The 263,464-nt window shown below is 39.9% G+C and overlaps 5 protein-coding genes and 1 long non-coding RNA gene across 13 annotated transcripts; 2 read left to right on the forward strand and 4 right to left on the reverse strand.

Moving 5' to 3' along the window:
- Positions 1-20,636: 20,636 nt before the first annotated feature.
- On the reverse strand, positions 20,637-41,137 carry mvk (mevalonate kinase). Of its 3 annotated transcripts, XM_052032348.1 has the most exons (12): positions 41,042-41,113; positions 40,464-40,569; positions 39,532-39,624; positions 38,556-38,703; positions 37,028-37,175; positions 34,220-34,375; positions 33,675-33,778; positions 30,427-30,472; positions 27,443-27,533; positions 25,637-25,756; positions 24,594-24,747; positions 20,637-21,352 (listed from the first exon to the last, which is right to left on the reverse strand). In XM_052032348.1, exons 3-12 carry the CDS (start codon positions 39,607-39,609, stop codon positions 21,189-21,191), a joined length of 1,209 nt encoding a protein of 402 aa, XP_051888308.1. In that variant the 5' UTR covers positions 39,610-39,624; positions 40,464-40,569; positions 41,042-41,113; the 3' UTR covers positions 20,637-21,188. The 3 variants fall into 3 exon arrangements, with proteins under 3 accessions (XP_051888308.1, XP_051888306.1, XP_051888305.1); XM_052032346.1 differs by lacking the exon at positions 40,464-40,569 and having other exon boundaries at positions 41,042-41,137; XM_052032345.1 differs by lacking the exons at positions 40,464-40,569; positions 41,042-41,113 and adding an exon at positions 40,243-40,362.
- Positions 41,138-41,433: 296 nt separating this feature from the next.
- On the forward strand, positions 41,434-53,074 carry mmab (metabolism of cobalamin associated B). The gene is made up of 9 exons (XM_052032349.1): positions 41,434-41,592; positions 43,922-43,983; positions 45,133-45,230; positions 46,130-46,186; positions 48,337-48,409; positions 49,189-49,286; positions 49,905-49,969; positions 51,119-51,178; positions 52,178-53,074. Exons 1-9 carry the CDS (start codon positions 41,489-41,491, stop codon positions 52,272-52,274), a joined length of 714 nt encoding a protein of 237 aa, XP_051888309.1. The 5' UTR covers positions 41,434-41,488; the 3' UTR covers positions 52,275-53,074.
- A 3,854-nt stretch (positions 53,075-56,928) lies between these two features.
- ube3b (ubiquitin protein ligase E3B) lies at positions 56,929-101,412 on the reverse strand. Its single transcript, XM_052032343.1, is given in 30 exon segments — positions 56,929-58,115; positions 58,479-58,571; positions 60,531-60,642; positions 61,312-61,494; positions 62,677-62,735; positions 63,521-63,586; positions 65,840-65,977; positions 67,385-67,495; positions 67,711-67,887; positions 70,010-70,129; positions 71,012-71,092; positions 71,095-71,113; positions 73,732-73,846; positions 74,603-74,721; positions 76,461-76,632; positions 77,017-77,169; positions 77,172-77,183; positions 78,619-78,788; positions 80,103-80,280; positions 81,152-81,272; positions 83,851-83,956; positions 85,486-85,568; positions 85,892-85,977; positions 88,149-88,245; positions 88,757-88,861; positions 90,070-90,129; positions 91,269-91,389; positions 93,114-93,282; positions 95,216-95,420; positions 101,242-101,412. Coding segments are annotated over 28 exon segments (3,210 nt in total). The 5' UTR covers positions 93,275-93,282; positions 95,216-95,420; positions 101,242-101,412; the 3' UTR covers positions 56,929-57,923.
- A 5,551-nt stretch (positions 101,413-106,963) lies between these two features.
- Positions 106,964-113,421, reverse strand: LOC127579646 (uncharacterized). Its single transcript, XR_007957711.1, has 3 exons — positions 113,306-113,421; positions 111,686-111,846; positions 106,964-107,294 (listed from the first exon to the last, which is right to left on the reverse strand). It is a non-coding gene; the product is annotated as an uncharacterized LOC127579646 (long non-coding RNA).
- acacb (acetyl-CoA carboxylase beta) lies at positions 113,413-211,961 on the forward strand. Of its 6 annotated transcripts, XM_052032564.1 has the most exons (54): positions 113,413-113,546; positions 116,925-117,064; positions 126,964-127,096; positions 128,033-128,171; positions 128,308-128,417; positions 129,474-129,555; positions 130,041-130,139; positions 131,227-131,336; positions 140,066-140,176; positions 144,594-144,803; positions 146,586-146,756; positions 148,166-148,327; positions 149,134-149,297; positions 151,744-151,894; positions 153,745-153,848; positions 156,783-156,864; positions 157,429-157,574; positions 157,675-157,825; positions 159,350-159,484; positions 160,694-160,840; positions 161,671-161,859; positions 163,376-163,476; positions 165,776-165,864; positions 166,717-166,841; positions 170,267-170,380; positions 171,438-171,551; positions 175,081-175,170; positions 176,954-177,072; positions 178,443-178,466; positions 180,350-180,475; positions 182,853-182,952; positions 184,021-184,128; positions 184,357-184,413; positions 184,543-184,584; positions 185,367-185,582; positions 186,104-186,259; positions 188,215-188,418; positions 189,708-189,863; positions 190,842-190,964; positions 192,910-193,179; positions 194,118-194,215; positions 194,987-195,107; positions 197,067-197,177; positions 198,051-198,194; positions 199,089-199,209; positions 199,483-199,579; positions 202,156-202,252; positions 202,415-202,550; positions 202,981-203,158; positions 204,454-204,566; positions 204,679-204,833; positions 205,904-206,074; positions 207,432-207,568; positions 209,512-211,961. In XM_052032564.1, exons 3-54 carry the CDS (start codon positions 126,971-126,973, stop codon positions 209,636-209,638), a joined length of 6,729 nt encoding a protein of 2,242 aa, XP_051888524.1. In that variant the 5' UTR covers positions 113,413-113,546; positions 116,925-117,064; positions 126,964-126,970; the 3' UTR covers positions 209,639-211,961. The 6 variants fall into 6 exon arrangements, 4 of the variants coding, with proteins under 4 accessions (XP_051888524.1, XP_051888522.1, XP_051888523.1 ...); XM_052032562.1 differs by lacking the exon at positions 116,925-117,064 and having other exon boundaries at positions 113,424-113,546; XM_052032563.1 differs by lacking the exons at positions 116,925-117,064; positions 178,443-178,466 and having other exon boundaries at positions 113,424-113,546.
- Positions 211,962-215,414: 3,453 nt separating this feature from the next.
- Positions 215,415-242,901, reverse strand: foxn4 (forkhead box N4). The gene is made up of 9 exons (XM_052032394.1): positions 242,816-242,901; positions 228,948-229,120; positions 227,323-227,450; positions 224,870-224,980; positions 222,341-222,468; positions 220,134-220,230; positions 218,693-218,900; positions 217,870-218,262; positions 215,415-215,662 (listed from the first exon to the last, which is right to left on the reverse strand). Exons 1-9 carry the CDS (start codon positions 242,899-242,901, stop codon positions 215,415-215,417), a joined length of 1,572 nt encoding a protein of 523 aa, XP_051888354.1.
- Positions 242,902-263,464: the final 20,563 nt, after the last annotated feature.

The raw sequence follows: 263,464 nt of genomic DNA on the forward strand, positions 1-263,464 counted from the left end.
TCAAGGAGAGAAAGAAAATGTCAGGTCTCTGCATCAATTGTCTGCATGATACAACTCAACAGTTGCCCAGTCCTTTGGAGACAAACGCTTTCTGAAGGAGTCTGAAATTCTAATGGCTGAAGTTAAAGTGAAAGAAATAGGTTGAGTAGCCAAGGCTACTCAAAGCAACAAAAAACATTTTTTTGATCCAACATGGTTCAGTTAAGATTTACCAAATAAGTTCCTTTCAATAAAATGTTTAAGTTCCAGTTTTCATCCTTCTTATCCTGCCTCTGCCCATTGCTGCTTTTGTTTCTTACTACTTATATTTATAACAACACAAAAGGAGGCCATTCAGCCCATTGGGTTCATGCCGGCTCCTGGGAGCAATCCCATCAGTTCCATTCCCACTCCCTGTACCCCTGCAACTTATTCTCTTTCACACATGCCCAGCAACTCTCAAAGATTGCTACCTCCAGACTTGGCTATTCTAACACCCTCCTGGCCTGCCTCATTTTCCACCTACAATAACCTGAACTCCCATAATCTTCTGCTACCTGTGTACTACTTTGCGCCCATCACCCCTGCAAGGCTTTCAATCCACCACAAAAGTTTTCAAAGTTTCATCTGTTGTTCAAATGCCTTGGTGGCCTCAACTCTCCTTCTCCGTGTGACCTCTTCCAGGATTACAGCCCTCTGAAAACTCTTACACAGCCATTTGTGCAGCCCCAGTCCCTTCACCATCCAATGGCAAGCCATTCAACTGCCACACAAATAGGAACAGACTGTTCTGCTGTTTAATAAGATCATGGCTGATCTGTGATTTAACTCCATAACTCCATGGACCTTTGTCCCATGTCATTAACATCCTTAATCTTAGACTTAAAATTGACAAGTGACTTGGGATAATGAAATTTCCCAAACTTCAGCCATTATCTGATGAGTAAAAGTCTTAACTTAAGGCCTGGCTCTATTTTATCCATTCAATTTCTCCCATCAAATGGAAATAAGATGCATGAAAAGAATCTAATATTTTCTCTTAACATCTTGTAAGCTAATCAATTCACCCCTTAAATTTATAAATCTCCGAGATTACAGCCATAGTTTATGTACTCACTATTCATAAGTTAACCCTTGGAGTTAAGGTAGCATCCTGATAAAATGTGTACAGCACTCCCTCCAAGCCCACTATATCCTTCCTAAGCTATGGTGCCCAGAACCGTTCAAGTGTCACAGGTCTAACCTGGCCTGTGAACAAAAAAAAATGCAAGAACGCAAGAAAATAGGAGCAGGAGTAGGCCACTCAGCCCCTCAATCCTGACCTGCCATTCAATATGATCATGGCTGATCTGCTCCAGGCCTCAACTCCTTCTCAGTGCTAGATCTTGATATCCCTCAATCTCCCGATCATTCAAAACTCTATCTACTTCCACTTTAAATACTTCTAATCAGCCAGCCTCCACAACTCTTTCATGCAGAGAATTCCAGAGATTCACCACTCCATGAGAGAAGAAATTTCTCTGTACCCTACCCCGGTTTTAAATGATTGACCCCTTGAAACTATGTCCCCTTGTTCGTGATTCTACCACTAGTGAAAACGTCTCAACATCTACCCTGTCATGTCCCCTTAGGACCATACATGTTTCAATATGATCACCCCTCGTCCTTCTAAACTCTGTAAGGCTGTAGCACAACCTGTACACCTCTGTACTCCAGTCCTCTAGAAATAAAGGTCAGATTTCCTTTAGCCTTTTTGAATTTTTGCACATGTCCATGACAGTTTCAATAATCTATATACCTGGATTTCAAAGTGTCTTTGAATTTCTTTGGACTTCTAAACAGTGAAAATCAAGAAAGTGTTCAGTTCTGTCCTTTGTGGGTCATGTAACTTCAATGAATTCCAATTGTTACAAATTTGCCTGATCTTTTAATCTATTATTATCTATTTGTAATTTTATGCTTACATCGACACTGCTACTGATGCTGCCTATCATTATGTCATCTTCAATATGTGACTTCCTAACACATAATTTAACTTGTTATTGAGGACAATGAACACTTGAGGCCCCATACAAGATCCTTTCGGGACTCAGTTGTCGATTACATTACCCTGATCTCTGTTTCCTGCCTCTCAGGCAATTCTCTAGCCAGATCGACCTCCACTAGCACACTCTTATAATGCCCTTTACCAAATGCCAGTTGGAAGACCATTCCAATGACATCCAAGAATATTCTATGTTAGTTCACTTAGCAAAGAAATCTGGGGGGGGGGGGGGCAAAGGAATTGCTGATGTTTCAGGTCGAAACCCTGCATCAGGGGTGCCTGTTGACACAAAATGTTAACAATTCCTTCCCCCCCCACAGATGCTGCTTGACCTGCTGATCTCCTCCAGCAGATTCTTTATTGCTCCAGATTCCAGATTCTGGCATCTGGAACCTCCTGTTTAAAATCTGTAAGGTGCTTCTGAGTGCAGATACAAGACCGTCGATTCATTGTAAGAATACAGTCATGGCACTGTACTGCCAGAATTTTTACTTATTTTTGTCTTAACTACAGCATTTACGAGTATTTACGAACCAGAGAAACATGGGGTCAGTAAGTCAAAGCTCAGACTATGTTTCAGTTGGAATGAGTTGGAGGGCCTGTTGAGATGCAACAGAAACACTGGTGTTTATTTGTAGTGAAACAATTGTACCAACCCCGTACTTTTCCACTGATGGCTTCTTTGCAACCCGCTGTGAAAATGTTCAGTTTTCGACTTTCACTCGACACTCACCAAGTCCTGAAATCAACACATGCTGAAAAATCCTTCTGCTTACATGGAAAATGCAAAACCAGCTACATTTTCCCAATAAAACTGAGAAAAATCGGAGAAAACACACACAATCCAAAGTGTAAAATATCAAAATTGCAAAATGGGATAAGACAGCAAAGTAGGAAGTGGTGACTAGATACCTTGTATATAGGCAGCAATCAACTGCCTACTGTTGTATGTCTACCCCACATCCAGCTGTCTATTGTCTAATATGCAATTCATTAGTAGATTGCTCCCATGTTATTTATAATTCTACCCTTCTGTATATATTTACCTTCTGTCCATCTATTATCCTGTAAACAATTTACTGACAGTTGCCTATTATTACATACATAGAATGCTAGCCTGGGTCAACAGTACTTGAGACCAGATGCAACTCATTACTGTCCTCTCTGCTTCTTCTTTGGCAGTTCCTTGGGGTCAAGGATGACTTGCTTCCACTCCGGTTTTGTGGCATCTGAGGTGGCTGATGAGGCCAGTGTGGGATCCACAGACCTTTCTACAGGAGGGCAGGGGGTGCTTTACGGGGTAAGTGGGCAGGTGGTATGGGAGATGGTTCTGCTGGATTTTTCTTCCAGAAGAAGGTGTAGCCAACACCTTGTTTGTTGAGATGGGCATCTCCTGCCCTTCATTAGTGGAATCATGTTCAGGTCCATTGCTATTGGGGTTGTCCACGAGGGCTCTGATGTTCCAGTTTTGGCAAGATTCTGACTTAGAGGTGTTTGGTTGTAGTCCCATGGATGGTAGCTCTGCACCATTGGATCTTCTGCCAAGCACATGCACCAAATGTCTGAACCTATGGATTTTCTTATACTGAACAGGATTCCTATTACACGATGCATGACTTGTTTTAGCATGGTGTGGCTATAGTTTAACAGCTACCGCACTGTACTGCTAGGGTGAAGTCTTGATCCAATAGTAAAGGGTTCCAAGATACTAGAAAAACAAAGGACTGCAGATGCTGGAATCTGGATGAAAAACACAATGATGCTGGAGGAACTCAGCAGGCCAGGCAGCATCCGTGGAGAAAAGCAGGTGGTCAACATTTCGGGTCAGGACCTTTCTTCAGGACTGAAGATGGGAAAAGGAGAAGCCCAATATATAAGAGGGAAAAGCAGAGCAGTGATAGGTGGACAAAACAGGGGAGGCGGGGTGGGCACAGGGTGGTGATAGGTAGATGCAAGTAAGAGATAGTGATAGGTAGGCGCGGGGGAGGAGGGAAGAGCAGATCCACTGGGGGATGGGTCAAAGGTAAGGAGGAAGCAAAGGGGGGCCTCTTACCTTTGACCCATCCCCCAGTGGATCTGCTCTCCCCTCCTCCCGCGCGCCTGCCTATCGCTATCTCTTACCTGCATCTACCTATCACCACCTTGTACCCACCGCACCTCCCCTCTTTTGTCCACCCATCACTGCTCTGCTTTTCCCTCCTATATATTAGGCTTCCCCTTTTCCTATCTTCAGTCCTGAAGAAGGGTCCTGACCCGAAACGTTGACCGCCTGCTTTTCTCCACGGATGCTGCCTGGCCTGCTGAGTTCCTCCAAAATCATCATGTTTTTCATCAAGGGTTCCAAGGTGATTGGAGGCCAGGGCATCGGTGCACGTATGTGTTTGCCACCATGAATTGAGACGTATCCAGTTATGGATATGTAGTTACTGTGCAATAATATATTACAATGATATATTGACGGTTCACTGAGTAAGGGCAATTTGAACTGTCAGCCCAGGTCAAAGGTTTATTGCTGAATTAGTTGGAAGTTACATTGGAGCAGGGACACCTCGAGTTGAACTCAGTGCCATTTGGAAAAGGAAGGAGGGAAAACAATTAACCAGGAATTCCAATTCCAGATTCAGAGATTCAACCCTGAAAGCATGGTCTTGTCAACATCACTTCCTCACTCCTATAATGTCAGCCAGAGTCAAACAACCAATAGATCCACAAAGTCCATTTTCATGTATGAAAGCTACACTTGAGGGAAATAGCAGGCATTCCTGGCACTGCTAAATTGTACTCTAACATCTTCAAGAGGGAGAAAACTGCAAACAATGAAAGAAATATGCACGAAGTGTAGCGTGCCACCAAAGGGTTAACAGACATCAGCCTCACAGAACATATTTTTAAAATGCAGTTACTGAACAAATTCAGTTTGATTGCTACAATGTAATCTTTTCTCAGAAGCTCATGAATAAAGATAACGGCTGATTTAAGTGTCACTGCTGTCATTTCCTTTGAGAAAATTTATTTGAGATAACATAAGCAGCCTGACAAAGCTGGGAATAAGTTGAGAGAACAAGCTGCATGTTTGCAAGTTGATGGGTTTAATATCCAGCTCTTGCAGGCCAACATAAACCAAGAAAGAGAAAAAAAATGCATCTTAAATTAAACATTTTCATCACAATATTTACTTGCTAGTAATCTGTTTTTCTTGTAAACTTTATACCATTGGAAAGTTGTAATCTCATTTATTGAAGCAAAGGTGTTTGTAGAGGAAATGGTCTCTCTTGCCCAGAAGGTACAATTCTGAAATCAAATGATTTACGGCTTGGAATTGTATTATCAGAAGGACTTACACTTCCTAGCTCATAGAACTATGACTATGTAATCATTGCAAGATCTGACCCAACCCTCCCTTTCAGAAAAAGACTAATGATTCTCCATTTGCTGCTTAGTTCTGTTTTTCAAAATTACCTAAAGTCAATTTCCATAACTAAAGACCAACATTTAACCTCTGTGTGAAAAGTCACACATAACTGTTACTTTTTGGACACCAGTAAAACAATGGTGGGAACAATTTGATCCCTTTCATTTTCAAATACTCTTAAAGTAAAATCACTGTTTTGTGCTGAAGTGCAGTTCCAAGTGCCTTCACAAAACCTCATTGAAGTCAGCGTCCATCATGAAGGCCCCCGCAGCAAGCAGTGGCTGCAATAGGTGGGGACACTCTCGCCTCTGAGTCAGAAGCCCTCAAGAAGTTCCACCATTACAACCTGGGCTGACACCCCTGTGCAGTACTGATGGAGTGCTGCTCTGTTGAGGGTTTCATCCTTCAGAAGAAGTATTAAACATCTGCCTTCTCAGATGAGTTCAAGGGATTCCACACCTCTGTTTCAGCGGAGAGCTGGAGAATACTCCTGGTTAGCCTTTCAGGCCCAGACCCTTCCTCTGATGCTGCCTGATCTGCTGAGTGTTCCAGCATTCTCTGTTTCATTTATTTTCCAGCATCTGCAGTTTTTAAAAAAAATTTTGAATACTTCCAGTACCCTGCCTGATACTTATCTCTGAATCAACATTACTGCAAAGCAGATTACTTGATTGTTACCACTGAGCTGTGTTCAAAGAGACTGCTGCATTTCCTGTATTATGTTAATCTGTGCTGTTCAGAAGTACTTTATTGATATATTTTGGGGCATCCTGAAGTTGTGAAAGACATTATATAAAATCGCAACTTTTATATCTTTGTGTAATATTAACAAGACCAGTGGTCAGATATGTTACTGTCCCATTTTCCTTTCATATAGCTGACTCGAAGCAATAGCTACAAATCCAAGTTAATCTAATGATCTGGAAGAGAGGGAATTTATTTCTGTAATGACTCCATCAAATTTAGATGGCAGAGTGCTGCTGTAGAGTCCATAGTTTGATCAGAGTTCACGAGTCAGGGACCACAGAAGCTCTGACCCATGTAAATGTGAATTATAAGTCAAAATGAGGGGTCTTTGTTGTTGGGTTGGAGATTAAATGTTTGATGGTTTTGTTCCATCTGTTGAGCCATGTGCTTGAGTCCACAACGTTTTCGGGACACCCGGTGGTGAACTGGGAGGTCCATGGATGGGGAAGTCAGGACTTCTGTTTATGTGGTTGAGTTCCGTGTGTGTCGCAACAAATATCTAGAGTCAGTAGACATTGATACAGTGTGGATCTCAGGGTCCTGGTGATAGCATGTGCTGAGGGTGGAAAGTGACAACCTGCTCTTGGAAATCGTTACCAGGAAAATATACAACTAAGACCAATATAATGGCAATCAAATATCCAAAGCCTCACAGTGGTCTCTACATTACTGAAGGTATTAAAGCCAATTGTAATAGCCTTAATGGTGCACACATTGACATAAGGAAAATATAACTAACTAAGGGACTACATGGTCAGCTGTCTACTGGGAGCCATTAATTTTCATTCTGTTACAGAACGTATTGAAGATTACGTGAAATATGAATGCGAAATAGTGAATTGGCACTTTTTTTCCTTGGAAAAGAAAATGATGTCTAGTTGAAGAGTATATAGTGTGATGTATTTCAGAATGTAGGGCAAAACAAGAGAGGAATGCTTGGAGGATCAGTGACTGTAGCAGAGTCAATAAAAGATGTCAATATATATATTCTACTATTTGAACACCATGTGGTAATTCTCATCTGAAGAAGTGGATAAGTACAGTGTCTCCTCAGCCAGCCAGATAATATTTAAGTTCAAAATACAAGTCTTGAGGAGAGACGGTGTTCTGTTAAATTTTTGGGAGTTTCACAGGTGGATGAATTCAGTACGCTTCCTGGTTTAGTTCCATTGTTTCACGGCACTTTGCTTTATGATCTGGTGTTGGTTAGAGATAACCTGAGATCTGTTGCATCAAATTCCCTGTTTTGACATTAAGTACTTCGGCTTGATGTGAAGGGGAATTACTGTCCATTGTTATGAATCCAACAAGGAATGTTTAGATTTCAGCCAGAAATATTGGAATTGGCGTTTTGTAAAACCATTTCTCGATCCTTTTATACTGCACCTTGAAAGATAATCCAAATATTCACCACCCTCTGTGTGGAAAATGTTCCTTCAGATCTCCTTTAAATTTCTCCCTTCTCACCTTTACCCTTTGCCCTCTAATTTTAGATTCTCCAGCCCTGGGAAAAAGATTGTGACTATCTATCCTATCTATGCCCCTCATAATTTTGTAAACCTCTATAAGGTCACCCCTCTGCCTCCTACATTCCAGGGAGAATAAACCCAGCCTGTCCAATCTCTCCTTATGACTACAGCCCTCCTGGTGAAACAACAATCTGCTGGAGGACCTCAGCAGGTCAAGCAGCATCTGTGGGGCAAAAAGAATTGTCGACATTTCAGATCAAAGCCCTGCATCAGGACTGCCTATGAACCCCTTTTGCACTCTGTTGCTGCCACATCTTTCCTGTAGTTTGGCAACCAGAACTGTACACAATAAGTGCAGTCTAATCAATGTTTTGTACAATTGCAACATGATGTCCCAACTCTTATACTCAATGCCTTGGCCTATGAAGGTAAGCACACCAAATATTTTTTTCATTTCCCTATCCACCTGTGTCATCACTTTCAGGGAGCTATTGATTTGTACTCCAGGGTCTCTCTGTACATCAACACTGCTAAGGTCCCTGCCATTTACTCTTTATGTCCTGCAGAATTTGACCTCCTAAAGTGCATTACCTCACACTTGGATTAAATTCCATCTGCCACTGTTCTGCCCAATTTTCTAGCTGATCTGTGCATCCTTAGACAACCTTCTTCGCTATGTACCACCCCACCAATTTTTGTATTGTCTGCAAACTTACTAAATTATGCTACCTATATTCTCATCCGAGTAATTTATATATATTACAAACAACAAAGGTCCCAGCACTGATCCCTGCGGTACACCACTTGTTGTAGATTTCCAATTTGAAAAACACCCATCCACCACTATCTTCTGCCTCCTAGCACCAAGCCAATTTTGGATCCAATTCACCAACACACCTTGGATCCCTTGTGCCTTCACCTTCCGAACCAGCCTATCGTGCAGGACCTTGTCAAATGCCTTACCCATATGGACGACATTCACCTCCCTTAGTTACCTCCTGAAAAACTCGACCGGATTTGTGAAACAATCTCCCCTGCACAAAAACCATGCTGACTCCTCCTAATCAGACCCTGCTTTTCCAAGTGAATATAAATCCTGTCCCCCAGAATTTTATCTAACAACTTCATTATCATTGACATAAGGTTCACCAGCCTGTAGTTTCCAAGGTTATCCCTACTGCCCTTTTTGAACAAGGGCACAACATTAGCTACCTTCCAGTCTTCTAGTACCTCACCCATGGCTAAACAAGATGCAAAAATCTCCGTCAGAGCCCCAGCATTCTCCTGGAGTCATAGAGCACTACAGCACAGAAACGGGCCCTTTGGCCCATCTAGTCCATGCTGGCCTGGTTTTCTGCCTAGTCCCATCTACCTGCACCCGGACAAAAGCCCTCCATATCTCTCTCATCCAAGCACCTATCCAAACTTCTTTGCTTCCCTGAGCATTCTGAGATCAATCTATGTTATCATAATATATTTCAAGTTGTTGTGCAAGCAGAGTTTGGTGTTGCCTTGATGGATTATGATTTATCCATCAAGGAAATGTTAAAAATAAACTTTTCAAAATCTTCAGAAATACAAAATCAAAATAGCTGAAATCAGTGAATGTGGAAAAGAACTGAGTAGCTTATCATTAAAGACTGCATGTAATGTACACTTCAGATAGCCTTGGCTAAATATACTGTACTTCTGACCGCAATACCATGTGATATAACAGACACCTGATAACAAAGAATGTAGTTTGCACTCCTGACGGTGACACTGGACAATGTACCTTGACTCTTGATGTAACTCTTTTTTTGATAGACAGAGGAACTTGATTTCCACCTGTTTACTCACCTCACTTAAAGTCCAATGTAACATCCATCAATCTGCATCCCAACCAGAGAGCATATTGAAATTTTTCCAACAAGTCAATTTTATGTCTATTTTATACAGGTCTCAAAGACCACCACATGAAATCCCCAGGAAACTCTTTCTTTCCTATTTGTCATGACATGTATTCGAACATCTATTGAAACCATTCAAATTGACACGCTTTTGTAAGAGTACTCTCCTTTGAAACTCACTGCCACGGACAATAGCATTGCACATTTTCAATTGGGAAATTTCCATTGAGAATGGCACTAAAACAAAATCAAACTTCACTTAACATTCCCAAGGGTTGAATACTAAGAGAACATTTCAAATTTAATGTTAAGAGGGTCACATTCTGGAAATTAACATTACAACTGTTGAACCTGTAGATGCAGTACTTTAGTCTTTTGTGAAATTAGATTTAGGGCAGTGCTGTACTTTGGGTGCCCCTCCCACTTCTCCTTTGTCACACAGCAACTGTGTGAAGTGGAACAAGTCAATTGGAGCTGTGACTTTAAGTGACATCCCGACTTCACCACTTCAACATGTTTGTCTCAATTCAAATGCACCACTTAACTGCCCAACAGTGTGTGCCGGATAGTTCAGAATATGAAGACAGGAGTCACGGAGTCATAGAGTTGTACAGTGCAGAAGCAGGCTCTTTGGCCAATCAGCTCCATGCCGACATTCCTGCCCATCTACATCAATCCCATTTGTCTGCATTAGGACGGTATCTTTCTGTGCCTTGCCTATTTAAGTGTCTGTTTAACATGGTAATTGTATCTCCTCTGCAGCATCTTCCAGATATCAGTCACTTTCTGTGTAAAAAAGCTTACTCTTCAGACCCCCTTTGAGACCCCTTCCCCTAACCTTAAACCTATGCCCTCTTGCTTTTCATACCCCAATGGTGGGAAAAGATTTTAACTTCACTATCCATGCCTCTCATAACCTTATATACCTCTATCAGATCACCCCTCAGCCTCCTTCGTTCTAGGGAAAACAAGCACAGCCTAACCAATCTCTCCCCATAAGTAAAGTCCTCCAATCCATGCAACATCCTGGTGAATCTCTTATGCACTGTCTCTAGTGTAATCACCTCCTTCCTACAGTATGGTGACCAGAACTGCACACAATGTTCCATGTGGTCTAACTAGTGTTTCATGAGGTTGCAACATAACACCTCAATACTTTTATTCCATGCCCCGATTTATGAAAGCAAGGGTGCCATATGCCTTCTTCACCACTCTATTGATCTATGTTAGCACTTTCAGGCAACCATGGACTGGACCCCTAGGTCTCTCAGTTCAACTATATTGATTATAACCTAATACATTATTTTATTCTTTATCCAGTTTAACATTAATAGAATTTATTAAACTAATAAATAATAAAATTGGTGTTACCACAGGGTAAGGTCTCTTTGACTTCAGTTGACAACAATAAACAGAGGGTGACCTTCTAATGGTACAAGGCTTGAGGGCTTGGGCAATGCTGGGGCTGTAGTCAGCTGTTTGCTGTACACAGTATGAGAATGTAAAGGAAAGAATTGCACCCACACCTGTGCTAGAACGTGTCCAGCGAGCAAATGCTCAGACTTTGATTGCCAGAAATTTCATCCTGTTTCTATTGACCACCAACATTGGAAACCTGGGTCTAACCAAGCAGCTCTTGCATTGAGGGAAAAGGAGTTGGTTGTTTAACCCATTCATTGCTGAACACCTGAACAACACAAGTGATGGAAAAGCACTCCACTGCCATTATTCTTCTCAGGTACCTGCTTTATACAGGAGCTCAGTGCTGACAGGGCCACTCCAGAACAACAAAATATGCTAATAATTCTTCCCTATAGACCACAGACTGAGAGAAATAACAGCAACACAAAGCTTAGCCCAGGAAGAGCACAATCCCCAGTCATGCAAACTGGACTGGACAGATTTTTTAATTCATTTTTCAGGATACGGGTACTGCTGGAAAGACTACCATCTATTGTCTATCCTAATTCCCTTGGAAAGGTGGTGGTAGTGGAGCCACCTTCTTGAATTGCTGCCTCAGGTATTCCTAATACTGTGGGGTAGGGAATTCCAGGATTTAGACCGAGTGTTGAAGGAACGGCAATAATAACAAGCTGATGCAGTATAAGTTGGAAGGGATCCTGGAAGTGGTGATGTTACCCTGCATCTATTGCCCTTGTCTTTCATTGTGGTAAAGGTCGGCGTAGTTCAGGTGAATCACTGCAGCAGATTTTATAATTGGCACACACTCCACCACAAAGTGCTGGTGGTGGAGGGAATGAATGTTTAACATGATTATTGTGCTGGATAGTGTCGAGCTTCTTGAGCAGACTTGAAGCTGCACTTATCCAGGCAAGTGGAGAGCATTCCATCGCTCTCCTGACTTGTGCAAATCCTAAACCGAAACGTGAAAAAACACAAAGAACCTGCAACTTGTGAATGCAAAATCAGATGGTGAAAATGGCGATTTGGTAAACACCTTCACAAAGTGGGTGAAAAATGACAAGAATATTTCCACTCAAAATAAGTAACTGGTCTGAAACATGAACAGTCCATAAAAACCATCCTGCAGTGGAGAGAAGCTACAGGTTTTTAGAATGTGAAATTTTATGTTGACTTTGAAAGCATTTTATTTTGAATTTCTGAAGAAGCATGCACCACTAAAAATGTCCTGCTGACAGCAATGTATTGATATTTCCTCAAAAGTTATTGTCACCATGGTCTATAATTCAGTTTTCTCAGTATTACTGGAGACAGCAGAGCAAACCTACCTGCTTTCAAAAGCTCAGTGACATTTGCCATGAATGTGTCAGAGTGTTGTCTGTTGAATTAAGCAGCACAATCAGTTACTCATCTCTTGGTTTTACTGCTTTCTTGAAGGATGACTGCTTAACTGGTCAACCTCAAAATCTCCTCAATCCATCACAACTATTTCCCCTTCTCTCTCTTCAACGTTGTCATGGTCATTGCTTTTGTACGTTTCTCTCTGGTCAGCAGTGGAAAGGGTGAGCAGCTTTAATTTCCTAGGTGTCAACATCTTGGAGGATCTATCTTGGGCCCAACACACTGATGCAATTATGAAGAAGGCATACCATCAGGCTTAAGGACAGCTTCTATCCCACCGTGATGACTATTGAATGGTTCCCTTATACGATGAGATGGACTCTGACGTCATGATCTACCTTGTTGTGACCTTGCACCTTATTGCACTGCACTTTCTCTGTAGCTGTAACACTTTACTCTGTACTGTTATTGTTTTTACCTGTACTACCTCAATGCAGTCTGTACTAACTCAATGTAACTGCAATGTGTAATGAACTGACCTGTACGATTGGTATGCAAGACAAGTTTTTCACTGTACCTTAGTACAAGTGACAATAATAAACCAATACCAATACTTCGTTAGGAGTTTGAGGAGATTTGGTATGTCACCAAAGAATCTTGCAAATTTCTATAGATGTATGGTGGAGAGCATTCTGACTGGTTGTAGCACCGCCTGGTATGGAGACTCCAATGCACAGGATCGCAAGAGGCTGCAGAGGGTTGTAGACTCAGCCAGCTCCATCACAGGCACAACTCTAACCACCATTGAGGACATCTTCAAGAGGGTGGCATTCCACTCTAAGGACCCTCATTATCCAGGACATGCCCTTTTCTCGTTACTTCCATTGGGGAGGAGGTACAGGAGCCTGAAGATCCACACTCAATGATTCAGGAACAGTTTATTCCCCTCTGCCATCAGATTTCTATATGGTCCATGAACCCATGAACACCACCTCATTACTCCATTTTTTTTGGCACTATTTATTTATTTTATAATTTATAGTAATTTTTTTGTTTTTGCACCATTCTGCTGCCACAAAACAACAAATTTCATATGTCAGTGATAATAAACCTGATTCTGATCCTTACATCATCATCTTTAGTTATTTATAGGATGTGGATGGTGCTTCGATTTATTGTCCATCCCTAGTTGTCACTAACCTGAGGAGGCAGTTAAGAGTCAACCTCATTGATAAGCTCAGCATCAGATATTGGCCAGATTAGGGTTAGTAAATTTCCTTCCCTGAGAGACATTAGTGACAGGTTTTTAACAACAATATGGTAGTTTTGTGGTTACTGTTATGGAAGTGAGATTTATGAATTAATTTTCAGTTCCACAGGAACCAGGCATCCTGTACTGCTTTACCCAAATCTTCAGTTGTGATACTGAACTGTGATCCTAAATTTCTCATTTTGTTAGACTGTTCCAATTAGATTCAGAACCTTTTTAAATAAGATATGAGATATCTTTATAAGTCACAAGTACATCGAAACACAAGTGAAATACATCTTTTGGGTAAAATATTCTGGGGGCAGCCTGCAAATGTTGCTATGCTTCTGGTGCCAACATAGCATGCCCACAACTTTCTAACCCATACGTCTTTGGAATGTGGGAGGAAACTGGAGCACCCGGAGGAAACCCACGCAGTCATGGGGAGAACGTACAAACTTCTTACAGACAGTGGCCGGAATTGAACCCGGGTCACTGGTGCTGTAATAGCATTACGCTAACCGCTACACTACCGTGCCTTGGTCACTCTTCATAATCGCTGTCCCAGAGCATCCTGAAGTGAAGTTGTTGTTAGGAAAGGAATTCATTGTGTTGCATTGTGATGTTTCTTCACCTCCCCAACTATTTAACAGCCAATTGCTAAAACTCACGAGACAAGGAGCACTTAAGAAACAACCAGATGGAATTAGTTCTGAAGGAGGGTCTCAGACATGAAACATTTTTACCCCTGTTTCTTTTTTCCTCTGACACTGCCTGACTTAGTGAATGTTTCCATCATTTTCTGCTTTTATTTCAGATTTCCACCATCTGCAGGCTTTCTTGATTTTTCACCGGATGGGAACAGAGGTAAGATTCCTGAATGAAGAAAAACTTAACTTGAACACACTTTATTAAGTGATCATGGATGCTGTAAGCACTTTCAGGAGAGAGAAAGAAAGGGGAAATATTTATTTTCTCTTTTAAGCTGCAAAGTAAATTCAAAACTCAGAGAAGTTGAGGGCTGCGTACTGCATTTGCTGCAAGTACAGCATTCTTGTAATTGACTCCAATAAATGTCACAGTAACAGGCGGACTGAGCTACATTATATGCACCCAGCTGTGTAATGATGCAAAAAGTGCATTTGATTGGATTTAATTATATGTTGTCACGTATGCTGTAGTATCTAATAATTATTTCTTTACTATAATAAATTGAAAGATTCGCTGTAAAAGGTCAAATTGAGGGCAGTAGAAAATGATTACTTTCTGATAATTTTCTGACATAAAAAACGCTGATGAGGGATGGTATTTTATTTTGATGAGGGCTTTGGTATCACAAAGTCTAATCAATCTAAAGCTGCTGCTTCATGTATAATAAAATGTCAGGAAATGTAGTGCAGTTGAATAAACTGGACAAGGGCCAGACTTTCAATCTGTCTGCTTGTCCTTGCACTTCTATCTTTTTATCGCATTCTCTTTTTCATCCCATCTACCTCTTTTTCTTTACCTACAATTCTTCCTGGCTCATAAAAAGGCAGAAACAGGAAAGATCACAGGAACAGAGACACAAGAGATTCTGCAGATGCTGGAATGACACACGCAAGATGCTGGAGGAACTCAGGTCAGGCAGCATCTATGGAGGGAAATAAACAGTTGACATTTCGAGGAACGGGCAGGCCTCAATGAGCCATTCCACCATTTCATTAGGTCATGGGTGATTTGTGTTTTAACTCCGTAAATCTTAATGTTTTTGCCAACAAAAGTCTGTGTCTTGGCCTTGACATTTTCGAGTAACCTAGCCTGACACTTTCTGTAAGGAGGGACTTCCAGATTCCCACTGGCTTTTGGTTTCATTAAGCCCAATTAGCTTGTGACCTTTTTGATAGATGTGATCCCTCTGCCTTTTCACCACATGCTTCCACAAATACAATCTCATTTGATTCAAAGTCAGGTACATCATCTGCTTTAACTGCCCTTTGTCAATTTCTTTATCTAAAACATTCCATCTTCTTGCCCATCTTAAAGTTGGTGTACTCCATTTTATAGGCCACAGCAAAAAGGAATAAGCTAGGAACTTGAGATCAGTTGGAGAAACAGGCATGGATCTTTTAGCCTTGAACAGAATTATCAAATGCGTGCTTAGTGCAGGCTCAAAACACCAGGGTTAGATTACCACCTGGACTGAAGTTATATACAATCAAGGCAATGTGCAGGAGAGGGGGCCAATTAGCTAAATGTGTCAGTACTGTTCATTAAACAACCTGTGCTTCAACTTTTTGTCCATAACCATTGCAGGTTTCTTAGGCTTAAACATCAGTCCAGCTCCTTTGAAAATTATTTGAGCACAGCAAGCAAGCTCCATTAAACAGCTCCATTAGGAGCTTGTTTCTGTCAGCGCTTACAGTGTCTAACATTCCAGAATCCAACAAGACGATTTACCAGGAGCTGCTGAGGGGGAATTTTTTTTACACCCAGCATGGATGTGCTGAATTTCAACAATTTATATCTTACTGCAAAAAAAACCCAAAAGTTGAAGAATTCTCACCTTGGATGTACATTAATTTCCTTGAATGTTATGGAGCACATTCTTAATGACTTGCACTTACTTTCTTGGGTTTTGTAAACCATGAATTTCATTGAAATTAAAGTACTCACAATATACTATGTTGTATTCTCCATACAAAATAATGTAATGAAATCCTTCCCCACATAGGGGGCTATGTGGGAGGGAAGTGTTAGATAGATCTTAGAGCAGGATAAAATGTCGGCACAACATTGTGGGCCGAAGGGCCTGTACTGTGCTGTAATGTTCTGTGTACCAACCATGCCAATTTCAGTTGTATTTTAGGAACGTTTTGTATTTGCTTTGTAAGTTCTGTAGGAAAGTAAGTCCTTAGTACCCCCTGGTGGCCACCCACTACTTTTTATTTCCTCAGTCAGTTTCAGTTCATATCCTTTATATTATCAGACTTGGTGAAAAATATTCAAATAAGGAAGGCTCCACCTTCAGTTCCTGATCTGTGCCAGGTTGGGTGTTATATACTTCTGCACAAATTTGATGACTGTGTGTTTCTGCACTTGAGGAGAAAAAAGAAATTAATTATGATTTCCTGATTATTCTAATGGTTAGCACTGATGCCTCAAGTTGGAATGTTGTGGCTTTAAATTTTGTTCCAACATCATGGGAATAAAACTCTAGGAGGCTGGATGCATTCAGGACACTGAAGTTTTGTTATGGTTTCTGATGAAACATTAAAACAAGACTCTCTGGTTTGTCATGTGGATTCAAAATCTCCCATGGCACTATTTCAAACAGCACAGCCAATACCAATTCCACCATCAACAATTTTTGGTCATTCGTACATTGCTGTTTAACGGAGCTTACTATCCACAAATCTGCTGCTATGATATCTTCATGGGAATAGTCACTGCACTCCATTGACTGTAAAGTGCCTTGGAACATCCCAAAAATGATGTGAAAAGTTCGATATAAATGCAAGTTTATGATCACTTTCTTAGGACTTCCTGCTGGCAAATGCACACTTATGGAGATCATGAAAACAAGATCCAGACTGGCTACTGTCTTCTATAGTTATTTTGGTCAGTCTACATTCACTGTCTAGGCACACAGGAAGAATGCCCACAGAGATTATATAGTGTTAAGCAGCCTGCATTCTTGGGAATTCCACCTCAGCCAGGGAGCCTGTACTTCCAAAAGGAAGAAAACAGGTTGCAGAGAGAGAGAGAGAGAAAACATTGACATGCCTGAAGTCTTTTTAAAAACCTCCATAATCAAGCCAACATAATAATTAGAGATCTGGAATGTGCTGCTGAAGGAGGTGGTGGAATCAGATACAATTACTACATTTAAGAGGAATTTAGACAGACACTTAAATAGGCCAGGCATTGAAGGATATGGTCCTAATGCAGGCAAGTGGGATTAGCGTAGATGGACAAAAAGGTCAGCATGGAAATGGCAGGAATGAAGAGCCTGTTTCTGTCTGTCTGACTCTAATAACTGTACTCTATTGGGATAAATGAGGATTCTGCATTGTTTAAACCTGGATGATTTTAATGTGTTAGGCAAGATCAACATGTACATTGCAGAAACTGAAGGCTATTTTCAGACATGTCAACTAAGTGTTAGGTACATGGAATCACGATCAACTTAGATCTCTAAAATAATTCCATTCAGTATCCTGTAAAGAGCCAAACAGTGTTATCAGGGCAAGTATGGGCATTTCTAATGAAAGAGAACATGGTGGTCTCATAGGTGAAAGAGATTGGCAATATCAGATCACAAGAATGGGTTTGTCTGCTGCATCGAGCTTTGGTGATCAACCAATGAAAAACTGGAAGGAAATCAGAGATTTTCCTTAGGACATTAAATGGGTAAATAGCAATTAACTTTAAAACACTTCTTTCAAGTTGTAAGTAATTTGGAACAAATGGATCATTTGAATTAAACAGTTATGTACATTTTGTCAAATGCTTAAATGTCCCTATGGTATCTCAATACTTTTCTGGAGATGTACGCTTTCCAATTACCATGTGAAGATGACATTATTTAAAACTTGAAAGAAATTACATTGCAGAAAAAACACTGCTGCTCAAACATTTGTGCTATTTACTCTAATTCCATCTTGTTAACACACAAATTCTAAAATTAATTTTAATATTTTCTTTTTAAGCAGAGCACATCACAGTCTGTCCAGTTTGTAAAAATCATTACAGGACGATTTCCATAACAAGTAGGCTGCATCAATTAGCTCTGATGAACAATGTCTACATTGTACTAAAAGTAAGTTTGTTTTATAGATGTTCCTAGATCATATTTGGCATTGTTCTAGTGTGCATGGTCTACTATTGTGCTGGGCAGCCACTGTAAGACCATTGCTTCAAAACTCCCCAAGAGAAATAGCTTAAACATGAAAAGCAATGAAATTGTGGTTGTTGTGAAACTGAAATCAGAGGGCGATTGTAACAGCTGCAGATTTCTGGCTCTGGGTGAAGGATCCATCAAATAATCAAATGTTATATTTTTGATTTAAGATTGCCTTAGCACAATAAATATGTGCTAGTGGCAGTCTTTTACCAGAGAAGCTAGTATAAGCTCAAAGAAAGCTCTTCTGTCCACATAGCTGGATTCCATTTTATTTTGGAAACAGAAATTCTAAAAGAAGTCCTCTTTATACATGCTTGACTGTAAAATATCTTCTAATGCTCAATGGGGCAATGTTCCCAAAGATCACAGCTGCAAATGTTTAGTCAACCAATTATAGTATGGATTTTCTTTCTCATCACTAATATCAAGGTTAAAACAAAAAGGGTGTCATTTGGTAAATACACATCCATCATGTAACTAAACTCTTAACTTTAATTTGTGATTTGCACAGAGCTAGTCATCTGCATTTGGACAGATGTTCTTGAAATCTCCTGTTAACACTGATACACTTGGGTCAACAGTCCTGTAGGCTTCAATGCATTAAAAGTTTCTTAAGAAGCATATTAGCAACATGAAGGTAATCAAAAGAATTACACTTTCAATAGAATGGATCATAAATACTGTTCAGGATTTTGACGGGAAAAAAATAGTGGAACAGACAGAAATCCAGATTTCAACTTCTGCAACTTGACAACACAAAGCTGAGCTCCTTTTCCAACAGTGGTCCTACCAGATGCCAGGACTTACTGATTAATGTTAAGTGTGAATGTAAATAGTATAACAGTATGAGGCAGCATTTTCAGAAGAGGAATAAAGCTGTGTGGTGGGGGCAGAATGATTCACTGGTGATACAACAGAATAAAGCTACAGCATATTTCCAGTCCCTTCTTCCTCAATTGTTAGACAAACCAAGACCACGAACAGACAGAAATGGATTTCATCAAATCCTTCTGCATTTTATGGATACCACCTGCTCCAACATCCTAATACATATTCATTGGCTTTGGGAGAAAGGTACGTGGAAACTATCCTAGGTCACAGAGTCATACATTGGTGCAGCACAGAAAGAGGCCCCTCAGCCCAACCATTTTTTTGCCCATCTAAATCCCACACTAGGTCCAAATCCTTCTCTCTCGCCTATTTAAGTGCCTTGTCTAAATGTCTCTTAAATGTAGCAATTGTAAATGACTCCACCACCTCCTCTGGCAGCGAGTTCTAGATATCAACCACTCACTACAAAAAAAACTCTCAAATCCCCTTTAAACCTCCTTCCTCTCACCTTAAACCTATGCCTTCTTGTTTTTGATATCACTACCATGGGAAAAGATTCTATTTGCTTTATCTACACCTATTATAATTTTATTTACCTCTATCAGGTCACCCCTCGGCCTCCTTCGCTTCAGGGAAAACAAGCCCAGCCTCTCCAATCTCTCCCCATAATTAAAATCCTCCAATCCAGGCAACATCCTGGTGAATTTCTTCTGCATTCTTTCCAGTGCAACCAGATCTTTCCTATAGTGTGGCAACCAGAATTGCACACCATACTTAAGTGTGGTCTGACAAGTGTTTTGTAAAGTTGCAACATAACCCTCCACTTTTATATTCTATGCCCTGACCTCTGAAGGCAAGCATCCCATATGCATTCTTCACCCTATTTACCTGTGTTGCCACTTTCAGGGAACTATGGACTTGAATGCAAAGGTCCCCTGTTCATCAACATTCCCTCGTGTTCTATTTTTTACTGTATATGTCCTACCCCTATCTGACTTCCCAAAATGCATGACCTTGCATGTCAGGATTAAATTGCACCTGCCAAACTCTGCCCAACTTTCCATCTGATCTCTGTCCTGCCATAGCCTTAGACAACCCTCCTCACTATCCACACCACCACCAACTTTTGTGTCATCCGCAGATTTACTGATCATATCTCCTACATTCACAATCAAGTACAAACAACAAGGGTCCCAGCGCCAGTCCCTGCGATACACACGGGTCACAGACTTCCAATCAGAAAGCCCTCAGCAAAGACGAGAGGTAGAGGGAGAAGGAACAGAATACAAGAAAGTGATTACACTCATTTTGACACATGAAATGGATAGGTGAATGAGTAAACAGTGCATCAAAATGCAAAACACCACATCTGATCCAGGTAAATTTAATCAGCTTTTTTCAGTAAATTCTCATTATGATCCTCCAGAAAGTTAAACAAAGTGCATTGTTTATAACAGAAAAACCACTAATAACATAATTTGTTTGAATTAAAAAACTAGCTATTGTAAAACACAACTGGTGAACCATCCCCCTTCACTGCAGCATTTTCCAGCCAAGTTCAGTACCAAGAATAGTCTCTCCCATCTGGATTGATGAACACCTTCACTTTCCAAACATTTATTTATAGGTACTAAGCTTCAATCAGGCACCAAAACTGGAAATAAGCAGCCCTTTTCAATGAAAATACTTCTGAATGATCACAATTACAGGTGCAAATGAAAAACCAAAAAAATTTTGTGAGCTAAATGTTCCTTTAATGCAACTAAGCAGGAGACAAGGAGAAGGATTATTGAAAAATGAATGGAAATTAAGTTAAAAATGAGGTGATCAAATCTAATGCACACTGACAGAATCTGTAAAATAAGCAAGATACAATATGTGCAAATGATCAGCATAATAACAATATGTTTCTAAAGTTCTTCACTGGCAATTCTTCACATCACATAAAAGCTGAAATATGTCCTTCTGCAAGGACGATGGTGACTGCAAGGACACACCAGATCCACCAATATTTGTCTCCCAGCAATCGTACCCAAAGTCTTTTAAAGCCCGTTTGGAAGCTTCTACCACAGAAGGACTCGTATCTGAAAGACAAAATTAACAAAACACATTAGAGTAACTGGAGTAGTGCCACAGTAGAATCCAAAGTACATTTTCTCATGTTGGAATTTTTGCAGGAAGTTTTCAGCTACATTTGCAATAATCCAAATAGCATCAGGATACACCAAGCAAATGTGCAAATAGGAGCTAGGGTTGAATGGGCAAACAAAGTACAAGTATTTCCATAGACCAAACAGGTGGTGAGATAATGCAGTGCTGAAAAAGCCAACTATTTGTCTGCAAGTATCAAAGGCAACACAAAAGTGAAATAGTTCAGGCATGTCACATCCAGCAGAATTGGTGTTTCCACATCTTCTTGTAATAGTTTAAAACAAAATCTTGCTAAAATTGGCCATAATTACAAAACTGGTCAAGACTGCTGTTTGAATTAACTTACATACTGAATTTCTGCTATTTATACCTATTTGTGAGTCTCTTAAAATTGAACTGTTTTAATGTGGAATGGCACTGATGGAAATCATTTAAAATATTTAATTTACTAAGAAAATGACCACAGGACTCCAATAAAACTAGGAATTGGTTCTGTATAGTCAAAAGTCAATTTCAATTATTTTAGTTATTTAAAATCTGATTACCATGGTGGTGGCATTCACTAAATTCATTTTCATCTATCTTAACAAAGCTTGTCACTCTTAAATTTATCAATGAATATTTTTAATGCATGACTAAAATAAATGCTTCTCAATGCCATTGGCTCGCAAGATTTTACTTCAGGCAATATTCAAACAAGTGATTGGAAAATTAAACCAAACTTCACTTCATAACACTTGCCCAGTTTACACACCGAATGCCAGTTACATCCAAAGGAGAAATTATATAAATCAGATGGATGTGAAAAGCACTACTACCCTGAAGTTGCATTAGCAAGAAATCTATTTGCATGTCTGTGTGTAAATCGAGCACAAGAAACATGTTAAGCAAATATTTTAAACTGCTTGTTTCCATTTCCAGGAGAAGCCCACCCATTAAGAATTTAAACCTGGTACTTCCTGTCACAATACAACATGGATCTTTCTTACGTGATTCAGATTTATTCACAAAATTGGATCCAACCTATGCTTAACACTGGGCAAAAAATGGTCAAAGTGCAAACCATGCAGCAATTCGGGAACCATACCACAGGTTAAAAGGCTCCACTGGAATATCATTTTTTATTTCCATTGACTCCACTATTGGTATCCATGTGTTGCCTGTTTGCAGCACTGATAAACACTGTAATCTGTAGCTACAAAGAAGCTTGTGGCAAAGAACATCCAATCATGGCACAAGGCCCACCTTTGGTATGGTGTCCCAATGTGCCGCTCCAAAGCACAGGGAGGGCTCAATCACACCCCACTGCAGGGTTAACTCATTCCCACTCCCTCCTCCACCTACAATTCACCCACCACTGACTTTCTCCCAACTTCCTCTCTAGTTCCCCCAAAGAGAGGGCAGATCCAATCCAATTCTCAGCCAACAGCTTCAAGCATAGCAAGAAGGTGACAACTGGGAATGTGGACATAGGGATCTAACAACTGGAAATGGGGAGAAACCATAATAGTTACTTTTTAAAAAGAGAGGCTGTCCAAATATTTTCAAGTTTCATGGTAACCACATCCCCAGCATATTTGGTGTGCCGGCAAAACTCAGCATCCATTTAGCATGACAAAAAATGATGAAATCCAATTTCTAGGATTATATTTTCAAATCAATGAAGTTAATAAGTGACCTTTTTGATAATTTATTACAAAAGTATACATGCAAAACCACGCTAAAGTGGCTTAAACTGTGATATAAATTGAGGCAGTCAATCAATGACAGTGAATCAGCGTACAGACACAAGAACAGTCATCAGCTGCGGCTCAGATGAATACACTGGATTCAAGTCTGTGACTCAGATTCAAAAATATCTAGGTATTTCTCTTCCCTGTGGAAAGTTAAAACTAAAAGGACACGGGCAAGAATTACCTACACAGGGCACCATGCATATGGTTCCATAACAAAATAAAGCCAACTGATCATGCAGCAGTTTCATCTGGCCCAAGCAGCCCAATTAATAGGTTAGGGCAGCCTTACGATTAAATGTACTACAAAATCAGAAAATGTTAGACCCACTCTCCTTCTCATGGCACGTTCCTGTGCAACCATAGGAGGTGCAACACTTCCCCTTTCAGCTCTTCCCTTCCCACCATCCATGGACCCAAGCAGTCCTTCCAGGTGAAGCAGCAATTCACTTGCAGCTTCCATTTGAGAGCATTGTATTCAGAGCTCATGCTGTGATCTCTACTGAAGAAGCCAAGTGCAGATTGGGTGACTGCTTTGCGAAGAATCTCAATTCTTTCACAACGGTGACCATGAGCTTCCAGTCACCTGTCACTTTAAATTTCCACCCCACTGCTACTCTGATCTCTCAGTCTTTGCTCTCCCATGTTGCTCTAACAATGATGAACTCAAACAACAGTACCCCTTCTACTATATTTAACTATTTCAGGTAACCATTTTTTTCTTCTCCAAATTTATTTTTGAATTTGTATGTTTTTTCTTGGCCATCTCTAACTACCATATTTTGAAGTAATTACTACCTTGACAACTTTGTCCTGCATCCTATCACCGACATTCTCACTGTTCTCTCCACACCTAGCTGTCTCTGCAACTTAACATACTCAACTTCATAATTTTCCAGGTCCCTGACCCAAGATGTGGATTCCATTTCTCTCTTTTCTGATGCTGCTTGACCTGCTAAGTGCTTCCAGAAATTTCTGTTTTTGTGTCAGAATTGCATCTGCGGTTCTATACTCCAAATAAGTGCATTATACTGACATCTGGTGGGCTAACATCAATACTGCACATAGATTTAATCTTGGGGGGAAATTTTCCTTTTTGTTCCTAGATAATACACTTACAACAGAAATACACTTAAAATGCATCACAAAACCAACACCTTGGCCCCACCCTCTCTTCCCATGCTTGACCTAATCGCCTAACTATCTATCCAAGATACAAAACTGCAAAAGTATTTACAGTAAAACTCCTGACAATTAGACTGCATCAGGACTCTGGTGGTGCTGGACTGGCAGCTTTTCTGGACTACTGGATATTATTCTTATTAATACACCAAACATTTGCGAAAGACTATATACAGTTTAGAAAAGAGTAAATAAATGTTGTATTGGGTTTGGAAAATGTAGACTCACTAAAGATTACAAAACAAAACAGTCACTGTACCTGGTCTGAGCAGTGTTAAGCCACATCCGCCACCTCCTGCGCCAGTCAATTTGCTGTGCAGACCATATGCTGCAGTTACCTGACATAACCTGTCCAATGAGGAATGACCCACTCCAATGGCATTCAGGTGATGCTGGTTAATGTCAATAAGTTCCTGAAATCATAGAGAAATTGCAATTGTAAGACAGAAAATCAGAAACAGGTAAATGATGAGATGTTTGTTCTGCTGACCTTGTGTGCAATCTTAAATTTGTATAAGACTGCAGTCCACTAGTGGCTCAATATTGCCAAAAGTCAGCGTCAAAGGTCATATGGAGAACATTAAGTTGGTTCAAGTAAACAATATCTTCAGAACTGGAAGACCAAATTATATTTTAAAAAAAGTCATTGGGAAGTAGAGTTTATGCCTATAAAAACATGTCCCTTTCAATCTGTTATCAATTTCACCTCTCTTTCTCTCTGCAAATATGTACTTATTGTTCCTCAAAACAAATTTTGAGCCCTTAAATCTGTGTCTTTCAAAATGTATGACATAATCCTGTTACTTATGTTGTATTAAAAAAACTTTGCCTCTCTGCCTCTATATTTCTTACTTTTCTTCTCACTTTATATCAATTGCATATCTAAACCCTGTACAACAAATCAAATATTATTTATATTAATATCTTTAATATAATCCACTCCAGTAACCACAAAGCACATTATTCAACAGGACACTTCACATATCTACTATCTTCATTGCAGAACTATTTCCTCAAAACTCACTCTTAAAGCTCAAGTGTACAGTAATTGGTTTGAGATAATTAATCATCCTCAGCAGTGTATGTACAGGTGCTGTTATCAAATACATTAACAAAATCTGAGGCTACCCAGCAAGAGTTAGCAATCATTTTCAGTTGAATAAATACAAATTAACAAACACATAGAATTTGTGGTTTCCTCCTGTAAAATCTAAAAGCCATCAACTACATCATTTAAGTTATAATATGCCCTGATTTTTACTAATGGATTAAACTGCAATGGGAGATACATGTCAAGTTTACCTCCAGGATTGTGTAGTGTTCATTTATATCACTGCCAGATGCAATAGCAGCCAAAATGCATTCACATTCGCATGAAATAGCATCTATTGAGTCCAGCACAGGTTTTATTACGCTTGGTAACTAAAACAAGAAGAAAATAACTTTATTCACTATTTCCCTTTATTTAATTATAACAAGCAGGCAGAAGGCAACCAAACCATAAATCTCTCAAAAGTTTTTGGTACCCAAGATAAATTTCCTCAATTTTGCCATCAGATTTCTCCTTCAACAAAAAAGTATTTTGTGCTCTTCAAGATATGTTAAATTAGCATTAATAAAATAGCAGTATTGTTGAAAATAATGGTAGTGAAAGGTGATAAACCGTCTTGATCTGATAACCTGCATCCTAAGGTTCTGAAGGAGGTAGTTAATGGATGCACTGGCAGTCGTCTTCCAAAGCTCCATGGTCTCCAGAACAGTTTCCACTGTTTGTAAGGCAGTACCCTGACGTCAGTAGTGGGGACAATGGTGGAATTTAGTATTCAGTAATTGTTAGCTCAACAATTTTGGTCTGCACCGTTTTCTACATTCAACCCCCTCTCTGTTACATGAAACACACCTGTTTTCTCACTTTTGAAGTTCTGATGAAGGGAACTTGACCTGAAACATTAATTCCATTTCTCCCCTACAAATGCTGCTTGACCTACTGAATGCTTCCAATACTTTTTGTTGTTGTTTTGGGATTTCCAGCATCTGCTGCTTTTTGTTCCAGCAGTTAAAAGTTTGTGGATTAGAGTCAGAGAAGTACAGCACAGAAACAGGCCCTTCAGCCCAACTGGTCCATGCTGACTAAGATGCCCATCTAAGCTGGTCCCACTTGCCCACGTTTGGCCCATATCCCTCTAAACCATTCCTATTCACATACCCATCCAAGTTATTTTTAAATGTTATTTTACTTGCCTCAACCATTTCCTCTGGCAGCTCATTCCATATATCCACCACCCTCTGTGTGTAAAAGTTGCTGCTTAGGTCCCTTATCAATCTTTCCTCTTTCACCTTAAACCTACGCCCTCTAGTTTTTTATTCCGTGTCTCTGCGAAAAAGATATATAGGGTAATTTCACCCTATCTATCTATGCCCCTCATGATTTTATACACTTCTGAGGTCATCCCTCAGTCTCCTACACTCCAATGAATAAAGTCCTAGCCTGCCCAACCTCTCCCTATAAGTCAGACCCTTCTGTCCTGGCAACATTTTGTTGATACCAAACCTGGGTTTTCAAAGTCAGTAAAACTGTAGGAAGAAAATCACCTCACCCCAATGAATTGTAACCCGTTCTCTGCTCCTCCCATTGAATATTCAAAATGTTTGTATTTTCATTAACAATGCTTCTGCATATGGGTAATCAAAAGTGAAAATAACACTTATGAAATTAGAAAAGACTTGAGAGTAATCTCCAGTTAATTCAGATAAAGTTGGTGTAAACAGTTCATGAATGCTTATTCTGAAATGATTCCTCACTCCTTCATCCATAATCACCCAAAGCAAATGCACAGGTCAACGAGCTCTGACGTTTAAGCTTGAACCAACCTGATACAATTACATAAGTTTGACGACCAGGAGACTGGCAAGACTTCTCAGAAGATCATGCCCACCATTAAACCTGATGTATTTATGAGCCTATTGTAGACAGTAACAGTAGATTATAAAAAGGAAAAGAAATAGAAGCAGAGCAAAAGGAGATGGAGGGAGAGGTTCACAAGATCAAAATCCAAAACCCTTTGTTTCTGCTGACAGGAAGCATTAAAAGAAAAACAGATAACAAACCTTATTAAGTTTGTCCTTCACTCTAGCTACTAATACTTTGGTGCTTCTTGAGACTTTTGTGTTAGTAAGCAGTATCCGTAGAGTGGGCACTCTGATAGAAAACAATAAACAATTATCAAACGTTAATTGAATGTATTCAGATATTATATTTATTTTAGTGACTTTAGAGCACATTAAATCTACATGCATTCACTGCCAATACCTTCTCCATTCAAAAGGAAAATCTATTTCAGATCCAATGCCCTAAGAACCACTGCCTTTAAGAATACAGTGAATGAGCTGTGCTTTTGTTACTCAGTGAGCTGAAACTGAACAAGATGTTGAATACAAGCAGCAGAACATGAGTCTGCTGTAAGTGTTTTTTTTTAGAAAAATAGAAAGTTATGTAAAATTTCATTTAACAGAAAGATCAACTAGGTTTTTTTTACATATAAAATATGAATACTTAATACAGAAGTTACTTTGCTTACTAGTTGCCTCATTTATTCAAATTATTCCCTACCTATAACAAACAGATTAAATATAATCAAATTTTATGGCACAGCTTTTCAAATTGTGTTCCAAGATCCAAAGATTCTCCATGTGGACAGCACAGGGACTGGAGGGTCATCTGTTTCAGTACTGCATTCTCTAAGTACTATTTCTCTTCAGGACACACATATTCACAAGTTGGGGCAGATGATTATATTTCCAGGATTCATGAAAATTTAAGAATACTAACTCACATTAAAAACAGATTACTGCAAGACAGTTATAAAACTGAAACAACAACAACGAAAAAGAACAAGAACCGCAGCAAACATCGGCAAGGAATTTTACTATTTTAGTTTCAACTCATCCTCACAGATGTCTTTGAGGTACACATAAATGTTATTCCAATCAATCTCATTTGCAGACCTGACACCTTCATATGTTAAAAGCAGGGTAGATCATGTGGCTCCTTGAGCCTTCCCAGCCATTCAAAAAGATTGTGGTTGAACCCATGCCTCAAGTCCACATTCACACCAGATCATTATAAACTCCAATTCCCTTATTTATCCACCTCATCCCCCAACATACTCATGAACTGAGAATCCATAGCCCTCAATGGCAAAGAAATTTGAAGATTTACAACCCTCTGGCTGAGAAAATTTGTCTTCATCTCCATGCTAATGGCAGACCACTTATCTTTAGAAGGTGGCTCCAAATTCTGGACCTGCCTTGTAGAAAAAAGTCACTCAGCGTTTAATGAAAGTCAAAAAAATTGCAAATGCTGGAAGTCTGAAATAGAAACAGAAAATGCTGAAAATATTGAACAGATCAGGCAGGATCTATGTGAAGAAAAACACTGTTGTCTTGGGTGTCAATAAGCTCACATCTCATTCATTCTTCTAAACTCTAGTGAGTCCAGGTCAATCTCACTTGCTCTCTTCTCATTAGAACGTTGCCTTCATCCCACAAAGTAATCTAGTGAATCAATGCTACAATGAATCCATAGCAAATATATACTTTAGATACAACAGCAAAACCGCACACAGCACTCCAAAGGAGATATCATCAAAGCTTGAACAATCTCACCACGACTTTGTTACTTTTGTACTCTAACTGTGAAATGCAGATCACAGCGGCTGCTGAAAATCTAAGATAAAGGAGAATGCTGGAAACACTCAGCAGATCAGGCAGCATCTGTGGAGAGAGAGAAAAAATGGTCCAGGTGGATGATCTTATGAAAGAATTGACCAGGCTGGCTATGTGAAATTGTTGAATTGAATATATGGTCCAGAGCACAGCAATATAGCCAGCCAGAAGATATGGGTCTGTTCTTCAAGCCTGAGAAGTCAGTGCAAAAGTGGAATGGAGAATTCTAGTGAAAGGCAAGTGGAAACTCAGGATCACCCTTGCGTAACGAATGCATGTTCTCTGCATAGCTGTTACCCAATCCGTATTTGGTTTCTCCAGTTTAAAAGAAGACCAGGTCATGAGCACCAAACATAATATACTAAATTGTAAGAACGCAAGTGAATTATACTTCATCTGGAAGGACTGTTTGGGTCTCTGGACAGTGGGAAGGGACCAGTTGTTGCATCAAAAAAGCCAGTCATTTTAATTCTCTATACTACCCCTGCTCCCGCTTTGCCGTATTTGGATAAACTACATAATATTTAACAAATGTTAAGACATAGACATTGGCTGCAACCTTTCCTGCAATCAGAGGAAAGGTGAATCTACAAAGTCATTGTTGGCAAAGTAAATGCCAAGAGTCCTCTTTCCTCTCAGTCTAGAAGTAGGGGATGTAATTTCAGGATGAAAGGTCAGCAATCTGGGTTGGAGGTAAAGAGAAATCTACACAACAGGTGGTAACTCTTTGGAATTTTCTACCTCAGAAGATTGTGGATGCTCAGTTAGTAGTATATCAAAACTCAACATTGATACATTTTTAGAAACTTATGGGAACATGGAAATCACTGAAAAAAGCAGAGTTGAGGCACATGATCAGCCACGATCTTTTTGAATGATGAAGAGGTTATTATGGCCTGTTCCTGCTTCTATTATTCATCCCCATGTCCAACTGTTGTAAATTTCCTTGTGGTTGACTGAAAAACACCCAAAATTTGCAAAAAAGAGAGAAAGGATACAAGCGCACCTGTCAAAATGTTACAATTTTTAAGCAAAACAAAAATAAAAACAAAACACACGAGGTAAATAGGATTAAGTTACTGGAGCTATGAAGTTAGAGCATCAAATTTAATTAAGTCACTCTACGAACGGAAAACAAGATCAATAATTTTAAGTAAAAAAACTGTATATTACTGAATTAAATTACCAAATAAACTCTTCACTATCACCTCAATATTTATTTAATATATTTGTCAATAATAAATTACTTTATTTTTAACTTTTCATTGGCATATATTTTCAAATAGTATAGGGTTACTAAAATTAGTACTACATTCTATGTAAAGCAATTTTCTAAAGTCATTAAAAATGAATAAAAAAATAGGTACCTGGACAAAGGGATAATTTTACCTGCATGATATCTCAACACTCCTCCTAAATTGCAAGAAAAGAAATTTCTTAAGATTGGAAACATTATGCTGTCATGAAAAAAGGACATTTAATAACTTAAATCTTGAGACCTTTGATGAACATATTGAATCTCTGGGGTAAAATTTTAACTGAACATCAATTAAACAGTAGATTGTTTCAGTGGATAAGCCAGTTTCATCCCCAATTTGTGCCCAGCAACCAATTTCATCTGTCAACAGTGTGATTGACTACCACATAGTGACTGTGTTACAAAAGGTAAATTCGGCTAGAATTTTTGATCACTTCCTAGCAACTCCTATTAAACTGCACCTTTTTGGATTGGTGTAATACTTCCCACAGAAGCTGAATCATCTATTGCGACTGATGAATGAATAAAGGCATTGGAGAATGACTGGCATTATAACTTGGCAAAGAAATCATTTCATTTGAAAAGAGACACAATCCCATAAGCAAAATCCATTTCATCAACAATTCAGTTTGAACAAGAATGCTGAATTTAAAGAAAGTAAGAATGCAACTGGTGGTATTAGTGAAATTCTGTATCATCATTAGACTGATTGGGTGCATTGGGTTTTATTGATGATTAACCCTTGCAACCTAAGAAGTTTGGAAAATTTCAAGCTCCCTCATATACACACTTATCTCATATGCTCAATGCTGACACAAATCCCATCACCACACAGGTTAATCTTTGAAAATGAGGCCTCTACTTTTCTAATTTCAGTCATAGGATACTATTCAAAGAATGGTTCCCAGATGGGCTGCAGCATTTCAAGGCAACTACCACCACCTATTGCCATGGGCAATAAATGCTAGTCTTGCCAGTGGCACCCACAAATCATGAATAAATAAAAGAATATTTTTCTTAATTTATTTGTTCACATGACAACAGCTTTGGTAATAGTGGCATCGATTGCCCGTGTCTAATTGCTCCTGAACTAATGAGTCAGTTAAGAATCGCCATATACAGTATTATTGAAGAAGAATGCCAGATTTCCTTCCCAGAAAAAATTAGAAAGCAGATGAATTTTTAACGATGAATCGGTAACTTCATGGTTACCATTACTTAGATTATCTTGCTTTTATTTTTAAATTCTAGATTGAGATAATTACATAGATTATTTGGCTGTAATTTAGCTGATCAATATATGAATGAACCAACTGATGAATTCTGAATGTAAGACGAGTTGAACTGTATATTTTATGAACAAATAATATTAGTTCCCTAAACAAACACTTTATCAAGTGGAAAGATAATACAGAATTTAAAATTAACTTGCAATGGATGACTATTTTCAGATGTTAGTTAATTTCAAGCAAGTAGGAAGGAACTCTCTGATTCACTTGTACCACTTTCATCTGGTGAAGAGCACATCACCTGTTCTGAGAAAGACTATTAATCAATTCTTTAAACTACAAAAACTGTTTGTTACAAGGATTTAGTTTAAGGTCATGTTGAACTTTTCTCAATTCTCAATTACACCAAATCTACATTATTATAGAAAGTGGCCTTCTAACCTTCCTTCGCTTTCTCTCAGATTATATTGCATGTTCTTCTTTCCTTCCTACCTCCTAATAATGTTTAGCTCAAAAAAGGTGATCACTAGATTCTCGGTCTTTATAAGGACTTCACAGCAATACTTCCTTCACCCTGCATTTCCAGGCCTTGTACTTCCCACTTCCTGCCCTTGAATATTCAGATCGCTAGATTCCCCTCCCTACCTTTCTCAATGAATTACAAGGTTTTTGACTAACCACCTCCAATCAGAAACTACTAGCAAGGCTGGAGTTCCAGATCTGTAGAGAACTAGTTAAATAATGCATAACTGATAAATCCGATCTGCCGCTGTGGAGCATCCTATCTGGTGTGTCACAATTTACTGCAAGTGTTTCACAGGATCACAATCAGAACAAATACAGGAGTGTAATCATTAACGGTTCCATTGTTAGTCACTCCATGAAGGAAAGGTTTTGCAGCTTGTAATATTTTCTTAATAACTAATAAAATTTATAGTACATAATAGACTATCTGCCTCAAGTGGTCTGGCCAGTGTTTGGGCTGCCCAAACCTTCTCCCAATTGATTTCATTTAATCCTATTAGTATAAGCTTCTATTTCTTTCTCCTTGTGTAGCAATATCTCTTTCATATGAAATGGTGAGCCAAATAGCATAAGTGCATGTATGCTATTTGGCTCAGTCACTTCAATACGGCATCAAATTCCATATTCAATTAATGACAAAGAGCCATAAGAATTGGAGTAAAGATCTTTCTACTGGAGGTGGATAAGGACAGTATTTTATATTCAAAGGAAAGAGTGACATAACTCAAGGCACTAAAGGAAGTGACGATTGACTGCAGAAGCTGCTGACCATAACAGCATGTAAAGTGAAACAATATGGACATATGCACATACAAATATGAAATTATTAGAGCACTAGAGAGCAATTAACCCTTACATCTTTGTGGACACTGATATGAATTGTCAAGAATTCCTTCAATTCAATTGCCCAAAAGTGATCAGCAAAGGTTGTTAATTTATTTAATAATATTAACTTCTCAATGAAGGATTGCAAATCCTACTTTCCTCCAGTTCAAATTGCTGTGGGAGGGCATCTGTATATATTCTTTCTGGCTGTTCACCAGGTTACTCAGCAGAGACATCCTGTCTTCCATCCCACTATAGGAAGTCACAGATGTACCAATGCCATAACTCATACCCTTTTTCTCTACAAGCACGATTTCTGACACACAGTGCTGTCCCTAAAATTTTCAGTATTTAATCAATGGTGAAAAGTGTCTCACTAAACAGTTTGATGTGCATGGAATAGGATTTCCTGGTGGTTCTTTTTGTTTCAGACTACATCATAATATGGATAAAGATTTTATGGGTCTTTCATGTTCATTTAAAGTTGTTGACTGGATATTTTGCCAGAAGAAAGAAAATATCGATTGCAAGGATGTAAATTGCTGCATTTCATGTATTTTCTTAGTCTGCTGGTGAACCCAGCATACACATAAACATTGGTTTTGCATTCTGTGTGATTAAATCTTTTAAGACCCTTGCCAATTTAGGTCACAGGCGTTTAGAAATGCAAAATTCATACCCTTCACATTGTTGGATACCAGCACATTTGTGAAAGAATTGCTGTAAGTTCTAATTAGTGGCAAAAATGTTCTAACTTTAAGATACAAATAAATGTTACCCCATGTTCCTACAGCATTATCCACACCAGATGGGTTCCCATGTATTAGCTTCTCTCCCTGAAAAGCCCATTTGTTAATCAGTTCCAGTTCAGCGTCATTCCATCTGATTGTGGGTAAAGATTGAAAAAAGATAGACACATCAATAAGAATAACAACATTTCTAATAAAAAAACAAACAACCAGATATTTTATTGGGCTGGTCTTAACAGCATTTTCTTCTCATCCCATGTATTTTCATACTAATTCTAGGTGCTACGATTGGATTACATTTTCAGCATTTGCAGAACAATTCAGCAGATTCTAAATTATACCTCCTGCCATACTACCAAATTCCTGCCAGTTGCTGTATCTACCCTTTTCATTAATTAGGTTCCTAGTGTAAAATGTCCATCCTCCCCATCAGAAAACTACTAATATAAATGCGTTTAGAATCAAGATATTCACTTGGCCAATGACATTTTCTTTAGGAAAAATATAATAAATTTAATTGTTTGAAGAATCTTTTCAAAACAGTGTTTTAAACCTCAGAGATGGTGTTGCTTACTTGGCAATGTCTTTCTCTTGCAGATCTGGACAAGTTATGGCCCCACTGGCAGTGAGAAGAGCAGCTGCAAGACACACACAATATGCAGCACTGGATCCCAGGCCAGCTCCTATTGGAATTTCAGACCAAACTACAATGTCCACACTTGGCAACTGACTGCAATTAAACAAACAAAAAAAAACAAAGTTAGCATAATAATATATGAAGTAGGAGCAGGAGTAAGACATGTGATTCCTCCCACCTGCTCTGCCATTCACCAGTTATGGCTGATCTTGGTATCAGTTTCTGGCACTATCGCAATGTCCCTTGATTCCCTTACGTCTAGCCACGTGTTTTGGATGAACTCAATAACCAAGTCTCCACAGCCCAGCAGGGTAGAGGATGCCAAAGGTTCACCACACTCTGAATGAAGTAATTTCTCCTCATCTCAGTTTTAAGTTGCCTACCCCTTATCCTGAAACAGTGCACTCTGGTCCTTGACTTCTCAGTAAAAGGAAACAACTTTCCTGCATCCAGCCTGTCAAGCCCTTTAAGAATTTTGTATGTTTCAATGAGATTTCCTCTCATTCTTCTGAACTCTAGAGACATATAGTCCCACAAAGTTCATGCTCTCCTCATTAGGCAAACCCACCACACCCAGAACTAGTCTAGGGAATCTTAATTGTACTCTATCTATGGTAGATGCATCCTTTCTTAAAAAATGAGATCAGAAGCGTACACGATAGTCCAGGTACAGTCTTGCTAAGGCCCTATATAATTTCAGTAAAATATCTCTCATAATAAAGTTTAAGGTACGATTTACCCTCTTAATTGTTGCAGCACCTGCGTGTTGGTCTTCAGTGACTTGTGTACAAACACAACTATGTCTCTTTGGACAGCAACACTGCCCAATCTCTCACTACTTAATAAATACTCCACTCTTCTGTTATGCACAGTAAAGTGGCTAACTTCATATTTTCCCCATTATATTATATCTGCCATATACCCACCCAGTTACTCAGCTTGTTCATAACCACTGAAGCCTTTTTATGTCCTCCTCCATACTCACAAACAACATAGTTTAGAATTATTTGTACATTTGGAAATATGAGATTTGGTCCGTCTAGCTACATCATTGGTATTGATTGTAAAAACTGGTGCCCAAACACAGATTCCTGTAGTACTCCATTACTCACAGCCTGCCAAGCTGAGAATGATCTGTTCATTTCCACTCTTTGCTTTCTGTCCAATAACCAGTTCTCAATCCATGTGGCATAGCCTTGTAAATCATCTTCCTGTGTGGGACCTTAATGACTGCCTTCCAAAATCCAAATACACTGGTTTCCCCCCAATCTATTCTACTAGTCACACCCTCAAAGAACTCCAGTAAATTTGTCAATCATGATCTTCACTTCATAAATTAACATTGGCTGTAAATACCAACATTGCCTGTTAACTATCATTACCTTTCAATGCATTCTCCAAATAAACCACAGCCTACTGTCCTCTCATGCCTTCATTGTTTAGATTTAAGACCCTTCTTTTATATTGAATTGCATTGCTTTTAAATTCAATGTAAAATTCTGTCATATTACGATCACTCTTCCCCAAAGGTCCCTTGCCCACAAGATTATCAACTAACCCTCTGAAATGAAATCCAAAATAGCCCTTTCGCTAGTTGGTTCCACAAAATATCAGTCTAGTAAAGCACCTTGTATACATTTAATGAATCCATCTTTCACCTTATTGCAGCAAATTGATTTATCCAGTCCATTTGTAGAATAAGTTTTCCCAAGATTACTGTATTACCGTTATACACTTCTAATTTCCTGACTTATGCCATGACTAATACCGCAACTACCATTTGGTGTCTATAAATAGTTCCTACCAATATTTTCTCACTTTTGCCATTTCTTAGTTTGACCCAAAGTGAATCTAGTTCTACATCATGAACTGTGATGCCAAACTCATTTCAACTATTGCACTGATCTCTTCCCTCATTAATAATGCTGTAATACCCTCCTTTCTTCTTTTACCTGTCCTTCCTAAACATTGAATATCCTGGAATATTTAGCTCCCAGCTTTGGTCACCCCGCAGCCACGTTTTGTGATGGCAATGAGATTATACCCCTTTACTGCTATCCATGCCATTAATTCATTTATCTTGTTGCAAACATTGCAAGCATTCAGACACAGCACTTTAATTTTGTCCTTTTAACATTTTATAACAACATTTAAGGAGTTTTGCCCTTTGTTGGTTACTGTCTTAGAGGCTACTGTTCATCACTTCTTTCTTGAAGTGCTATAAGTGGCTCTGATACTTCTTAGAATCAAACTAAGAAGAAAAAAATCTGTTCCTATTCCTTTGATGGCTACATCTTCTCCTGCTACAATGTCTACATCATTTCTGCTTGTTACTCCATGACCCATTTTTCCTTCAATACAGCTGTTTGCAGTTTGCAATATTTAACTGATATTTTGAAGCCATAGTTCATTTATCCCCATAATTATTCAATATGACAACTTATTTTTGTGAGATATTTAATCCAGTTTGAGTATTTAAGTCATTTTCATCTCTATAATGTGGCCATTGTTTATTAAAAGAAAGAAAATATTTAGGTTATATTTTTATCCACCAAAACCTCTCCTACTGCGAATACATTTACTATTGCCTCTCTACGGGAAGCTGCATTGCTGCAACCCAAGAACACCTTTAGCAGTTGCAGGATTTACCATTAATCTGTCCCCATCCTGACATCAATCAAAACTGATAACAATTATAACTGTTTCTGCCATGTTGCAGTATGTTATTACGACAGAAAGTAATACCTATTGCTGGTGGAGATAGCACCATATAAGTAAAGGAAACAGAGGATGCTGAGGCTCATTGTGTCTGTATAGCCTTCTGAAATTCCTGCATTCTGTCTCAGTTGTTCCACTAGTTCTTGGCTCGCAGCCTTTGGATTCTGGACATCAGCTACGAAGAAAAATAATCCGCATATTTAATAGGCTATGGGAAACAGTCTGAATGATAACATGAGCACCAGAAGCAATGGACTTCATGCTGCTCTTGTTCCTTTACTTATAAAAAGTATACAAATTGTCAAGCAAAAAGCAAACATAAATTTGAGAAACTACAATTCAGTAAGCTTTATATATATTCTTTACTTAAATATATTATACCAAGTAGCTACATAGAGAACCTGACTTACTAAATGGAAGAGTTAGAATACCAGAAACATTAGCTTCAATTATCTAAATAACCAATTTTTGCACAGATGACTGGTCTCATATTGGCAGGATGTATGGCATTAGTTAATACAAGATGTACATGAATAACGGCATTAACTGACAAAATAGAACAACTCTGGAGTTTAACAGAGCGAGAGGGTTCTTGACTGGATGGATGTGGAGAGAATCAAGACTGTGGGGCCATTGTTTTAAAGTTTTAGGACAGATGAGATAATTTTTTGTTCTCCCAAAGGGTGAATATCTTTGGAAGTCTCTTCTTCAAAAGACAATGGAAGCAGGCTTTCAGAATATCCTTAAGGCGAGGATAAATAGATACTTTGCATAAGGGCTGCTAAGTTACCATAGACAGACAGAAATGCAGAAGTTATAGTTAGATCAGCCATGATCTTATTAAAGGCTGGAGCAGGTTTCAGGGGCGGAGTGACCCACTCCCTCTTCCTTTGCTTGTAAACAACAGGCTCTAAACCCAACTAACAAATTTACACGTATAAAATTGTCCATTCTGTCCCACTAGGCACAGACCAACAAATATGCAATCAATTAGACCCAACACACAGGCTCAAAGACAATTAGAGCTTAGTCAGCTAAGGAGCAGAAGGTACTGCTAAACTTTCCACTGTATGTTTGACCATAATATGCCAATCCATCAGGGCACTGAAGCAGAGAAGGAACACAATTACCTTGAAAGAAGACTATGCTATCATCATCTTTCTAACCACAGAACAGATGCACACCATACATCACTGAGTAGTGTTCCTATAACCGAATCACTCTCAGCAACAATTCTTAGATACAAGAGCATTTGATATCATAGCTGGCATCATTTTATCAACTGTTTCAAGTAAGTTTCCACATCAGGTAGAATAGACATCTAACAGTATGAATTAACGAGACATCTAATCTAGGCCTGGCATTTTTATTATCAGTGCTTAAGCTATCAGAAAAATGGCAGATTCACCTTACAGCTTTAATATCTTTACGAGCTATACCATTCCACAAGCTTAATCCTTTTGAATTAATATTTCTCTCTCCCCTCAAAGTATTTACTATGAGAGGTGCAATGTCTTTTATTCTTTAATATTTTCTTCACCTGGTTGCTTCTTACCATCAATTGCTGTCAGCAGAAACCGCAGGTTCGTAGTTTTCCAACTAAGATGGGCGCCGATATTTGGCAAGTATAACTGTACTTTTTGATCGGAACGTGGTTGAATCCGGAGATATGTTTTTAAGTTTAGACTGACTGCAAGAGCCACCTACAATCACAAAAGGAAACGGTGTGAGCATCTAGGAATTATGAAGAACTAATATCTTGCAATGGTGGCTTAAGAATGTCAGTGAGGGCCAAGCACCTATGTGCTGCATTAATGGCATCGAAAAGTACTTAGATTTTAGGCTGTTGATTGTTCTGGCACATAGGATTCACTATGTGAAAGAGGCAAGAAATAGAAAATAATAAAATTGTATTCACTAAAAAGATGAATAAGATAGGGAAAGTGGTTTGCTATAGGACATTTTATTGCAAAAGCACATAATAAGCCAATAAATGATAAAATATCATCCAAAAAAAAGTTAACTTCTCAGGATAAGATGCAGATAATTTGCTTAAATTAATTCCAGGATTTTTTTAAATTTATGGCCCTTGACTCTCACAAACTACTATATGAAGCTCTTTTACAAATTAAGATTAGCTATCAAAGAAAGATATTGATGTAAATTAGTAATTAAAGAGATGATAAAAGAAATTAGCCATAAGAGGAATTACGCCACAATGGTAAGTGGAGGACAGTGTATGATAATAAGTGTCTCAGAGCTGTGACTGAACGACCCTGTTTCTTCTATACTTAATCAAATACTATATCATAATCTAAAAACATTTACAAAAGACACCAAACCAGTAAAGTGAAGTCAGGAGGGTTACAGGAACTGGTAACACGTGTAACAGTGGATAGATATTTACTTTTATGATACGTTTTGCAATCATAAGATGCTCCAAAGCTCTTTACAGTCAATGAAAAACTTTTTGAAGTCTAATTATATGAGTTGCTTATTGGTAAGATTTCAACCTTTTAATAACAATTTACCTTTCCATGGACCACAGCATGCTCTCCATGTAAAATAACCTTCCCAGGAGCAGATACAATAAGTGTCTTGTTTGTCATTGTTAGAAGTTTATCCTAAAAGAAATAATTGTTATCTGCATTATATAACTAAATAAGTCCTTCAATTACTTATTGATTAAAAAAGACTAGCATAGATAGCTGCTTTCAGGACTTTTGGCATCAGGAAGTGCTTTCATCAATGAAGCACTTGAGTTTAATCATTGCTGTAGAATCTGGAGCAGCCAATTTGCATATAGCATGATGCACAAACAAAAAATATATCAACAACAAGATTATGTTTTGGTGATATTTATTGAAGACACTGGGATTAACCCTTTGCAACTACTGATCCTCAAAATAGTACCATGGATGTTTTAGGTCCATTGGAGAGCAATTTAATATCTCACCCAAATGACCCAATTTAACATCTCATCTATCACTCAACAGTGCTTCAGTGAACTTCAGTCTAGAACTTCTGTGCTCAAAAACTTAGAGCAAACTCACAACCTTCTAAGTTTAGGGGTGAAACCTTCATTCATCAAGTCATAGTTGACGCATTTAAGAACTACAAATTAAAAGCAGCAACAGTCAAAATGTCGGTAAAGTCCTTCAGTGAGGCTACAGACTACTTTAATCCAATGTTTCTAGAGCAGAAAATGTGCGGAATAAAAAGAATTTGCCAGTAAAACTCACCATTTCACGTTGTGCATCCCTTTTGAATTAAGGCAGACTTTTTGCCGATAGTGCTCCCACAGTGTTGGGTAAGGCACAAGAACAACTTACATATTCTAAAGACCTTGGAGCCATACACGTATGCTTGACAGCATCCGTGGAGAGAGAAGCAGTTAACCTTTCATGCCCATAACAACATTAGAATGACCAGCATGTGCCGCCTTTATTTCAGATTTCCAAACCTGCAAAATTTTGACGTGTCGTCGCAGAACTTGCTTTTCCTCCAATTGACAGAGATCGGCTGGCCAGGTCAGTAGAGTCACAAGAGAGGCGGCAGATGCTGGAAATCTGGAGAAACGCAGACAAAATGCTGGAGGAACTCAGCAGGTCAGGCAGCATCCCTCCATAGAAGCTCCAGGTCAGTAGAGTGATGCCCCCAGCTGCATTTCAAAACGTGTCACGTTTTGTTTCAAACTAGTCCACAGAAACGGGATAAACATCTCGTTCGAAAGGCAGCACCCTTCCAGGTACTGCACAGTCTACTTAGCCTTCAGGGCTGCAGATCCTGGGAAAGATCGCAGCGGGAGGGCGGGGTGGGACTTGACGACATCACCCTTGCTCCGCAAAGAAGAGCCATAGAGTCATACAGCACAGAGACCGACCCTTCGGCCCATCTCCTCTTTGCTGACCGAGATGTCCATCTGAATTGGTCCCAACAGTTCAACAACCCTCCCTTACCCCAATCCCTCAGATTTGCCGATGCCAATCGGGTGTTTCCGTCAAGGAAAGAATGTTTCAGCGAACACTGCCGGCTATTTACCTCCAGGTAAGGCTCCGAACCGAACCGACTCCTCCAACAACACCACTCCAACCGCTCACGCCATCTTTGACAGTTGCGTCGCTCCGCTTCCCTCGACGACCCACTCAAAGGGCGGGACGCATTCCACGCAGCCAATCAAATGAAGGTGTGCGCGGCCAGATCACCAATAGGACGTTAAACTTCCCTGTCAATCAAATAATCTCGCACCCCGAGCTAATCACCGCACAGAAGGTGGGACAAAGGTTCTTTCCTTTAAGCCAATCAGCGGAGACCACCGCGGCCGGCCAATTAGCCGCTCAGGATCTAATCAACCGTCTACCGCAAGAACCAATGAGAAGGGCAGCTGAGCCGGTCCGATCCGACGCTGGCCAATGAGATCACGGGCCCCGCCTTCCGCCGCGGGAACGCGAGGTGGCCTGAGTGCGCGTGCTGGAGTGAGGCGGCCCGATGTATTTGGGGGGTGTCCGGTGGGCCGTCCGTGTGTGTCGGTGCCGTGGAGGGGCGGCTTGGGCATGGACCAGGCGCAACTACTGCAACATGGACGGGGATAGGTGAGGCCGGGCCCTGCGCAACGAGGGAGGAGACTCCCCGCGCCGTAGGGACGGGGAGTGAGTTCTCCTCCTGTAGGACATTAGGGAAGGGTGGACGTCCCCCCAAGGTGCCCCAGGACCTCCTTGCACACTACGGCCGGTGAAGTAACTTGGTAGCGTGGGCTAGTTGTAGAAACCTTGCTACCCACACTGTGCACAGCCAGGTCCCACACACAGTGAACCTGCTGGGTGTTTGATCAATGTTGACTAAACGCCAGGTTCTGGAAATCTGAAATAAAGGCAGCATATGCTGGTCGTTCTAATCTTAAATTATAGATGTGAAAGGTTATTTGCTTCTTCATGATGTCTGATGTCTAATTCTGGCATTTGTTAGGTCAAACATGCATTTATGACTCCAATTTTTTTCAGTGTATGTACTTTGAAATAGAAGCCATGGAACTGTTACCTTAAGAGTATAGTCACAACCTTGATTTAATGTCTTATCCTTTGGAAGTGCAAATTCTGTAGAGGGGTAGCTCCCTTCAGTGCTCTACTTGATTATTCTAAGTTTCTGGAATGAGCCTTGAATCTGGAACCTTAATAAAATGTAACACCTTATTGCAATCCATTGCTTCCACCGTTCACAGTTGATACTGATGAATACAGTCTATTTGTAGTGTTACTCTCTGAATAAGCATATGGACCTCTATCTAAACTGGGCTACTACTCCAGAGGAAGAATAACTAAGTTCCATCTAGTTTTATAAAGTTTAAAATATATAACTTTGTTATTTCATTACAAATGCAATCTTCATTAGGAACTGTTAAACACTTTACAATTTGTCCAAATAAGAATTAAATGCTGAGTTTGTTGTTTATTTACAATTGGACTTTGAATTAATACAAATTTATTATATGAAAATTGAGAATATTTTACACCTCTCCCATGCTGTATAACCTACAGTATTTCTGCTATATACTGCAAAATACTAGTTCCCTGTTATAGAATGTTTTGAAGACTACAGGTGATATTTCTTTTGAATGAATACTGGTGATAATGGTGGTGTTTAATTCTATAAATATTATTTGCATGAAAAGTAAATTGGTCACTTAGTTACTTTTAAAGCTGATAATAGGAATCATTGGTAGTTAAGTCAGTGGGGCAGTGCAGTGGTGATGGGTGGGGGGTCTGAGATTTGTGGGATGTAGCAAAGAGATTTTCGACGAATAGGAATAAGTACTTGTAGTGTTGGGCAGAGACTGGCAGAATTGGGGAATATCCTTAAGTAGGGTAGGGTGAATTGTTTGGTAGTGGTGGGAGATTACACTTGAAGTGTGGTATAATTGGGATGACTGCTGTAGGGATTGCTGAATACATTTAAGAAGGTGGATGGATGTCATCAAAAGGTAAGGGAAGAGAATGGAATGCAGTTTTGAGATTGAGCGTGCTCCACCATTTTAAGGTCAGAATGGCTTACTCCAGTTCTTGTTTCTTTAGGAGAATGTTGCTGGAATTGAGGTGGTGTTACTGCAACTGATGGAAATGGGAGCTTCCCCCTGCTGGGGTAATAAGATTGGTTATATAGTGTAAGGGGTGAAATGTAACAGATACTTCAGTGAAGGGTTACAGTAGATCATGGCAGCGGTTTCCTGACTGGTGAGCTATGCAGGCATTGAAAGAAACTGAGATTTAAATTCAGTTTTCCCAAATTTGTTTTCTAAAGAAACTCCGGCCCCAAGTGATTGGCATTTTGCCCTAATGCAACCATTTGTTATGTCAAACATACACTGAACAAATTGGAGCCATAAATCTATGTACTTTGAAATAGAAGCCATGGAACTGTTACCTTAAGAGTATAGTCACAACCTTGATTTAATGTCTTATCCTTTAGAAGTGCTAATTCCAGTTTGGGCCATGATGGATAAGTCATTCCTTCTGGACAGGGAGAGGGAAGAATTTCTAAAATAATGACTGGACAGTTTGTATTAATACAAACTGAGTTTTTATTTTGAGGTTTTCTCTTTTGGGAACTGGAATGAACTGGTTTCTCTCTAGGGTTGGTGGAGTGGAAGGTGTGGATGGAAGGGAGGGAGTCGTAACATCCAATTCAGTGATCCTGAGACTTTTTACTTTATCTGTAATTCTGAAGTCAACTGAGTACCCTAGTGACTATCATTACCCAACTGTAAAGCAGCTAAGATGGAATATGGGCTCTTCTAGATTTTGTGACATAACATGTGAATTTATGCACTTTTAATTAAACCTTTAGAATCTGCAAATTTTTATTGTTTTGTGGCTGTCATTGTGATACACTTGATCAATTAATTTTTTTCTTTGGATTGTTTTGTAGTTCTAACAGCAAAGCTGAGAAACCAAAGACTCCAAAGATTTACACCAAAACAGGAGACAAAGGTTTGTGATGAATAAAGTGAGGAAGGAATGAATTCTTAGAGAATTCCTTAAATTTGCTGCTTATCCAGCCTTGTATGAGAAAATGTACGTGGGAAGAACAATGTTTGTTAATTCACTTTTATTTTGTTGATTTAAGCTTTAGCACCTAAATCCAACTTGGGCCCCAAATTTCCCACTTGCTGTTGTCTGCCAATGCTACTCCAAGCAAGCCAGCTGGAAGCAAGTGAGAGCAGTTGAGCCTTTTGATGAAAGTTCTTGGATTTGGGAGATATGTTGTTTAGAGATTAGAATTGATTTATTATTGTCACATGTACCAAGGTGCAGTGGAAAAACTTGTCTTGCATACCGTTCATACAGATTAATTCATTACACTGCATTGAGATAGTACAAGGTAAAACAATACAGAATGCAGAATAAAATGTCACAGCTACAGAGAAAGTGCAATGCAGGTAGACAATAGGTGCAAGGTCATAACAAGCTAGATTGAGGTCAAGGGTCCATAACAGTCTTATAACAGCAGGATAAAGCTGTCTTTGAGCCTGGTGGAACGTGCTTTCAGGCTTTTTGTATCTTCTGCCTGATTTTGGGGGGGGGGGGGGGGGGGGGGGGGGGGGGGGGGGGGGGGGGGGGGGGGGGGGGGGGGGGGGGGGGGGGGGGGGGGGGGGGGGGGGGGGGGGGGGGGGGGGAGAGAGGAATGTCTGGAGTGGGTGGGGTCTTTGATTATGCTGGCTGCTTTACTGAGGCAGCAAGAAGTATAGACAGAGTCCATGGAGGGGAGGCTGTTTCTGTAACGTGCTGAGATCTGTCCACAACTGCCTGCAGTTTCTTGCGGTCCCAGGCAGAGCAGTTGCCGTACCAAGCCATGATGCATCCAGATAGAATGTGTTCTTGAACTATACCACCTTGCCCTGATGTGCGGTATTGCAATTGGACCAGGCAGTTTAATAACATTGGTATTCATCAATGCTTGTTTGTGTTTTCAATTGTTTTGAGCATATAAAAGATTTAAATTTATCCTGCACAGCAGTGGAAAATGAAGAATAGTGAAGCCTATTTGCCATTTGCACAACCTTTTTCCCTACAAATGTACCCTAGAAAGCTTGGTGTAGTGGTACTTGTTTTCGGGTACTTATAATTTCTGTTTGAAAGGGTTTTCCAGCACATTCACTGGGGAGCGCAGGCGGAAGGATGATAATGTGTTTGATGCTTTGGGCAGTACAGATGAATTGACATCTTCCATCGGGTATGTAATGTTTAACATTTTGGACCTTATTTTTTTATATACTACAGGCCTGCAAGTGTTGCACTTCGAAATTGCAGAGTAGGAAGGCTGGGGCACTAGATTAACAACACACAGCACTGTAACTGTCTGTAGTTCCTAAACAATGGGAGCTTGTTTGGCGGGTGGGGGGCAGGGTTGGGGGATTGCTCTTGAGTTTGCCTGTGTGGAAATTGCCAATTATAAAGAAATCAGATAAACCAATTGCTTGTCATGCCTCCATAGTTAAAATCATCTGATACTGCTTAAACATTAGCTGGTTGAGTATGGTTCTAGGCTTTGCCAGTGCCCATGGATTGAAACACCAGAAACTATCTGAGAGAAAAGGAGAGAGAATGTGGGAAAGCTGTGGAGAAAGTTAAATATACAAAGGGGAAGAAAACTGAGTATTCTGCATCACCTAGAACTACCTTGTTCTACCACTATTCTTGTATTCACCAATCTTGGTCTGCATTGTGTTGGCAAACTTTATTCACTGCTGTCTCTGCTGGTAGTTGAGATTCTTTAACGTGAAAAGATCACACTGCTTGTTGAGTCATATGAACACCAAAAACTCTGGGTTAGCAAATGGGTAAAGACTCCATATACAGCTTTAATTATTTCAAGTTTTTCTACCTGTCACTATAACTTTTTTTTACTTTACACACCAGACATTTTTACTTAACATTTTGTGATTGTACACAGCCCACATTACCACGCTCTTGGAAACTGGGTAAAGACTCAAACTTTAATTCCATTCCTGGCGAAGGGTCTCTGGGGGGCACGTGGGACAAGGATGTTGTAGGGAAGAGGAGGAATATGGACTAGGCTGTTAATATTTGCAGTTGCTGTGAAATGTCAGTGCTCATGAGCTGCTTTTTCTTTCAGGCTGGCAATGGGTTCTGCTTGGAGCAAGGTCATGAGTTTGTAGAGGAACTCTATAAGGTACAATGAACTAAATGGCATAGGAGGCCTTTTATTTCACTATGGGTGTTCATGCCTTTTGGAAATCCTATTTACTCTCAGAGTACTGTGCATAATTGTACAAACACCACACTTTTTTTATTAAAACATCCACTTTCAAGAGGACAGCATAGATTTGTCAGTGTCACTGAACTCCAGAGAGTTTGGATTGAGAGACTGCTTAACTAGTCTTGTTCTCCAGATTGCAGACTAAGGGATTGAAGGTTTTGAAAGGGATAGATGGAGAGGGTTTTCTGACTTGGACAAATCCAATGTGACCTTAAAATCAGAGCAAGTTCACTTGAAGTTGGGAAACACAAGGTTTGAAGAGTTAGTGTACACTTGCCTGAAAATGTAGGCACTGGGTTAACTTTTAAATGAGGTTCCTAGTGAAGGAATGAAGTCCAGGTTGATGAGGATAAACTTCAGATCAGTGATCTAATGAATAACAACCAGACACAAAGGGTTGAATGGCCTGCTGTTCTTGTTTCTGTTAGGTATGGACTCCTATCATGGAAATCATTTTTCCTTGTTTGCTGCGTCAGAGGTCTTTATAATTATGATCACAACTTTGCATAAACAGTTTTACTGCAGAACTTGGGTTAAGTATATTCACTGTGGTTTGGCTGTATTGGTCAAAAAGTTGCAGATTTGACTTGGACTAACATTTAAGAGCCAGACAGCCTTATTTCTTTATTGCTAATCAACAGGCCATGGCTCGAAATACATGTACGGGAGTTGGATGAGGACTGAATGAGGCGGTTACCACAACAGCAAAATGTGAATGTTCTAGGCTCATATTGTCACCTTTTTGGATTTGAGATCAATATGTTTTCTAAGTTATTCTGACATGTCACACTGTTTTAAAATAGTGAATGTACAAATGCTTAAAATGTTACTCTAGTACAGTAAAACTCTGGTCCAGTTGTTTGAAAATCCTGATAGTTTAACATCTGGTTTGCTCATTAGTCTAATGTGAGGTCTGGAGTTTGAGCAGAGTGAGCAGTGTCTGAAGGGGAGGGGGGGGGAAACGAAATGTGTGTGTTGTCTGCATGGTGGGGTCTGAAACACTGGTAGGTTTGACTGGAGCTGGGGTCCAGAGTGCTTGTTTGTTTTGACAGTGAAACTTACAAACTGAAACTTGCCAGCTTGTATTTCCTCCCCCTTTAAACTCACCAGCGGTCACTTTCCCACTCCCTGGGTTTCACTGACATTCATTTTTGTATAACAAAAAAGTGAAGTAACAGTTCATTGGGGGTATTAATAGCAGTAACATCTAATAATCTGGGGAAAAACTTCCAATCTGGCACCATTAACCAGATTGAGTTTTATAGTACTTAGAGTTGGAAGTGTCAATGAGCTATATATTGGATTCTACAAACACCATAAATGTCTCTAAATCAAACATTTAATTCTTGTCATGTGAAGGCATTTCTGAAAACCTCACTTCAGGTGAGGAAGTGGTTGGTTTGGGTGATGGACTTCTGACAGATGTCTGAAATATAGGGAGTCAGAGCTTTCAGGATGCAAGAAAAATAAAAGGACTCATTCATTTTGTCAGATTCTTAATGGCCTGTATAGGGCAAGGTTTGAAATGGAGTTTGAGGGTGTCTTGAAAGATAATACCAAAAACATGCCCAACTCATGAAGGAAATAATGTATGCAGTTTTAGCTTGTTTATGACTAAGGGAAGTTAAGTGGTAGATGTATTTATAACTGGTATATTTGCTAATTGCATTTTTAAAAAAGTGTCAAAGATTGGGTTTACAGTCCACCTACTGAAAGATGAAAGCAGCTAATTAAAAGATGACAATACCAGTTTCATCTGACATGAGTGAATCATTGGATTCAGGATGTGGGGTAGTTTGAGATGACCAGTGACACTGAGAATATCAAAGACAAATCTAAAGTATGTAATGAGCATGAAGGATAATCAGTTGACACAAATAGCTATGGTGATGTGAAGATTGTAGATGTCATTGCTGTTTTATGTACTATGGTTGTTTAAAATACTGTTTTCCCCCCCCCCCCCCCCCCCCCCCCCCCCCCCCCCCCCCCCCCCCCCCCCCCCCCCCCCCCCCCCCCCCCCCCCCCCCCCCCCCCCCCCCCCCCCACCCCCCCACATACCCCAGATTCAGTGTGTGTTGCAGGATGTTGGATCCAATGTGGCTACTCCCATTTCCTCTGCACGAGAGAGCCACCTCAGTAAGTCACTTTTAAAGGAAATCCATTAAGGCTGGTTGTAGACTTTTATTTCTCCCGTTTGGATTCCTTGTCTGTCTTCTGATCTAGGCATACTGATCAAGTATCTTTCCCTAACACCTACAAGTTCTGTCTTGAATGGACTCCTAGTCAATGTTTTAGAATATACTTATTTACTCCACATATAGGATGTCCTTCATTAATTTCAAAGTTACTTGTGCTGGCTAAGTTACTGAAGTAGGGAGTAATCTTTATGATAATATAGCCTCCTCACTATTCAGCTATGCCAGACCCTGCAAGCCACAAGATGGTGCTGGAGGTAATGAAACTAACCTCTCCATTAGAAAGAACAATAGTTTTTTAAATATAGCAGAATCAGAGTTGATCAAACTTGAGTATTGGTACCTCATTATGCCACTTCAGTGCACTCCTTAAGTAGGAATATGTATTTATTGAAAATCAGACAAATCAGTTGATGTTGGAAATCTGAAATAAAACAGAAAATGCTAGAAATATTAGCAGGTCAGGCAGCTTCTATGGTTAATGTTTCAGTTCTGGTGAAGGGCTGTCAACTTGAAATGTTAACTTTATTTCTCATTCCACAGAAGCTGCCTGACCTGAGTTTCCAGCACTTTCTATTTTTGTTTATTTTCCTTTTCAAACCATATTGGACTGACCAAGAGTAATTAGTTTGCTTACAGAATATTTTGCTTACAGAAAATTTTATTGGTGTATCCTTAGTCAACATTTTCACTGAAGAGTATCCTTCCTCTTTTTACTAGAGAGGACAACATTTAGTGAAAAGCCAGTAATTGAGCTGGAACAGTGGATTGATCGCTATACCGAGCAACTTCCACCACTGACTAACTTCATCTTACCGGTATGTAACAGGTCTCTTTATGTTGTACTCAATCTGTTTGTTTCATGATGTGTTTACTTCACTGAAATATTGTTAAACCTACCATATGGAAATGGGTAAAATGAGTGTAGACTAATTGTGCATCAGTTGAACATACCATGAAAACAATTCAAATAAAAGAAATGCATTGGCCTGGGCTTTAGCACAGGGCAATTCCAGAGCTGAGATTGAAATCTTGGAATGGAGCATTTTTTTTAGGTTCCTCAAACATTGCTGCAAGTTTGTTTGGAGCAACAGGGAGCAGAGTATAAGTGGCAAAAAGCATTCAACAGTGCACTTCCACATTCCTCATGGCATTCATTGGGGAGAACTAAGCAGGAGCCAGATACTGCCCCTTAGCCTTGAACTTCTTAGATGCTGTTTTTGGAGTAATATAAAATTATCCCCCTCCCATCCAAAAAGTGGGAGAAATGCCAAAGGTGCATCCATAAGTATGGTGAAGCAACTTCTGTTTAATCTCTCATGACCTTAACAGCACCTCTGAGATCCAGTACAGATTGAAACTGCTGCACTAGGGATGAAATTCTGTTTACAATCTAATGTATTGAATTGGCTGAACATAACCCTTTGTTTTTGCAGTCAGGAGGAAAATGCAGTGCAGCCCTGCACTTGGCACGATCGATCTGTCGCAGGGCAGAGAGGAGGTATGTTAATGAGTATTTCTTGTACTGCCTCTCCGACGATTTGACATCAGTGTTTGAGTTGCACTCATTTGTGCTTTGGATTTGGGTGCAGGTGCCCACATGGTGAATATAAATTCCAAGAGGAACTGTAGCAGGAAATGCTGCATAATCTTAATCATTGTATTTTTTTTAAAAAAACTGACTCAATGGGCAGTCTGTCCTAATTCCATCCATGTAGCCTTGCTCTGGATAAGTAGAATGAATACTTTGGCTAAAGTTATATTGGAATTGAGTGGAAAAACTTGTTTATTTGCCATATTAATTTTACTAACCTCAAATTTGTCTGGCAGTGGACACTATGGAAATTATCTATAGCACCTCAATTCTTTCCCTTGGACTTCATCATACCTGAAATGTACTTGCAGAGCTGTAATTTGCAATGGGGCCGGGAACTGGAGTAACCTAAATAGCTCAGTTTTTGGCTGGCATATGATGGACCGTGGCCTTCTGTGCCATATATATCTGGTTATCCAACAGGATTGGCTTAGAAGGGAAGAATCCCTGTTAATCTCTGGATAAACTGTCTACATTTATAGATGAAGAATTGCCATTTGGAATGGCTGGAGATGAGCTGATAAAATTATACCCCAATATAAATCAATGTCTTTGGAAGTGCTTGGAGCAACTTTGGAATGGATATTTTTAAAGGAGTATAAATTTTCCTAATGTGGAGCTAGCAATATAGTATTGGGGCCACTATCGTTTTGAGGTATAATTTGGTGCATTTAAACATAAATATGATTAGCACATAAACCAAAGCAGAAGAATTTGTATGCAACCGTCCCTTCCAAAGTACCAGGGAAAAAAAGCACTTGGATTTTAGTGGTTAGTCATTTTCTTTTTCCATTGTATGACCCTGCACCAGTAAGAATGGAGCAAGAAAGAAATCAAAAGGACAAGGTCCCATCTCCTGATCTCACCCCATGCTGCCTTGATTTCTCTTAATTCTTCCAACCTTCTTCCCTGTGACCTCTTCCATTCATCTTTATGCTGGGGATCATGAGGCACAAATAGAACCCAGGGGCAAGGGGTTCTTTCTCTCTCGTCTCATCAAGCCATGATAAATTCCAGCCTTCATGCACTTTAAATTCTGAATGTTTTCTCCATCAGCATGATCTCTATCGTACAAGCTGGTGAAGCTGACCGTAATGCTGCAAGATACCTTAACAGGTAAACTAGTTAATGTGTAGCTAGACAAAAAAGGCAATTAATTTCCTATCTAAAATGCTGAAGTGTACTGGAGTATTTGGTTTGCACTAGGAAAGGCAGTGTAAATGGGGAAAAGATGGTGTACTTGGTAGCTGCTCCCCTTCTGGTGGGGAGTGGGGGTCCAATAATGGATGAGTGGGGTTTTGTAGCTTTCATGCTTGGGATTGAAATATTTTGCAGTTTTCAACATCAGCCATAGCCCTGCCTAATTGCTACCACTTCCAGGGAACCATGTACCTGCATCCCAGGTCACTAAATTGTCAGGCAAATTGCCCTTACAATTTTTATAGACTTCTGTTCGAAAGTGTGATCAATTTGGGGTTTTACTGTAGCCCTGTATCAACTTAGAAACCAGACTTGAATGTATCCTGTTCCTTTCCCTTGCATCTCACTGCTCTTAAGCAGTGAAAGAGTTGATATTTTCTGATTGGAGACATGAGACTGCAGTTGCTGGAATCTGGAGCAAAAAATAAACTACTGGAGGAAGTCAGCAGGTTAAGCCGCAGGTGGGGGGAGAGTAATTGTCAAAACCCTACATCAGGAGTGACTGAAGAGGGAAGATAACTGGGATAAAGAGAAGGGGAGGGTTGAGGGGGGGCCTGGCAAGTGACAGGTGGACTGAGGAGGATTGAACCATTCTTCAGTAGTCCTCAGTCTTGAAACAATGTCAACAGATTTTCTTTCCCCACACATACATGCACCTTGACCCACTGAGTTCCTCCAGCATTTTTTTTGCATCACATTCTGATTTTTTTGCATTCATTATTATTGTCAAAGCACTGGTTAATGAACCAGATTCTTTGAATTATCACAATTGAGATTAAAATTGAAATGTGGGGAAATTGCATTTTCCTTCACAATGCAACTTCCTCCACTTCTGCAATGGAGGATATGTCAATCTAGAATATTTTACTCTGCTGCAGTGATTACCATCCTCAGGATTGACCTGTTTCTTCACAGGCTAAGTGACTACCTGTTCACATTGGCACGATATGCTGCCATGAAAGAAGGCAAAAAGGAGCATATTTACAGGAGGAGAAATGACTCTTCTACGTAAGAGAAGATGGGGCAGCTCTCACTTGCTGATCTGAACAGAACTATTTTATAAAACTGTTGTAATACATTTTTTTTCTTTGCATAAGTGGCAAAGTTATTTGGAGTTTTTAAGTGGTGTCTTGTTTATGTTTCTGATTCTTGGAGATTGATGCTATTTGGGCTGTGAGACTACATCTATGCTTGTGGAAGAATGGATTTTTGTCACTGCTTTTATTTGGTGTAGCTGATGGCAAAAGTCATGTGCTGTCAACTGTGCCTTTATATAAAAGCACTTTAATGAGCAATCTTTAATCCTAGGATTTTGGATGGAAAGCTGGGCAAAGTCTATCATTGTACATAAAATCTATGCTGAGTTAAATTTGTTTACATGGGATTTATTGTACAACTAGTTTGCATTCAAGCAGTTCTTTTTCTGTACTGTAAGATTTACTATTTAAAACTTAAAGAAATTGATTAAAAGTAGCTGCTTGGTGTAGGCATGGGTCAGAACAGTAAGTTGGTCTCGGATCAAAGGGGTGGGGAAGGGAAATAACTTTTGTGTTCAAAAATCAAGGATTTCTCCATAGTACATTAGAAAACTCATCTACTGATATTGTTAGCCTTCCACATTTGAAGTTGGGCTTTGAATCATGAGACAGTTGAATTTTTGGTGCTTTGACTCTCATCACCACAGAGTGCTTTCGCAATGTGACAATTTTCAAGTTCCCTCATCAGTTTTTGTGTGGCCTGAGATGCTCAATTCAGTACTTCAGTACTATTCCAAATTAATTGAGATGTGATTAAACTCCAGTCCTTCTCGGTTAGAGATGGATATTAACAATGTTTGCAGGTCTTACTTCTGAGAATATAATGTAGACTCAATTTGAGTCTTTTATCCATTGACCTGTTTTTCTTTTCCCTTGTTCTGAACATAGAACTGTACAGAGGACAGGGAGACCTATTCCAGAATTTTATTGCAAACTGCTGGGGGTTGGGTAGTATGCAGGACTGGAGCACCTTTTGCTCTATAATGTGAGGTACTGTATTAACAAGTTCTAAAGTTAGTACAACCTATTTAGAAATAGATAAAACATTGGATACGTCAACTGAAAGGGGGCAGTGTGTGGTGTGAGGAGCAGGGAACCTGCTTAACACCTGAGAAAACCCTTCATTTTTGGATATTTGGATTTTTGCAGATAATTCTGGTTATTTGCTTCAGCCCATTAAATCCCAATCAGTGTTATTTGTTGGCTGGCAAATCTTTTAGTTTCAGTTCATTACTGAGGTCTCCCTGTGAGGCTTTCATTTTCTGACTTGTGTTGAATTGAAAGTGAATTAAAATCCTGGGTTCTAAATAAACATGCTATACATAAAAAAAAAGTGACTTGTTAAATATGTTGGAAAAATGGATACTTTTAAAGTGCTGGAGCTATTTCTAATAACTGTCATTATTAGGAAAACCTATTCATCTGGCTGTACTGAAACCATTTGCTGATGTGTGCTTAAAATTCTGCAGCAGCTCTTAACACTAACAATCTTAGATTTCCTTTGTCCTAAGCTTCTGTACTGTGATCAGAATGGTTAACTACATTAATGAAAACTTCTATACAAATATCTGGTAGCAAATGCTACTTGGTTATTGAAACCCAAATATTGGAGCATGAGTAATTGGTGTGGGCTTGAAGGATGGAGTACCTAATCCTGTTTGTCTATTGAACTGCAGGGTGGTGCTGTTGAACTTTGAATTAGAGCTTGAAATGTATGTTTCCATTGGATAATAGGGTAGCTGATATCAAGATGTTGAAAATTCATTTAAAAGAATCAAATATAGTCTGTACTAATGAGCAAACTGTAAGCTATTCCTTTCTCAGCTACTTGCATAAGGTCAAAAGTGAGAATATTTTATAATTTTAAGTTTGTCAATTTTAAAATTGACAAAATCATATTCACAGCCTTGTCTCCCATATCTGCAAATTAGTGCTGAGTTTCTTGACAGGACCACTTTACATCATATCTCAAGCCTTGGTCCAAACTTAAACCAAAGTACTGAATTCAAAGTTGAGAGTGTTGCCTTTGCTATCAAGGCAGCACTTGACTGGCATTGAGGAGACCTGGTAAAATAACCCTAGAGGTCAATTATCCAAGCCTCAAGCTTACTATGGGGGTTCCCCATGCTGGTGTTCTACCCTCAAGCAGCTTTTACTGTCTTGGCTACTTAAAGTCAAAAGTGAGATTTAATTTGCACCTATTTTCAGTTGCATTGGCAATATCTTGGCAACTAAAGTTTTCTAAGACCTACATGTAGCAAGACTTTGGCATTTAGGCATGGGTTGATGTGTAGTAAGTAGCATTTGTGCCAGGCAGTGGCCAACTCCAATGAGTCTGAATACCTACCTTAACGATCAATGGTGTTTACCATTACTAAAATCCACCTACCCCCCCCCCACTGTGAATATCCTGGGGTTCACCATTGACCTGAACTCAACTTGACCAGGCATAAAGTGTCTGTAAATACCCTTTGTTTAACAATTCTGTGTCCTTTTATATAGGATAGTGAACCTCTTGGTGAAGAGGAACATCGATGATTAAATGCTTTTTCCAGTGCAACAGCAGCTTTCAACTGCTGTAGAAAAATCTTTTCACTCCTGCGGTACTGATTTTTTTTTAAAGCTTGGTTTACTAGACAGCAGTGATTGGTTTTTCCCTGTCACCTTGTACACTTCGGTTAGTTACACGGAGAAACAATTTCAAGGATACTTGCAACACTGACTAGAAAAATGTAACATGCTTGACATCCTGTCTGAATCTTTGGCCCTTGACTGCTCACACTGTAGCATCAGCATCCAATCTGACACTAAGAGCCAAATCCCTTTAGGAGCATGTAAAACCTGGTGAAAACAAGAGTGTCTCTCTATCTGCTGGTCCTGTCAAGTACCACCTACCCCATATGCAGCAGTCTGAGGATCTCACATTGTCCTTGTCAGCAGAACTGGCAAATCCTTAAACCTTGGGGGGCTGTCTAAGAATAGTGCCACTACTTTTAATACTTTTGCTTAATGTGGAGACACTGGATACAGGTCAGCCATGATTGAGTAGCAGAAAAGGCTTGAGGCTGATTATGCTTATCCCTATGTAAAAGGGATATGTGGTGTTAGGCTCTGACTGAGAACTAGAAGAGGTTGTCTTGAAGAAAGTAAATTCAAATGTCTTGTATATTGGTCAACCTCACCACTGTTAGACTGTTGGGTGGCTTGATTTTTTTTGGCAGTATGAGCAGAAATGGTTTTCTAATATAGCTGTTGCCTGATTACTAGTGTAATCTGCACCCTCTCACATCTGAGAAGCGGTGCACACATCCATGCCATTAAGACCAAATCCATGAGCATCCATTCATCATTCTGTTGAAACCATCCATCCATTGCTTTGTCATCTCTTCAGACTAGTCAAGAAAGAAGAATTTTGGTAAGTTTTGATCTAGAATACAAAGATTCAATTATCAATGTGGGACTAATCTATATTGTGCAAATATAATTGGTGAAAGACGTATTATACTTGTAGACAAGTTGAATGGCAAAGTTTTTATAAAAAAATTCTAGGGAAAGGAGGGAATTTGCAAATGGCATAGTAAATAAAATGGTCATAATTTTGTGGAAAAAAATTTTTGGAGCACAATTTGCAAATTGAAAGAATGACACCCTTAAGTCTTGATGTATGAATTTAAAATATCCTATCAGAACTCTTAAGTAGATCATTCCAGTATGGTTTTGCTAATTTTGATGGGAGGCAGTAGCCTGATTTTTTTTAATTCACCCAAACTGTTTGATGTAAACAAAGTGCAGGTGCTGAACCTTCAAGTATTCACTACCTAACAACAGGTTGCTCCAACTGGTTGTTGACAAACACATTGGTGAAAGTTAGTTTTTTCACTAAAAGCAGTGAAACAGTGTTTCACTTGGAATGTAAATTTCATGTGCCATAAAAATGAGCTACATGTGCCTCAAAAACATTGAGTTAGTTTCCTAAGGCCACACTTCAACAACTTGTTCTGTATTTGTTTTACTTCACTTCTAGTAGATCAATTACAGGCAATGTTAGTATAATGGTTATTTAACTTTACTAATAGTGTCCTAAACTAATGTGATTTCTAGCCCCAGCACAATAGCTGTAGACTTCTATTACTTAATTGAATTTAATAATTGCAAAATCACCAGTGTTAAAACCAGTCTGGTTTGCTAATGTCCTTTTAAGGGAGTTTTTTTTTCTGGCCTCTGGTATGACTCAAGCCCCACTGAAATAGACACTTGCCTGTTACCAAGATTTGGGATCCACTTGGTTGCACCTAATCAAGTCATTCAAGGCAGCAGCTTCCCACCTTGGGTAGGAGGCAATTAGGGATGGATAACCATAGCTTGATTTGTTCCTGGAATCCCTATCTTGTGAATAAATGTGGACAAAGAACTGGTAGACCCATTATTTTTGTTCATTAATTCACCTTTGAACTCAAGATTTTGAAATGATTCAAACCTAAGGAACAATTTGACTGAGTAATTTCCTTGCACAACATTCAATCTCTCAGCCCAATTTTGCAGTTGTGCTTTGTACTCTGATTAGTTGATCTCCATTTATGGTCTGTTAAAATCCAGTGTGATATCCAAAGTCTCAAACAGATTCTGAATTTAAAAAAAGTAGGGAGCTTTTAATGGATAAACCAGCTTAAAATATACAGTCAATGCCTGACATTCACAGGCTAGTCATAAATTACTTTAGTGTTTTATATAGTAAAATTTTACTAACTTGCTATTCAAAATAGTTAATATTACACAAATCTTATTTCCTGAAATAAGCTAGACCATGCAGTTGTCAAATTATCTGCAAAGTCCATTAAAAAGGTTATTTTACATTAAATAGACATTGCTACAAATGAAAATAAAAAATGAATGCTGCCTTTAAGTAAAGATAAACCTGGAATCCTTCCTGAAATACTTGTGATTTAGTGGCTTGTGAACATTTGGAAAATTCCACATTATTTTACTAAGTGAAACCTGAATAAAGGAAAAAATTATCTGGTGTTCATACTTTGCCACATGCTAAAACAGGAATCAGTGTTAGAACTTGCTGCATCTTCTATCAGTGAACTTTTTTAGATCAGGTAGCAACTTTATCAGCAAAGTAGGGATGTAGGAACAGAATTTAAAGGTGCTTATTCATTAATTTTGTGCATTGATTCATCACTTGTTCTACATTTACAAAATAACTGCTAATTCAAGTTTGTCTCAAATGCTAATGAAAAAAACAAGATTTTGCCTGACCTTCACTTTCATGACTGATTCTGCATTATTTCCTCAGCTTTGTAAACATGCACTTCTAGCCTTCAAGGAATATTTGGTGAAATAATTTTTATTACATCTTGACGATAATGTGATAGTGTACACTTAAATTATAGAAACTTTCCTTTAAGGATTTTGAAGAAATTTCCTAGAACATTGATCTTGGATGCATATGTAGTAAGTATTATTCTCAAGCTCTTAGATGCCCTGAATTCTGTTGGCAATGGATTTAAATCTTCAGAATTTTAATTGGACAGTGAAGGGAGCTTAGTCATTCAGCTTTACCCTGAAACACTTCATGGTTTTAAATCAAAGATCCATTACATAAAAGGTAATCCTTAGAGTTAGGAGAGTTCAAATCCAGTGTTCATACTGATTGCATAGCGGAGTTTCTCTCTCAAGATGCTCTTCTTGCTGTAGTTGGGAAGTTTCAGGAGGTTGAAGCAGGTTGATGAGGTTGGCAGACGACCACCTGGTTCCTTTTTACGGATGGTGAAGAAACCACGCAGCACACTACCCAGTGTATCTCCTGTGTCCTGAAACATGCAAGACTTACAATCAAGCATAGTTCAAAGAAGATCTTTTTTCAAGAACTGTACCCTGTAAATGCATCCCCCTCTGCATGTTCCAAATTTCTTGTCTTCATTGAAGTGATTGGATCATGGCTGAAGTGGCAGGAGAGGATTAAATAGGGAAGAGCATCATCCAGCACCCCATTACTAACTATCCAATGACCTCCAGCATTTTGGATGTGTGTACTGTCTGAACTTGTGCATGATCATTCATAAGGCACTGAAAAGCCTGAAAGTACTTATGGAACTAGACACTAGAACTACAGCATTATCAGGAGATATTGTCTGGACTTTTGAGGGAGGAGAAAGAATGAAAATTCAATTTACCTGATCATCTGAAACTTCAACACAACGAATAGAGAAGGGAGGTTTAAGGTAGGCAAAGCCCAGGAGTGGTGGCCGAGAGCAGCTGGTGACAAACTGGAAAAGGAAAATATAGTTACTTTGCTGTATTCTTTCAGAAAAATGCATCTCTTGACCAGCATTGGCAGTAGGGAACTTGTTAAAGTTGGAGCGTAATTTAATGGTTTTCTAACTTCCTGTTGTGTCCTCCCTTCTACCTCCAGAGTGTTTGCCCACAATTGTGTATAAGAATTTCATCTAGTTCATTACCTGAAGCGACTGTCTCTCTCCCCAGTAAATGAGGTTAAACAATACTATTTGCGACCTAGTCCCCAAGATGAACTACCAGTAAGTACAGGAACAGGCCCTTTGACCCATGATGTCTGAAGTGAACACAGTGCCAAATAACACTAAATCTATTTTGCCTGTACATGAATATGGAGGGATATAGATCATGTGTCTGTCTAAAAGTCTCCAGATTGCCACTATAAATACCTGTTTCCTCCACCACCCCTGGCAGCCATCACTATGTATGTACACACAACTTGCTCTGCACTTTCTCCCTCTTGCCTTAAATGCCCTCTGGTATTTGACACTTCTACCCTATGCCCCATCATTTTATAAACTTATCAGGTCTCCAGGGGAAAAAAAAACTGCTCAAGTCTGTCCAATGTCTCCTTTTTGCTCATACCCTCTAATCCAGGCAGCATTCTGGTAAACTTCTGCAACCTCTCCACATCCTTCCTGAGCTGGGGCCACCAGAATTGCACACAATCCTCCAAGTGTGGCCTAACCAAAAGTTTTATATAGCTGTAACATGATCACTTTACTTTTGTACTCAATGTCCTGACCAATGAAGGCAAATATGCTGTATGTCTTTACCACGTGGCCACTTTCAGGGAGTTAGGGACTTGGACCCCCAGCATCCCTGTGTACACAGTGCTGTTGAGGATCCTGCCATTAACTGTGTTCTTTCCCCTTACATTTGACCTCCTACAGTGCCCACCTCACTTGCCCAGATTAAATCCCACTGCCATTTCTCCTCCCATATCTAACTGATCTCTTTTGCTGTTCACAACGCCAATCTGTCATCTGCAAACTTCCTTACTCACCCATCAATATTTTCATCTAACAACAATGTGGCATTAAAGATGGCCCATCCTGCTCTGTAAACTTGCCCCAGCTTTGGGTCCCTCTAGCCCACCTAATGCCTATAAATCTACAACAGGTCTCAGCAATACCAATTTTAAAATTCTAATCCACATTGTCAACTTCCTTCTCAACCCAGCCCCTCTGGACCACTGCAGCTTCTGCACTCCTGAAATCATTTTAAAATCACTCCTCCATTGGAAGTTATGCCTTCTGGTGCCAAGCTCTGTATTACTCTCCCTAACAGTGTGATCAAAATTTGGTCACACCATCATCCTTGGTTCACAGTTTTTGGTACCTTACAGGTGCTACAAAAGTGCAAGTAGTTAAGTCCAAAAAATTGAACCAGTGTTTGTAATTACTGCTCGAAGTGTTAGTTGTAAGTATATTGAGAGGGAAGATAGATAAATGCTTTCGAATAAATGGAATATTAAGCCCATGGTATTATTTCCTTTACCAATTGGCTCAGTTTCACCTGTCTTTTAAACACTGGCCTATTACCCTTACTGAAAGTCTGTCTTCACTGGCTGGAAAGTGGTGGGTTGGCATCAGGTTTGAAGTGTAGCTTCCTGCTTGTGTAGAGGAAAATGGAGGAACCGTGACATCCTTCACTCAAGTGAATGTAAGAGTTGACACTTGCATTAAATCTGGCCATAATGACACATTAAAACCTTGCAAACATTTTTGTTGATACTGACTTGGGCTTAGTAGTGGAATTGAATTTGGGTCTACTTCCAAGATACTGGTATGGACTTGCAGAACAGTGACATTCTGAACCGACTATTAGCCAAGTTTGATTGAGAAAATTACACACTGTGGAACAAGCTTACCTGAAACACAACCTGATCAAAGAAAAGTATAGAGTGGTCTTAAAATAGGTACACTAACCTTAAGAAACATGGCTCGTTCTTCTGCTGTGAAGTCATGAGCTAAAATATCCCAGAGCCAGGCAATGACACGATGACTGCCATGGAAACCACCGTAATACACAGTGTGCTTTCTGTACAAGAGAAAAGTGATCACTGTTTGTGGCACAGGGACAATCCACTAATAGTCATCAATTCATTTGTGACAAAATTATAGTAAGTGACAAACCTCTATTAGTGTTTCTCCCAGTTTTGATCATTAGAAGCTCAGGACACAACTGCTTTAAGCAGCTGTTAGACACAGATGTGCACAGGCATAACTATATGTCTGCAAATTCAAATTTTAAAAGTGTTTGCAGGGGGCAAAAAAAACAAGTAGGGAATGAGACAAACTCCAAAGCAAAAGCTGCCTGAGAGATGTTATTGTCAACAAAAGTAATGAGTAATATTGAGAGATGAGATGGGAGGTGCTGGAGGAACTCAGCATCTGTAGAGAGAAATGGACAATCGACATTGAGACCCTCCATCTGGTCGCTGGAATAATACACACGTTTCTGCCATTTCGCTGATATTTGTGTGCATTCATTTGCATTATCCCCTGGAGTTGTGTAGCCCCTGCTTGGTACTTGTCCTTGTTGAGAGTTGAGGTTAAGCAGAGAGATCAAGCCCCACATTACCCCATCAGCAATAAAAGTCCTTTACCTATTGAAATGTTACACAGTGATATTTGGTCCATTAATTCCCCTACTTAGCAATGACATTAAAAAGACTAAGCTGTTTGCAGAGTTTTTTCAGTGACTTACTTGAGGTCCTCCAAGTCTATCTCTGCATTGTCTCCAGCAATTAAACGCTGCACTTCAGGAGTTGAAAACATACGGAGCCACTCTGGGTTAATAATGGACCGAAATCCTCGGATGAAAGCAACTGTCTGATCTTTGACCTGAGTGTGCATTCGGAAGTGAGCCATGAGGTGTATGTAACTGATTCTGTTGATGAAAGGCAAGAATTTTAGCCCATTTTGAATACTAAATAACAAGCTCAACAAACATGCATTTCCTGTACTGCAAACACAACTAGAAAGATAGGAGAATTAAAGCATGGTATTACCACAAAGTGAACTGGTAGGATTGTCAGCAGAAGCAAATAAAGAGACTACAACTGATAGAAACTAAAAATGAGAAAATATTTGAAAAACACCAAAGCTATCAGCAATCAAGGAAAAAATTAAGTATTAACAGTTAATTGAGTGTTAACAGTTCAAATCCTTTATATATCTGCTTTGTTTTATTCTGTCATTGGATTGTGGATGATGTTGACTTGATGTGGAAATGACATCCTACCTCTCCTGTCAAATCACACCCATTTTCAACTATGATTTAACCTTTATGCATCAAATAATCTCATTTAAGATGAACATTGGTGAGAGTACATAATCTCACAATTTAATCCTACCTGCTGAAGAACAGAATCGCTTGGAAAGGATAGATTCCCTACTCCCTAAAATATAGTTTAGTTACCTGTAGTTGCAGAAAACCTCAAGACAGCAGGCCCTTATTAACCAGAGTAGGAGAGGTTCCCAGAACTCTTAAAGAATGTACAGATCAATGCCAAGGCAAAAATTAATACAATTTTTTAAGCCATTTTCCAAATAAATCCCAGTTCTCTAACATTTAATTGTAATTCCTTCACATGAAGTTAAGTGTTATTAATGACAGGATTGAGATTCTACTCTAGAAACCAGTATCCCAGCAAGAAGACAGTATCAACACACCAACTTGTTCCAATTATACCATTGGGATGACACAGTGAGAGTTCTGCAACCCAGGTGTTATTCCAAGACCTCTTCCCTTGCAAGCCACTTCATGACAATTTCTGGAGATAAACAGCATGGTTCTTAAGAGGAAGAATTGATTTCAAAAGATGAAAGACAACATGGGTGAATAATCCCTACTCATTGTGAGAACACATTATTTTGCTTTTGGCTATTACTTTGATAGCAAGTCAAAAAGGTCAGACAAATCCCATGGAGAATGATGTGTTTCTTTCTTGTGCGAATGAAAAAAAATACCAGGGAAAAATACTTGTAAATGGAAGTGACATTGTTAACTTTTTAATTTAAATAAAAATAATGCCCCATTAATGGAGCAATAAGCTCAATGAAGACTCACTTATTTTCATTGGTTACCCCAATGGTTTTTCCTCCTGGTACCAGCTCATGGCAAACAAGCTGTTGAATTGAAATGCAAACTGTTAACATTCCAAACCCATTAATTTTATGAAACTTGTGACAAAAGACAGCTAAGGAAATAGTCTCTTGAATTTGCTTAATGTTGCTGGACTAAGGTTACAGTTCTGTAGTACCACACCCAACCAAGAGCTCGCAGACTCTGACCAACCCCATAATTGACCAACATCTACATACAGTAATTTTTTTTCACCAAAAGGAGCCATCCACCAGCACAACACTGGAGTGTCACCTAGAGCTTCGCGCTCAAGTTTCAGGAGCAGTACTTGAAACCACAACCTTCTGGCTAACAGAGAGCATCACAAACTGAGCCACACTTACACTCCTGTGGAATAATCATTCTGATAGAAAAACACTCAGCATAAACCAGTTAGTTAACTGACATGTTCCAAGTCTGTGTGGGCCGATACCCCAAACCATAGGTAAAAACAAAACAGGCACTTAAGTTGAAGTGCTATTGAAAATTAATTTGCAATTTAAGTGAATCAATTTCACTCAAAAATAGAGACATTTTCCAGGGACTAAATTATTCAAGGGGATCCAATTTAAACCACTGCAAGTGGAATATTCACACGATATTGCCCAGACGACCACCCAGACACCCTTGAAATCCACGACTGCTGTTGACTACATGGGAGGCTGACTCTTGAGAGAGGACTTCATTTGTCTTGTGGCAGATCCATAAGCCACATACATTAAATACCCCCAGAAGTTACATGCCCCTGCTCAGTTTAGGCAGTTAGTTGTCCTCAGTGTGCAGATGTTACCTGACCCATAACATCTTCATCATAAGATAATGTCAAACCAAGGTCACCAATGTCACCATCGTAACGCTGTAAAGCAAAAATGAAATACAATCACTATAATTATAGACCCTATTCCTTTAAAGTTTATATCCCACCCACTCAAGATGCTACTAAAGCACATGTAATAATTTCATTGTCCCTGTAACCTCATTGTGCTGAAATTCACATGCTTGGCACAGCACCCTACGCTTACTTATTAAAGTCTAGATTCTTCAAAAGCATGGAACTACTTGTCAGACTCTTCCTTTTGCTCCACAATCTACAAGGCTTATAAAACTCAAGCTCACTGTTCACTAATTTCTCATTTACTCTTTTCAGTCTTGGTGTTATCCTGGGTTACAAACCTTCACCTGTGTCTCCCATTATAAAGTAGATACAGTTTCACCCTTTTATATCAGCACTTCTCAAAACAAAAAGGAAAGAATTATAGTCACCAAGGAATGGTTATCAAGGACTTGAATTTTAGTTGACTCCACCAAAGGCACAATAAATTTGGGAGCATGAGGTATATACAAAGTTATGGCAAGTTCACTTTAATAGAACTTGCCTGTGCAGAGTTCTGTTCTCTGTCAAGATAATTGTAGCTATCCTACAATTGACATCAGCATCCCTGGGTTGGGGAAACAAATATTAAACTGCACAAGATTCTTCATTTTCTGCAATCCCTGCTGAAATACATGCATCTAGATGAAAGCGTGAATTTGAAATCAGATCTGTGCTTAAAAGTAGCAGTCACAAATCATACCTTACGTTTACATATTAACTTGAGTTACAAAACATTATTGAAGATCAGTGTGATGGCAATTTAATGAGCTATGTCACCAAACAATTTGCAAAGACGACAAAATCTCAGGTAGTGATCAATAAAGTAACGTATTTTTCTTTCCTTTTGCCTCATCTTCACATTGAGCTCCATCCAGGACTGCTAACATTAAAACTTCAGACATTGGGATTACTGCTGTACATGAAACTGCAGAAGATGCAACTTAACAGATAACTGCAATTTTGCAACCATGCAAGCAGCAACATTAAATGGGGTAACCTTAAAGATACTGATAAGTGAATTGGTATACATCAGCCAAAGAACCGTTCTCCTTTCCTGGTCTGAAATTTGGGCTGGTTCTATTAAACTGAACCTATTAATTTCTAATTTAGTGTAGCTGACCAGACAATTATAAATGTGATTGTGCAGTTTTGACTGGCAATATAAACTTGGAAGAAGAGAGATCAGTTGTTAATGGTTGAATTTATAACCAATTGCATTTTCAATGCGGTGAAGTGCCCCGACAACTTTAAGTTACTCCAATGGATGCTGTATGATGAATTAATGTACAATCTTCTGCACCAGGCTTATAAAAAAAATGACCAAGAACTAGTGAAAGAAAGCCCAAGGAAAAAAAAGAGCAAAATAGTATAAAAAGCACAGTTATTTTTAAGCTTAGTTTTGAGGATGTTTTTTCTTCGCTGTAGCAAATATAATGACTGATCTGCTAAGCAGGTTCTACATTCCACAAAAAGGTTACAGTTGTAACATTACATCAAATTGAGCTGACCCTCTACTTTTTTTTAAATTTTTAAAATTTTATTTACAGCATGGTAACAGGCCCTTCCAGCCCAACAAGTCCACGCCGCCCATTTTAAACCCACATTAACCTACCCGTACGTCTTTGGAATGTGGGAGGAAACTGGAGCACCCGGAGGAAACCCACGCAGACACAGGAGAACGTACAAACTCCTTACAGACAGCGATGGGAATTGAACCCCGATCGCTGGTGCTGTAATAGCGTCGCGCTAACCGCTACGCTACCGTGCCGCCCTTATCTCAAGTCAAGTTGTTATGTACAATTTATTCAAAGCGACAGCAACTCGGATGTGCAATACGGAAATGAAGTCGCTTTCCACATTTGGGATGGTGTCCTCGCCATTATAAGCCACGATTTCAACTGCCAATACCCTATGTTCTGGAACTTACTCTTTAAATGTCTTTGCCACTCTTGCTTTGCTAATCTATTTAAAGCCTACCTCTGACCAAACTATGAGCACCTGCCCTAACATTTCCTCGATGGCTTGGTGATGAATTTGATAGTTCAGTGAAGAGTCTTGGCACATTTCCCCACATTAAAAGGTCCCCCATAAGCACAATACATTGTTATGCAGTACATGTGAAACCTTTAAATGGTACTTTGGTCTGTGCTGGCCAAATGAATTTTTTTTTAAATTTTGCTTTTTTTTTGCTTTTGAGTTACAACATTCCATCTACTAAAATTAGTTCATAATTACCTTTATGGAGGTGAGATTTTTGTAGAACTCAGAGTCCAGGGATGGAAGTTCATCAATTGAGCTGTACAATGCACTATGATGATGTCCAAGAACCTGACTGAGGAAGAAGGAAGCAAAGGGAACATCCACTACAATTCCCTGTTGAAAGGAAACAAAGAATGCTTCTGTTGTATTCAGAATTTTCATTCTTGTTTATAAATTCCACCACACAAGCTTGTCCTGTGCTATCATAAAGAATCTTAAAGGCGCATGTCCTATCTCCAGCCCCCTGAAATCGAGCTCCTACAATCCCATTCCCCCTCTTCTCCAGGCAGAAGAGCTGTCCTGGGTTCACTGCCTCTCCTCATAACTCTTCCTGCAATGCTAGTACCTATTTTTACCTTTAAAAACATCCTGAAATTCCATCTCTTCCATCAAGGTTTAAATCAACAACCTCTCTCTTTTTATTGCCCAACATCCTATTCTCCTGCACATTGGAATGCTCTAGTAGGATCCAAGAATGGAGGTGAAATTATCAAGGACAGAGAGGCTGTCAATGGCCATTGGAAGGAATACTTTGAAAACCACCTCAATCGCAACCCTGTTCTTGACGTGAACATTACAGCAGCCCATCCTGTCCAGCCTCACTGCCTTCCCTGACTGACTGCAAGTCGTAAAGCTCACACGCCAACTAAAAAGAACAAGGTCAGACTATGTCCTGACAGAGGTTCTGAAACTTCACAGTATGGAGTCTCAGTCACTAATCCACAGTCCTATTGTCCACGTCTGTGAAGAAGAGAATATGCCAGGGATCTCAGACAGTGCAATTGTGACCATCTTCAAGAAAAGGGACAAATTTTACTGTAAGTACAGAGGGGTCACAGGGGTTTTGGAGTTCTCTGCCCATTCCCCCCCCCCCCCCACCCACAAAAGTAATTCTCACATATCCTACAGCTCCAACCCTCATTTTTCTTGTGGGCATTGATTCTGAAACATCAGAGTAATACAGCATGGAAACAGGCCCTTCGGCCCAACTCATCTATGCCGACAATAGTGCCCACCAAGCTAGTTCCACTTGTCCGCAATTGACCCACATCTCTCTAAACCCCTCCTATCCATCTACATCAAATTTGACTGTGTAATTTTTTATTTAGCTAAGTTTTTTTGTATGTGGGACTGACCCGATACTTGGGAAAGAGGAGCGGGGTGGAGCGGGGGGGAAGCAGGGTGGAGGGTTGGGGGGAATGTAGCGTCAGTATAGTTAAAAGTGATTGTGCTCCAACACTCACTCAATGCGAGTGACGCAGTGACTGATTTAGAGTCATTAAATATAAGAAGCAATTTGTATTCCAGTGATTACTGATAAATTTGGAAGCAAGATGAAAGAAATGGGAAAATGTAAATTCATGGGAACTTTTACAGACAAAAAGAAGCCATTAAGTCTGACAAGGCTATTCATATAGTCTCTGTCAATCTTAGATATTTTCACCATATACATCTATTCTTCAATATAATTAATAATAAACCAAGCTGTTTAACACAAGGCTTAGTAGTTCTGTTTTTAACCTCATAGACAGCTTTCCCCAGCATCTTTCCAACAAATTCAAATAGTTGCAGATGATTTTCATGGATGTATGAAGTGGGGGATGGGTACAGTCGTTCATCTCCACTGGTTGTCTGCAAGAAAAAAAAGGTCTGAACTGAAAACAAAGCAGAGAGGAATTTAACATTATTAGAAGACATGTCATTTCTGGGAATAAGATATAAAAAGAAAAATAAGCTGAATAAGACAATGTACCCGTTAATCCAATTCATTGGGAGGGAGGGGGACAGAAAAGTATTATATTTCTGTGAATTACGTTTGGTCCACTCTTTGCTCAAACACTGGTTACCTTGAAGAGATTCAGAGCAGGGTCAAAGACCTTTTTGATGATTTCTTCTAAAAATTCCTTGAAGACACCATCCTGATCAATTCCAGCTTCATCTACTCCAAGATCATTCACAAATTTCACTCTAATGACTCCTTTCATTGTGTTAACAGGTAACCGCCGCAATTGTTCATATCCATCCTGGAAACACAAATAGGATATCTCAGCTGTCACCTCATTACTAGAGAGGCAATGAAGAACAACTTTATTGAAACAACTTTTTATTTGAAGCTCTTCCTATCAAGTTTCTGTTTGGGAATGCAACTACAGCAACAATTTTTATTAAGTCTCACAAACAGCAATGACTAGTTATTTGTCTGGATGGTACTGCTGAGGATTTGATGTTACAACAGGACACTAGAAGAACTCCCTCACTTTGTCTATTGTCATGGTATATTTTACAGCCACTAGAGCAATAGAAAAAGCCTCAAGTTGCACGTAAAACATACATATCACATCAGCACCTCAAAGTTTCAGCCTAGATTACTTATACAAATCAAGATACAGAATCCAATCAGAAGTATGAACAAAATTATTCAACCAAAATGGCATGAAAACAACAATTCTTGTAAATATGTAGATAGATGCTTATGAATCAATAAGCTCTTTCACTGATGTCCACGTATGAAATAAGCAATAACTAAGATTTGAATCAGGATTTGTTTTACTATTTTGCAAGAGAACTCAAAAAAACCCATGGGCAAACACACTTTTGGCTATCAACTAAAACTCTGATAATCTGCTATCTAATTATTCAGAAATCTTAATGGTTTGCCATCTGGCTCACCAGGTGGTGATGTTTCCCATGCTATCTTTAACTCATTGGGTTCATTGGAGAATTCATTATAATACTGTGTAACATCCAAAAAAAGTGTGAATTAAAAGTGTGTGGGGGTATTATATGAACAACATCCAATAGTCCAGAAAATCTGACACCAAAGTCTCAAGTGTGTTAGATTAACTGAGTCCCACTGCTTTAGCAATGGCAGAGAGATGTGACAATACCTGTTACTGAGCTTCCAGATCTTGCACAGGGAAGCAGCCATTATCTGGGAACTATCTGTGTCCCACTACTCTTTCAATTGTGGCTTTCTGCACTTATGTCTATTCTCTGGGAGACTGCCAGAACTGAAATTCATGAGCATAAAGACTAATGTAGGAGACTAGCAAAGACTTTGGATTGGCACTATCGTAACTGAAAGCCTGTAACTGTATGACAAACATAGTAGGACAGTGACCACCATTTCTTTTTGGGCAGAAAAACTTGTAAATGTGCATTTTTGAGTTTCAACACTGCAAGTGCATTAAGCCAGGCAGGGGAAGAAAGAACAAGCCTCTGCAACTTATACCAGAGCCAGTTTATATTAAACAAACAAATCCAGAGGAATTTGGGATATAGTGTCACGAACCAGCAACAAAAGAAACACACTGAGCATGATTCAGTGTTAAAAACTATTTTATTAATTACTACTTATGATAATACATAAAATAAAAGTAAAAATGTTAGTATGTTAGAATTCAAAAATGTTAAACCTCGAACGTTAACCCCAAAACTAAACTCGTTGTGTGTGTGTGACAAAGTCCAAAACTCCCAGTTCCAGAATGGTTCTTAAAGTTCAGTTCCGCAAGCCATAAGGTGAAACATGAGCAAGGGCTTCTTCAACAACCGCCGGTGTCTGAAGATAAGACATAGACGTAGAGAAACATAGAAAGAGTAAATATGAAATCCAAATGTTCCACGATGGAACCCAAACGACACTTCAGTGTTTACTCGGTAGTGACTTCCTCACCCCGAAAAGCATCCGAATCCTGGTCGTCCACACAAATACCTGTTTTCCTTCTACAGGTCAGCAACAAAGTGAACTCCACCGGATTACTTCCAACTTCCATACATGGATTTCAGTGGCAAACACAGTTATTGTTTCTCATCCATCGATAGAGAACACTAGCAGGCTGGTGTATCTCTCCCTTCTCTCTCTCTCTCTCCTTCTAACTTCTTCAACAACGTCATTACGTCCTTTACCTTCTATTGACATAAGCACGCCCCACACACACGTACACACACACTCACTATCTTAAAGGGACTTTCACTGAGTCCGTAACAATAGGATGAGTAGAAAAATTCAGAATTTTCTGAGAAAATTTGAGGAAAAGTCTCAATCTCTATTATATCTGCAAACCAGGAGGGGAAAAAAGTGCCCAAGAATGGGACCATTAATCTTCCTATGCATTAAAGCACTAATCTCCACCCAAACCTAAGTACCTCAAGCATTCGGGATCTGCGGATTGTTACATGGATGACGTGAGGGGATGCAGAACTCGTCTCCACCAATCCTAGTGACTCCTTCTCCTTTGTAACCATATTCCGAAAAAGCAGCACCCTCTAAAGAAAGAACAAAAAGCGTGGACAAGTTATAGACAGATGAAGTGGTTGAGGCAGGTACAATGACAACATTTGGACAGGTACATGGATAGCAAAGGTTAAAAGGGATATGGGTCAAATGCAGCTAATGGGATGATGGGCATCTTAGTCAGCACAGACGAGTTAGGCCGAAGGGCCTGTTTTTGTGCTGTATTACTCTATGACTCCCAATTCCCATTTTCCAGCTATTTCTGGTGTTATTTCTATTTCTCTACAGAGTAAAATGCCTTTATAATTCAGTGACCCTCTCCTTATTTCCATTATTAATTCCCCGTACTCACTTTCTATAGGTCATTTCTCACTTTATTAACTCTTTATTAAACATATTTGTAGAAAACCATCATGGTAGATAAATTAAAATTGTCACAGACCAAAAAGGGTTGTGATAGGATTTTCTTATGTAGTAAATATACAATTAAATATTTGACAATTTGAAGGAAAAGGCAGCAAATTGTTTTTTTTTCCTGACCACTAGCGTTTCTTTTGTTGTGTTCCACTTCTTCATTCCCATACTTAAGATTTTGCCAAATGCAACAAATAAAAATTTGGAACATGCGATCATCATACAACTTTCCATGTCCACCAGAAAGAGCACCTCCACTGGCACAGATAACACAGTTTGCACTATACATATTCATTAGTGAACAAATGTATAGCTCATGTAAGCGAAGACTTAAAACGAGCTATGTACTTACTTGCTAATGTTATTTTTCTTGGTTTAGGTGAACTTGTAGACTTATTTAAGTGAATCACAATGTTACCATCTGCCAGATTAAGTTATTAGATGGGCTATTCAGTTAAATAGAATTCTCTATACAGTCCATCATTTGCAATGGTACTTACGTTTTTATGTGGAATAGTATGAGGGATGTACTGCAATAGTAACTGGGCTCTCTTCCTCCCTTTATCCAAATCCTGGATAATATCAAGCTGGGTTTCAAGTCCCTTTAAGAAAAAGAGGGACAGCTCAATTTAAAGTGTTTCAAAATCTCTGGAAATGTTGTAGTATTAGGAGAAACTCTGTACACGGAAAATCAATTGGTAACGATATCAGCCAACTCAAGGAAGGGATTGTTTATTCAGATATCTGCAATTCAATTCAATAAATGGTTCATGACAAAAAGCAAAAATATCTTCATTAATAAACACTGAATCATCTTGGGATTGCAAGTGTCCCGCCTCAAAAAAAATGACATGGTGAATTTTTGTACTTAAAATTGTGTCTACAGGGACTCCTTAAACATTTGTCAACAATTCCATAATTTTTATAAATTAAAGAGTAATTATTACACATCCCTTTAAAATAGCGCAGAATTCTTAATAATATGTCATAAAAAAATTATTTCAAAGCACTTCAAACTGATTGCCACCAAGATGGCAAGCATAGCAGCCAACCTCCATCAGCATGCCACTATTAAGAAATTGAATGATCATTCAAACCATATTTTGATTTTAAAAGATGTAACTTAAAGGAAATATATTTTAAAAATTCACTTACATGCCTTCACTGACAATGCCAACGTTTATTTTGCAAGCCTAAAATGTCCTTCAGAAGGTGGCATGAACCACTGTCTTGAACCTTTGCATCTGTCTGGTGAAGGTGTTTCTACAGTGCTTTTGGGAAGGGAGTTCCAGATATAGTGCCTACTGACAACGGAACTACAATATATTTTCAAGTCAAGGTGATGTGCTAGCTGGAGACAAATTTGTAGAAGATGGTGATCCTGCTTAACTGCTCCCTTTATTCTTCTAAGAACATAAGAATAGGAGCAGGAGGCCACTTGGTCCTTTGAGAGTGCTTTGCTATTTATCAGGATCACGGCTGATCTTCTATCTCAGTGCCATTCTTCAACACCGTCCCTATATCCCTTAACATCCAGAAATCTATTGACCTCTTGAATGAACACAACTGAGCCTCCACAGTCATCCATGGTAGAGAGTTCCAAGGGTTAACCACCATCTGTGTGAAAACATTCTTCTTAAACAGTCTACTCTTCTCTTCCTTTGAGTTAATGCTATCTTTAACTTCTCTCATAACCATGTATGAATCACATTTCCGTTTGGGTTCTTCTAGGTGGTGGAGGTCATGGGTTAGGGAAGCATTAACAAAGAAGTTTCAGCGAGGTCCTGCAGTGCCTCTTGTAGATGGCACACATTGCAGCCCAGTGCACCAGTGATGAATAGAATGGCCTTTACGGTGGTGGATGCACTGTCAATTAACCTGATCCGACTGCTTTATACTGGCTTGTGCTGAGCTCCGAGTGTTGCTGGAGGTGCACTCATCCAGGCAAGTGCAAAGCATTTCACTAAACTGTACCTTGGAGACTTAGAAAGGATTTGGGAGCTAGGATCGGAATCACTCACCACAGGACATTCACCCTATGACTTCTTCATGCATCTTCAGTACATGGGCTAAGCCAGTTCAGTTTTAGCCAATGGCACTGATGGTGGGGCCATGGAAAGTATGGGTTCATGGTTAGACACACACTTGCAGTGTAAATATACTTGCCACTTATCAGCCTACGTGTGCACCTCACCCTGAAATTTGCCGCATGCAGGCAGTAGCTGCTATAGTATCCAAGGCATTGAGATTAGAATTGAACATTAGGGAATTTTCACTGATGATTGCACCCTTCTGATCTTATGCAGAGAGAAGGCCATTGGTGAAACTGCTGAATTGTTTGAGCCTGGTAAACTAGCCCTAGGGATCTAGATGATCGATTGCAAACAAGCACAACCAACTTCCAGTTGTGATTCCAGCCAATGGAGAGTTTCACGTCCACTCCCAGTGACTTCAGTTTTAGTGTTTCCATTAGAAACAAAACCATCACATGCCGGTTACTTTGGCAAACAGCACTAGAAATGGTTCCACAACCACTCCTTCATTGTCAAAGTAAGTGCTCCAAATATTTATAACCCTTCACCAAAAATCCTGTGGCAGCTTTATCACCAGATTGTAATCTGTAAATGTCAAGCCAGTAAACAATTGTTTATACAGAATAAAAAAAATTAGTCACAGGAAAGAATATTCAACAGTTCTTAAATTTTTGAATTCTAAAATTTGGAATTAACTTAGTGCAAATCAATGGTCTGCCTGCTAGAGGTCCAGTTTTTGTGCCTAGAAGGAAACTACTACACCAACAGATGTGAAATTGTACAAAGGCTGTGTATTGTACCTAACTTCAAACGTTTGGTTCTAATGATTTTAATGGAACAGAATTTCTGAAGTGGGGGTACAGTGCACAGCTGCTACCAAAAATAACTTTTTTTCTTCACATCTCACATTTACATACTGCGTTTTTCCGAAGTATAACCATCCCAAGTTAATCGTTTTTCTGGCACCATTTTGCCAGTGAACAATTCTTATAGCTTATTTTATTAATGAGCTTTAAGTACCCAAGTGATTTTATTTTCCAAATATCAAACCTATCACATTTTTAACCGGTTGCCTACCAGCAAACTGTGAACAGGAAAAGCCTTGCGAGAGTCTGGTTGCAGCCCATGTCATTGCAGGCAAGGGCATTGCTCTTCTAGTGACTGTGTTACGAGTATTATTCACTCACTTGCGCAGCCAGTGATCCTCAGGAGCAAAGCGTCGTCGGCAGTCTCGCTCATACAGAGTCATTAACCACCCATGAACAGAATGGAACAGCTCCAGTTGCTCCCCGTTTGCATTTTCTACAAATACAAAACAAATCACTTCATCTAGAATTCTCCCAATTTATAACTTTAAGCTTTTCTCCCCCTCTCCCTCACCAACACATAGCAGGTGTGAAAGGATCAACTTTTATGTCAAATCCATCAGACAAAATAGTGATTATGTTCAATTTATATACTTACATACATTTCATATATTGAGGAAAGTTAGACAATGATCTTTTTGTGTCTAAGAACATGGCAAATTTGAGCTGTGCCGGGATAATTTTCAGTGTGTCGACTCTGACATTTATTTGCATTGTTCCAGAAGAGGTTTCTCTTTACTTTTTGGGACTGGCTGGAACAGAGCACTTTTTAAAAAAAGGGGCAGCAGCAGCTTTTTATGTTGCACTTCTGTTCATCTTTCAAAGTAGTCTGGGTGATCTGGGAGCACAAGTAGTCCAATGCTGCAAATAACACCTTTGTCCCTCACCTTCCATTCAATTTGTACGCAGTCAGCAGTGTTTTCTACTAGTTACTAATGTTAATTAAAAGTTTGCTTTTGCCCGAAGCACTTTTAATTAATAATCTTTAAATTATAAAGCAAACACAGGCCCTTCAATGCCAAATTTCAGAAGCCCTCCTCCTCATATATTTGAGCAGCAGGTGTAAAATAAAATAAATATGTTCTTCACACTCTGATGCTCAAATTGAAAGCTCCAGTGTTTCCACAAACTTAGCTAGTCAGCCACGAAGATAAACCAGTTACAATTACTAATATTATGCGAGTCAACTTACCTTGTATGCCATCCCAAATCATTTTAAATACAAAGCTATTTAGGAAGGAGGAGATGGTGACCAGCTCTTCCAGTTTAAATGATACTTGCTCCTCATACACCTTCAATGTCATCCAAATCCTGTAATAATGACATTAGGAATTAATTATTCAAAACAAACGAGAAAGAACAACACGAGTTTGGTTGGGGTTCCAGAGGAGGAAAGCAAAGCAAAGAAGGGGAACTATTAAATTAAACAAATTATATTTTACTTCCCAGTACATATCAGTAGTAACACCTACCATGGAAAACACAAATTTAATTATTTCTCAAGAATTCAGATGTTAACAAGATCAATAAATATTCCCAAAGATGAGGAATAAAAATTGAATTATTATGGTCATTCCTAGTAGGCATGGAGTTAGGTTTTATTTCCAAAATAATACTGATGGAGTGCCACACAGAGGGTGTCATCTTTTGAATGGAAACTTAAACCAAGATCCCATTTGCTTTCTCAGGTGCATCAAATGGCACTATTTGAAATTCAGAGATGTTCTCCCCAATGTCCTGGCCGATGGTTGTCTCTCAACCAACATCATTAAGTACAAAATCTGCTCATTCCATTATTGTCACTTCAGTATTTCTTCTTGCACTATAATTTTTGCAGCATTCTGTTGTTTTGCACTCATCAGTTTATTATTACATGTATACCATTTACTCTGAGCTCCACACAGCAAGGAATTTAATTACACCTTGGTGTGCATGACAATAAACTAATCTGAAACTCGCTGCTTGTGTGACGGTGCTGTGAAATAGGACTGTCTTGTTTGCCTACATAAGTTGCAATGCTTAAGACTCTGCTTAGTTGGTTATGAATCACTTAGATATTCGCAGATTGCGAAAGGGGGATGTGTAAATCCATGCCTTTCTTTCTGAACATTTCCGGTTCTATACCAAAAGCCCTTTCAATAAAGACATTTTTTAGAATGGAACTCTTCACTTTAATTAGCAAAGTAGCTAACTATATTGCTTCACCAAGAACTGTGCATAATTATGGCAACTGATTCAATATATTACTATGTTTATCTGCAAAAGGCATGGAAGCAAGATGCATTATTGCATTTGCAGTTAACCATCCCAGTCTAAGAAACTGAAAGACTAATGGATGGACACAGTAAGTAATAGAGAAATGGGATTCGTGCATTTACCAGTGTGGTCTCCATGGATCAAAGGGTCATTTCTAATATTGTAACTGTGATAACATCAAGAAAAAAAAATCAGAGGTATATACAAAATATTTTTCAGTATGGCACTAGAGTCAAATTTATCATCAAAGGTGGATATGCCACAGAAGCAATGCACAAGTAAATATCAGCTTGAAAGATCTTAGTTCAACAAAATCTCTCACCCTTTATGGCAGCACAGCCTCGTTGCTTGGGACCCACGATTCCCAAAATCAGCAATTTCAATCATACAAACGAAAGCTGCAGCACTATGTGGTCACTCAAACTTCATGAGAAGACGAGACAACAGTACTTGTATTGAGAGTGCAAAATCCTTTGTTGAGAATGTGTAGCTCAATTGCGGCTATAAATCTGATTTAAAGTTTGGATACCAGGTCTTTGTAATATAGAGAATGCAAGGGACTGCTTCTCATTGATCATGTCAATACAGTGGCCAGTTATGAACAGTTCCCCATCTTGCACCATGCTGGCAAGAACAATTTTTATATTAAGAACAGTAGTCATAATTTTCCAAGTACTATAAAACCTCAGAATATATGGAGCAGAAAATCCTGAGCTTTCACCTTTGTTCCCTTTTAAATGAAGCTTTAAGGTCCACACTATAAACCGCACTTAATCAAACTCAGATTAACTTACGTGATAAGGTGCCGCGAGCAGTCACAAAACAACATCAGCATTGCAAGAAGCCGCTTGGATTCCTCGGTGTCATTGTTTAGGCACTCAAGGAATAGCTTCAAGCCCCCTTGGGGCCCCAGCTCACAAATGAATGCCCACAACTTGGGCAACAAGTCATCTAAATACGTTAACCCTGAAACAAAGAAGTACAATCATTCATAATAAGGAATTCATCCCTGGATACAAGAGCTGTGAATGCTCATTCAATTATCATTAGAGACTTGTGTGGGGGAGAAAAAAAAATCACAACTTTATTATATCCATTTCCCCATTTACGATTGATGTATTTTATCTACAAGTAGCATTAATCATCAATATAGAAAATAAATATCATGTCTGGTGCTAACCTTAAAAGTGAAGGAATAAAGTGATTAAGCTCGATTGCATCCCAGATTTTATAGAAAGTAAAAAAAAATTCTAGTTTTAAGTGGTGCATTTTGCATTTGAAAAATATCTTACTTGTGCTCTGCCAAACCAGAAGTTTACAGGTTCACCACAAACACAGAACATGACTAACCAGTGAGAATCTGGAGTCGAATCTGGGTGAGTGTGGTCAGTGCTGTCTGATACAACACACAGATACTGCAGACTTTTTGCACCTCAGGAGAGTCCACACGCTTCCCTCCAACTGGTTTCAGAATGTTCCGCATGGATGCTGACTTTTGGAAGCTCGTTTGAAGAGATCTACAACAAAAGTTAAACCATTTTTGTTCCTTTTATGCTCACTTATTGATGAACACTGGATCATAGAAGGGCACGGACTGCTTAGGCAGAGCCCATCAGTATTTGCAGAGCTCTGTGTAGAATCTTTTTTTAAATATATGCAACATACAGTGGACAATCTCATTAACATGCAAGGACTGCCCCTGCTGTCAGCTATACAGCAACTGAGAAGCAGAAACATGAGGAAGCAACCTAGAAAATGCTTTTCTTCCAGGGATGCTGATGAACTTAAATGGCAGTAGCAGTAAATGCAACCCCAAGTCTCCTGACACCATCCTTGCCTTACTCTCATACCTATCTAAGCATTCACTTGACCACCATGCAAAAATACAAATTACCATAAACTAAACATTCCACATCAAATGAGTGTGTGAAATCTCACTGCATAAAAAAAGTTAACAATTCATATTGTGCACTCCCTTAAGGCCTGTCCCAATGCTTCTGGTGGGAGGGTATGGGGATGGAATGGGAGGGGAGGGAAGTACTTTTCCAAATTCATTTCAGTTACAGAAACTTCACCGGTACAGAAAAGGACAGACTAGGTTGCTTTCAAACTCACATCCTAGATATGAAAGGAGTGTGTTGCAACCTGCTATACCGACTAGATGGTGAGGAAACAAAAGCCCAGGTAATAGTTAGATAATATTACTCAATTATATATTCTCACTTCCCGCCAAAAGATCACTTTTTTTATTTGTTCAATGGATGTGCCTCCACCACCATTTTTTGTCCGAATAGAGACTTGGCCATATCAGGGGATACTTAAGAATCAATCACATTGGTTATATCACTAGGGATTATCAGTCACATCTGGAATATGGGTCAGGCAGGATATTGAAAGCAGGTTTTCTTCTCTAAAGGACATTATTCAACTGGTTGAGTTTTTTTTTTAAATAAAGGACAAATCTAGTAGTTTCAGAGCCAACATTGTTCTTCTTGTTTTTAAATTACTGATCTTTATTCAATTCCTCATTTAATACCCAATTGCCATCATGAGGTTTAAATTCATGTCTCCAGATCAAAAGTCCAAGTCTCTGGAAGCCAGTTCGGAAATCTAACCACAATGTTTCTGAACCAGTATCTACAGTCCAAGAATGTGCAGGCCAATCATAGTGCTTCAAGTTATATCAAATAAGTCCCATGTCACATTGAGTAATTCAGACATGCACTGAGCCCTCATAGGGATGAAGCTGGAGAGTTGGGAGGCAACAATCCTTCAGTCCTGGTGAAGGGCCTCTTCCCTGAGACATTATTTCTCTTTCCACAATTCTACCTGACCTGAGTGTTTCCAGCATCGTCTATTTTACTTCACATTTCCAGCAGCTGTTTTTTTTTGTTTGATTTTCAACAATCCTTCAGAATTGCGCTTCTCAGTAACAATCTAAAACATGCTTACTTTTGACCTGAATGTTATTTGAAGAACTGGAGAACTGAGCAGGTGTATGCACCATGTCTTGAACTTCAGTTAATTTCTTGCTCAGCACGTTATGAAACAACATGCGAATGACCCGGACACTCCACAGGTACTGCAACTGCCTGGTGACTAGTGGCATCGCTTCATTCATCCTAAGAGGATGCACAATGAAACACTCAGAGTTACCCTCAACACACATACAATTAAAACATTTTTAATGGTCATTTTAAATTGAAACCATACTGCAAATTAAGTAAAAACTGAAGTTTTAACCATGATGCTCATTAATGTTAACACTGCAAGAACATTTGGCACGTTTTTTTATTCAAAGCCAACAACAGGCAATTGTACATCAGAAGTAGCACCAGTGGTAAACAGATAAACATTCTTAACAAGGCTTAGAGTAAAGTTGGTTTTCTGTTTCCATACAAAATGATTTTGCCCAACTTCGGTAGAACATTTTCTACCGTACCATTGCGAGATTTTCCATTTTATCCTATCATCTATCCTTCTGTTTCTCTCGAATGAAAAAAGTGTCAGTTTGAGAAGTTTGTGCACTAGCTTTTCCCATATCAACTGTCCTTGTGGTATCACTGATTGAAATGGCAGAATTTAGTGCCAGATTATGCTGCAATAGTTTGGACTCAGTCCAACAACTACATGTGTTCAGGTGGCCAGAATACATTTCACTTACAACTCTTACAATCAACAAAGAAGGTAATGCTCCATTCATCCACCATCATGGACATCTTTAAGAGGCAGTGCCTCAAGGCAGCATCCATCACTAACAACCCTCACCATCTAGGACATGCCCTCTTCTCGTTACTACCATAGGGGAGGAGGCACAGGAGCCTGAAGACCCACACTCAATGATTCAGGAGCAGCTTCATCCCCTTCGCCATCAGATTTCTGAACGGTCCATGAACACTGCCTCGTTATTCCTTTTTAGTTGCACTATTTATTTTGTAATTTATAGTAATTTTATGTCTTTGCACTGTACTGCTGCCGCAAAACAAACTTCACGTCATACAAGTCAGTGATAATAAATTTGATTCTGATCATTTGTAGGATGGATTTACACCAAGGCCTGGAGATAAAATGACAAAGTCCTAACTCACTGAAGCATTTGGTTCTCAAAAGGAAAATGAGCTGAATTTTCAAGGTGGTCAGACTAATTACAATCAACAGTAATCACATATTGTAAGATTGGCCAAGCTTTCAAATTTCATGTGGATCTTTGGTTACATTTTGATTTTGAGATAATGCTCATCAGAGCTAGAGATTTCAATATTTCGCACCCAATTTCAGCATCACAAACTCCTAGGTCAACATAGTGTGAATGCCTTCAGTACAGAGGATGGCAAAAATCCAAAAGGTCAAGGACCAAAGATAAGAAAACCATAAAGATGAACACCACAATAGCTTGATGCAACTGAACAGTGCAGACAATAAACGCTAGCACATACCCATAGTCAACTGTCTGTGAGAACCAGCCGAGTACTGGATGCCAGTGTGTCAGGTTAGACTTCTTCTGCGATACATATTTCTGGCAATATGACAGCATGGCAGTCAGCACACTGATAAAATGATTCGTCTCCTCCTCCAAAACCTTCTCAGACAGATAGGCCAGATAAATTAGATTCCCTGGATCAGTTGGGCAGATTTAAATTAAAACAAAAAGCCAAAGTTAAAAATTAACAATCATTTGAGTCAATATTCAAAGAATATTCTGTTCTGGAATCCAAAGATAAACTTAGTTCACCTCTCCTCCGTTTTCTTCTTGCTTTCCCTGAATACATTAGGCTATTGTTTGATAAGTAACTCCAGCAAGAACCAGCTGGTAATTCAACAACAATACGACAATCCCTAATACGATGAGATGGACTCTGACCTCATGCTCTACCTTGTTGTGACCTGGCACCTTATTGCACTGCACTTTCTCTGTAGCTGTGACACTTTACTCTGTACTGTTATTGTTTTTACCTGTACTACCTCAATGCACTCTGTACTAACCCAATGTAACTGCACTGTGTAATGAATTGATCTGTACAATCGGTATGCAAGACAAATTTTTCACTGTACCTTGGTACAAGTAACAACAATAAACCAATATCAATAACAAAAATCATAATTCACAAGCAGTTTTCCAGCGAAACATCACTGACTGAGCGAGAAGAGTTTTTTTCCTTCCTGAATACCCCCGAGATGCTAAGATCAACTATGCTATTCCAGCCTAAATAAGACAGGGAAATTTAAACTTGGGTCTCTGTGAATTAAGAGTCCTGGCTTTTAAATCTTCACAATCATTTAACACAAAAGTGAGTCCAGATGTTCTCTCATTTCAGAACAGAGAAAACAGGAGCCTACTCAGTAACCAAGAGCACTGGGGCACTTGGCAAGCCCAGCTTTCTTTAAAGGATCTGCACAAGTAATATAAAACAAAGACAGCTTTTGCAAAATTAAAGCAAAATTTTAAGCATGACCTTGAATAAGCAGATATCACTGGAACACTCACCCAGCAAACAAAGTGTATGGCTTCCCTCCAAGCACACACAGATATCACTGCACTGCTCATCTCGACTTAAGAACAGGATGAATTTTCGTAGCAGCTCATGGGAATGGATCGTAGACATGCACTAAACAAAAAGAGACAATTCAAGCCTGGTGAGAACTGAGAGAGTATCTAGGGGAAAGGAGTACGTGGTGCAACAATGTTTTAAAAGGTATTTTCACACTGCACCTCATTCGGCTCCGACATCCTCACAAATCACTCTGACTAATGCAAAACAAAAGCAATTCCCTTGAACTCTGCAACACTTGTTAAAACACTGTGCAAAGGCCTATGTACCTATCTTGAAATGAAATACAACAAAACTGAATGGGTCAGCAGAAACTAAGGCATATGCTAGAGGAAAACTATTCTCAAGTGGGAAACAAAATCTGCATTTAATTGAAACAAGCCACAGTTTTCGAAGACAAACTTCCAATCATTCTAAATGGCAAAAAATGGAGAAACAAAGGACGGCAGATGCTGGAATCTAGATGAAAAACACGATGATGCTGGAGGAACTCAGCAGGCCAGGCAGCATCCGTGGAGAAAAGCAGGCAGTCAACATTCACCACCTGCTTTTCTCCACGATTGCCGCCTGGCCTGCTGAGTTCCTCCAGCATCATTATGTTTATTCAGCAATAAGAAATATTATACAGAAAAATAAAGGAGCAGAAGGCCACGTAGATCTGTTCCACCGTTCAATATGATTAAGGCTGATTATCCACTTCAGTACCCCATTCCCACCTTTGTCCCCAATATCCCTTAGAGAACAAGAAATATTTAATAACTTGGCCTCTACTGCCTTTTGAGGAAAAGGATTCCAGAGATACCCATGCTCTGGGTGAAGAAATTTATCCCAATCTCAGTTCTAAATTGCATACCATGTATCCAGAGGCTGTGACCCCCGATTCTGGACTCTCCAGTCATCAGGAGCACCCTCTTTGTCCAATCCTGTTAGAATTTTGCGTTTCTCTTAGATTCCCCCTCATTCCTCTGAACTCCAGTGATAAAAGCCTAATTGACCCAATCTCTTCCCATACACTGGTCTTTTCATCCCAGAAATCTTACTGCATGCCCTTCATGGCAAGAACAATTTTCCTCAGATAAGGAGACTAGGACTGCACACAAAACTCCAGAAGAGGGCTTATCAAGATCCTGTACAAGTACAGCAAGATATCCTTGCTCCTGTATTAAAATTCTCTTGCGAAGACCGCCAACATATTATTTGTTTCCTAATTGCTTGCTGCACCTGAACACTTGCTTTCATTGACTGGTGTACAAGGACACCCAAGTCTCACTGCAACTCCTTTTCCCAATCTAACAACATTCAGATGTTTTACTGTATCTGCCATCACTTGTCTAAATCACATTGGAGCCTCTTGGCTTTCTCCTCCCAGCTCATGTTCTCCCCAAAATGCATTCTCTTAATATGCAAAACAATTCAAATTTACCTAAATATTTTTATAGGATTTGTTGTTGATGCACTAAAAATATTTTCTGCCAATTCTCTTCTTGTTACAGCCTCTTTCCTGAACTCGGTGATGATATTGATGCAAAGACAGAAGTGGCTGGAAAGGCTCAGCAGGTCAGTCAGCACCCATGGGAAGAGAAACAGAGTTACCATTTCAGGTCAAAGCACCAAGCTCTGACGAAGGGTTTTAAACTGCAATGTTAATGTCGTTTCTTCCTCCCCCACAGCTTTTGCCTGACTTGCTGAGTGTTTCTAGGATTTCATGTTTTTATTCACAACATCCTCAGTATTTTTAAGTTTTCACTTACTGATGATATTGTTTTGTGGAAATTCTGTAAAATAGATTCCAGCTTTCTCAAATAGCACCCAAGTAACTACCATCTGGAAAAATAATACACACTAACTAGCAAGTAGGCTGAGAGGCGAAGAGCCTTGAACGTGGAGTTGCAATGCAGCAATTCATCAAAAATAATAAGTTTGGAATTAAAATAGAAAATGCCAGAAATGGAATACCACCTGATAAGCACCTAGAAAGAGAAATGATTCGCTTTCACTTGCCAATCAATCGATTCAGGTAAATAGTGTTGAGAAAGTGAAAGGCAAGATATCTTTTTTAAACAAGCTGCACCTATGAGAGAGCATTGGGGAGAACAGGTGAACCCATTTGTTAACTATCGTCATCATTTATACCCTTAGCACATTAATGAAATTGATGGTGGTCTGCCGATGGGCTGCCTTATTCAAATGCAGAGAAATGCTTTTGAAGAACTTGAAAACTGAAAGAAATTAGCTTGCTAATTTAAGGAAGACTTGGAAAGACTTTTTTTGGAAAATGTAATGATTAGATTAGATTTATTAGTCACATGTACATCGAAACACAATGAAATGCATCTTTGCATGGAATGTTCTGGGGGCAGCCCACAAGTGTTGCCACGCTTCCGGCACCAACATAGCATGCCCACAAATTCCTAACCTGTACGTCTTTGGAATGTGGGAGGAAACCGGAGCACCCGGAGGAAACCCACGCAGACACGGGGAAAACGTACAAACTCCTCACAGACAGTGGCTGGAATTGAACCCGGGTAGCTGGCGCTGTAATAGCGTTACGCTAACCGCAACACTACCATTCATTTATACCAATACAAACAGACGCAAGGTTATGTGCAGAGATTTCCTTGTGAACCTGTTTTACCTCAGGTACTATAGTAGAGAGATGTGTCACCAGTGCTGGGACTGACATGATGTGCAGCAGAAAGGAACGGAGCAGGTTATCCGAGAAGTGTGCAGCAATCACTGGTCTAGTGAAAAAAAAGAATATAAACTGTCAGTCCCCCCCAAACAAATTCCCAAGGAAACCAGGATTATGATATCAAGCCTTTTCAAGCAGATAACTTGTAGTATTCAGCTGAGGTTTTGTCTGCATGCACAGACAAGTGGGAAAGTCTACATCCAGACAAAATAACATCCTCAATTACCATCAAAAAAAGTCATTCTTTTATTTGTGTGATCACACTGTGCACAATATGCACCTGTGCCTGCCAACATTCCATTTCAGAAGTGATTCCCTATGTGACAAGCTCTTTAAGATGTCTGAAAGATACAATAGGGTGCATAAAATGAAATTTTAGTATTTCCACATCATGCTGAAAGTCTACATTTGGAAGTGATCCAACAATTTCCATGAGATTTGTGAAGTGTAGGTCCATACCCATGATTCCTTTGTCAGATTTACATAGAACAGTACAGCACAGTTCAGGCCCTTTGGCCCACAATGTTGTGCCAACCTATATAAACCTACTGCATGATCAATATAACCCTTCCCTCCTACACAGCCCAAAACCCTCCATTTTTCTTACTTATATGTGCCTATCTAAGAGTCTTTTAAATGTCCCTATTGTATCAGCCTCTACCACCACCCCCGGCAGTGTGTTCCAGGCACCCACCACACTGTGTAAAAAAAACCTACCTTTGACGTCTCCCCTAAACTCTCCTCCACTCACCTTAAACGGATGTCCTCTGGTATTTGCCATTGCTGCCCTGAGGAAAAGGTGCTGGCTGTCCACTCTATGTCTCTCATAATCTTATACACCTCTATCAAGTCTCCTCTCATCCTCTGTTGCTCCAAACAGAAAAGCCCCAGCTCACTCAACCTATCCTCATACGACATCTTCTCTAATCCAGGCCACATCCTGGTAAGTCTCCTCTGCACCCTCTCTAAAGCTTCCACATCCTTCCTACAATGAGGTGATCACAACTGAACACAATAATCTGAGTATGGTCTAACCAGAGTTTTATAGAGCTGCAACGTTACCTCGCAGCTCTGTAAATGTTACTGGGCACCACTACAAGAAAGGCATTGTTCCACAGAGGAATAAAGAAAGATAAAATAAAAATTTTAAAAAGCTGTTTTATTTCTATGATAGGAGACTGGATGTGCCCACTTCCTAATATCATTCCTCTGCCTCCTTTTGCTGAAGAGCAAGAAAAAGAGGGGAAGTAACCATGAACGATGATTTGGTCTCGTCTCTACAGCCATGCAGGCCGCAAAGAAAGATTCAGAAGGACACTGGGCCATGGATGAAGATGAAATGGCTTGGAAATGACCATGGGCAGCATTACAAGCACCAATGACAAAGGCAGAACATGTGCCAAATGGTGTCTGTAAGTTGATTAACTGCTTAATATTGCATGGTTCATGCAACTCCTCAAGATTGTGCATCAATGTTCTGCATCAATGAAATTTATTTTTGTAGCTTAACTAGCATCTTTAAGGAAACTTTACAAGATGCAACAGAAAATACAATGTTTGCTCAACAAGTTCTCTTACCGTAATGCAAGGGTGAAAATGGCTGTTAAAGTGGCTTTGGACAGAGATGGTTTGGATCTTGCCAGCCCATTTGTTAACAATATCTAGGGATAAAGAAACTTGGTTTTCACCACCAACAAAAGAAAGTAAAGATTCGCTACACCACATCCAAATGTTATACACTGTAAAAATGAGTCTTAATTATTCACACATGGAGGTATCAGCCAGTTTAAGCTATTGCATTAAGATCAACTGCCCAATCATTGCTCATTAAACACCAACAACATGTTTTGGGATACTTGTTGGTCATTAAGCATTGTAGCTTAACAAAAGATATTGTCTCACATTAAGGAAACAGATAATCCCAACCCAAACATTAACAGCACATTGGCCTCAAACGCAAGATTTGCTGAATTTTTGGACATACCTGTAGGACTGTGTAATATCCCTTTTGATTGAGATGTCCCATGATGTTAGCACAAATATGGTTCATGGCAGGTCTCAGGGCTTCTCCTGTCGTCAAGAAAAATCAATGACATTGGTGACATGGATCATCAAGTTCAATGAAGCACCAAATCTTTATTCTATTCCAAACGAATTACATTTAAAGGTAGTTAAAAGTTGAAAATAAACTGATTTACAGAAACAGGGATATACATGATCTAATTTATATTGAATTTGTCAATTGTTCAAATTAGAGAAATGTACTGCACTCTGCATGAAGTTCAACTACATACTTGAATTAGGAGAACTGATGGTCAGGACATTAAAATGACCCAAATGCCCTTGGAAAGAAAGAAGAACTTCAAACAGAATTCTCACTGCTGATTATTCCCGAGTGGCTTCTGCTGGAATTGTTTGTGTGGGCACTAGACGAGAAAACATATCTGACAAATTTGTTGGATTTTTCCAAGAGGTAACGAAGGCAGGGCAGTCGACATTGCTTGTATGGACTTTAGCAAGGCATGGTAGGCTAGTCTGGAAGATTAGATCGTGTGGGATCCAGGGAGAGCTAGCTAACTGGATTCTTAATTCACTTGATGGTAGGAAGCGAAGGGTGGTAGTGGAAGGTTGTTTCTCAGACTGCAGGCCTGTGACTAGTGGTGTGTCACAGGGATCAGTGCTGGGACCTTTACTGTTCATTATTTATGCAGTGATTTTGATGCAAAAGGTCAAGGCATGGTTAGCAAGTTTGCAGATGATACTAAAATAGAAGGAAGTGTAACCAGTGAAGCAAGTTATCAAAAATTACAGGGCGATCTTGATCAGTTAAGCAAGTGGGCTGAGGATTGGCAAATGGCTTTCAATTTAAATAAGTGCAAGGTTTTGCATTTTCGGAAGTCAAACCAGGGTAGGACTTAATACTGTGAATGGTAGGGCTCTGGGGAGTGTTGTGAAACAGAGGGACCCAGGTGCACAAGTACATAGCTTGCTGAAATTGGTGTCACAGATAGATAGGGTGGTGAAGGCAGCATTTGGCAGACTGGCCTTTATGAGTCAGAGTAGTGAGTACAAAGGTTGGGATGTTATATTGCAGTTGTACAAAACACTGGTGAGACCGCACTTGGGAGTATCGTGCATAGTTTTGGTCACCTTGTGTTATAGGAAAGATGTCTTTAAGCTGGAATGAGTGCAAGGTTTACGAGAATGTACCCAGGACTTGAGGGCCCGAGTTATAGGGAGAGGTTGGGCAGGCTAGAAATTTATTCCTTGGAATGTAGGAGGCTGAAGGGTGACTTGTTAGAGGTGCATAAAATCATGAGAGGCATAGATAGGGTGAATGCACAGAGTCTTTTTCCCAGGGAAAGGGAACCAAAAACTAGAGGGCATAGGAATCTTACACCTGCACATTTTCAGCCATTGGACTTGTGTCAGTACCTCAGAATAACTTGTGGCTCAAAGAAATTGGGCAGGTGATGGGGATTTACTGTTCTTTTTTTTAAATTGATATTTCTGAGGAATTGCTTGTTTTACACAAAGCGCTCCCCTATCCGCAGAACTGAAATCAAGAACTTGCTGTGTGGGAATAGAAGTGGTTGTTACCATTATCTTCTACTCCTTGTTAACAAAGTAAGAAACAATATGACATTCTTTAACACAAAGTATGACCTTGTTCACACAAGTTTTTTTTGATGTAATATATATTTTTCCAATTTTCTTCTGAAACTCTTGATTCATGCTGGACTAAAATTACAGTTTTACAGGCATCACACATCTTGTGCTTTATCCAAGTGCCCATTTTATAGGTAAAATACTGCTAATGCTGGAAATCAGCAATTGAAACAGAAAACATTAAAAATACTCATCGGGTCGGCAGCATCTGTGGTGATAGGAACAGAGTTGGCATTTCAGGTCAATATTCTGATGAAATGTCATCGACCTGAAATGCCAACTCTTTCCTTCCTTCAGATGCTGCCTGACCTGCTGGGGATTTACAACATTTTTGGTTCATATTGTTAATTTTTCATGTTTGAACTTAGATATCAGCAACATTTGCAATGACAAAGCAGATCAAAGTCAAGTCTAATACAGCACGGAAACAGGCCCTTTGGCCCAACTTGCCCATGCTGACCAAGGTGCCCAAAGCTAGTCCCATTTGCTTGCATTTGACCAATATCCCTCTGAACCTTTCCTATCCATGTACTTATCCACGTGTCTTTTGCCAGATGTATTTTGCCACTGACCTTTCCCCCTCAGTATTTTCCAGCTTGAGGCGTCTGTGAATGTGATCAGCATGGTGAGATACAATGTGATGAACTTAGAGTCCTGCAGAACATCTGGCTGTAAAACGTACAAATATTTCCAACTGTTACAAATCCACAGGTTACCTCAAAATAAAAAGCAACAGGACTTCAAGCCTCTCCATATTTTACCGAATTCCAGACGGCAGCACTTATACTGCCTTGATTAAAAAAAAAGTTTCATAGTTTAATTGTGTTGACAAAAATAATTTTAGCTAATGTTTTCATCCACTTTTAGTTGCAAAACAACAGCAGGCCATTTCACATCAATGTCCTAACTGCAACTTCGTTCCTGATAGTAGATTGTATAAATACAAGTAACAAAGGAATCACTTATAAAAATAGGAGTGTTTTACTCAGTGGACCAGACAGATCTCCAAGGAATGAAAAAAAGGGGAAATCACCTTCATTAAATGCTCTGGGTTACAGTTCACCTCATGAAATCCACAGATTATGCTTAGTAATTAAAATAAAACATACAATTTACTAGCTTCTATTCACACACCCTCCTTTTCATACTGTCAGATTTGAACTGAAAAGATTCAATTTACCTTCAGCTGCTTTAGAAACTCACAGCAGAGCCAGAGTAGGTCTTTTACTTGTTTGATCCATAACAGGGTGAGATCTTTGGACAGTGCTATTGAGACATACCATACCTGTGAATAAATGAACAAATCATGAAACTTAATAGATTTTAAAAGGCAATAGTAATACTGCCAACAAACTTGCTCCATGCCCTTGTTGGGATACACAATATTCCACAAAGCTGCAAAATACACTCCAGTGAAAATAATCAGTAAATTTCATAAATTATCTGCACCATTCAGGTCTTATTCAACATTTTTGTCAATAGGATTTCAGTAATGTGCAAAAGGTAATGGTAAGAAATTGTCATACCATTTTCACTTGAACTCAGATAAATATCCAGTACACTATTACACATTTTCTCATTCTCAAATTCAAATAGCAAAATAATGGAAGGTTACAGACAGTCACCAGTACCTAAAACATTACATATAAATGTTTTGCGCAGCATTAAAAATATTAGTTTAATTTTTTTCCTCTAAAAATTACTAGTTTTAGTAGGAGTAAATAAGATAAGTTTGATGACCAAAACTGTATAGTTTTCAGTTTTTATGGCCAGTTGGCAGCTCAAAGAATGGAATCTACAGCCCACAGCTTGATACCATGCACAGTTCAGATCACCACGTTACAAAGACACCATTGCCCTGGAGAAAGTACAGAGGAGACCTACAGAAGAAGTTGCCAGAATTTGCAAATTGCAGCATGAAGAAAAATTAGATAAGCTAGAATTGGTTTTTTTACACGAGAAAGCTGAGAGAAAACTAAAGCTGTATAAAATATGAAGGCCTAGACATGGCAAATTGGAGGGTCCTATTTTCTTTGGCAGAGGTGTCAAAAACCAGGGTCCATAGATTTAAAGTAGGTAAAACTGAAGATTACAAAAGGACAGAGATGAAAGTTTTCCACCCAATGTAGAAGTCTGGCACTCACTGCCTGAAAAAGACTCGTAGAGACAGAAATGCTAAACACATTGAAAGGGTACCTGGATGTGTCCTTCAAGAGTTGTGACCTGAGGGCCTACTGAGCAAGTACTGGGAGATAGGATCAGGCTGGAAATCTCTTTCATGACCAGCATGGTCACAATGGACTGATTATCTTGCTTGTATCATAAATTTTAATTCCAAAAAAAAAATCTCTGGAATCCCATATGATTGGGAAATGAATGTGATTTTGCTGGTGTGCACAAATGCTTTCTCCAGTATTTATCAAACCATCAGAAATGCATGAATGGATAATACTTAACAGAATAGAAAAACAACACTTTTTGTTGCTTACTAACCTTGGACTCATTCTCTACATCCATACTATTAAGGATACAGCGACACAGCTTCTGAAGTCTCTGGAAAGGAGTAACAAGTCATTACGGAAAGAACCTACACAGTTTGAGAGAGGAGATACACCCATGATAGAGATATGATGACTAAAGAAACTACCAATTTGCATAAACTGATGAAAAGAGATTAATCACAAAAAAGGTCAACTTCGGAATAACTAAATCACAGTTTGCAAGTTTGATAAAATCAAAACAAACCAGCCTACTCCCCTATTTAAGTCCAATTTGACACACAAATATCTTATTTGGCCATTTTAGAGAACAGTATTGAGGCACAAATGAGCCATCTGGGTAAGCAGGGTAGATATCCTGAAAGACTTGAATGAGACTTTTTGAAAATTGCAATCCAGTAAATTAGTGGCTAATGTTACTGACACTAAATTTTAAATTAAAAGATAACTTGAAATTAAAAATTCCAGGTTACTTAATTGACTGAATTCTAACTGCCATGGTGGGATTTGGCATCTGTTTTCCAGATTGTTAGTCCAGGCTAAATTATGGGTCTATTAATTTAACCACTGCACCACCATTCATTACATTTGGTGATAGTGATGATGACCTATCCAGCACCAAAATTTCAGCACAAGATCAAAGGAATCAAATTTTCAGACTGCCATTTTGTACAACCCCAACAAAGCTAACCAAAAGAAATTCAGTGCTTTTCAATATTGTCCATATGTTCTCTCATGATGCATTAGTTGCTAAAGATTTTTATTTTTTTGAGAATTCTGCACTCAACAGAAAAGATAATCTTAGAAAATGAAAATTCTCAGATACTTTAAGAACAAGCTTCTTCCTTATCTGTCCCAATAATTTGCCTTATTTTCAAACACAAAACTGCACTCCCTACAAGAGTGGCATAATAAGTTTCCTATTTTTCACGCCATCCATTCTTGAAGCTGGATGCAAACCTATGCCCAGTCTCCTTTGCTTCACAAAACAAGTCATTAGGTTAATTTTAAGGAAACAATGCTTAAACAAAAGGACATTTTATGTGAAAATCCCCATCTCAATCCCCAGATTCAAACTCTAGCCTTATTACTGACTCTCAGTTAATTATAATTTTCTGAAAGGAAGAGACCAAAACTCATTAATATGCAGTCCTCACTTATGGTAATAGATTTAGCCCCAGCCTGTACAGTTACCTCTTTATCTTCTTTCACATGAAATACAAAGAGCAATTTCCTTGCGATTTTAAATATAACGAGTGCACTTCTTTTTGATGGATCAGTTTCACTGATGTCAAAAAAATTATCGATTTCAAGTCTGCAAAGGCAACATTACCTAATTAATCAATGTTGATGATATTTCAATAAGGAAAATACAAAGTGACTCTTAAAAGGTCATGGTAGTTTTTGTTGTTTTTAAAAGCCTGGATGAAAAGACAGAGGTCTATACAAAGCAGAGAAATGAGGTATGTCAAGACAGTAATTTAAAAAAAAATAAAGAAATAGGACAACAACACTGAAATAGCTCTACTATGCCAAGCATCATTGATGGAAGGGGGCAGTAATACTATTCCAAGTGATTCCTGAAGACCTACCATTCAGGACACCCAAACAAAGAGGTAATCATGCCTTTAAAAGTCAGCCTATTTGCCTGTGCACATGCATTAATCATTTTCACATTTTCTTATTAGTTGAAGCCAGCATGCAGACAGCACCACGGCATAGCCACACACTGCTTTTATCCATCATCCACATATACACTTATCAAGCAATTATTGAATGGGGAGTAGGAACACTGACCAATTCTTTTCCGGCCATGAGGTCCCATCGAGGTGATTTATAACCATCCTTATTGAGATCAGTTAATTCACAGATCAAAAATGAAATCCACTGGCCTACAGGAGGATCAGTACACTGGATGGTGCTTTTTTTACCCACAGCTTTTCAGGAAGTGGGCATGCATTAGTTATTTATACAGTTTATTACTGTGATTTGAACATTATTGTATTCAATGTTTGAAAAGATTTTTTGAGGAAAAACCTATATTGCTTAAGTTTAATTATCAACAATTCCAGGGAAATGATTTTAATAGATTCATAATTTTGTGAGGTTATAAGACCATCTTTATTGAAGTAGTATTGTTGAGTGGCTAACAAATTTACAGCATCTTTTTTTCTTGCCCACTTTTTTTTTTAGGTTCATTGCATCTCATTTCCTGATTCCCGTCAAAAGTTAAACACTCTTAGAAGAATATATTTATTGCCCACTCTGTTGCCAAAGCACTTGACATTTAATAATTTATAAGCCATCCATTCTTTCTTTTCTACACCTTTAACCCCATGGTGAATTCACCATTTGAGCTACAACTTATCTGCTTATTTCGCAGCTTTCTGTGGAGGAGATCTAACCCCTACAACACTTATTGAAAAGATTTGAAGTCTTGAGGCAAAACAATCCAGGATTTTAAAATCTGAAAACTCCATGCGGAATGGCGGGTTGTAACTTTATAAAAAAATTTCCGCTGAAAAAGGAACAGTGTTCTTTTATTGAACATTCTTAGACTGTACAGAAGAGTTGCAGTAAAACAGTTAATTTGGCACACTCAGGACATTAGTGGTGCCAGACCGGAGATTTTCTGTATTATCAGATGTTATTTTATTAATACTTCAATACATTTCTAATTCACTGTTTTTAAAAAGATGTTACACAGTAATATTTCAGTGAACCCAGTAAGTTTTAAGGGAAACAGAACCAGCAAAATTAATGCAAGCACCGAAACCCAGGGCCCCGGCAAATGGTCACAGAGAGCAGGAACCTGGGCCTGGGAGAGGGGCAAGCCAAATGCCAAACCACTGGGATTTCCAAATGGTCCAGCAGATCATCAGTTTTATGGTAGTGTTTTTTTTTAATAAAAAGACCTTTGCCATTTTGATTTTTAACCAGCTTATTTTTCTAATACAGCATAACACAATTATTCATTATTGATATTTTTGGACTCCATGTTTTATTTTAACTATGAAAATTGCTAAAAGAAAAATTGACCTGATTTTTCTAAGCAGCCGACACCTGCAGAGATACCTCCTGACCACAGCTTGAATATGAATAGTTGCACGCTCACGTTCCTTCTGCCCTTTCCTCTCCTCCCGAGCAGCCCGGGCCATGTCCAGGAACTGTGTTTTCGAGGTTTGTGTCGTGCTAAACATTTTTGCTCCTGTGGACAAGGTAACAAGGGAAATTACTGCTTTTTTTGTTAATTATTATTTTCTTTCAGCTCTGTGCCCAATTGCAAATGCCGAACAGTGCAATGCAAAATTCAAGCCTAAGATTATTATTGATCAGAGTCCAAGTGGCAACATTGACTGCCTTGTGAATGCATGCACAAACTATTTTCCATCTAAAGCCTTGAGAGTTTCTTCCGTTTAATACTTTGGTACTAATATACTATTGCAAATATAAACCCACAAACTTCTGCAGTAATATTATTAAACCACACTGTTTCTCCCACCAAGAATATTTACTGCTATACAATTCAAAATTCTCTCACTAGGCACAATATAATCGAAGAACCACAGAAACCTGTGATCTAGTTATTACTGCTTCATGATCCTTCCCAATTCAAATGGACTTAGCAGCAAATTTCACACACTGATCAAATCCTTTGCTTAATTCTTATGGACAACACTTTTGGCTAGAAAACAGAACCATACTTATTTAGTCTAGTCCCTCTTGGTGTAAATGCCTTGAGTTTTAACCCAATATAGGCCTTTTATGGACACATAGAAGTGCCAGCAGAGTTTGAAACCAATGTAACAGCAGATTACTATTATGTCTGATCCTACTGCATTCTTTAGTCCACTTTACATGACACATTATTTGTACAATAACAAAAAATACTGTGGATGCTAAAAATCTGAAATTAAAACAAAAAAATGCTGGAACTATTCAGCATGTCTTGCAGCATTTCCAGAGAATTAATGTCTTACATTAATGACCTCTTAACAGGAATATCTTTATTACAGACGAAGCTTTCATGCTTAAAGTGACCTCTATCTCCACATTTCTACCACCAATACTACCCAACTGCTCAAGTGATAGGTCCAGGATGACAAGAATTTTTGTACATCTCCATACCAAACATATTTTAATCATTGCAAAAAACACACATCTTAGACCCTCAAGCTGTGCCTCTCCTGAACTGCTTGTTCAGACCATATTCAATACCACAGAAGGTCTGAAGAGTTTTATTTCCAGCTCCAAACTGCCTTCTCGCAACACATTTTCATCCTCCTTACTTCTAAAACACATACATTTTACTTTCTAAATTTTTCCAGACTAGCTCCCTTTAAAGTTTGTTTAATTCCACTGAATAAAAGATGCAATTTATCCAAAGCTCCAGCACATCCCATCACATATCAGGTGCTGCACCAATCCAAACCCTGGCACTGGCCCCACCCCTCCCTGCCTCCTGCCCATTCCATCTGTGGCAGTTTCCAATTGCTTGTTTCTGCAAGAAACTGCAAGAGTTATGGACACAGCTCAGCACATCCTGAAAACCACCATCCCCTCCACGGACTCTGTCTCTACTTCTCACGGCCTCGGTAAAGCAGCCAAAGCAGGTATAATCAAATACCCTTCCCACCCTGCACAATCCCTCTATTCCCTCCTACTATCGGGCAGAAGATACAAAAGCCTGAAAGCACATACCACCAGGCTCAAGGACAGCTTCTATCCCATTATAGGACTATTGAACGGACCCCTTGTTCAATAAGATGGACTCTTGACCTCAGGATCCACCGCGCCATGGCCTTGACCTTATTGTCTACCTGCACTTTCTCTGTAACTGTAATACTATATTCTGCATTCTGTTATTGCTTTTACCTTGTACTACCTCAATTTACTGATGTTGTGAAATGATCTGTATGGATGGCATGCAAAACAAAGTTTTTCTCTGTACCTCAGTACATATGACAATAATAAACCAATTACATTCTGGACTCAGTTTTGGATTCCAGGAAGCAGCAAAAATTACTACACGTTCATTACACATCTCCCTGTGGTTAGTTCAACCGCAGCATTTTCAGAAATAGTAGTTTTTTCTTCGACAATTATGCAGGAAGAAAATTAAGATAATAAAGGATCACTACCTGAGCTGTAAAGAGCTTTCTGAGGCTGGATACAAGTTCTTCAGGCCTTTTGCATGGTCACGAGGCACTCATTCAGGTACCATCAGTCCTGGACTGAGCTGGTAATGCACACCAAAAACACGAATGCTCTGCATTACTTCAAATCCATCCTTTCAGAACTGTAATCTTTTCAAAATTATCAACTCAAGTGGGAACATTGACAGTCCTACGAAAGAACAAAGCATGCCAGAGAAGTTAGAAAAATGCAGATTTTGACTGGCACACAGGTTATAGGAAGAGGTTAAAAACCTAACATTATTTTGGCTGCCAAGAATACCATTTGACTATTACACTTCAAATATGCACTTGGTATAAGCTTAAATGACAGGGCCACAATGAGCCTGAAGAACCACACGAATTTCAACACAATGCCATTTTGCTAATCCACTAACAGCTTCACACCAATTCATCCTGCTACAACTCCATTTTATTACAATTAATTGTGATCCTTAGATTTTCTCTTACCAGGGTGACTGAATTAGTTTCAACGACTATTTAGGATAATGTATTCCACATAACAACTCTTGTTCCTTTTATGATATTATTCTTCTGATATAAATGCCCTTATTACTGAGTCACTAACTAGTGGAAATAATCTTCTAGTACTTGAGTTTAAACCCTTTCATAATTATAAATGCTTTATTAGTTCCTCCCTAGACCAAAGTCCAAATGAAACTGTATCATCTTATCCCACAAACATCATATTTAATCTCCATCACGTTTACCACAACTGCAAAATCCCCGTAATAGAACTTGGCTTAGAGTCAGCATGGCATAGATTCCCAAGATCGATTTCTGGAATGAGGAGCATGCCATATGAGTAGGCATTGAGCAAGGTTGGTCTACATTCACTGAAGTTTACAAGAGGTGATCATGCAAGATTTGATAAAAGATCAACGAGGGAGATGTTGCGGGGAAGGGGGTTGTTTTCCCACAGGTGAAAACTTTAGAACTAAGGGGTATAACGTTTAGATCCAAGATGAAGTATAATTTCTACACAAGTTATAATTCTAAGAATTATGAATCCAGCATTTGCAGTCTCTTGCATCTCCAATTATAATTCTTAACCTGAAAGGGCAGTCAATGCAGAGTCATTGAACAAATTTATAGCTTAGGTGGAAAGAAGATTTTTGGACAGTAGGGAAACGCAAACTGAGTGAGGACGTGGACTTCAGCCGTCAGATCAGCCGTGCTGTTATTTGAACTGTGAAGCAGGTTCAAGCAACCACATGTCCACTTTTGCTTTCGTTTCTAATATTCTTAACTTCAGACATCCAAAACTTCACACAGCATTCCAAGTATTGCCTAAACAAAAAATTAAATCTTCAAATTCATCCACCACCTCCTTGTTTTTGTATTCAATGCCATTACCAATAAAACCCAGAGCTCTACGAGTCTGTTTTAAGGCTTTTCACACCTGCAATATTCCATTAGATTAGTTCTATTTCTGCACCCACATCCTGTCCCAATGCCTTGATAAATTTACCATGTTGGATACATTATCATGCTATTCTTTCTCACTCAAGTTCATGCACAGAATTTATAATAAGGTTTGGATTTTTAATTAAAAGATCATCCTTCTCTTTCTCTTAAGCACCCCTCAGGTCCAAGGATAACTTGCTTCCACTCCAATTCTGTAGGTTCTGAAGAGACCGATGAGACCAATATTGGACCCATTGACTTTCCCCCAGGTGGGGCAGGAGGTATTTGATGGTTCATGCAGATGAATAGTTTAGCAGGTGGTGTACACCTTCTTCCATTTTCATTAGGTTTCCAAAGAGATTCAAGGTTCTCAGGGCCATCACGAATGCTCCTCCATTTTGTGTGGTGAGATGCTGGGAATTCAAGGAGGCTTTGAGAGCATCTTTGAATCATTTCCTCTATCCCTCTGATAATCTCTTACTGTGATGGAGCTAGAAGATTGCCTGCTTTAGGAGTCTGGTATCAGCATGTGAACAACACAGCCTACCCTAAGAGTGCCTGAATATAGTCTAGTGTCTTCCTGCTGGCCTGGGGAGAGGACACTGACATTGTTTCACTTATCCTAGCTTCTGTGGCTTCTCTGGAAAGAGTGTTAGTGGAACCTCTCCACTGTTTTGGAGGTGTCTAGCTTCAGGCAGTCCATATCTCAGAAATGTACAGGAGGCTGGGAACATTGGTGCCCATTAAACCAAAGAATTCAATCAGACTCGTGAGGCACGACCTGCCCCTCACAAAGCCATGATGATTGTCCCTAATCAGCCTAGGCTTCTCCAAATGCTCATATATCCTATCTCTAAGAATCTTTTCCAGTAATTTGCTCACTACTAGTGGTCTGTAATCCCCAGGATTATCCATACTCCCTTTCTTGAACAAAGGAACATTTGCCGCCCTCCAATCATCTGGCACTACTACTGCGGCCAGTGAGTATGCAAAGATTATCACCAAAGGCGCAGCAATCTCTTCCCACGCATCCTGTAATAACCTTGGATATATCCCATCCAGCCCCGGTGACTTATCTATCCTAATGTTTTTCAAAAGTCCCAGCACATCCTCTTTCTTCACGTCGATTTGCGCCAGATTTACAATCTTAATCATCAAACACTATCTCAGGCAGTTAAACATACTGAAGGCAAATTTTGTCACTGAAAGGTGACTACTGAGTAATGGAAAGTGGTCACTGCTCTTGTCTCATTGATCATTATTGTTGGGTGGTTGTGTCGTGCATCAGACAAGGGAGATAGGTTGGTAGAAGATCTTTGTTTTGCAGATGTCAATTGCAAAGCCCATTCTCTCATGCTTCAGTCAACACGTGGATGATGACTCGGAGCTCATGTGCAACCATCAACTGGATCCTGCACCGTAACCTTTGAGGTTAGAGTGACCTTGAAAGTAGATTGAACAGTTTCCCATTTGCCCTGCAGCTCAACTCCACTCAGCTGGAAGTTCATTGGAGGCAAGTTGCAGCACTGCAGTGACAAAGATTGGAATAATAATGATGTACCCTTGTTTGATATCTGTCTCCACCGAGATTGGCTCTATTGTTAATCCAATGATTAAAATCACAGCTTGCATGTTATTTACTAGATGTCAAATGGAGATGAATTCCTGAGGTGCAAACATATTTGAGGGGATTCTCCACAGTCCTTCAAAACTGACAAAGTCAAAGATCTTTGAGAGATCAAAACAGGTCATGCATAGTAGTTTATGCTGCTCCCTGTATATCTCTTAGAGTTGTTGTATGGTGAGTATCATGTCCATTCTGCCTTTATTTGGACAGAAATCACAATGTGATTTGGGGAACAACCCTTCAATCACCAGGAGGAAGTAATTGTAGAGGATACTAATAACGATTTTCCTTGTGGCAAGCAGCAGGTAGACCCTAATGTTGCAACAATTGGATTTGTCTCCTTTCTTGAACCAGGACATGATTATAGCATCTGAGCCCCCTGGAATATCTTCCTATCTTCCTCCTATCAGATGTGGGAGAGGAGGTTGTGAATCTATCTGAAGATCTTTTCTGTAACAGAAGGGAAACTCTCTGCTTCCAAGGCCTTGATTTTTTTTTTAAAAATTAACATATACGTTGTCAACTTCTTGTTGGTCTGGGGTGGTGGCAAGACTGGACCATAGCTTGGTTGTGTGATGGAGTCAGGGATGCTCTCACAGCTGAGTATTTCCAAAGTCCTCCTTCAGGCAGGCACCGACTGTCTCTCAGTTCTTGATAAGCTCTCCTCTAGTCTCTCAACAAGATGGGTCCTAGATATTTGGGCTGTAGGTATCCCTGACAGCAACAAAGAATCTATGCATATTGTGATTATCGAAAAGTTTCTACATCTCCTGTGCTCTTTCCACCCAGCATCTGTTCTTTAAGCTGCATTATTTCTGTTGAACCTCCACATCAGCTGCAATAGAGCTATTCCTTTTCCTTTGAGACACAGTGGAGTTTCTAAACCAAGAACACCTTGCATTTGCAGTCATTCTCATCAAACCAGTTATGGAGTTATCTGGTAGAGAAAGTAAGAGTCTCTTCATAGGTGCTAATCTCAGGCACCATGGACACTGTGGTTCCCGTTGGCTGGGAGTCATCAGGTTATCATCTATGAGGTGTTGTCTAAGAAGGGTTCTCTTTGAAGAGCCCTTGTGATTTTCAACACTGATTTTTTTTGTGGCAGCATTTCTGCTACTAATGTTGTTTTTGGGCCAAGTTGACAGAGATAACCAAACAGATTAGGCAGTTAGTCCAACAGTTGTTCAGCATAGTGAGGGGGAGGCAGACAACCTTCCAGTCTCTCTCTTAGAAGTTAATCAGAGATGACACAGTGAGGATCTGTACCTGCTTTCTGATGAAATAGGATGTTGGTTATGGCAAAAATCACATTCCAAGCATTTTGTCAGGATGACGACTCTGCTGAAGCTAGCTTTCCCTATCTCTTGTTCCCTCATTGCTAACAACACCTTGCCAGAGTTTTGCACCTTTTCTAACCCTAGCATCAAAGTCATCTACAAAGACATGCATATAAAACAGAGATATTAATGTCTTGGAGAGTAAATTCAGAATAACGCACTTGAAAACAATTACAATGGTGCAATTTTTGATTGAGAATAGTTATGCAATTTAACTTTATATTGATAGACTACAGTTTATGGTTATTTTGAACTCCTGTACTTTGCCATGATTCCAAGATTTCAGACCAGTGCTTTCATTAACGTTAATAAATTAATAAGCAGCATGGGTGGCAGGGAAAAAAAAAGAACAAAAAAAATTACACCAGAATAGATTCTGCTCACCTCAAACAATGGGAGCCTTGCAACAATCATAGTTGTTGCTCAGCATCACTCTACATCTGAAACCATGCTCTCTTGACACGTTTTGAGTGACTCAAATTGATAACTGCATGACTTATTTGGATAATGAACACAGATTTAAGCCATGTTTTTCTGAAATTCTATAGTGACAACATAATTTACAAAATTACGGGAATTGTTTTCAAATATTATCCAGACTACCAAATGAAGTATAATACATTTAAAGTTTTACAGTTTATTTTCACAGTAGCAGCTTCATTGCTCCAAATATCTAGCTGTAATCATTAATTTGTATCTTGATGCAGGTATTTAATTAAAACATGTAATGGAAATAAATACTATTATGGACACTAAGACAGAGCTAACAGCACCCCATCTTTTGTCTGGGCACATCTGTAGCCCTTCTGGACTCAATATTGAATTCTAAAACTTTAGGTAACTTGATTTCTCTGCCTGTATCAGTTATCCATTTGTGATATTGGCTTAGCTTGTTTGTTTTTAAATTCTCTTTTTTTCCTCTCTGGTAGTAGAGGGCATGACCTGCCAGACACATCTTCCTGCTCTGTATTTTGCAGTTCCTACATTCTTTGGTCTATGTTCTCACTCTCTGACTGCTCCCATTCACTCATTGGCCAGCTAACCTCGTTTACAACTTATCCCATTGCTGGCCCTGTCAGTGATGAACCCCCTCCCTGCAGCCTAACAAGCTTCTATTCTCTTCTCACCAGTCCTGAGAAAGGGTCTTTGACCTGAAACATTAACTCTGTTTCTCTTCCCACACACTTTATCATTTTCTTTTTTTTAAAGACTGAAATATCATTGTTTAAATCACCTCGCACGTTTCTTGATAAATAATATTAGGTCTGCACATTTCTTAATAAATATCATTAGGTCTGCACATATCTGTGTAAATTTTAGCCACATTACAAAACAGGATTACAAATCTATATTTTATCTAAATAACAATCCACATCCAATTATGCATACATTGTCGCCTACACAATTTCCCCATTACAGCAAGTAAGATGCCTCCGTACTGGTGGTGTTCCTTCATTGTGCTCTACGCAGCAACTACAGGAGCGCAATTATCACCATTTGAGGCCGCGGGTAATAATTACATAACATATAAGTGGCAATGATGAGAAATCAGGTCAGATTCGACAAACATAAAACACAAAAACAAGAAATTAGGCCAAAACCTCCTCTTGTGATCCTGGACTTCTCTTCTTTCTGGTGCACATATAACCCAGCATATTACTATCAACAATGACCGTGCAGTAGGAGGTGTAGAGGTAAATACCCGGCTCTTTACCCGAGCTCGTCTCTCCTGTCACCTTTCTGCCCCCAAACAACTCACAACCCCACCAAGACCAAACCCTTCCACCGTTACCGCTTCCGGGTGAGCGCAGCGCAGGGGTTAACCCCGCCCCCCCGGGGACCCGGGTGCGCATGCGCGGCCGGCCGTCTCCCTTGGAGGCGACGACGCCCCTCCATCTCAGCGAAGGAGGGGGGCGCCTGACGTGGTCCTGGGTGGCTGATGTGGTTGACAGGCAAGAGTGACACCTCAGCACTTACTTAAACACATTTAGAGTTAAACACACTTAGTTAAACACATTTAGAGTATTTGTATGGATATTGTCTTTCTTTCTTAGACGAAATAAGTAAGGCAGCTGCTTTCCTGCCCTTCTTCCCATAGTGTAACTGGTTATCTGGTTGTTACCAGATCACTAATCACAGTTTTTTTGTGAAGAAGTTTTCCATGGCCTTGGTTGGCATCTGTGTCTACTGTGAAAAGTGAAAGCCGAAAGTGTTAGAAATAACGATGAGTCGGAGTACAGGAAGGAGACGGAGACCCCAGTAGCATGGTGTCACTAACAACAACCCTTCCCTCAATGTCAGCAAAACAAAAGAGCTGGTCATTGGCTTCAGGAAAGGCAGCAGTGTACATGCACCTGTCTGCATCAACAGTGCTGAGGTCGAGAGGGTTGAGAGCTTCAAGTTCCTAGGAGTGAACATCGCCAATAGCTTGTCCTGTTCCAACCACACAGTCACCACGGCCAAGAAAGCTCACCAGCGCCTCTACTTCCTCAGGAGGCTAAAGGAATTTAGCATGTCCCCTTTGACACTCACCAACTTTTATCGATGCACCATAGAAAGCATCCTATCTGGATGTATCATGGCTTGGTATGGCAACTGCTCTGCCCAGGACTGCAAGAAACTGCAGAGAGTTGTGGACACAGCTCATCGCATCACAGAAACCAGCTTCCCCTCCGTGGATTTTGTTTATACCTCTCGCTGCCTTGGTGAAGCAGCCAGCATAATTAAAGATGCCACCCACCCGGGTCATTTTCTCTTCTCCCCTCTCCCATCAGGCAGAAGATACAGGAGCCTGAGGGCACATACCACTAGGCTCAAGGACAGCTTCTATCCCACTATGATAAGACTATTGAACGGTTCCCTTATACAATGAGATGGACTCTTGACCTCACAATCTACCTTGTTATGACCTTGCACCTTATTGTCTACCTACACTGCACTTCCCTGTAGCTGTGACACTTTACTGTGTATTCTGTTATTGTTTTTACCCTGCACTATCTCAATGCACTGTGTAATGAATTGATCAGTACGAACAGTATGCAAGACAAGTTTTTCACTGTACCTTGGTACAAGTGACAATAATAAACCAATACCAAGGTGGAAGGGAGGGATGGAACAAGACCCAGTAAATGATGGGTGGATCCAGGTGAGGAGGGGCAACAGGCGGATGGAGGAGGAGAAAGTTGAATAGCAACAGAAGCTGGGAAATAATAGGTGGAGGCAACAAAGAACTAATGATGATGGAACTGGATAGGAGAGGAAAGTGGAACACTGGAATTCAGGGAGGTGAGGAGGACAGATGGGAATAGTTGGGGAGGGGTCAGATAGGAGGGGAAGGTGGAGCATGGAATCACCCCAGCCCCCATCACCCTGTTTCTTTCCCCTCCTCCACCCACTGGTTCCCCTCCCCCAAGACCATCCCCAGATGAGTCATGTCTACTCTGGGGCTGGTGATGCATCCAGATTAGACCTGCACTCTCCCTGGTGGGATAATATCTAACATTCTTGCACTACTCAGGAATATGGTTGCCTTCATGCAGGACAGATGAGTGGACACTTGGTTTGTCAGCTTGGACCAGGAAAGGGCCTTTGACAGAATATCATACATGTAGTTTGACAAGGACTCTGCACTAACATCAGGAGCAGAATTTGAATTAGGAAACGAAAAGCTTCCTGATTAAATCTGGAATTAGCCACGGCTGCCCTCCAGACCATCTTCTTTGGGTCTTGAATCTACCTATCCACAATGGGCCTGTCCATGATGCAATGGAACATTCCAATGAAATAGACCATGCCATATGCCCTGTTCCTGAAATAAAAGCTCAGAAACACCTTAGACCACGTCAATCAGGCAGTGATCTGCATAGAATGTCCTCAAGGCCCTGTGGGAAAGGGAGATGATGGATCCTGTTTGAAGGTTCCTCGAGAAGACTGTCAAAGTCATTTGGCAGAAAGTCTATTTGTCAAAACTTACAGAGAAACACCAAGCCCTTGTTTGCTGGTGGTGAGAGGGGCTCTTTCCCATTAGATCCTTCATGCACAATCAGGGTCCCAAGGCAGCTGCATCTAATTTCCTTCTGGGGTGCACATTTGCCAAGAAGTTTAGCAAAAAAAATGCTGTGCACTTGATCTGAATTTCCGTATAACTCAGGACTCTGTGCTTTTTGGGCTGGACCCAGAGGCTCATAATTAACCAAACATCAACTGCCAGTGGAACATCAACATGTTGAAAAATGCACGTTGATCTGCCCAGAATTTGTTGGTTTTCCATTGCAAGGAGCTACACAGGATTGAATGTTGTAAACTGGCATGTTTGAAGGTCCAGGACAATGTGCTGAGGGGTGCACTGAAGTTTGGTGAAACCGCCACAAAGACTCAGTGGAAAAAAGCCACAGTTTATACAAGAGCACAAGAATGTAGGAGCAGGAATAGCCACCTAGACCCTCAAGCCTGCCCCTCCATTCAATCTGGTCATGGCTGATCTACCCCAGGCCTCAACACCTCTTCTGTGCCAGTTCCTCATTTGCCCCAATTCCCCAATATTTCAAAAAAAATTATCTGCCTGCCCGTTAAATACCATCACTGATATAACCTTTACAATCCAAAGATTCACCACCCGCCTACGCACCTCAATGTTAAATATCCACCCTTATCTTGTAACCATGTCCCTAACCATGTATTTCACAGTATGTTTCGATGTACTTGTGACTAATAAAGATGTCTTATAGAATTCATGTGGAAACATCTCAACATTTACTCTGTCGTGCCCCCTTAGGACCCTATATCTTTAAATATAATCACCCCTCATTCTTCTAAACTCCAAAGAATACAGAGCCAACTTCTTTAGCTGCTTGTGATAGAACGATCCTCTCATCTGAGGAATTGGTTTCATGAATCCATTTTAAACTGTCTTCAATGATAAGATATAAGATATTTATTTATTAGTCACATGTACATCAGAACACACAGTAAAATGCATCTTTTTGCGTTACTGAGAATGTGCTGGGGGCAGCCCGCAAGTGTCACCACTCTTCTGGTGCCAACATAGCCTGCCCACAGCTCCTAACCTGTGCGTCTTTGGAATGTGGGAGGAAACCGGAGCATTTGGAGGAAACCCACACAGACACACGGGGAGAACGTACAAACTACTTACAGACAGCGGCGGGAATTGAACCTGGGTCTCTGGCACTGTGATAGCGTTACACCAACCGCTACACCACCGTACTTCCATCCTTAAATAAGGGAAGCAAAATTGTGTGCAGCATTCTGGGTGTAGCCTCACCAACAATTGTAACAATACTAACCTCATTGTAAAATCCAGCCAGCACCCCAGCCTTTCCCCTCTTGCAATAAAGGACAGTTTATGGCCCTCCACCTACTGGATATTGAGGGCTGGGCCTTGAGTAATAACCTCTCAAACCTATTGCTAGTGAAATGTTTGGGAAAGAAAAATTAATGCCAGGTTGACAAAATATAAATATTATAACCAAATGCAATGATAAACTAGAAATAGTAAATTTAGGAAATTGGAATATGGCATATTGATTAAATGTAAATTTTTATGAGTAAAATGTATTTTTAAACAAAAGTTGTTTTCAACCAGTGACCTGATCAAGGAATTGCTCAATTTCATCTTATAATTCAGCAATTTATCAATATGAATCTGATATCTGTTTGCTTTTTCAATTGTTGTTCTACACTGAATGGCTGTGATTAATGATCACTCTGCTTGCCTTACCTTAGCTAGTTGATAATAGTCAATAGCCTAGAGGTTGCTTTATTACTTTTCAATGATGCCGTTGCAGTATTGTAGGTATCCCAGCCCTGTTTGTAAAAGTCAATGAAGCTTGAAATCTTCCAAAGCAAGTTTCACAGAACAGTGTTAATGAGTGTGCCATCACATTCTATTGATCTTTAAGTAATTAATGCAATAACTGGCATTTTGTGACATCTCCAGGCCCCCATTTTGTGTAACCTTTTTGTTTGATTTTTTGTTTTAAAATATATATTCTTGAAAGAACAACAAAACTTAAAATGTTACCTTCAATATCCAGTGTGCCCTGCAGTCTCTGTGGTACCCACTAGTCCAGTGAATACTGCACACTTTCTCTCCAGGAACACCCGGATGTGAACATAACCTTGAAAAAAGGGTAGGTGTTCAAACCAGATGGCTTCCTGCATGGCCTGTCAAATCCCCATTGACAAACACTTGAAAAGTTACAAAGCATTGGACCTGAGACATAGGAAGTGAGATTAACCTAAATAGCCCTTTTTTGAACTAGCAATGACATACTGGGCAGAATGGACTCCTTCTGTGCCATTTTTTTTGATTCTTTGAAACTGAGGACAGCACCAGGCAATTAACTTAGAGCAACGAGTAGCCAGTGCTGCAAAATGCTGCCCCAGATCACTGCCTCAGACTGCAAGATTTTTTCTGAATACTATATTGCACATAACTGAGAGCTCTAGTCAATTTGAATAGCCTCAGATAACAATATGTCTCTGTAATGGTTTATGGATGGACAAACTGCTGCTAAATTTTATGCTTAATGTTAAATACTTCCGTTATTGCTCTCTTAGTTGAGGAATGATATGCTTTCACTTAGGAAACCCGCTCTTGAGTCTAAACATCAAGTTTCAGAGCAGACTTACCTCTGCTTTTTCCATGTCTCTGATTTTTCCATGTCTCATCAAGTGTATTGTAGTGATTGTAGTGGAAGAGGGAAGGTAGCAGACATGGAATGACAAGAGTGAAAGTGGAACGGTTAGAGAGAAGATAGGGCAACGAAAGCAGAAAGGATACCGAAAGAAAAGCAGAATCACACAGAGAAAAACAAAGGATGACAAAGAAAAATAAGAGATTTTATCAGAGTGGGAGACTCAAATAAAAAAACGCTAAAAGAACAGAAATATAGGCCCAAAAATTGTGGTTGTGATGATAGTGAAATCTCAATGTTTGCCTTCTCTACCACATGAAACTGATAGCTATGTCTGGAGGCTGCATGTGCATAGTTATATGAGGAATCCAAGAAGTTTCTGTCTGTGGTATCCTGTTGCTTCACAGGGTATATTTGAAGTCCTCACAGAGAGAAATCTTTGTGAAATTGCTTATTAGCCAAGTACTCCAACACATTATGTCCCTTTCTCATAACTACCTTTGAAAAAGAACTATTGTATCATAAGGACATAAATGTGGGTGAATACATCTCTGGCCCTGAAAATATAATTTTATGTTGAGTCTTATTCCCTAAAAATAATAATCTCAAAATTACATATTTCATAAAATGATTGTTGTTTTTAATGTTTAAAGCTTGTTTAGGATAATCCCGATTCCAATCTTTGTTTCATTGCTGTAAATATTTCAAACAATATGAAAACTTAGAGTTTCTTGCTCCTTGGTTTGCTGTCAGTCATACTTCTTCCTTGTGACTTGGGGTTCAGCCTGCTTCATGATATGCTGGAGACCAGAGTTCCCCTTTTGTTAATTCTATAGCTAAATTGACATAAGAAGAAATCTATGCCACTGAGATTGCCAGATGTCTTGTTTCCAAGTTTAGTTGTTATCTGTCACTTTATTGCTGACTCCAAATGGGGTCAGAGAGCGAAATGAGGAGCTGTGGAAGGAGTGCACCATAAAGGAGTTCTTCTAATAGACCTTAAAAAAACAGAATTAAGGAAATGTTTCTCTCAGATGTATCAATGTCACAGTAAATACAATAGTAAACATAAAAGATGATTGCATAACATTATGTGTAAATTAATACATTTATGGGAAGTGCAGACAACAAACATTCTGATGTGAAATTCAATCAGTTGAGCTGGTTATGTAAATCAGTGAATTCTGAATCCACAAACTCTTACAGATAGTACCCTTAGACCCAGTCTTTCCAAATGCACATTTATCAATTGAGATTTGTCACCTACCTATGCATGTCTCTGCTGTCTTGTAGTTTGGTACAACTTTTCTCAGTTTGCTACTTTCTGAAATTTAGAGTGGGATAGACTGGATAGATCACAAAGCCTTTACTTATCAATTACCCTTTTCATTTATATTTGGGCATGTCCAGTTCAATTATATCTCTGGAAAATAGGAGAGGCCTGAGAGACAATGGCATCTTCTGGATGATCTAAAAAATATCTACTTACTCCTATTTGCTGTCTGCCTTTTTAACTTTGCCTCTGTACATGACACTGTCTTATTTTAATGCCTCAGGCTTTGCAACAAATGGCACCCTTTCAAACACTTTTTTGTATATTTTCTTTTAACCCTCCAAAATATGTGTTCTCTGTTTTTTCCCTATTTTTCTGCTTTTTCTGTTTTGATGGCTTTAACTTTATTAGGCTATGTTTAAATTCCTTTTAGAATCTCAAACTACACCCAAGTGCCATATACTAGATTGATCAATAGCTTCAAGAGTTAAACAAAGAGTGCTCAACCACAATCCTTCAGACCCTGAAGTCCACTATCAACTTTTGACAGTCATTTTTGTCCCAACTGGTTACCCAATATCTACCCAATATTCTAAAATAAGAGAAATTACTAAATTGGCATCACACCCAAAGAGATAAAAGTTCTCTGCTTAATTACTTTAATCTGACATTTCTGTAAAGGTCTTGGATTAGTTAAATTCTTGTAACCAGTTAGATTTGGATTCCAAAAATGTGAGCTAAACTGAAATCAGTGATCCACAAATACAATAAAATTGGAAAAGTATAGCATTTATTGCAGTTTATCATTGACTTTTCAGAGAGCAACTTCTCAGTTGCTGAGAGCCCTATCAATGACTATGTTGATATAATCACTCACAAATTGACAAAAAAAGTAATAAATCATTGATTTCTGTTTCTGTATTGTGGTCAGCAACAATTAAAGTGTCAGCTACTGGAGTCCAGGAAGAGGAGACGGCTAAGAGTATTTGGGAGCCTGGTTAGGTGGACCTTGGTTTGACCACCCCTCACTCTCCACCTATTGAAGATTGTTAAAATTCAATTTCTGGGTAATGCAGAGGATTGGCATTGACCCAAGCTGTTCAAGTGGGAGGGGCATTCATTGTATTTGCAACCTACAGCCACATTTACCTTGAGCACATGAGGTTGGTCAACAAAGTTAGAGAAAATGGAATTGGAAATAATACACTGACATGGATTGAGAATTTGTTATTGGACAGAGAGCAAAGAGGAAAGTATCTTGAAGGAGTTGATGGAAATGAGGGAAAATAAAATGTTACTATAAATGGGTGCTTGATGGTCAGCAGGGACTGGGTGGGCCAAAGGGCCTGCTTCTGTGTTTTATGACTCTACATAACATTCTCAGAACTCCATCATTACAAATTCAATATAAAACTATTGAGATCAATATATCAGTGTGCTTTGGGTATGCATTCAGTTACTAACCTCTTGGGGAGTCAGAGGCTTTCAAAAAAAAATTGGCAGCAACAACAATTTGAGCTTACTTGGTTCCTTGAATATTGGAAAATATATCAGAGCCCTTTATAGAATCATTATTAAACAAATTTGACGCCAGCTCACCTAATGAGAAGTTAGGGCTGAAGTGTGATCAGTGGTGATTTAAAGGTACATTTTGAAAGGTGAAAAGAGAAAGGTGAAAAGGTTTTAGAGTGGGACTTCAGGCTTTTGGGTCTTGGTAGCTGAAGGTGGAGAGATTAAATTATAAAATGGTCCAAGAGGCCAGATTTGGAAAAGTGTAGATATTATACTGTTGGAGGAGATTATTGAAATGGGAAAAGTATGAGGTAATGGAGAAATTTGAAGAATGCTTGAAAGTTTTAAAATTGAGGTGTTGCTTCACTTTTAAGTAGGTGCCTGTTTCAGTCAGCATTCATAGAATTATGCATGACCAGAGTTCCCATTGCATGTTAGGACATGGGCTACAGAGCTAAAATAGCCATATATTAACGAAAGATAGAGAAGCAGAGGTAGCTGGAAGTTTGTAGTAATAGTCTAATGGCTGCAAAGGTTTGGATAGGTTTTCCGCAGCAGATAAATTGATAGTAGAGGATGGTTGTCTGATGTCACAGAAGTGGAAGTAGGTGGTCCTAGTGAAGACACAGGTCCAAAGCTTATCTTTGGGCTAAAATATGGCATGACATTTGCAAATAATCTGACTGACTTTCAGAAAGCTGTCATGGAGAAGGATAGGATTGTTGGTCAGGGAATGGGGTCTGTAACAAGGGTTGAAGATAAATATCTTAATGTTGAGTTGAAGGAGATTTTTCCCCATCTAGTATTGGATATTGTGCAAGCAGTCAAACAAATCAGTGGCGATTTGTATCTCATAAATGGGAATGGTAACAAAGACTTTGTAGGGAATGTTTTTTTGTCCATTCCTTATTAATAAAAGCAGAAAATGCTTTAAATACCGAGCAGGTCAAGCAGCATCTGTGAAAAGAGAAAAAGAGTTCATGGTTCAGGTCGAAGATCCTTCATCAGAGCTTTGTTTAATTACTTTGTATTAATGAGCAATAGCATTGATTTTGTATTGTTACTCTTTTAAAGTCATAGAGTCATACAGCATGGAAACAGGCCCTTCAGCCCAATTGGTCCATGCCGACCAAGATACCCCACCTTTCCTTTCCATGTACTGTCCAAGTGTTTTTTTAAATTTTGTTAATGTACCTGCCTCAACCACTTCCTTTGATAGCTCATTCCAAATACGGACCACCTTCTGGGTGAAAAAGTTGCCCCTCATGTTCCTATTAAATCTCTCCACTCTCACCTTAAACCTGTGCCCTCTGGTTTGTGATTTCTCCAACCTCGGGAAAAAGACTATCTGCATTCATCCTATCTATGCCCCTCATGATTTTATACACCTCTATAAGATCACCTGTCGTCCTCCTACGCTCCAATGCATGAAGTCCTATCCTGCACAACCTCTCTCCATAACCCAGTCACTCGAGTCCTGGCAACATCCTTGCAAATCTCCTCTGCTCTCTTTCCAGCTTAATGGCATATTTCCTATAGCAGGGTGACCAAAATTGAACACAATATTCCAAATGCGACCTCACCAATGTCTTGTACAACTGCAACGTAACATCCCAACTTCTATACTCAATGCCCTAACTGATGAAGGCCAATGGATAAGGTATAATGAATAAAGTATTTATCCATTATTTTATGCATTGTTAGTTTGAAAGATGTGGCCCAGCATTTTGAGGATGAAACACACAAAGGAGCTGGAGGAACTCAGCAGGTCAGACAGCATCTATGGAAGGAAGTGAACAGTCAACTTTTTGGGTCGAGACCCTTCATCAGGACTGGGGATGAATAAGGATGAATTTGAGGATGAATGTAGACCCCCTCTGTAAATCTGCACTGACGTTTCACAAAGTTGAATAATTGCATTTCAGAAAGGATTTTTTTGAAGTATGTGCATTTTTCAGGAGGGTCAGTTTTCTAACTGTTTATTAGATGTATTGTTTTATTTCCCTTGTATTTTGTTGACATTTTACTGGAAGAGAAGTTTCTCACAAAAATATTAGGGTCTTTTTTTCTACATGTTGTCAATGTGGCCCTTATATGCTGCATTAGTTATACAAACAGTTCATGAACCAAAGTTGTGCCAGCTATCTCAATAACAAGCATTCTGAAAGGTAAAATTACTTGTATTCTAAATTAGTAGTTATAGTATAAAGGGATAGAGCAATGTAATATAAAGGCGGAAGATAGAAGACTTAAGTGTGCCTTAGAGAAGAAGGAAAAGTTTTAGGTAGGGTGACTGCTATTCCAGCTGTTGGCCACAAGTATGTCTAAAGCTCAAAACCTGATAACAAGGGGTGACTGGATTCAATAAACATATTTATTTTGCTTCTTACACTGGATTTTCAAACAATTCAGTGAATATTTTATTCTTTGTGTTTTTTCCATTCTTTCTAACCAAGCAAGAAGATAGACAGCAGTGCTGTGTATTTTATAAGATTTAAATAAAGCTCATATTACACTAATTAATAAGTAATAATTAATAGTATATATGTTATTTCCAAACAGCTCTTAGGAAACAGCATTTTTATTTCCTTCCTTATAGCTTACCTGAAAACTGACATGCCGGATTGTAGTTCCAGTAGCCTTCCAGTATGGTTGCTATGTTGTTATTGGACAAGCAACCAGAATTACGAACCAATGATCCAGAGATATGAGTTTGAATCTCACCATGGTGGCTGAGGTATTTAAATTCAAGTAATTAGATCGTTCTGGAATTTAACAAAAAAAATTCAGTAATAGCTAGATTGTTTTAATTGCCTACCTGGTTCACTTAAGTCCTTAATGAAAGGAAATCTGTCATGCATGACCTGTCTGGCCTATATGTAGCCTATATATGCCAAACCCACTAATATAAGATAAGATAAGGTATCTTCATTAGTCACATGTACATCGAAACATACAGTGAAATACATCTTTTTTCATAGAATGTGCTGGGGGCAGCCCGCAAGTGTTGCCACGCTTCTGGCGCCAACATAGCATGCCCACAACTTCCTAACCCGTACGTCTTTGGAATATGGAAGGAAACCAGAGCACCCGGAGGAAACCCATGCAGACACGGGCAGAACGTACAAACTCCTTACAGACAGTGGCCGGAATCAAACCCAGGTCACTGGCGCTGTAATAGCGTTACGCTAACCACTACACTACCGGGCCTGGTTGATTCTCATCTGCCTCTTCTGTTCAGTGGCAATTAGAGATAGAAAATAAATGCCATCATTGCTGGTAACATTCAATTCCCGTTAATTGATCAATTAAAGAAGATACAACACAGGCATTTACATTGTTTGTGCATGAGTTTAAGTACTGTTTTGTAAAACTTTTTCATTGTAGCGAGCCTTCAAATCACAGCCTGCCCTTGCTCAATGCCCACAGGAATATATATTCCAGTAGAGGTCATTAAACAAGAATTACGCTATCCTGCTTTTTCTCCTTTTAGCCCACGTATACTGTGTTCAGTTGTCCAGGTCCATTGTAAACCTGCCTGAGGTCAGCTAAATTGCTACAGAACAGGAATCAAACTTTGATCATACTGGTTTGAATAGCTTATTATTTGCAACTCACTAAACCATGTACAAAAATAAATGACAAAAGGAAGAAAAAAGTGTTATAAATTAGGAGGTGGGAGAGGACAATGGTATTAGTCTTCAGATTTCTCTAAATTTTAAGTTGAAAATTATTCTTTCCCTATAAATTTTCAAGCCTTTTAATTCATATAAAAATGGTGTGATTATTATAAATTATCAGTGCAACCTATGACATTCCTGGTCATTTGGCCACGTTTCTCAGTCTGGTAGTTCATGACTGAACATAGCATTATTCCTCTGTCTTGAAATATAGCTCTGTCCTTTCATTGCAGTTGTGCCTGTGTTTTAAACCAATAACTGCTATAAATTATAAGAGGTCAAATTTAGCAAGAGTGGGAAGGATCGAATTACTGCAGCTGGCATAAAGTCACGTTTTTCTTGTCAGTGTAGCTGGCTTTAAAGATTCCTTTTTGTCAGTTGTATGGGGTCCTTTTTAACTTGGGTATTCACAATAGCTTTGTAGCCAGTGGAAAGTCGAAGAAAAATCCTTCAGTCAGCTCCATTTTACAAAGTCTTGTGTGTACGTTTTTAATCCCGCCTCTTCCTGATTGAGATTAGATACTGTGGAATAAATATAACTTACCAGCAAAGTTACAGCAGTCATCTCCGTGTGTTTGCGAAGAAGTTCACAAAATCACCATGTGGTGGGCAAAGGGTAGTTAAAGTCAGTGTTGTTTTGTAATTGTAACTGCTCTTTGGACTTGCTGTTCTGGAACAAATGAAGCTTGGTCCAAGGTCTTCTCTGGAAACAGAAATGTAAGCTTGAATTCTTCCATGGCAAAGAAAAATAGTCCACCTTCAACGTGGTTTCAATATCTAAGGAGGTAAGTGAATGTTTTTAAGAAACAGAAAAGATCAATCAGGCCGACTTTCCATGCATAGCATTCATTTTTTTTCAAGGTAATCAACTCTTGTGGCCAGAATTGGTCATTTACCAGTTTAAAAAACTCTAAACAGTGCTTCATGTGATTGTGATTTTTGTTTAAACCCATTCATTAGTGTGCCAGAATATTCTTGTTGATATAGCCAAGGATTTAATAAGTGATATAAAGTCATAGGTTTTAATTGATTTCTTCCGTAATAAGGTTAGAAAATGTTGCAATAATACACCTTTGTCTCAGTGCTGTTTGGGGCACTTTGCTGTGCACAAATTTGCTGATGTCTCCTCATTGCAACAATAAATGTACTTTAAATATTAATAATTAGCTGTGAACTGCCTTGGAACACCATGAGATTTTGCATGGGTGTTTATAAATACATACACCAAGAAATTCCAGCACACTTTAACAGATGCTCTAAGTGGTGCCGCAGCAGAGCATAGTTTTAGCCACTGGGCCTCAACTGAAAATTCAAGTTGTGCACAAGGCCCATGTTTTTGGTCGCTACTGATTAGACATTGCTGGCTCGTGGCAATGAAAATGTGCTGCCAGGGGATCGCACAAATTCCAAGTTCATGATGGTTGCTGGCATGTGATGTGACCAGGAGAGGGGAGGCTGTGACATCAAATTGGGGTCCAGGGCTTGCGTGATTGCAGGATGAGGAGCTGGAGCCACAGATCTAATGGTCGTGAAGTTGCAGAGGGAGGAGTGAGATTGGGATTGGTGTGGTGCAGTGTATTGAAGGATGGAAATTTGTACGTCACTTACCTTGTCTGGCATTGTACTGGGAAGATCACGTTGTTCCAGAAGTGACATGTTGTCCTAGGTGTTCCTAAGACAACGTGATGCAAGCTTCCAAAAGGAATGCCCCGCAAAAATAGTTTCATGTGCAATGATGTGATCAGGAATACCTGGAACCATCCAGTTGAATTTCCACAGTAACTTAAAATGACCCAGAAATGGTCATCTTCACTTTTTACTGCAGAAAAACAATCAATTTTCTATTGCATAATGCTAATAAAACAGTCTATTGCAGTTGAATTTCCAGGCAGTTTTTTTTCTCTTACCTTACAAAGTGTTGACAGTCACCACTCAATCATACAGTCAAGCTAGGAGTTTGGTTGTAATCCCCCCAATAAATGAATAATTATTATTCATTGTCAGTGTGTTATATTTTCCTGTGAATCCAAACACCAGCAAGAATTAATGCTTATTTGATCTCTGGTTGTATGTGGCAAAGGTATGGCTGCAATTATTTTTCCCAAGGAGGTGGTGGCTGGCCTGGTCAATCGCGTACCTGTTGTAATCCCACAAGGTACAGAATTCCATGATATCTTTGTCAGAACAAAGTGAGACTGAGTGAAATATGTGCAGCATTTCCAGCCTTGACCTGAAGAATGACCTCACAGAAAAGGGAGCTGCTTATGGTCACAAGTAATTACTTTCCAACAGATCTACCCTTTCCAACTCTCTCACCTTTCAGTATCTTGAAGGCATGGTCTCCCAATCTTTTATTCTAAAATAATCTGACAACTGTCAATAAATGTTATTGAAAATTTATGGCAAAGAAGGAAACCATTTGACCCAACAAGTCTATTTCTGTTCTTTTGTGTACATTGGACTTCCATGATGAATAAAACGAATGTTCTTTGGAATGACCTACTGTACCACGTTTGGATGGTTGATGATAGCTTTCAGAAATTGGGAAAGGAACTCCCTGGGTATGCAAAAGTTCACCAGTTCAGCCACGTGATAAGCACAAGCATGGCAGTGACGAAGAGGACAAGTTTACTTATCTAGAGAAAGAGACTGTTAGATGACATTAGAGGTGTAGTTTACTAATAGGAAGTTTGTATTTTCTCTTCATTAAACAATAAAGTTGTTTTGTTTATTGGTTAAATACTTTGTATGATTTCAATAAGGTCCAGATGCCTGATCATAAGCTTCTCCTCGCTTATCAATATTGTTTAAACTAATCCTTTTGTGTGAATGTTTTACCAGAAGAATAGAGTATTTGTCTGAATTTGTCTTTGATATCTGTTCGGTGCTGATCTATGTTCTATGTTCTATGGTCCACAAATTAAAATGCTAAATTGCAGCAAGGCAAATTTTGAGGGTATTAGACAAGAAGGTTGATTGGCAGAGGCTGTTTGCAGGAAAAGAGACGCCTGGCAAGTGGGAGACTTTTAAAAGTGAGATAGGGAGAGTTCAGGAACAGCATATTCCTGATAGAGTGAAGGGCAGTGCTGGCAAGATTAGAGATATTGAGGCAATGGTCAGGAAAAAGGAGGCGTATGTCAGGGTGAAGGCAACTGGGATCAAGTGAATCCCTTGAGGAGTATAAGAGGGAAACCAGGAGGGCAGAAAGAGGACACGAGATAGCTTCGGCAATAAGGTAAAGGAGAGTCCTAAGAGATTCTATAAGTATATTAAAAGTAAAAGGATAACTAGGGAAAGAATAGGTCCCCTAAGGGACTACGGTCATGAACGCGTGGAGCCACAGCAGATGGCCGAGCTGTTAAGTGAATATTTCTCATCTGTATTTACTGTGTAGAGGGTCGTGGAAGGTAAGGAATTAAGAGAAATGAATAATGATGTATTGGAACATATCTACATTACAACAGAGGAGGTACTGGCAGGGCAATCGTAAGGCATATAAGGTGATAAATCCCTGGAGCCTGACCAAGAGTATTCTAGGACTTTGTGGGAAACTGGGGAAGAAATTGCAGGAGCCCTTGCAGAGATACTTGCGTCATCCTTAGCCATAAGTGAGATACTGGAAGACTAGAGGATGGCTATTGTTGTGCCTTTATTTAAGAAGGGCTGAAAAGACAAGCCAGGAAGCTACAGGCTGATAAGCCTAACATCAGTGGTGGGAAACTTACTGGAGGGGATTCTGAGGGACAGAATCCGCTGGCATTTGGAAAGGTAAGGACTGATAAGGGATAGTCAGCATGGCTTTGTGCAGGGGAAATCATGTCCCACAAGTTTGATCCGAGTTTTTTGAAGAGGTGACATAGAGGAACGATGAGGCAAGGGCAGTAGATGTTGTCTACATGGACTTCAGCAAGACCTTTGACAAGGTCCCACGTAGTAGACCAATCTAGAAGGTTAGATCACATGGGATCTAGGGTGAGCAGCCACTTTATTACAAAATTGGCTTGGTGGAAGGAGTCAGAAGGTGATAGTGAAGGGTTGTTATTCAGATTGGTGATGTGTGACCAGCGGTGTGCCACAGGGATCGGTGCTGGGCCCATCGTCATTTGTCATCTATATTAACGATTTGGATGATGACGTGGCTAACATGATTAGTAAATTTGCAGATTATACCAAGATTGGTGGTGTAATGGATAGTGAAGAAGGTTACCTAAGATTACAACAGGATCTAGATCTACAGCTGGGGAAGTGAGCCAAGGAATGCAGATGGAATTTAACTCGGACAAGTGTGAAATGTTGCACTTTGGTAAGTTAAACCAGGACAGGACTTACTTAGTAAGGGGTAGGGCCCTGGAAGGTGTTGTAGAACAGAGAGACCAAGGGGTACAAGTACATAGTTCCCTGAAAGTGCTGACACAGGTAGAACAGAGTGGTGAAGAATGTGTTTGGCATGCTTACTTTCATTGCTAAGGGCATTGAATACAAGAGCTGGGATGTCATGTTTCGACTGTACAAGTCATTGGTGAGAGCACACTTGGAATATTCTGCACATTTCTGGTCACCCAGCTATAGGAAGGATGTCATAAGCTAGAAAAGGTGAAGAAAAGATTCATGAGGATGTTACCAGGAGTGGAGGGCTTGAGTTATAAGGAGAGGTTGGATTGGCTGGGACTATTTTCTCTGGAGCTTAGAAAGCTAAGTCGTGACCTTATAAAGGTTTATAAAATTATGAGCGGTGTAGATAAGGTGGATGGTCACAGTCTTTTTCCCAGGGTAGGGGAGTCTAAAACTAGAGGACATAAACTTAAGATTTAAAAGGGGAATGAGGGGCAACTTTTTCACAGGGAGGGTGGTGGGTAGATGGAACGAGCTGTCAGGCGAAGCTGTAGAGGCAGGTACAATTACAATGTTTAAAAGACATTTGTACAGATACATGGATAGAAAAGGTTAGAGGGGTATGGGTCAAATACCGACCCATGGGACTAGCTCAGATAGACATCTTGGTTCATATATGATATTTATTAGTCACTTGTACATCGAAACACACAGTGAAATGCGTCTTTTTGCGTTACTGAGAATGTGCTGGGGGCAGTACGCAAGTGTCGCCACTCTTCCTGGCATGGACGAGTTGGGCTGAAGGGCCTGTTTTTGTGCTGTATAACTCTATGATTTTGTCACCTCCAGATTGCACTGGTTGGTCTCCTATCCTCAAGCTCCTTAAATAAGTCTCCTAAATCCCTAGAGGCCTCACTCAGACTATATTCACTGACCTACATTGACTGACAGTCCCCAAGCAAGTCCAATTTAAAATACTCAGCCTCATGTTAAAAAAAATTCCCTTTCTGGGGCCTCTTCCTTTTCTTTTGAATTTTCTCCAATACTTCAGCCTTGTGTTCTCCTACAAATGCAGCCTCTTACAACTCACTTTGCTTCACCATTTCCAGCTGTATCTTCAATTGTCAATACCTAAACTCTGGAGTGCTCCCTTCATACCTTCCTTTGTTTTCATGTCTTTCTTATTTAAGAGATTGTTTTTAAAACCTCCTGTTTACACCATGTTTTTAGCCATGCCTGCTCTTGGTCAACCTTCCTGGCCCTCTGCAACCTCAGGTGGGGCAGGCTTTGATAGAAGGCAAATTTGGAGGAGGAATTGATCTCTATGCAAAGCAGTTTGTGATTTAAGAGTTCTAAATGTGTGACATTCAGAGTCATTTCAAAAATATTAAAACATATAATTTATATGTACATCTTCAAGAGGCGGTGCCTCAAAAAGTCAGCGTCCATCACTTAAGGACCCTCACCATCCGGGACATGTCCTCTTCTCACTTTTACCATCAGGGAGAAGGTACAGGAGCCTGAAGACCCACACTCAACGTTTCAGGAACAGCTTCTTCCCCTCCGCCATCAGATTTCTGAATGATCCACAAACCCATGAACTCTACCTCATTACTTCTCTTCTGCACTATTTATTTATTTTTGGTAATTTATAGTAATTTTTATGTCTTACACTGTACTGCTACTGCAAAACAACACATTTCACAACATATGTCAGTGATTATAAATCTGATTCTGATTAAAAATTAAAACTTTATAAATAATAAAGCACAAGAGCATTTAGAAATAACTAAAAGCATTAAAGAAAAATAATATTTAAAAAATACTCTCATTTCCCTTTATCTCCTAATTCATAGGCCTAGAATCTCCATTGAAATCAATGGAGTCTTACTGGAATTAGATCTGAGTGGTAATTGTCCACCAGAATGCTAATGTTGTTCCCATATTCAAGAAGGGTTGTAGGGATAAGCCAGGAAACTACATGCTGGTGAGCTTTAAGTTAGTAGCAGGAAAACTATTGGAAAACATTCCTAGGGATAGGATTTATGATCACTTGGAAAGGAAGGGACTGATTAGGGCCAATCAGCATGGTCTTATGCATAAGAAATCCTGCTTCTCAAATCAATTGATTTTTTTTGAGGTTAATAAGAAAATTGATGAAGGCAAAGCAGGAAACATGGACTTCAGTGAGGCTTTTGCCAAGGTTGCACACGGTAGACTGGTCCAGAAAGTTAGGGTACATGGAATCTAAGGTGTTTTGGCAAGCTAGATCAAAAATTAGCTTGATGACAGGAGGCAGAGGGGAGTGGTGGAGGGTTGTTTTTCTGACTGGAAGTCAGTAACCTATGCTGGGAACTTCATTGTTTGTCATATATATTTAAATGACTTGGGTGAGAATGTCTGTGCTCTGATCAGTAACTTAGCTGATGACACGAAGATTGGTGGAGTTGCAGGTAGCAAGGATGGTTGCCTAAGGATACAGAGGGAGATAGATTAGCTGGAAAGTTGGGCGGAGTAGTAGCAAATGGAATTTAATCCAGACGAGTGTGAGATAATGCATTTTGGGACATCTAATACTGGCCAGACATATAAACATCAGGGATATTAGAAGTGATGATAATGGGCCTTGGGGTACATTCATAGTTTCCCTCAAATGGTGACATAAGGGGATATGGTAGTGGAGGAGGTTTTGCTTGCTTGCCTTTATAGGCAGGTATATTGAGTATAAGAGTTGGGACATCATGATGCAACTGTACAAGACAATGGTTAGGCCACATTTGGGATATTGTGTGCAGTTCTGGTCATCACACTATAGAAAGGATGTGGTAGCACTAGAGAGAGTGTAGAAGGGATTCACCAGGATGCCTGGAATGGAGGGCTGCAGTTACAAGGAGAGATAGAATAAGCTAGGATTGTTCTCACAAGAGCACAGGAGATTGAGGAGTGAAATTATAGACATTTATAAAATTATGAGGGGCATAGATAGAATAGATAGTTACAGTTATATTCCAAGGATAGGGGTGTCTAAAACATAAGTCTAAGGCGAGAGGGGAAATATTTAAAGGAGATCTGAGGGGAAAGTTTTTCAGAGGATGGTTGGTATATGGAACAAGCTGCCAGGGGAGGTGGTAGAGGCATGTACAATCACAGTATTTAAAAAGCATTTGTACAGATACATAGATAGAAAAGGAATAGAGGAGTGTGGTTCAAATGCAGGAAAATGGGATTAGCATAAATGGGCATCTCAGTTGGCATGGACAAATCGGGCCAAAGAGCCCATTGCTATTCTGTACGACTCTATAACGTTGGGGAATCCTATCAGGACTGTGCCAAGCCTTTGATCTCCATTTGGAGTCCAGCAATGGAGTTTTGCTTGCAGTTACAGTGCGATCTGTTATTAAGTGAGTCCCGAACTAACAGTGTACACGTATATCTGGGATATACTTCCTTTCAAATGACTGATGCTGATTGCTCTCATAAGAACAATAGGCAAGATTTAGTCCAAAATCTCTAGATTGTCTTTGACCTGAAATATTAACTCAGTTTCTCTTTCCAGTGATGTTGCCTGACCTGCTGAGTAGAACCATACCATAGAACACTACAGCACAGAAAACAGGCCATTCAGCCCTTCTAGTCTGTGCTGAAATGGTATTCCGCTAGTCCCATTTACCTGCACCCAGTCCATAACCCTCCAGACCTCTCCCATCCATGTACCTATCCAATTTATTCTTAGAACTCAAGAGTGAACCCACACTTACTACATCAGATGGCAGCCCGTTCCATACTCCCACCACTCTTTGAGTGAAGTTCCCCCTAATGTTCCCCCTAAACTTTTCCCCTTTCACCCTAAAGCCATGTCCTCTCGTACTTGTCTCTCCTAATCTAGGTGGAAAGAGCCTATTCGCATTAACTCTGTCTATACCCCTCATAATTTTGTGAACCTCTATCAAATCTCCCCTCATTCTTCTGCAGTCCAAGGAATAAAGTCCTAACCTGTTCAGTCTTTCCCTGTAACTCAACTCCTGAAGACCTGGCAACATTCTAGTAAATCTCCTCTGCACTCTTTCAATCTTACAAATATCCTTTCTATAGTTAGGTGACCAGAACTGCACACAGTACTCCAAATTTGGCCTCACCAATGTCTTGTACAACCTCACCGTAACATCCCAACTCCTATACTCAATACATTGATTTAAGAATGCCAGGATGCCAAAAGCCTTCTTTACAACCCTGTCTACATGTGACGCCACTTTCAGGGAATTATTTATCTGAACTCCCAGATCCCTTTGTTCCTCTGCCCTTCTCAGTGCCCTACCATTTACTGTGTATGTCCTATCTTGATTTGTCCTTCCAAAATGCAACACCTCACACTTGTCTGCATTAAATTCCATCTGCCATTTTCTGGCCCATTCTTCCAGTTGGTTCAGATCACTCTGCAAGCTTTAAAAGCCTTCCTCGCTGTCCACTACACCTCCAATCATAGTATCATCAGCAAACTTGCTGATCCAATTTACCACATTATCATCTAGATCATTGATATAGACAACAAACAACAATGGCCCCAGCACAGATCCCTGAGGCACACCACTAGTCACAGGCCTCCAGTCTGAGAAACAATCATCCACTACCACTCTGTCTTCTCCCACATAGCCAATTTCGAATCCAGTTTACAACCTTTCCATGGATACCCAGTGTCTGAACCTTCCAAACTAACCTCCCATGTGGGACCTTGTCAAAGGCTTTACTAAAGTCCATGTAGACAACATCCACAGCCTTTCCTTCATCTACTTTCTTGGTTACCTCCTCGAAAAACTCTACAAGATTTGTTAAACACGATCTACCACGCACAAAGCCATGCTGACTATCCCTAATCAGCCCTTGGCTATCCAAATACTTGTATATCCTATCTCTCAGAACACCTTCCAATAATTTACTCACTACTGATGTCAGGCTCACAGGCCTGTAATTACCTGGTTTACTTTTAGATCCTTTTTTAAACAATGGAACTACATGAGCTACCCTCCAGTCCTTCGAGAGTGTTTGATTAGGCTTCTGTAAATTGCCTTGAGATATTTTTGAAGTTAAAGACTATATAAATATAAGTTCTTCATGTAAGAAACATTTCAGCAACTATGTTTGGGGTAAAAGGATAACTAATAATGCTGTTATCCTTCAGATACACTGTAATGGATTTTGAGTGACTTGTAAGATCAAATTATGTGCTTGTTACTGATAAACTTACTGAGCAATTTTCATGGCCAGTGCTCTTTTAATGTTCAGTGTTCTCTAACATGATCTATTAGCCATGGGAATTTGTATTTTCATTAATAGTCTGTACTTGCTACCTAATTGTGAAATATTTTAGGGTAGTCCATTATGCTGAAAAATCAACATGAGTAAATAGTATTGAATTACAGTAGCAAGCTTACTGCCAGATGATTTGCTTTAGAACTTGCTTTAATACTTCAATTGCCCTCAGTTTTGTTATTGTTTCATTATGCCCGGGGAAAAAGGAAATTATAAAAGTAGTGCTGATAATGCCAAGATAGCAAACAAACTTTAATGTTAATCTTGCAGATAAGGTGCCTTGTTTGCTGGTCTCCCCATGGGGGTCATTGGAATGCTGTAGTCTTTTTGGAAATCATTAGGATGGCATAGTTGCCCTCATATAAAGATGATATTTCATTGAGTACTGTTCCAAGGACCAAAACAGATTAATGAAGTTGCACCAATTTCAGATCAGAGAAAATGATTGTTATTATCAACAGCCAATGAATAGAAGAGAATAATTATCTCAGGAACTAAATGTTGGAAAATTCCTATTACTTTTAGCACACTGTGTAGACATCGGAGAGTGCTCAAGCAGCCTCCACTCACTTCTGAAGGTGCCTGGTCAAGTTTGTTGATGTCAGCAGAATATCCCTTAAAAAGCAAAAAAGAGCAACGTGTTCGTAGTTCAACTGGCCTTCGACATTGGTGTGGAGCCTTCTGCTCCAACTTATGTTTTCGTGGAAAATTTATGCAATTTGGTGCGTGCTGGATAAGAGGAAACATAAACCAATCGTATTTGAATCGTGCAGAGAAGTGACCAGTCCAATATTGCACCTGCTGCTGCTTCATCCCAAAATGATCTGGCGTGAGACCTGCTCTAGGTAAACTTGAAATCAGATCATGTAGCGTCTAAAAAACTCCATTACAAAATCTAATTTCTTATGTAAAGGGCTGGCAAAGGAATATAGATCAGGGATTTAGTGACCAAAAAAATGCTGATGGAAACTGTAAGTTTATTCATTTTTTTATGAAATTGAAAAGCAGTATCAATTATATCATGGAAGTCCATTGAGCATCACTAGTCAGAGAGACCTGGGTGGTTTTGCAGAAGAAGCACAAAGTTAGTGTTCATATCAAACAATTAATTAGGGAGATGAGTTAAATGCTGGTTTCTGCTGAAAGAAGGAAGGTGTACAAAAATTAGTGCCACCTTTCTATAACTTTACAGCTTTGATTAAGTCACACTGGGAGTACTGTGCATGGTTTTAGTCTTCTTCTTTAAGGAGGAATATATTTGGAAGAAGTCCACTGAAGTCACCTTAGACTGAATGAGGGGTTTGTCTAATGTGGAAAGATTGAATAGTACACATCTTTGCTCTCTGGAGTTTAGAGTGAAAGATGAACTCGTATAGCATTTTGAAAGGGGTTGAAGGGTAAATGAGGATGTTTTGCCTGGTGGGGAAACTAGAACCAGAATGCATAGTCTCAGATAAGAAGGTCAGCCATCTAAGACTGAGATAAGGAACTTCTTCTCAGAGAATCTTTGGAATTCTCAATGGGAATTAGGCAGGGAAATGCAGTTGAGACCAAACCCAAATCAGTCAAGGTCTCATTAAAGGCCATAGCAGGCTTGAGGAGCCATGCATTCTTGTGCAGCATGCCAAGTCTTGTACCAGTTATAATACCAATTCTCACTTTTCCACCATTGACTTCATTTCCTTTGTTTCAAAGATTGAGACCATCATGCTCCCTCTCTACTTTTTCTCTCTCTTCCCCCTGTAGTGTTAAAGGTGTGCTGAGGGGAAATGACAAAATCAACAGCAAAGTAAGTTAAGGTGGGAACGTTTATAACTGAGATAAATTTGGATAAGAGGAAAACAGCATATTTGTCAAGTCTCTGGCACTAACATAGGTTTTGTTTTGGAACACGACATACTACTCAACTACTCACTGCTAATATGATGAAAATATTGTCATTTTAGCCTCCTTGAAATTGATTTGTATTTTAAACACATTCTGCAACGGAACCAAATATTTTTGGAAACGTATAACAAGGCAAATATCTGGTGCACTAAAGAATCTGATTGGTTGAAAGATATTCAGTTCTCTGTTCCATCTTAGAGTCATAGAGCCAGCTTAAGCCAGTTAATGTGTCCAATGCTCAACATTCCTTACAACACTTGCCTGATTTTACTCACTGAAAAAACAAAGATGATATTTTTTTAATGACATTACTCCAAACAAATGTGCATTAAAATTTGTTTTTGTCTGGATTATATACAGTGCCTGATTGTTCATGGTTGTGTAGCTTTTCAGGGTTGTATCTTTTGATATTGAGACTTTGAACCAACAGTTTATGATAGCAGAGATTAGCCCTGTTTCTGACAAAAGGTCATCAACCTGAAATGTTAACTCTATTCCCTTCTGCTCACATATTGCCTGACTTGCTGAGTATCTCCAGAGTTCTCTATGTTTCTCACTTATTGGTTTACTTAAAAAAAACACTTAGCTGAAATTCTTAGGGAAAAGAGCCGTCTCTACTCACTTGAGCTAAAGGGAGGGCTTGTGCGCTGCACTGAATGTTGGTAACCAGGAGAGCTGCTTGGGTGTCTAGAGATGTGCTTAACTCTATGGCACGGTAGTGTAGCAGTTAGTGTAACGCTTTACAGTGCCAGTGACCTGGGTTCAAATCCGGCCACTGTCTGTAAGGAGTTTGTACATTCTCCCCGTGTCTGTGTGAGTTTCCTCCGGGTGCTCCGGTTTCCTCCCACGTTCCCAAAGACGTACAGGTTAGGAAGTTGTGGGCATGCTATGTTGGCGCTGGAAGCATGGCGACACCTGTGGGCTGCCCCCAGAACACTACGCAAAAAAAGATGTATTTCACTGTGTGTTTCGATGTATATATGACTAATAAAGATATCTTATCTGATGTGACCTGCCACAACAGATGAAGGGAAAAATAGGGAAGCAGTGGAATTTTCAGATGTCATTAGATATAGAACAGCTCACCATTGCTCTTGAGCCTCTGGCTATGTACCTTCCTTGTCCCTTCTGCCACTGAGCTGCTTTTCATATCTCACATTGTCACCATTAGACTTAACCACGCCAATGCCCTTTTTGATGCCCTCTATTAGTCTTTACTTTGTGGACACTTGTTCGTTATAAATTCTTCTACACCAAGCGGTGTTCTTTAGTTATCCCTTTTTTGCTAACCTGTGTTTTAGGTCCTTCAGTATCTCTAATTAAACTTTCATTTGCTATATTTATATTCTCTTCCCATTATCATACCTTGGTTAGGTCATGAAGATTGTGAGTTTAAGGCAGCTTAGATTCAGATTTAAAGTTTCAGGATTACTCTTGTTTCACCTAACCTGGATTAAAATTACCCATATGTTTCTCTGACAATGCAGTCCTGAGAATCATTTCTCCTTTTATGTACTACAGTCAGTCGAGCTTTCAGCTGTCTAACCTCATTCTTGTATACTTTTCCAATATCGTCTCTCTGCCTTTCAAGATGCACTTGAAAACCTATCTCTTTAGATAAGCTTTTAGTTGCTCCTTTCTTTTGGCTTGGTTTTAATTCATTTTGGATGTAAATCTGCACTGTTTTCCCACATGGAATCTTTGTTAATATAAAAACCAGCCTGGGCCATTGTCCTTGCACCCCACATTGATGGGAAACTGAACCTCATCTAACCTCTGAACAATGCAAAACATACCCTTATTTTCAATCAGTACCCCAGCACAAACACAACAGTAAATGTCTCCCTGCCAGCTATGAAGTAGTTTGATATAGATGATTCCAACTCTTCCATCCCACTAGAAGCACTCCCATGAGCTGCACTGCTCCCACATCATTCTGTAACTCCCTCCACCTTCCTCCATACACTTGTTTCTCAATATATTTCAAAATGCTAAAAAAAGTTCCAAAGACGACTTAAATAAAATAACATTTCTTTTGTAGGTGGAAGAGTTGCCCCAAATAAATAAATTTTGCTGCACCAATGTTAAGTTGTCCTTCTAGAAATTTCTGAAGCCACAATCTGCAAAACATTCACTTTTGTTTAACATCCTTTTCCATAATACAAATGATGAAATATTGAGAACAGCTTTAGCTCAAATCATGACAAATTAATATCTCACTGCACTTTATTTATCACTGTGAGTTATGCAGCACAGAAAAATTGAACTGGAGAAAGTATTCGCAAAATGATCAAAAATTCTGAAGCTGAAGCAAGCATGGTCTTATTCAAAGCATTTTAGTGATTTTTCTCTTTCACACCTTATATTTTGGCTTATTAAATCTTTCTATAGGAAATGTATTTATTAATTTGAAGGTATCCATCAGCTTTCTGACTTTTGTTGGTTGGCATGTATGATATTGCCTTATTAGTGAGGAACAAACAACCTTTAGTATACAAGAATCTTTGAAAGGAATCCAAAACTTCTGCTGGGATTTGAGGGGTGTGGTGAGGTGCAGGGTGTTTGGGGTGGGTGAGGGTTTGTAGAGGGTAGGCACACACCAAAGGTCTAATGGTGAGAACAATGACTACACTTTTAATGACTACATCTTAAATGCAAGATTTTTGTCTGTTCCAGGCCGAGTATGTCAGGTTTACATCTAACAAAGAAGGGCAGGGAGGAGCAAAGGCTGGATCTTCATCGGGATTTTACCGTGGCCTCTCCTGCTGAGTTTGTCACCCGGTTTGGAGGGAATCGAATTATTGAAAAGGTATGAATTGCATCCAGTTTGTGAAACTGAATTGATTGGTCATGCGGAATATCCTTAAAAGTGAGTTAGATAGGAGGCTACATAAACTAGGATTAGATGTATTTCCCTCCAAAACATCCAGGCAGAGATTGAAGAGGAATATTTTTAATTTCATTCAGCCATAGAGATAGGAATGCATATATGGAAGAGAGAACATGAAAGGGTGTGAGGAAACATGAGGGAATGAGAAAAACAGTTAAAAGTATAATATTTATTGGCTTTTCCATCCATTCATCAGATCTTTCAATTCACTTAATTCATTCGTGTACGTACAACTAGTTGCTGCTTTGAGCCTATCTGTATTATCCACTTTAGTAGGCATTCAGGTTAACTTGGGTTGAAAATATTCTTTCCCTATTCCATCTTATTAGTTTCAAGATGTTCACTTGTATCCCCCAATATGTGAACCATTTTCAATGTCAACAGCAGCCAGTTTACTTCAGAGGTACAAATTGATCCATTTTGAAAATTTTGAAAGAGGTCAATTTCATTTACTTTTCTTCAGAACCTACATACCCATGATTATGAAGGTATAAACATCACAGCACCAAAGAACTAAGTTACTTTGGCTTGTCAGTTCAGAAGAGTGTACAGAAGTGCAAGATTAGCAGGAGGTGAAACAATATTTTCTTAAATCCTGTTGTCCAACATTCAGAGCTCCTTTAACGATCACCAAATTTGCTCTTTCTTTTATATTAAGAAACTATTTTCATTCTGGATAGTCGTCAGGAGAAGAAACCATCTTCTAGCTCAAGGCTGCTAGGATCACTTGTAATTTCAACGCGTTGGACCATATCGTTTCCAAGTTAACTAGAAAGTAAATATATCACTTTTTGAAGAGTGTGGGAGCTTGCACTGTTCTTACGCTGTTTAACTTGTAATATTATCCTTTGCCAGGTTCTAATTGCCAACAATGGCATTGCAGCTGTCAAATGTATGAGATCCATCCGTAGATGGTCCTATGAAATGTTTCGGAATGAGAAAGCAATTCGGTTTGTAGTTATGGTAACTCCCGAAGATCTGAAGGCCAATGCAGGTTTGCAACATGCAAGATCCTTTGTGTAAAATTTGTAATTGGTGTTCTTGAATTAAATCTGTCACCACAAAGCTCTTTTATTTTTAGACATCTACAGATTATGAGACTTTATTGCTGTGTCATTCTGTCCACTTAGAATACATCAAAATGGCAGATCACTATGTTCCCGTAACTGGAGGACCCAACAACAACAATTATGCGAATGTGGAATTGATTGTAGACATTGCCAAAAGAATTCCAGTGCAGGTAAATTATACTGTTGCAGAACTTGGAACAGAATGGGATTAACTATGAAAACAGACTTGGAATTTTTGAAATATTAATGATCTTTCATTGTTTTTATTTTTGTTGGAATTTTCTTTTTTTCTTTTCTATGTTCATAACTCCCTCCATTCCAGAAAATTAATGAAATGTTCAAGTTTTCAAATGGGATACATGCATGCAAATGTTCCCAGTCTCTTTAAGCCTTTCTCCATTATTATTTCAATATTGTAATGGACGAGTTTCCGTTTTTTGAATTACACAATGAAACAGAATTGCTCCAGTGTCATTAATCAAAGGTGCCTCCACCATTTTAAGATTGATGTTGTACATAACATATATAAGCAAAACAATATGAACTCTAAGCTTATTATGTGTGCTGCTATTGCCAAACAAGTGCCACTTAGCTCTCATTCTTATCCCACGTGTCTTTGTGTGCTCAGCTATTTCCAGATATATTTTATTCAACTTGCAACTGAGTACATGATTTGTTCACAGTTACCATATACTGCCTAAAAGATGTCCATTGGCATTGTCATTCCAATTTCCTCTATCTTGTTAACAGTTTCAGAAATTAAAGGTGGATGAGTTATCAGATGAGGCTTCAGTTTCATCTGGTAACTTGCCTTTACATAATCACTTCAAACTAAACATAGATTTTAAACAGTTCAAACATAACAGTTCAGAGAAAGGAAACTTCATCTTGACTTGAAAATTGATTGGAGTGAATACTGAATTTTAAGAATTATGTTTGGCTGTTCTAAATACAATTAAGCTCAGAAGGCAGGTCATAATAATTGAAGCAGATGGGAAAATGAATGAAGACCAAGAAAGGAACAAAGGGAAGTGTAAATATTTAACAGCCATTAATGTGAAGCCCGAATCATGTATAACTGGGTTGGGAAAGTCATTTTATTGGAACTTCCCACCTATATTTGGATGTATTAATTTAAAGTCTCTTTAGGAGTATTACCACAGAGAAAATCATCCGAGCTCTATATTTCAACATGTTATGATATTAGCACTTTCATGTTCTGCTAGGCCGTGTGGGCTGGCTGGGGACATGCTTCGGAGAACCCCAAACTTCCAGAGCTCCTTCAGAAATACAACATTGCATTTTTAGGTAAGATGTTTTTCAGTAAAAGAAAGCACTGAAACATTGAATTTTATTCTGGTATCAATCCCATGATAATCTAAAGTTGCTATTGACTGAAGTTGTTCTAGATTTACACATACTGCAATTTCTGCCATAATAAAGGATGAGATGAAGGAAAATGAAAGGATGTTCATGTGCTTTACAATAAAATTAGATAAGTTGTTGACACGACATATTACTGTTCCATAAGTTATGTCTGATTCTAATAGCAATCACTCCATTTTGTGCTCCAATCTACCAATTATAAATTTATTCCAAAGTTTTAGTAAAGCAGAGTACTGCATGTGTGTTGAGCTAATGTGACTGAATTTCAACAGCATGGTACAATGCCCAGCTACCACCATCTCGCAACTGACTGATGATGAATTCCTGTTCTGTTGTGCTCAGTAGGAAATGTGTTCTGTTTTCTCACTCTTGTCTCCAATTGTTTTTGTCGATTTTATTTCATGTAGGTCCTTCGAGCCAAGCTATGTGGTCATTAGGAGATAAAGTAGCCTCTACCATTGTAGCACAGACTGCAGGGATACCAACATTGCCTTGGAGTGGAAATGGTAAGGCAATGAGTCGCATTTATAGAGTCACAGAGAGTCATGCAGAAATATAGCACAAAGACAGGCCCTTCAGCCCACCAAGTCAGCCCTTACCTTCAAGCACTCTTCTACACTAATCCTACACTAGTGCCGATTTATTCACCCCCATTCCCATCTATTCCCTGAGAATCTACCACTCCCCTACACAATTTATAATGACCAATTAACCTACTAACTTATGCATCTTTGGGATATGGGAGGACTCTGGAGCACCCAGGGCAAAACAACTCAGTCATAAGGAGAATAGACAAACTTTACATGGGAAGCACCTGAGATCAGTATCAAAGCCGGGTCACAGGATGAGGGAGCAAAGGAACAATTCCTGGAACTCAAGGTTTTAGGCTTGAGAGACACCTTATACTGAGACTAGGCTACATATAGACCTGGAATTCCTGAGAGCAGCAGGAGTCAACTGCATGGGAAACACTAGTGTTCAGGGTGCTTTAAATGAGTGTCATATCTACTACCTACAAGAGCAAAAAGCCTCATTTCTCTTCTGGCATGGATACTTCGCAACTATATTCTGTTTTTTTTTAACCATTATTCCATAATACAAAGAACATTCACTTCTTACCTTCCATTTTAGGCTAAGGAGGAGACATTATCCAATAAAGGTGGTGTTGTGGACAAATTTTTAGGTAACCTGCTTGCAGGTGCCTCTGAACTTGACTGACACTGATCTTGCTATTGCTTCTTTACTTGGGAGTTATATACGGGCAGGCACGGTAGTGTAGCGGTTAGCGTAACGCTGTTACAGTGCCAGCGACCCAGGTTCAATTCTGGCCGCTGTCTGTAAGGAGTTTGTATGTTCTCCCCGTGTCTGCATGGGTTTCCTCCAGGTGCCGTGGTTTCCTCCCACATTCCAAAGATGTATGGGTTAGGAAGTTGTGGGCATGCTATGTTGGTGCTGGAAGCTTGGCAACACTTGCAGGCTGCCCCAAGAACATTCTACGCAAAAAAAGATGCATTTCACTGTGTGTTTCAATGTACATGTGACTAATAAAGATATCTTATCTTATCTTATATGTTATGTCCTATCATAATCCAGGTCTGATTCTGGAATGGACAGAGGAAGATCAGAGATTGAAGAGGATTGTCAGTGTTCCTAAGGAACTGTACATGAGTGGGTGTGTGAGAGATGCCACTGAAGGTTTAGAGGTACAAATTATTATACCTGTGATAAAACAAGATATAAGTTATTGCTAACTCAGTTGTAGAATATAAGCCAATTCATGCATTTCTTCAGTCAGTGAATTTCTGTTCCATGGAAGTAGTTTGCCATAAAGGGACAGAAACAAAAGGAATTGAATAACGATACTAGTAAATAACTGATGAAAGCAATTTTGGAACCAAGTCCACCCTTTCTAATCAGGTGAAGGTGGCTGCTATGGGAGATAGTGAAAATCTTAGGAAAATGATAAATTAGCTGGTAGAACACAGAACATAGAACAGTACACACAAGAACAGGCCCTTCAGCCCACGATGTTGTGCCGAACTAATTAAACCAAACTAATCCCTTCCACCCACACAATGTCCATATCCCTCCATTCTCTGCACATTCATATGCCTATCTAAGAGTCTCTTGAATGCCTCTATCATATTTGCCTCCACCACCACCCTGGGCAGCACATTCCAGGCACCCACCACTCTCTGTGTAAAAAAACTTGCTCCACACATCTCCTTTGAACTTTGAACCCCCGTTACCTTAAATGCATGCCCTCTAGTATTAGACATTTCGACCCTGGGTAAAAGATACCGGCTGTCTACTCCATCTATGCCTCTCGTAATCTTATAAACCTCAATCAGATCTCCCCTCGGCCTCTGCCGTTCCAGAGAAAACAACCCAAGTTTGTCCAAATTCTCCTTATAGTACATGCCCTCTAATCCATGCAGCATCCTGGTAAACCTCTTCTGCACCCTCTCCAGAGCCTCCACATCCTTCCTATAATGGGGTGACCAGAATTGAATACAATACTCCAGATGTGGCCTAACTAGAGTTTTATAAAGCTGCAACGTAACTTCCCGACTCTTGCACTCAGTGCTCGACTAATAAGGGCAAGCATGCCACACGTCTTCCTTACCATTCTATCAACCTGTGCATCCACTTTCAGGGAGCTATGGACTTGGACCCCAAGATCCCTCTGTACATCAACATTGTTACATTAACAGTGTACTGTCCCTTTACATTTGATTTCCCAAACTGCAGCATCTCACATATGGCCAGATTAAATTCCATCTGCCATTTCTCCGCCCATATCTGCCACTGATCTACATCCCACTGTATCCTTTGGCAATCTTCTTCACTATCCACAACACCACCAATCTTTGTATCATCTGCAAACTTACTAACCCACCCAAGTACTTTTTCATCCAGGTCATTTATATCACAAACAGCAGAGATCCCAGTATGGATCCCTGCGGGACACCACTAGTCACAGACCTCCAGCCAGAATAAGTTCCATCGACCACTACCCTCTGTCTTTTATGGACAAGCCAATACTGAATCCAAAATGACCAATTTACCATGGATCCCATGCATCTTAATCTTGTGGATGAGCCTCCCATAAGGGACCTTGTCAAATGCCTTACTGAAGTCCATGTAGACAACATCCACAGCTCTTCCTTCATCAATCACTTTCATCACCTTCTCAAAAAGCTCAATCAAGTTACTAAGACACGATTTGACCTGCACAGAGCCATGCTGACTGTCCCAAATTAGGCCATGGTTTTCCAAATGCTCATAAATCCTATCCCTAAGAATCCTCTCCAGTAGCCTCCCTACCACTGACTTGATATGTACTGTTCTATAGTTTTCAGAATTATCCCCATTTCCCTTCTTGAATAATGCAACAGCATTAGCTACTCACCAGTCCTCCAGAACCTCACCTATGACTGGAGAGGACATGAGGATCTTGGGCAAGGCCCCAGAAATCTCATCTCTTGCCTCTCTCAATAACCTGGGGTATATCCCATCCGGCCCTGGGGACTTATCCACCTTAACCTTCTTTAAGAGACCCGATACTACCTCCTTCTTTATCTCAAAATGCCCTTGCATATTAACACTGATCTCCCGATCGTCCACGTCCTTCTCCCTGGTAAATATTGATGCAAAGTATTCATTTAGGACCTCACCCGCATCCTTCACACCCAAGCACATGTTCCCTCCTTTATCCTTGAGTGGTCCTACCCTCTCCCTCGTTATCCTCTTGTTCTTGATGTATGCATAGAATACTTCAGGATTCTCTTTAATCCTACTTGCCAAGGACTTTTCATGGCCCCTCCTGGCTCTCCTAATTCCCTTCTTGAGTTCTTTTCTAGTTTCTTTATAAAACTTAAGGGCTCTGTTTGATTTTAGCTTCCTATACCTTACATACACTTCCTTTTTCTTCTTGACTAAATTCACCACCTCTCTCGACATCCAAGGTTTCCTTACCTTCCCTTCTTTGTCCTTCCTTCTTACCGGAACAAACCTGTCCTGTACTCTGTTCATTTGGTCTTTAAAAACACCCTCCACATGTCAGATGTGGACGTGCCCAAAAATAGCTGTTCCCAATTAACTCTTCCTAGTTCCTGCCTAATAATTTGCCCTGCTCCAATTTAATACTCTCCCACAAGGTTCATACTTATCTATAGCTATCTGAAAACTTAAGGAGTTGTAGTCATGTTTCCTAACTGTTTTCCCACTCATTTCCCAACAGCAGATCAAATATGGCCCCTCCTCTTGTTGGACTATCTACATACCGATTTAAGAAACACTCCTGGATGCATCTAACAAATTCTGCCCCGTCTAAACCTCTTGCAGTGAGGAAGTCCCAGTCTATATCAAGGAAGTTGAAGTCACCCACAACAACAACGCTATTGTTTTTACATCTTTCCCTAATCTGCCTGCATATCTGCTCCTCAATGTCCTGGTGGCTATTGGGGAGTCTGTAATATAATCCCATCAGAGTGATTGCACCTTTCTTATTTTTGAGTTCTACCCATATAGACTCAGTGGATGGGTCCTCCATTATGTCCCCTCTGAGTGCAGCTGTGATATTGTCCCTGATTAATAGTGCAAATTCCCCCCCCCCTCCCTTTTACTTCCTCCTCTATCTTTTCTAAAACATTGAGATCCTGGAACATTAAGCATCCAGTCCTCTTCCTTTCTCAACCAAGTCTCTGTAATGGCCACGATATCATAGTTCCATTTACTGATCCATGCTCTAAGTTCATCACCCTTACCCCCAATACTCATACATTAAAATAAACACACTTCAACCTGTCTGTCCCATCATGTTTATTATCTTGCTCCTGCCTGTTCTTCCCTGCAGACTTACTGGCCATGCAGACTTACCGGCCATGCAGACTTACCTTCCTCTCAATCCTTCCACTTTCTGACCTGGTGCTCTGGTTCCCATCTGCCTGCCAAACTAGTTTAAACCCTCCTGAGTAGCACTAGCAAACCTCCCAGCCAGGATATTGGTTCCCCTCCAGTTAAGGCAACCTATCCCTCTTGTACAGATCAGCCCTGCCCCAGAAGAGGTTCCAGTGATCCAATAACCTGAAACCCTGCCCCCTACACCAGTGATAGGTGAATAAAATTCATCTGTTCTATTCCTGCCCTGACTAATACATGGCACTGGCAGTAATCCTGGTAGTTTATACCAAATTTCCCCTGCAATTGCTCCAACAAATAACTTTCCTGTTAAATGGAAGACTTTGAGCTGGATTCACAACAATAATTTCTGCTTGCACTGTTTGTTACTAGGTGCAACATTAAGTGTTCTTGTCCTACATCAAGTGCAGAATGTATTGGAAAGAGATCAAAGCTTCTCTTATTCTGCCTGGGCAACATATATGAGCTTTGCATGTTTATGGATATTGTATGTTTTTTTCCCTCTAATTGAGACTTTTGAAGTAGATATTTTTTTCCCCTTTAACCTTGATTTATCCTCGTTAGGAAATACATAAAGGAAGCACATTATAATTAAGTTGATGTGGAAATGAACCCTTGAACCTGCTCTGTCAGCTTTGACACTAGGCCAGCCTTGCTCTTAGTTATGCTGGCCATCAAGGTTGTTAGGATCATTAAAAAGAACATAGAACAGTACAGCACAGGAACAGGCCCTTCAGCCCCTGATGCCAGTTTAAAGTGTATATCTGCCTGCACATGGTCCATATTCCTCCATTCCTTGTCCGTACGTGTTCCTGTCTAAATGCCTCTTAAACGTTGCTGTCATATCTGCTTCTATCACCTCCCCTGGCAGCACGTTCTAGGCATTTACCACTGTGTAAAAAAGCTTCCCTCATAAATCTACTTTAAACTTTCCCCCTCTCACCTTAAACCTATGCCCTCTGTCAAATTCTCAGCTTGTTCTGGGGAAATCATAAAATGTGAATCTGATCAGCAGGTTTGGGGCTTCCATGACTGACAAGAAGTCCCAGACTTGCTTCCACTTAAATGGGTATATGTCGTCAGTTCCAAATAGCATTTACCAGCAAGTTGTGAACCAATCAGTACTGTTTTAATAGCTTAAGTATCTCCTTATGTCCATTGATATTCAAGCCATATGAACTCACAAAAATAGAAGAAATTTAAATACCCATAGCAGATTCACTGCACATGTAACAGTGTTTCAGAGATGGCTACCCCAAAGATTGGGATGAAAATGGGAGCAACAGTCTGAAACTATAATGGTGAACCAAGGTCTGGTAAAGGTTTAAGTTAAGCACACTTTTTATTCTTCATTGCATAAGGAAGCTCGGGGTAGAATTATAAACTTACTCTTATTAAATCTGATCAGAGCTCATGTTAGTTATCAGTTGACAGGAATTCCATTGTCTTTGTAATGAAGTCAAAAATCATAGGAATTTACAACAGGAGGCTATTTAGTCCATCACATCCTGACTGATTTAAAAAAAGCAATTGAGACTTCTACATTTCCTTTCTGCCCTCTACTGAATCAATGAACTTTGAAGTAATCTTTCATTCTCTGCAATCTACATTCCTGCCAGTTAGTAGAAGTGATTAATATCAGCCCCATAGAATTGGCATTCGTACAATTGGATATGTCGATCTATGTTTTTCTTTTATCTCTGCTCTTAAACTTATTGTCTTTATCATATTGGCACTTCGATCTGCAGCATTGATTGAAGCATATTTTGTGTTTTGCATTGTCATTATGGAATGTTGTGGAAGTGGTTGAATGTTCTTCAACACAAGGTAAATGGATAGACAAAGGGGATATCCATCATCATTAAATGATGTGGCTCCAAGAATTTTTCTGGAAAGGCGATGATGAGTGAATTAGTGGAATCACTGAGCAGAGAACTGATTCTTCACATCTCCTGCTGCAAGGCATACAGGGGAAACTGACCACTGCTGCAGATCTCCAAGTGCTCTTCTGTTAAATTTTAGTTGCAATAGTGAAGTTGCTTTGCTGGTCAGAACTGGTAAACAGTATCAGATACCTATCTAATGTAGCTCTTTTAGGGTGATGCAGCTAATGATCTCTATAGAAGCCAGGGCTAAAGAAGAAAGTGTGTTAATAGCCACTGGCAAATGATGTTCCTTTGGTCATGCAGGAAGCTGGCTCTCATGCTGAAGGTTCCATATGGGGACATTAGAGACAAACTGCAACCTATTGCAGAGAGAACTGGGACCAAGAGTAAAGTTTTTTTCCCCCTTTGGTATGGAACATTAGGCCTCCTATGCCCTGGGCTTTGAAAGCTTAGCCCAACTATTTGTCAGAGTATTGAGAATTGTTTCTGCATGTTCTCAATGGTGGTCTCCTGGCTCCCAATACCTTGCTTCCAGATGCTAGACAGCTGTTGTTTCCTGTCAGCTTTGCTAGGGAGACTGATGACAAGGTACATGGGTTTAAATTTTTCTGTGGTTTTCCACAGTGGATTTGTTGATGAGTTTCCATCTTCCTTATGCTCTGCCAGCATGACTCTAGCCCTCAGTTTTGTTGATCCCTGTACTCAAATAAACTGCCTTTTTTTAATACTTTAACAGTTCTTTAGGAATGTGGTATTTTCTAGACGTATTCCTTTTCACCTTCTAACAGTAGGTTCATTTTAGGGCTGGCCCAAAAAGGGCCTAAACATAATTGAAGAAAATGAATTTTTTTTGTTCTAATTGTATTCTTTCTTGTATTTTGAATAAGTACTTTGTGTCAGTCTTCACTATGGAAGACACCAGCAACATGCCAGAAATTCGAGAGAGTCAGGGGACAGAAGTGAGTGTAGTTGCTATTACTAAGGAGAAGGTGCTTGGGAAACTGAAAGGTCTAAAGGTAGATAAGTCACCTGGACCAGATGGACTGCACCCCAGGGTTCTGAAAGAGGTAGCTGAAGAGATTGTGGCGGCATTAGTAGTGATCTTTCAAGAATCACTAGAGTCAGGAATGGTCCCAGAGGACTGGGAAATCACAAATGTCACTCCATTCTTTAAGAAGGGAGAGAGGCAAAAGACAGGAAATTATAGGCCAGTTAGTCTGACTTCAGTGGTTGGTAAGATGTTAGAGTCCATTATTAAGAATGAGGTTCCAGGGTGCTTGGAAGCTCATGATAAAACAGGCCAAAATCAGCATGGTTTCCTTAAGGGGAGATCTTGTCTGACAAATCTGTTGGAATTCTTTGAGGAAGTAACAGGCAGGATAGACAAAGGAGATCAATGGATGTTGTTTGCTTGGATTTTCAGAAGGCCTTTGACAAGGTGCTGCACATGAGGCTGCTAAACAAGATAGGAGCCCATGGTATTACAGGAAAGGTACTAGCATGATAGAAGATTGGCTGACTGGCAGAAGGCAAAGAGTGGGAATAAAGGGGTCCTCTCCTGGTTGGCTGCCAGTCACTACACAGGTGTTCCGCAGGGGTTGGTGTTGGGTCTGCTACATTTCACGTTGTATGTAATGACCTGGATGACAGAATTGATGGCTTTGTGGCCAAGTTTGGATACAAAGATAGGTGCAGGCGCAGTAATGTTGAGGACGCAGGGAGTCTGCAGGAGGACGCAGGGAGTCTGCAGAAGGACTTGGACAGGTTGGGAGAATGGCAGATGGAATACAGTGTAGGGAAGTGTATGGTCATGCACTTTGGTAGAAGGAATAAAGGTGTAGACTATTTTCTAAACAGGGAGCGAATTCAGAAATCGGAGGTGCAGAGAGTCTTGGGAGTCCTAGTGCAGGATTCCCTAAAGGTTAACCTGCAGGTTGAGTCGGTAGTAAGGAAAGTAAATGTAATGTTAGCATTCATTTTGAGAGGACTAGAATATAAAAGCAAGGATGTAATGCTGAGGCTTTATAAGGCATTGGTCAGACCTCATTTGGAGTATTGTGAGCAGTTTTGGGCCCCATATCTAAGGAAGGATGTACTGACATTGGAGAGGGTCCAGAGGAGGTTTACAAGAATGATCCCGGGAACGAAAGCATTAACATATGAGGAGCGTTTGATGGCTCTGGGCCTGTACTCTCTGGAGTTTAGAAGGATGAGGGGGGGATCTCGTTGAAACCTATCGAATATTGAAAGGCCTGGATAGAGTGGACATGGAGAGGATGTTTCCAGTAGTGGGAGAGTCTTGGACCAGAGGGCACAGACTCAGAATAGAAGGACGTCCCTTTAGAACAGAGATGAGGAGGAGTTTCTTTAGCCAGAGGGTGGTGAATCTGTGGAATTCATTGCCACAGACGGCTGTGGAGGCCAAGTCATTGGGTATATTTAAAGCGGAGGTTGATAGGTTCTTGACTAGTAAGGGCATCAAAGGTTACGGGTAGAAGGCAGGAGAATGGGGTTGAGAGGGAGAAGTAAATCAGTCATGATCAAATGGCAGAGCAGAGTCAAAGGACCAAATGGCCTAATTCTGCTTCTATGTCTTATGGTCTAAAAATTGTGTATAATTTATGTTTGATTTATGTTTTTCTTGTGAATACTGCTTATATGATGCTATGTGCCTGTGATGCTGCTGCAAGTAAGTTTTTCATTGCACCTGTGCATACATATACTTGTGCAGATGACAATAAATGACTTTGACTTTAACTTTAAAAGTAGGAGCAACAATAGTCCAGAGAGCCTGTTGACCCTGTTTTGCATTAAGACTATGGCTGATCTGATATTTGGCTTCACTGCAATCACAAATGTATTATGTGCATTTTATGATTCTGGCATTAAAGAGCATGACTAAAATGTGAAATATGTAATGCATATTACCATCTCTAGAGACTATCCTATTGGAGATGAAATGCAATCTTAGCTGAAACATATAAGATTCTGAGGAGGTTTAACCAATGAGTGTACTTCCTCTAGAACTAGGGTGCATAGGTTTAAGATAAAACGTCAGCTACTTAAAATTGAGATGAGGAAGAATTTCTTCTCTCAGAGTGCTATGATAATTTGAAGCATAAACTTGATTGAATTATTAATCCTTGGGCTGCCTTCAGATCTCACTTTGGGATCTTTCTGCAAGAAAGGTGTACAAGATGATAAGAGGCATAGATCAAGTGGACAGTCAGAGACTTTTTCCCAGGTCGACAATGGCTAACACGAGGGGACATAATTTTAAGGTGATTGGAGGAAGGTATAAGGGGGATGTCAGGGATAAGTTTTTTACACAGAGAGTGGTGGGTGTGTGGAATGCACTGCCAGCAGAGGTTGTGGGGGCAGATTCATAAGGGACATTTGAGAGACTCTTAGATAGACACATGAATGATAGAAAAATAGGGGGCTATGTGGGAGGGAAGGGTTAGATAGATATTAGAGCAGGATAAGATGTCGGCACAACATTGTGGGCCGAAGGGCCTGTACTGTGCTGTAGTGTTCTACGTTCTAACTGCAATTCTGTGTGCTGTGAAAATAAACGGCCTCCTTATTAAAGTTAAGCCCATCTTTCTAACGTTTATGTTTAGGTTGCAGAAAAGATTGGCTATCCAGTAATGATTAAAGCATCTGAAGGCGGTGGAGGAAAAGGGATTCGCAAGGTTGAGAGTGCAGATGACTTTCCCAACCTTTTCCGACAAGTGAGTTAGTCCTTGTACATGTTAATGTTGTATAACTTGTGTGTTGTAGTTGCTGTAAAGATTGTGGTTTTCTGTTTTGAATATGTAACCACATACTACCTGAAACACTGAAATAGGCAGAAATGAGAATTTAAGAAGGAATGCCATTCTGGAATTTAATGTTTTGACTGAAATGTCTCTTTAATCTTGCTGAGGGAGTTAAGTTTGAAGAGTTTGATGTGGTGCAGATATTATCACATTGGGATCATATACAAACCGGGCCTCTAATATTTCCATCTTGCTGTCAAGATTTATATCATTACATTCCAATTCTAGACAGATAAATGAAGTAGGTTGTCAAAACTCTGTCAATAAAAAACCTACATCCTTTAAAAGATTTTCCTGGTCAAATTATGGTGAAATATCTCTACCTCAGTCACAGCACAAATACCACTCTGATTGTTACCATCCTATCCATTTGGATGCAGACTTTAATATCTCAGTTATCTCTTTTCTTTCTTTGAAGGTGATGCAGGGATGTTGTTCCATTGTTCAACTCTCTTGTGTAATTTAACTTTTCTACTTGTGTAAGGCTAGATCAGTGCTTTGTAAAGTTGCTTAATTCATAGATAAAGGAAAAAGATTTGGCTTGTGTGTTAATAATATCCAGCTTTCAGTTCCTCCATTGTGTTTATGCTGCCAGCCTACTTTGTTGGTGCTTCATCTTGGATGACTGTTTTTCTTCATCTTAGTGCTGGGGAAATTGCATTAGAGACTGACTGTATGTTCATTTAACAAGTCCATTTCTCTCACTAATAAATGTCTTTGGGTGAGTTAGACTGTTTACAATTTCACTGTCTTGTTTGATGCTGAGCATTTCTGCTTCAGATACAATGTGCTGTCCACCATAAAACCTACTTACTTCTGCATCTGTAACATGACCCACATCTCAGCTCATCATTTTCTGGAACCTTCATTGCCATGTCACCTCCAAATGTCATTTCTATTCCTATCTGATTGTTTTCTTATTTCATTATCTCTATAAACTTCAGCTTAAGCAGTCTCTGCTGGTCAAATCCCGTAACCTTGTCTGCCGACTCATCAGCCATTCCACTATGTCCTCTATTGACTCCTGTTCTCCCAGCTCTCAAATTTAAAATTCACATCTTTTTTTTTCATATATCATTCCCTGCAGCCTTAACCCTTCTGCATCGTACCTGCTTCAGCTCTATCATTGGCAATTGTGCCTTTAGGTTGCCACCCACTGTTATGCCGAGTTTGCACTAATATTAGAGACACACTCCTGACAACTGGCAAAAGGCATATTTTATTCAAATTCTTAATTACTAAGACAAAGTACAGGCACTCACAGCTTGCACAGTATTCTACCTGTCATAAACACAGCATGATCAAACCCTCTCAGGTTTGTGGTTTCCCTTTGTTCCCTGATCCCTAGACCCGGGGTTCTTCCTCTCTGAGTGTTAGTCCTAGGTTCTCACACTGATCCCAGGTTCTCGTGTTGTTCCAGGTTCTCATGTTTGGTAAGGAGTTGAATCCTGTTTCCCAGACCCATTTGTCTCCTGCTCCTTCTGTTCTCCTCCAATAACACAGTACAACGTCAATATTCCAGTTAAAGTCCAACCCATTGTGTCCCGTTGCAGCTGGACTACTATTTGTTAGACCACCGCCTACATTTCCCACTTCACCGTATGGTATTCTAGTTATTGGTTCTGAGCCAATCAAGTATAGAAGAGCATGGAATGGATCACTCCTGAGAGTTTTCCCACATGGGTTTCATGACTAAGTCTCAGCAGATGGGTATTTCACTGTCTTAACCTAGACCCCTAGTTATCTCTTATTAACATAATAACAACTAGCTCTTCTGCCTGCTGTTGAGGCCTTGGATACCAAGGAAGATGTTTCAGAGTGGAGCCATTTTTTTCTTACCTCCCAATAACCAGATGGCTGATATCTAATTGCTTTCAATTTATTATGTCTATGAGACCTTGAGTCTCAGCAAAGCCAGGCAACTCCCCAATGAGAATAACGAGAATGAAAAATTGTTACTTTACAGCATTGTTTCTATATTTCATGAAGGTCTAGTTTCAATTTGTAGTAACATCTATTTCACAGTTTAATTATCACCGATGGATTCTCAAAGCAATTCCTGATTCATAATTGTGTGGTCAATCAATCAAAACCCAGAGATTTACTCTTTCAATTAAGTTGACATTAATCTCCTTATAATTTCTTAGCATTCTCAAAGAACTTCACAGACTATTAACCATCCCTTTATGTGGCAACCTCCAAAAATTATTTAAACTGAAAACACTCCATTCTTCTGTTCTGGAATGGTGTTTTTTTAACCCTTTAACTGCTACACTATCTACCATTCTTGTATGTTTTCTAACTTCCTTTAAATTCCACCTCTGTCAAGGATTTTGGTCATAGTCCTGATTCCATTTCTTCACCTTGGGTCTAATTTTTTTTTGTGGGGGGTGATTCTATCATTCAACTGCTTTAGGATGATTTTCTTTGTTGAAGTCACTACATAAATGTATATTTCTGCTATTATTTCGGTGTGCCTCATTCTCTTACAACATGCAAAATTCTCAGGGGACAACTTTTAATAGTGCTCGTACAACTATCTTTACACTGTTTTAGCTGAACCACCAGCTCTACAGCCTCAAAACTTATCCTTCCAGCTTGGAGGATCCTTGCATGCCCTTACAAAAGAGTTTTCCTGTGGACTTGATTAAAGTTGTTATTCAGCGACTTAGCACTGTTGACTTCCCAGACTTACCCTACAGAAGCTCTGGGATCCATGAACTCCAATTTGGTAATAGCTGATCCAAGTTCGTAAATGTTGGCAAACTATTCATCGGTGGAACATGGGTCCAGCCTTTCCAGTGGAAAGAATTGAATATCAACAAAAAAAAACTCTTTTGTTCTTTTTTTACCTACTTAGACTAGTTATCTTGAGTAAACTGGTTTTGCTTCTGCCAGCAGCCCAGCAAACTTTTTACTACTGATGTTTTGCTACCTACCAGGATAACTGATTAACTATATCTGAATGCAGATTTGAATATCTGTAGGCTCACATTATTTCCCTCACATCTTTCGATAAATATCACTGGACCACAAATTAGTAAACTCATTTGAATGCTAACCACATAATTGTGCTCCAATAATGACACAAAAAATTCTGCAGATGCTGGGCTTATCTGGAGCAATACACAAAAAGTGCTGGAGGAACTCAGCAGGTCAGTCGACGTCGACGTTAAATAAACAGTCGATGTTTTGGGCCGAGACCTTCATCAGGACTGGAAAGGAAGAGGGCAGAAGCCAGAATAAGAAGGTGGGGGGAGGGGGAGGAGCACACGTAGGCAGGTGATAGGTGAGTTCAGGGGATAGGCGAGTCCAGGTGAGAGGGGGAAGGTAGGTGGGTGGGGGAGGGGGGACGGAAGATGTAATAAGCTGAGAAGTGATAGGTAGAAGACGCAAAGGGCTGAAGAAGGAGGAATCCAGTAGGAGAGGGCAGTGGACCATGGAATAAAGTATAAAATAAGATCTCTTTATTAGTCACATGTGCATCGAAACATGTAGTGAAATGCATCTCTGTGTAGAGTGTTCTGGGGGCAGCCCGCAAGTGTCGCCATGCTTCCGGTGCCAACATAGCATGCCCACAACTTCCTAACCCATATGTCTTTGGAATGTGGGAGGAAACCGGAGCAATCGGAGGAAACCCATGCAGATACGGGGAGAACGTACAAACTCCTTACAGACAGTGGCCGGAATTGAACACGGGTTGCTGGCGCTGTAAAGCATTACGCTAACTGCTAGGGGAGGGAAGGAGAGGAGATGGGCAGCTCATCAAGGTGGGGGAAGGGAGCCATAGGAATAAGGGAAGACAAAGGAGAGGGGGGGAGTGGGAAGAAACAGAAGGGGTGGGGTTACCGGAAGTTAGAGAAATCGATGATGAGGCCATCAGGTTGGAGACTCCCAAGGTGGAATATGAGGTGTTGTTCTTCCAACCTGCATCTGGCTTCAGCGTGGCAGTACTGTCCTCTTCCTTTCCAGTCCTGATGAAGGGTCTCAGCCCAAAACGTCGACTGTTTATTTCCCTCCATGGATGCCGCCTGACCTGCTGAGTTCCTCCAGCACTTGTTGTGAAGTGCTCCTTGTTCAAATTTTCTCTCCTTTCCTCCATAATGTACAAAGTGTATGTAGTTCTGTTCATGAGTGCAGCAGTTTGGGTACCTTACTCAAGTAAATGAACCCAGGTAAAGATTGCTTACACCAAGTAACGGAACTATTCCTTGTAGGAGTTGTGCTGCATTCTGACCTTAAATAATCATCTTGTAATGGTGCTGAAATAAACTATGGCAAGGATTGAATATCTTTAAACTGGAATCATTCCATGTTTCTCATTCTCTAGGTTCAGACTGAGGTTCCTGGCTCTCCGATTTTCATCATGCAAATGGCCCAGCATGCACGGCACCTGGAAGTACAAATTCTAGCAGACCAATATGGTAATGCAATCTCGTTGTTTGGACGTGACTGTTCCATTCAACGCAGGCACCAGAAAATCATTGAGGAAGCCCCTGCAACTATTGCCCCTCAGTCGGTGATTGAGTATATGGAACAGGTGAATGGCATTTTGGGAAGGGAGTTGGCGGATCTCCACTCCAATCATTTTACAACAGTAAATTTTGCAGTGATGTCTTTAGAGGTTATAGTTAATAAGTAAACAGTTCTGTAACGCCGGTTCTCAGTATACCTTGAGAACAGATCATTACCCTCAATATTGTGGTGCTTGGATACTCTGGTAAATTCATTTTTTTGAACATTGTCCAAGCTTTTGTAGTTAGTAGCAAATAATCAGTGCTAGTTCTTCTTTCCATAATTGGCTACAGGCTTTCCACTGGGCCTTTGAACTACACGCTTTGTCAATTATTTACAAGGGATCTAGGACACTTTTAAAATGAGCAATCAGCTGTTTATGTACTGAACCAATCAGACTGAAGAAGAGGCATGCAATCTAAATCACAGGATGTGTAAATTGGAATACGATCACAATTAATTTGATGCCAGATCAAGTACATAGAGTGAAAACAGGCAAAAAGTGATCAGAAGCAACACAAACATGATATATATTTTTTAAAAATCTCTAAGAATTAAAATCTGAAGGAGTGAGATTCCATACTTGTAAATGAAAATCACAAAATGCAGATGCTGGAAATCTGAAACAAAAACAGAAAAAAACTGGAAACACTAATCAGGTTGGGCAGCATCCGTAGGAAGAGAAACAGTTTAACATCTCAGGTCTAAGACCCTTCATCAGAACAGCTGAAGAGGGAAAAAAATATCATTTAAAGTTGTAGAGAAGGTGGGGGGATGGATGGATAGGACAAAGGAATATCTACAATAGGTTGAGGCTAGGATTTCTGTCAGGATGAGTTGTTAGTAGGATAGTTAAAGGGTGACAAAGAAGTATGACATGTTGCAAATAGCAGGTGTGCTAATAGAGAGGGTGAGAAAAACTGAGCCAATATCATAAATGACTGACTTCCCGGAGAAGTGACCAGTTCTGATATAGATAGAGAAAGCAGGTTATCAGAAGTTGGAGAATTTGCTATTGCTTCCAACTTTTCTTCAACTTCTGATAACTCGTGTTCTCTATGTCAGAAAAGGTCGTTACTGCTCTAAGTTACCTGTCAGTGATAATGGCTCAGATTTTTTCCTTCTTCCATTTGCACACCCTGAGCAGCTCTTTGCAACACACTTGTTAGTCACCCTTTAACTGCCCCCACTAGTAACTCATCCTCACAGTAGACCTAATCTCAACAGCTGATACAACAGCAGCATTGAAATATTCAATGGGCAGAGAGCTAATATTATTGAGATGCAAAGTGATTGGGTCCAGATAGATTAGAACTAAATGTATTGGTATTGGTTTATTATTGTCACTTGTACCGAGGTACAGTGAAAAGCTTGTCTTACAAACCTAGACACAAGAGACTGCAGATACTGGAAACTGGAGCAAAAAACAAGCTGCTGGAGGAATTCAGCAGGTAAGGCAGCATCTGTAGAGGGAACTGGACAGTTGATGTTTCTGGTCAGGACCTTCATCTGGATGCCCAGATTAGAACTAAAGGTTATCAGGTAAAACAGTAAATGAGCAATGGGAGGCATTCAAAGAGGAGAATGTTCAGGTACAGACTATGTGCTAAAAAAGTAAACTGTATGCAGTGCAGTGGGGAAAATGTAGGGAGTGGGATTATCTAGAACTTCCTCCAAGAGTTGACAGATACAAGAAACTGAATGGTCTTCTGTTCTGCTGCATCTTTCTGTGATTCCAAGAAATATTTAACGATTTACTAGGATCACTAAATTAAAGCTGATATTTTTCTAACTCATGGTTTTCCAGTATGCAGTGCGAATTGCCAAAATGGTTGCATATGTCAGTGCAGGAACTGTAGAATACCTCTACAGTCCAGATGGCACTTTCTACTTCCTGGAACTCAATCCTCGCCTACAAGTGGAGCATCCCTGCACAGAGATGATAGCAGATGTCAACTTGCCTGCTGCCCAGTTACAGGTATCATCTGGAACAAGTTAAAATGCAACTTTTGGGTCTATGATGTTGGTCACGAGCATTGGAAATTATATTGTGGAATCTAAAATGTTCAATTCTCTGAACACCAGTTTAATGAATCACTAATATATGGCCACATATTTTAAGATATAAAAAAATGAAAGAATATGTGTGCTAAACAATACAATGGTTTTGTTGTACATAATTGTGGTGTCAGACAGGCCAGGTACAATGTAGGCAAGTAGAAAAACAAAGCACATTCTGTTCTGCTTTCACCAATGTGCTAATTCTGAAGAATAATCTCCTGAACCAGTGTAATATTTTGTTTTTCTGTTTCCCATTTTCTTACATCTCACGTTAACTGCTGCTGGGTTTTGGCAACTGGAAACTCAAGATTACCTATGCACTAAAGAAGTGACCTGAATGAAGGTCACTTTAATTCTCCATCCCACTTCCACCCTTATCTCTGTCTTTGGCCTCTTACGCTGTTCTAGAAAAGCCCAACACAAGTTTGAGGAATAGTGCCTCATCTTTCAACATACTATAGCCTTAGTATTTAACATACTATAGCCTTAGTATTTAACATTACATTAAACAATTTCAGATAACCGGGCTTTCCAATTTGTATCAAAAACTAGTTACTTCTGATGAAAGATCAACAACATGTAGTATTAACTCAGTTTCTCTAAGGTCCCATGGACAATGGTTTCATCTTTCTCTCCTTGCTGCCTGACCTCTGTTTCCAGCATTCTTAGTCTGTATTTCAGATTTCCTGTTAGTGTTTTGTATTTCATAGCTTCAACATTATTTTTTGTTTCTTTCTTTCTCCTCCTCTGTTTTCGTCAATCTCCTATTTACACTGACTGCAGACAGACCAGTTATGATTAACAAACCCCCACCACCCTCTCTCAGCCAGCACCACCACCACTTGTGCCATTCATTCACAGTCGTTCCCTTCACCCTTCCTCCCACATTCCATCTTAAAACAGGTTTGATTTTTAACTTTTATTAGTTCTGATAAGATATCATCAATCTGAAGCATTTCCTGGTTCTTATTCCATCGATGTTACCTCATCTGCCGAACATTTCAGTCATTTTCTGTTTTTATTTCAAGTTTCTCCAATTTGTTGAAATCTTAACAGTTGTATATTGGGTCGATAATGAAATATGTTGAGATTGCGTAAAGTTGTTTCATTTCCAGTGGAAAAGTAACAGTTGTAAAATTGGTTTGGGATGAATTTGAATATACATCTTTGATATGAAAAAGTGGTTAAGTTTCATTGTTTAACGTTACCTGAACTAAACTACTGCTATAGCTGTTTTCAGGTTTGAGAAGTTAAAACAGAAACAATGAAAATGCCTGAGACTTGGTGCAACTTTGAGTTACTAATTCTTTTTGTGTTGCTGTTGAGGTCGCTATGGGGATTCCCTTGCACCGAATTAAGGATGTCCGAGTTCTGTATGGAGAATCTCCTTGGGCTGACTCACCAATCAACTTTGAGGAGCCAGTAAATACTCCAAGGCCCAGAGGTCATGTTATTGCTGCCAGGATCACAAGTGAAAACCCTGATGAGGTACAACTTAAGTGCATTTTTTTTAATCCATCTGTAATTATTTTTTTAATGTGAACTTTTTCTTTTAAACTCTTTACAGCCAAGTGTTCCATTAATCTTTTTATAATCATTCTAATACTTCGCCCTAGAAATGAAAGAAACTTAAAAGTGTCATTCAAGATGCAAGTTACATATCCATTGCTTTGTCACATGTTTAAAGTTGGGGAAGGTGGCCCTTCTTGACTGATACTCATGAAGATACAGATCTGTTCACTGGCTTCCCCTCACCAATGTGGTTATTATGATTGATTTGTTCTCTTAATTACTTAGTGTAAATGATAATCCAGAAGACTCAAAGAGTTTGCTGCAAGTTTACTGTTATTGATACTTCATCTCAGCCACTTTGTGCTGCGGCCAATATTCATCCCTCTGAAAGTTAAACAGCTTCTTGTAGGCCATTAGCTGAAACCTCTTCTACCCCAAGACATGACTGAGCCAAAGTAATGATACCTGAAGAAATAAGTAACTTAGAACAACTGCATCAGCATCAGTAAGGCAGTGAACTAGTATTAAAGTACAGATAGAAGATGACCAGTAGCCCAAAATTCGATGTTAACAGATTCTTTTATTTTTTCTGGAAATACTGTGGATTAGCATCTGCCTCTTGACTGAAAAATCTGTCGACTGGGATTTGACAGCTCTCATTGAAAATGGATCAATAATAGAATACCTCGATGAAATTTTCATATTCTGCTTGACAGTGGTAAATGATCATCCCCAAAATAACTGCATCTTGTAACTTTCCTTTCCTCTTTTCTCTCATCCAGGGATTTAAGCCTAGCTCAGGAACAGTCCAGGAGTTGAACTTCCGTAGCAATAAAAATGTCTGGGGATACTTCAGTGTGGCAGCAGCCGGCGGGCTGCATGAGTTTGCTGATTCCCAGTTTGGCCACTGTTTCTCCTGGGGAGAAAACCGTGAGGAAGCTATCTCGTTAGTACCAATTATATTATACTGTTATTCAGTTACATCGAGAGCATGTGCAAAGATGTTTTCCATTTAAGCCATGTATATATTGATGTTGAACATGGAAGTTATTCTCATTATTGCTTGAAGTGACTTCTGTATACTGCAGTTAATGGACTGGAGTGTACAAGGAAGAAGTTGGTTGAATTTTGTCCACCACAGGTGTTAAGGGATACAGCATTTGCCTGTTTTACTTGTCCAGTGTTTATCTTGCAGTTCAAGGATTGTTTTTTCCCCCTTTTTCCTTTTTTGAACATACAAACATTCAGAGTTAGAACCAGCGGTAGACCACTCAGACACTCATGTTTGTTTGCTCTGATATTTTTAAGATCCTGGTTGATTTGGCACGGTAGCATAGCGGTTAGCGCTACGCTATTACAGTGCCAGCGATCGGGGTTCGATCCCCGTCACTGTCTGTAACGAGTTTGTGCGTTCTCCCGTGTCTGCGTGGGTTTCCTCCGGGTGCTCCGGTTTCCTCCCACATTCTAAAGACGTATGGGTAGGTTAATTTGGGGGTTTAAAATGGGCTGCGCGGACTCGTTGGGCCGGAAGGTCCTGTTACCACACTGTAAATAAAATTTTAAAAAAAATTAAAATCTCAATTTCACATTCCAGACAACCTGCCATAATGTTTAACCCCTCCCCCCTTGTTTAAAAAAGAATACATCTATTTCTGCCTTAAAAATATTTAAAGGCTTTGCTTCCAATAGCTTTTGAGGAAGGGAGTTCCAAAGGCTTATGGCCCCCTGCGAAAAAGAAAAAAAGTCACATTATCTCTATCTTAAACGGATAAACCCTTATTTTTAAACAATAACCACTAATTCTAGATTTCCCAGAAGAGAAAACATTTTCCTCACATCCACCCTGTCTAAGTCCCTCAGGTTCTAATATGTTTCGATTGAGTTTTCTGTTACCCTTTCAAATTTCAGTGGATGTAATCTTACCCTGTCAGTCTTTCCTCATGAGAGAACCCATCCATTACAGATATTAGTTTAGTAAACTTTCTCTGAACTGCTATCAATGCATTAATATCTTTTCTTAAACAACGAAACTAATAGTGTACGTAAGATAAGATATCTTTATTAGTCACACGTACATTGAAACACACAGTGAACTACATCTTTTGCGTAGAGTGTGCTGGGGGCAGCCCGCAAGTGTCGCCACACTTCCAGCGCCAAAATAGCATGCCCACAACTTCCTAACCCGTACGCCTTTGGGATATGGGAGGAAACCAGAGCACCCGGAGGCAACCCGTGCAGACATGGGGAGAGCGTACAAACTCCTTACAGACAGCGGCCGGAATTGAACCCAGGTCACTGGCGCTGTAAAACGTTGTGCTAACCGCTACACTACTGTGCCTGCCCTATAGTACTCCAGATGAGGTCTTGCTAATGCCTTGTATAACTGAAACATAACCTTTAACTCTTCTGCTTTCATTCAACCCTTTCTATGATTAACAAGCCCATCTCATCTTCTCTTTAGCATGTTGAACCCTTGGTATTCATGATTAAGTTCAATGATTTCAGACCATCATCCTCTCCTATGTGTCAAAGTTGGTCAATTCTAATGTCAGGTGATCCACTGCAACAGTGACTTTGTTTTATTTACTCTGCAGATGCTACCAGATCTGCTGGCCATTTATAGAACAATTTCTTTAGCTTGAATTCTCTAGCAGCTATTGTGTTTTGCATCTCATAGTTTCAAGCTTTTTTTCCCCCATTGTCCTCGTTCATTCCCTGCTATTTACATTGCCCTATGGAGAATTAACAAACATTCATCACTCTCTGAGGTGGCACCAACAGCATTTGTGTCACCTGGACAACCTTGGTCTGTAGCCTATCACAGACATTATCTGGGTTCTCTACAACCCCCCTGCACTCACCCCCTTCCTTTTCTCTGTAACTTATAACAAACTTCTTTTCCCACTTTCCCAATCCATGTAGAATGCTGGAAGTAGGTGCTGTGAAAACAGTTGCATTTGTGCGAGTGGACCTTCACAAAAGCACAATGACAAACAAAGGATAATAATAACAACGAGGAGGAATAAAATGGAGTAGGCAATAGAAGTTGGTCTGATGTAAAATGAGCTAGGTTTACCCCATTTCATACAGGCCTTTACATTTGGCAGAATGAGTCCTTAGTTGATAGTCATTAGGTTTTCCCATGGGATGGAGGGACAATGTACCAAGTTATTACAATACTCAGTCCCTTTGATTGTAAGACTCCCCCTTAGTCAGCATCTTGATTATATAGTGAGATCATAACACTGGGACAAGGATGATTGCGACTTAAAAGTATAAATAACCTGAACAGATCAGTTTTGGGCATTTGGAGGAACTAAAATAAACCTCCTATCAAGGAATTAGTAGTACAATGCAATTTGATGTGGTATTGATTCTAACTTTCCTCTTAGGAATATGGTTTTAGCTCTTAAAGAACTCTCAATCCGAGGGGACTTTAGAACTACAGTTGAGTATTTGATAAAGCTTCTGGAAACGGAGAGTTTTCAATGTAACACCATTGATACTAGCTGGCTTGACCACCTCATTGCAGACAAAATTCAGGTAATGATATCACATGATTTGTGGATGTGAGTGAGAAAATGAAATTTGGGAAAGTTGGATAAGATTCAGTCTCCGTCAGTTTTTATAAGCATTGGATGCTAGCTTAAATTCAAGTTAATTCATAATAAGGTACAAATAAATGTGTATTAGCGTGGAAAAAAGGGGGGGGGGCAAGAGAATTGAATGCATGCATTGAATTCATGTGATGCATTTACATCCTTTGGGCATCCCAAAGTGTGTTACTGCCAATTAAATACCTTTGAAATGTGATTATTAATTTAATATAAGATACACAGCTGTCCATTGCACATAACATGGCCCCATGTCCAGTTAACATGATTTTTAGTGCCATTTCTTTTAAATAAATATTAAATAAATAGATAACTATTGACAGGACACTGAAGATAACTCCCTTACTCCTCATATCCATTTGAGAGGGCAGACACCTTCTCAAAACATAGTTCCTCTTATACTGTAATAGTACCCTGGAGTGTTTGTCTGGATTTTTGTACCCAGGTCTATGGAGTGCAGCTTGATCTCATCACCTTTTGACTTAGAGGCATGGTGTTACCAACTGAGCTGCAGCTTATGAACTGCATTCTCCATAAACATAGAAGGTCAACACTGCAAGCTGCAACATGTACTTGGATAATGTATCATTGCATATTGTAAAGGAATTGGCCCAAATGGAGTTATCCTGATCTTGGTTGTACATTAAGAGAGGTTGCCAAGGAAATTGTGAGAGAGACCCTGGCACAAACATGGGAAAATCAGAGAATAAATCAACCCAGCTTGATCTACAGACTATGAAAATAAAAAAAAGCACAAATGCTGAAAATTGGAGATAAAAACAGAAAACATTCAGTAGGTTAGGCAGCATTTGCAGAAAGAGAAACAGAGTTAATGTTTCATTTTGAAAGACCCTTTATCAAAACTGAGAAAGCAAACAAGTTTGTTTTAAACTGCAGAGAGGGTGGGCTTGGGATGGATAGAACAATGGAATATTGTTCTGATGATGAGGACAGGTTTGCATGGTGATAAAAAGCTGATGAAGCTTTCTGGTTGATAGAGTAATGTGGGAAGTTAGAGAGAAAGAAAACAAAGGGACACGTAAAAGCTGTGAAATACAGGTCAGAGCTGTAGGGAAATTCCCAGCAGATTAGGCATTTTCAGTTGAGAGAGAATGTCTAAGTAGATATTACAGATGTAGAACTGGCCAGTTCTGATACAAACAGAGAAAGTGAATGCTCAAGATTGCTGAATTCGACAATGCGTCTCAAAGGCTGCAACATATCCGGATGCAAAATGAGGTGGTGTTCCTCAAGTTTACATTGAGCCTTGTTATAGTAGTGTGGGAAGCCAGTGTCAGTAGACAGGTTAGTGTGGGAGTGGTTTGGTGAATTAAGTTGAGAAGTAACTGGAAGCTCAGGGTCGCACTGTGACTGAAAGAAGGTCACCCAATCTGTGTTTGACCAGATGTTTGAAAGAAAATTTCCTCCAGAAACTGATTCTTGATTCACACAGATTGGAATGAGAATTCATTGGGAATAAGCCTCCAATAAAAAAACACAGTTTACTGGTTTAGTAGTATCTAATTCAAGTACCACGTGAGGGAAATGGAAGCATTACTGGCATACCAGAGAATGCTCTTCTGAGATTGTAGATAAAGTCATTTTTGAACAGAAAGGAGGTAATTCACTCTCACTTTGATACTCTTGATCCACTAGCAGGTGCTAGAAGTGTGTTTGATTGCCTCAGGAACAAAAATCAGCACATTACTATGCATAATTTTATGTAATGAATAATACTAATTTTTACCAAGGAAATAATTTATGTCTTAATTTTTCTAGGCAGAGAGGCCAGATACAATACTTGGAGTGATATGTGGTGCTTTACATGTGGCAGATTCAGCCTTTCAAACAAGCATGACCAATTTCCTGCACTCTCTGGAAAGGTAAGTTTTTGAGGAATGAGAAGATTTTGTAGGTCAGGTAGATGAGTGGAAATCCCATTGATAAATACAGAGCAGTAATGTGGAAAAACCGAGCAATTCAGGGCATGAATATCCCAGGGAAGACTTCTTTAAAAGGGCATATACTGCATACATTAATTGTAATTCCCAGGGTTGGAAGTAACTGGAATAAAAGCAAACCTGCTTGTCACTGTTGAACTTTGATATTTGTTATAGCTTCTTTTGACCATCGTTCCCCTAATACGCAATCAATTTCCTTGTTCTTTTTAAAAGTTGTATTGCATCATTTATGCAAGTGGCCCAAATAACTTGTGCAAATTTCACAATCATATTGCATAATGTATTGCAACATACTATTTATTTTTGAGAAGCAGATAATCTATTTTTTAAACAAGAGGCCAAGAAGTGCTTTGCAAAAATAATGGGTTGAGAATTGACCTATTACTTTTAAATTTTGCAATACTTTGGTAGGGATGCTGCAGTAGCCTTCTGAAATCAAAATGAATCACTTCTTTCAGTAACATGTCCTTCTTGAAAAGTACCACCACAGCCCTCAGCCACATAGAATGGCGCAATAGTGGAGCATTGTAGAGAGGGGTATCAGTTGTTACAGTTCCCATTCAATGGGCAGTAATGAAATCCTACTTTATTGCTAATCTATACATTTTTCTAATGGTAAAACATCGTGGGCCGAAGGGCCTGTTCCTGTGCTGTACTATGTTCTCAGAAAACAGGGGCTGTCACAATTCTGTGAAGATTTGATCATCTCAATTCCCTTGAAAAATTGAAAGACACATGTTCAGGAATGCTGCTGGTTGGCCTTGTATTGATAATGTGGAGACATATGGGCACTTAGCAGTGCAGTCCTGCTAGAACCCATCCCACCACCTTGACTGAGGTAAGCAGACCTGGTCTAAGTTACCACATCAGAGTCTGCTGCAAAGTAACCACTGGCTTGAGTTTTAGGAACTGGCTACTGCGAGGCAGCCTTGGGAACCTTTGTCGCAGCACACTATTGCATTAAAATTGTTGACGGTCTCTTTCTGTAGACAGTTTATTATTTTCTTTATGGAACCCATGAAACATCTAGACAAACAGTCTAATTTCATTGACTCCCACAAGTGTAATGTATGAAGATCGATTGATAGAAATATAGCCACAAGCAACTATCTTATCAATTAAACGAGTTATTCAATTAATGTTTAGCTAATGTCTGCCATCATTAACCTTACATGCACAATAATACTCAATGTACAGATATATATGTAATTACACCTTAATCATACAACTAATCACAATAGTAACCTTTATTGAGGTGATTGGTGATCACAGATATCCCTTGCAACCATGGTTTATGGTGCCATTAAGGCATATAGACACAAATGAATGCAAAGATTCATGAGAATGAAAGAATTTTAAAAGAGCAGAGAACTTGAAATCTAATTTTCAGCATCCAGATTAATCTACTGGACCCAACAGGTTCAGAGTTATTGAGTCTTGATTAATATCATTATGCAGAATGGATTGCTACTCCTGAAACTGAAAGAATCAAGAAACACCTGGAAAAAGTTTCTCCACCTCATGTAAGGACTGGTGTGCAATTCAGAAAGGAAGAGATAAACTTTTAGGAAAGGAAATTGAACAAGACACCCATTAACTAATACTCAAAGGAAGCCAAATTAATTAAAAGTCCTCCTACATCTCCAGCCTTTCTGGTCATTCATGAGTAATGGCGAATATGTTGCCACTTGACCTGGGCAGGACACGTGTTCAGGTGTGCCACTTTTTCCTGTTGCTCTGGTTAGTGGTAGAGCCCTGTGGACAGGCAGTAATGCAGTCATGCAGCAAGTTCATGAACAAGACATGACATTGTCCCCAGATCTCAACTCATTTGCTTTGCGGTTGGTCTTGTACTGCTATAGGGTAGAAGCTGGAAGTGAGTTGCCTGTATGTCTTCCCATTTAGGAATGACGTGAGGTGACAGATGAGAAGTGAAAATGTCCAATCTTTTGTTTTAATTGGAGTGTGATTCCCCAGTCCATTCTAGGTTAGCTTGAGGAGATAATCCTATCATTTTATCAGCATCAGCATGTTGCATCTGCTCTGAGAGAGTGTCAGTATTTGGATTTTAATCTGTTCTTACTGACAATAGATTCTTAGAAAATCTTTCTCTTTAAAGAATTGAGATTATGGTACCCTGAGTATCCTACCTCTCTGCCTTTCTTGGAAGGAAGAGATCAAAGCAAATAAGAAATTATAAGAATAATGTAAGATTACTAATTATAAGAATTATAACTGTAGAAAGTATCCTGAAGGGTTGCGTGGTATGGCAACTATTCTGCCCTGGATTGATGGAACCTGCAGAGAGCGGTACGCACTGCCCAGTCCATCAGAGGCTCATCACTTCCTTCCATCCAGTCCGTCTTCACGGTGCATTGCACCAGGAAGGTAACAGTATCATCAAGGATGCCTGCTACCCTGGCCCTTCCGTTTTCTATCTTCTACCTTCAAGGAGAGGATACAGGAGCTTGAAAGCCCGGATGACCAGACTCAAAGAACAGCTTCTTCCCCACTGCTATCAGACTTCTGAACCAATCACCTCTTCACATCCCTTTCCCGATGGTACTGCCACGTTCTCGAACCCTTAATTTTACCTCTTCCATTGTTGTCACTTTAGTATTTCTTTTTGCACTACTTCAGTTTGCACTGCTAGTCCTTGTACCATTCAGTTGTTTTGCGCTAGTTGCTGCATTTATTGTTGTATTTGTTATTACCATGTATGCTGTTTACTCTGTGAGCTTCGCACGAGCAAGGAATTTCACTGCACCCTAGTTTATATGACAATAACCTAATCTGAATCTAAAAGAAATGTCCCTTTAACTTGAGAATGCTTTTTTTTCTTTCCCTCATTAACAGAGGTCAGGTTCTCCCTGCCAGCAGCCTGCTAAATACAGTGAATGTGCAGCTCATTTATGAAGAAACTAAATATTCCTTACAGGTAGGGGAAATAGTGAAAATTTTCCTGTTTCATCTCAATTCATTGTTCACCCATTACTGAACATCTCTATATATAGTTGCTTTTAGGTTCTTATTTAAAGAATAATCGTGTTTGAATGAATTATGGAGTTTGACTACTCAAGGAAGCTGATTAATGATTGGTTAAGTGCCAAGGTGTTTCACCTCATAACTCCAAAAACTTTCACATTGTTTTTAATTATTGATCACTTTTTAGTGTGGGCTTGTGTTCAATGGGAACCACACCATGAATGCAACAGCCTGATGACTTTGCCAGGCAGCAGGAAGGACATTTTATCCTACAGCCTAAGGCTGGGTTTGAGAGGAGCTTCCTGGTGTGAACAGTTTACAGAGCTTATCAAAACATACCAGTAATTTCATTATTTTACTGTACACGGCCACTGTCCAGTTTTGGATTTGATAAAGTATAGCATCCTGTCAGGATGACTATGGCCAGTTCTCCATGTTTACCCTTGCCCTTGACTTTAGAACAATTATCTTTGTTGCTCTATGAATTTTTTTTCATGTTTTTTTATCCTTTATACAGGTGGCCCGTCAGTCACAGACTCTCTATGTTGTTATTATGAATGACTCTCACATTGAGATTGATGTTCACCGGTTAAGTGATGGAGGCCTCTTACTGTCCTATGATGGCAACAGTTACACTACCTACATGAAAGAGGAGATAGACAAGTAAGAGTTCTCCTTAGTAATGCATTGATGCAAAAATTGTTAAGTTGCCTGAAAGTTCTTCTTCATATTTACATAAGCAATTGTTTCAATGTACTGGCAGATATCGGATCACTATTGGTAACAAGACTTGTGTGTTTGAAAAGGAGAAGGATCCGACTGTGCTGCGGTCTCCCTCTGCTGGCAAACTTCTGCAGTACCTTGTTGAAGATGGAGGCCATGTCTTTGCAGGGCACTGCTATGCAGAGATTGAGGTATGCTGATTTGGTGGCCATTTATTTTCTCTCTCAAAGTCGTTTAACCCTCAACTAGCTGAGCATTTATTTCGTACTTCACTGGTCCTGAGACCTTTCAGGCCACAGGCTCAATTCATTGCCACAGACGGCTGTGGAGGCCAAATCATTGGGTATACTTAAAGCGGAGGTTGATAGGTTCTTGAATAGTAAGGGCATCAAAGGTGACAGGGAGAAGGCAGGAGAATGGGATTGAGAGGGAAGAATAAATCAGCCATGATTAAATGGAGGAGCAGAGTCGAAGAACCGAATGGCCCAATTCTGCTCCTATTTGGCCTTCTCTTCCACTCACAGGGCCCAGTTCCTGTGTTCCCTTCTACTCACCATGGCCCCAGTTCCTGTGTTCCCTTTAAATTCACCTGGTTCTGTTTCTCATGCTCCCTATAAGCTTATCAGGTTCCCTAGAAAATTAATTTTTCTACAGTCTAACATCTTAACAAAAAATGAATCAAAAGTATAGAACATAGAACATAACAGCACAGTACAGGCCCATGGTCCCACGATGTTGTGCTGACCTTTTAACCTACTCTAAGATCAATCTAACTATTCTCTCCACATACCCCTCCATTTTTCTATCATCCATGTGCCTATCTAAGAGTCTACTAAATGTCCCTAATGTATCTGCCTCTACCAGCACCCCTGGCAGTGGGTTCCATACACCCACCACTCTCTTGTAAAAAACTTACCTCTGATATCCCCTCTGTACAATATTACAAGTGTGTTCTAACCAGGTTTTATAGAGCTGCAACATTAACTTGCAGCTCTTGAACTCAGTCCCCCGACTAGTGAGGACCAACACTCCATACACCTTCTTAACAACCCTATCAACTTGCGTGGCAACTTTGAGGGACCTATGAACTCCCTCACAATTTTCCTGTCACCCATCCGCATTAGAGGTAATTTACGTCAGCCAATTAACCTACCAACTATGATATCTTTGGGATGTGGGAAGAAACTGGAACAATCACATATTCACATAGAGGACGTGTAGTTCCATGCAACCAGCACCTCAGATCAGAACTGAACCCCAGTTGCTGGAACTGTGTGGCAACAGCACTATCTACTGTCCTATTGTGCTGCCCTACATGGGACTGTAATGGGATTTGAGTTACAGAACCATCATGAGTGAAGGATGAACATTTATTGCAGCCTGATGCCCTCACCGTTCCCATGTCCTACGTTTCATGTCAGGTAGTTCAACACCGTTGCAAATAGTCTATTTTGTTTGTACAAGCCTTACTTTCACGTAGAGAAGATCCTTATGTGACTGTCAGTTAGTGGTCTTTGAAATAATTTATTAATTCTTTTAATAATTAGGCCCTCTAAAATACTGTTCATGTTCTGGCACTAGAGCGAGGAAAGGGACTTTGAGTAAGAAGATTCCTCTTAACTTTATAAAAGAGTGGGGGGCCTTGTGAATCTTTCAGTAGTTGATGACATTGTATGAAGTTCTTCTAACCTCTGACCTGACTTGTTTCCACACAGGTGATGAAAATGGTCATGGCGCTGACTGTGGAGGAGTCAGGATGTGTGCACTATGTAAAGAGACCAGGTGCCTGTCTGGAGCAGGGCTGCACTGTAGCTAAAATGGAATTAGATGATCCTACGAAACTTCATCCAGTGAGTTCTCTTCTATCTGCTTAAATTGGTTTGCACTTAATTTGTTGAAGACTTTCAGTATATGAAAAAAGTTGCATTTTAAAAGTGTAAAGCTGGAGAAGATGAGAAATAGAAGCAGGATTAGGCCTTTGCTTACTGATGTTAGCTGTACATGTTGATTGTTCCCTCTCTGTCACATAGTGGGATCACACATGTTGCTCTCCAATCATTCCATAATCCATAGAATTTCAGAAGATGATAATTTGAGCATTCACTATCTCCAAAGTCATATCTTTCAAATTTCTAGGATGTAGGTCATCTGGTCCTTGGGATTTATCTGCTTTTAGTCTCATCAGCTTTGCTCATACTGTTTCTTTCACTTACTCACTTCAGTTCTTGCTTCTCGCCAGACTGCTAGGGAAGAGTCTGCAGTGAAGTGACAACTTTAACTATATTTACATTCTACTATTCTTTTCAAAATGCATTTAGGTCATTTAACATTATAGTCTTCCAGACACTTTTAAGAAAGAAGAATCTGAGCGAGTAGGTTCTATTTTGCTCAAAGTATTTTACTGTGTTAAGAGGGAGGCTGGATTCTTCCAAATTAAAACAAGTCAAATTTCCTGCCACAAATGAAGGTGTTTTTTTATTTGTTATTCATTTCCTTTCCTGTTTCCTGTTCTCTTTCCTTTTCCTTCCCATTGTTCCTTCTTTTCTTCTGCTGCACTTCCTACCCACTGCTCTGGTGACATAACTGATGAGAGGGGCCCAGTGCTGTTGTATGACAGGGACCCCTAAACATAGAATCATAACATGACTGAGTACGGAAGGTGTCCAATCCACCTATCATGACTTTGCCAGATTTTTAAAATAAATCCAAGGAATCATTGGAATCTACAGCACAGAAGAAGGATATTATGGACATCGCGACCCTATTCCTTCAATCTTTCCCTGTAGCCACATATTTCTTTTCCTTTTGGGTATTTTACCAATTTATTTATCATTGAATCTGCTGTTAGGCAGTGCACTCCAGATAACAATAACCCATTACATGTATAAAAACAAGCTTCCTTATATAGCTTATGGTTCTTTTGCCAACTAATGATCTCCCTGAACCCAGGAAAAAGACACTATTAACAAAGTATGAGAATAATGCATTCTTTTAGCTGTTAATGTTGACTTGAAGATATAATAACAGGTGTTATTCCTGTTCTGCACCTCATTCTCTAGGCCCAGTTATACACAGGCATCTTTGAACCACAGCAGTTGCTAACCATTGTTGGTGAGAAACTACACCAGGTCTTCCATAGTATGCTGGAGAACCTGATCAATATCATGAATGGTTACTGCTTGCCTGAGCCCTTCTTCAGCAATAAGGTGAGTAATCGAGTTACAACACAATCTCTCCCATTTCCCACTGTGTGATCATTGTAAATATAACTCAAGTTAGATAAATGGAAGGATTAGGCTGTTTGTTACTTGTTGTATTTTGCAGGTAGATATAAACAAATAAAATTTAGAGTTGCTGTAATTTTTACATTATGTTGAACTGTGTCATATCAACCCTTACTAATATGTTTGGATTTATTTTCTCCCCTATATGCCCTCAGTAATAAATTATGCATCTGATCATTTTTCTTGTGCAGCAGATACTTTTTCATAATCATGTATGGCATAAGCATTCAAAGCACACCGTAAAACTCACCAACTCGTGACCATTCGCTTCCTGCTGACTGAAACATTATAAATTGACTGCATCTGAACCAACTACACACTCCCTTCCCCTCCATTGTCTCTCCCCTCAACTCATTCCAGATAAAAACCTTCAGGGTTTTTATGCTGCTTGTATTATATTACACATTCTACTAGCAGTGCAATTTTCCTTGAACTCCCGTAAACCCCCGTTGACACTTATTTCTCAGCTTTTGGAAACACTGAAGTCCATCTTGTGACCATTCCTTTAATCTCCCTCCTCTTTAGCATTCCATGGTTCTGCATTCATTCCTGTATTTCCATTGTGAGTGCCTTGGGATATTTACTTATATTGAAATGATCAGTTGTTGATTACTTGCAAACTACTTTGTACCAAGAGAGTTCTAATATCATTGCAATGACTGGTTGTCTGTGCCCTATTATTTTAAACCTACTTTAAGGAATACTTGTGCTAACTTGTCTCTTTCAATTTTCCTTTCCCATGTCCACTATAGGTTCAAAAATGGATCACAAAGCTGATGGCAACTCTCAGAGACCCTTCCCTGCCCCTTCTTGAGTTGCAAGATATTATGACCAGTGTCTCAGGTAGAATCCCTGTGAGTGTGGAGAAGGCCATTCGGAAAGTGATAGCTCAGTATGCAAGTAACATCACTTCTGTACTCTGTCAGTTCCCAAGTCAACAGGTAAGCTAGGTCTTGGCACTGAATGAGTTGTGTTGTTTTGAGAAAACTCTGAAATATATTGGATTGTCAGAAAAACACATGCTAAAAAAAGCAGCTATGCACAAGTACATGTATGCACAGATGCAATGAAAAATTACTTGCAGCAACATCACAGGCACATGGCATCATATAAGTAGCATTCATAAGAAGAAAATAAATTAATCATAAATTAAACAATTTTTATAAAAAAGAACACAAAAAACAAAGTCTGTTTTAAAGTTTTTATAATTTTTAAAGTTCAAATTCATTTCAGGAATAAATACATCTTCAAAATAAGAATAAATTGGCCCAGTTGCTCCATTTTGAACCAGAGTTGGTTTATAGATTGGTGGTGATTGAAGAGTGAGCTAAGCTTTGAGGTTGCAGGTTTGAGTGTTTTTCACGCCTCCCAATGATGGCCTGTAATGTTTCCTGTGTACCTGGTTTTAGGCTACAATATCTGTCTTTAGTCCATTGTACTTAGCAGGTGGTAATGCTTCTTTGAATACTGGATTATTTTCTGACACAGGAGGCATTTAAGCTTCACAGTGGCTATGTGCTGGTTACTTCTATTAATGGCTTTTTGGGCAGATGTGCATGTTACAGATACATAGCTGAGAACAAGGTATTACCTGTTATTTCCTCATGTTCTTCATCATTTTATTATGGGCCCAGTCTACCAATTGTGGTCATCAGGACTCCATAGTGGTGGTGGGACAACTAGTGCTGCTCTTTGAATTCCACGCAGAGTGAAACCTTCACCCCAATTCTTCTCAGAGCTTTCTCTAAGTGAGGCATAACATGCACAAATACTAGTTTATCTCTTGACAATGGGAATGTGAGAGGTAATCACTAGTTTTCTTTCAACTTGTTTGAGACTTGGTCAGAAAGTGGGGGAAAGGCAGGTGAGATTTATGTTGAGGACTCCCCAATCTCACTCCAACAGGCTGTGTATATTTATACCCCGCTTCTGGTGGATATATCCTGCTGATAGGGCAGGACTACTGAGGGCTGGTAATTTATGAGTTTGAAATGTATCAGTATGTGTTAAATTGCTGCTTAATCAATCTTGGGATGTCTTTTCCATTTTGGTCACCAGCCCCCAAATGTTGATTTGGTGAACTCCATAAGATCAGCAGATTGTAATTGAATTGGTCTTCATTTTGTAAGGTTCCTGGATCTTACAGATAAGGCTTGCCCGGTATTTCTCACTATCATTGAATTTGAGGGAACTACAGAGGGCATTGAAAACCATTTACTTATTAAGGAACAGGATGATTGGATCCCTTCCTTGATAGATATCAGTGAATAATTTTGTTTGCTTAACGTTTATTTTCTGTTACAAATGTATATGTTATTGGACTTATTGTTTTCCATTGTACAACTTAGCTTTGGTGGGAAATGAATTCAATTTCTGGATGGTCAATTCAGTGCAATCTAACCAGGATGTGATACCAACCGTTTTTCCTGCTCCACCGACATTTTTCTTAAATTTAAGATTGCAGACATCCTGGATAGCCATGCTGCCACCCTTCAGCGGAAAGCAGACAGGGAAGTCTTCTTTATGAACACGCAGAGTGTTGTCCAGTTGGTGCAACGGTGAGTAATTAATCCTGTGTAAATTTTTAAGGGATTACAAAGAATCAGTCTCCTGTGAAGATTTAGTAACTCTAACAAACTGCTTGAATTTGACATCATCTGAACCATTTAAATTAGCCACTTCTACTGTGGCATTATAGTTCATAGATGCCTTCTGAATTCTTTGGTTAGATTCTAGCTTGCAACTCATTCCCAAATTTCTTAGTATGTTTTTGTAGCTCATCTCTGAAAGAGCTGTTTAAAAAGTAGTCTATGATCTGGTACACAGCTGCTAATCTCATCTGTTGTTTGCCAACTTTTTGCTCTTGCTGTTATGTATAGTATTCCTGGAGGTCATTTTTGAAGTTTGCTACCAATATCACCTCTGTTGAAGTTGATGCTTTTATAATTTACTTTTTGATGGCTGAATTATATTCTTGATGAATGAAGTAACATCTCATGTAGTATTTTGTTAAGCAGGGTAAACTGATCACTACTATGTGTGGACGTAATACCCAGTCCCACCCCTATTCCCTGTTAATGGTGTTTGCTGTTCTTTGAAGACTGCAAACTCAAATCTTGTTTTTTCAGATTTGCTTTCCATTTGGTGTTTTACCTAAAAATTATTTGAAATATTTAAAATGATTATTGCATCTCATCTTGTCAAATTTAGTATGGAGCATGTTGCTTGAAATATAATGTAATGGAATAGGAGGATTTAGACAAGTGGTGGAGGAGGCTTTTAGAAATTTCAAATCTCGTTATATTAGCTTTCAGAGATCTAGAAACTGAACAGAAACAATATAGTGGTGAAATGATTCTCAGGATTTAGTTAATTTTATGCAAAGTATGGTAAATAACACCAATCAAAATGCAAAATACAGCAGATGCTGAAAATCTGAAATAAAAACAGAAAATGGTGGAAATGCAGCATGATATGTACAACAGTTGTAATTTCAATCCCACTCAGGCCCTTTTCCCTCACTACTTTTCTCAGTACATTGATGACTCTTTGTTCTGCTTCCTGTTCTTGTAAGTGAAATCATCTTTGACTCATCCATCAAATTACTTAATCATCAGCTGCAAAAATACATACATTTGGTGGTAAATTATAGACTGGAAACTAAAAGCTGTATACCTGCTAAAAAACTTAAGTGCCAACCTCACATCTCACAAAGTATCCAGCAATGACTAAAGGTTGATGTAATTTACTCTATTAAAAACAGAAAATGTTGGAAACACTCAACAGATGCACAACAGCATCTTTGAGGAAAGAAACAGGGCAAATGTGATCATAATGTGATAATTCCTTCCCTTTCTCAACTTTTCTGTTTCCATCTCAGGGAAATGGTTCATGACCAATATCATTACAAGAAGTTCCACTCCCACTGTTATGTTGACTATATCTACTTTCACCCTGCTTCCCATGAAGAATCCATTCTATTTTCCCAGTTCTTCTGGCTCCGTCATATCTGTTCTGATGACCAATACTGTTGAGATGCCCTTCCTTTTTCCTAAACTGTGGTTTCCCTTCCACCATCCCTTCCATTTCTCACACTTCTGCTCTCACCCCTCATTCTTCCATCCAGGGTAGAGACAGGATTCTCTATTTCCTCATCTTCCAACCCACCAGCAACTAATGAAAGATGATCAACCTGTAACATTAATTCCATTCTCTCACCACAGATACTGCTTGACCCGCTGACTATCTCCACGATTCTTTTTTATCTCAGATTTCCAACAACTGCAGTGCTTTGTCTCTCATACATCCAACCGTTGTTTCCTCACTGTTCTCATTCACCCTCTTCTATTTATATCTCCAGACAAATCAGCTGCGATTAACAAGCCATCACCACACTCTCTCACTAGCAACACACCTCTTGTGTCATTTAGACTCTTGGTTTCCACCTTGAAACAGACGTTCCCTTTGTTACCTCCAACCCTCCCCCTTTTCTGCAGGGCTAAATTTGTTCGATTCCTAACTTTTCCTCATCCTGATAAAAGATGATCACATTAGCTCTGTTTCTTTCCTCAAAGATGCTGTTGTGCATCTGTTGAGTATTTCCAACATTTTCTGTTTTTAATAGAGTAAATTACATCAATCTTTAGTCTTTGCTGGATACTTTGTGAGCTGTAAGGTTGGTACTTAAGTTTTTTAGCAGGTATACAGCTTTTAGTTTCCAGTCTATAATTTACCACCAAATTTATGTATTTTTGCAGCTGATAATTAAGTTTTTTGATGGATGATCTGTGACTGACTGATGACAGGTTACCAGCGCTATAAGAAATATAAATTAGTTTGGTTCTTTTTCTATTGTAGTTATCGAAGTGGAATCCGTGGCCACACGAAGTCAGTTGTCCTAGGCCTGTTGAGGAGGTATCTGAATGTTGAAACACAGTTCCAGCAAGGTAAAAAAAATAAGTTACATTAAATTAAAACAAACTTCTTTTGACTTCTCAGATCTGAGTAGGTGAACGTACAATGTACTGCCTACTGAAACCTATTGAAGTCCAGCCTGAATATATTTGTATTTTGTTTTAACTGAAAAATATGCTGTAGGTGCTATTCCGATGCATTTGCCTTCCTTTCCCCCAAATGACAAAGCTCAATTCTGCCAGGAGTTAAAGACCAATAAATACTTACTGATTTCACTTTGTTGAATGCTGCCAGCATTCACTGATGACATCATATATTATCAACATTTTTAATGTGTCAATTTATGCACATTAAAATTTGTTGAGATTTATGTCCTTTTTCATTTCCCCTTTCCAATGATGGGTGATTCTTTAGTGTAAGGTGAACAGGAAATGCCACGTTAGCAGTTTTGCTGCTATTACTTTGCAGCAGGACCATGTGAGCTGCATGATAACAAGTGGGATGAATTTAAGTAACATTAATATCTGCACTTGCTGATGCTTTTACCTTACTGAGTTGTTCAACCTTGACAATCATCTTGTGTGTTAAAGTCACACCTTAGCACACTTCAAACATTATAGAAAAGAATGAAGTGGAGATTGGGGTAATACTCTTGGGTATCCTGTACCTGGCAGATGTTCAACAGGCTTTTTCCTGAAGAAAATTAGACCCATTTTAGGAGAGTAAAGCATAACATCAACACAAAAACTCAGTATGGGTTAGGAAAATGCTTTTAGACTTCAAATGGTTCACCATCCCCTTCCCAAAGTATTGTTCTCAAATCATGTAACTTGATTTCCTTTTGCTGAACAATAATCTAGAGTTTACAAAACCTCATGTTCCAGCTCATTATGACAAATGTGTGATCAACCTGAGGGAACAGTTCAAACCCAACATGACACCGGTGCTTGACTGCATCTTCTCTCATGCGCAGGTGGCCAAGAAAAACGTCCTGGTCATCATGTTAATTGTGAGTACTCTAAAATGAGCAATTTGATTACCAATCTATCCACAACCTTGGTTCTGCATTGCAGATTCCCTGATCAAGAGAAGCAAATGCCTCCTGGTCTAAACACTGTAAATTGATTTTTGAAGTTAACGTTCACTAAAATCTTTTAACCCTTCTTGAAAATCTTGATAATTTTGCTAGCTGTGGCCAATAACCAGATGAACAAACCTTCTCTGAAGATTGTGTGTTTTTGCTTCTTAGAGTCATAGAGTACTACAGCATAGAAACAGGCCCTTTGGCCCAACTTGTTCATGCTGACCATGATGCCCACCAAGCCAGTCCCATTTGCCCACATTTGGCCCATATCCCCCTAAACCCCTCCTATCCATGTACTTATCCAAATGTCTTTTAAATGTTAAATGTATCTAGAATGTGTGTATAAATGTCATATCAGCAAGAAAAATTAAGTAATACTTTATTAAAGAACAGGAAAAGAAGTACCCTTTCAACAAAAGTGGTACTATGTTGCATTCTTCAGAGCATGTGATATGAACTATATCAAATTCCATTCACATTCACACTCATGTTTCCTGTGCCATTCTGTATGCTCCTCTTCCATTTTGATCAATCACGGGCCAGTAATTCCCACAGTTTAGTGAGGGTGTTACTTTATTCCAAGAACACATTGAGAACATCCTTGAATAATTTTCTTTATCTTCTTGATAAACTCTTCATTGAGAACATGCGGAAGCACAATGACATTTTTGGAAGGAGGATATACACCATCTCCCATATTACCTCCCCTCCTGCTCCATCAAGCACTTTCTGCCCGATCTGTGATAGAATCTGCATTTCTGACATCCCACCTCAAAATGCCAGAACTGGAGTAGAAGCAAGTCATCTTCAATCTAAGGAATGGTCTAAGAGCAAGATTGAATTATATACATTTCATAACTTCCTAATGAATCTCTACAATGTAGTATGTTAATGAACTATAAATGAAAGTTCCTGACCAAGGAGATACTGTTTATTCATTGTCTTTTCCAATATACATTGCTTTTTGAAGTAATTATAATTAAGATTCATTTCCATGGTGCTCATTATTTTGTAATACTACCTTAAAGTCTGTTAAATGCTCATCTGGATTTACAACAGCAGATATTGACCTCACGATCTACCTTGTTGTGACCTTGCACCTTATTGCACTGCACTTTCTGTAGCTGTGACACTTTACTCTGTACTGTTATTGTTTTTACCTGTACTACATCAATGCACTCTGTACTAACTCAATGTAACTGCACTGTGTAATGAACTGACCTGTACGATCGGTTTGCTAGAGAAGCTTTTCACTGTACCTTGGTACAAGTGACAATAATAAACCGATACCAAAACCGATACCAATACCAATACCAATTTAAAAAATATTAATGAATGGAGTCCAGACTTCATCCATTTAGACAGGGCAATTATTGGTACCTGATCCACTCTTATTGTTATTCTATCTAAGGTTGGCAAGGTCAGGACAGACTAGAGTTCGAACTATTTAGTGTGCTGTTGAGATATGGCAACACTTGGGCTGTTATTAACAAGTGTCCTACAATCATATTGTGATATACAGAAATGAGGGGAAGGGAGATGGCCTGAAATTTGTGGTGTGAGAAATAACAATGAGGCTGCCTCCAACATATGGAGCAAATGTGACAGAAACTTCTGGAGTATGCACAGGTGCCATTAAATGTCTGCATCCATGAACTGATTTCCTGTCGCTCCACTTTCTGGAGCTTAATCAAAAATTAGGTACTTAAGGCATTTACAAACTTCAGGTATTTGCAAAACTATTATTGCCAAAATATTATGGAGTCATAAAATTGTAGAGCGTAGAAACCCTTTGGCCTACTATGCCAACCATCATGCCTATTTATACTAATCCCACTTGTCTGCATTAATTTCATATCCCTCTACACCTTGCTCATTCAAATACCTCTCCAGATGCTTGTTAAATGATGTTGTTCTTGCCTCTACCACCTTCTCTGGAAGCTCATTCCAGATATCAACTATTCTCTGTGTGTAAAATTTACCCATCAGATCTCCTTTAAACCTCCTTCCTTTCACCTTAAACCCATGCCCTTTAGATTTAAACTCCCCTACCACAGGAAACAGACACTGACTATCTTCCCTATCTATGCCTCTCATAATTTTATATATCTCTATCATGTTACCTCTTGGCCTCCTTTGCTCCGGGAAAATCAGACCCAGCCTATCCAATCTCTTCTTATAACTCACATTCTCAAATCCAGGCAACACCCTTGTGAGTCGTTTCTGCACCGTCTCTAGTTTAATCACATCTTTCCTGTCGTGTGACAACCAGAACTGCACACAATACTCCAAGTGTAGCCTAATGAACACTTCATACAACTGGATCATGACGTCCCAACTCTTGTACTCAGTGCCTCGGCCAATGAAGGCAAGCATGCCATATGCCTTCTTCACCATTCTGTCTACCTATGTTACCACTTTCAGGGAGCTTAATAGTTGTACCCCTAAGTCTCTCTATTCAACAACACTCCCCAGGGCTGTGTCATTCACTGTGTATGTCCTGCCCTTATCTAACTTCCCAAAATGCATCACTTTGCACTTGTCTGAGTCAAATTCCATCTGCCGTTCCTTTGCCCACTTTCCCAGTTGATCTGTATCCTGTTGTAACCTTCGACAATCTCCTTCACTGTTCATTGTACCCCGAATTTTGGTGTCATCTGCAAACTTACTAACCATGGTGCCAACATTCTTATCAAAATCATGAATACATATGACAAACGATCAGCACTAATCCCTGCATCACACCACTGGTCACGGGCCTCCAATCTGAAAATCAACCCTCCACCACCATTCTCTGCCTTGTACCACCAAGCCAATTTTGTTTTATTTTGTGAGATGTAAGTGAGATTTTGATGGAATACCAAGTCATAATTGATGAGCCATGCTTGACTACCTGTCTAGCACTTTAAAGAAACTGAGTTCATATTTGGATTGTTGTTTCCTTGGCTAATTGTTTCAAAATTTAGTAGAATTTTTTTTTAAATGTTTGATATTTCAACTTCCACCTCAATGGTTAAATCACTTAATCTGTTGTATAAAATGTTTAAAATCTTAGTTAAGCTTTGTTCGTTTTGCCTCCTGCTTTGCTGGATGTGAGAACTCTTCTATGTAATTGGATACTCAGCTTACTTGATGATATCATTGTTGTTGGATATCTGAAATCCTTTGGAACTGATGCCTGATGACTTTGTGGGCAGCTTTCTCTGAGGTCAGCAACAGGTGCTTTTACTGCTGATGTGCTGGATTTTGCAAATATTTTAGTGCTAAAAGGAGTAATAAAACTGCATAGCATTAGTTACACATCATGAAAATGAACTAATGTACATGATCTATTTCACTTGTTGATTTAGGATCAGCTTTGTGCACGAGATCCCACGTTGACAGACGAGCTGATGGTGATTTTAAATGAACTAACACAACTCAGCAGAATGGAGAACTCCAAGGTAGCTCTGCGATCCAGGCAGGTGAGAATCCGCAGTATTGAAAACAGATTAAATGGTTCAGATTGCTTTCCAAAAGGTAGAAATCCAGGGAGCGCAGCAGTCTTTAAACTATGAACAACCAAGGAAGCAGAAGAGGGACTTTTGTTTTGAAAGAAAAAGCTTGTGAGAAACCCTTTAGTACTAAAAATAGAAGTCTTTGAAAACCTCTTCCAACAAGAAAGTTAAGGTGATATTAAAAAACGACACTTTTGGTTACCCCTTTTATGTAAATTTCCCCATAGTGTTTGTATTCCTTTCTTTATCTGTCTAGGTTAACATCTATTGCCCAAATGACAGGTACTGCTTTTTTCCCTGTCTGAAATCAGTGTTGCCTGCAACTAGCAATTACGATGCACCAAAAACTACCTGAGTGTAATTCTTGACTCTGATTTCCTCCTACTGTCACTCAGTTTTCCAGTTTGGTACAGCTTGAATCTTGAAGTGAGTTGGAAAGATGTCAGGCTTAGATGTGTTCCTCTTCACCTTACATGGGTCATTTTATTCAGAAATGATTTTTAGTCTTGTTATTTGTGGCAGTAAGTTTTGGCCTTTTCCAATCTGTTTTTTATCTGAGCAGGCTATTTATTGGTGGCAGTGAAATTGAAAAGGTATTTTTGTGTGCTATTTTTCTCCACACCATGAGGAGAGGATATTGTTCCATTTTAATATGTGCCCACTCTGTCTGATGTCAGAGACTTGAAAACGATGATACATTTCATATTATCTGAACTGAACAACCATTTTGTATCTGTGATCCTGGACAATGAGCAGAAGCAGATTAATCATATGGGCCATCCCACCTTAACCCAAATAACTTCTTGTCAAACATCAAAGCCTGTGAGCTTCTAGCAAAGATTACTGGATAGTCTTCAGAGAGTGAACCTTGCTCATTTTATACCTCTTTCCTTGCTCATTTATAGTTGGATTAATTCTAGTTTCTCAGTCACTTATGCTTCGATGAATTGTAGTATTCCACTTTAACTTTAGCTGGTTGCCTACACAGCTCCTTTCCAAAATAACGTCTCTTTGATAATTTTAGGTTCTGATTGCATCGCACTTGCCTTCCTATGAGCTGCGACATAATCAGGTGGAGTCTCTGTTCCTGTCTGCTATTGATATGTACGGGCATCAGTTCTGCCCCGATAATCTAAAGGTACGTTCATGACGATAACGTTGTGCTTCATTTGCAGCTTATCCAATTATCTGCTTTCCCTGCCTAACTTCTATTTTCAGGCAACTGGAAGACCTTTTTAAAACTGTGTTGATTGCATTCATGTGCTTTAGAGGATAACCTCTCTATGTCCCACCGAATCAATCCCAAGCTGATGCTCCCTTATAGTGAATTGTGTTAGGCTACACTGCTAGTTATTATATTTTTAAACAAGTGTGAATCGACATAAAAAATCTTGCTGATTTTAAGAGTTTGCCCATTCCATTGTCCCTTTTTATTTCATAGTGTATTTTTTGAGTAAGAATTGAGTAAGGGGTATTGAGTTCAAGAGCCGCGAGGTGATGTTGCAGCTCTATAGAACTCTGGTCAGACCATACTTGGAGTATTGTGTTCAGTTCTGGTCGCCTCATTATAGAAAAGATGTGGAAGCTTTAGAGAGGGTGCAGAGGAGATTTTCCAGGATGTTGCCTGGATTGGAGAACATGTCTTATGAGGATAGGTTGAGCGAGCTAGGGCTTTTCTCTTTGGAGAGAAGGATGAGAGGTGACTTGATAGAGGTGTACACGATGATAAGAGGCATAGATCGAGTGGACAGTCAGAGACTTTTCCCCAGGGCGACAATGGCTAACACGAGGGGACATAATTTTAAGGTGATTGGAGGAAGGTATAAGGGGGATGTCAGGGGTAAGTTTTTTACACAGAGAGTGGTGAGTGCGTGGAACGCACTGCCAGCAGAGGTTGTGGGGGCAGATACATTAGGGACATTTAAGAGACTCTCACATAGACACATGAATGATAGAAAAATAGGGGGCTATGTGGGAGGGAAGGGTTAGATAGATCTTAGAGCAGGATAAAATGTCAGCACAACATTGTGGGCCAAAGGGCCTGTACTGCGCTGTAGGGTTCTATGTTCTATATTCTAAAGAGTTATGAATGACCTGACTTATGGACATCTGGCTTTACATAAATTCTCCCATACATTTTTAAAACATTTTTCAAGATATAATAATAACATGTTTCATGGTATTCATTAATGACTAGATACAGTATATATTCCATTATTTTAATTATGGGTAGTGTTAGGGTGATCATTGTATGAAACAAAAGATTATAGCAAGTGTATGTAGAACAATACAATATGAGTTACTACAGAAAATGAATGTTGCGGAGAAATCAGCTATGGACAGTTCTCAGGAACAGAACCTTTATGTAACCCAGGGATTGCCTGTACAGAATTCCCAATTCTATACCACCACTTCCATTCACTAAGGAAAGGTAACAGCAGGATAGTCATGGACTGTTAATGCACTGCAGTTGACAGCCACAATATGATCAAGCAGAGTCAGTAAGGTTTTATGAAGGCAAATTGTGATTAAGTGTGTAACCAGCAGAGTACATAAATTAGAGCTAGTGGGTGGAACATATTAGGATTTTCAGAAGGCATTTGATAAGCTATCAAACAAAATGTTGTGAATTAACCTTTTGAAGCCAGAGGCATTAGCCAGACTGAAGATGGTTAACCAAGAAAAAGATGACAGAAGAATAGGAATAAACTTGATTCCTGGGATAAGAAGATTGACCAGTTTGCAGAGATTAAATCAGATTAGCTCATATGCACTGGAATTTAGAATAATTAGAAGTGATCTCATTGAAAACCAAGAATTTGAAAGGAATAGGCAGGGTAGATGCTGAAAACTATTTTCTCACTATAGTGAGTCTTGAACTGCTAGGCAAAGTCCTATTTACAACAATAAATATTTGCTATTCTCTACCTCAAATGCTGAGATGTTGGTATTTTCAAGACTGAGATTAAGGTTCTTGGACATGAAGCGGATATGAAGATCATGTAGGAAAAGGGACAAGAAATAGGATCAGGTAATGATCTCATTGAAATCTTCGGTGGGTTCTTCCTGCTTCTGCTTGTTCTGTTCACATACTCTAAGTCTTTAGTTTCAGGATGGCAGTGTGTTTCATGTGGAATTATAAATGAATATTTGGGCCTCAGCTATTTACAATCTTTACCAGTGACTTGGTTGAGGAGACCAACGTAATACCATATACCCAAGTTTAAGTAAGACAGAAGGGAAAATAAGCTGTGAGGAGCATACAAAGATGCTGCAAAGGTATATTGATTGGTTAAGTGATTGTGCAAGAAGGAGTGGATGCATCGTATTATTGGGAAATGTGAAATTGCTCACCTTTATAGGGGAAGCAGAATATCTTTAGAAAGACTAGTAAATGTCAGTATTCAGAGCAGTATCAGAAACATTGTAAATCAATTACATAAAGTTAACATGCAGTATAGTGAACAGTTAGGAAGGGGAATGATATGTTATCATTTAGGACTGAGTTAAAGAAAAATTTCTTGATTCACTGTGATGTGAGCTCTAGAAATCTAACTGAAAGGGCTATAGGTACCTGATACACAAGTATATTTAAGATAGAGATAAATGGAACCCAGGGATGTAGAGATTGGGTTTGAATGTGAGAAGTTCTATTTCTTCTATTCACATGTCCTAAGTCATTAGTTTCATGATGGCAGTGTGTTTGAAGTGGGGGTCACATGGAGGTTTGAAAGTGAAGTTGGTATAGACTGTCAACCACTTTCTTATTAAATGATGGAGCAGGTTGGAAGGGTTGTACAGCATATTACTGCTTCCAGTTGTTGTGTTTACTGGCCATGATAAAGCCTGACCATCTCTCCCAAAAGGAAAAGGAGGCTTCTCTCTTGCACGCCATTATGCTTAGATTTAGAGCAGCATTTATTGCACTAGGAATACTACCCTTTTGCATTTACCTCTCAAAATGGCATTTGGCCTTAGCAAACCAACAGATAAAGGGAAAATTACCACAAGTCCCTCTACATTAACAAGTATTCTAAATCAACAAACATAAAATGTTATTTAAAAGTAAAAAAATTGAAATTAGTGAGAGGTAAATTATAATTAATGTCAAGAAATTATCCTTTTGTGCAAAGTGTGGTCAGTATTTGGAGTAAACATCCAAATGGAGTAGTGAACAAAAGACCCTGGTACCATTTAAAATAAAACTATACGCTACAAGTAAGGGATGATAAGAATCCAGAAGTAAATTATTGTAGATCCTGGAAATCCGAATACAACTCCAAAACATTCTGGAAATACTCATCAGATCAAGCAGCATCTGTGGAAGGAGAAACAGAATTAACATTTCAGGTCAATGACATCAGGATGATTGGATCTCACAGGGTCAAGAGAGCTTGAATGGTCTTTTGCGTTTGTTACAAGCTTGTAACATGAATTAGCTACAGCACAATAGATAATTGAGACAACTTGGTATTTTTTTCCTGCATTATTTTTGCGTAATGCGATAAATTATATCATTATTTTCTTGTCCATACCATAGTTGCTGTGATTTTATTAAGAGGTGACTACGTTATTTATTCTCTTGAACATGAAGAGTACAATGAAGTACTGTGATAGGCTGAGCAGGGATTGGTGGACTGGGCACTGATTTTACTGTTTGTTTTTAGAAATTGATCCTCTCAGAGACTTCCATCTTCGATGTCCTTCCCAGTTTTTTCTATCATGTCAACCAGGTGGTACGAATGGCTGCGCTAGAGGTAAAATCACTATTTACTGAACAAATCTTATAGATCAGACGTGGCATTGAATTAAATGGATTATGTTCTTTTAATTGTTTTTATCAACGTGATTTAAATTTGCTTTCTTCTATATTTTCCCCCTTATGTCCGATAACTTGGCATTCTGTGATTTCAAAAGTGGTCATCCAAAACTCCTCCAAGAAATTACCTTCTTTATGTGTTACGTCTTCCAAAACAAAATCTTCCTGTTTTTAGATCTTCATAGATTTCCAACCATTACTATAAGGAACACTTCTGATCCCACATTAATCAGTAATGCTAATTCATTATTTTACATTTACTCCAACAGTTTTGGCATCAAATACTAAAGACAACATACTAAGATAACTTAACAATCAGTACAAATACTTGCAAGATTACTAAATTTAAGAAGATTATTCATTAGTATGGGTATATTCTGACATTATAAACCAATTACCATCCCTTGATCCCCAAACTTTTAAATGTATCACTTTTAAATTCAGACACAGTGAGTGTTAGCATCCTATTCAATTATATTGACATTAGATCTATGCCAAACAAATAAAACTGCAGATGCTAGAATCCAAACCTAAAACAGAAACGCTGGAAGAACTCAACCAGTCAAGCAGCACCTGTGGAAGGAGAACAGTCAACATTTTGGGTCAGTAACCCTTCCTCAGAACAAAGCGGGAGATTTACGGTTTTCAAAGCAGAGCTGGGGGAAGAGTGAGGTGTAAACCAAAAACCTATATGGAGATAGCATAGGACAGATCAAATGAGAAAGAACATGAGTACTGACTATTAGTAAGGCATTTTAAAGAGTGGGACTGGGAACTAAAGCGGCATGCAACAGAAAGCTCATGCACATGTGGACTGAGCGCAGGTGCTTTGCAAACTGATCACCCAATCAGAGTTTGGTTCCTCCAATGTAGCAGAGGCCACATTGTGAACAACAAATGCAGTGTACTAGATTGGAAGAAGTGCGGGTGAATAGCTGCTTCACCTGGAATGATTGTCTGGGCCTCTGTATGGTGGGAAGGGAAAATAATGAATGGACAGGTGTTGCATTTCCTCCATTTCCTGTTGCCACAGCTTCCTGTTGCTTGACACTAATTCTCAATCCCATTCCCTTTCCGACCTGTCTCTCTGTGGCCTCCTCCACTGCCATAGTGAGACCCAGTGTAAGCTAGAAGAGCAACATCTTATCCTCTGTCTAGGCACTTTGTTTTAAATCTATGCCAACTTCTCAGGTACCCACCAATTGGAAACTGGTTAGAAAGATGCGCCTTATGTTTTCCACTCTCATCGTTCAATCTCACTTTCTTTGGCCTTTGGTTGTTAAAACCAGCTGTGATAACGCCACTGTCATTCCGGTTCTTATCTGACATGATGTGTGCATGGATCCATTAGGGAAGCCTGAGTAACTGGCCATAATGGAGAACTCAGTTTTGAAGAAACTACATCCTTTTTACTTTATCCTTCCGTTATGTTAAGAAAATCTTTGTCTATTTCACCCCTTCAATGCTATTTATCTGATGCCGTGTGCCTGTGATGCTGCTGCAAGTAAGTTTTTCATTGCACCTGTGCAGACGTGTACCTGTGCATGTGACAATAAACTCAGCTTTGAAGTGAGAGCTTCTTTAAACCAGTAGCTCACTCACTGCCTCTTCTTTTTCGAGACATCACACATTTATTGCTTCAGTGCTATGTCTTGAGATTAGTGATTTGATGTGGAGACTTCAGTTTACCAGCTGATGGAAAAACTTTCCACATCTTTAAGGTATATGTACGCAGATCATATATTGCCTACGAACTCAACAGCATACAGCATCATCAGCTACACAATGGCATTCGTGTAGTGGACTTCCAGTTTCTGCTTCCTTCGTCTCATCCAAACAGGTATTGTCAGGTTTAAGTTGAACTCTCCATGATAAAACAGTGCATTGCTAGTTCTTTACAGACCTTTAAGCTTTACTTGAGCCAAAAATATTTTCTCTGGTTTGCATTCAGATTGTCCCTGCAAAGTACCGATATTCTATACATGAGCATTGCCTTCCTCCTGTTCTAGAACAGCTATACATGACCACACCATTCATTGTTCTGCTGCACTTTATTTCTGATTTTTTGAGATACGTCAGAGTTGTGGATTGAGGTCTGGGACATGCATTTCAAAAGGACTTATGGACAGCAAAATATATAGATATTTTTAACAAACAAAAATTATTGAAAAGCACTAATAATAACAAATAAACTGAGGATTGTAGAACACAAAAACTATCAATTAATCTCCTGATATCTTCCTCTTTGATTACTCACTTGCTTAAGAATTGTAGTGTTTCAGAAGGTTATCCTCTTTGGTGCTACATAACATAATGGTCAGATGTCATTACTGGAATTCTGAAAGTGGATATTTGCAACTGATCATTTAGATTAAAATTTATTTAAATCTATGAATTGAATTGTATGCCCTTAATTTATTGTCTGCTTCAGCTTTTACGTAAAAGGAATCTTTACATCTTTGCCATATAAATTATGGTTAATTGATCCAGTAGTTAAGGTTGAAAGAGCAGTAAGACACGCCATGATAAATCTGCTTATTACCTAGGACTTCAAAATTATTTAATGCAGGTACCATTATCAGGTTATTGTAAATCAGTTTTTCCGAATCTCTTTGTCATTCTTCCCTACTCCCCTAATGCACTGCTTCATTCTGTGTTGTGTTTTCCAGCCTCATACCAGCTCCTCTTTTTTATAAGACTTTTTAATGATACAACCTTAATGCGGGTACATGGGATTCGTGTAGGTGGGCGAAAAGGTCAGCATAGTCGTGGTGGGCAGAAGGGCCCGTTTCTGTGCTGCACAGCTCTACAACTCTAACCAAAGGGTTTGGGTGGAACGATTCCAACATCCCTGATCATTGTCTTGAATTCTAACTCCACAATTTATGCAGCAGAAATCATTAGACAGTAGCTGATTTTCTTCATGTCACTGCACTCCATAAATGTGCATTGATTGGAGTTCATTATAACACCTTACCTCCCATTTCTCAGATTACTTGCCTCAGACAGACTCATGAGTTGTTCAGCGCTGCACATAATCTCTGGATTTTTGCAAATAAAATTTGAAAAGCATTTTTTTTGACTAATGTACCAAATACTTTATTTGATTAGTATGCTATGCTGTCTATTTATTGTGCATTATTGGGTGAAGTGATCATACATGCAGTTTCCATATTGCTTACTTTATGTGTGTTAAATGTTCACTTTCAGAGGAAGCAATCCTACGATATTCAGGTATAGTTTCATCTATTTATTGCATGAGCTGAAAGATCAAAGGAAAAGAATTTTGTCTTGCAAATGATGACCAACTAACCCAATTGGTTAAAAATTAGGAAAGTGCGGAAACTGAGGCTCAAAATCTTAACCTGGATTGAGCATGCCAGTATTGGACATGATTGTTACCAGTCATAAACCAAGCTGAGTTGTTGGATTCAGATAGACCACATCTGGATTATACTAATTTGATGGATTATTTTCTCTAACAAATATGAAATATTGTAAAAAAAAGTTCCATGCTATCAAAAATTGGCACAGGAGTAGAAATGCTATGCAATTTGTTTTGTATTTTTAATAAATGTACATATAAATTAGGGCCATAAATCAAGTACTTTTCATCTAACTGTCTTTAGTAATTCTTCATTGAGATTTGCTCTTTCTAAACTATTTTATTATTGATAATTTATATAATGTTAGCACTCAAGGATTATCTGGCACAAATCTTTAGGAATGGTGAATTTTGATGGATCAAACCCTCCTTACCTTTTAGAAGATTGAGTTTGGTTAGCAAAGGTTGCTGAGATTTTAAACATGCACGTCATAGCACATTTTCAATAATTGTTCTGAAACTGAGCTGTTCTACAACAAATTTAATTGCAGTGGTCAACCAGTTTTGGTAAAGTTCCAAAAAGCTACTATTTACCCTCCAAAAATCAATTAATAGTTTCCTGTTAAAATAGAGACAAGAAGATTTAAAAGCTGAAATTCAGTTAATTGTCTTAAAATGAAAGTTGCAAGGCCAAAGTCATTCACTATATAAGAACAGTTGAATAGATGGTCAATAGACATTTTGGTCAAATAAGCACTCTGTATTGTTATGAAATTGATTTGTTGGAAATTGGACCTTACTGCAAACTTGAAAGTACTAGCTAAAACATGAAATTATCATGTTGCACTGATATAAATAACCTTTCTGTAGTTTTAGTCGGTCAAAGAGTGTTTGTCAGGCTTTGGCCAATCACATCTGAAAACTTTCTGTAAAGGGGATTCATATTTATCCTTGCTTAGCTTAAGTACTTTAGAATATCTCTGTGTATTAGAGAGAATCCCACAAAATGCGTTTGCTTTTAACTGCCTGCCTGATTCCCTAACTTGTGCTTTCCTGCCTTTTCTACATTCTCAAGTACTAACAATTGGTATCTTATCTTTCAAAGCTATCCCAGTTAGCAAACACAGTGACAATGCTTTAAGGATCATGAAGTATCACAGTTTTAATTTTGTAGGATTGGAATATTCTCTAAAGAATTGAAGAGGGAAAAGCTAATATTTTGTATTCAAGGATATGAGGGTTCTAAAAAAATGAATTAAAAGACAGTAAATTACATATTTTGATTAATTTGGGACTGAGGTGCATTGGAAAGAAAACTACTAAGATTGAATGCTAAGTTGATTTGTAGTGTACAAAATCTTTTGTAATACCAACACTTTTGCACTGATGATATTTTTCATTACATTTTAATTATAGAAGCTGGCTAATATTTTATCCCTTTCAGAGCAGCTTATGCTTATTTATCCACTCAAGATTATCAATTACATTCTCTTTTTTGTCAGGAATTCAGTGCAAGAGCCACTGTTCTATATTCTAAGTTTTTGATTTATGTCACTTTTTTTAGTATCCTACGCTGTTTTGTATAGAAACTGGAAATAGCTATTGTCTCTGTGCTGGTACAATGACATGGAAGCAGGGTAGGAAATTGGGAATCATTAGAGGGTCAAAAACTTTTCTTATCTAATTCTAGTATAATTTATTTCGCCGAATCTAACATAAAGAAGGGATTTAATTTCTTTTACGTCTGCGCTTATTTTTGTGCATTTAACTGTCCTTTTCCCCTGATTTATAGGATGTGTGTTCCACATTACGAGCTGAATCAGCAGAGCAATGATCCATTCATGACTAGCATACAAACATCTCTGTGTCAACGAATGGGTGTTATGGTTGCATTTGAAACATTTGATGATTTTGTTAAGTGAGTACTACCTGTGCAAGGGTTATGCATAAATACTTCAGTCCTTGGTCAACTTCTTTTGAAGTACGATCAGCTTATATTTTTCCAGGACACTAGTAATTTCTTCTACTTTTATTTCAGTAAAGTATGTACTGCAAGTTTGGATATGAGTAAGCAAAAGTGACAAATGTTGAAGCTTATCAAACTCTATGGTTTCTGACCTTAGCATATAAAGTCTCCTTGGTTTTACTGTGCCGTTCCATATGTGTAAGTGCTCTATATTGCCTCTTCTCTTGGTAACTTCCATTCTTTCTTGTATCATCACTCCTTTCCGGCAGAAGCCTACCACCTCTCCATATAACAGAAGTTCCTTGACTCATTTTTCCATGTTCCCATCAGTCTTCTGTGAGATGTTTTATGGTTACATAGTCAGCGTTAACAGCACAAAACATTATTGCTCCTCCATCGTCCTCGAACCTACAACCAACTTTATTTCATACATCTCTGTTAGAGACTTTTTCCCAACTGAACATCAGTTGGGCAAACCTTATCTTTTTGCTACAAACTGTGTGCCCTAATCTTCAGCTGCTCACAGAGGTAGAACCTGATATCTACAGCCTTAGTATTCTACTGAACTCTGAGGTGAGCTTCAAATTTCATCATCCTGTCCATCATTGGGAAATTCTGGAATCTATTATTAAGGAGGTAATGGCAAGATATTCAGACAATCATAAGTCAATCTAGCAGAGTCAGTGCGGCTTTATGAAAGGGAAATTGTATTTGACAAATTTTCTGGAATTCTTTGAGAGGGTGAATAAAGGGGAACCAATAGAAGTAGTATATTTGGATTTCCAGAGGGCATTTGATAAGGTGACACATAAAAGGTTACATAAGGTCACAAGAGGTTAGAAGTAATATTTCAGCAGGGATAGGAGAGTGGTTACCTAATGGAAACAGAATTAGGAAGAATTGGTCATTTTTGGATTGATACTACTGGGCTGCCACAGAGATCAGTACTAGGGCCTCAACTATTCATAATGATGAATAAGTGAAGGCACAAAGTGTACTGGAGCCATAATTGTTGATGATACAAAAATAGGTAGCCTGGGTAGTTGTAAGAAGGTCACAAAGAGCATGCAAAGCTATAGTGAAGTTGCACATGGAGTATTATGAGGGAAATTTCAATTTTTGGAAGAAAAATGAAAGAATAAATTATTATTTAAATAGAGTGAGATGACAAAATCTTACAGTTCAAAGGGATCTGGCATCCTAAAACAAATATCACAAAAAATGGCATGCAGGGACAGCAAGTTATTAGGAAGGTTAATTGAATATTGGTCTTTATTACAAGGGATATGGGGTGTAAAAGTACATATGCTTCAGTACAATTTTACAGGGAAATAATGAGACCACATCTGCAGTACTTTGTACAGTTTTGTTCTCCATTTTTAAGTAAGGATGTTCTTGCATTGGAAACCGTGCAGAAAAGGATTGCTAGATTGATTTCTAGGATGCAAAGTGAAATATGAGGAAAGGTTGAACAGGTTGGGTCTATACTCATTGGGGTGTAGAAGAATGAGAGGTGATTTTTTCGAAGTATATATGATTTTTAGGGGTTTGACAGGGAGAATGCTGAGAGGGCATTTCTACTGGTGGGGGTATCTAGAACAAGAGGGCAAGGTTTCGGAGTAAGAGATCACCCATTTCAATGGAGATAAGAAGTAATTTCTTTGAGAGGGTTCTGCATCTTTGAAATTCTCTTCTGCTGAGAGCTATGGAGACGGAGTCACTGTACCTGTTCAAGGTGGGGATTGGCAGAGGTTTCATCTATGAAGGAATCAAGGGGTATATGGAGAGAGCAGAAAAGTGATATTGAGGGTAATGTTGGATCTGCCACGATCTTATTGAATGGCAGAGCAGGGTGAAGGGGACAACTCCTGCTCCTGTTTGTTCTACCCTTTTCATGGAAACTGGTCGTTTATACCTCTACAAAAACACATGTCTCACTTCTTATTTTGACCCTGTTTTTGCAGAAATCATGCTTTTCCTTGAGATATTTTTTTCTGAAATTGTCTGCATATAGTCTCCAAAAATGTCCACATATAGTAGAGATTTTGAATCAGTGTTAAAGATGTTGGTACTTTTTTACTATCTTAGAAAAGCAAACTTACATCTTCATATTGTCATAAATTGTGCTTAAAAAGTTGCAGAAATTTATGTTGTGAAAAAAGTATTAAAATGAATGTTTTCATATCATGTTGTACATGATTAAGCAATGCAATGACCATCTAATATGAAGAGAAATCGACAATAAATTAAATATTGTTGCATCATATAAATTATTTAATGCTTTCTGTAATTAATGTGTAAATCATTTGAATATTTGTACTTTATGAAGAAACTTTGAAGAAGTGATTGCTTGCTTTGCTGACCCATCTCTGGATAGTCCACTATTTTCTGAGACAAGATCAACCTTCTTTGATCAGGAAGACAATAAGGTAATCTTTGATCATCACCTAGCTTTACGGGTAGAATTTCAAAACTCTAAGTTATTATTCCACCTTTGAGCTTATCTGTGAAGTCTTTCAAAATAGCACTTGCCAAACTATGCCACTTCTCAATTTCAAATTAAGAAATCCTAGACGAGAAGGCAAAAAGAGAGAGGATCAATTGAGGAAGATTAAATGAACCCAAGATTGGAATCTTAAATTATACATGAAAGATGAGGGATTTTAAGATCCTGAGATAGTGACAGTGAATTGTGATTAGGATCTGGGAAGGATAGAATATAATCTCCTGTGAATGAATGACTTGTATTGAGAAGGATGTCCAGACCATGGAGAGAGTGCAGTAGAGAGTCACTAAGAAAATGCCAAGGACATGTAGAGAAGTCAAGAACTATTCTTCCCAGGAGAATAAAGGAGGAGACTGAAGAAGTATTCAAAATTAAGAGGGATTTCAGGAAACTACTGTTTGGGTTAATGACTTGATAAGTATTGAGCAGAAATTTAAATAAATCACCAAAATAAAGAGAGAGGTTAAAAGACTCTTATTTTATGCAGTAGATTTTTTGGATAGGAAGTATTCTACCATAAGTAGGGACAGAAACAGGAATTATAATAGCTTTTAAAAGAGAATTGGTTAAATGTGGAAAAGAAAAATCAATATGGGAAGAAAATTAACTGCAGGCAGTGATTACTCTTAAATTCTATAGTGATGAGTGAATAGGATAAGGTGCAAGGCAGGCTGCAACCATTGGATTTTTAGACAGATAGTTGCTTGAGAAATCAACCTAAAGGTAATGAAAGCAGGACTTCAGAGCCCAGTTTAGGTGGCCTGGATAGTCTCCCAGCCTATAAAACGTTTGATCCCAGAAAGCACGAGAATACAAAGTTCAGAATACCAGTGACCAATATCAATGAAATGAAATAGGTTGTGAGCTAGAAGTGAAAAAATCTGCCATATGAAATATGAATCTATATTTGTCTAGGAGATTGCTAATGTTTATCATATATGGTCTGTAATATATAAATACAAAGAAAAGACTTTGCTACTTTTATGAACAGAATTTGAAGGACGAACCGATCCATATTCTGAATATCGCCCTCAGAGATGGTGATTGTGAAAAGGATGATGAACTGGTGCTGATCTTCAGTAAATTCTGCCAAACAAAGGTATCTGTGAAAGCCTACCTTTTAAGCTTGACTTCTGCAACCCTAGGCTATTCTCCAGACCATTATAGTTTTCTCCTTTCATCAGAAATGATTTTCAGGATAAGTATCATCAAAATAATCTTTGCATTATAAAGTCAAAGTTCCCAAAAATATTAGACATTTATATTAAAGTTTTGCCATAAAAATCCACCAAAAGCTGTAAACATTCCTTTTCCTCTGTGTTCACAGAAAGCCCTTTTCTTTGAGTATGGAATCAGGCGAATCACCTTTCTAGTTGGACAGAAGGTGAGCTTTTCTAGATTTGTCCATTTGTCTGTTTGAAGACTTTTGTATCAAAATTGCTTATGTTTTAATTATCTACAATGTGATCACTAAATTTTAGGTTTTCTTTCCCATTTCTTCTTTTGCTTACAGCGAGAATTCCCCAAGTACTTCACCTTCAGGGCAAATACTGAGGTACATGAAACCATTTACTATATATGCAAGACCAAGAACTATTGCTTCTTTACGTTATAGTTGCTTGCCTTTTGGAGCAAGAGGAAAACTCCAAGATACCAGTCCATCCTTTGACTTCTGGGACCTGATCTTGAAAATCCATCTGGAAATGTTTCCACTCTGTTCCAGCCAGCATGGTTTTTGCTTAGTTAACATAAATCTGTCTGTTATTTGGGACTAATTATCAGTCTCAGCAAAAAAAAAAACAGAATGATGGAAGTATGAGAAATAGAAATGTTACTCTGATACACCAGAAATTAAAGATTGGGGATAAAAGACTCTTTTGGGCTAGGTTAAGAAGAATATTAGCACCGTGCTGTATCTAATCAGACCATGCCTAATACTGAGGGCTGGAAATATACTTATATTTTCAATTTAAATGAACAAGTATTTATGTTTAGGAGCCTGAACAGCTACGAGCCAAAGTATCTAATTAATAGTTGCTGGGTTTGTGAATCCTTTCAAAATCTTTAGTAATTTTTAAAACTTTAAGAGATAGATACCTTTAATATTTCTTCTCTGTCATTAATTTGAAAATTCATACAACATTTTTAATAATTGTAACTTATAGAACCTGAGAAGAAATTCTTATCTTTATTTTAGAAACGTTATAACTAATAAAAATATAATTGGTATACCCCATCAAAAGTTTGTATTTTCAAGGGGAATGTGGGGTGGGACAGTCATTTTATTTGCATTTCAAAATTTGTGATCTGTTTGTGCCTTGAAATCCCATTATTCAGTTTGCAGAGGATCGTATTTATCGACATTTGGATCCAGCCCTGGCTTTCCAGTTAGAACTCAACCGGATGCAAAATTTTGACCTCACTGCTCTTCCTTGTGGTAACCACAAGATGCACCTGTACCTAGGTGCTGCCAAGGTGAAGAAGGGAGCAGAGGTCACTGACTACAGGTTTTTTGTCCGAGCTATCATCCGACATCCTGACCTCATTACTAAGGTGAGAAATCCTGCGGTTATGAAACATCTGAGTGCAGCTCAACATTTTATTTGGCATGATGGACCTCTCATGCCTAAAACTGAATCAAACCCAGACAGATTTCGGAGTGGGAGATTCTACTGTAAGAAACCTTGAACAAATACAAGCTGTTTGATCCATCTAGTTTACTTGCATCCAAGAGTATATGCCCATTATGAACCTTAGTCCAGCCATGTAATCAAACAAGGAAAAGTTCTATGCATGAACTTAATGATTTTCTTAATTGTTTTAATTGCCTTTGAAAATTAAACCATTCATCCATCTCCATTGTTATGAGCCTAGAATGTAGCCAGCATTTCCCATCACATCAACCAGGGTATCCTCCAGAGTATTTTATCCCTCTCTCTATTCCTGATTTGATAACTGCAAATCCCATTCCAGGTAACAAAGCTTAATTGCCTAGAAATTCATCTCCACATACTACACCAAAACGAAAAGGAGCAGTTCCAAATCCCTAATTTGTTGCAACTTCATTCTTACAGGAAGCCTCTTTTGAATATCTACAAAATGAGGGGGAGCGTCTGCTGCTTGAGGCCATGGATGAACTAGAAGTGGCTTTTAACAAACAGACTGTGCGCACTGACTGCAACCATATTTTCCTTAACTTTGTGCCTACTGTAATTATGGACCCAATGAAGGTTTGAAGCTCTCATATTTTTTGGTCAGAATTCTTATTGGTATTGGTATTGGTATTGATTTATGATTGCCACTTGTACCGAGGTACGAAAAGCTTGTCTTACAAACTGATCGTACAGGTCAATTCATTACACAGAGCAGTTACATTGAGTCAGTACAGAGTGCATTGATGTAGTACAGGTAAAAACAATAACAGTACAGAGTAAAGTGTCACAGTTACAGAGAAAGTGCAGTACAATAAGGTGCGAGGTCACAACAAGGTAGATCGTGAGGTCATAGTCCATCTCATTGTATAAGGGAACTGTTCAATAGTCTTATAAGATTGTTATTGTTGCTTTAGCAATAAAACAATACAGAATGCAGAATAAAGTGTCATAGCTACAGGGAAGTGCATTGCAGATAGGCAATATGGTGCAAGGTCATAACAAGGTAGATTGTGAGGTCACGAGTCCATCTCATCTTATAAGGGAACCATTCAATAGTCTTATCACAGCGGGGTAGAAGCTGTCCTTAAGTCTGGTGGTACATGCCTTCAGGCTCCTGTATATTCTACCCGATGGAAGAGGAGAGAAGAGAGAATGTCCCAGGTGGGTGGGGTCTTTGATTATTCTGGCTGCTTCACCAAGACAGTGAGAGGTAAAGATAGAGTTCAAGGATAACATTCAATTCATTGCTCAGGTTTCTATCATTAAAACCAAAGAAATTTGGAATGGAAATAGATCTTCCCTGTTAAATTTGTGCAGAAAAGTTTTTCACCAGCACACCAGGTCCGAGAGTAATTGAGGGATAATGGTTGGAACCCAAACCCTGGGCTGTGGGTAGCTAGAGACTGAAGCCATGGAGGCTGGGAATGGCTGTAGGTTATAGCCTTTGGGGAGAGGATGTGAAAGATCAGATGAGTACAAATGGGAGCAAAAAGAGGTCTGGACTGAGAGCTAATCCAGAAGGGCCCATTAAATAATGTTATTGCAGTGGACTATGAAAGCATGTTTTTTTCCAGGAATGATCAATGCACCATTACCGAGGGAATCATGATCTCTCATATACAATTGATATTGAAATTGCATCATTGACACACAAGTGAACATGAAATGTAATGCCCAGTTGAAATTTCAGATTGTCAAAATTCAGCCTAAAAATGTCCACAATCGTATTCCACTCTTGAAATAAGCAATTTTAAGATACATAGCAATGCAAAGAAAATGTGCAACATGTCTGAATTTCAAGCAAATAACAGTTTGTGTGTTTATGGTGAGGAATTCCCATGGTACACAGTACTAACACATGGCCTTGTGCACAAAAGAGGCAGCTCATTAAGGTCTTGCAGAGAAATTGGCCAGAATAATAGCTCTGGCTCCAGAATTCTCCTTTTTTAATCAAAAGTTGATACCAAAACAGTGATAAATCACATATTTCCTTAAAGTACTATTATACTCTAGTGACAGAACAACAACTGCTATCTAATTATAATCCAAGTTGGGTATTTTTAGGTTTCTGCACACTTGTACTTATATCATTGTCTAATACTGTTCATGGAAGCAAGTATTTTTGATCAGTTAACTTGTTTTCTTCGCTGATCTGTCTATGTTTATGACAATATTCTGAGTTTGCATTAAAGGCTGGCATCCATTGTCTGATAGTACTACATGATAATCCATGGTGATAGTGAAATTGCTCTAAACTTCATATGTAAAATTTGTTGATTGTTGATTCAGGCACCAATCATATTTTCTTCCTTGAAGAACAGACATCACAGGTTAAGTTTACTGACATTATAATTTCTTTTAAATTTTGGGGTTGAGAGTGTTGTCAGAGTTTAGCAGTTTTAAAGTACATTATTGCTTGTCTTGTGAATGCTGGTGTCACATCAGAAGGGATGTGTTTCTCCTTTCAACTCTATAAAATCTGGGCCTTTTTATTGCATAGATTTAATTTTTTTCTCAATATTTATTTTTAGATTGAGAAGTCTGTCCATGACATGGTGATGAGATATGGGAGCAGATTGTGGAAACTCAGGGTCATGCAAGCTGAGCTCAAAATAAACATCCGTTTAACTCCCACCGGAAAGGCAATCCCAATCCGTTTGCTCCTCACTAATGAATCTGGATATTATCTGGATATGAGCCTATATAAGGAGGTGACAAATGCCAGAACTGGACAGGTATGTGCTTCCTGAATTGTGAAACAGACCTAGAAAATGTGGATGCATTCTGAAGCTTGATTCCCCATTAGAAATGAAGGGAAAAGTCTCAGCTAATGACCAAAACTGCAGTTGCTGTAAATCTAATACAGAAATTTATCGAGATGGAAGCACTCCATAGCTCTGGCAGTCTGTAAAAGAATGGAGAAGTCAACCTCAGATGTGAACACTTGGTCATAAGAGAGTATATTGAAGATTAATAGTATTTAAAAGAGAACAGAACAAGAAAAGCAGGAGAAATCTTCATGTTATTTAAGTCAGCTAAGGCAGAGTGCTTACTGTCTAGTAGGAAAAATAGGTGTTATTTTTGACACTTGTGTCAAACTTCATCAGAACAGTGTAGGTCAAAAATAATCATTAGAGTGGGAAGGGAATTAAAAAACCAATGAAGAACAACTTTAGATCACATTCACAGAGGTGTTTGACAAGGTGTTCACCTAATCTATGTTTGGATTCCTGATAGAGATTAGTCTGGTCTGATGATCAAAAAAACACTGTCCACTCAGTTGCAGATAGATATTTCCAAAATGAGCACTTGGTGTCTTGGCAGTGAAATGAAAGGAGATAAAAAGGCATGTGTATCACTTCCTACAAATGTATTGGAAGGTACCATTGATATGGATGTTGGAATTGAAAATCAGGCTACAATTCCTTCAGACATCAGCAAGTGAAAGTGTGTTTGATGATGGAGTCATTCTGGAGATGAAGAAGGTGATGGAAGATGTCTAGTGGATGAATGGTGATACCCCCACTAGTGAAAGAGGAAAGAAATGAGGTCAAAAGCACAAGAAACAGATCAATCTAGTTGAAAATACTGTCTAACTCAGGGGAGTAGAATCTGTGGCTGAAGAAATGATGGCTATTTTGGAAGGTCTAGAGTGGAGGATTACTTCAGAATGAATGAACAAAACAGGAAGGGAAAGATTCAGGAATAGAGTCCTCACAGAAGCCAAGTGAGAGAAAAAATATTGCCGGTGGCAGTATGAGTCACAATAAATGCTGATAAAACACCATTCCAGGAGACAGAGAAACTAAGAATTATGCTTTCATTCTGAAGTCCTTCAACCATAAATTTTTCCATACAAATTATGAGAGGTTTAATGTCTGTAGCCATTATTTTTCAGCTGGTTTTCCTGTGGCTATCTCATGTCAGCCCCTAGGGTGCACATTCCTTGGATTACTTTCAGATTCTGATGATTTTCCTTTTGAAAAATTGTGACATGATATTTACCTACTGTGCTTTTATTCAGATTATGTTCATTTCATATGGAGATAAACAGGGGCCTCTCCATGGAATGTTGATGAGCACACCATATGTCACCAAAGATCTGCTCCAGGCAAAGCGATTCCAGGCACAGTCCTTGGGAACAACCTATGCTTATGATTTTCCTGAAATGTTTCAACAGGTAACATTGTTTTTTTTTATTTTCCTTTATATATTTTCTCTCCTCAGAAAGATCCTTTTGCAGGATGTTAGACACTCTGTGCCACCTTGCGGGTAATCACATTTTTTAAATATGAATACGTCATATCCACATTCAAATCTGTCTTCACCCAATAGTGACAAACTTGTGCCTGGTCAAGTATGTCAATTCCTTGGCTTAGTAATCAGATCACATTACAAAGGCCACGGCAACTTGTAAAAGACATTGCCCCAATACATTTACATTTGAGATGTATTACAAAAAACTATTCAGTCTAAGTGTATGATAATGAGACACATAATAGCTTGATAATTTACCAGTGAAGAGAACTTATTCTGTGATCACACATAGAAAATTGCCACATGATTTGAAGTAATGCATTCTCCCTGTGGGGCTAGATCGTGTTCCATGTTGCTGGCTTCTGAATATAGAAATGGTGTCCGAATACTTTAAATTCTTACAAGTACATAGCAAAATTGCCATTCCCTTGGATCCATTAGAGTATGTGCTGTATTACACGTTTAACCTGAATGCCAAGTGTCATCAGGGTTCTTCAAAACTAAGTGCCTGAGTGCAGCCTATTCCGGTGATGTCCTCTCTGATATCCATATCTCAGCAGATGTTACTGAATGCTGCTAATGAATGGAAATCCTAAATGGATTCCACCCCTTCTAAGCTTCTGAAACCACTGCGTTGTCCATCTGAGGTTATCTAATTCATCATGTACAAGATCTTTTCTTGGTCTTTATAACTAAGTATTATAATCATTGAATTGTGTTTTTTCAACAACTATTAAAAGATTTTCAATGTCCACTTTTAATGCAATGTGCGTATCTAATGAGGGAAGCCCTTACTAAACCTATATTAAATGTGGTCCATAGGATTGTCCTTCTGTGTATCAAAAGATCTGTCAGAAAACGTAACTTGAAAGAGTTTTTACCTTCTGGTATTATGATCCAGGCTCTCTTTAAGATGTGGGGATCTGATGTGGAACATCCAAAAGAACCACTACAGTGCACAGAACTTGTGCTGGACTCTCATGGTCAACTGGTACATATGAATAGGATTCCTGGAGGTAATGAGGTACGTACAGTTAATTTTTAATTTATGAGTTACTTTGGTGGATCAATGCCATACTATCATTAAAACTCTTTCAAAAAAGACAGAAGATGAGATCTATTTAAAATGTAGATGCTACATATTGCCAATAGGTTGGTATCACGCCCTGTAATTATAAATTATAAGATCTTCCTTACTACATAGAACAAAAACAAGAACTTATACCAAAATGACTTGTATAGCATGCATTGTGCATGCTGACATCAATCATGTATGTACATTTGTGGATCTGATTTTTTTTCGCTATAAAAATCTATGTTATAAAAGTAAGCTATCTAGTATGAAATTTATGTGACACATTATAACCTAGAGAGTGTTTTGAACATGGAAATGTGTGAATTAGTTGATACAAATAGCATAGGTATAATTAATAGCAAACTATGTTTAAAAACATGAGAAATAAAAGCAGAACCTAAGTCTTTGTGTTAGATGAAGAAGATACAGAATACAGAATATTGATACCAAGTTGAAACAAGCCAATCATCACAATTAGGCAGTGCTGTAAATTCAACATCAACGTAATGCTTTTTGAAACTTCTGGAAGTCACAAGCCAGTTCACTGCCAGTGATGTATTTTTGAAGGTTAATTGTACTTGAACTGTAGGGATGTTTTGCAGTGCTTTTATGCACAAAATCCCAGACACAACAGTGAGATAAATTATAGTTAAGGCTGCAGGAGAACACCTCTTGTATCCTTTTAACCATTAATTGTTCACATCGGTTATTACAACTATATATTTCTGGAGTTGGATTTCTTTAAACTCAAGTTACAAGTGAAATTGCCAATGATTAACCCTCAACTCACATAATTACAGCACCTCAGCTAGCTGCTCATCTCATTGCCAATTGTGGGAGCTTGCTGTGTACAGCTTGGCTGCCACATTCCATACATATTTCTTTTTAAAAATAATGATCTGTGAAGTGTTTTGGGATGTCCTGAGGAAATGTAAGAAATTATATAAATGTAAATTTTGTTTCCTGTTTTGGCTGGTTTGTTCTTCATGGTAAATGTCTGTTAGAAATAGACTATGTAGCTCATAACTCATTAAAAAATGAACTGAATCTTGTTTAAGTTTATTGGAGAACTTGTCCTGTTTACTATCCCTTGAATGCTGGTGTTCTTTAAACAATCCTAGTCTGCTAGTAAAATATTAATCAGAAGGATTAGAATATTCTTCAAGGTGATAGAGGTGTATAAGATGATGAGAGGCATTGATTGTGTGGATAGTCAGAGGCTTTTTCTCAGGACTGAAATGGTTGCCATAAGAGGACACAGGTTTAAGGTGCTGGGGAGTAGGGGTAAGTTTTTTAGTCAGAGAGTGGTGAATGTGTGGAATGGGCTGCCAGCAACGGTGGTGGAGGTGGATACGATAGGGTCTTTTAAGAGACTTTTGGATAGGAACATGGAGCTCAGAAAAATAGAGGGCTATGGGTAAGCCTAGTAATTTCTAAGGTAGGGACATGTTTGGCACAACTTTGTGGGCCAAAGGGCCTGTATTGTGCTGTAGGTTTTCTATGTTCTATGTCATTTTTCCATTATTTGCAATTATCACTAGTGATAATGGCCAGGGTACTTTTAGATCAAAAGACAAAATACTGAAGGAACTCAGTGGGTCAGGCAGCATCTTTGTAGGGTGAAATGAACAGTCAACATCATCTCCCTCCACAGATTCTGCATGACCCTCTGAGATCCTCCAGCATATTTTTTTTTGCTTCAGATTCCAGCATCTGCAGTCTCCTGCGTCTACAGGGTACTTTCAGATGTTTATTATCCTCTTCCCCGATAAAATAAGAAAGGCCTTTGGTAAGATTAGCATGTTGCCTTGACATATCAATTCATATCTCTTCAGACATAATCATAATTACATATAGTTTTACATTAAAAATAACTGTGTTATAATTTCCTCAGGTAGGAATGGTGGCATGGAAAATGAATTTAAAAACTCCAGAGTATCCTGAAGGGCGTGACATTGTTGTCATTTGTAATGACATCACTTTTAAGATTGGCTCATTTGGCCCAGAGGAGGATTTGCTGTTCCTGCGGGCATCACAACTAGCCAGAGCAGAAGGCATTCCAAGAATCTATATAGCAGCAAACAGTGGTGCCAGGATTGGGCTCGCTGAAGAGATAAGGCACATGTTCCAGGTTGCTTGGGAGGATCCAGATGATCCATACAAGGTAAATTCTATATTTCTTGTCCCTCTGCCTTTTTAGTTGTTTAGTTCCAGTAATCTAGTGTTTCCATTGAGTAGTACCCTAACACTTTTCCAGATGGTCAATGGAACAATGTTTTAGGCAGAGCTAGATTAAAATCTAGTTTTATTTTGTTTTAATTACAAACATTTGAAGGATGTCAGACAAAAAATGATCCTATGGTCCATTTAGCTTTCCCCACACAATTGAAATATCTTGTTCACTGTGCTATATCTTCTCCTCACCCCACCCTAAAAACATTGTGATCTCTCAGAGGAGGCTGTAAAACAGGTAAAAAATCTAAAGATAAAATTCTATTCTGGCTTCTGCCCTCTATCTTTCCAGTCCTGATGAAGGGTCTTGGCCCGAAACGTCGACTGTTCATTTCCCTCCATGGATGCTGCCTGACCTGCTGAATTCCTCCAGCATCTTTTGTGTGTTGCTCCAAAAATCTAAACCAATTTTTCAGGATAGTGAGCAGAGGCATATTTCTGGGAAATTCCATCCTGATCCAAGCAAGTGATTAAAACTAATCCAGGAGATCCCTCTGGCTCTGGGTTCTTTATAGAGATAAGATGCTGTGCTCACCCTATTCAAGATCAGGTCCAGCTAGTTCCAGTACAGAATGGGTGAAGTGATTTTATGAAAGGGCACAGAAACTACAATGCAGGGCAACAAGAGGAAGCAGTCACTATTTTAGGAGTGACTGTACTGATATCCCAATATTATAGTTCACCCATAATAACTGAAATAAGTCTTATATTCAAACGCAAATCATGCATGGACTTTCTAAGTTAGGAAACATTGTCAGTTGATCAAGAATGTAATTTTGTTAGATGTTCATCTATGACATTGAAATGTTAAAAAAGGGGTTCCAATTTCCATTGTTTAACTGTTTTTCTAATATTCATTTCCTTTGTTAGGGCTTCAAGTACCTGTATTTGACACCTCAGGACTACACCAGAATTAGCCCTATTAATTCAGTGCACTGTGAGCATGTGGAGGAGGATGGAGAGTATAGGTGGGTGTCACAAGCAGCACATATTAAGAATCTAAAATATCTGGTTGGTGTTTGAAAACAGAAAAAAAAAGCACATTTCTGGTGTACTCTTTGTTGTAGGCTTGATAAAGATTGCTACAAATAGGTCTTTCAATATTCCTTTTTATTTAGCTTTAAAAGATTTCTTTTGATAGATATGCCACACTCTTTTATTGGAAAATGAACTATTCCTTCCTAAAGTAGCTCACAAAAAAAGCCAGTCAAACTATTGACTGCTAATAAGCAAAGGAACTTGAAGTGAAACATTGACTCTCATGTATGCGCGTAGTACTGGACGTTTTTTAGTTGGCTAATTAATAAACTTACTACAGTATGTATAGAACCATATTCATTTATGCATGACTCAATGTGATCTGATGGAGGGCTTTAAATTACAAAGGCATTTGATAGAATAGATGCAGAATAGATGTTTCCACTTGAAGACAAGATCAGATCTGGGGACCATAATATATCATCAGAGAGTTTAGGAAAATCTTCTTTATCCAGGGAGTGGAACTTGCCACTATAAAGAGTTGAAGCAAACAGCATTGATATATTAGAGGGTAAGCTACGTAATCAAATGAAGATGAATGGAAGGTGCTTCATCTGAAGAATCAATACTTAACTGGATGTGTTTGGGAGAATGGCCTTTTCTGTGCTGCACCATGACCCGGAATGTAAGTAGGCTCCTAAACAAAGGTGGTTGTGTAGGAAGAAAAATGTGACCTTCCTAAATGTGATTGTGTTTTCTAGATATGTCATAACTGACATTATTGGCAAGGAGGAAGGCTTGGGGGTGGAGAACCTGCGTGGAGCTGGTGCAATTGCTGGAGAATCCTCCCTAGCTTACAATGATATTGTCACAATCAGTCTGGTAAGTGTGACAGACCGAGCTCTTTCAGAATTAAGCTTACCAGAGAATTTACAATGGTATTGCTCAAGTAAGCTGGATGATGGGCTGCTTTACAAAGTTACACATGTAATCCACAGTTTATTGTACTGATGAGCTGGGGACTTGTACTCCTTTAAGGTCATAGAAGTCAAATAATATTTGCAAGTAGCGATTTCAAGAAGTGAGTTGAGAATGACTGCCCTTGATATCACAGCAGCATTTGACTGAATGTAGCATCAAGGCTGAGGTTTATAGGTTTCAAAGGGAAAGCATTCCAATGGCTGAAGTCATACCTTGTACAATGGAAAATAGTTATAGTTGTTAGATATCAATCACTGCAGATCCAGGACATGACTGCAGAAATTCCTCAACGCAGTGTCTGAGACCCAAATGTCAACTGTTTCACCAATTAACAAGTAGAGATGTTTGCTGATGATTGCGCAACATTCCATCACCAACTTCTCAAAGGCAATTAGGAATGAACAAATCTGGAAAATAAATATAAAAGAAATTAACTGTTCAATTAAATAGGTTTGTGATCATGCACATTTTAAGCAATTGGTTGGTGATAAACTAAACTAGTGAATCTCCCTTGATATTGCTGACAGAATGTTGGAGAAATTGATGTTTTTGTAAGAATGAGAAGATAGTTGAACAATGCCTTGATTTTAAAATTCCCATCCTTTGCTTCCAAATCCCTCCTTGGTCATGTCCCTCAGTATCACTGCAATTTCTCTTATCCCTTTAACCCTCAGTTACCTGCATTCCATCAATCCTAGCCTCTTCAGCATCCCCAATTGCTTCAATGTACTCATGTTCGGAATTATCTGTATAGGTGGCAAGCAGAACAAAGCTTTTCACTGTATCTCCATACATGTGACAATAATAAACTAATTACTAATTAAAAAGTTACAGTTATGGAATTCCCTCCTAACCCCTGTCTCTTTAAATCTCTTGCTTTCTTTATATTAAACTCCACTTAAACCCTACTGCTTAAACCCCACTCCTTCATAGATTCTAAATTCCTATATGCTTACATTTAGTTTGGTGATCCTTTTGTGAAGTGCCTTAAGGTCTGACAAAACTGAGAGTAGTTGTCTTGGTTATATTGTTGTAGTTGTTGGGAATGAAATAAGAGGTTAAAATGTTAAATTGAGTCATAGATACACAGAAATCATAAAAATTAATTTGAAAATAATTTAATGGCATTGTCAGGATTCTTATAATTTTCCATGTTTAGTAATAAAGGGGTGGGTTAGTTAAAAGTGAGTTAATGTAAAATTGTAAATTAAACTTATATATGTAAAAAATAGAGAGAGAGAGAGAGAGAGAGACAGACAGACAGACAGACAGACAGACAGACAGACAGACAGACAGACAGACAGACAGACAGACAGACAGACCGACCGACCTTTTAGGCATTGAAGTTTTTCCTGAGAATAAAAATGTGATCTGACTGTTCATTTGCTCCACATTATTGTTGCATGGAACAGGAAGAAATATGGTAAAATAATTTCAGTTCTATAATGATATATGTAATACTTTGGGGAACCCAGGGCCGATGTACATGTATAGCTGGCATGGCAGCTCAATAGAGTGTTCATGGTCATTGCTTTGTGTGGGGCAAAAGTGCAAGTTTTTAAAGCTACAACAGTCATGCAAAGGAAGGGTGTTCAAGTACTATGATGGTTGTGGGTGAAATAACTAGTTAAGGGTGATGGATATTGATTGTCTCACTTCCCTTTTTTATGGTTTGGTGAATTTGTTTAGGGAAAATCCTTTTTTCCTGTTTTTAATAGTTAAAAACGTCAGCAAAATAGGAAACTGAAATTTCAACTGAACTTGTTAACAAGCTAGTTAACAAATATGGAAAAGGGAACTTCTTAAAATGTTAATTGTCAGTAGAAACTTAAATTTAAATATTCCGTTTGTGCTTTGCAGGTGACGTGCCGTGCAATTGGAATTGGAGCATACTTGGTGAGATTAGGACAACGTGTCATCCAAGTGGAGAATTCACATATTATTCTCACTGGAGCCAGTGCACTGAACAAGGTCATAATAAGGCTTACTAGATTCTATTACAGCTAGCAAAATGATGCCAAATTGGAACTTAATTAACTCAAGCACATTGAAGCTTTGAACCACTGATGTTCCCAATTTTGTTGTCACATCAAAGTGGAATAGGCCAGTGCAACATCAATGATGGATGCAATTCACCCACGCATAGAACATGAAGTGGGGAATGAACTGAGCATATTCTGAAATGGAGGGAGCGAGGACTGTACATAAAATGAAAATCAATAGTGTAGTGTAAATTCTATACATTAAGTTGGTGTGTTGTGCTTTCTTTCCAAGCACCTGTATTCACATTCTGTAAAGACCATGTCCATGAAGCCTTGTAATCTACAGTTGTAAGGATCCCATTGGTAATTAATTAGACATTCATTTCAGCTTAGAAGTGAGCAGAAAAGGCCAGCAGGACAAACCTGTGAATGATTTAATATTTAGAATTAAATCTTGCTCCAAGGACAAAGGAAGATTCATAATTATAGTAAAAGTCTAAAGCCTTTTGTAGGGCAGAATAAAATGTATTTTGTTCTGTGTAGAACAATGCTATATTTCACCTGAAGCCCCAACAGAAAACTTGCAATAAATGAAACATATTCTATTTCTCTAAAATCAAGTGCTCATCCTGATTTTCACTGACTCAGAGAAGTTTTCTGCCTTTCTTCACTAAACCTTTGAACCTTTAGTGGCCATTTTTAATTTCCTCCCATTATTTTGTTTCAAAAATGTATATCGATCACAGAGGAGGAATTATCTGTGATCCAAGTCAGAGGCTTCCATGGTCACAGACAAAGAAAATGGTGGTGCTCTTTTTTATTCTCGCCCATTGAAGTAGTTGCTTTTTTTTATTCCTGACAGGTTCTTGGTCGTGAAGTGTACACATCCAACAACCAGCTGGGTGGAGTACATATTATGCACAACAATGGAATTTCACACACCACTGTACCCGATGATTTTGAAGGAGTTTATACCATCTTAGAGTGGCTCTCTTATATGCCTAAGGTATGCCTCTGTAGGTTTATAGTTTGGCTTTGTGGTAAAAGATGGAAATTTCTTTTCAACTGTTTAAGACTTATTAACTCTCAAATATTAATGCTTGGTTATATCATTATTATTTGAAAGGTGTAAATGAGTCAGTTTATAAAGTCAGTGATGCAAAGCAGTGGGATAAAGACTGTTTTCCAAGTGATGAACTATGTTTCTCTGTTTTGCTATGTGGGAAGGGGGAAAAGGAGGAAGAATTTAAGAAATAAGCAAAGAAAATTTAATGGGCATTTCTTCCATATCTCTCACTGTTAAGAAGTTTAACAAGCTATGTTGTTTCAAACTAAAACTTCCCATATCCATAAAGACTTTTGTTCTTTCCCATATGGAGGTTGGGAGTTAGTGAATTTCTTGCATTTTCTCACTTTCACAAGTCCGGGTCTACTTCTGCATTACTTGTGTTCAAAATTGAGAGGTTTGATGATGTTCTGGTCCCCAGAAGTGCTCTTCCGAGCCTCCAGTTGCAAAACAGATTAAAATACTTTTTTAATCTATTCTTTCCAATGTCAGGGTTAGGTGTCTTTTAAACAGTAGGACCTTACAAGTGGGTAGTTTAAATCTGAATGTCGATATTTAACACTTATTAAATCAAATGCATACACCACCACTAGCTATTCAAGAAAACATTCTGGAGATGAGCTAAGTTGCAATTCAGTGGTATACCACAAGGTTTGTACATTTACTGATGTTAATTCCAAAGGTATTCCCACCTGCTTTCCCTGATCCTCCATAAAGAAAGTATTTCCGATTAGCTTTTAATTTCTATAATACTTTTTTGTCAGGCTATCTTACGTTATTTTGGAATACATGATGAAATAATATAAGGGTGAATGTTTTATTCTGTTAATATAGAACAATACAAGCCCAGTGCCTGTAATCTCCCCAAAGGATTGCCCTGAGAGGGAAATTGACTTTGTACCAAGCAAAGCCCCATATGATCCTCGTTGGATGCTGGCTGGCAGACCTCATCCAAGTAAGAAAACATTCAATATTTTAAAGATGGTTTACCACCCAGCTGCAATGTAGCGCTTGTTATTATGGATTTAGAAATTCTAACAGTTATATACAATTATTCCATGAGTAAAACTGTCAATACTACATCATTCAATTTATGGATTACTTGTAAAGAATTGGAGAATATTTAACCAAAGGAAGAGGAGGAAGGATAAGTATTGAATGGACTCTACCATTTGTGACTAACTTAGGAGAGCAGGTTGTTTCTTACGAGATGTTTCTTAACCTGCAGCTGTCAAAGGTGCTTGGCAGAGTGGTTTCTTTGACCATGGATCCTTCAGGGAAATTATGGAACCTTGGGCACAAACTGTAGTGGTGGGAAGAGCAAGGTAAGAACTAGAAAACTGCCACTTAGCTAAATTTTTGGAGCCTAAGGTAGGGCAAGAAACATAAATACTACACATTTTAGTCTGCACCCTCATGAGCTCCACACTAAATTCTCTATTTAAATGAAGAATCATTCCACCATTTCCTTCCCTAATTCAGGCTATCCCACAGCGTTCCTTCTTCCTAAAAATTACACAAATTCCACAATCATTTTATTAGCATTGGTTAATTTAGCTTTATCTTCATTCCCACAGTTAATGGTGTCATGGACAATGGGGCTATAACCTTGATCTTTTTTCTTTAATAAGTTACATTGAATTTACCATGCATTTCTCAAAGGTAATTGGAACTCCCATTGTGACTAGTTCGTTATGAACTCTAATTTGTTTATGAAACGCTTTTAGTGAATGCCAATTTATTGCCTGTGTAATTTTGAAAACAGTAAATGCAATCGATGACTATAAATGCTGCAAAAGAGATTGTGCTGTGACACAGTTTTTCAAATATGATGAATTTATCTAATATCCCTGCATTTCTCAAACAGCCTCTCAACATGAACTGGTCTTGAAGTGTAATAACTTTTATGTAGAAAAATTTATCATACCAGGTAGATTACTATATTTTTCCAATTTTAGAACTGTCTAATAATAACACTGCATTGGTTGATGAATTTTATGAGTATTTTATGAATGATAGATGGACTTATTGTTTAAGTTTGAGAACAGGGGACATTGCTATAAAGGTTATTAATACGGTGACTTAATTAATTAATTAATTGACCTAAGCTACGTGTCAATTTTGAATTCTGTCAGAGGACCCTCAAAAAGAAATTTTTAAAGAATTGTTTGCTTTTGAAACTACAGTAAAAATAGTTACTTTGTCTATCAGTAGTTGAAGAGGAAAGTGTTTTATGTTCTTGAATTTTAAAACAATATTTTAATTCATGAGCAACATCAAGGAAGATCCATATATAACTTTATGCAAAATATGTTTGCTATATATTAAATGTTCATTATTGCAAAAAGTCCTGATTGCTCTTTGAAAAATTTGCAGCGATGAAGAAACAATTAGTTCACCAGTTTTGAGCACGTTTGCTGCAAATCTCTTTCTAAATTACTGCAACAGCTATATGTACATACAACAACATATCCTCTGAATATGCCACAGGAATACTACAGAATTTTTTTTTGTTTATTCAGTTTCAATGATCTGGACATCACTGACTAGGCAACTATTTATTGAGCATCCCTAATATGTCCTTAGAAGGTGGTGCTGAGCCTCCTTCTTGAACTGTTGCAATCCTTCTAGTGAAGGTACCCCAATGGTGCTGTTGGGTAGGGAGTTCCAAGATGTAGACCCAACATTGATGAAGGGCTCTTGACGTATTTCCAAGTCAGGTTAGTGTGCACTTTGGAGGGGGAACCCATAGTTGGTGTTGTTCCCATGCCCTATGACCTTGTCCTTAGTGGTAGAGGTTGTGGTTCTTGGGAGGCGCTGTTGGAGTAACCTGGGTGAATAACTGCATTGCATAGACCCTCCAGCCAGTGGTGGAGGTTGTGAATGTTTCAGATGGTGCATGGGGTGTCAGTCAAGCAGGCTGCTTTGTCTTGGGTGATCCTGAGGTTCTTGAGAGTTGTTGGAGTGTAAATAGTTGGAAGGGCATGCTATGATGAGGATATTTGGACTCTGCACCAAGATTGTGCCATGTTACTTTCACCAATGCTATTGTGGACAGGTGCATCTGCCTCAGCTTGATGGTGAAGATGAGGTCAGTTAGTTTATCATGCACTACCTGCCACAGAGCCAAAATAAAGAGCAAATTCTGAACCCTAAAGCAGGTCAGGCAGTATCTGTGAAAGAGAAACAGAGTTAACATTTCATGTCTGAGGCTCTTCATTGGAACTGGAAAGGAGAAAAAACATATTAGTTTTCAGTAGCAGTGAAGGTGGGGAAGGGGTGGGTAGAACAAAGAGGATATCTCTTATAGGGTGAGACTAAATGAATTAATGCGGCAGGTAGAATCAGATTTTATTTTGCTGATGCCATTGAGGTGTCAAGGGTCTGGAGTCAATATTGAGGACTCCAAAAGATACTCCAGCAACTAAACCACTGTGCCACCACCTCCAGTGGGTCTGTCCTGCAAGGGTTCAAGTGGAGAAGGCTGGCACATTGTCTATATAAGATATGCTTTTGTGAATATGGCGACATCAAGCTGTCCAAAATTAAACACCAGTTGCCATATGTTTGTTATGAGGACTATGCAATGTTGATTGGGTTGGGAGTGACTTTACTGCATCCAAATTCAGTGGGTGGTAGGTAGTCCGTCCAGTTTTATTCTTTCTCTGTTTGAATGTGACACTAATGGTTGATTTGCCAGGCCATTTCAGAAGGCATTGAAAAGTTAGCACATGGGCTGGGTCCGGGGTGGGATTTGAACTCAAGTCTCTGCATTGTTTGTTCAGATCTCTGGATTACTATTCCAGTAACTTAACTACTGGGCCACACCAGTGGCTTCTTTAAAAGAAATATTATCTAATTTTAATAATCCAGATCTGGGGCCCCTAATTATTTTCTACAGGTTAGGAGGAATCCCTGTGGGAGTTATTGCTGTGGAGACTCGGACTGTGGAAATGACGAACCCAGCAGATCCAGCTGACCCAGAGTCAGAGTCAAAAGTGAGTAAGTAATCTCCATGGCTAAGCAGTGTTTTAGAACAGAGAAGACAGACAGCGCCTTCTAATTGAGAAGGATACCGACACATTGGGTCAATCTATTAAGACTCCGCTTGGCAGAATAGTGATTTGAGTTTCTATTTAAAACTCTGTTTTATTAAATAGATTGTTCAACAAGCTGGACAGGTGTGGTTTCCAGACTCTGCTTTCAAAACAGCGCAAGTTATTAAAGACTTCAAGCGAGAGCAGCTTCCTCTTATAGTGTTCGCTAACTGGAGGGGCTTTTCTGGTGGAATGAAAGGTAATCTTTATATTTTCTTTGAGTCATAGAGTCACACGGCACAGAAACAAGCCCTTTGGCCCATCATGTCCATGCCAGCTATTGCACCTATCTATTACTAATCCCATTTGCCCGCATTAGGCCTGTAGCATTATACGCCTCACTGACTCACTGCTCTCCATTTTTGTTAAATGAGCTCGGTACCACCAATCCAGATCCCCAGCACCTTCGTGCAGTCTGACAAGTATCAACTTAAAAGGTTGATTATTGAACTGGGAGGAAGTGGGCTTTCAATATTATCCATTATATGGTTACAGTAACTTAGCATGACATCTGAAATGTTTGATTTTTTTTACTTCATTTTCCTAAAATGCAGCAAAAACTTGATGGCTGAAGTTGATTTAAAAAAATGTAAACAATCTTACTCCATTTTCCTGCCTTTTGCTTTTAGATATGTATGATCAAGTTCTGAAGTTTGGTTCCAGTATTGTCGATAGTTTGAGGGAGTTCCAGCAGCCGGTGCTGGTTTACATTCCCCCTCATGCTGAACTCCGAGGTGGTTCATGGGCAGTTATCGATCCAACTATCAATCCACTTTACATTGAGCTGTATGCTGACAAAGAAAGCAGGTACTAGTAAAAGAATGGTTCAAGTTCCATTTTCATGTGAATATCTTTCCAAGCTTGGACAACATCACTGCTGGAATTATATTTTAGGGAAGAGGAGGAAATGATTCAGAGATGCTGGTACAAAGGCAATCTTTCAGCAACATCTCCTTCTCAATAGGGTCATGGTGTCAGACAGCACAGAAACAGGCCCTTCAACCCATCACATCCATGCCAACCCTTTTGCCCATCTACACTATCCTTCTGTGCCTGGCCTATTTAAATGTCTGTCTAAATACTTCTTAAATGCAATAATTGTATCTGATTCCACCACCTCTTCTGGCAGCATGTTTCAGATACCAACCACTCTCCGTGTTACAAACTTACCCCAAGATCCCTTTTAAATCTCCTACCTCTCACTTTAAAACAACACCCTCTTGTTTTTGATACCCCTACCATGGGAGAAAAGATTTTGACTATCTGCCTTATCTATATCTCTCATAATTTCATATACTTCTATCAGGTCACCCCCTCAGCCTTCTTTGCTCCATAGAAAACCAGACCAAAAAAAACTCAGCCTCCATTCCCTACAATTTAATGATCTCCTAAAACACAAAATCCTGACTAGGCCTGCTATTGATCTGGCATTTTGAGGCAGCGGCTCTATAGGCAACCCCCCCGCTAAAGCAGTTCGGGTAACAGAAATTCGCCCTTATGGAATTCACAAGTTACTACCAAAAAAATCTGAGATGGGGAATAAAAATTCACTCTCATGATATTTACTTAACAAAAAATAAACACAAGTTTTTTCAACTCGCATTTCCTGCATTGCAGATGATGAGGCTTCGCATTATGGAAAATTGTGATATGGGTGGTTTTCTAGGAACACAACCCTCTCCCACCAATATGGGGGCTGCCCGTACCAGCTGCACCACTGCATTGCCACTGTGTCCCTGTGCTGCTCACTAAGTATTATTTCCATTGACAATGGTACTACATCCAAGAGAAAAGCCAGTGCCTTCAGCAGAGGACAGGAATCTTGCATGAGTAAGCAAATGAATAAGTAAGAAGATGCTTGAGAGTAGATTAGATGGTCCACAGACAGTGGTGCTCTTCGCACTGATAAATCTATAAAGATAGGAGAGTGGGATTGGTTAGAATGAAACTCCACCAACAAAGGAAAGTGGCATTTTAAACCTTTTACTCTGAGACACAGATTTGACTTATTTTTAGATGTGTTACAAAATCATCTGAGCAGTTCATTGATAATCATCTATGAAGCACACTTAAGAGAGTTCTCCCTTCTACTCATTCCTCAGAGGTGGTGTGCTGGAACCCGAAGGCACTGTCGAAATCAAATTCAAACGGAAGGATTTGGTGAAAACAATGAGGAGAATTGACACCGTTTATTCAGGCCTTGCTGACCAGTTGGGTAAGGATAATGTTGCCCTGTTATAAAGAGCATTTTAGTATTAAGTGTGGACACTCCCTTCTTGGTGTGCCATTAGCTAATCTTTGGATATCCACTTATGTAATTTCTGTAGGTTCTCCTGAACTTTCTGAGGAAGTCCGTAAAGACCTAGAAGCCAAGTTGAAAGCACGAGAGGAGTACTTACTTCCAATTTACCACCAAGTGGCAACGCAGTTTGCTGACCTCCATGACACTCCTGGTCGGATGCAGGAGAAAGGAGTTATTACAGTTAAAGAGAATTCAGCTGCATTTTCTCAGTCTCTATGGTGGTCATTACATTGAAGCAATGCTATAGTATACAGTGCAGGTTAACAACCCTACGATGAGGAACTAATCCAAACAGTCAGTTTGGATAAGGGAGTAATATGATTGCAAGATACACATGCACTGGAAAGGAAAGGTGAAATGTGAACTAGCTAAACTACTTCCACAATGTCACTTCAGCGAGCCAAAGTAGGTTGATGTCTGTCACGTGTAAGGAAAAAGTAGCACAAACTCCCACACATCTGAAACAAACTCTACAATCCACATCAGTTGTAGGCTTTCCATTATAGGACCAAGTTTACTATTAACATTACTATGTTAGCCTTGTACTACTGTTGTTCGGTACTGAGTGTGGAGTCTGACGTTTAAACTACAGTTTTGTTTTGCAGCCAGGATGTCAGGTGATGCGATTTGCCCACTATGTTATTAATTTTATGATAATTCCACATAACCCAAGTTCTGACCTCACCATGATAATCAGAAAGAAACTTCTGGTTCACTATTACTAAGTAAGGGATTCACTTTTTGAATATAGTGCATGTTACCGACTGGAATAATTTTCACATAAAACTGTAGAATTCATTTTGTTTTCAATTAAAAGTAGCTATTTTCCTTCAGTGGTTTAAAGGGTAAATGCATCCTACAGCCATTGGCAAATGAGCCATTAATAGTAGAGAGATCGAGGTCTGCAGGAGTAGTAGGAATCCTATGGTAAGCTGTATCCATGCTCACAAATTTGGTCTTCACATTGCCTTCCTTTCCTGACAATGTAGCAAGACTTTAAGAGAAGAAAAATGGCTGGGAGATAAATCTGTATGATTTATGATCTCATTAAAAACCTTGCACCCAGTAATGTATTATAATCTGTTATACTAAAGTTTTTCAGCACACAATATTACTCATTTTTATCATTCATTGTTATTCCTTTGCTTATGGGATGAATTGTGGCTATTGACTGTCCTCTTGTGGCATAGCTTCTCAATGCTGCTATCAAGCCATCCTGGATCTGAACACAGCTGTTTGGTGCATTTCAGGATGTCCTGGAGTGGAAGACCGTCCGTGGATTTTTCTACTGGCGTCTGCGCCGACTGTTGCTGGAGGAGGTGGCAAAACAAACAATCATAAAAGCAAATCAGGAACTGAGTGACTGCCACATCAAATCCATGCTGCGGAGGTGGTTTGTGGAGACAGAAGGAACTGTGAAGGTCTGTGGAAAAGGTGGCATTGACAATGTGGAAGCACGATGCAATCTTTAAAAATTTGTTGGTTACATTTCTGAATTTAAATTGGTGTGAACACTGCCCCAGATTGAACAGTGTTCTGGCCTATTCAATATCCACAGTAAATACTCACTGGCTCTGGTACATGAAATTGCAACAGTGCAACAATGGCCTGTGTTCATGTTTATCTTCAACACACATGATGTTCCCATGTGCCCACTGTGGTCCCATATCCGTTTATTTCCCTTTCCTTCAACTGCCCATCCATCATAATATCTGCTTCAATCTGATTCCATATTGAAATCCACAGCCTCACAACACACTGGTTAAACTTTATTTTCTAAAAAAATATTTTAGCTGCTTGTTCTAGATCCCTCTATCTCAGTAAGGAATCTCTTTCAATTTCTCTGTTCATAATTTAAACATCTCTGTGCTGTTTTAATGAATGGGGAAAGCTTATTTCTCCTCTTTTTTTTTCTGGTAACAAGGGTTCATCAATTAAAATAGTCACTAAGAGTGAGGAAAGAGATTAATAAAGTTTTATCTATGGAGTGGATTTATTGGACTATGGGTGTAGTTTGACATAGGCTTTGATTGTATTTGATGCATTTGCCTAGCTGAAGTTTTTTTTAAAATAAGCAATACATGATGAGTCATAGAGGAAGTGTGAGATTAATGTTGAATTGCTTTGGCATATAGCCACACAGACACAGTAATTCTGTGTTGTAAAGTTCAAGACCACCTATGGAAATATGCAAAAATTAGATTATGAAAAATGTAGTTCTTCAGACCAAAAGATTTACTATTTCTTTTCCTTGTACATGGAACTGATGCATGGAAGCTGACTCAAGCTTCTCAGTCAGGTCACCTCAGCTAGGGCACATGTGGGTCCACTATATATTTTGATCCTTCTGAACAAATAACTGGGAAATAGGTAAGGCTGGGTTTCCAATCAGTCAAATGTATGGACATGAATGATGGCAAAAACAGATTTAGTTGTGATGTCCTCTTGGTTCAAGCATACAGAATTGTCACTTTCATAAGAATTAGAGAAAGGTAATCAAATACATTTAGGCACAAATGGAAGCATTAGCTGTTTGACCTCATCATCTCTACTTTAGGAGAGCACACTGCTTTGATGTGGCTAATAATGCAAAGGGAACGTGTTTCCTTGATTTTTGCGAATTTACGGAAATGTAAAACTTCCACAATCCACTGTTCCCTCTCCTATCCCCAAGCTTAAGCAACTCACACAGAAGTAGAATAATATTGTCAGTTTTGTGATGGTATATCCCCCAAGGGCTGTTAATGCTCATATATTGGATGTTCTTGTAATGTGCAGGCTTACCTATGGGACAATAACCAACATGTGGTGGCATGGCTGGAGAAACACCTCAATGATGAGAACGATACTCGCTCTGTAATACGAGAGAACATCAAGTATCTGAAGCGGGATTATGCACTAAAGCACATTCGCAGGTTGGTGCATTTATCTTTGTGGGAAGAGGAGAATGCATAGTTGGCAGTGAGCATTGTTCAGCTGAGGGCTTGAATACATTGTGTGTGTGTGTGTGTGTGTGTGTGTGTGTGTGTGTGTGTGTGTGTGTGTGTGTGTGTGTGTGTGTGTGTGTGTGTGTTTGTGTATACGCACACACTGTCATTTGTTTCAGATGCAGAATATGACAGTAACCATCCCCGAATGTCAGTTCTTGTCGGTGAATCAGCCTCTGTTTATCCTGACAAAACAGACAGATTAAGAAAGAGACAATTGAAATGTTAACAATTGTTACAAGATACCAGATATATAAAAGTACATATAAGTGCATTGAATGTGCAATAAGAAAGAAGCCATTTGATTCAATTCCAGTTGCCAATGTTTTTGTTGCACAAAAGCCATCACTTCATCCAATGTTATCTTCATGTTTATCCAATCAGGCCCTTTCAAAATCTTAAAATGGTCTAATGGGTCACCTCTAGCCTTTTTTCAGGGAAAGGAGCATCTTTCCCTTCATGATAGGTATAGCCTCTTAATTTTGGCCTTGAAATTTGTTTTTCATTTTCTTCAGTACGTTTGTATCGTTTTTATAAAATGAAGACCAGATCAGTACACCCTGTGGTCCAACCATTACTTCTCTACTTGTAAATTCTGTCCTTCTTAAAATGGCACCCAGTGCTTTGTTTTGTCAATAACCTTATTAGCTGAAATATAAGATTGGACTAGGTTAAGAGGACACAAAAAATCATATGGGCAACTTTAGACCATTTAGACTTGTTTAATTTTATATTAAATGGAATAAGTTTGACAATTACCTACACAATAATGATCTCATAATGGAGGGGGGTCAGGTCAGTGCAGTGGTGCCACAGGTGGTGGTGCTGCCTCACACTCCAGACCCAGTGACCTGGGTTCATTGCTGTCCTTGGGTGTGTGGAGCTTCCCTGTAGCTGTGTGGGTTTCCCCCAGGTACTCCAGCTTCCTCTCACATGTCTTGTTAGGTTAATTGGCTGCTTTAGTGCAGGTGGACGGCGGGAGAATTGTGTGTGGGAGGGGGCCGGAGGGCATGGTGGGGGTCTGCACGGAGATAAACAGAGGAATGGGACTGATGGGTGTACTCCAAGTGCCAGCTTAGGCTCTTTGGACCAAATGGCCGCCTTCTGTGTCATAAAGAAATATGAGAAATTCAAAGTTGAAATTGGTTAAAATTACTTTTGTCTGAAGCATATTATGTGGTACAGGGGTAAGTGGAGAGTAATACTGAAAGGGTGCTCCAGGGATCAATGCTATTAATTCCAATTTATTGTGATGTATTTAGTGAGTGAAAATAGGCAATCAGTATATCTCATTAATGGTATTAAAGTAACAGAGTGAAGCTGAAAAGGATTGTGGACTTCCATTAGACTCAACTGAATCCTATGAATACAGACAACCATTCAACAACAATGGAAGGTAGAACTAAGTAGCCAAATCAATGGAAAAGAAATCAAAAACAATAATTATCAGACCGCATTGTGCTCTAATCTTAACAATAACACACCAGGGAGATATTTAGGCGCTCAATACATTGAAGAGAATGGCCACATGGCTGAACCCTAGTCAGGGGTCTGGATTATGAAGAAAGACTGTAGAAACTTGAGGTTATCAATCTGTTGGATCTTCATATGGCAGTGACTGATATAACCAGGGGAATAGGATGGGAAATGCAAATATGTAATATGTAAGCTTGAAATTGTAAGAAGAGGATAGGCAGAAGCAACTATAAAGTAGATTTCAGCCACCATTGTACTTACCTCAAATGGCAGATATGTTTGCTTGAGTTCATTTTCAAATTTTTTGATACCAGACCAGACTAGAGATGGAACTCTTGCATTGTTGAAGCATAATATGTTAATACAATTTATTGTCCGTTACCTGCTATTTTCAGCTTGGTTCAAGCAAACCCAGAGGTCGCAATGGATTGTATTATCCATATGGCGCAACAAATCACGCCAGCCCAACGCACACAGGTCAGTCATCTCTTAACAACCATGGATGGCCCAGTTTCACCTTAAGTGAGGGAGACGCTCACAATTGACCCCTGGATATTTAACGTCAGGAAGACTGAACAAGATCCACATCGTTTCATTGCATATAAAGTAAGAAAGTGTAGGGAGGGAGAAAGCATTCAGAAACATTGACCTTGTGCATTTTCCAAGCCATTTGCTGAAGATCCTTGAATAAATAGTGGTGGAAATTATTCCTTCCTGCCTTTATCACCCAGTATTTAATCAATTCTGCTTCTTGGCCCTAGGGCTAACGGTGCTCTGAAAAAATAATTTAACTTTGGTGAAAGAGTTTGACATTTAGCGTACTTGGTTTTTTCTACTGTGTGAGTATGCATTTACTCAAACAAATCCAGCTGTCATCTTGAAGGCCTCAGCATCAGGAAGCACCTTACTGATACTATTTGTACTAGCTGAATTATGTGCATAAAAACATTTTCTAAGACATTATTTTCTACATCGAATTCCACTCAGGAGCATGCCAATATTGTTTTGATTTTTGTTATATTGTCTTTGCCTGTAAGTGCAATTCAGAGAATGTGTATTGCACAGAAGTAAAACAAAAAGGACCCTTGAAAGTCAGATAAATATTGATCGTGCTGAATTTAATAATGTTTGATCTTTACTGATAAACTTTGATCTTACACAAAATTTGCTGCAATGTAGCAATGGATGTCATTAGTGATCCACTTTCCTAAAGGCTGCAAAAGGCCTTCATTCACAACTTCTTGCATGAAACCATCATGTTGAATCTGATCTTTGTCGCTACATATCATTTTTTTAACCCACTGGTTAAAGGCAACCTCTCCTGAATAACTACAAATTAAATTATTCTTACATGTGACCCAGCCATGCCACGAGCAATAATAATTAAGCAAACATAAAGTAACCCAGGGTTATTTGTGACCAGACTTGCCACGAAATGATGCCTTCACTTATTCAATGCTGAGCATCCATTCATCATTGAGTTAGTGACCAAACTGAGACTATTCCATCTTTTTTTTGCCTATTTAACAAGGGGATTCTATTTTGCCTGCCACACAGCAGATCAATTACAACCATAAGTCCTATGCTTCCTTTTGGTTCCATCATTAACGCTTAATCAATAATAATCATGCTCAAGCACTTGATGGAGACCCAGAGCACATCAATAAAGCTTTGCTGAGACTGATTCTCAAACAAGATATCGGACAAAAAAATCGGTAATACTGTGACAAAGATATCAATAGTGCCATGTAGTTCATCCTGAGGATGTTAATTATTGTTTTTTTGTTATAATTCTGTTGTAAAATATATACTCATTTATTTGGCTTAGGTTAGCCCTTATTTTATAAACATGCCGGTGACTGCCTAAGAAATTGTTCTTTGTGTTGACTTCTTTAGAGATCTTGATCTGGAAAATTTTAAGCATTATAAATCAATAGCATTGGCTAGAAGACTTCCCTTTATAGAAACAGGTTGAATTAAAAAGAATGCAAGACGGGACAGCCTGATACAATATCTCTAACAACCGTAACAACCGACATTGAATTTAGCCCAGATACTTGATGCTGATTGTTATATCGCAGTGACATGAGTCTGGGAAGTCTCAACCAAGATTCTGATAGGGATGGGCATGTGCTACCCCTAAAATTGCAATCTGGCCAAATGATATTGCAAGGAAGGCGAGTATAGAAAAGAGAGATGTGTTATTGACGGAATATCAGAACAATCCTTAAATTGGAACACAGTCATTTGGCAAATCAAGAAAATCTCTTTATCCAGTTGTAATATACATGGTCTGGGAATGTTTGATACCAAAACCAGACGCCTGGGATGGGGAAAGGAAGAAAACAGGGAAATGTATTAGGAACATCCCTCATTCTGACAAACTAAAATTTGTCATATTAAAGCTAAAATTCGATTTAACTATTTGTGCCAATATACATGGATATAGAATGGACAGATAATCTTCTGTGAAAAGTTAAAAAATATATATATATATATTTACAGCTTTTTAAAAAATGCACTACACTTTAAGTTGCACCATAACCTATTGTATGTAAGAATATTTAATGCCGTTAATGGTTAAAATTGTGGAAGTCAAACATGGATTTGATATCTCAGACCTCTGGTACAGGTTTCAGTTTTGTTTTTTGAAAAAAAATGGATAGATATTTGTGTTACTATAATGTTTGCGTTGCTGCAAAATATGTTGAAATAAAAAGTATTCCTGGTTCAGAAGTATAAAGGATATGAAGAAACTATCATCTATCTGTGCACATCTATTTTGTATATTAAAGTTGACCAACTCCATTCTTATGAATGAGGTACTCTAATAAAATATCATACAGTTAAGTAATCTGGGTTGTCAGGCAATATTGTATTGAACGGCATAACCTTAAGATCACCGTTTTGAAGATGTTCACTTCTGAATGAGGTCTCATGATTCTTGCAAGAAACTATATCTAATTATATCTAAGGATAAGATTGGCTTGTCCATGGGCTCCACTATGGTCAAAGATCATGTAGCGCTTAAGTGAGATAATGGAGATCATCTGATTCTCAGGATATTAATGCGTACCTCTAAAACTGACAAAGCCAGTGGATGAGTGATTCCTGAAAAAATATTTTAAGTTGGAGTTACAGGGCTATCTGTAGTCATTTGTCTTGAATGGAACATTCAAGTTGTGTTAATGTTCTTGAAGTGCCTTGTTCTTTCTCAGAAAAGAATCTCAACTCCTTTAAACACAGTCATGATTCTTACTGGCTAATGTTGCTGTGAGCATTCGATTCTCCATTGAAAGTGTTGTTTGCTGGCTGTTGGAGATGGACCTATTGAATGGAACTCATTAAAGGACACCATTAATCTTACCCTTGGGTTAGCTGAAGAACTTGGAATATAATGTAATTTAAACAGTCTAAGTTGTTTTAACGAAAAAAGTAGTTCTTTAAAAGTGTTCCTGTAGTATATTTGGATATTATAGTGTGTGAGAGACAACAATAAGATTGAGCTATGCTGCAATGCGAGTCCATTGTGATCAAATTACTCTTGTTCAATTGCATGAACAACGTGAGCCTGGTCTTTCGCACCAAATAACAAAATTTTCTACACTTAATGTCCAAAGGCAGAGGCAAGGCAATAGTACTCAATATGCTGTTGTTCACATTGCTGCCTTGCATTGGAGCCTTGCGTGATACTGCAAAAGATAAACATTATTGCACAGGAAAGGTAAGTAAAACAGCAATGAACCAACCAGATGAAAAGGGGTATTACAGTAATATGCAAGCACCCAGGATACAGAAAAATTAGGTCAGTTGAATAAGCTATATTAGAATTGCACATTTGAAATACTTAGAAAAGGATATAAACCACTGCCCTGTTTTAATAAATTCAACAGGACCAATTCTAACTTAAATATTTATTCATATACCTAACACATTTTACATAAAAGATTTCATTACATTCTAGTTAAAAGATGCCAACCGATTTGAACCTAGGCGAGGAGGAAAAATCTTAAATATTTCCTTTGTCCCACAACCTCGCAGATAAATTTCAATTTATCTGGTTGGTATTCAATTTATAACTTTTTAAATGAACATTGTAACAGTAGTCTCCACTTGCTGGCTTGTTATCAAAGTACACTCTATGAAGAATATGAAAAGATTTGTAAATGCTGATTTACAACTATAAACCTATTTTATTTCAAGCATTTTCCTTCTCAAAAGAACTTTGAAACCATGTAAGGAGGTCAGATTTACAACAAATGCTTTCTTCCAGGTCGTATTAGGCAATTAGAAATGGTGAATACTAAGAGTGTATATGTGGAGAGAACCACTAACTCATTTCTCTTAATAAGTGGAATAAATACTCGATTCCTTGTGTTTTTTGAATTATGGAGATTACTGATCAGTGTGCAATTCATTTTCAGTTTTTATAGACATGATTCAAGTCTGATAAAGTTTCCCAGTTTCTTCTTCATATGCATGCAAATCCAATTTTATCTGATAAACATGATTGAATTTGAAAAGAGAGGCTTTTTCTGGGAAATCTTTATAAACAAAGTGAACATTAATGTCTTTATTTTAGACACAAACATTATGTTAAATTCAACTTACTTTGGAAGAGTTAACTAATTCTAATATATTCTCCAATTATTTTGATGTATTCCGTCTTTCACTTCTCACATGAATGCCTCATGATGCTTAAGTTAACTGCAGAGAGTGATTACATTTATGCAAAATATTTCTGCCCATTGCAGTCCTCAATGCCATCAGAGTATCAGAGCCTCAATGCAAAGGCATCAAACTGTGCCTTTCTCATAATTCTGAGAAATTTGAACGACCCAGTGGTTCATTTGTCTCCATCTTGCTCATTCTGTCAGTCAATAGCCCCTGTAATGTAGGATTGTCTCTAATATGAAGTAATGTCAGAAAGACATGTTTCACTTAATACAGCTAAAGTTGCCAATTACTCACAGAGATGCTTCAAGGATTAAGAAGCTAACACCTTTCTATCTATTCCTGAAAAAATACTTTAAAAAAACAGCCAACAAGTGGAAACAATATACATTTTAAGAAATATTCTTGTAAACAGTGCTTAGTTCAAATGAAGCAGATTTTCACTTATCCTTAACACAATAAATATAAATAAAACAAATATACAAACAGTAATACTGCCTATCACAACAGCACCAACACATTCCACTGTACTGAGCTATCACACTGCACAAAACATTGACAAAGCGAAAAATAATTTGCAATTCTAGCACCTACTAATAATTGTTTAAGTTGATTTACAGGCCATTATTGAGATCCATTATGTGCATTCAGTGTTGGTTTTGTTTTGCATCCATTGTGTCTTCTGGGTAAGTCACTCTCATCGTCCATGTACATATATGTTAATCAACCTCAAAAGCAATCCCTTGAAGTATCTGCCCAGATTCCTGGTTTAATTTTATTGCAAGAGGATTTCAAATTTGGAATGGTAAAGTAAATTTCACTGAAGGGGTTGTTCATCTATGAATTAAAGATGAAGATTCTGCATCCAGTATCATTTCTATTGTTCATCTTTTTACTTGGTCGTTAATCAAATGGAAAGATACAATTAGTCAGTTGAGTCCACCTTTTAAAAGCACAGTGATTCTTCCACAAGGAAACAAAATCTTGCAGCAACTCTTTTAAAAAAAAGTTTTAGCCCAAATCCATTGTCAAAGAATGGGTTTCATGTTGAATGAATGGATGCTGTTCTTCAATCAAATTGGACCTCAGTCAGAAGTGAGGTCCATATTGCTTTCTTACAGGCTGAAAAGTGAAATGTTGTTGTTGAGATGTAAACTATGCTAAATCAGAAGAATTTATACATTTAACTTGGTTATTTTATTAAGAAAATCTTTTGTTTGTTCTTCCATCTCATATCAGTGCTATTATATTCCAGCCAATTGATATAATTTTCTTTTTACAAAAGTCTCCATTTTATTTAATGAGAATGGTTTGGATCTTTTCCTGCTGCATCCATTACAGGTAATGTAGTTTTCGTACTCAGTTTATTAGACCTGTTCCACATGAATGCTGCACTTAAGTTCCTAGATCTTGTACTCGCTGTACTGTGATTGTGTTTATTCAGAAGTTGAAATAAGACAGCCAAACCACTGAAAAGTACAGAGTTATACATGCCTAATTCTCAAAAAAATGGCACGGGAACTCTTTCCTATAAATGTATGTTGACTTCTCATGCATTGACTGAACAGTTATATTCAAAGCTGCATGTTATCAATAGTTCCTGGCAGTTCAGAGCAACTTTTCTTCATTGCAGTGCTATTGGTTTGTTCCCTTGCGAATTCAGATACTGAGTTGGAACGTTCTCCAGGCTGGCATAGGTGGTGTAGAGACCAGTCACCTGCAGGTCAGAGAAAGAATTCTCACTTCCACTGGACACGGGAGTGAGGCTCACTGTTCCGAGAGGAGAGTCCGAGAGACGGAGGGGAGATGTACTAAATGCACCAAGTGTATCCAGGTTAAAACTCTCATCTTTCATTTCTTCCCATAGATTTCCTGTTGGACAAAGGTGGTTGAAAGCAAAACGGTTTAGATTTGACTTAACAGGGGAAAGGCACATTGACAGAATCATGCTAAACCTGCTGAAAACCTGTTAAACTTCTGGTCCGCGGGAATTGCAGCACAAAAATTGCTGTAGGGCATGTGTACATACAAATTAGGAGCAGGAGTAGGCCACTTTACACTGCCTCTCAAAAATAATGCTTCATCTGATTGTAATCTTAACTCCGTGTTCCCACCTACCTCCAGGTAACCTTTCACTCCCTCTTTTACCAAGAATCTATCTGCCTTTGTCTTAAAACATTCAAAGACTCTGCATCCACTGCCCTTTCAGGAAGTGTTCCAGAGACTCATAACCCTCTGAGAGAGACAAAAATTACTTCATTGCTGTCTTAAACAAAACCCCCCTTTTTTTAAAATAGTGTTCCCAGTTCTAAATGTTGACAATAGTAGCATCAGGCTGTTAATGGTGCTCAGTTCAAATATCACCAAAATTACTCAACTCAAGATTCAACACATTACAACCTTCCAAATTCAGTACTAGAGTTCAACAATTTCACTTAATGAGGCTGCCATTCCCATGCAGATCCTCTCTAGACATGTCTTGTTTCACAAGAAAAGAAACATCATTACGTCTCTTATGTCAGTGGTGGGCAAGCTATTGGAGAGGATTCTTAGGGACAGAATTTACGAGCATTTGGAGAAGCATAGTCTTATTAGGGATAGTCAGCATGGCTTTGTGACGGGCAGGTTGTGCCTCATGAGTCTGAGTTTTTCGAGGAGGTGACAAAACAAATAGATGAAGGTAGAGTGGTGGATGTGGTGTATATGGACCTTAGTAAGCCGTTTGGCAAGGTTCCCCATGGTCAGCTCATCCAGAAAGTCATGAGGCATGGGATCCATGGAAACTTGGCTGTGTGGATGCAGAATTGGCTTGCCCACAGAAGGCAGACAGTGGTAGTGGATGGAGAGTATTCTGCCTGAAGGTCGGAGTCTTGTGGGGTTCTGCAGGCATCTGTTTTGGGACCCCTGATCTTTGTGATTTTTATGAATAATGTGGATGAGGAAGTGGGGGATGGGTTAGTAAATTTGTGGATGACTCGAAGATTGGAGGGGTTGTGGATAGTGTAGAAGGTGTTACAACATGATATAGACAGGATGCAGAGTTGGGTGGAGAAGTGGCAGATGGAGTTCAATCCGGAAAAGTGTGAAGTGATACACTTTGGAAGAACGAACATGAATGCGGTTAATGGCAGGATTCTAACCAGTGTGGAGGAACAGAGGGATCTTGGGGTCCAAGTCCATAAATCCCTCAAAGCTGCCGTGCAAGTTGATAGGGTGGTTAAGAAGGCGTATAGTGTGCTGGCCTTCATGAGTCGGGGGATTAAGTTCAAGAGCCGCAAGGTAATGTTGCAGCTCTATAAAACTCTGGTTAGAGTATTGTGTTCAATTCTGGTCACCTCATTATGGGAAGGATGTGGAAGCTTTACAGAGGCTGCAGAGCAGACTTACCAGGATGCTGTCTGGATTAGAGAACATGCCTTATGAGGAAATGTTGAGCGAGCTAGGGCTTTTCTCTTTGAAGGATGAGAGGCGACTTGATGGGGTATATAAGATTATGAGGGGCATAGATGGAGCGGACAGCCAGCATCTTTTCCCCAGGGCAGCAATGGCCAATACCAGAGGACATCAGTTAGGTCATAGGAGGAATGCTCAGGGGAGATGTCAAAGGTAAGTTATTTTACAGAGAATGGTGGGTGCCTGGAACGCACTGCTGGGGGTGGTGGTAGAGGCTGATATAATAGGGATGTTTAAAAGGCTCTTAAATTGGCACATGGATGTAAGTAAAATGGAGGGGTGTGAGCTGTATAGGAGGGAAGGGTTAGATTGATCATGGAGTAGGTGTTTATATAGGTCGGCACAACAGCGTGGGCTGAAGGGCCTGTACTGTACTGTACTGTTCTATGTTCTATCCTTTGTGTAATTTACTTCTTCTACCCTCCTACAGGCCTTTGCTTTGCTCTTTCTCCCCTCCCCATCTTTTCCTGCCTCTGCATGGCTTAAAGCCTGTGACATCCCCCAATAAACCTCATTGGCCTGAAGAGTCCATTGCTTTGATCTCTCCCAAGATACTGCCTGGCGTGCAGGGTATTTTCACCATTAGGTGTTTTCATTATTTTTCTCTCTCTGCAGAGATTACGCACCGTGCAAAGCAAAGTCCATGATGGTAGGGTCCAGAGCATCGACATCAGTGCTCATATCTGTCGTTATGCAGAATAGGTCTGAAGCTGCCCTGCTGGCTCCTTGGTGCTGCACGGGGCTGTGGCTCATATCTGGCATGGCATGGAGAGGCGGGGTCTGAGCTGGTGCTGGTGAGTCGGGAGTAATCCTCGTCTGTTGCTGCTGCTGCTGGATCTGGTGATGCAAGGGCAGGGAGTGCAAGGAGAGGGTGGTAATGGACTGGTGGGGGAGGTGCGGTACTGTGATGCTTCCTTGTGTGGATGGCACCTGTGTTGTCACGTGGATTGTTCTCTCTGAATATTTTGATGGCCTTCTGCAGTTTTCCGGCCGATCAGATATCAATTTGTCCAGTTCGTCTGTAAAGAGAAGCAGATGGTAGTGAGGGACACAAGAGACTGCAGATGCTGGAATCTGGAGCAACAAACAAGATGCTGGAGGAACCCAGCGGGTCAGGCAGCATCTGCGGAGGCAAATGGGCAATCGATGTTTTGGGTCAAGACATTTCACCACTTCAGCTGAAGGGTCTTGATCCGAAACATCGACTGTCCATTTCCCCCCCACAGATACTGCCTGACCTGCTGAGTTCCTCCAACATCTTCATTGTTGCTCCAGATAGTACTGAGGTTTGGTCCTTGAGGAAAAGGCCCACCACCAATTTTCTCTCCTTTTCCGAAAGCACTTCTCTTCTGCATGGATATGGTGTCACAGCAGCTTTGTTACCTGGTCATAGTGCAGTGGTTTCCCTCAGGAAATGTCAACTCCCTGTCTCTATTCCAAGGCCCTTACCTGGGTTTGCCATGCTCCTTCGAATTGCTGCAAGATCCTTCCGCTTCCACTTCTGCATCTCCTCCTCCATTTTTTCGATCTTTGCTGGATTAAGGGCCCAAAGACATCCTTTCCGTGATGAGCCACTCAGTTTGTTCTCTACTTTCTCAAAGCACTTGTTCAAGGACAGATTATGCCTTACAGAGTTCTTCCAGCCATCTGGAGCAGTCTGAGGAATTTATAAGAGAGAGACATTCAGAAACTAATTATTATTGTGTGTAGTTCTGGTCACCCCATTACCATTGTGTACAGTTCTGGTCACCCCATTACCATTGTGTGTAGTTCTGGTCACCCCATTACCATTGTGTGTAGTTCTGGTCACCCCATTACCATTGTGTACAGTTCTGGTCACCCCATTACCATTGTGCACAGTTCTGGTCACCCCATTACCATTGTGCGTAGTTCTGGTCACCCCATTACCATTGTGCACAATTCTGGTCACCCCATTACCATTGTGCGTAGTTCTGGTCACCCCATTACCATTGTGCACAATTCTGGTCACCCCATTACCATTGTGCGCAGTTCTGGTCACCCCATTACCATTGTGTGCAGTTCTGGTCACCCCATTACCATTGTGCGTAGTTCTGGTCACCCCATTACCATTGTGCACAATTCTGGTCACCCCATTACAGGAAGGATGTGGAGGCTTTGGAGAGGGTGCAGAAGAGGTTCACCAGGATGCTACCTGGATTAGAAAGTATCACCTTATAAGGACAGGTTGGATAAACTTGGGTTGTTTCCTCTGGAACGTCAGAGGCTGAGGGAAGACCTGATAGAAAAGTTTATAAAATTATGAGTGGCATAGATAGGGTAGACAGTCAGAATCTTTCTTCCAGGGTGGAAATATCAAATACTAGAAGAGATAGTTTTAAGGTGAGAGGGAGGAAAGTTTAAAGGAGGTGTGCAGGGTAAGTATTTTTTTTACACAGAGAGAGTGGCAGGTGACTGGAAAGTGCTGCCAGGGTAGGTGGTGGAAGCAGACATGTTAGTGGCATATAAGAGGCATTTAGACAGGCACATGAACATGCAGGGAATGGAGGGGTATGGATCACGTGCAGGCAGGTAAGTTTATTTTAATATGGCATCATGGTCAGCACAGACATTGTGGACTGAAGGGCCTGTTTCTGTGTTCTTTGTGTTGATTCCCCCTTTCTCGAGTGACAGTGATATAGCTGGTGATGTTTTTGATCTCTTAATTTGTTTCCAGTTAGTGCTAACTGCTTCCAAAAATCTCTTTTATGTTAATAACTGGTTATCCTGATTAAGCAATGGATGTCAGTTAAAGAATAAGGCATTTCCTGTTTCAAGAATCAAGGTCAAAGTCAAAGTGAGATTTTCTAACGAGATGGACAAAGAGAAAGAATGAACTGAATTTATGATTGAACTTGCATCAGTCTCCCACCTTGAAGTAGGGGAAGTGTTCCTTCATGAAGCTATAGATCTCACTGACCGGGAGACTACCTGTCTTGCTGTTCTTCAGTGCCATGGCAATCAGACAGCTATCAATGAAAGAAATCCAAGAATCAAAGGCTGGAAAGATGGTACACAGATAATACTCTAAAGCTTGTGTGTTCTTGGCTATTTTTGTTCTATCACAAATGCTGCTGTGAGGAAATTGAAAATCTTAACCCAACATCAGCATCAAGCCCTCCGGGGTTAGCACAATTATTTACAGAGTCATGCTCCCTTTACATTGCACATCAACTGAACCTTAACATCAGACTAATATTCTCTGCTGCACCTTTTCCAATTCTTTAACCAGTCACCCTTGTTGGTTTGCCAGGACTGTCAACTTCTATCAAATTGTCGCCAGTTGTGACAGACAGCCAAAGACCCAAGACTGTTCCACATTCATATTGTCTTGGACCCTTAAAAGCTAGAAAAAGGAGGCACATTTCATTTAATCCAAGCTCAAAATCAGAAGTATAGGAGAAGTACTCCTTCACTATTTCACCCAACTGTTTCAGTTCTGATGAAGGGTCTTCAACCTGAAGCATTAAATCTGTTTCTCTTCCCACAGATGCAGCCTGAACTGCTGAGTATTTCCAGCATTTTCAGTTTTTTACTTTAGATTCCCAACATCGGTAAGCTTCCTTTGATTTTCACTTTTTACGCTAGTGTAACCCTTGTGATAGATTGATTACACTTCCTCCTAAGGTGTGAAAAGTCTCATTCTGGCCAAAACTGAACCAAAAAGCCAAGAAGTCCTTCAGACACACCATCTCTTCTATCCAGAATCTGCATTCATTTACTTGTCACCTTCCTTCCATCTCACTTGTGTCCCTATATGACACTCACCCCTATCTTTCTTTCTACTCCTTTCAGTTAAGAGGGCGAGAAACATATTAAAAAAAACTCTCAGTGCTACTTCAGACATAGCTGTTTGGTGACCAATAATGGCTAGGGGATTGAGATGGGCAAAGGGTTTGGGGAGCAGTGGGCTGTTACTCAGAGATGGCAATCGGCATCTAAACTTGATAAAAGATTCACTGTGAAAACCATCCAATTTCAACTGGCTTGGCTAAAGCATCCCAGTTGAGGAAGGTACTTGAAACATTAAACCCTCATTTTTCTCTTGGTTCGCCATTGATACGCCATGCATTTTTCCATCTAACTTCTAATCTTTGCTTCTCATTGGCCTTTTCGTAATCTCCTATGGGTGATTCACATGAGGGTGAGAACATTTGTTCCTGTCTCCATCCTAGAGCGTTTCAATGGATTAGACTTGCTGACACAAATGGAGAGGGGTGGGAGGCTTACTCACACAGCTGACTCAGACAAAGATAATATAGAGACACAAAAGACTGCAGATGCTGGAATCTGGAGCAACACACAAGATGCTGGAGGAACTCAGTGGGTCGTCAGGCAGCATCTATGGAGGGAAATGGACAGTCGACATTTTGGGTCGAGACCAGCACTCTGGCCCCTGTGATGCTGAAATACATCCATTCCAACGTGCATTGTTTTACACAAAGTGTTTCAGTCATGTATGTGAGCCACCCAGACTCTATTTTAAAGCAAATTTCTTTTGAGACCAATCTTTTGGAAAATGGGTTAAGGAGAGAGAAAACACACCATCTTATAAAGCCATTGAGCATCACCAGACATTGCCCCTAGGCCTCAGTGCTGTTTAATTCTATTCATCCCACTTTTAAAAGATATTTGGACAGGCACATAGATATGAAAGGTTTAGAGGGGTATGGGCCAAACGTGGGTAAATAGGACTAACTTTGAAGGGCATCTTGGTCGGCATGGACAAGTTAAGCCAAAGGCCCTGTTTCCATGCTGTATTACTCTAAGACTGTGTCTTCATTCGGCTGTCAATGTAGGGTGGAGAGGTTAACAACTGGCAGGGTTTCTACCCAAAACATCGACAAGTTGCTTTTCCCTTACAGTTGCTGCTCGACCCACTGAGTTCCTCTAGCAGATTGTTTGTTGCTTGAAGATTCAGTAGTTGGAAACATCATACTTGATTACATCAGCATTGTAACTACTAGGAATTATAACATAGCTTTCCGCTAATCTTAAATCATTTTATCTTTTCATTTTATTGAAAGAAAAATTAGTATCCCATAAGCTAATCTGGTGTTCAATTGGGTCATTACATGCCTGTACGAGTAGATGGGTTTGGGGTAAGTCTTGGGTTGGAGATCCTGGTCGTTGTGTGGAGCAAGTCGTGGCTGCACATACTGAGACTGTGCATGGTAAGATGAGGTGTAGATATTGCCAGATGAGCACTGAAAAGAGAGAGAGAGAGCACAAAGTCAAATTACCACAAACTAAAAATAACATCAAAGCATGATGATTAAATAGCAATCCAGAGACTCAGGTTGATGGAAAAAAATTGCAGATGCTGGAAATGTAAAACAGAAAATGCTGGAAATACTCAGCAGGTCAGGCTGCATCTGCAGGAAGAGAAACAGAGTTAATGCCTCAGGTCGAAGACCATCCGTCAGAACTAGGAAGGAGAGAAAAGAAGCTTGTTAAACTGCAAGGAGGGTGGATGTGGAGAATATTAGTCTGATGTTAAGGTTAAGTTGATGTGCAAGGTAAAGGGAGCATGACTCTGTAAATAATTGTGCTATCACAAATGTGGGACTAATATTCTCTGCTGCACCTTTTCCAATTCTTTAACCAGTCACCCTTGTTGGTTTGCCAGGACTGTCAACTTCTATCAAATTGTCACCAGTTGTGACAGACAGCCAATAACCCAAGACTTTTCCACATTCATATTGTCTCCTCCCCTCCATGCAGCTTAACAAGATTCTTTTGCCTCCTTCCCACTTCTGAAGAAGGGCCTTCATACTGAAAGGTTAACTCTTGTTTCTCTTCCCGCAGATGTGGCCTGACCTGCTGAGTATTTACAGCATTTTCTGTTTTTTTATACTGACTCAGATTGATGAAGCAGGGATGCTTTGGTAGCTTTAATCCAAATGTATTTAATTATCAGTAATAGTGGCCATAAAGCCATGAAGGAAATAAATTTGCTGTCCTTAACAAACTGGGCCTTTATGTGACACCAGACCCACAACAGTGACAGTAACTCTTAGGCACCCCAGTAGCTAGCCCAGCAAGGCACACAGGTCTTCAGAGTGGCAATAAATTTTGGCCTTGCAAAAAATACCCATTTCCCCATGAAAGAATTAAAAACATTTCTTTTAGTTCCTGTATCTGAAGGTGAAATAGCTAAAATAGGATGTTGATGGTAGGCTTCTTTCAAGACTTTTTTTGAGCAAACACCAATAGTCATGAGCATCAGCTGCCTGCTTCGATGCCAACAGTTTTAAAAGAGGGTAAATTATGGGAATTGTACAGAAAACAATCGAGATAAAATTCTCTGTTAAACAACGGAAATTTTAATTCTATACCTTTTACTGCCTAGCCTGAAGGATAATATTAAGCACAGCAGTTTTCATCTATGCAGATACAGCTGCAGAACATGATGTTTATTTTAAACATCCAAGTTCCACAGAAGATTGTGCACTGCATTAAATAATCACCCTCTCACTGGCCCCACATGATATCACTACATATTGCATGACATCAACCTTACAGAAACACATTACTGAGGGCTGGCTTGAAGCAATATTTGCAAAATGCACAGTGGGACCTCAAATCTCAACAGCTATTACATACACAGATCTAGGAAACACGTTACTCCTTCTGGAGGCCACTGGAGGGCGAAACACTTTAAGGAAAGGTGCAGGTGGAGTGAAGCAAGTCATTCCTCCGTCATATTCTTAGAGACTTTAAGCACAAGATCACATTTTGGTTTGTAAGGACTGAACTCTTCCTAAGCTATGTGTTTGCTTTCAGCATAAGCATAAAGTAGTGGAAAGGAACTAGTCTATAATTTTTTTCTTTGCCTGTCACTTAACAAATTTGACTTCTGGTAAACTGGTTTATTATTGTCACACGTACCAAGGTACAGTGAAAAACTTTCTTTTGCATGCCATCCCTACAGATCATTTCATCACATCATTACATTGAGGTAGTACGAGGGAAAAGCAATAATAAATGCAGAATAAAGTGTTACAGAGGAAGTGCAGTGCAGGTAGACAGTAAAGTGTAAGGCCATAACGAGGTCAAAAGTCCATCTTATCATACTAGGGGACCGTTAGCTTCTACCTCACTGTGATAAGACTATTGAACGGTTCCCTTATACAATGAGATGGACTCTGACCTCAGGATCTACCTTGTTGTCACCTTGCACCTTACTGCACTGCACTTTCTCTGTAGCTGTGACGCTTTACTCTGTACTGTTATTGTTTTTACCTGCACTACCTCAATGCACTCTGTACTAACTCAAGGTAACTGCACTGTGTAATGAATTGACCTGTACGATCGGTATGCAAGACAAGTTTTTCACTGTACCTTGGTACAAGTGACAATAATAAACCAAAACCAATACCAAATAGTTTTATAACAGCAAGATAGAAGCTGTCCTTGTTACATGCTTTCAGGCTTTAGTATCTTCTACCCAATGGGAGGGGGGAGAAGAGAAAATGTCTCTTTCTTTCCTTCCCTTTCTGGGTAACATCTGTCAGGCTGGGGTTAGTTGCTGGGCCCAAAGTAACAATGAATACTTGAAAGACCACAAAGATAGTGTGTGAGTGCCAACAATTAACGGTGCCATACCTGCTGGCCAGATTGTGAAAGGCTGTACAGTTGCTGAGAATGGGTTTGGTAGAGGGACTGCTGTGTCGGAAACCCGGATGGATGCTGCCCTGCCACAGAGTACTGGGAAATCTAGGTAGAGGTAGGAAAAAAAGTTTTCATTAATAACATTAGTCTCTCTTTTCAACTGCTTATGAAACTCCTGCCCAGCAGCCTCTGTTCTGTTACATAATAACATCATCCGTAAAATGCTCCCACTTACCTCGAAGATAAAGGATTAGAATGAAATTGATAAGCAGATTTGAAGCTCAGACCTCTCCAATAAATTGGTTTCTTTCCAGCTTTCTTTAACAGCCAAGCAATTGTTCATTTTCTGCACTTTGTTAAAACTTATTAAAAAGAAAAGATAGGTGATAAATTTGTTTCTCAGCAACACATAAGATGCTGGAGAAACTCAGCGGGTCAGACAGCATCTGTGGAGGGAAATGGACAGTCGACAATTCAGGTTGATATCCTTCCAGAAACATCAACTGTCCATTTCGCTCCGTAGATGCTGCCCGCCCCGCTGAGTTCCTCCAGCATCTTGTGTGTTGCTCCAGATTCCAGCATCTGCAGTCTCTTGTGTCTCCAAGTGGTTTCTCAGGTCCTGGCAGGTGAAGATGGGAGTCAGGAGAAACTCTGAGGAGCATCACAGGGGTGGCACAGTGGTACAGCAGGTAGAGCAACAGCATCTGGTAGGGACTTCATGGAGTTTGCACATTCTCCCTGTACCATGTGGGTTTCCTCCAGATGCTCTGGTTTCCTCCCACATCCTGAAGACGTGTGGGGTGGTAGATTAGTTGCCCACTGTAAGTTGTCCCTAGTGTGTAGGTGAGTGTTAGAACTTGCGGAGAGTTGATGGGAATGTCTGGAGAATGAAATGGAATTAGTGTAGGATTACTGTAAATTGGTGCTTAATTGTTGGCACAGACTTGATGGGCCAAGGCCCTGTTTCTGTCCCGCGTCACACTGTCTCATTAATATATATTTTTAAAAATCACAACTTGTAAAGATTCTAGCGTGATTTTGTTCACTGTATATCCCAAGGACAGGATGCCTCAATGTTCCTCTAAGTGTAATGATTGGTGAATGAGATCAGGCAGAATGGTTTTAATCGGAGAAGGAGCATTGTGAAGTAAATGAACTGGGAATTCCAATGGACAGTAAAACTTGGAGCAAAAATCAAACTGCTGGAGGAACTCAGCGGGTCAGGCAACATCTGTAAAAGTAGAGGATGGTCAATGTTTTTGGGTCAAGACCCTACATCAGGAGAACTTGTTCAAATAAGCTCTTAAACTTGCTTTTACAGAAAAGGATTGAGGTGTTCACTGTGGAATTGGACAAATGCAAGTCACCTATCCTGATGACCTTTTTGGGCCCTTTTTTGTTTAGAATCCTTACATATTTGTAGCATTTATCTTTGGGATTAAAGTCAAAGTACCATTGAATGCACGTTGGCTCTCTGTAGAGCAATCACACCTTTCTGCCAGCAGGCATCACCTCACACTAGTCTGTATTAAATTCCATCATCTATTTTTCCACCTGTTCTATGTCTTTCTGCAGTTGAATAGTAAATCAGTGCATGCCTCATTGGCTAATTTTGAAACTTTATTCTGAATTCCAATATCCAAGTCACTTGGATATATCCAAACAAAAGATAGTGTCCTCCCACTAACCCCAAGGAAATATCATTTGTCTGCTCTGCTCCATTCTGGAAAAATATCCACTCATCACAACCCCTGCTGCTTTCTGTCCTTAAGTAATTTTAAAAATCCAAGCCGACATTCGCCCTCCTTTTCACGAGATTCAGTTTTGTCAACCAGCCATTCAGGCGTTACTTTGTCAGATGCTTTAGTAAAATACCCATCCATTACTTTATTGTCAAAAAATTCAAGTGGTTAGTCGAACACTACCTGCCTTTCAGAAAATCTAAGATAGCTCTATTTACTTAACACAAACCTTACCAAGTGCTCAATAATTATGTCCCTGAATTTCACTAGAGCTTTACCCACAACTGATGTTAAACTGATCAGCTGCCAGTGATGTCCTTATACCCTTTCTTGAACAAGGGTGACACATTACCATTTCCCAATCTGCTGGTACCTCCTGCATATCTCGAGAAGATTAGAAGACCAAGGCAAGCCCTTCTACTACCTCTATCCCCTCACCTCCTTTATCAACTAGGTTGCAAGCCATTTGACTTATCCACTCTGAGCACAGCCAACCTTTCGCTTACATCCTGCGTATCAACTTTCATTCATCTATTTGGTCTTATCATTTCCACTTCATTTATATTTTGTCATTGTCTTCTTCCATAGTAAACACCAATATAAAATACTCATTAAGATGAATACTATTGATCTCTTTGTATATTTAAAGATTAGTGTTTATTCAATACTCATTACATATCAATTTGAATATTACTGGAAACTTACATTTTGTCCATGAGTTGCCATGGTGTTCATTCCCATAATGCCATGCTGCATGGACGCCTGCACCTGGATCATGGTCCCTTGTACTGAAGTTGGAGTCAGGTTGTTGGACATGTCATGGAGCACCAGGCCTAAGAGAATCCGTTGAAGGTGAGAAGTAAGTAGCAATACTCTACCAGACTGAAACTGGAACTGGTGAAATACAGAATGACCCACTTTGATGTTATCACTGAGACTTTAGTTTACACCAGATTTAAAATTTCTCCAAACTCTCAGCTGTGCTCCTGCACGACCAGTTGACATGATAGTGTTCTATACAGTGGAAAACTGGCAAGAAAGCTGCCACCCCTTTAGTCACCAATGCTACATCAGTGATCAAGGATGGTAAGAAGGTGACTCCATCTCCCTCCATTGCTCGTGCAGCCTTTGCTTATTGTCCAACCCCTAAGTTTGAATTCAGAAGGATGAGGGGGGATCTCATTGAAACCTACTGGATACTGAAAGGCCTCGATAAAGTGGATGTGGATAGAATGTTTCCATGAGTAAGAGAGTCTGGGATCCGAGGGCACAGCCTCAGAATAAAGGGATGACCTTTTAAAAACTGAGATGAGGAGGAATTTCTTCAGCCAGAGGGTGGTGAATCTGTGGAATTCGTTACACAGAGGGGCGTGGCGGCCGAGTCATTGGGTATATTTAAGGCAGAGAGTGATAGGTTCTTGATTGGTGAGGGGGTCAAGGGTTATGGGGAGAAGGCAGGAGAGTGGGGTTGATAATAAAAATCAGTCATGACAATGGCGGAGCAGACTCAATGGGCCAAATGGCCTAATTCTGCTCCCATATCTTATGGTCTAACTGGAATCTTTCTGCACATGAAATCATACTCTTGAGTTGTTGTATGCCTATGGTATGGGGGATGGCCAGAGCACTAGTAAAAGTGCAGGAATTGACACGGAAATCTAAACTTTATTAAATTATCTCACCTGAGCATAAACGATGGAACAATGTGAAGTGGCAGGGCCACTCCTCCTAATCTTGACTCTAGCAATGAGGAGAGATGCTCAGCTTTTACTGTCTTCACCAGAAAGGTGGCACAAGAAATCTGAGCTGGGAACCCAAGACTCATCTCACTCACCCTCCAGGTACGAGGTGTGGCTCGGAACTGGCCTGGAATCAGAACCATGAGTCACTCCGTTGGCTGGAGAACACCTAACGGAGCGGTGGTCACTAACAAAAGGCTGTTGGGGAGGGTGGGGGTGGAAGGGGATGGATCAAGTAGAAAGGTTGGGGAACTACTATATATATAAAATATTAAATTCACTTCATAAATGAAAACTGTGTATGGCATATCAAGTGGCATTGACACTCTCCTCACTTAGAATCCACCCAAATACTGTTTTGAGAGTGAGTTCCAAATATTCCTCTCTATAAACTGGAGATTCACAGTCTGTTCATGAGTCCTTGGGGTTAAGCTTTGAACCGATCTAATCCATAAGAAACTCTGTGATCTTAAGGCTTGGTATCACATGAGGTAATTCACCTGCTGTCCAAAGTGACTTTTTCCAACACCAACTTTTACTGCATCCTTGAAAGCATTATAGTCTACAGCTGATGTGCTGCTTTAGTGATACCTGTTTGTGTCGTCAGTGTTGGATTCTGGGTGCTCAGGTTAAAGTCCATCCGACCTGTGGCCATCTGTTGTAAACGGGGGACATCAACAGATGTCAGCCAGGACAGGGACTGCAGGTCACTTGGGAGGTCATCCTCGCTCAGCTGGGAGGGGTCTGGGGTCAAGAGGCTGGGTCTGGAAGCAAAGAAATGTAATTTTCAGTAAGGCTACAGGCCGTCTTTCACTGCTCTGCATCAATGCACTGCATTGCATCTAATTTAACAAAAAACTGAAGGGGGTGGGGTTTGCCAACGCACTCTTGGACTCACAATTATCACTTTAAATCAACAGTCAGATATGTTAAAATACAGGTCACACCTAAGGGACTGCTCTACTATACCATGGTCAAAAATAACATCCCTGCAAATAGAAACATAGAAAACCTACAGCACAATACAGGCCCTTCGGCCCACAAAGCTGTGCCGAACATGTCCCTACCTTAGAAATTACTAGGCTTAGCCATAGCCCTCTATTTTTCTAAGCTTCATGTACCTATCCAAAAGTCTCTTGAAAGACCCTATCGTATCCGCCTCCACCACCGTTGCCGGCAGCCCATTCCATGCACTCACAACTCTCTGAGTAAAAAACTTACCCGTGATATCTCCTCTATACCTGCTCCCCAGCACCTTAAACCTGTGTCCTCTTGTGACAACCATTTCAGCCCTGGGAAAAAGCCTCTGACTATCCACATGATCAATGCCTCTCATCATCTTATACACCTCTATCAGGTCACCTCTCATCCTCTGTCGCTCCAAGGAGAAAAGGCCGAGTTCACTCAACCTGTTTTCATAAGGCATGCTCCCCAACCCAGGTGATTCTGATACCATTTTACTCCTTGATGTCTGGGCACTCTTTGGAAGCCAGTTGAACTGCTCCTGACGTGGTCCTTTCCCCCACATGTTTGGAAACCCCTTTCTTAAAAACAATTCTCTTTAAGCGTGCTTTCAAACACCTTCTTCTAATTGTGGCACACACTTATACTGCAATAACATACTTGGAGAATGGACACCTCGCATCGGGAACACCCTGGATAATGTCTGTCAGAGTGCTACATCATGGGCATTTGCCTGCTCAAGACAATGTGTAAAATGTCATTCTGAGCCGTGGCAAGGAGCATGCACCAGCTTTGCTTGCGGAGATAATGCAGGATCCTGAAATGATATTCCTTTGTTCCTTCTCTCCGGGGAAAAGATTACTGGCTTCCACCCAATCTGTCCTCCAAAAGATTTGATTGTAATAGAATAGTAAAGCCCAGAGAGCAGGATCTCCTAACTATTGCCTGATATGGTGCCTCTCTCCAAACACCACGAGGCACTGACTCCATAACAAGTTCTCAGATATACAATTCCCTTCACCACACTAGGTAGAACCATGTCGGAAGTTCAAAGACTGTCATTCTATTCATGGTTATATTTGATTATTAAGTCACTGGGTTCCTGAATTTCCATCGCTCCACCACTGGCAGGCATCCCAAATCCTGAAGCATGGCATTCACCTCCCCAATCTCCTCTGACACTTCTACTTTATAATGCTCCTTAAAACTTTGACCAAATGTTCTGATATTGCTTCAAGTGGTTTGGTATTAACTTTGTTTGATAACAATCCTGTTAAGTGTTTTGGTATATTTTTGTTGTAAGAAGTGGTACCAGATAAATGTAGGTACAGTGTACTCCTGAGATGGATTCATAAATCACTAACAATCACTTGAAAATTCGCTCCTATGGAATTTATGTGAGAAGAAAACCCAGCTAAGCACAAAATGCAGAAGAAACAAAAATTTTTTGTCAAGGGTTCGTGATAAGAAAAATCGTGATATGGACGGTTTTCTGGGAACACAACCTCTCCGTAACGTGGGGCTGTGCTGTATTTAGCTTTTAATGGGGTTCACATATGGTTCGTTAGTGTGGAAAACCTTCATCTACTGGCAACAAACTCAAACCCTAAAGTATATTTAACATATTTATGTTTCTACGATGGAAATATCAGCCTAGGGAAAACATTCCCAAAGTTATTCTCCTGATACTGCTGCACACCATGCCTGGAGGAAGTCTTTAAGTGGAGCAAATTTTCAAGTGATCAGTAGTGATTTATGAATCCATCTCAGGAGTACATTGTACCTGCATTTATCTGGCAATTTGTAGGAAAAAAACTAACAAACCTAATTGCAAGCTACTTTGCTAAGTGTTGTGGACACCGGTGTCAGCCTCAGACACTGGATTATTAAACTGAGCAAGGGAGGAGAATGAAGGGAAAAAATAAAAGTGGCAGTTTGTGTGTCTTTACTACCAGAGAAAGAAAGCAGTTTGAATATTCAAAAGAGAGCCAATTACAGCTTCCCGATGATTAATAACGCACCCACTACTTAAAGAACAATAAAATTAGGGTCGCCATAGCAACAGAAACTAGGCAGTTTGTATTAAGTCATGCAGTTCAAAAAAAAACCTGGGGTGGAGGGGGGGTTACTGTCAGGTGACCCTTGTCCAGTTTTGCAATTGGCTAAAATCATAAGACAACAAGAGGGAAATGATTTGAAAGCCAGTCAGGCCCGTATCATGGGCAACAGTTGTCTCTTGTATGGTTGGCTGATGGCCCCATTGTCTTCTGAAACGGCTGCTTCACCAGAGGCACGTGGGCCTTTTGTGTCTCTCACTATCCCCTTAATTGCATTTTTTTTAAACTTTACATTAATCTGAGGAAAGGGGTGGGAGTGACAGCAGGCACTTAACAGACACAGAATGCCATCTGCCACTTCAAGGACTGGCCAAACCACCCATACGTTTCAACTCATCCTCTCAATCACTTACTCCCCTGCCAAGAAATGTTAGGCTGTATGTTTGGGGAGGGGAAGGGGAATGTGTTATGAGGTCAGAGCTGACAGCACACATCTCCTGCTTGAAGTAAATCTTGTGTGCAAACATCCAGCTTGGTTAATTCACCACTCCAAATTACTGGACAAATTACTAGTTGTTTAAAAAAAGGAACATCAGTTGAGGTTTAGTCCTTCTGCACGCTCTTTAAAGGGAAACCACTTAAAAATCTGCTGCCAAGTTAGTTCAAAAGTCTGCATCATTCAAAATAAAGCTCAAATTTTCATTCCACCTTTATGTTCTGCCTTTCTTGTGAACGAAAAGCTTGGCCAATAAAGCTTTCAGTACTTGACATGGATACGTTCCTCTGAACTTGCCAATTGCATGGTGATTAAACCTTCCCCTCTGCACGATCCTGTGAAATTGTGCCAACAGAACCAGTGGTTGCTCTGCCCGTGTCAACAGTTGTAAGGGAGCTGCATTAACCATTATGGGAATTGAGTAGGCACGGATTGTGCAGGCAGAGTCTATGGCAGAAGGAGAGACAACCAAGTGAATGAGTTAGAAAATCAGTGCATTGCAGCACTGTTTGATTTCTCCTTGTCCCCATTTCCTACCACACTGCAGTTAGTTACTGATACTGATCACAGTGCCACCAAGAAGAGGTCTGATATGAGCAGTTTTGTTCTCCTTACTTAAGGAAAGATATACTTACATTGGGGGCAGTGTGGAGAAGGTTCACTAGATTGATGCTTGGGTGAAGGGCAAAAATTGAGCAGATGGGGCCTTTACTTACTGGAACTTAAAAGAATGTGAGCTGAACTTATTGAAGCACAAACTGTCCTGAGGGGATTGAGCAGGGAGATGCCATGAAGAATTAGTGAGCATAATCTCAGGATAAAGAGACAGACATAATGAGGAATTTCTTCTGTCAAAGGTTTGTTAATCTCTGCAACTCACTACCCCAGAGGGCTGTGGGTACTGGGTCATTAGATATTAAAGGCTGGGATGGATGAATGAATGGATAAGATTGATGTGATTAGATTGATTTTTGGACCAAGGGTTACATGGATCAGGCAGAAAAGGAGAATTAAGACCTAGTATCATATCAGCTTTGATTTCATTGAATGGCACAGAAAGATGGAAGGGCTGTACTGCCTTCCCTTGGTACTAAATCTTACATTCTTGTGCAAAGGAGATCTGGAAGATGGATCATCCAGGCTATTGTCACAGGACTCCTCAGCAGTAGATACAATGTGCCTTTACAAGGCCCTGCTTGAGACTGCAGCTAGCTGTCTGGAGTTCTGAGGCCAAGCAGAGAATAGAGTCATTGCTGCATGGATAAACTAGTTTGGGGGAGGTATTCCCTACAATTCTTGTGGCAGTTTGAAATAAGCAGGCTGAAAATCAGGACACAATACTAAGAAACAAGATCATGAACAAAGTGTGTTAGAAATCAGTTCAGTCCTAATTCTACAAGTCTTTTTACTGAGTCAAAGCGACCTCAGTAGTGCTTGGAAATTCAGCAATCGACATTGCATTAAGTAAGATTGTGTTTTGAAACAGACTCAGTGTCTTAACTCCAGAGATGGTACATGACGTTGTAATGTCAAGTGGTTCAGTACAAGTTTCCAATGTCAGTCTGACTTCCTAATATTGTCAAAGTGTTTTTATTCCAGTGCAGGGAGCTCAGTATATGGAGGATATAAAACTGCAGATGCTGGAATCTGAAAACTGTAAACACTCCCACTCTTCCCCCAGTTCTGAGGAAGGATTGCTGACGCAAAACATTGACTAGTTTCTCTTTCCACAGATGCTGCTGGACTGCCAGAGTTCTTCCAGCATTTCTGTTTTCATTGCATTTGTGTGCAGAATGTATTAGTACTTGAGATTCCAGAATAAATTGAAATCTGGGGAGGGTAGCCAAGAGAATGTTGGCTAGGCACTGGAACCTTGCAGCTGAGTTCTTAACAAATACAAATATCTTAATATCACTAGAGTTGTCGTTTTTCATTTATTGCTCCCAGATCTTCTTTCTCTTTCCGTTAACACTGTACTGAAAACAAAACTCGTCTTTCCCCAGGACCTCAAAGCTGCGGAACTCTTCTATATCAATCTCCCACCCTCTACAAGATCAAAAGGATCTTAAAATCAGTATTTCCAACCTTGTTGGGAGCTCCCCTGTCATCATAGGCCTTGATCCTGCTGCCACACTTCTTAACAACCAAAGCCTGGGTTGTAGCAAAGCAGGAGGAAGAATCTTAAGTAGATTGGGAAAGCGGAGAATCTCTCTTGAAAGCCACATTGGGACTAATGTAGTGGCATCTGACAAATGACAAGAATCAATTCTTGCAAAGTCTGCAGGAGCCTTGCTACCTTATACTCTACTCGTGAGTGTTGGGACTGAGCTGCCAATTCCTGACCCCTTCCAACCCTGTAAAGGCAAACAAGTAGTGGAGCTATAGTAATGTTCAAAATGGTCTTAAAATCTCCTGTGAAGATTATAAGTTATGTGTTTATTAAATATCTGACGGTGTGGACTGGAATAATCTTACTGCCATTGCTATCTCTTCTCTAAGAAGACTGCGCCAGCAGGCAAATAGACATATAAAAACCTACATTAAATAGCACTCTCCCAATCCAAACACGATTCATTTGATGGGCACAGGAAGCATTTGCAGGCAAAGTTATAATATTGCTCTGTAGATGATTAATGACTTAAATATCTCACATTACAAATAACAACTCGCTTCTGATGCCACCTTGGCTTTGTCCCAGTCTGGTCTCTGGAATGTTAGTCTCTCATTTTGTGGCCAGAGGTAATTAATGAGAGTGATAGGGAGAGAGTGTATGAAGGCCGGAGGATGCAGGAGGAGAAGAACCCCTTAAATCAAGTTCACATTCACATCCTCGGGAGCAGGTCCACTGTTGGCTTATTTAGTTGGAGGGTCTCCAGCAAGACCAGCACCCTTCCCTACTGACCTGGAGAAGCTGGTGGCCAGCCACTGCCCCATCTTCCACCAGACCTTTGGACAGTCACTGAATACTTGGCCTATTCCCACAGGATGACTTTAATTATTCCAGCACTACCGCTATAGGGATTACCTATTAGTGCAAACAATGGATGCAGTTTCCCAAAAGGAGAAGGACTAAGTGGATAAAAGTAATTTTCTAGCCCCTGCCAGCCTCCATCTGACTGCTTGCTGATGAACTGTACTGAAGTGGTAATAATTTGCTCACATGGTCAGCTTAAAGTCAATTGCCTAGTTGGGTATTTAGGGAGGAATGTGACCAGGGATGGTAGAAAGAAGTCATAACTTAAAAACCAACCTTCACATACCAGATGGACAAGATCTCATCTGGGTTGTGCTTCGCTCCAACATTCTAGAGGCCCCTTTTACCAGTCCTAGCTGGGGGAACATGGTGGGGGTGGTGTAGAAGAGCACAGGAGTGCAGTCCCACCCCTGCAGCCATCTCCTCTCTCATTCCATACTCAATAGCCATGCATACACATTGGCCTGAGAAACAAAACATGGGACATAGGGGTCTTCTTGGTTTCAAGGGCAGTTCAGAATTTATCCAGCCTGCATGGCAAATGTGGTAACCCCATACTCGATCTAGGTACCTCATTGTTCTCGAGAATGCCATCATAATCAGCCAGTCTAGCTGCCTAATGGGATTTGGCAGTCTGTCACAGGGCTGCCATTCAACACTACAATGGGGTCCTGGCTGAACGAGGAAGGTTTTACCAGTGCCCATTACAGGCTGGTTCCAATGGCCCAGCCCATTGACCTTCACCACCACCCTGGAGATACTTACTGATCCTCTACCTGAGCCTGAGCTCCCTCAATCCGCCGGCTTTCACCGAGTGGTAGGTACCAGCCTGGACTCCAAGCCAAAGGGTCAAGGGTTCAAGGCAGACACCAGAGACTTATTCCACTCAGAGGAATCAATCTTAGGCTGAGACTCAAACCAAGACCTCTTGGAATGTGGGTTTAGCCAACTACTTGGCTAAGGAGATATCTCAGTCAAACTTGATTTTGTCTTCAATGATTGTCCCACTGATGCACTGATACAGGTCATTGGATAAAGATGCCCTGGCCTATTTTCTCATTCATTCTCCCACGACATCATGGAAAATTGTTGATTGTTTCCCAGCTGAGAATTGTTACTTAGGCCCTGTTATTTATTATTGTGATCAAACCTGGAATTTCTCTTTTATTTATAGTTTAATTCCACACCAGCCAGTGATAATCAGAGGAGCCCTGAGACTTTCCTCTTCAAAACCAAATTCTGAATGAATTCCCTTATTTTACTTTGATACCTTTGCCCAGGACATCTTGCTAACTCTGACCGTGATGCAGATGAATTAATATTTATAGAGAGGCCCATGATTAACATCATCCTTACATGTGTGTGAATGTCCAGCAACATCAACCCTCTACCAAGCCCTTCAGTAAATCACTTCAGCATTCTTTGCTTAAATGGAAGTGAATGTGTAAGTGCTAAACTAAAATCAAATGCAAAAGATCCACCTAACCAAACTGCCAGTAGCTTTGCTTTATTATAAACAGACATAGCCACAAACACTGAAACATAGTCTGAAAGTGTAAATAAGAGTGGATGATGCAACAACTGTTGCCTGGCTTAGGATCCAGTTGCATCGTGTGAGTGCTATTTTTCTGTCTCTACATTCTGGTTGAACTGAAACTGGGAAGTTTCAACCAAGACTGATGAGAGATGTGGTGGGAGGACATTCAGGGCTGTTAGCCAGCACTAGATCACAAGCTTTGCTTAAACATTATCCGTGGCCAAGTTTGGATTAAAGTACGATGGCATGCAAAAGTAAGAGTGCTTGATTGTAACACTAGATTACATCACTACCAGTGACATCACCCACTTTTAAGCACACAGAAAAAAATGAGATAGAAAATTGTACAGCAAGATGTTCAGTGCGCAACAGTTTGTGATTTCTGACGCTGTGACTGAGCATAGATGCAGCTGTAAGTAGACTGATAAACTCTGAATAAACATTTAGTCTCCATAAGGTTCACAGAAATGAACAACTTGGTGCGGAGGGGGCATGCAGCACAGCAACAAACTGTAATACTCCAACAACGTGTTTCTATGAACTTGACTATAAACTGGTCCCTCAAAATATTTATTGTAAGACAACAATGTTTGAATGATATTCAGATTACATGAAGGTCTAGAGAAGAACTTTAAAATCTGCAGGTGACAGAAGTAGAGCAAGCAGCGAGGAAGCTGAAATTTGCAGGCAGGCAGGTGGAACAAATGAGGCAAGGCAGAGGGGACAATGCAGAAGGGAAGAGGTGATCCATTTTGGTAGGAAGAAATGGGGAAAGGAAACAGGTGCTGAATGGCATAATGTTAAAGCAGGGCCCCTGGAGGTCATTCACACAGAAATCTTGGATGATGGCAGTTAATAAAGGATTAAGGAGTCTGAACTTTACCAATAAAAGCAGAGAGTGCAAAATCCAGATGGTTATGCTATACCAATGTAAAACGTGTTTGGTCCCGACTGAAGTAATGTGCCTAATTCTGGGAATGTGAAAGCTTGAGACAGGGTATGAAGAGATTTACTAGAGGGGTTCCAAAAATGAGGAATTACTATTGGATAGTCCGGGGAATCTGGAGCTGTCCTCTAAAGGGCAGAGAAGGCTAAGAGGCAATGTGATAGTTTAAAACCATGTATGGTCTAGATAGCATAACTTATGACAGACACATTCCAGTAGCTGGAAGAGGGTACAGATTTAAGGTAAAGGAACCAGAAACAGCACTAGGAAAACAATTTTAAGTAGTTAGTGGTGAGGATTCAGAATACAATCTTTGATTGGCTGGTGGATACAAATTCAATAATAGACTTGAAAATGGAATTGGAAAAATACTTGGAAGGAATAGGATACAGGAGAAAGTGGAGTGAAAAACTAATCAGAGGTCTCCTTGGGCATAAAAGTAAAACTCAAACTCAACCTGACCGCAGCTAAACCAAACCAAGCCCAAAGCCTGAGTACTTTGCCATACCTGATCTGGAGGCAAATGTAAAGCAGAAAAACAAACATACTCTGCTCCATTAATATTGCTATTGAATGTACATCTGCAGCAATACTAAGCAAAGCATCCTGATCTAGATCATACACTGTGCCAGAACACCACAGCTTGACTTGACCCTGAACCAAGCCAGCCCAAACCCAGCAGTCAGATCCCATCTGGCTTGTGTGTGGGAGCAGAACTCTGAACTGTACTGTGCTTTGAAACAGCCAATAGTCAAAGTCAAAGATGAGTTTATTGTCATATGCACAAGTACATGCATGCACAGGTGCAATGAAAAGCTTCCTTACAGCATCATCACAGGCACAGAGCATCATATAAGCAGCATTCACAAGAAAAACATAAACATAAATTATACATGATAGTCATGGAATGTTTACATGCAGAACTAAATAAAGCAGATCATATTGAAGCATTTCATGATTGTAAATCTAGATTAGATCTCTTTTCTACATTACACATTTGCACAGTGTCCTTGGAAAGGGCCCATATTTGCCTTGCAGCGGTGGTCTCTACAGACCTGTGTGTTAAACTGATTGGCTGCCGTCACTGTGGCAGAAGATCAGTGGAATCCCTTTTATGCTAAGACTATGTAACTATGGCCCACGCCAGTTAGAGACTGTCCCTCCCCCACCCAAAGGGACTCTTGACATCATGTCTTATTCTAGTAATAAGTAAAAAAAGATAGTTCATCATAATTTAACATCAGGACAAAACAGCAATTTTTGTACAGTTACAGGGAACTCCTTCAGCTGCAGTTACAAAGGCACAGGCTCTCCATTCAAAAGGTTGCAAGTTGCAAATTTCTTTCTGGCAGTCCAGCTGTCATTATTTATGTAAAGTTCTTATGCCAGGACGAGAGACTGCAGAGAAGCAACAGACTGATTCATCTCAGAAAGGGCTTTGAGAGTGTTGAGGCTTAAAGCCAGAGGTGTGGACATTGAAGTTAAAGATTGGAAACTAAACAAAGGATTTTGATTTAAGTGCAAAGTACAGGCTGGATATAAATCAGGATCCTCAAGAGATCCCCACTGCTCTCAGGCTACTGAACCTTCACACCCCCTTCTTGGTATGCTGCCACATTCTCGGACTCTTAACTTTACCTCTCTTGGTTTTCTGCTATTGTCACTTTTTTTTTTGCACTACAATCTTTGCACCATTCTGCTCTTTTGCGCTCTTTATTGTATTTATTGGTGTATTTATTATTATCTTGTACACTGTTTTCTCTGTGAGATTCATGCAAACAAGAAATTTCATTGCACTCTGGTGTTTATGACAATAAACTAAACTAATCTAATCTAATCTAATGAATAGACCTGGCTCACTGCCTTATAATATCACCAAAAAATTTTCTTTAACTGCCCTGTCCAATTTATGTAAGTGCCCAGGCTCAGTGCCACTGCTGCTGTGCATCTAAACCTGAGGAGCACAATTAAATGAAGTCAGAGCAAACCCAAGTGACCTTCCCTCTAACTTCCTTCCTCTCCCCAGGCAGCCACGTTCACTCTAAACTTCATCCCAAAGCCATCAGAATCCCAGTAATTCGGTTTTCTCCTCTAGACCACTTTTGCCTGGGTAGAATGTAGAACATTACAACATGACAGGCCCTTCAGCTCATGATGTCTGTGCTGACCATGATGCCAGTCCAAGCTAATCCCCTCTGCCTGCTCGTGGACTATATCCTTCCATTCCCTCCTGTTCATTTGCCCATCTAAATGCCTCTTAAACGTTGCTACTGTATCTGCAAATGTATGTGCTGTTGCAGAACATTAATCCTGCATTTAATGTTTCTTTCCTCCCTCATGTCAGTGAAAGGCTACAATCTCTTTTGTTTGGATCCCAAAGTCATAAATGGTATCTTCCCAACTTTTTCAAGGGATTACTTTTTTCACCATTCCACCATAGTGCGTTGAGTGCACAGAAATCCAGATTAGTTGCTGCAACTTCCATTAGAGTAGCTCGCCTCCAGAAGTACGGAGATATTATTCGAAGCACCTTGACTGATGCTGCAAGTCAGGCAAAATTTGGATTCACCCAACCCCCACTGAGATGCAATGAGCCGACGTTCTAACGAACCAGCAGTCTGATAATTAGTCAGACCCTGCAGTTACAATTTTCAGAAGAACCTTAAATGGCCCACAGTTTTAAAAAGGGATATGTCAGCAAGATGTGCCCTGTCCGACTTCCTGCTACTTCTATCCTTGGGCAGACCTCAAAGTCCTTGCTCCTCATCACCCTTTCTGTTCAGACAAACAGCAAGGGCAAAAATCACCTCACTATTTCTAACTGAGGTCGATTTAAAGGCAAAAGAATTATGATCAAAGGTAATATTTTGTAAAGGTTTTTTTTTGTGGGGGGGGCGGAATATAACACTATTTGTATGCCAAGTCCTGCTGACTCATCAGGGGAGTAAGCTGGCTCGGAGGAGCAGCCAAGGCTGACAGCATGCAGGACCTGAACTGACATCTGCAAAGCTACAATCACTCCTGGAAGTGCTTCAATCAACACATTAATCCAGCTTCCTTACAAACTTTGGACTTGGTCAATTCTTTGATCTGAATCCCTTGACACTGAATACTGCAATCACCATTTAAACAGAAATAGTCACGGACAAGGGACTTAAAACTTAATGATAATTCTTTGTAATGGTTTGATGTTGAAAGGAGATGGCTGGGTCACATGTTTGGCCCTGACTAAATTTAACTGGACGATGCATGTCATTGGATCAAACAGCAGAGACAAAACACTCCCATCTCTCACTCTGAATGCTTTCACAACCTCCACTAGTTAAAAGTACATTACAAGCTGTATTCCAGTGGAGAGCTGCCTTTGAGCATTAAATGAAACCCAACTTCACCGCTGAAGGTTGACTTCAGCGACCTTTCAATTTGTTCATAAGCACAAAAAGCAGTGGCATTAATTCACTTCCAAGTATGTTGTATCTCTGCACATTCTCCGTCATCTCAAAAGATTCAATGCAGGGCTCTTCACACACCATCAACACCCAACCCATTACTCCTCCCCACCCCAACATGGCCCTATCCCATCCACCACCCATAGAAACAGCATTACATCATTTTGAGGCAACATTGCAAAATCAAAGCTTCCTACAGAGAACTGTTACAAAACAAGATCCCTGTATTACCCCAGCCTGGACTACCTGAAACATCATACTGTAGTAAGTGACTTATGTGGTTCACCCCCATCAACTTTGGTCCATTTGAATGTATCCCATTAGAGAAAGATTATCCAATCAAACAGGATTTTTTTTTGGAGACACTATGTCAAACAACCGTCCAGTGAAGATAAGCTGATGCAGACCTCTGGTTAAATTCAGAGGTCTCCCCAGCTCTCTCCCAGTACCCTGTCAATGAATCACTGTGCCACAGCACTGACCTCAGTACAAGGAAATATTTAAGATAAAAATAATTACTGCCATTGAAAAGTGAAATATAATACCTTCATTCACAAATTGAGTCATTGTGTAAAGATTCCTCAATGCACGTTGTAGAATTAATTATTTAAGGTGCGTTGACCGTTAAATAGACACATTGGATCTTCAATCTGCACCAGAATCAATTCACAGCTAGATGATTGATAGCAAATTAATCTTCCCCGGAGTCTGGAAAGGACGGGGGAACAACTGGATCGCTCTTTACAAGAGCAAGTACACAAGCAATGGGCCAAATGGCCTCCTCTTGTGGAGTATGAACCCAACCTGTCACTTGTTGGGAGGAGAGGCCATTCGATCTTTGACTGATGCATTCAACACCAGCCCCAGCCACTGATCACAGAACTGACTTGCGAAACCCCCCCGAAAGAAACTCTTGCTAAAACCACAGCTTCTCCCTGGTACTGCACTGGGGTGGGAGGCTAATATGTCAATGTAACTGTTACAATGGGGTCCATCCACCACAGAATCGCTCTGGTAACCGAAGACCCACAAATAACACAGGAAGTGGACAGATGCCACCGGCCTCTCCTCAAACTCTCACCTTCCCCTTTTCAGTGTGGCAGCGAGAGTCGAGGCTTTAACCAAAGCAACACTGCACAGCGGAGCCTTGAGTTACACATACCCGGGCGGCTGACCCACTCCCGGGGTCTGACAGCGGCAGGGCTCGCCTGCACCCTCCCGTGAGACACAGACAAGCCCCCCAAACAATAACGAAACCATCCAGCACACGAGTATCGCGGCCCAGCCTTCACCTCCCCCCCCCCCCCTCCCCACGAGTCTACGGCATTGCAAACCTGCCCCCCCCCCCCCCGACATGTCGCCACTATATATCTCGGGCTAAAAGTTAAAACCTTTTCAAAAAGTGCACCCACCCGCCCCCGCACAGAATAAAGTGGGTGGGGCTGCAGGCTGGCGGTGTAACAACGGGAGGAGGGACGGGGCGAGAGACTTTGAAAATACACTTTGTATTCGGATCTGGGGGTCACAATACACCGTTCCACAATAAGAGTTCAGGTTAAATACCTTAGAATCAAGAGGGCGGGCGTTCGGCCCATTGCATTTGTACCGCCCGCCTCAAGATGCGATTCAATTCATTAACTTCTTTAAATATGCCGGGGCGGCGATGGAGGCGGCTGAATTCGACAGGAGATTACTAGTTATGCATATGGAGGAATTTAAAATAGAGGGATATGTGGGAGGGAGGGGTTAGATAGTCTTAGGCGAGGTGTAAAGGTCGGCACAACATTGTGGGCCGAAGGGCCTGTATTGTGCTGTACTGTTCTATGATTCTATGCATATAAATTCAATTGTTTTTAATGTTACTGTTGACTCTACTTCTTTCGGGTAATGCATTAAAAAACACTTCATTTAGCTTTTGAATGAGGGCTGTATACAATCAGTTCTCTCGGGGAGAGGACAATGGTGTTTTGTCCTCTCGCGGATCAGTCATCCCGTTAATTTCACGTTAACCCTTCCAAAAAAGAAATCCTCCCTTACCTGTACTCCTGGGCTGGATGGTGAGAATTATGTTCTGATGTCCTGAGAATCCCTGACATTTCCGATTTGATGTCGTTTTCTATCATCTCCTTCCGACCTTGTGCACACACACACACACACATAGAAAGAGAGAACATTTTGCTAGCCATCTGTAGGGTCTTAAGTTGTAGCTATCCAACACTTCAGGAAAAACGCAACGTCAATTCAAACACATACAGACAGATAAAATAAACCCCATGCAACCAACCCCAGCAATAATAGCTCCAGCAACACTGTAATAAATGGGTATCATTAAACTCATTTGTACATTGATAATTATTTTATGTTGCAAATATTGTAAAGACAGTGATTGCACAGGTAGAATCCCCCAAACAGCCCAACAAAATGCACTAAAAGAAAGCAATAAAATACTTTTTTTTCAAACCAATAACATTTTACAGGAGCAGCTGGTTAATAATTAGCTGTTGGGATTTGTTCAGCGCCGTACATAAATGCATCAAAAAGTTTAGCATTGCATTCAGAAATAAGACCTGTGCATCGCTCAGTCAAAACCCTTCTGCATCATCAGAGATTTGTTTGTTCTGTTGTCAGAAAGCTACTGAAGAGATGCCTGTACCTGATGAGATTTTCCTATTGCTCCGATCTCCTGTTTGAATTTTTGAATCTACACAAACGGTTTTTAAATTTCCCGGCTCTGGAAGGAGCCCTTCTGACGCATGCGCGCTGCCCGGAGGTGATTGGGGGAGGGGCGAGGAGGAGAAATCGATTAGTCGGATCGGTGAGAGATTTACGATCAATTCCTGGGCCGCTTCCACCTGTCGCTACATTTCCACCTCCACATCCGTCCGGTGTTGCAGGAGGGGAGCGCTGCTCAGGCGCAGGGGGAGAGCCGGAAAGATACAGGCGAAACTTTCAACCCAACGATAACTCTAAACAAAAGTTGTCACCAAGTTTCTCTCCCAGTTGCAAACTCCACTGGATTTGGGTCTCGGGGAGTTTAAACCGCTGCTGTTTTGCCTTGCACCTGAAATTAAAAGAAATATATATAGACTGATTGAAAATAAAATGTGCAAATCTAGTTCCTTCCAAAACTTGTCCTTTTGTTTTGTTCTGGGGCGTCTTGTAAGTTTCAGGATGTCTGTTGCAGGAGTTTTGCTCTCTCCCTGGTCCTGGAACAGCCTCTCTCTCTCTCTCTCTCTCTCTCTCCTGACAGCGGAGATTGAAAGTAGCCGTTGGGCCGGTGCTGAGCCCACACTCGGGCTCCTGGTGGGTGCCCAACCCCGCCTCTCACCCTCCGCTCCCCCGCCACTCTGCCCGCGCCTCCGCCCGGCTCCCAGCGGCTTCGCGGGAAAATCGGCGGGAGTGGCGCGGCCCTCCGCAATCTCGGGGACCAGGAGAGCCGCGAATGGTGTGTGTGTGTGTGTGTAGGGGTGTCTGTGTGTGGGGTACCGGCGTCGGGAGGGAGACAGAGAGAAGGCAAACTGCAACAATGCATCTCTTCGGCTCTCCGCAACCACCTTCTCAAAGATCATAAGGCGAGCTCAAAGTTACTGCAAATTAACTCAAGAGTTAGAATATTTTACTTTAAGTCCTAAACGATGCGTTATTTTTGTGTTTGCAAACGATTAAATAATTCCACCCCAATGATAACTACAGTTTTTATTTCTTGATGTTAACCATTATTCTAAAAGTCCTATCTTCTTTCTAAAGAACACCAACCACAGAAATTTCCCTGGCGTTCTGAGTTGGCTCGGTAAATATCTTACTTGTTTTGTTATGTACACAAATTCAAAGGTTCCTCTCCACGCCCCCTTGATATCCTCTTGCTTCCCTCCTAGGAAGGAATTAAATCTCATTCTGTGGCACAGGTCTTTGCACTCGTGAGTTCAGGCAGTTGTGGGGTGATGTGTCAGTGTGTGTGGTGTGGGGAGCAGGAGCCCAGCTATCTCCAGTGGCGACACAGCCCATTCCTTCACCTATCTCAGCTCCTTCATCTCTCCACCTATAGATCAGTCCTGTGGGTTTGCACTTAAGGATTTGCACAAAGTCTCCTCAGCTCCTGAGAAGGTGCAGCCACAGTCTCCAGATCTCTACAACACTGGAACCCAGTGAAGCAATACAGAATTGCTAGAATGTGCTTCAAATTAGCAAATAATCCTTGCCTTTGGTTAAAGTGAAGGGTAAAGAGATTTCATTGAAAGCAAAACACAATAACTACGTGACCACTTTGGTATTGGGAATGAGTAGATCTGTAGAGAGCAGCTTGCAACGAGTTGCCACGCTTCAGCGCCATCTTGCTTTTCTTGCTGAGAACCTGTGTTCTGTCCACCATGGCCGTCTGGAGCTCCCCGGTTGCCAGCCATTTTAATTCCCCTCCCCATTCCCACCCCGACCTGTCTGTCCTTGGCCTCCTCCACTGTCAGGCTGAGGCTAAACACTGACCAGAGGAACAACAGCTCATATTCTGCCTGGGCCGTCTACAACCTGATGGCCTGAATGTTGAATTCTCTAATCTCAGGCAATCTGCCCCCCCCCCCCCCCTCTGGAGACACAACAATTCTGCAGATGCTGGAATCTGGAGCAATGCACAAAAAGTGTTGGAGGAACACAGCAGGTCAGGCAGCATCCGTGGAGGGAAATTTATTTCCTGTCTGACTTGCTGAGTTCCTCCAGCAATTTTTGTGTATTGCTGCTACCCCTCTGTCCCTTATCTCTCTCCTCCTGATCTACCCAATTCCTCCTCCACACACCCACCCCCCAGCCCCCTATCACCCTGTTTCTTTCCCCTCCCCCACCTACTTTCTCTGCCCATCACCCACACTGGTTCCCCTCCCCCCAGTGTTCCCATCTGTCCTCCCCACCTCCCTTATGTGGCTCCGTGCTCCACCTTCCTCTCCTATCAGATTACATCACCTGCAGCCCTCTGTCACCTCCACCTCTCACCTCCCGGCCTCTGCCGCTGTCTCCACACTTCCCTCCTCCATCTGCCGATCACCCCTCCTCACCAGGATCCACCTATCGCCTGCCAGCTCCTGCTCCACCCCTCCCCTCACCTCTTTATACTATCTATCTCTCCTCTTACCTTTCAGCCCATTTGAAGGTTCTCGACCCAAAACTTCGACCGTCCATTTCCCTCCACAGATGCTGCCTGACCTGCTGAGTTCCTCCAGCATTTTGCTTTTTGCACAATAACTTCACTGTCTTACATTTTGTTAAACGTGGTGTAGTGTTACCTACCGGAAAATGTATATGACAGTGTTACGTAAGATACATAATGGATTGTTACATATTTAACACACATTGTTACTTACAGGATAACATAATACCAAACATCGTTACACACTTGATAAATTGTTAAGAAAATACTTATTGTGGAGTTACATACAGGATAGAATACAAGGTGAATTGTTACATGATTGTCAACACAAGTGATTGATACAGGTTTATGTACACGATGGATTGTTACATACACTTCAACACAAATTCTGGATTGTCATAGAATAAAACGGTGAGCTGTTATAGGATAATGAACATCCTGAATTGTTACTCTGATGATAACTTATCTACACAATAAATTGACAGGATAACATGGTGCAGTGTTACAAAGATGAACTCTTGACCTCACAATCTACCTCATCATGGCCCTTGAACCTTACTGTCTATACTGCACTTGCTCTGTAACAGTGACACTTTACTCTGCATTCTGTTCCTGTTTTTCCCTTGTACTACCTCGATGCACTTATGTTTTGAAATGATCTGTGTGGATGACTTGCAAAAGCTTTTCATCGTATCTTGGCATATGTGACAATAATAAACCAATTCCAATTCCAACACCAAGCATTAAATGTACTCTCAGGGAGAATGTGGATTTTAATCATCTCCACAGCTATAAAGGAGAAAATAAGCTTGTGGTTAAACCATTAATTCCTTAAAATTCAGAGAAATAGTGCCAACATTCTGATTCAGACTAGTTTTCTTATCTTAGTTCCTCCCTCTTTTCTTCCTAGGGACCACGTTGACAACTGCCCACCCCACAAGTTCCAATGGACAGCCAACAGGGCCTGTTGTCTTGAAACGCAGTCAAAAAATCCAGTGCTTTACTTGGCAATGCTGAAGAAAGTTCAAAGATCACACAAAGAGAAGTTGTTGAATTAATATTCACCCTGGTGAGTTGTAAACTATTGTCAGAGGAATAGTGTTGTCAGAAGTTAATTCAATAATGTAGAACATTCTTCCAATAGCTTGGAAGGAGGTCTAGTTCTATAATGGAATTTGAATAGACCGAGACTCCTTTTATAGAGGAATATATAAAAAAAGCTTGAACCGTACGATTAGAAGCTGGCATCTTATACAGAAGCAGAGATAGAACATAGTGCCAATAAACTGTACAGTTGAGAGTCAGAGGAAAGGATTCAGAGACACTCTGAAACCCTCCTTGAAAAAAATTGTAACACCCCTGGCCCATGGCTGCTCAAAATGGAGGAGGAGCATTCAAGATGACACGGAGAATGTCAAGTCCATGCGTCGGGAGCACACATAAACCCAGTGTAAGTGGCTTAGCGATCGCACTGTCTGCCTGCCCCACCAGTGGCAGAGTCAGTAGGTTCCAAAATGTCCTCCTCGGGCCTCACTGAATTGGAATAGAGCCGAGTCATCCTCAACCCTGAGGGACAACCCAAGAGAAGAAGATGATTATATAGGACCCACTCGCAGTCTCAAGCTTTCCTTCCTGTTAGTAGGATTTTCTAGTCACCTTTTACTGGGAATGTACTGGGAGTGTACATCACAGTAAACTCCTGTTAACAACTCCATTCAACGTTGATCAAGGGTCAGAATGTAGTTGCAGACTCTGAACACCAGATGATGAGGTTATATGGTCTCCCAATTTAGTTGCCGCGTTGCATGTTAAAAGGACTGGTGTTCACCAATTAATGAGTGTATTTGGAGAGTGGGCATGGGGCAGCATCAATCTACACTGTGAGAAAAATACATCAATAAATAAACCTCTGGTTATTAACCTGCAGGTGTTCAGGAGGACCTGTTACACCTGGTCTCTTGTGGTCATCTTACCTCTCTCACCAGAGACTCTCTGTGGAAATGGTGTCAGTCACTGTTGAAGGGAGAGGGAATTATGTCTGGACAACCTGTTATGAAGTAACCTTGCCCGTCGATCACCCAGAAATGGATCAGAATCAGAATCAGATTTATTATCAATGACTTAGATGACATGAAGTCTGGTGTTTTGCGGCAGCAATACAGAGAAAAGATATAAAATTACTATAAGTTATAAAATAAATAAATAGTGCAAAATAAAAGGAATAACGTAGTGTTCATGGATTCATGGATCATTCAGAAATCTGATGGTAGAGGGGAAGAAACTGTTCCTAAATCATTGAGTGTAGGTCTTCAGGCTCCTGTACTTCCTCCCCAAGGATAGCAATGAGAAGAGAGCATGTCCCGGATAGTGAGGGTCCTTAGTGATGGATGCTGCCTTCTTGAGGCACCGCCTCTTTGAAGATGTCCTTGATGGTGGAGAGGGTTGTGCCCATGATGGAGCTGGCTGAGTCTACAACCCTCTGCAGCCTCTTTGCGATCCTGTGCATTGGAGCCTCCATACTGGGTGGTGATGCAACCAGTCAGAATGCTCTCCACCGCACATCTATAGAAATTTTTAAGAGTCTTTGGCGACATACCAAATCTCCTCAAACTCCCAATGAAGTCGACCTGTTGGTGTGCCTTCTTTGTGATTGCATCAATGTGTTAGGCCCAGGATAGATCCTCCAAGATATTGACACCCAGGAACTTGAAGCTGCTCACCCTCTCCACCGCTGACCCCTCAATGATTGAATTTCTCATGGTGTCAAGAATGTAAGACTCACTGGAGATTGAGGCAGTGGTGGACGGATGTGGGGTTGGGGAGTGGCTGGGAGTTTAAATACCTGAGTTATTTAGTCTTTGAAGAATTATTAGTGTGTTTATGATGAGGATGTTGCCAGGACTCGAGGTCCTGAGTTATAGGGAGAGGTTGAGCAGGTGAGGACTTCATTCCTTAGAGCAAAGGAAACTGAAGGGTGACATTATAGAGGTGTGTAAAATCATGAGGGGCATAGATAGGGTGAATGCATTCAGTATTTCCAGGGAAAGGAGATCAAAAATGAGAGAGCATAGGTTTAAGTGAGAGGGGAAACATTTAAAAGGGATAACTTCTTCACCCAGAGGGTGGTGCGTAAGTAGAACAAGCTGCCAGAGGAAGTGGTTGAGGCAGGTACAATAACAACGTTTAAAAGACACTTGGACAGGTACATGGATAGGAAGGTTTAAAAGGATATGGGCCAAACGCAGGCAAATAGGAGTAGCTTAGATGGGCATCTTGGTTGGCATGGACCAGTTGGGCCAAAGGGCCTGTTTCCATGATGGATTACTCTATGGCTCTATGACTCTATCTTAAAGTTATGAGAAAACTATCAGTGCTGAGACAGCATTTGCCACTTTCAAAAGGCTTCACAGAGGTTGTCTAATTAACGAGGAGGTAGGTCAGTAATGTGATTTGGTCTTTGGGTACTGAATGTAGAGGGGGTGGGCTGGTCAAGGAGGCTTTGGATCCATATCTTATATCCCAGGCTAGCAACAAGTGATGGCTCTTGGATATAAGGAAAAATTAATCTCTGTATTTGGAAGAGGTTTTCACTTTTCTACCCTTTGATTGGAGAAATCTTTCTGAATTCACCTCCTGACTCAATTGGCTGTAATTTTAGGGTGACATCAATTTGTTCTTGGCACTTCGCACTGCTTCTGCCCATCCACCCTAGCAGTTCCTTTCAACACGCCCCAAACCGCAATCAAGTCACCTCCGAAGCTTCCACCTTCCCGGGAAGGTGAAACAAGGTTATGTAACCTTAACTTTAGGAGACATTTAGCCAGGCACATGAACAGGCAGGGAACTGAATGACATAGACCATGTACAGGCAGGTGTGCAGTTTAAATTAGCATTGTGGTTGGCACAGACATTGTGGGCTGCAGGGCCTGTTCCTGGGCTGTACTGTTCTATGTTCTCTAACCTAACTCTAGTAATCCTCTAATGTGTCTGTTCTGCACTTCTTCCAAAGCCATATATTCTTATTAAGTTCAATGGCTAAAATATCGAATGTCTGGTTGTAGTTTACTGTAGTTTATGGGAGCTTGCTATGCATAAATTAGTGTTCCCTACTTTCCAACAGTGTCTGCATTTCAAAAAGATACCTAAGTTGGCCGTAGAACAATCTTGGGCATCCTGAGATGAAGGTTGCTCCCTCAATACAAGTTACCCTGAAACACAGGGGTAAGTTACAAACCATTGTGGAAACTAATTCTGCCACCTCTCTCCCAGTGCACCTCAGGATGGAGGATAAATGCAGCTCAGAGAACGTTTCAGACTTGCTGAGGGCACATTTAAATAAAACACATGGCGTGGGAAGTACAGCTGTCTACTTTGCTGCTCATAATGACTGGTTTCAGAGGGACACAACAAAGGCCCGAAAGGCATTTTAACCACAAATTCCTGGCAGCCTTTCGATTGCCTTATCACTTGGTCAGTGAAGGTAATCCCTAAGTGAACTGTACAGAACAGAAAGTTAGGCCTGAGTTAGCTGGTCACAGCCAGATAACAAAGGAAGAATTATTGAATGAAATCACTCTCTCAGCACAGCACAGTGCCTACTCTGGGAGGACACTTCAAGAACTATGGCAAAGTGCTGTGGCTTATATCAGGTGAATGATTTTGCAACGTTAGTTGGACGGATGTACTGTAATTTGCATTATGTTAGGAAGAGGATTCTCACACTTTCCAGTCACTGCAGGTTGACTCACTCACTAGTTGGATTGACAGATACAGCCTGCACACGATACCAGTCGAGAACAGGTTCAAGCTTGTGGTGTGACACACATCACAATTGAATAGTCAGCTAAATTTGACTGTTCAGGTCCATGCAGAATGAAAGGTAGCTGCTCCTGTTCGATCCCGGTGGGAGTGAAGCAGGGGCATTGGCTTGATTCCCAGCAAGAACCAACAGTTTTAGGACCAAAGTGCAAATAAAGGGAAGAAATCAAAGAGAAATATCGGCTTAATTTTTAACTAAGCTGCAATGATATGATGAAGTTAATTTTGTTCCTGATCGGTTTCTGCTTCTGTTGTTATATTAGAAATGACATAAATACCACAAAGTGATTCAGAAACAAATTTCTTTACACCCGGAAGCCACTATTGGGGCACAAGTTCTCTCAGTAACCATTAAGCATGTCAAGGATGCACTCTTGTGTATGCAGGTTTAACAATGCCTCTGCAACAGTCATTGAATTTAAATTCCTCTTCACATCTTTGTGCTGTTGTGAGTTTCCACTTCCCGCCTGGAGTCTTATTAGTGACAAGGCCAGGAGTGGAAAATACAGCCTGGCTCCTCAGAAGCCCCATGAATTGACCAAACTCTGTTCCTTAGGGATGCTTGTCATGTACTGTAGTTACATTGTAAATTTACATATTTAAATAAATAGGCTTAAAGTCCTTTCACCAAGCCTAACTCTATAATATGCCACATGAAGAAATTTAATCTGTTTACTGTATGGTTCTGATAGAATGCTAACTTTCTTCCATGTTTTCCAGCAATATGTTTTATTATTGCGATCTATTTTGTTTCAGGCACAGGCCGCCCCGGAAGAAAACTTTGGTAGAAAACACCTCTAGAAAAAACATCTTGTAGGTGTTTTCTAATTATAGAAAACTAATTATAAAGATAAACAGCACAGAAACAGGCCCTTCAGCCCATTGGGAACGGCCTGACCATCAATGCCCATTTACACTGATCCTACGTTAACCACATTTTTTTACTCTTCCCACATTTTCCTCAACTCCACCGCAGATTCTACCATTCACCTCCACGCTAGGGACAATTCGTAGTGGTCAATTAACCTACCAACCCGCGTGTCTTTGGAATGTGGGATGAAACCGAAACACCCTGGAGAAACCCATGTGGTCACAGGGAGAATAGTGTAGCGATTAGCGTAACACTATTACAGCGCCAGCGACCCGGGTTCAATTCCGGCCACTTTCTGTAAGGAGTTTGTATGTTCTCCCCATGTCTGCGTGGGTTTCCTCCGGGTGCTCCGGTTTCCTCCCACATTCCAAAGGTGTACGGGTTAGGAGGTTATGGGCATGCTATGTCGGCACCGGAAGCGTGGCGACACTTGCGGGCTGCCCCCAGAACACTCTACGCAAAAGATGCATTTCACTGTGTATTTTGATGTACATGTGACTAATAAAGATATCTTATCTCATCATATCTCATCTCATCACATCTCATTTTATCTTATCTTATCTTAAACTCCACATAGGCAACACTGGAGGTCAGGACTGAACTGGGTTACTGGAGCAGTGAGACAGCAGCATGATCTGCTGTGGCACCGTGCCACTCCAAGCACCTGTCACAGGTAGATCGGTGAAGTCAAGATCAAGTAGGTTTATTCCTTGTGTTGCTTCACTCGCTACCTACTGCAGACCCAGTGCGGCAGTTATGCCCCTTACTGCTCTGTCAGCTGAGCTTGTGATGGACAATGAAGACCCCCACCCACAGTACATTCTGTGCCCTTGCTACTTTCAACGCTTCTTCCAAGTGTTCTTGCACATGGAGGAGAACTTCTTGAGCTGAGGGAAGATAGATAGTAAGTGGTCATCAGGAGCAGGTTTCTTTGTTCATGTTCTTGTTGGTCCATGGACTTGATGCCATGAGATATCATGGGGTCTGGAGTTAATACTGAGGACTCCAAGTTGCACCCTCACTCCAGTACACCAGTATGCCACCACCTCTATCCTGCTGGTGGGTCAAGACAAATGCAGGGATTAGGTTGGAGGGGTCTGTCGCATTTCTAAGCCTTGAGTGGAAATCTTCAACGGGTTCACCTATTTCTTGCCTCAGACTTTGGATTCATATCTGTGGGTCTGGTGACTGAATTTTTGGCTTGAAGTGTGTGCTCAATTTTCTTGAAGATCTTGTTGGAAATTTGCTCTCTGACTCACTTATTTCCCAGCTGTTGAACAGATCCAATCCTTCCTTTGCTATTGACAAAATGATGGGTCGATCCTCCCTTCATCGTCCGTGCCAGTCAGAAAACTTGTCAAAGTTTACTGTTTTTCTTAGTTTTCAAACTTCTTTATAACATTGTTGTCCTCCTGGTTCATTGTGGGCTGGAACTGTGTCAACATTGCAGCCCCTTCCACACATTGACACATGCAGTCTCTACAGGTTAGTGTTGGTTTTATTCTTAATGGTCAAATCCACCCATCTTGTGTAGGGGCTTTTCACCCACTACACTGATGCCTCTATATCTTGTACCCAGGGCTCTGTTTCTCATGCTCATTATAATTCAGATCAGTTGCTTAGTCATGGAGTCATAGAACTATACAGCACAGAAAACAGGCCCTTCGACCCAACTCGTCCATGCTGACCAAGTTGCCTACCTGAGCTATTCCCACATGCCTGTATTTTGCCCGTATCCTACTAAACCTTCCTATCCATGTACCTGTCCAAATGTCTTTTAAATGTTGTAATTATAACTGCTTATAGAGTTCATAAATCCACACAGCACGGAAACAGGCCCTTCGGCCCAACTGGTCCATGCCAACCAAGATGCCCCATCCAAGCTAGTCCCATTTGCCAGTGTTTGGCCCATAACCTTCTAACCCTTTCCAATCCACATAACTGTCCAATTGTCTTTTAAAAGTTGATATTGTACCTGCCTCAACCACTTCCTCTGGCAGCTCGTTCCACCCTTTGTGTAAAACAGTTGCCTCTATTAAATCTTTCCCCTCTCACCTTAAACTTATGCTCTCTAGTTTTTGATTCCTCAATCCTGGGAAAAAGACAATGCATTGCTTAATTTGAATTTATGTTCCAACTACAGGCCATGTGCTCTCAAGAGATACATTTTGTATTCTCCACACGGAGTATAGTGTAGTAATGAATAAGTACAAATAGTATTACTGAGTCATCTTCTGTATAACGATAAGAAGATAAATTGTCGTCACAGTTTTAATTCCAGGTCCCCTAACCAGACCATGCCTTGTCGGAGAGCAAATGTAACTCAAGGATATAGCCATGGAATTTGTAAAAGAAAATCAAAAAAACTGCAGGTACTGGAAGCTTTTTATGCTGAGAAACTTCTGTGAGGCAGGATGTTATTCAAAGTTCCCCCAGGGATAGCCAGGTGCCATTTGTGGCTGCATTGGCTGGGACCAAACCTTATCCTGCTTCAGGTGGTTCAGTCCTTGGGATGTTTCCATGCTGTTTATCTTTATAATTAGGGGACAGTTAGCATGGCTTTGTGCGGGACAAGTTGTGCCTTACTAACTTGATTGAGTTTTGTGATGAGGTGACAAGGGTGATTGATGAAGGTAGAGCTGTGGATGTTGTCTACATAGATTTTAGTGAGGCATTTGACAGGGTCCCTCATGGGAGGCTCACCCAGAAGATTAAGATGCATGGGATCAACGGTGAATTGGCCATCTGGATTCAAAACTGGTTTGCCTGTAGAAGACAGAGGGTAGTGGTTGATAGGACTTATTCTAGCTGGAGATCTGTGACTAGTGGCGTTCCTCAGGTATCCGTACTGGGACCTCTGCTGTTTGTGATGTATATAAATGACCTGGATGAAAGTGTACGTGGGTGGGTTAGTAAGTTTGCAAATGATACAAAGATCGGTGGTGTTGCGGATAGTGTAAAAGACTGGGAAAGGATACAGCGGGATATAGATTGGTTGCAGATATGGGTGGAGAAATGGCAGATGGAGTTCAACCCGGCCAAATGTGAAGTCAGAGAGTCATACAGCATGGAAACAGGCCCTTCGGCCCAACTCGTCCATGCCGACTGTGTTGCCCAGCGAGCTAGTCCCATCTGCCCGCGTTTGGCCCACAGCCCTCTAAACCTCTCCTATCCATGTACTTATCTAGATGGCTTTTTAACATTGCTAAAGTGCCCGCCTCAATCGCTATTTCTGGCAGCTCATTCCAAATACGCACCACCCTTTACACGAAGAAGCTGCCCCTGACGTCCCTTTTAAATCTCTTGCCTCTGATCTTAAGTCTATGCCCTCCTGTTTTTAGAACCCCCTCCCTGGGGAATGGAGCCTGTGCTTTCACCCTGTCTATGCCCCTCATGATCTTATAGACCTCTATCAGGTCACCCCTCAATCTCCTACGTTCCAGGGAATATAGTCTACGCAACCACTCCTTGTAACCCAGGCCCCCAGGTCCTGTGCTGACTGAGGTGGAATGGGAGAAAAGAAAATCCCCTAAAATTCTGGAGCAGTGGGGGGCACAGTGTGAGGGCAGGAGAATGGGAGGGTGGGTGGGGAAAATTGTGGAGGGGACAGAATGGGGCAAGGTGGACAGAGCAATGGGGGCTGAAAACCAACTGCTGGAGGAACTCAGCGGGTCAAGCTACGTCGGTGGAGGCAGAGGGATGGTCACCGTTTCGGGTTGACACCCCACATCAAGACTGAGAGGGGAGGGGGAGGTAGCCAGTATAAAGAGGTGAGAGGGATGGATGAGACCATAAGATGTAGGAGCAGAATCAGGCCATTCGGCCCATCGAGTCTGCTCTGCCATTCGATCATGACTTATTTATTTTTCCCTCTCAACCTCATTCTCCTGCCTTCTCCCCGTAACCTTTGACATCCTTACTAATCAAGAACCTATCTACCTCCACTTTAAATGCACCCAATCACTTGACCTCCACAGCCGTCTGTGGCAATGAATTCCACAGATTCACCACCCTCTGGCTAAAGAAATTCCTCCTCATCTGTTCTAAAGGGACATCCATTTATTCTGAGTCTGTGCCCTCAGATCCTAGACTCTCCCACTACTGGAAACATCTTCTCCACGTCCTCCCGATCCAAGCCTTTCAATATTTGGGAGGTTTCAATGAGATCCCCCCCCATCCTTCTAAACTCCAGCAAGTACAGGCCCAGAGCCATCAGTGTTGCACCTTTGGAGATCAAATGTAGAGACAATGTTAATGGCAAGACCCTTAACGGTGTTGATGAGCAGAGGGATCTTGGGGTCCAAGTTCATAGCTCCCTGAAAGTGGTTACACAGGTTGCTGGGGCGGTAAAGAAGGCATATGGCATACTTGCCTTCATTAGTCAAGGCAATGAGTTTAAGAGTCAGGAACTTATGCTGCAGCTTTATAAAATTTTAGTTAGGCCGCATCTGGAGTATTGCATTCAGTTCTGGTTGCCCCATTATAGGAAGGATGTCGAGGCTTTGGAGAGGGTGCAGGAGAGTTACCAAGATGCTGCCTGGATTAGAGGGCATGTGCTATGAGGATAGGTCGGACAAACTTGTTTTTTTTTCTGGAGCTGATGGGAGATCTGATAGAGGTTTATAAGATTATGAGAGGCATTGATAGAGCAGACAGCCAGTACCATTTCCCCATGGTTGAAATGTCTACTACCAGAGGACATGCATTTAAGGTGAGAGGGGGTAAGTTCAAAGGAGGTGTGTGGGGCACGTTTTTTTACACAGAGAGTGGTGGGTGCCTGGAATGCGCTGCCTGGGGTGGTGGTGGAGGCAGATACAATAGGGGCATTCAAGAAGCTCTTAGATTGGCACATGAATGTGAGGGAAATGGTAGGATGTGGACATTGCGTAAGCAGAAGGGATTACATTAATTGGGCATTTTATTACTTATTTAATTGGTTCGATACAACATAGTGGGCTGAAGGGCCTTTTCCTGTGCTGTACTGTTCTATGTTCTGTGTTCTATTATCCTTGGATTGCAACTTTATTGCCTTCTTAGATCATGCTTGTATATGGATTGGTTTAAACAAATTTAAAGAAAACTGTTGAGCCAAAGTTTGATGTCTGAGCTTGCATACGAAATCATTGATACAGATGTCATCCAAAAATGCTTGAGAATTTCATCTACCACAAGTAACTGAGAGCTGTTCAAGACAGTGAAATCGATCCTGAAGCAAGTTGCTGAGAGCAGTTCAGTCAGTTGCTACCATTTCACTTTCAATCATCCACCTCAATCCTGTCAGTTCAAAACAGCAGTGTTTCAGTTGCCAAAAGAACCACCACATTTCAGCAACATTCCCTTTGTCACACCCGTCCCTCCACTGCCTTCTCTGCAATTGAAAACTAACTTGTTTTCTCTCTTCCCCAGTTCTGATAAAGGGTCTCAGACCTGAAGTGTTAATTCTGCTTCTCTCTCCACAGACGCTGCCTGACCTGCTGTTTCCAGCATTTTCTACTCTTATTTCAGATTTCCAGCAGTTTTTTTAATTTATATTTTGACATCGACCAGTTAAAGCAATTTCAATGGCCATTGGAAACAATAAACAAAGTGGAAAATGTCATAGCTTGGAAGTCCATTCAGACAATGAGGAACTGGGATTGTACAGTAACAGCCCCACAACCAGTAACAACAGAAAATATGGATGTTTGAATAAAGATGAACATCCTGTGCACTGATGTGCAAATCGATACTGCTGTGTACTGTTCAATAATAGGTCAACACCCAAGTTCAGACAGATACCATTGACAGAGAGTGACGTGAAAATGAAGACCTGTTCTGGTGAACCTTTCCAGACATTGGTGCAAACGGAGGACAGAGTGCAGCAGAGTGAGTACAGCATCGCTGTGGCAAACTACGAAAATAATGGGGAAGGACTTGCTGAGACATCTCAAGCTGGATTGAAAACTAGTTTTTAGTGTTGATGCTTCAAGGTCATATTTTAACACATTGTTGGAAAGGTACGATGGTATGTCCACTGGCGTAATAGGGTACAATATGCACATTTGCATCAGAGAAGATACAACGCCAGTCTACTACAAACCTGACCATCTTGTGATTTCCGCTGAGGAGGAACTGGATAATCCAGAATGAAACAGTCTGCTTGCATTAACAAGTGAATGGACTGGGTTAACAGTGCTGATCAAATGATGTGGCTATGTGGGAATTACAAACTCACACTAAATCCAGCTGGAGATGATGAACTATATCCAAGACCCACTTCACAAGACTTAGAAGATATCTTTCTCTTAGCAGAGTCTAGGCAGAGTCAACAGATAATAAGTTGTTCACAAAATTGAATCTCTCCCATGCCTGAGCACAACTGAATGTCAACAGAGGTAGTCATTAGCACCTGACCATCGACACACGAAGGGCTCTAACTCATACACAAGGTAACTCCATGGAGTCAAGTCTTCGCCCAAGCCTACTGGATTTTTTCAGAGAGTGCGTGCAGGGAATAATGATTTTGTGGTACTGATGAATAATCCCTTCAGTGGACTGAAGTGTAACACTTGGCTCATGTATCATTACTGAACGTGCTGGGGATGTGTTGAGATCTATATGTGTATGTCATGGGCTTACTTTGGACAACAGCCCTCAGTTTTGATTTATCCTGTTCACATATTTTATGGAACAGAATGGTGTCATCCAAAAATTAAAAATAAAACTGCAGGTGATGGAAATCTGAAATGAAAACAGAAAATACTGGAATAACTCAGCAGGTTGGGTAGCATTTATTCCTTCATATCAGCTGGCTTCAAATGGACCAATCCCAAGATCAGTTAGTCAACAAAGCTCGCAAGAAACAAGTGCTGCTGAGATATTCAAAATTCATCACAAAACATTTCAGTCCTGATGCAGGGTTTTGACCCGTAATGTCGTCAACTCCTTTCCCCCCCACAGGTGCTGCTCGACCCGCTGAGTTCCTCCAGCAGATTGTCCATTGCTCCTCAAAACATTTCTTGGCCAGTTCTGTGCTGAAGTATAAAATGACTCCGAACATTACAGAAGGATACAAATCTAAGGAGTAGTTGGTGAAGAGAAGAGTGAGAGCAGAAGCCAATGGATATAGACTTGAAGTAATTGGAAGAAGGATTTAAGTAGAGATAAAACAAAATGTGTTCACCCAGATGGTGGTGCGGTCTGGAACTCACACTCTTGAAGGATGGTGGAGGCAGAAACCTCATGAGCTTTAAAAAGGGCTTGGAGGGCCATAACCTGCAGGAACACAGTCCTAGTGCTGGAAGATGGGATGAGGCTAGTGACTGGCATGGATGTAGCAGATTAAGTGGCCTTCCACTGCATTTTACATTTTCTGTGATTCAATCAAACTTGGCTTCTAGAATTGAACAGAAACAATTGAATCAAAAATGTCTCTGCAGTGCCAATCAGAATGAATGTGGTTTCAAGCCAAGTGAACATGATTGTGTTCTTAGCTTCCCAAATAAGTTAAACTCACCCAAGTGGGAGGGAAGAACTGTGGAGGACATTAGTAGAACCAAGAGAAATCCATTCAGAATTGGTGACAAAATCCTAAGTGTTCGTGGAGATTAGTCATCCGTGCTGGAAATGAACCAAGTCTGGATGGTGAACCATTCAATCATGGGATAAAAACAGAAATTGCTGGAAATACTCAGCAGGTCAGGCAGCAAGTGTGGAGAGAGAACAGAGTCAACATTTCAGGTTGTCTTAACTGTTTCTTATTTCCGCAGATGCTGCCTGCCATGCTGAAGGTTTCCAGCATTTTCTGGTTTAATTTTTGATTTCCAGCTTCTGCAGGTTTTTGTTTTGATTTCCATTCACCCGATCATGAAGCTGTTTCTGAGTTGGATCAGTGCAGACTTCAGGAAGTGAGGTCTCAAATCCATGCACGCTGATCAAGATAGAAAAGTATCTCCGAGTTCAAATCCAGAACCAAACAATCCTAAAGCAGCTTCAGAACAAAACCTGAAAGGAGATCAGAAACTGTGACAGCTGGTCATCTGATTAGATTTATAGCTATTGTTCATTAAGTGTGCACATTGATAAGTTACTTGGCAGACACGGTAGTGTAGTGGTTAGTGTAACGCTTTACAGCGCCAGCGACCCGGGTTCAAATCCGGCTACTGTCTGTAAGGAGTTTGTACGTTCTCCCCATGTCTGCGTGGGTTTCCTCCGGGTGCTCCGGTTTCCTCCCACGTTCCAAAGACGTACGGGTTAGGAAATTGTGGGCATGCTATGTTGGCGCCGGAAGCGTGGCGACACCTGCGGGCTGCCCACAGAACACTCTACACAAAAGATGCATTTCACTGTGTGTTTCGATGTACATGTGATTAACAAAGGGATCTTATCTTATCTTTTAAAAATAGGGAGAAGCGTTATAGTGTATCGTTAAGCACAAACATGCTGTTCTCCCTATAATCCATGTGTAAATACCATGATTCTGATTGGACAAGAGAGTCATGTGGTGTGCCTGCATTGTACCAAAGCTGTATTGTCACATTCAGTCTTCCTCTCAAACCAACAACATGTAAACAGTTTAAGCATCCTGGCTTGTAAGTAAACTTATTATTTTCTTATGATTATGCATTATGCCCTGATACATTGGTGAAGATATTAGATTAAGATTCAGAGCTCCAGGAACAAGACATAATAGTGCTTATGTTTGGAGGCTCCCAGGTATTTACAAGAGGTCGGCATGGACAAGTTGGGCCAAATGGCCTGTTTCCATGTCGCGTAACACCATGACTTTAGGAGAGTCAAATGATGTGAAAGAGATGGCTGCACCAAATTCATTTTGTCCATGTGCAGCCTGCAAGAACCATCTACAGAAGTTAGGCAGGTGTGAATTAAAGGGGATAAGGTTCACCTGGTGCCCTTGGATCCTCCCCTTTAAGGGATGTACTTACCACTCACTACCACCCTCCCATGCCTTCCTTCAGGGTCCCCACCATCACTGCACCTGGTTATATGGATTCTTCAACCAACCCCCTCTCAACCATCTCAGCACCTCAGGCCCACCCACTGTCCTTTCACCAGACACACAAGAACATAAGAATGTGGGAGCAGGAGGAGGCCACTCAGCCCCTCAAACCTACCCCATCCATTCAATATGATCATGGCTGATCTGCCCCAGGCCTTAACTCCACCGCTGTGCCAGTTTTCCACAGTCCTCAATTCCCCGATCTTTCAAATATTTGACCACCTCCTCATTAAGTACCCCCAATGTTCCGGCTCCACAACCTTCGGGGGAGAGGATTCCAGACACTCGCCACCCACTGTGAGAAGAGATTCCTACTCAACCCAGTTTTAAATAACTGCCCCCTTATCTTGTGACTATGTCCCCTCTTTTGACACACTCCCACTCATGGAAACATCTCAACATCTGCCCTGTTGTGCCTCCTTACATGTTTCAATAAGATTACCCCTCATTCTTCTCAGTCCTGAAGGACACAGATCCAATTTCTTTAGAGGATAACCTTCTCATCCCAGGAATTAATCTGTTGAATTTCTTTTGGACTGTCTCCAATGGTAACATAAGAAGCTCCATCCTTCCTCACTCTCTCCACAATCCCTGGGTCTCCCTCAACTTCAGCACCCCTCCCCTGACCTCCAACCCAAAATTCACAATCTGACACTCAGCAAAGTTCCTCCTCTAGCTCCACAACAGTGGAGTCAGTGGGGGAGCGACCTCTGTGGATGATTTCCACAGATGGTCCAATCTGTTGTACACAATGTCTTGGATCATGGAACAACTTCCTGGCCATTATCTCTTACCAGAAGACCCATTCTAAGGAGACAGTGCCAACTTGCTCAAGTATTATCTCTTAATAGCAGATATCTCTTACTGATGCTGAAGGTTTACTGATGTTAATTGGGACAATCAGTGGCCAGTTGTTGGCTGGTTGCAAGGCTACAGCTCCGGGCCAGTGAATGGCTCTCCTTTGCTATGCTTGAGATTCATTTCCATCTGCAAAAATATGTGTCACTGTAAAATAAATGGTAAAGAAATGGAGGGCTATGTGGGAGGGAAGGGTTAGATAGATATTAGAGCAGGATAAAATGTCGGCACAACATCGTGGGCCAAAGGCCCTGTAATGTTCTATGTTCTAAATGATGTGCATTTATTGGTTACCAAACTTTATTCTTTCATCATCCAATGAATCACAAGTCACATGGTATGTCATCCCTGACTCCCTGAGATAAAGTCCTCCATTTTCATTGCACCTCTTTGCCTTTTGCAGGGCATCTCAAAGCAGTTTTACATGGTAGCAATGTGGTTAGCGTAATGCTATTACAGCGCCAGCGACCTGGGTTCAATTCTCGCTGATGCCTGTAAGGAGTTTGTATGTTCTTCCTGTGTCTGCATCGGTTTCCCCCGGGTGCTCTGGTTTCCTCCCACATTCCAAAGACATACAGGTTAGGAGCTGTGGGCATGCTATGTTGGCGCCGGAAGAGTGGCGACTCTTGCGGGCTGCCCCCAGCACATTCTTAGCAACGCAAAAAGACGTATTTCACTGTATGTTTCAATGTACATGTGACTAATAAATAAATATCTATCTTACTTCTGAAGAGTACTCGGTGTTGTAATGTAGATGACAATCTTTGGATAGGAAGCTCTCACAAACAGCAATCTGGCAATGACCAGATTTCCTAATTGGGTTATGTTGATTGGGAGATAAATATTGGCCAGGATACCAGGAATAGTCCCCTACACTTCCTTGAAATTAAAGTCAAAGTCAACCTCAAGTTTATGGTCATCTACACAAGTACATGTCTGCACAGGTACAATGAAAAACTTACTTGCAGCAGCATCCCAGGCACATAGCATCAGATAAGCAACTTTCAAAAGAAAAATATGAATTAAACATAAATTATACACTATTTTTACAGGACAGAACACAATTAGAACAAAAAAAAGTCCATTGTATTGCAAACTGGTCATAGTGTTGCTATACTGAGGTAGTGATTAAGGTCGAGCAGATTGGTTCAAGAACCAAATGGTTGAAGGGAAGTAGCCGTTCTTGAACCTGATGGTGTGGGACTTCAGTCTTCTGTACCTCCTTCCTGATGGTAGCTGTGAGAAGATGGCATGGCCCGGATGGTGGTCATCTTTGTGATGATCTTTGAAAAAGTCTTAGATTAACATCTCATCCGAAGGAGTCTCGCATTCCATCAGTGCCACAAGCTAGATTTTTGTTGCTCATTTCTTTAGAATGAAAGTTGAGCCTACAGCATTTGGTTCAAGTTTCATTATAACTGAGAAACCAGGACCTGATCTGGGTGTGGTGACAGGAAGACACTAGAAAGAATGGTTCTGGAGAACTGGGAAATCACAAATGTCGCTCCACTCTTTAAGAAGGGAAGGAGGCAAAAAACAGGAAATTGTAGGCCTGTTACCCTGACTTCAGTGGTTGGTAAGATGTTAGAGTCCATTATTAAGGATGAGGTTTCGGGGTACTTGGAAGCATGTGATAAAATAGGCCAAAGTCAGCATGGTTTCCTTAAGGAGAGATCTTGCCTGACAAATCTGTTGGAATTCTTTGAGACCTACCAAATATTGAAAGGCCTGGATAGAGTGGATGTGGAGAGGATGTTTCGAGTAGCCGGAGAGTCTAGGACCAGAGGGCACAGCCTCAGAATGAAAGGACGTCCCTTTAGAACAGAGATGAGGAGGATTTTCTTTAGCCAGGGGGTGGTGAATCTGTGGAATACATTGCCACAGACGGCTGTGGAGGCCAAGTCATTGGGTATATTTAAAGTGGAGGTTGATAGGTTCTTGATTAGGTTACGGGGAGAAGGCAGGAGAATGGGGTTGAGAAGGAAAAATAAATCAGCCATGATTGAA

Source organism: Pristis pectinata, chromosome 17, assembly GCF_009764475.1.
Source record: "Pristis pectinata isolate sPriPec2 chromosome 17, sPriPec2.1.pri, whole genome shotgun sequence".
NCBI classification, from domain to species: domain Eukaryota; kingdom Metazoa; phylum Chordata; class Chondrichthyes; order Rhinopristiformes; family Pristidae; genus Pristis; species Pristis pectinata.

Coding starts and splice junctions, on each gene's coding strand:
- mvk (XM_052032345.1), bottom strand. Junction 38,704..39,531: donor ATGCTGTGGTCCATGGAAAG/GTAAATTGTTAT, acceptor TTGTGATTGTAG/GTGGCTCTTGCAGTCAGTCT. Junction 34,376..37,027: donor GCTATCTCCACCAGCAATAG/GTATTACTTTCT, acceptor GTTTAATTGCAG/TCAGTTGCCAAGTGTGGACA.
- mmab (XM_052032349.1), top strand. CDS start 41,489: ATGTATTTGGGGGGTGTCCGGTGGGCCGTCCGTGTGTGTCGGTGCCGT. Junction 45,231..46,129: donor TGACATCTTCCATCGGGTAT/GTAATGTTTAAC, acceptor TTTTTCTTTCAG/GCTGGCAATGGGTTCTGCTT. Junction 49,287..49,904: donor TGACTAACTTCATCTTACCG/GTATGTAACAGG, acceptor TTGTTTTTGCAG/TCAGGAGGAAAATGCAGTGC.
- acacb (XM_052032562.1), top strand. CDS start 113,497: ATGGCAAAGAAAAATAGTCCACCTTCAACGTGGTTTCAATATCTAAGG. Junction 194,216..194,986: donor GAGGAGGATGGAGAGTATAG/GTGGGTGTCACA, acceptor TGTGTTTTCTAG/ATATGTCATAACTGACATTA. Junction 199,210..199,482: donor GGCTGGCAGACCTCATCCAA/GTAAGAAAACAT, acceptor CTTAACCTGCAG/CTGTCAAAGGTGCTTGGCAG.
- foxn4 (XM_052032394.1), bottom strand. CDS start 242,901: ATGATAGAAAACGACATCAAATCGGAAATGTCAGGGATTCTCAGGACA. Junction 220,231..222,340: donor AAACCCATCTACTCGTACAG/GCATGTAATGAC, acceptor TTTCATTGATAG/CTGTCTGATTGCCATGGCAC. Junction 218,263..218,692: donor AAGGAGCATGGCAAACCCAG/GTAAGGGCCTTG, acceptor TTCTCTTTACAG/ACGAACTGGACAAATTGATA.